Source organism: Hyperolius riggenbachi, chromosome 3 (genome assembly GCF_040937935.1).
Source record: "Hyperolius riggenbachi isolate aHypRig1 chromosome 3, aHypRig1.pri, whole genome shotgun sequence".
In the NCBI taxonomy this organism is placed as follows: domain Eukaryota; kingdom Metazoa; phylum Chordata; class Amphibia; order Anura; family Hyperoliidae; genus Hyperolius; species Hyperolius riggenbachi.
In genome coordinates, this window is record NC_090648.1 from 174,819,196 (window position 1) to 175,107,553 (window position 288,358).

The following is a 288,358-nucleotide window of genomic DNA, read 5'->3' on the forward strand; positions in this document are numbered from 1 at the left end:
GCTGGTCTTTAGAACAAAGTTTTGTGTTAAAGTGTAGAAGACAATGGCAGAGCAGTGGATGTTCAATGATGTTCTTCTCCAGTCTATACAGGGCCGGCCCGCCCATGAGGCGGGGTGAAACGTTTGCCTCAGGCGGCGCTTCTGAGGGGGCGGCACCCGCCCGTCCGTGGGTGTGGAGTGCCACCCGAGCTGGAGGGAATAGCGGGCAGGAAGGGGGTATTGGGCCTAGCGGCGGGGAGGGGGGTCGGACCCCCCCTCCCTCGCCTGGGTCCCCCGTCCTCCGCTCCCCTCCAGCTTGTTATGCGCGCTGGCTGGCTGCAGCTGTAAGAGGCAACGGGCGGGGATCACTCACCTCTTCCTCGTTCCAACGTGCGCTCCACTGACGTCACTTCCTGCGGCGTAGCAGGAAGTGACGTCAGTGGAGCGCAGGCTGAACGAGCTGGACATAACAAGCTGGAGGGGAGCGGAGGACGGGGGACCCAGGCGAGGGAGGGGGGGTCCGACCCCCCTCCCCGCCGCTAGGTCCAATACCCCCTTCCTGCCCGCTATCCCCTCCAGCTCGGGCGCAGCGGCGATTTCTTTAAAGTTTGCCTCAGGCGGCAAATGGTCTAGGGCCGGGCCTGAGTCTATATAATGCTGAGCAGTTGATTGGAGACTTTTGGGGTCGGCTTCCATGTGGACAGACAACAATGGTGTTTTCCATAACATTTAGACGTATTATAAGCAGGGATTCTGAGAATTCCAAAGAAAGTTATACATTTAGTTGCAGAAATTTTACAAGAATTTGGCAACATTTGAGGTTGGAAAAAAATAACAGATCCATCTAGTAAAGAAAACATTTAGACAAAGCAACGCAGTGTCAGCATTGCTCCTCTTAGTGCTGGAAGCTACACTTAGGAAAGTTGGTATGAATTGTAACATTACATTCTGAATGAATCAGGTAGCAGAATATTCTGTTAATCTTATAATTATAGCCTGAAGTTAGAGTTCAATGAGAAAATATGTTTGAGAGGGAGTGGTGTGGCAAAAACAGATACAATGGGATTGGTAGTGAACCTTGAGAAAACAACATATCTGAGAGTAGACAATCCCTTTAGGAAATCTAGGACAGAATTTTAGTATTAGTAATAAAGTACACCTGAAGTTAGAGGGACATGGAGGCTGACATATATATTTCCTTTTAAAATACCAGTTGCCTGGACGTTCTACTAATCTTTCTGGTTTCAGTAGTGTCTGAATGACTCACTTCAAACAAACTTGTGGTTAATTTAGTCAAACTTCAGTGAGAAACATCTGATCTGCATGCTTGTTCATTATCTATGACTAAAAGTATTAGCGGCAGAGGATCAGCAGGGCTGCCACATAATGTGCATTGTTTAAAGGGAAATAAATATGTCAACCTCCATATTCCTCAGGTGTACTTTAAAGCATTTACATTCTTGATATCTACAGCCAATAACAGCAACAGTGTTGTTTAAGAATTATAACTAGGGTGTTGTTGTAAGAAAGTGGTCCTCAGCTTTCCAAAAAGTTCCAGACATCTCCACAGTGACTGCAACGCAAGAATTTACGACTCATCAGGCCTGTTGTGGACACTGCTTCAGCAAAATAAAGATAGACTGAGACAATTTGAAAGAATGGGTTTGAGATTTATTTATGGCATACATGGGAGAAGAAAGCACAAAATGCATGATGTACTAGTGTGGGTGAAAATGCTGTGAATTTTATGAAGGCCCACAGAATAAGATGAATTGAATATGTCCCCAAAACGGAAAACACGCTAAAGATGGCCATACACTAATAGTGTGTATGCCACCAGACCGCCCTAGTAGAGAAGGCACAGGGAGAAACGCCAAAGCATGGAGAGAAGATGATGGACACAAGAGGAGATGTGCTGGCATAGTTACGTAGTTATTTGGGTTGAAAAAGACGTACGTCCATCGAGTTCAACCAGAACTCGACAGACAGATGAAACTTAGCTCTGCTTCAATCAGAATCTGATTGATTAATTAATTGATTGATTGGCTGCCCACTAGACCAGGGGTGTCCCAACTTTTCAGACCAGGGGCCATATGACTGTTCTGGAGATTGCTAGAGGGCCGAACCGAACTAGTAAAATTAAACAGAGCCGCTCCTTCTATACATGATAAAATAGAAAAAAACAAGAGCCCAATATGGTGTAGTATGTTAAAGACAATTGGTAAGTGGTTTAGTGAGAGAATTTATACTCACAAACATGGGTTACCATTCAGGCAACCACTCAATAGGCAGGTGAGGAGATTAGACCTGTCCTCACTCAGGATTAAGAAGTCGCTCTCTGTAGTAAAGAAACAAGAAAGGGGGTAGCACTTCCCTCCACCAGGAGTGGACACAGAGTATTTGTATGTAGAACAGAGGCGCTACACCTGCTATTGACGAAATTCTGTTTTGTCCCCACTCTTATTGCCTGATGAAGCGGGCTGGGCCTGCGAAACACGTTGCACTGTTTTTGGGGTACCGTATAATAAATGTATGGATTTATATGAAGACAGGATCTCGTGTCTGCTTTTGGGAGGCAAGCACACCACTTCCTCCAAGCAATTTTTAAAACATTTTATTGACTTTTATCCTGCTGGCGCCTCTGTTCTACATACAAATCCTTCTATACATGGGCCATTGATAGCATTAGCATATGCACACTATCCCCTTGTTTGCAACAAAGTTCTTTCAAAGCACTCACTGGTTTCCTATTAACATCCAGGGATATAATAGCTGATTATTAATTCCCTACACTATGCAGTTACTGCAGAAAGTGTATATAAATATGACTGCAGTCAAAAACCCTCATTGGCATTGATAGAAACTTATTTTTAATTTGATAATTAATATCAAATGGCACACACAATCCTGTCCTAGATACATAGTAAAATAAAATCAAGGAGATTGTCGTTTTAGTGCAGTATTTTCAGTGCCTTGGCCTTCTAGAAGGCATTCGTTTTATTAGGTAGCTACCTTATATATATTGGTTTATATCAGATGCAAAATATGAAAAGCAGCATGATACAGAATGAAAAACAATGGTGGTGGTTTATAAATTTCTTACAATGTGCATAAAACCTACCAGCTCACTTCTGCTATATCCAAATAATGAAAAAGAACTTGTACCATCAGAATACTATACTACAGGGAGTGCAGAATTATTAGGCAAATGAGTATTTTGACCACATCATCCTTTTTATGCATGTTGTCTTACTCCAAGCTGTATAGGCTCGAAAGCCTACTACCAATTAAGCATATTAGGTGATGTGCATCTCTGTAATGAGAAGGGGTGTGGTCTAATGACATCAACATCCTATATCAGCTGTGCATAATTATTAGGCAACTTCCTTTCCTTTGGCAAAATGGGTCAAAAGAAGGACTTGACAGGCTCAGAAAAGTCAAAAATAGTGAGATATCTTGCAGAGGGATGCAGCACTCTTAAAATTGCAAAGCTTCTGAAGCGTGATCATCGAACAATTAAGCGTTTCATTCAAAATAGTCAACAGGGTCGCAAGAGGCGTGTGGAAAAACCAAGGCGCAAAATAACTGCCCATGAACTGAGAAAAGTCAAGCGTGCAGCTGCCAAGATGCCACTTGCCACCAGTTTGGCCATATTTCAGAGCTGCAACATCACTGGAGTGCCCAAAAGCACAAGGTGTGCAATACTCAGAGACATGGCCAAGGTAAGAAAGGCTGAAAGACGACCACCACTGAACAAAACACACAAGCTGAAACGTCAAGACTGGGCCAAAAAATATCTCAAGACTGATTTTTCTAAGGTTTTATGGACTGATGAAATGAGAGTGAGTCTTGATGGGCCAGATGGATGGGCCCGTGGCTGGATTGGTAAAGGGCAGAGAGCTCCAGTCCGACTCAGACGCCAGCAAGGTGGAGGTGGCGTACTGGTTTGGGCTGGTATCATCAAAGATGAGCTTGTGGGGCCTTTTCGGGTTGAGGATGGAGTCAAGCTCAACTCCCAGTCCTACTGCCAGTAAAGGAGTTATCAGGCAAAAGTTACAAAACGAGCTTTACTCACCTGGGGCTTGCGTGAAGCGCCGCTGTCAATCATCGCCACGTGGTCCGCGGCGCACTGCGCAGATGCAGAACTACTGCATCTGCGTAGTGCGCCGCGGACCATGTGGTGATGATTGACAGCGGCGCTTCGCGCAGGCGCAGTAAGGCCGACCCCGCGGTCGGTCTCTGCATCATGTGGGGAGCCCGGGACGGCCCCCGGTGAGAAAAGATCATTTTGTATCTTTTGCCTGATAACTCCTTTAAAGAGGAACTGTAGTAACATATAGTAGAATGCAGTGGATTATTCCGGATACCCACTTTTACCTTAAATATCCAGGTTTCAGCATTAAAAACTCTTCCTCTAGCTATAGATTGCCAAAGTAAGACAACATGCATAAAAAGGATGATGTGGTCAAAATATGTAGCTCTGCCCTGATGCGACCTATCCTGCTTAAGAGCGCCACTGCTGCTTGCATCCCCGGCATAGAGAGGGACAATGCTAGACTGTTGACAGACCCATGTGGGCTAGTCAGTCCTGAAAGTGAGATCATTCCGTGGGAGGCTTGCCAGGGACAACTGCTACCTTTCTGTGTGCACTTTCCTCTCTCTCCTCCCATACCCCTCACCCCTTGTCTATACATATACCACTTGCACCACTAACCAGTGGCTTCCAAAGAGCAGCACACCACCATTTTGATCCTCAGCCCACACACTGTATAACACCACTAGAGGACGCTCCCCCATATATACAGAAGTCTTCTATATTTACCCTGTCCAGTGTATATGGGATACTACCTACTGCAACCTGCCTTCCCAATGAGGCTTAGAGGTCTTTTCTACTTGCAGGGAATTAACGCTCATTCCCTGCTGTCAACACAGCGGGGCTCTGTGATCAGCCTGCCAGCTGTGATCGTAGCTGGCAGGCTGAAATTTGAAAAAACAAACAAAAAACAAATATATATGTTTACATATGGTTACAAAAATAATCAATTTTATTCATTATGTTATTTTGACTACAGCATGTCTCATCATACATACAATTAAACAAATCTAGAGGAAATAAATACCAATTTCATTATCTGTCATCAATGCAAAAATGCTTATAGCCTTCAGCAGAACAAAGACTCTCAACACATGTAGTAAATAACAATCATGCCAATATGTATCATCCTAAGCAATTGCTTGCATGTCAGCTGTTTACAACATGTATACCATCTACCGTACGTTTGCCAATACAGATTAAAAGCCAAATTGACCACATCATTGTATCTATACATCATCCATGTAGGTAGTTAAATAATTAGTGGATCACCACCACTTGTAGCTGCAAAACTACTTAGCAAACACCATACATGTGTTAAATCCATACAGATCCAATCTAATATAGCAATGATTTTAAAGATAGCAAGTAAGCACACACTCCCATCCAGATGATACTCCAAAGACCAATTATCATCAGCTTTCATCATATAAGCCATGAAATGGTCTTGGCAAGTTGGCAACAATAATAAAGAGTATTTATTCAGCAAATAGTTCAAAGCTCAGCAAAACCAGTACAGTACATGACCCTGATACTTGCATGGCCCAGGGTGAATACCACGTAACGACCAGTGTAGCGGGGCACGAGAAAGTCCTCTGTCTCCTGCATACAGAGTTGCAAAAGTTCTTTCCAAGTGGATTGTGCACCCAAGGAATAACCAAATAGATGTTTTTCTTGAAGTCTATACCCAACTTCATCAGTGAGAACATGTAGTATTGCACTACAGCCATTCATATGTAAAGCCTGCCCACCCAACCACATGGACTCATCATGTGCATCGTAGTATATATTTTGAATAAGTATTTTATTAAAGAACCACTACAGTGAAAAGAGTAAGCAGTTAAAATCTGACAGAAACAACATGCTTTGGACTAGCCATTCTTCCCACAGAGGCACTTGGCTTTTTTTAATGGCTAATGGCTGTTCTTGTGCTCCATATTGCCTGATGAAGCAGGATCAAACCTGCAAAACACTTCACATTTTGGAGTGATTAAATACATTTTATTGTTGACCATTAATCAACAGCTTTGATTCTACCTAGAGGAGGCAAGTCCACCACTACCTCCTCTTCTTAAACTTTTTTTAATGTATCGTATACTGTTTTGGTGCCTCTGTTACAAACCTCAGTATATTGCCTAGTCTAACCTTGGTGGAGGGATGCTACCCCGTCTGAGATGCTAATAATTCAGTTTCCCCAAGGCTTCAATGTGGAGTGGTGGGGAAGCCTTGGGGGGAGCCTCAGAATCCTGTTGTGGAGAACGCTGAGCCCACAAAACAGCATTTGAACTTAGTGTTCAGTGAGGGAGCTTCCAGCGATATGAACCAGTTGCTTGAGACCTCCGGATGCTGGAACTCCAGATAACAGGGACTTAGTAAAGGAAAGCTTCTAGATAAGGGGTGTCAAACCCAAATACAAAGTGGGCTGAAATTGAACACTGGGAACAAGTTGTGGGCCAACCTTAATGTCCAGTAGCCACACCCTCCCTTATAAAGTTCCCTGATTTCTAATACCTTCCCCCCTCCCCATATAGTTCCCTGGTGTCTAGAGCCCCTTCCTCTATACAGTTCCCTGGTGTCAAGTGGTCATCCCCCTCCCCTATACAGTTACCTGGTGTATAGTGGTCCCCCCTAGACAGTTCCCTGATGTCTAGTGACCCCCCTTTCCTATACAGTTTCCTGTTGTCCAGTACTTCCCCCTCCCAACTCCAAATTACTTCCCTGTTGATCTAGGGCTTAACCTCCAATACAGCTTCCCTGGTGGTCTAGAGTTTGCCAAACATAATGCAAAATGGGGAAACCACTTAGCAAAATGGGGCAGAGTTTTACATGTACAGTTTGTTCTAGATAGCCCAGAGGCTTACCCCATCCTTCTTGACCCCACTGATCTAGCGCTGGGACCCTCTGAACATATTTGGCAAGAGCTTGTCAAATATGTTCTCATGGCCGCACTCCCATCTATGTACGAGCATGACCTTACTGTGCATGCACGACTACGACCCATGCCTGCACAGTACCATAAAGCCACTCATGCACCACTTTTTCCTCCACATACGAGCGGCTTTGTACTACTGTGCACGCACGGAAAATACAAGCACCTGCGTAGTGCAGCCACACTCGTACATGGACGTGAGTTTGCCCAGAAAAGAGAGGGTCTTGGACCTTTTTTTTGGTGCTCACAGATTTACTTAAAGGAATACTATCAAACTTCATCAATTTCTGGCAATAGCATAAATCAAAATTCCATCAACAGTCTGATCGAACACAGCATATCTTTTTGCTGTGCAGTGTCTTATTTTATTTATTTTACCTTATAGGCTGTGTCCCCTGAGAAACTGACGGCGACGGGGAATGGGGCAGCTCATTATGTGAGAGGGGATTCCTATATGACAGTGTAGCAGTGCCTATCCTACTTTCCCCACATCATAGCGCATTGTTCAGCTCATGACCCGCCGAAGTAGCCTGCTATGAGGAGCGAGAGACAAGACAACCGCTCTCGCTCGCTCCTACTCTGCCCAGCCAATCCGCCTCAGGAGGCTTCCGTGTGTCGGCTGCCACTGCATCATCATTGCTGTTTGCTACGCAACGGCAAATACAGTAGCTGAAGGAGGGCGCGTCATGCTCCTTCCTCCCCTTCCGCTCCTGCTTCCAATGCTTTCAGGAGCAATGACACGCCACCTCCCGCTACTGTATTTGCCGTTGTGTAGCAAACAGCAATGATGATGCGGCGGCAGCCCGACACACGGAAGCCTCCTGAGGCGGATTGGCTGGGCAGAGTAGGAGCGAGCGAGAGTGGTTGTCTTGTCTCCCGCTCCTCATAGCAGGCTACTTCGGCGGGTCATGAGCTGAATAATGCGCTATGATGTGGGGAAAGTAGGATAGGCACTGCTACACTGTAATATAGGAATCCCCTCTCACATAATGAGCTGCCCCATTCCCCGTCACCGTCACTTTCTCAGGGGACGCAATCTATAAGGTAAAATAAATAAAATAAGACACTGCACAGCAAAAAGATATGCTGTGTTCGATCAGACTGTTGATGGAATTTTGATTTATGCTACTGCCAGAAATTGATGAAGTTTGATAGTATTCCTTTAAGTTAATATTTCTACATGGAGTCATGGAATACAGTAACTTCATGATGAATGAACTCTGCAGTTGAAATGTAAACCCTAATGTTAAAAGAGTTAATTATGAGCTCTACAATATTAATCGTTAATGAAAGTATCTACCTGTAGGATGGCACATATATGGTGACATATACCCTTTGGGCAACTAGAGAAACTGGAAACAATTCTTATATGTTAATTGTTAAAGCTGCTTCCAGTTGCTACACACAGGATGTATTCCAGTGATTTAATGGCTGGAGATCCATATATACAGCACCTGCCGAGATACCAGAAAATAGTCTATGTGCTATATATGAGTTCTGTCCCTCTAGTTTATCTATGGCCTCCATCTTTGGTATTATTACCCTGAAAACGATTGCACAAAAGGCAAGGAAGTCTTCCGTACTTTCAGGTTAGGAGTTATAATAATAGGCATTGTTTTTGTCATGCCAGAAATGTTGTATTTAAATTCTCTATGGCCAGTGGCTACCTTCGCAGTGGTGCGTTGTGGTGCAGCATAACAGATGCTTCGTAACACAGCTTGCCGCATTGCAGTGCACCACTTACACAGTGCAGTGGGTGTGTTGCAGTATAACAGTGCGGTGTAGTAATGCGCACAACATGCAGTGGGTTACCGCAAAATGTGGGCTTTAACGGTTCCAGTGAAGCATACTTTTCAGTGACTATATGCTTCACTGTATACATCGCAATACGCTGATAAAGCATGGTACCACTTTCTCAATCTGTTATGTAGTGCTCCTGCTGTTACACCGAACACAACGCAATGTGCACTGTGAGTCTTTGAAAACATGGTTAGCAAACCTTTTTGGAAGTGAGAATTTATATATTTTTTACTCTACTTCTTTGATTAATAAAGAAGATCATAATGATTTTTGCAATATCGTGCTTTTGCCTTTTTAGAAGCAATTTATTTTACTCTATTTGACTAATTGTTATTTTGGCATGCACCAGTATAGCCCTTTTTGGTATGCATGCTCAAGAATTAGCATATTTTCTAAGAAAAGGTAGAGGAGTTCAGCCAGCTTCTCTCTTTAAAAAGTGAAATCCACAGTTATGAGAACGAATCCCAATTACACAGAAAAGCTAAGTGTTCACATTAGCAAAACGTGTCCATAAAAGTGTGGTGGCGGCGGCCAGGCAATGGCAGCCTAACAGGTTACAGTGCTGTTTAGACAGTGTAGTGGGCGAAGCAGGTAAAAAAGAGTCAAACAGCAAGCAGTTAAAAAGGGCACCGCATAGAGCACAATGTTACAATTAGCTTTTATAATAAGGGCGCATTATATTTTTTAACGCCAATAGGAAGTCTCAATATGAAAAGTGGGAGTCTCAATACATAAAACATAGGGAAATTCATATAACGGCAATAGTAATTCTCCATGCAAAAATCATATAATGGAAGTCTCAATACAAAAATGATATAATGGAAGTCTAAATACGAAAATCATATAATGGAAGTCTCAATACGAAAATCATATAATGAAAGTCTCAATACGAAAATCATATAATGAAAGTCTCAATACAAAAATCATATAATGGAAGTCTCAATACAAAAATCATATAATGGAAGTCTCAATACGAAAATCATATAGAGAAAGTCTCAATACGAAAATCATATAGTGGAAGTCTCAATATGAAAATCATATATAGAAGGTATAAATACGAAAATCATATAATAGAAGTCTCAATATGAAAATCATGAAGTTTTAAATCAGGATGATACCATTTATTGGCTAACTACAAATGAATAAGAATAAACAAGCTTTCGGCCTTGCAGCCTTCGTCGGGCTTACATCCTGTTAGTTTGCAGGCTGATGGTACAGACAGCTTTATACATGCAACATCAAAAGTTTTTTTTCAAGCATACATTTTTTCAAGTGTGTAGCAACTGGGAGTTCAGAATCGGTATCGTTAATAGTGTGCCTGTGTCCATTCATACATTTGCGCAGAGTTTGTCCAGTTTCTCCCACGTACATAACATTGGGGCATTTAGCACACATGATCAGATATACCACTTTTGGACAGGACCTCTATTTACAGCAGATGGGCATGGCAATGGGTTCACAATTTGCACCACAGTATGCAAATCTCTTCATGGCCAAAATCGAAGAGGAATACCTCCATGCATGTCGCATAAAACCCATGGCCTACTTCCGCTTCATTGATGATATTTTAATCATCTGGTCCGCAAGTGCTTTTCAGTGCCAGAAGGGACTACCAGTGCTGTCTCTGGAGGAAGCACTGCACCAGCTGTATATACAAAAGTGGATAGTGTGACTGCCCATGCAGTGACAGGTATGTCCCCAGCTGTATTTGGTCTGCAAAATGAGAGCAAGAAATGCTAAGGATAAGTAATTAAGCATTACAGCAAACCTGAAGTAAGGTACACATACTGTAAACCTCAGAAATAAGTAATTGCATTTGTAGGACTGATCCTATATAGAGCTTTCCTGGAGTCACATATTCTTATTTTTGGTTTAAGGGTTGAAAATCTAGTTGATTCAGATTCCTTAGAGAGTAATGATGACCTATGGAATGTTAAATCACTGTCCACACACACACACACACGCGTTATGGCTTCTATTTTGTTTTCCGAAAAACGAATGCTGTATTTTGACTGTTACAACTGATGAGCTAAAGGCAGGCAGCAGATGGATGTTAACCAGGTCGCTAGCTGAGGTCAGGACAGATGGATAACAAACAAGGTTGAGGTCACTGTTATGTCTTCATTCGTTCTGTTGACCTTCTCACTGAGGTGAGGGATCCCTGGGGTTCAGAATCTAAGTGACCACAGGTGTTCACCAGAGCGTCCCGCAACAGCCGTTGTATTTAAAGCTGCCTAGTGCCCACCAGGTTGCACACACAGGTCACCCTAACAAAGGACTGGAGAACAGGAAATGCTGCTAAGTGGGGTAGTCCAGTACTTGTAGAGCAAGCTGTAGTCAGGTAAACAAGCCAAGGGTCGGGCAGGAGGCAAACAGTGGAGGTAGAGGACACAAGCTAAAGGTCAGAGCAGGCAGCATACAGCGGAGGTCGAGGTCACAAGCCAATGGTTTAGGGCGGGCGGAGAGCAACAGATAGTCGAGGTCACAGGCTGGGCTCCCAACAGGAATCAAACAAGAAATAGTCTCCAAGGTACACTAACAACAGTTAGCCAAGCTGTCAGATCGAGCAGCACTGCAGTTGAGGGCAGTGCTGCTTATATACTGGTGAGACTCTGAATTTAGCACCAGAATTAACGCATTATGCATGCGCAGTAAAATGCGTAAAGCATTACGCAGGCGCGTGCATAATACTTTGCACGTGTAAAGGTTTGCGCATGCGCTGTATGGCGTGATGAACCAGACAGTACCATAAGACTCAGTGTATTTGCACGCGCGTGTAAGGACACGTGAATGGGAATGCTGGAGGACGCCACCACGGTGAGTATAACAGGTCACAAGCTGATGTCAAAGGAAAGGATCGGGATCAAGAGCATTCAGACAGGCTGGGTTGCAGCAGGAGTAGCAGACACAAGTAGCAAGGAAGGCCATGCAGCAGGATACAGTCAGGCAAACCTACAACCTGTCAGAATGAACAGCACTGGAAATGAGATAGAGTGGGCCTTTTATGGGAAGCAGGTGGCACATTGGTGTGAATTTGCATGCACCATACATTTCATGTTCTGTGCCCAGGGGTGGACTGACAACGCATGGGGCCCCCGGGCAACAGGAGATTATTGGCCCCGTACACCCGCAAGCCACACCCACCCATCCTACATCCCCACCCACATAACCTACACTTGTTACAAACCTTAAACACGTGAAATGGAACAATTATTTCCTCCAACACATGAAGTGCAAGAACTGTTAGCTCTCATACATGAAATCCTTTGGGTTGGTGCTGGAAGGGTAGTTTAGGTGCTAAAAGGGTGGTTTGTGTGCTGGGTGGGAGGGTGGTTTGGGTACATGGGAGGGTGGTTTGGGTGCTGCTTGGCTTGGGTGCTGCTTGGTTTGGGTGGGAGTTTTGGGTGCTGCTTGGTTTGGGTGCTGGCTGTGGTGCCGGGGGGCCCCCCTCCCACCCTGCAGAGTTGTGAGCGGACTAGTTGGCTTGTCACAGATACTTACATGCTTCAGGGCAGGCTCCAGCAAGCAGCGGCAGTGCAGCACTGACTGCTTTTTGTTCACCGTTAGCGTCCTATCTTCCGGTGGCGCCTCCTATGACGTCATGGGGACAGCAAAGCCATGGGGATAGGATGCCAGAGGCAGAGAGAGCAGTAAGAGGTGCAATGCTGGAGCCTGGAGTGCGTAATTATTTAAAGTATCTGTGCCAAGTAGCTCCGCCCGCAACCCTGCAGGGCGGGCGGGGGGCCCTGGCAGCACCACAGCCAGCTCCCAAACCAAGCAGCACGGCACCCAAACCTCTGGATCAGAGGGGCAGCCCCCTACTGACCACGAGCCCTCGGTCCATACCTGAGTGCCTAAATGGTCAGTCCGCCCCTTTCTGCTCCCAGAGAACCTGGTCTACTTGGATGGATATTGTGAAAGGCTCTCACCAATCTAGGGGGATGCCCAGGAATTTTCCTCTGGGTCAAATCATTGCCACTTGATAAGCTATTCCTATGATATCCTACATCTTCTGCAATCCAAGATCCCTTCCACATTGCATTCTTATCAACTAGGACTATCTGAAGATGGTCCTGATAGATATCAAGCATCTTTAGGCAAGATGTGGAAGGAAGGATTAATTTGAAAGAAGTCAGAAAGAGCTTAAATGCTACAGCAATATTCTTTTTCAGTATAGGAAAAGGATCAATAACCTGGGGTCCCAGAAGGACAGCATTAGTAGTAGATAGCCAAACAAGATTTTGGGCTTTAAGTCAGGGTTCCTTCTATTTTATTTTTATAAGACTGAAAATTGGTCTGAGCCTGTCATAGATTCTCCTGTAGCAAGCTGAGGTTCTCCGTGAGACAGATAAGCCCCTCTTGGACCTTGGGGACAAAAAGATTCTGATCTGATGTTAGGGAATAATGTAAGATGGAATTCAAAATGACCAAAGAATGGTGACTGACCAATGGATGAATCCACAGCATTACTATAGGCAAACTCTGTGACAGACAAGAGCACAGATCAGTCATGTTGCACAGAGGAAGCAAAACAATGTAACGTAGGTATTGCTCCAATATTTGATATTGATAGATCCTCTCAGTCTGTCCATTGAACTGCAGAAGGTAGCCAGAAGACAAAGAGGAGTATCTTTCCAGTTTTTTTACATAATTCTAGTCAACATGAGTTGAACTGCACCCTGTGATCTGATGATGTCTAAAGGCCATTTGGGAAGTCTCAAAATGTATTTAATAAAGAAGAAGCAAGAAGCTGCACAGAAGCAAGAAGCTGCACAGAGAATGCGTTTTAAGGGGAAAATATGTACCATCTACTTCAGTGCCCATTTGCGCTACTTCTGTCCTCAGTGACTGCAGAAACCAAAAGGTACCTGCCCAATCATTGAGCACACTCACTGAACCAGTCTATGAACAAGAGTCTGAATGTAAGAACAGAGCTTATAGTCATGTGACTGAGACTTACAACCACGTTGGTCTGTGCTGTACCATTATGTCTTTTGACAGAGAAGAGTACTGACCAGCAATGCAGCCTCATTTCATAGCAGATGGCAAGTCTGCCAATCAGCAAATGTCTGTTTGTGTTTGCAGAAGGTGATTGAGGAGTCCTCACACATCACCTAGCTGACTAGCCAATCACTGCTGCCTAGAGATAAATGATACTCCAAACAAGCTCAAATTCACCGTATCTCTACCTTGAGATAATCCTTGAATATTAATTCAAGCTTTGCAAGGCTTATTACATAACTATGATCAGCAAGACAGTTTGGGGGTTTTTGTATGGAGTATACATTCTGGGCTAATACATACAGCAAGAGGCCCACATGCTTTTGCCATTTGTTTAGAGATAAATTATAGTAACATGTGAGGGGTCTTCCAATCAGTTACTTTTAATATACATAGCCACCTTCTATTGCAGCTGACTACAAGTGTGATCATTGAACGTGTTTTCACTACTGGTGTAGGGTTAGGGTCTATCATATCCCTAAACTAGACACCTATACTCATGTATTCCAAAACCAACAATAGTATTTAAAAGCCACTGAGGTTTTCTTAGAGTGACACTAAAAAGATGCAGACGCTGACACTTTACTCCTCTTCTTCCATACTGTAGTTGTGGAGCCACCACAGTTGACATTTAGGACATTTTGCAAATATAAAAAAAACATTTCAAAGTGAAATATACCCTATATTAATGATGGATTAAATTATGTTATCCTGAATACCTAATAACTGGAGAGGAGAATTCTGGGGTTCTCTTGGTCTACCCTTATAAGACAATTAAGAAGCACAATGTGTGGGTGATAATGAGAGGTGCAGTCCGTCTCTACAGAAGAGCACTTTCATTCAATGTCACCTGCTGCACACTCTACAGTAGGTGCATTGTGTATTAAAGTAAATCCTTATTTGGTTTCAAAGTTTGGATATTATGAAAGGTTCCACTGCTGATTCTATTTATATATAAAAAAAAAATGTTTAGCAACTGACTGGCCTGCTGATGTTTTGGCCGCTGTAGTGTAGCACCTGCAACAGATATACAGCTCATGCAGTTGGATCACCTTATCTCACAGCTCTTCTGGGTCAGTGATTTGGAAATTGCTAAAATTAGGCAATTGCCATGAAAGGCAATCTGAATTTTCTAACAATTAAGTCAATAAAGGTATCTTTAACAGCCTCCCTGTACAGAGATGTACGTAAAGAGGTCCTTGGGTTTCTATAGGAGTCCTCTATCAAGGCCTTCATTATTATAGTGATATTATGTGGTGTAAAATTAATGACTTTGTCACCTTCGTGCTGCTAAGGCTGTGCTTGAGAGTCATTTAGCGTCATCCTTTTAAAGTAAAAAAAGGTTTGCTGTTTATAAATTTTCAGGGTGAAATTCAAGTAAGTATCCAGCAGGTGGCAGAAAATCACACTTCTGAATTGTGGCCCAACAAGCCATTGTTGCCATGGTAGCCCAGAAACCTAACAAACAGCTGATAAGCCAGTTTCTCTCTTCTTGAAGTAATTTTAAATATTAATCTTTCACTCTGTGCATTTGTGTTGAAGGATTTTCATTCTCCCACCAAGTTACCTGTAGCATATTTTAATACTAGTCAATTTAAGACTGCTTACATTAAATATATTTTTTGTATATGCAGTAAAACCTTGGATTGCAGGTAACTTGGTTTAAGAGCGATTTGCAAGACAAGCAAAAACATTTTAATCAAATGTTATACAATCAACATCTTGATGAACAAAGAATGTATAAATGTATAATGAATGTATAAATGCGTCATGACATCACAAATGAGCCGATTGGTTCATCTCCCTTTGATGCTGTTTAAATTTGGGGAAAGTCTGTTTAAACAAAGCAGGTATAATTTATTCAGAAATATGGTACTTAAAGTGAACCTCCAGACTAAAAATCTAATCAGCAGCACTGAAAAGGCTTGGTGTTTCTTTAACCCCCTCCCGACCGCCTAACGCTGATTGGCGTCAAGTCCTGTAGCTGCAGATTAGCAGGGATCGCGCGCATCAGCGCTTGAGTGAGCGTAAACCGTCTGCCAGCCGTGATCGTTGCTAGCAGAATGAAATGAAAGTAAACGGAAGTTTATTTACATTGTACAGCGTTGTAATCTACTGCAGCGCTGTACTGGGGACAGCCGTATCACTTGGCTGCGCCCTGGAGCGGCTCACAAAGTGATCGCACTCATAGGCTGATGCCTATGTGAGACAATCGCTACTATTGGATCATGGGGGAGGGAGGGAGGGTGGGAAAACGTTTTTTAAAAAGCACTTTAAAAAAAACCATAAACAATTTAATTAATAAAATACAAAATGCAGCAGCAATCAGATGCCACCAACATAAAGCTCTGTTTGTGGGTGGCTAGAAAAGGAAGGAACATTTATTTGGCTGCTAAGTTGTATGGCCGAGAAATACACTGTTAAAGCTGCAATGTGCTTAAAGAGGAACTCCAGTGAAAATAATGTAATAAAAAAAGTGCTTCATTTTTACAATAATTATGTATACATGATTTAGTCAGTGTTTGCTCATTGTAAAATCTTTCCTCTCCCAGATTCACATTCTGACATGTTTTACATGGTGACATTGTTACTGTGGGCAGATTATGTAGCTGGTCTGGCTTTAACAGACAGCTGTAAGCAGCTATTTCCTGTCTGAACATTGTTACATTGTGGCAGTTTGCCCAGAGTACCGTACGGTACCAGAGCCTCTTGTGGGAGGGGTTTCAGCACAAAATCAGTCATACAGCGCCCCCTGATGGTCTGTTTGTGAAAATCATTATTTTTCTCATGTAAAAGTGGGTATCAGCTACTGATTGGGATAAAGTTCAATTCTTGGTCGGAGTTTCTCTTTAATTTTAAAAATAGTTTGGTCACTAGGAGGATGTAAGCCTGTGGTGGTTAACCGTTTCACAGCATCAGAACTCTACTTTTTTTTTTTACCCCAGCCTCATTTTTAGCTGCACAGAAGAAAACTGCCCGGGCACTTTTCCCCTGATGCTGTGCAAAGCATGATGGGATTTCTGATGTTGTTCTTGTTCTGCTGTTTTGGGGAAATTTCTTTTTTTTTATTTTGAATTTGGCATTTGAAAAATAGCCTTGCCCAGCTGGGAGGGGTGATCAGGACACAGGACAGTTGGAACTGTGTCTCATGCCCGTCACCTCCTTCCAACCAAAAATATGGCTGCTCCCATGAAAAAGATGGCTGCCCCCATGAAATCACAAACATTTGTGTTTTTTTTTAAACAGGGTGGGTAAGATACTATATTACCTATCTATTTTAATTAACATAACTAACTTAATGTCAGTGGGCAGCTTTCACAATGCATTACCACATTCGGTAATGCTGAAAACGGCTGATTTTACCGATCACCATCCCTAAATACAATTCACTAAGCCTATTTCGGCACAAAAAACTAATATTACCGACTAGTGCGGTAATTGCCTCAGGAAATGTCAAGAAATTGCAATTCACAAAGATTTCCGCATTCTGTTTACTGGGAAAAAAGCGATCAGTATTTTCCTGCCGATAACTCGCTCTCCCCATGCGGTCTCTGTGCGGTACATTTGACAGACATCCTTTGGGGAAAACCAGGCAGCCAATAGGGAGAGCCACACAGCACTGCTTCTCTCCTGATTAGATGTGAAGGGGTATCGGGCAGGACTTTTATTGTAACAAAGCAGAGGAATTTGACTTTTCAAGAGGCAGGCATCCCTGCATCCCTTTAGATATGGAAATATGTATTCTAGCATGCAGAAGAGCTCCTCCTGGTGGCTGCAGCTCATGTAAAGGGATGACTGGATGCACAGGATTCAAAACCTCCGAGTCATACACGCAGCTCTCTGCCTCACGCTGACAGAAAACACCGGATCCATATAAATATACTGCCACTGCTCCTTGCCTGCCCGCTGACCTGCTTCACGCTGGTAAGTGACACTTAGGCCCGGTTCACATTAGCATTTTTTTCCGGGACGTATACGGTACAAACGGAACGGATGTGAATGGATCCAATGTTAACTTATGGATCCATTCACATGCGTCCGTTGGTACGGATACGTTCTGTACATTCCAGTCCCCAGACCTAAAAATTGCTGCAGGCCCTAATTTTCTGGACCAATCTGCTCAGCATAACAGATCCGGACAAAAATGCAGCAGCATTGGGGGCAATGGGAAACTGAACCTTCCTTCACACTAGTGAAGAAACAGACCGTTCCACGGGGGATGGGGGCATGGGCCGACACGAATCTAGCAAAGGGAGGGTGAGGAGAGGGTGCAGCATCCAGGCGAGTGCGCTAGGGAGGGTTTATACATACCTAATCTTCATAGGCAGCCGGTGGTAGAGGCTTCTGTCTTCTTCCATGTCATGTGACTACATGACGCGCTGTGTAGTCACAGCGGTAGAAGAGGAAGCCTCTACCGCCGGCTGCCTAAGAAGATTAGGTATGCATTGCCGAGTGAAAACGGATCCGATCAATCATTGAACAGGTCCGTTTTCACTATGTGAACTGGCCCACGGACAGAGCCACCTGGATCCGGTGAAGTGGAGACCGGATCCGCTCACCGGATCCTTTTGGCTCATTTTGCAGATGTGAAGCGGCCCTTACCGAGCAGGGCTTAGTGAATTGAGGCATGTTTGTTTGGTAAATTGACGAATTTCTGCCTTATGTGGGACAACTTTAGTGAATTTTGAAAAAAAAAAGAGTAAAATACAGAATGTGGTATTTTACCAAAAGGTGATTTTACAGACTTGTCCTTAGTGAATGCTGCACAGTATGTTTGTTTAGGTTGAGGTTCCACTTTAATATCTAAAAAAAAAACTTTTAGGCTATGAACACACTAGGGAGAAATGCTAGCGTTGTGTAAAATGCTAAATCTTTGGATCCAGAGGGCTTGATTCACTAACCAGCACTAAGTGTTAGTGCAGGAACAAAAAAAGAGTTTTCCGGCGCTAAGCCGGTTAGTGTGCCTTATCTAAGGTTAGTGTGCCTTATCTGAGGTTAGTGTGCCTTATCTGAACTTAGTGCCCCTTAAAGAGAAACTCCGACCAAGAATTGAACTTTATCCCAATCAGTAGCTGATACCCACTTTTACATGAGAAAAATAATGATTTTCACAAACAGACCATCAGGGGGCGCTGTATGACTGATTTTGTGCTGAAACCCCTCCCACAAGAGGCTCTGGTACCGTACGGTACTCTGGGCAAACTGTCACAATGTAACAATGTTCAGACAGGAAATAGCTGTCTGTTAAAGCCAGACCAGCTAGAAACAGCTCCATAATCTGCCCACAGTAACAATGTCACCATGTAATACAAGTCAGAATGTGAATCTGGGAGAGGAAAGATTTTACAATGAGCAAACACTGACTAAATCATGTATACATAATTATTGTAAAAATGAAGCACTTTTTTTATTACATTATTTTCACTGGAGTTCCTCTTTAAGTAGCTTTGTGCATACTAAAAGATGCACAAAGCTACATTGCGCACTGCACCCCGCACAGCGTAATGCTCCGATCTTTGCGCACGCCGCAACGCAATGCGATGGTGCAGTGCGCGATGTAGCTTTGTGCATCTTTTAGTGTGCACAAAGCTACTTAAGGGGCACTAAGTTCAGATAAGGCACACTAACCTCAGATAAGGCACACTAACCTCAGATAAGGTAAGCGCTGTAGTTTGTGCCCACTAAGTGATAAGGCACACTAACCGGCTTAGTACCGGTTAGTGAATCAAGGCCAGAACCTCCTATAATGCTGCCCCTACCTTTGGAACTCCTTGCACACCCAATTATTATTATTATTATTTAGTATTTATTTAGCACTGACATCTTCTGCAGGACTATAGAGATTATACATTGGGCCTGATTCACAAAGTGGTGCTAACCTACTTAGCATGCCTAAAGACTTTGGGCGTGCTAACTAGGGTAGAAGGCTGCGCATCCCTGACCCAATACTGTACAATTGAATGGTTAATCGCTGTGGCGCACACCGCCCCCCCTGGACTAAAATGTACGCCCGCATCCAAACAATGCAATACTGGTTTATGGAGAAATTTTAGCTTCCATCATAGTTTTGCATGCAAAAATATAATATACTGGACATCTGCACCAACGTTGAGGTAAATCTCCAGAGCAGATGTCCTAACACTAAACTGACCTAAGTTAAAAGCAAATGTCTTTACCCTGGCAGCAGCTATGCTAAAATGTGTAACTTACATTCAATACAGACAGCAGAAAACAAAGCAAGCGCTCACCAATATGGGCTGCAACTGAATGACTCATCACCTCATATGCACCGCTTAAATAGCTCAAATACACACTCAGCAATCAGACAGATGCAAAACATATGCAAAACTAAACTAAATACTTACCATGCAAAACAGGATAGCACAATGGGTGCTGCTAGCCTGGTAGTTACAGAACTGTGGAAACAAAATATAGGTAGAAGGCTGCGCATCCCTGACCCAATACTGTACAATTGAATGGTTAATCGCTGTGGCGCACACCGCCCCCCCTGGACTAAAATGTACGCCCGCATCCAAACAATGCAATACTGGTTTATGGAGAAATTTTAGCTTCCATCATAGTTTTGCATGCAACAATATAATATACTGGACATCTGCACCAACGTTGAGGTAAATCTCCAGAGCAGATGTCCTAACACTAAACTGACCTAAGTTAAAAGCAAATGTCTTTACCCTGGCAGCAGCTATGCTAAAATGTGTAACTTACATTCAATACAGACAGCAGAAAACAAAGCAAGCGCTCACCAATATGGGCTGCAACTGAATTCATTCATTCATTCATTCATTCAGTTGCAGCCCATATTGGTGAGCGCTTGCTTTGTTTTCTGCTGTCTGTATTGAATGTAAGTTACACATTTTAGCATAGCTGCTGCCAGGGTAAAGACATTTGCTTTTAACTTAGGTCAGTTTAGTGTTAGGACATCTGCTCTGGAGATTTACCTCAACGTTGGTGCAGATGTCCAGTATATTATATTTTTGCATGCAAAACTATGATGGAAGCTAAAATTTCTCCATAAACCAGTATTGCATTGTTTGGATGCGGGCGTACATTTTAGTCCAGGGGGGGCGGTGTGCGCCACAGCGATTAACCATTCAATTGTACAGTATTGGGTCAGGGATGCGCATCCTTCTACCTATATTTTGTTTCCACAGTTCTGTAACTACCAGGCTAGCAGCACCCATTGTGCTATCCTGTTTTGCATGGTAAGTATTTAGTTTAGTTTTGCATATGTTTTGCATCTGTCTGATTGCTGAGTGTGTATTTGAGCTATTTAAGCGGTGCATATGAGGTGATGAGTCATTCAGTTGCAGCCCATATTGGTGAGCGCTTGCTTTGTTTTCTGCTGTCTGTATTGAATGTAAGTTACACATTTTAGCATAGCTGCTGCCAGGGTAAAGACATTTGCTTTTAACTTAGGTCAGTTTAGTGTTAGGACATCTGCTCTGGAGATTTACCTCAACGTTGGTGCAGATGTCCAGTATATTATATTTTTGCATGCAAAACTATGATGGAAGCTAAAATTTCTCCATAAACCAGTATTGCATTGTTTGGATGCGGGCGTACATTTTAGTCCAGGGGGGGGGCGGTGTGCGCCACAGCGATTAACCATTCAATTGTACAGTATTGGGTCAGGGATGCGCAGCCTTCTACCTATATTTTGTTTCCACAGTTCTGTAACTACCAGGCTAGCAGCACCCATTGTGCTATCCTGTTTTGCATGGTAAGTATTTAGTTTAGTTTTGCATATGTTTTGCATCTGTCTGATTGCTGAGTGTGTATTTGAGCTATTTAAGCGGTGCATATGAGGTGATGAGTCATTCAGTTGCAGCCCATATTGGTGAGCGCTTGCTTTGTTTTGTGCTAACTAGGGTGCTAAGTACTTAGCACGCGCCAAAGTAAATTAGATCGCGCGCAAAATATTACGTGGAAAACTTTGCGCGCGCAAAGGCCGGTGCGCGCAAAACGTTGCATCGGGTGCGACGAAAACGGTGCACCCAATGCGCCTACATCGGGTGCGCTGTTTTCGTCGCATCCGAAGCAATGTTTCGTACGCACTGGCCTTTGCGTGTGGTACGTTGCTAATTAGCACGCGCAAAGGATTTTTAGACGTGATAAGTGGCTTTTCACAAGCGTGCTAACAGTTAGCACCGCTTTGTGAATCAAGCCCATAGTCTTGTCATTAACTGTCCCTCAGAGGAGCTCATAATCTAATCCCTACCATAGTCATATGTCTATGTACGTATTACATAGTGTATGTATTGTAGACTAGGGCCAATCTAGGGGCTACGTTTTTGGGACGTGGCAGAAAACCGGAGTGCCCAGAGGAAACCCACACAGACACTGTGCTGCCTATAATCAGGACAACTCCAACCCTGGAGTCATTTAAGTCCAAAGTGAAAGCCATCTGTTTAGTCTGGCATTTTTCATTTTGAACACACATTTTTTTCCTCTATATTCCACCCACAACTATATATTGATATGAAAAGCGCATTATAAACTCTTTATAAATATTATTGTTGTTGCTGCCATTATATCCTTAAAGGAAACATCCAAGGTACAAATAAAAATGAGATCTACTTAACTGGGGCTTCCTCCAGGTTCTGCGCCTTAGCAGAACACTCCAGACAGGTGCAGTAGATGCCGACCTAGTGAGGTCGGCATCTGAAAAGGAGGGGCTCCTGGGACACCGGAGCTGCAGAAAAGGACATACTGGCTGCCAGGGGCTGGAGGAAGCCTGGGTAAGTAGATCTCATTTTTTTTTTGTAACTCGGATCATGCTTCCTTTAAGAACATTGCTTCTCAAAATTATTATATGCTGAGACCTGTTCTAAAAGAAAGTGTTTACTAAGCTCCCACCCTGCTGTGGGTGACAGCATCTTGAATACTGCTTAACACATATGTTTTTATTAGGATCATGTGATAATTGTGTGGGAATGCTTTCCAAACATTCCTTTATGCTTTTAATTAACAAAATGATTTTATTTCTAATTTGTTTATGCAGTATTTATCATTATTTAAATCTTCAGACTTATTATAATAAATTGACTGCAACCTGTTCAAGCACCCTTAGAGTCCAACCAAGTTTCCCAATGTGTAGAACCTAGGCTGTAGATAACAAATACTGCCATTATGTCCCCCATTATGACAGGCAGAAGGTGACACGTCAGGTCTGAAAAAGGCCTTGGGTTCACCTTGCACTGAAGGCTTTTGAGGTATACACCGACAATGAAAACTCTAGCAGGAAAGAACTTGACTATGGAGCCACAATTTCAGTGATGACCAAGTCAATATTAACACATGTGGCATCATGTACAATGAGCTTAAAGGCTCATACACATATACCAACAATCTGTCCAACTATCTTCCAAACTTGTCTGTTGGAACGTGTGTACAAGTCTTTTCAACAACTTTGTTGTTTTTGAATGCAAATGACCAACTCATTTACATAATGCACACGATGGACTATGCATCCAAAACTAGTACAAGTCGTTCAAACGACTTGTACACATGGACCAACAGCACAAACATGCTTTGTACCTATTGTTTTCAGAGTGCTCTCTCTCTTTTCTCTTTTTCACACAGTGGATTTCTTGAGCTGCCTAACCTGGTTGCCTGATCGCACACCTTAAAGGGAGTTTTATCCAGACTCCCATTTAGAGACTTTTAAAAATGAACTCAGGCAGCAAAATAAAACAAGTAAAGCAGCCTGGTTATTAATATGTTTAGGACTGTACACGTTTATCTCATCATATCACGTCACCTCGTTAAATGGTGATATCACGTACACGTTAAATGGTTTCCTAGTGGAATGTCAGAAAATGCTGAGCACATTTTTATTTTGAAAAAAATCTTAGCTGCCCACGCTCATCACACATGTCACCTCAGGGCCATTATTGATTTGCCCACTATTAACATCACAGTTTTTCCTGCAATGACTCCCTCTGAGAGTTTTCAGCATTCTTTGTGTCTTTCTAAAGCTTCATTAGTAAGATCTCCTGACAGGAGTTCCTGGCTTCGAATAACATCAAGTCATGGATTTTCATTCTTCTGACTGCCCCAAAAAATAATCTCATTGCTCCCTCTATGTTCAACAATACATGAAAAGATAAAGGCCCCTTTTCAATTCACCTTTTCTCCTACGTTTTCTCCTGGGAGATCATTTTTCATCTTCCGTTTAACCAATTCAGCCTACGGGTATTTTCAAATCAAAGACTAAAAGCAATTTTCCCGTCAGCGCTCCTCCCATTTATTCGGCAATAACTTTATCACTACTAATCACATGTAAATGATCAATATCTTGTTTTTTTCACCACAAATTAGGCTTTTTGGAGGTAATACTTGTTTTCAGCAATTACTTTATTTTCTATGCATTTTTTACGGAAATATGGGGGGAAAAATACATGATTTCTCCAATTCCATCACCTACAGTTTTAAAATAAGCAATGCAACTATAAATAAAACCCACACATTTTATTATTTTATTTGCCCATTAGTCCCGGCTATCACAACATTTAAATTATGTCCCTAATACAATGTATGTGTGGGTTTTTTGTATCTGGTCAATAATCACAAGCTCTTATTTGCTAACATAAGAATAATATACCTTCATGACATACATATTAAAAAGCTGAGTCCCTAAGTCAACTATTTATGTTTTATTTTATTTTTTAAACTGTTTGTATTCTGTTATTGTCTTTGTTTGGTAACTGTGGTGGTGGTGGTGGTGGTGGTGGGGGGGGGGGGGGGGGTTAAGGTAGAAGGGATTAACTTTATTAATCTTTAAGATGCAGCCTGAGTGTATTTTTAACTTTCTGCTGCTAGATGGGTTATCAGGATAGTGTTTTTTTTTTCTTTTTATTGACGTCACGTTACTTTAACTGTTATGAATACATTTTACACAGCGTTGATTGGAGAAGGGGAACTGACATTCCTTGATCCAATCACAGTGTCTGGCATGAATGGACATGATCGGGGTCATGTCCATTCATGCCAGACACTGTGATTGGATCGGGGAATGTTAGTTCCCCTTCTCCAATCAACGCTGTGTAAAAGCCACTGGTAATGAGCGGCAGAGGAAATCACTGGACGTGCATATGCGTCTAGATAGACCAGAGAGGCTCCTATCTGAATTACTTTTAGAACTCTGCAATTGAAATAGTACCAAGAAAGTAGATCAAAAAGTCCTGTCAAAATTATTATTTTTTAGGTATTATATATCTTTATGAGTATTTTATGCTTGCTCATGACTTAAAAGGCCTTTTACTGATAAAGTGTGAAAATATCACCTACGATAAAACTTAAAAAGTAAATTGAATAAGGGCCAAAAAATCTGCCAGGGAGATACCGAACCCACCATTATGCTTGGTATACACCATGCAGTTTCCCATCACACAGACGGGTCAAATCGATTCTTTCTGAAACGTCCGATTTAATTTCTTATCGTTTTTGTGATCAATTTTCCGATCACTTCTCTACAAAATTAATCAGAAAAGCAATCGAAAATAAGATTGGACGTGAAATTATAGATTTGACCCTTCTACCTGATGGGAAATTGCATAGCGTGTACCAGGCATAACAACTGTGTGTACTAGAGAAGAGTGAAAGGTGTGTGCTTCTAACCAGTTTCACCTGACTTATATACTGGCTGCTTCAAGTATATTGACTAATTTAAACTGACTCTCGTCTAATTAAAATGGCAAAGTGTTTGTATGCTGCATTCGCCTACCAGATTATGCAGGATCTAAGGCTACCTCCCTGCCATTCCTGCAGGATTTGGCCCACGCAAATACTTGCATCTCAACAGGGGCGCCACATGTAGGCCTCCTTGTGCCCCCAAAAAATGAGGGGCAGTCCAAACACCCCCACAAAGCAACCATTGCCCGAGAGTGCCGCAAATGCCTCTCAGGGGTCGGGAGGGAGTGAAAACACATGGATGGTGCAATCCCCAGACGTGGCCTACACCTAGGGAGGACCATCCATGCTGCCCCCCAAAGCATAGATGATCTATTATTGCGTAATTCGCTTACTTGTAGTGCAAAATGCGCATCCTGGGAGCGAACACACCAAAAATGGGGTGAGGGAGGGGGGAGCGCAGACAACCCCCCCCCCCCCCCCCCGCTGCACTGCCACTGCTGGGGGACCTATCCACACCCCTCCCCCACAACACCCCCAAGGGAAAGAACACATTACAATGCATACTAGAGATCAGTGAAAGGTGTGTGCTTCTAACCAGTTGCATGCAATTTGCACCACAGGTAAGTACATTCGCAAAGGTAAGGGATCTATTCATGGGGGGGGGGGGAGTGGCAGCATGGGTGACCCCCCCCCCCCCCCCGCCCATGCCCGGGGGGTGTACCGGCCATGTTCTCTCACTCCCCCCTCCCTGAGGGGCAGTTGCGGCGCTCCCCAGCAATGGATGCCTTGTTGGGGTGTCTGCACTGCCCTTCATTTCTTGGGGGTACAAGGAGGCCTTGTTACCCCCCTGTTGAGATGCAATATGTTGCATGGGCCAACTCCTGCAGGTAGAGCAGGTGGATAGTTTAGATATTGCATATTCTGGTGGGCGAATGCAATATGCAAATGCTTTGCCATTTTAATTAGTCATGGGGAATTCTCAGGTGCCTGATGATAGAAAGGTAGCTCACTCTGCTCCTCGAGCGCCTCCCACTCTCCTTCTCTATGCAGAGACTTGATGAGAGTGTAAATGAGAGGTTACTCCCACTGCTCTCTGCATTCCACTGCCGAGATCTCCCTTCAGCCGACCAAACCGTCGCACTGGGTGCGCCCGAAACGGCGCTTAGTGCGACATTTCGGGTGCAACTGGTGCGACGTTTTAGGCGCACCCGGTTTTGCACGCACCGCGCTGCGCTTAAACTTTGCGCATCCTAAAGGGCTTTAGGCATGCTATGGGGCTTTTAGGCATGCTAACTAAGTTAGCACCCTTTTGTGAATCAAGCCCATGCTGGGCAAGGGGACTAAGGGAGAAGTGACAGCTGAGCATTTGTGGTACGATTGGCCACTCTTCACACGTGACCCCGAAAGGGGGTGGAGCGCACCGCGGAAGTGAGCGCAACACGGCGTTCAATGGAGGACGGCTAAACGGCTGTCAGGCCGTCACACTTTTGCTGATTGTAATCTGTCTATGCTAGTGATGGTGGGCAATAAATACTCGTGAGCATAGTGGATGGTGCCTCGCTTGTCTCTCTACTGTATTACTGGACTACTTGTATATGAATGCACACCACAGGAGTTGCCCATTACCATCATTATACCCCGCAATGCGTTTGGTGCTGACCCTGCAATCCTCTATCTCTTGCATTTGTTGTACGTTTTTTGCGTGGGATTGTAGGTTTGTGAAAGGCAAAGTCTAAGGTGCCAGGACATCTGTGCCTATAGGCTCCTGTGTGGTAAATCCGGGCCTGATATCCCCTCAAAAGATGTTTGGAGAACTCTTGAGATGCTTTAGTAAATCAAGCCTCTCATGTGTAGCAGTTTATGATATTTAAATAGCTTCATTATGAAGCAAGCCATTTGGAACCGCTGAGCGCCTGATATCCTGGGATGGATTCCAGGAATTCTCCCCTGTGGGTCACTTTTTCCTCATAACCACAACTCTTTGTGACCAAACACTCTGTTCACACTGACTGAACATATGTACATGCCACAAAGTAAAATTATTGATCCTCTGACATTTCAATCTTGCACAATTTTATGTGTAAATGTCTCATCATTTTATAATGATGAGACAATTTGCTGGTCCCTGATATTTTATCATATATGAGTGTAACGATTGGTGTCAGCACGCAGTGAGAATCTGATTATTGGTGATCTGCAGTATCACCGATAATACAGATATATTCCTAACCTCTGGACACCTGAAGCGTGTAAGTGTTTGGTGTAACAGTAGTAATTGGACTACCGGGGTAGCAGGTGGTCCAATGAGTAGAGACAGACTCTACTGCAGTCAAGGACTCCAGGAGAAGGAGACCCTGACTGATTTAGCAGCAGTGCCCCAGGGGTGGGTGACAGCCCGAAAGGTCGGGCAGGCCGGGTCGGCAATACACAGACAGATAAAGTACAAAGACAGGAAGCTGATTCGGTATCCAAGGCAAGCAGGGTTTGGCAACAGGTAATCAGAAATGCAAGGTACCGAATCAGAAGGCTGAGGGAAAGTCAGGAAAGCAATAAGTCATAACAGATATCAAACAATGCCTAGTCTGGGTGTGAGGTCCGTAGTCTCTACACCCTGGAACTAGTCTGATGTATAACAGAATGACAACACAAGTTCCCTAGTCTGGGTGTGAGGTCCGTGGTCTCTACACCCTGGAACTAGTCTGATGTATAACAGAATGATAACACAGGTTCCCTAGTCTGGGTGTGAGGTCCGTGGTCTCTACACCCTGGAACTAGTCTGATATATAACAGAATGATAACACAGGTTTCCTAGTCTGGGTGTGAGGTCCGTGGTCTCTACACCCTGGAACTGGTCTAAGGAATAACACAGATGATACACAGTATTCCTAGTCTGGGGTGTGAGGTCCGTGGTCTCTAAACCCTGGAACTGGTCTAAGGAATAACACAGATGATACACAGTATTCCTAGTCTGGGGTGTGAGGTCCGTGGTCTCTACACCCTGGAACTGGTCTAAGGAATAACACAGATGATACACAGTATTCCTAGTCTGGGGTGTGAGGTCCGTGGTCTCTACACCCTGGAACTGGTCTAAGGAATATAACAGATGATACACAGTAAACTGGCTAAGTGTGGATTCCCAGGTCCACCTGGGTCCACCACACTGAAGGATCTGACTAAGGTCTGAGTGGTAACACATAGGTATTCGCAACACCAGACAACCAGCAACTGAACAGCAAGAGATATATATAGTAAAGCGCTCCACAGCGCCGCCCAGCTCCCATCAACCAATCACCTTCTGAGCTGGGATCAGCTGACCCTTCTCCTATTGGCATAAAGAGCCTGTCTTGCGGCGCGCGCGTAGCTCTCCATCTGTGTGCACTACTAGGTCCAGGCAAACCAGAAGCATGTTGCTGCGGGGAAACCACCGCTCTGTGCGTGGATTCCGCCGCCTCACTGACAGAACGCGCGGCGGTTTCTCCGCAATCCGTCACAATGAGTTGGTGCACTTATCACACTGTTTCTGAACTACCACTGCCACTGTCAGGGCCCGTTTCCTCTAGTGTGGAAATCGTGCTGAATCCGCAGAGTTTCCCCGCAGGCAAATTGTGCGGGGAAACTCTGCCACAGGGGATAATGGAGCAGCCATTGACATTGCAGATTTTTTTCCGCACGAGTGGCAGCAAATCCCATAGCCAAGCATGGCACAGCTTCCGGGATTTGGCTGCATACTCCCACAACAGGAAATACCGCTGCAGGTCTCGTAGGAAGCGCAGCGGCTAGTGGAAACAGGCCCTCACTCACTGCTTGCACTTTCCTGTGTGATGTACAGTATATACAGTATATAATATCTGTATAGAAATAAGACAACAAGTATTCACCATCTATTTGAAATACTGCTTGTGCCTTGTGATGGTTTTTAATCATGCAGTAACCACATGATTTTCAACCATCAAATTAGAACTGAACTTGCCCACTTTTGATACAGTCCCACTTATTTACATGTTTACAAAAGGAAGAGGTGGATGTGCCCAAAGAACTGCTAATTAACTGCTAAGTTTGACCATCTGAACAAGCCTTTAAAGCTACATACACACACTAGATGGTACTTGGCTGAGGTGGCTGTTTAGAGCTCTCTTGGCCAAGAATCTTACGTGTGTATAGGTGTTCCGTGAGGCAACAGTCAGGAGCGCTTTAAAAACAGCGCCAGAGACTCGGGTGCATCCGGCACCACCATAGGCCGTATTAGGAATTATGGCTATAGTGGCAGTGGCGCTCAGTGAGTAATTTAGCAAAGTCAGAAGATGGAGCACAAATTACGATAAAAACACTGTAATTCGGCCACCAGGAATAGCTGGAAGCCAAATTACATTATTCCACAATATCCACGGTGACCTGGAGGGGGAATAGGAATTAATGCTGCCAGGACTTGTGCAGGAGCAGGGTGAGACGTTTTTCTGCCTTACTCTGCGCCCAAATCTCCCGGCGGCTATTATATGTATGCAACAGCTATGCACATTTTTTTCCCTTCTTACCTTGCCTGCCGAAAGTTACTCCAGTGTGCCGTCATCCCTCTTCCTCTCCTCATAGCAACAGTGCCAATCTGGTGTAACAAAGCAACACATCTTTACAGTGCAGGATCCTGATGAGTGACACAGATAATGCATTTACATGCAACTTTATGGATTGATTCACACTGGGCACCTTGCATAACACGTGTTATAATGTGTGTGAACTACAATGAAGACTGGACTTAGACTTTAATACAATGCCTGCAAGCAGTGAGTTAGAATAATGCGATCCATTATAACACAGAGATGTTAACAGGCCCATTCAGTTGTATGGGCAGTGAGTTGCCATGTAGAGCTCTACAATGCAACTGATGAAGTCTACAATGCAACTGATGAAGTGTAAAAGGACCGAGAAGAGTCAGAAACTGGCCAGATTTGACTGAGAACTCATCTGATCTATTATGAAACACTGTATGCATTGAAACTTGAGACTAAATAGAGGGCAGCATTTATACTTACCTGATGCTTCTTCCAGCACCCTGTGGACCGCGGGCTCCATCACCATCCTCCTGGGCCTCTCTGATCCTCTGCTGGCCAACTCAGTGTCTTTCTTGAGTCATCTCCAGTTGTGCTGTACTGCACTAGTGCAACCCAACCACATGCACACCCCATCGCGCTCCTATCGTCAGGAGTGTTCTGCGCCTGCATAGTACTAATTGCGCAGGCACAGAATGCTCCCAGTGCTGGGACCCTGTCACATGATGAGGTAGACATGTCTCATTTTCTTCTTTTTCTGCCTAAAAGAGTTAACCATTCAGGATAAGGCATTAAGAATAAGTAATTAATAGCTATAAAACTCCTACCTGGCAGACAATAGCTAATAAGTACAGGGGATGGATTATTATTATTGATTTATTAAGACACGACATGGGGTACATAATAATGCAGACAATAGTGTACACCAAGATACAAGATACATAATTAGTTACAAAATACAACAATGATACAAAATACAGAATACAAAATTCAGAATTGGTAATGACAGTGATAAAAGTAACATGATAAATAAAATGTACAATCATTTTCAAGACACAAAAGGGGGAGAGCGCCCTGCCCTTGCGAGCTTATAATCTAAAGATCAATAGTTCATATGTTTTAGCTCTTGTCTTGGGCGCAGAGACTCTGTGAAAGGCTGTATCCTTCATATGAGACAATACAACATTAACCTCCTTAGCGGTAACCCCGTGCTGGACACGGGGTAAGCCGCCGGAGGGTGCCGCTCAGGCCCTGCTGGGCCGATTTACATATTTGTTTTTTCAAACATGCAGCTAGCACTTTGCTAGCTGCGTGTTTGGTCTGATCGCCGCTGCCCGCCGCCGATTCGCCGCTATCCGACGCGCCGCGTCGCCCCCCCCCAGACCCCTTGCGCTGCCTGGCCAATCAGTGCCAGGCAGCGATGAGGGGTGGATCGGAGCACCCGCCGACGTCGATGACGTCATCGCGATCGTCGCCATGGCGACGGGGAAGCCCATACAGGGAATCCCTGCAGGGCAAAAGCGCCGGCGGCGATCGGAGGGGTGAGAGGGATAGCGAAGGGAGGAGGGAAGCATGTAGCTAGCGCTAGGCTAGCTACATGCTTTAAAAAAAAAAATAATAATGTACTGCGCTGCCCCCTGGCGGATTTTTTGTATCACCAGGGAGGTTAAACCTACTTTATTAGCTTTTAAACTGAAAATTAAACTAGGGATTATTAAAAAAAAAAAAAAGAATACATTTTCAGGAGCAGAAGGCTAGATACAATTGGTTTACCTCATCAGCTTATTTTCACCTTGGGGTTCCTGTAAGAGAAAATATGTTAAAACGTCATTATTCAGTTTAAATTGCCGTGTCAGTTTGTGATAGATACGTTACCTTTGGGGTGCCGTTTGGGTTCTAAAAGTTTGGTCATCACTGCCCTATTCTATGCCACTGCACAAAAGTTTGGGGTGTATGTGGACTATGCTGATAGCTGTAAGAAGTGTTTTAGCGGCTCCTTCCTCTCTGCATGTCTGAACAGCACCCTAATATAATCAATACTTCCATAGTGTTTACACACCCTGCATTTAGGATCTGTAGATCAAAGTACCAAGACCTACAATCACATCCACAGGACAGGAAATTATTGTTTAGAAAATGAAATCTTTGCAGGTCAAAGAGAATGTAAGCAGAAAAGGCAAACAAACAGCAATGCACTTCACACTTCAAATACAGCCTGTATCATGTTTCTGGAAAATAATCATTGGTAAGCAGAATGCAGGGGAACAGTGTTACAGATGTATCATATTATTTTTCTTTCTAGAAGTGCTCATTTGAATCCTACAAATATTTATGTCAATAAATAGTTTCGGAAACTATATGATATTGCAGACACATCCAGATTACTTTGGTTTGCTTTTAGTGACTTCCTGAACAATGCAAATAAGGCATTGCAATTTCTCTTGCACATCACTAGCTACATACTTTGATGTAATGATAAGACCCTTAGTTTAAGCTTGTGCTTTTTAACCTCCCTGGTGGTTCATTTCTTTCTGGATTTATGGGTCTAAAAGCAGTAAATTTTTTAACAAGAATTTTAGGCCTCCATTTCTTAAAGAGACTCTGAAGCCTGAATAAATCTCGCTTCAGAGCTCATAGTTAGCAAGGGCATGCGTGCCCCTGCTAAACCGCCGCTATCGCGCCGCTAAACGGGGCTCCCTTCACCCCCAAACCCACCCCCGCAAACCTTGGTCGTCTTTTGGTCGCAGATTTATTGCTTCCTGGAGGCAGGGCTAACGGCTGCAGCCCTGCCTCCAGTCGCGTCTATCAGCGGCGCATCGCCGCCTCTCCCCCGCCCCTCTCAGTAAAGGAAGACTGAGAGGGGCGGTTGAGAGGCAGAGATACGCGCTGACAGACGCGTGTGGCGCAGGGCTGCGGCGGTTAGCCCTGCCCCAACCAGGAAGCGATCTCCCCGGCTGTACGGAGGAGATTTGGGGGTGAAGGGACCCCCGTTAAGCCGCGGGATAGCGGCGTTTTAGCAGGGGCACACATGCCTATGCTATCTATGAGGTCTGAAGCGAGATTTATTCTTTATTCATAACTCTCCAAAATATTTCAGAATAAAGGTATTGTAGACATCCTGTGTATAAAAAAAGACTAGAACACAAAATTGTTGACGTAATTAAATTTATGAATAAACTTAAAAAATAGTGAAACTGTACAAATAACGCACCAGATTATACAGTATGTACATATGTACCTAATACACCTCCCGCATGTGGTATATTTTGAAACAGGAATCAAGAAGAGAAAGAAGGAAGCATCCGGGCACCATCCGTCTTTAAATGCGTGGCGGTGTTTATTGGTTATAACAGGTCACATACCATTGGAGCTGTCAGCTAAACATCAATGCGCTGGTGGTGGTGAGTTGGAGGTGGGGGTGCCAGGTGTCAGTCGGGGCTTGCTTTTAAATGCGTGAAAAACAGGGACAGAGGGCGACATCACAATTGGGGCAGTAGAAGCATGATTCCTTTCAGACTTTTTTCCCTTTGCTATCAGTCTTAAGGGGCCCATACACCTAACAAATTTCCCGCCGAAATACAGCAGATTCGATCACTGTGATCGAATCTGCTGTGAAATCGTTGCGCAAACGCAAACGATTGATTTCCGTCCGAAAACAATCATTCCCGTCGAGCCGTTCGTGCGGAAGATTTTGCTCGATCGCCGGCGGGTCGGGATTGCAACGATAGCGGGGATCGAATGCCCGACGACCGACGCAATACAGCGGCAATAATACATTACCTGCTCCGGCCGGCGCGAGTCATCCCGGTCACCGCTGTCTCTTCTCCGCTGGGCTCCAGCTTCACTGAACTTCCTGTCCCGGCAGGAAGTTTAAACTGTAGAGCGCCTTCTACTGTTTAAACTTCCCCGGACAGAAAAAAGTGAAGCCTGCTGGTCCGGAACCCAGCGGAGACCGGGGGACACGCGCCGGTGGAGCAGGTAATGTATAGTTGGCGGGGGGTGGGCGGCAGCACCACCACAGATTGTGATCGGTTTCATGCTGAAATCGATTCACAATCTGTTTGCAGTAAAGGCAGCTATACGATCCCTCTCTGATCAGATTCGATCAGAGAGGGATCTATCTGTTGGTCGAATCTGATGGCAAATCGACCAGTGTATGGCCACCTTTAGGTGGCAGACAGAGAGTAGTCAAAATCCAGGCAGAGGTCGGTGCAGGCGGCAGGCAGAGAGCAGTCAGAATCCAGACAGAGGCCGGTGCAGGCGGCAGGCACAGTAGCCAAAATTGCGGCAGAGTCGGTGCAGGCGGCAGGCATAGAGTAGTCAAAATCCAGGAAGAGGTCGGCCAATGGGAATTGCTTACATTGATAGACAGGGTCAGGCGCAAATGAAATTGGCTCCTGAACTTCTTACAGGGCTCTCCTGTCATACAGACGGCAGGGCGAGTGAGCTGTGGAGGGCAGAGAGCGACGCGATGAGAGCGGCGAGAACGTGCGGCAGCAGTGAGCTGAAATCTATGCCCTGGCAGCCACATCCGCATCAAACAAGACATATATTTCAACTAGTGTTGTCCTTAACAGGTTAAGATATAATTTATTGACATGTGGATTTCTATGTTGTTTCATGAAGTAGAAGACACAACCATACCTCACCTAAACTGAAATCCAACTCTCTGTCGCTCCAACCAAAATGTTCTATTTAAATGCAAATTCTACGCCATGCCTGAACAAGAGCCTCAAGCTGCCTGGAAATCACAGTTTTCAACATTTATTCAGCTCTGCCTTATTACATCGAGCTTTATAGAACACATTGAAACTTTCATGTTTGTGCTTGTCCTTAAAGGATCATCCAATTTGGTGTTCCTGCCATACTCATACCAACATAAACATTTAACGCCAGGTTGGCCGGATGCTTATTTTTCCACCTGTGAATTGATTAGTTGAAGGAATAAATAGGAACAGCATGAGAAAATAAAAACTCTTTGTAGAGTTGCCCTGGCAGAATTTGAATCCTGAGGCCTCTTTCACACTAACACGTTTTCATTGCGTTGCGTTACCCATTTTTACTAAAGCAATGCAAGTCTATGGAACATTTCATACCTGATGCAGTGCGATGCACTGGAAGTATCCAGTTTGATGCAAAAGCATCAGCACGTTATGGGTCAACATCCGTGGTGACGTGTGTTAACCGAAAGTCATGTAAGTCAATGGCGCCACAGATATTTGAAACTTTGGCCACAGGAAGTGAGCACTACAGAGTCTCACTTATAGGGCTTGATTCACTAAACCGTGACAACTGTTTAGTGAATTGTTTTTGCACCTAATCGTAAATTTTCGCACGCAATCATGAATTTTCTTGCCCCAAAAAATAGTGATTGTGCGTGAAAATTTGCGATTGCGTGCGAAAATGTTATGCGTGTTATAACGCGCGCAAAACGTTTGGCCGGCCATGATATCAGTTATCACGGTTTCGTAAATCAAGCCCCTAGTTTGGTCTGCTGGCAACAATTACATTACTGTGCATCAACATGGTGTGTATGCGAGGTTCTTTTTAGTGTTGTGGTGCGATGTTTCGCACTGCAATCACAACACTGATTGCTGGTGTGAAACCAGCCTGAGGCCAGAGTTGTGCACAAACATGGAGGATTCTTTTTTATGCTGGGTACACACTATGGGCTCGATTCACAAAGCGGTGATACCCCAGTTAAAGACTTTAGGCGTGATAACCATTTTTATCATGCCTAAACTCAGTTTAGGCATGATAAGTTTAGGCATGATAAGTTTAGATAAGTTTAGATTGCGCGCAAAGTCCCGCACACAAAGCAGCACCATTAAACTCTATGCAACGTGCACCAGACTTTGCTAGCGCAAAACTTTTGATCAGCTGTGCACTGCGGTGCTAGCCCAGTTAGTGCTTAAACTTATCACACCTAAAAACTTATCACACCTAAACTTATCACGCCTAAACTTATCATGCCTAAACAGAGTTTAGGCGTGATAAAGGGCTTTTCACCACGGTGCTAACTGTTAGCACCGCTTTGTGAATCAGGCCCTATGAGATTTTATGGTTGATTTACTGTCAGATCGATTATTTCCAACATGTCCGATTTGCTTTCCGAGCATTTTCCGATCGATTTCCGTTAACTTTAATATCGATTGGAAAATGCTTGGGAATCGATCGGAAAGCAAATTGGACATGTTGGAAATAATCGATCTGACAGTAAATCGAACATAAAATCTCATAGTGTGTAGCCAGCATAACAGACATTGTGAATTCAAGGAGCCTTTTGTGTCCTGGAATTTGTTATTCATTTCATAGCTTGCACTCTGTTGTACATTTTATTTATCATGTTACAGCTGTCATTGTAACCAGTATTTTGTACCAGTGTCCATATTTGATGTATATTACTGTCTGTATAATTATGTACCCCTTGTTGTTCTCCTACTTTGTACAGCACCACGGAATATGTTGGCCCTTTATAAATTAATAATAATAATAACAAAAATGCTAATTTTCTTTCTACCTAGATTTCACCTTCCATGTACCTACAAACCGCCATCAAACCGCACCATAAGTGTGCTGGCTGTCCCAGCTGTCACTTCTCCCTTCTTACCATGCCTGTCATAGGTAGCTACAGGTGCCCTTTAGTATTAGATAGCTAGAAGAACCTCAGTATTAAGTAGCTAGAGGTGACCCGACTGAAGGGAGATCTCATCAGTGGAATGCTGAGCTGGGTGAGTAACCTCTTGTTTATGCTCTGATCAGGACTCTGAATAGATGAGGGAGGGAGTTACCTCATCGGGCGCCTGTAGCCTGTAGACACATGCCTACAGTGCCTTATGGTAAATCCGACCCTGTGTGTAGGTGTCCTCCACCAGTATCAGCAGTCTTCTCTTCAGTGATTGGCCAAGCTAAAAAGTCCACAGCCAACCACTGAGAATTTTTCCAGTTTGGTTGCTCAGCAAAAGCAAATGAAATTATGAGGCGTAACTACCGTATTTTTTGGAATATAAGACGCTCCGGAATATAAAACACACGTAGGTTTAGCGGGCAAAAATCAGGGGAAAAAAAAAAATATATATATACTAAACCTGGTGCGTCCATATTTTAGGAGAGTCTTGTACATGTCCTCCCCCATTGTCCTCCTTTGTTCACTTTGGGCCTGATTCACAAAGCGGTGCTAACAGTTAGCACGCTGGTGAAAAGCCCTTTATTACGCCTAAACTCAGTTTAGGCATGATAAGTTTAGGTGTGATAAGTTTAGGTGTGATAAGTTTAGGCATGATAAGCTTAGGGGCTTGATTCACAAAGCGGTGCTAACAGTTAGCACCCTGGTGAAAAGCCCTTTATCACGCCTAAACTCTGTTTAGGCATGATAAGTTTAGGTGTGATAAGTTTTTAGGCGTGATAAGTTTAAGCACCAACTGGGTTAGCACCGCAGTGCACAGCTGATCAAAAGTTTTGCGCTAGCAAAGTCTGGTACACTTTGCATAGAGTTTAATGGCGCTGCTTTGCGTGCGGGACTTTGCATGCGATCTAAACTTATCTAAACTTAGCATGCCTAAACTTATCATGCCTAAACTTATCATGCCTAAACTGAGTTTAGGCATGATAAAAATGGTTATCACGCCTAAAGTCTCTAACTGGGTTAGCACCACTTTGTGAATCGAGCCCTAGGTGTGATAAGTTTAAGCACCAACTGGGTTAGCACCGCAGTGCACAGCTGTTTAAAAGTTTTGCGCTAGCAAAGTCTGGTGCACTTCGCATAGAGTTTAATGTCGCTGCTATGCGTGCGGGACTTTAAATTTATCTAAACTTATCATGCCTAAACTTATCACGCCTAAACTTATCACACCTAAACTTATCACGCTTAAACTGGCTTTTCACCAGCGTGGTGCAATGGTTATCACGTCTAAAGTCTCTAACTGGGTTAGCACCGCTTTGTGAATCGAGCCCTACGTGTTCCCTTCTAGCCCTGTGTGGTCCTCCAGTCCCCGTGTCCACTCCTGCCCCCCGTGTGGTCCTCCTGACCCCATGTGTCCCCTCCTGTCCTGTGTGTGTGTCCCCTTCAGCCCATCTGTGTGGTCCTTCAGTCCCTTTGTCTCCTCCTATGTGTGTCTGTGTCCCCTCCTGCTCCACGTGTGTTTCCGTGCCCCATTTATCCCCCATGTTGTCCTCCTCTCTGTGTCCGCTCTAGCCCCTAGCCCCCCATATCTCCGCTCCAGCCCCCCCCCTTCCCGCATGTCTTTGCTCCAGCCCCCTCCCCCCCACATGTCTCCGCTCCCCTGGGTGACAATAACTGCAGAGCGACTCACCTCCTTATGGATTCCAGCGCTGGGTGGTCCTCTCTGCCTCCATCTTGTCAGCGCTACGAATCGTTGAATCATTAACATGAGCCGTCATTAGGGGAAGCCGTGCAGTACGCAAGATGACTGCAGACCGCCGCTGGAGGAAGGTGAACCGCTTTGCCGCTAACGATAGTTTTACAGGGGTAGCGCGGACAAGATGGAGGCGGAGAGGACCACCCAGCGCTGGAATCCATAGGGAGGCGAGTCGCTCTGCAGTTATTGTTACCACAGGAGCGGGGGCCAGCAGACCACACAGGGGGACAAGGCAGGGAGTCCCCGATATAGCAGCGGGTCGGCGGTTCGTATTGGCGGGGATTCCCTGCCTTTGGAATATAAGACGCAGGGACTTTTTCTCCCCATTTATGGGGGAGAAAAAGTGCGTCTTATATTCCGAAAAATACGGTAACTAAGTAGCAGGTTATAACGAGGAGCCAACATACACCATGAGGCCACCATCCAGGCCTCTGAATCCATATCATACAAAAGAGCCAATACTTGAGAATGAAGATTACCTCCGATAATGAGCTGCGTTGGAAGCAAGCAGAGACTTTCTAAGTCTAGGTGCCGGCTATATCAGCGGCACATCGGTGAGTACACAGCATATCATGAGCGAATACGCTGGACTCGTCACGTGTCTGTCAACATGTTCTCACTACTTACTGTTGTGCATCCGTTCTCCACCATTTGGGTCCTGCACCGCTACTGCCACCGTAACTTGGCTACACTACAAGGAGCATTCAGCTGCAATATACTGTAGATCATCCTAGCATAAGAAGGTTACCATTGAAATGCAATGAGAACCCTGCCCAGTAACAGGCAGTATTCTCATTGGTCCACCACTCAGTGAACCAACGAGAATCCTCCCTGTTGTTTTTTCTTTTGCAATCCTATGGCAACCTGCTTCTGTTGCAGGTTCTGATCTATATGCCAAGAGCGCCCTGCAGTGGAACTGATCAGCTTGGCAGCAGCAGAGGACCTGAGATGACCGAAGACATAGAAGACAGGTAAGTAGAGAAGGAACGTACTCGGCAACAAGCCTAGTGAGAAAAGGACACTGTCCATTCTCCTAGGCTTGCATTGATTTGGTCAGTTCTCAAATTTGCGGTCTGCTTCCCACAACAGATCAAACCAGACTCACAAGTGTGCACGGATTCTATAAATAACATACAATGCATGACATGTCTGTTTCTCTGATGCTGAGATCGTCAGGTTTCTTTGTCAGTGGGAACTGTATGGAGAGGCTTGTGTACTGACATCACCTATCAGATAGCTATGTGAGATCATCAGCAGTTGTGAACTTAAATATGTAATAATATACCTCGATAGGGGCGACATAATGATTTGACATCCGTCTCTTCTTTTTTGCATCTATTGAGGAAATGGTTGGAGCTGATCCCCACTTTCAAAACTGTTCATCTATTCTATTTAATTAATTCTTGAAGTGTACTCAAGGCGGATATTTATATCCCAAATGGGATTTAGAAGCTTGTTCACCTCCTAATGCCATGGCTCTGGGTCCCCTCCGCACCACTCTTTGGGCTCGTATGCGTTCCGCTGCACACCCCTGCACAAGCAGCTGGCAAGGGCGCAGTCTCCTGACCCTTGGCAATGGCAGGGATGTTGATGGAAAAGTAGGGAAGTGTGGGACAGAGAATTGTTGCTCAATATAAATGTGGCCTAGGCTATAGCAAAAATTGCCAGTACCCTGAACCTGAGCTGGAGCACACAGGCCAAGACAATACAGCAGTTTAACAGGACAGGATCCACTCAGAGCCATCTGAACCATATGTTATGCTGGGGATACACGGTACGTTTCTGTACCATGTATCGAGCAGATGATGCCGTGAACTTATAATATTCAGCAGGTCCGATGAACCCTCTCGATACCCGCCTGCTCAATCCCCGCTGGTGGACAATGGCGGGGAATCGAGCGGATGATAAGGAGCGCCGGCGGGGACGAGTGGGGGTCGATCCGTGCACACGCGAGCTGGCATCGAGCCACTGGCTCGATACCGGCGCATTATCGTGCCGTGTATGCCCAGCATAAGAGCTCATTACCAAGCAGCACTCAATTTGGTCTGCAGAGAAGCCTAGCAACAAACCAGAGATGTCGCATTACCAAGATTTTTTGCTTCCTTCAGCCCCATAAGCATGGATGCTTCCCTCGCCATCCTCCAGTTGTCCTCTGTTCGTCCGCCAGCAGACCTGGTAACTGGCTCAGTCAGCTCCAGTCTGGGGTCTTCTGCACATGCACATGAGGGCAGCACGGTGGCATAGTGGTTAGTGCTCTAGCCTTGCAATGCTGGGTCCCTGGTTCGAATCCCAGCCAGGTCAACATCTGCAAGGAGTTTGTATGCTCTACCGGTATCTGCGTGGGTTTCCTCCGGGTACTTCGTTTTTCTCCCACATCCCAAAAACATGCAGTTAATTGGCTTCCCCCTAAATTGGCCCTAGACTATTATACATACACTACACAATACATGCGTAGACATATGACTATGGTAGGGATTAGCTTTGTAATGCAATGGTAGGCAAAAACTTCCCTGGGGGGGTACTCACCTCGGGTGGGGGAAGCTTCTGGATCCTATTGAGGCTACCCGAGTCCTCCTCGGTCCCACAGCTGCGGCGATAAAGCTCCCCGAACAGCGGTGATGTAAATATTTACCTTTCCGTGTCCAGCGCAGGCGCAGTATCGGCTCTCCGCTCGGAGATAGGTGGAAATAGCTGATCGCTGTCTGGCCGATCTACTGCGTAGGCGCAAGTCTCCTGCACCTACGCAGTAGAGCGGACCCGACAGAGATTGGCTATTTCTGAGTCCTATTTGGGATATAAAAATCCGCCTTGAGTACACTTCAAGGATTAATTAAATAGATGAACAGTTTTGAAAGCTGGGCTTTTGACTCCATGGGTGGGCACACCTCTTTACCACTAGCAACCGCCTGGCCCATCCACGGACGCAGCCTACAGGCAGCGAATTCAGTACCTTAGCCTCCCATGTGAGGGCTCATTCATATCTATGGCATTTTTTCAAGCACAGGCGATTTTCAAAATCACGCTAAAGACGCTTGTACAATGATTCCCTATGAGAGAGTTCACATATGAGCGGTTCATTTTCAATCCGCTCATCAAATCGGTGCCTGTACCATTTTTGAGGCGATTTTGCCTCAATGGAAGGATATAGGAAAAACACAAAATGCTCACAAAATCACTTTGTGCGACTGCGTTTTTAAGAATACATACAAAAAATGGAATCGCTCTGCAAAAGCGCTTACAAAAGCACTTTGCACAAAATTGTAGCGTGTAGTGGAGCATTGGGAGTGGGAAAAAATCTCGCACAAAATAGCAAAACGCTTGCTTTTGCAATTTAAATTTTAGATGTGAACAGAGCCTCAAAGAGGCCCTAGAATTTTGTTAAAATTTTCTTGGAATGGTTTTATTATTACCATCATCAATGTAAGGCACAGTGCAGCAATGTCACTGAGAATGACAGAAGTAGGTTACCTCCAAGGTTATCACTGCTTTATAAATAGGCCCTAGCCAGGTATCATATATTACATATGGGTGGGATGTAGTGTGACTAGGTGTTGGGGAACCCCTAGCCAGGCCACAGCTGGCAGCTAGATGCATGCCGGGGATCGGGCCAGCCATACAGGTAGTGGCAGCTCCTCTCACACTACACAGGCAGACGTGTGACATTCTCCCATTTCGGAGAGCCTCTGCTGCTCTCTTCTTATAGGGTGAGTGATGAAGGGGCGGGGGGACACACCCTGCGCTCGCTCTCTCAGGCACCGACAAGTCTCCTTCTCCTCCTCTGAAGTTGTCTCGGCGTGTCTGGGTGCTCACCGCCCTAATCTGTCACTTTCCCTTCCCTTTTCTCCATCGGGAGGAACCGAACCGGTCCAGATCGGCTTCGGAAACTAGCAGAAGTCACCATGTCCACCTCGGATGATGTGGACGGGCTGGTCCGCCCTCACTATGGCTGTAAGTGGAGAGTGCATGGGAGCTGCCGTGCTCTGGGCGGGATGCAGGCGGGGAGAGATGGGGGAGCTGGGGCTGCTGGGCGATGCATCTCACACAGCCTGGACACGCTGGAATGTCTGCGGGGATGGGAGTGCGCTCCACTCACGCGGCCACTGCTGCTGGGCAACTTTCTAAACTTTCAGCCAAGTTGCCTGTTTGTGATGAGCTGCCCTGCCCCCTGTTACTGCTGTCACTGGGGCCTAAAGTTACACAATCTGCATCACACTGCACTGTAACCTGAAAAAAAAAAGTTTTATAAAGATGTGTATTTGGCAAGGTTGTGTATTAGATTTTATCTAGCTCTAGCAATGAAAATGTACTGCATGCTTTTCTCACTTTAGTGTGGCTCCTTTCCAAACATGACTTTACCTCAGACAGCCTCAATGAACATATTCTTGCACTAATGATGTGCTCGGTCATTTTCATATGGAGCCTGATGGTGCTACAAAGTATGATGAGTTACAAATCATGCAGTTTGGGACTATGGTTTGGTTAAAGTAAGTCATGTTTTTTTAGTGCTGTCCATTGTCATGTCATCTCTTGGCAGTGACAATCCAGGAAATGAAATGGTCTGCCTAACAAGAGCACAGACATCAGTAAATATCAGAAGGTTGGCACTAGCCTAGATTAGGGGACCCAGCGGGAAACCTCATAGGGAACAGCTCTCTAATCACAGCACCCTGTACAGCATGAAACGTTGTAATTGGCAGAAGAGTGTGGGCGTAGTTTTCTACAACCTATCTGATGACTAAAAGTATGAGAGGGTGCTGTCCACCCAATTACCTTAATGGAATTTCCCTATGGGTTGCCACTTGAACCCCTGGAGTAGACTAGCGCCAGAAGTTCTAGCTGCTTTCTAGCAACTTTTGTTTTGTTTTGTTCTTGTAGTTTCTATAACAAAGTGAGGGAATTCTGGTGCTAGTCTACTTTTGGGGACCCAGCGGGAAACCTCATAGGGAAATTCTGCTAATGTGATTGGGTGGATGGCACCCTCTCGGAGTACATTTGAAATCAGCGCCGGTAGACTTGGGCGCAGGATCCAGCTGTTATATGGCTGGTCCTGCTTCTGCACAAGTCTGGGCCGATTTAATTACTATTCCCCCTCCAGACCGCCATGGATAGTGGGGGAATGAAATAATTAGGCTTCCAGTGATTTGCTGGAGGCCGAATGATTGTTTTTAAGCAACCTCGGCTCCGTCTTCTGACGGAGCCGACGTTACTCACTGAGCGCTGCAATAGGAGTGATTCCTATTGTAGTCTAATTACACCAAGCTATTGTAGTCTATGGAGGCGCCGGCTGCGCCCAAATCTAGCAGCGCTGAAAAGCACTGCTCCGCCCTCTCAAACTGCTACGTTTTCAATTATGCCCATACTAATAAGCCAATCACAATGCTCTGTCCTGTGATTGGAAAACTGTTTCCTGCTGGGTTCCCAAAAGTAGACTAAAGGGACCCATACACTCAGCCGATTTTCTGGCCGACCGATCGATTGCAAATCGGTTGGCCAATCGACCGATCGATGGCCGATTTCGATGGATTTCCATCGAACTGGCAGGGTGGAAAATTCAGGTCGATCTGATGAGATTGCTTATCAGTTTGCATTGGCCTTAATGGAAATCTGATGGCAAAAAAATGCCATCAGATCGAATTTCAATAGATTTCAAACTGAAATCTATTGGAATTCTATCCTGGTAAAAAAATGTTCTAAAACCGCATCAGATAGATCATCAGATGCATTTCTTCTCTATCTGCTGCCAATCTGACGAGTGTATGGGCACCTTAATGCTTGAAGTCTTATGAATGGGGCACAACATTAACCTCAAAAAGTATAACCCGTCAAAAGAAAAAAAAATTGGCTCAAGTTCTAGCGTAAATATACAGGGGGGGGGGGGGGAGTGCTAGTGTTTCTGTCAAGCCTGCTGCCAGGCGAGTGATGGTGAAATACAGGTTATAATACAGACCTGGATAGATCGATGGCGGTGTTAACACTTGCATTGACCATAGCATTAGGCAGGTGTGGTTTGTAGCATCTTCGGTCCTGCTTAATGGCAGGTGCTGGTCTACTTGAGGGGACCGAACAGGAAACCTTATAGGGACCAGTTCTCTTATCACTGCACCCTCTACAGCACAGTGTTGTAATTGGCTGAATAGTGTGGGTGTAGTTTACTGCAACCAATCTAAAATCTACGTGTTCAAGAGGGTGCTGTCCATCTATTCACATTAGTGGAATTTCCCTATAAGGTCCAATCAAGTAGCCTGGCGCCCATCGGCTTCCCATGCGAACAGACCACATTACAGCTGCCAGGGCTGGATTAACCATAAGGCACTGTAGGCATTCCACTCTCCCTTTGGCGTGGGGGATGAGGGGGGCAACTTAATGCTGAGGGGATCTCTAGCTACCTAATACTAAGGGGCACCTGTAGCTACTTATGGTGGGCAAGGGGACTAAGGGAGAAGTGACAGCTCTGCTAGCTAGCGCACTTGTGGTGCGGTTTGGCATGGGTTTGTAGGCTGTGGAAGGCAAAGTCTAAGGTGCCAGGACATCTGTGCCTATAGGCTCCTGTGAGGTAAATCCGGGCCTGACCGCTGCAAAAGTTTTGCAGTCCAAAGCATGTCAACGTCAATATGGCTTCAGTTTTCAAAGCTGATCAATGCCAGTGTGAATATAGCCTGCTATTCTGCAAAATTACTGATTGTAAAAACTGAACAAACTGCTGGACAGTAGATGTAGCCATAGTATAGAGAAGATCTAACTTTACTGTACTTGTTAGAAAGAAGAGAAAAACTAAATGTAATCCCAGTTATTTTGTGCTGATTGGAGAAGCATTTACTCAAGTGATTCTGAAGTCTGTGCTTGTGTCCAGTATTGACATTCCTGGCTCCTGCCGAGCTGATGTAACCCTAGGGGGGGAATCCATGAAGGAATGCTGTACTGTCCAACTTGCTTCTCTGAGTGATCAGTCTTTAGTGTGTGTGTGTGTGTGTGTGTGTGTGTGTGTGTGTGTGTGTGTGTGTGTGTGTGTGTGTGTGTGTGTGTGTGTGTGTGTGTGTGTGTAGTACCGGTAAATCTTCCAGTTGAAACCTTTTTTATATGGTTTTCTTCTCATTGGGAAGTATCTGCCTTTGTGCTTTTTGGTGTGTATTAAAACTAAAATAAATGTAACTTGTTTGTAGAATTGGGACCAGCTTTTCTTTATGACTGTAAAAAAGCACTGACCCTGTTTAGTTTTCTGTATCAAGTGTAGAAACCTAGAGGCCTAAAAACGGATCTGCTTGTTCAAGCTTGTCACTAAAATGTTTAAGTTGCCCATCACCCTTTCCTGCTTTTGAGAACATATCTGTAGTTGGGCAACTAGACTGTGCAGAAAAATCTGAGGCTTTCAGCTTGTTCGGGAGATGTTGAAACCTAAGGTTTGGTCACACCCTGACTGTGGTAGAGAACTGAGTGGAAGGAGCTCTGTGTGTCACCGAGGTTGCTCACTGACATCATTCACAAGTTAGCTGATGGTCACATGAGTTGTGATATTTTATGGGTTAATTTGTTTTGAAGAAGCAATTCTCAATTATAAATGGGAACATTATGTTTTAAAGTCTGTGCTTCCCTCTGCTGTGAGTCCAGTATTGTAGATACTTTAATAACGCAGGTTAAAAGAGAACAGGATTGTCCTGCAAGACTGAATCTGTGACCAGATTCCCCCTCTTGCACATTCCTGTTCTAGGCTCTGATGTACAGTATTTCTAGTGGATCTTCAGAGTAAACTAAGCTGTACCTGCCTTGTAGCATAATTGTGGGAATACTTGGATTTTTTTAAGGGGTTGGCACTGCAGCTTGTGTCTCCAGCGCGGGTGGAGCTGCAAGTCTCAGCTTACCAAAGACTGACTTGGCATGCCAGCCAAGAAGCTTAAGGGTCTCCGATTGCCTAACAGCATGACACTCTTTATATTCTTCTGGAAGTTTAGTAATAAGAGGTATAACTAAAAGGGAGCCAAGGTTGTTAAAGAGAACCCGAGGTGTGTTTAAAGAATGTTATCTGCATACAGAGGCTGGATCTGCCTATACAGCCCAGCCTCTGTTGCTATCCCAAACCCCACTAAGGTCCCCCTGCACTCTGCAATCCCTCATAAATCACAGCCGTGCTGTGAGGCTATGTTTACATCTGTAGTGTCAGTCTCAGCTGCTCCCCCGCCTCCTGCATAGCTCCGGTCCCTGCCCCCGTCCCTTCCCTCCAATCAGCAGGGAGGGAAGGGATGCAGGCGGGGACTGGAGTTCTGCAGGAGGCGGGGAGAGCAGCAGACTGACACTATAGAGATAAACACAGCCAGCTCTGACAAGCTGTTTGTCAGCAGCGTGGCTGTGATTTATGAGGGATTGCAGAGTGCAGGGGGACCTTAGGGGGGTTTGGGATAGCAACAGAGGCTGGGCTGTATAGGCAGATCCAGCCTCTGTATGCAGATAATATTCTTCAAACCCACCTCGGGTTCTCTTTAAGAAGCCCCGGCCCTAGACACCGTAACACTTCCCCATGTAATAGCAACAATGTACAGTGTAATCCCTCATAAAGGCAGCATGATTATTAATGTAGTTACTCCACTGTGACCCCCAGATCAGATTTTCACCCTGCACCTCCTTGGTTGGCATGTAGTGAGAACCACCATAGCCTGATGCTAACTGGCTTGCAGTCATGAGTGTTGTGGCTGTTCCCCAGTATTCTTTCTCTTGTAATGTTTGCAGGCACATAGTCTAGAGAAAAGGTCACGCCCAAAAAACTATGACCTAGAAAGGCTGTATGTTCTAATGAACAGTCATTTCTTAAAGGCTTTATTTACCAGAGTTTAACTTCGTAAATATTTTACTCCAGGATGCTAATCTGTAAGTGCAAGTGAAGACAATGGCATAACACTAGCAACCTTTTTTTGTAATGCTGCAATACATTTGTACTAATGCAGTCCAACCCAACTGATGAACTATGAATGCAGCCTAAAGCCCCATCTACACCATACGATTCTATGTCCTGTTCAATTCATTATTCGATTCAATTTCCGATTCAAAACAATGGCAAATTGAATCGAATCCTGAATCGGACATGTCGGATTGAATCAATGAATCGAATAGGACAAAGAATCATATGGTGTAGATGGGGCTTAAAGGGACACTTAAGCCAAATGTAAAAAATGAGTTTTACTCACCTGGGGCTTCTACAAGCCCCCTGAAGCTGTCCGGTGCCCACGTAGACTCGCTCCGATGCTCCTGGCCCCGCCGGCAGCCACTTCCGGTTTTGGCGACAGGAGCCGACAGACCGGGAACGCGAGTGATTCTTCGCGTTCATGGCCGTAATAGCGCCCTTTATGCTGTTATAGCATATAGCACGTATTTTAAGCTGTAAAGCAAAGCAGAAGTAATAAACCTTTGAACATCTTGCAGTAAAACCTTATTACAAGCTGTCTCTCACTGTTTCTTGGCTCTTAAAGTGTACCTGACACAAATAGTGTCTCAGGATTTTTACTTACCTTGAGGCTTCCTCCAGTCCCTCTTCAGGCTGTTCGATCCCTTGCAGTCTTCCCGGGTCACTCTGGTCCCACGCTGGACAACGTGGTACTTTGGCTTTGCGGCTCATTGTGCAGAACGTGCGTGGCCAGGCCAAGCATGTGCGACGGAGTGCAAGTTTTGTCAGGGCGAAGTAAAATTTCTAATAATTTTAAACTTGTATTAAAACAAAACCTGTATATGGGGGCTCTCTGTAGGAATAGACATAAGCCAATGTTTGATGAATCCCAGGTACCAGGCAGCTAGTTACAGCTACATGTAAGTGTTGCATTTTCCTTTGTCAGTGGATCTGGCTCCTGGAAATTTCTATTCTGTTTTGGGGGATTAATGCGACTGAATTCCACGCTAATTTTTCCTCCCCCTGGACGAGGGATTTCATGGGAAATTCTACACTTTTGTTATAGATTGCTGTAAGCGTACATCGGACCTACACACATTTTGTTAAGTTAGTTTTGCACTTCTCTGCAACAATGGTATCAGTACTCTTTGTGGCGTACTGCCTGCCCATAAACTGCCACCTGGCTGCAGGAAGTATTAAGGTGGCCATTCATCAGGCGACTTGGTGGCCGATCGACCATCCAATTCCATTTTTATAAAATGATGAAAATCGGTGCTACTAAGTGCATGCTTGATCGGCAATGCGACCGCTTGATTGACAATGCGACCAATTGGTCGCATGCATCAGTTGGACATGCTACAAGATGTCGGGCCATTGTGGTTGGGTGCATGGCGGTAACAGCGAGCGATATTGGGACGAGTGACACAACTCTCCACCCTGTTTACCTAATGTATAAATGTACATGTTTGTCTTTGTATGTGCATTTATGCATTACTTGTCCAGTGTCGCATGCATTGAGGACTGAGTGAGGCTGTCCTAAGTTTATTTACAACTAGTTGACCTAAGCTGGTTTTAAAAAAATGGGCTCTAGGTCTGTCCACCGCGCCCCCGCACACGCCCGCCTGGCCCCATCCTCCCTCCCACTGTTCCAACAGCTGTCTGTGCGGCACATGCGCAGCAACGCAAACGCACGGAAACAGGGACAGAGGACGCAGAGAAACACAAATTATTACATAGGATATGCAGGTGTGCTTGCATGCAACAGCAATCGGGCAATCACTAATTCACACACCTCTTGAGAAAGCAATCGACTTTATTGGTTTATCAACTGCAGTGTGGTTGATCGAAAGTCGATCAACTAGTGGCCCACACACTACAAGCGAGATCCTATTTCATTCTCCTTCGCATTCAATCTGTGCCTTCATGCTCTGAAACCAAAAATCATTTTTTTTCTATTTTTTTTTTTTTTCCAATTGAAATCATGTGAACGTTAGCCAATTCCTGATATGTCCCAGGTGAGGGTGGAAAATGCTAACCACAATTTTTTAATGACTCTGGTCCAGGTTTGTTAATCACTTATGATTACTTCAGTGGTGATCAAATAAAAATGGCGCTTCATATACAGTATTGCGCGTAACGAAAAAAAGATTAACAGTCCTCTGTAAGGGGGATAGTACAATATATATTGCAGGTTGCCAAGTCACTTTGCATGCATGTTTCTAAATAATTAGGTAATTTTAAACTTAGGTTAGGGTGGGGACGTGGGGCAACCTGCATGCAGGGTCCCTGCTAACATGCATTGTAATATGTGGAACTAATGGTACATGAAAATCTCTTCCTATAAGGAAGTTGAGCAAGAGTCTAATTAGTTTTCAGCACCCGTGTGAGCTGCGAGAGCACATCATGTGCCTTCAGGGTCCTTTTCCACGAGCAGTTGTCAGGCCGTGAAAACATTGTTGAACTCTCACAATTGCTTGCTGCTGCCTGGTAACTGCTCGCTTATTACTACCTGCACACTGAGCGCACTGTCCAGCCACCTGTGGAAAAGGGCCCTTAAATGACAGGTCCGAGTAAAAAAAATAAAATAAAAATTATTTACCTAGGTTTTTTACTCCAGCCCCTGGCAGCCGATATGTCCCTCGCTGCAGCTATGGTGTCCCAGAGTCCCTTCTGTTGCAGATGCTGAACTCGGCAGGTTGGCATCTTCTGCACCTGCGCGAGCAGTCCAGTGGCTGGGAGCATTCTGCGCATGCGCACAACGCTCCAGGCCACATGAGCTCAATCCCGAACGGTGCATCTTGCGCAGGCACATAAGATGCCAACCTGGCGAGGGTCGGCATCTGCAATGGAAGGGACGCTGGGGGAAGTCCCGGGTAAGTAGATCTTGTTTCCCCCCCCACACCCCCCAGTCCCCCCCCCCACCCCTCGAATGTGTCCTTTTAAGGGGCTTGGCAGCCCTATGCAGCCAGTGTGAGTCGGGTGCTGCTTGCTTCAGCACTGTCATCTGCTTTTCCTTCACAGGCGGTTCTATATAAAGTAGTTTGCACATCTGCAATGTGTAAAGTAAAACGCTGTGAGATGTATTGCGGCAAGCGGGCCACACATCTGTGCAGTCAACGATAATCACAGACAAGCAAATGCATTCGCTATATAGTCTATGGTGGTAACTCATCTGCCCCGGGCTCCAGTAGGGTACCACAGCAGAGCATGCATTCTCTATTTAGTCTATGGTGGTAGCGCATCTGCCCCGGGCTTCAGCAGAGTATCACAGCAGATCATGCATTCTCTATTTAGTCTATGGTGGTAACGCATCCGCCCCGGGCTTCAGCAGAGTACCAGAGCAGAGCATCAGAGTGGACACTACACTGTTTGCTCCTCCTGTCCGCGTGTTGTCCAGCTCAAGTGGGAATGGGGCCTGAGTCTATGTAACACACACACACACACACACACACACACACACACACACACACACACACACACACACACACACACACACACACACACACACACACACACACACACACACACACACACACACACACACACACACACACACACACACACACACACACACACACACACACACACACACACACCTGCCTGAAGAGCATCGCTGTGCTAAATATGATTTCAGTGGTGATATCCATGAGGAGACGAGCTTTGGGCCGACCACTTTTGATGCTGCCACAGAATTGAATGCGCGAGTTTCTTCAAACAAGCCTTAGCTGCTTACACCTTGTAGCCTTTTTAGTGACTATGTTGCACCCCCCCCCCCCCCTTTTTTTTCCTCCCTCAATTTTTTTTCACAGTATTCATAAGATAAAACCAACAGTTTTCATTGATGAATGAATTAATGAATCTGGGAGAATTGTGTAAGAAGACACTTTTTTATTATAAATGTATTTTAGTTGCAGTTGTGGTACTGCAAAGAGCTCTATGACTTCCACTAGGAAGGCCATTTTAATTGCAGCTGGAAAGCAACTGGTTTAATTAATAGAATAATGTAACCAGCTGTATTCATTCAACTGCTGGCAGTCCCTGATAGATGCTCTTGAGATATATTGAGTGTGTCAGTGGTGCTGTATGCTATAAGACAATCTGTATACAGCATGCTGAGAAGATGTCTCTCTAAGATTTTGGACATGGATCTGAAACTGTTCTAAACGTTCAAATGCTGGCAGAAGTAGACTTTCCAATAGTTCATTCCCTGTGAGCATTCGATAGGGAACAATGCAGTTATTAATTCCAGTCCTTACTAAACTAAGTTCCATAAACCACATTTGAAGCACTGTTTTAAGCTGTCAGGCACTTGGAACTTTTTTTCCCCATGAGTTAAATGATGTGTACTGTTGTGCATTCTAATTTTGAAAACGCCTAAACTTCAAAACGACATTTTGACAAAACATAGAATTAAGAACCTTTCTATGAACTCCCTATAGAATATATGGTTACCCTTTATGCCTAAAAGTACACCTGAAGTGAGAGGGCTGACCTTTATTTTCTTTTAAGCAATACAGATTGCCTGGCTGTCCTGCTGATCCTTTGCCTCTAATACTTTTAGCCATAGACCCTGAATAAGCATATGCAGTTCAGGTGTTTCTGACATTGTCAGATCTGACAAGATTATCTGCATGCTTGTTTCTGATATTTAGACACTACTACAGCCAAAAAGATCAGCAGGACTGCCTGGAAACTGGTATTGTTAAAAGGAAATAAATATGGCAGCCTCCATATTCTTCTCACTTCAGTTATCCTTTAAGTCCAAAGTAAAGTCATCTGCAAATTACGCATTCACATGCCCTGAATAGTTCTGCGCAGGTGCGAGCAGCAGGCACAGAAGACATCTGCATCGGAGGGGACACCGTCTGGGAGCGGAGCTGCGGCAAGGGACAGATAGTCTGTTAGGGGCTGGAGGAAGCGCCAGGCAAGTAGATCGTGCGTGTGGTTTTTTTTTTTTTTTGGTTTTTTCCCCCCCCCCCTTTCTGGAATGTGTACTTTTTTAAGTTTAAAAAAAGGTGTCAATTTGATTGTAGTTGCGCTGTACAGCAAAATTACAGATAACCCTAGTGTGTGTGTGTGTGTGTGTGTGTGTGTGTGTGTTTTTTTTTTTTTTTTTTTTTTTTTTTTTTTTTTTTTTTAATAAACCTGCTATAGTAGGTATCTGTGAAATTTCTGTAGTCATTGATGTGAAGAAATAGATTAATAAACAGTATTTTGGTAGTAAATTTATCAGTTCCCATGATTTCTTGTGGCGTTAATCTCCTCTCTGTCTGTGCTGTGATACCGGATTTTTTTATCTCTGATAAACAGATAGGTGAAACTGAGGGTGTGTCTCTTCTCTGTTATGACAAGCTGCCTTCCACGTGTGCCCTTTTCTGTCAGGAGTGGGTGGGGCACCAATAGGAAGTGTTGCATTTGTTGGCCAATATTTTTATTTATCTACAAGTTGCTCAGTTGCTGCACATGCAGCCCAGTGTGAATATCCAGGCAGGTAGCTGGGTTGTGATCAACCATGTATAAAAATATACCCAGCACAAGGTCCTTAGATTGCTATGTAACGTGCCATTGCTCTGCCATCTCCAGTCCCCAGTGTGTGCTCCGCACAAATGTCAGTTGCTGTCAGGTGGTAAATCCACAGCCAGTAAAACTTGTGTGGAAATGGTATGCAGAGTATAATCACCCTTGAGGTGAGTGTTGCTGACACCAGCCTCAGCCTTTTGGGGATGGTAACCAAGAGAATCCCAAATGACGTTCTGTCTACCTGGATGTGGCATTCAGCAGACCTGGTGCTGCCCACTTCTAATCATGTGACTTCTAATCATATGCTTGGTTTTCCATCCTCTTGTTGTCGGACTTTTCTAGAGTACATAAAATCCTGAATCTGTTAGAACTTCAGAGGGCAATTCAGACTGTCTTTTAATTCTAGAGGATGTTTGCTTTTTAATTTGTGTCTTTGGGGTTGTGTAATGACTGAGTGCTGAAGTCTGTACTATGTGTTGGCGAATAGGGGAAACCCGAGCACAGTGAAGGGAAGAATTTGCCTGGCTTTCTTATGCCCTGCAGGGTCTTTGATATCACTGAGGTTCCATTAATTCACTTCTGCAGTGATTTAGGATGGGAGGCATACACACCATTTCACATGTGCAGCTCCAGTCTCACAAAGACATTACTGCTATTCTTGTTGGTCAGGCTGAAATCTAGCAGTCTGCACTTCCATTATTAATTTAGTTAGCTGCTACAACTGCACAAACCTGCAGGGTTGGTCACCCAAAATGATCAGTTTTGATGGATTTGGGAACCTTTTCTCCTGCACACGCTTTGTTCGGCTTTTCCAAGCAGTATGTTCTGCCTTATGGACAAAGGAAGGAGGACAAGCAGAGATGAGCTGCCGGGCGACTGCAGTGGGTAATAACACTGGTGATCAGGCATGCTTTTCCAGCATGTCGGATAACTGGCTAATAGTGGAAGTCGAGGGACACTCGGAAAAGATGACTGAAATTGTCACATGCTGTCATTTTAAGCAACCCAAGTTGCAACTGGAAACTCGGACAGATTCAGTCTGTGCCATTCTCCCTGTAGTTTTAACAGCAGGATGACACAGTCCAACCAGCAGAAGCACCACCCATAGAGCCTGACATTTTCTCAGTGCTCAGTGGTTCTCGTCACATCGTGATCAAAATTTTTAACACAAGCTTATTGGTTTCTGAAGCTGTAGTTTACTAGGTAACCTTTCAGATGTCATTATTAAACCATTTGACAGTATGTTTTGATCTGTGCCTGGACATGGGCGTGAGGAGGATTAACAACTCTTCCGAAAGATTTTTTTTTTTTTTTTAATCTTTTATGCTTAAACATTTTAAGCAGTTAGAAAATATTTTTTAAAGGATACCCCAACTGAAATGTGACATAATGAGATAGACATGTGTATGTACAGTGCCTAGCACACAGATAACTATGCTGTGTTTCTTTTTTTCTTTCTCAGCCTGAAAGAGTTAAATATCAGGTATGTAAGTGGCTGACTCAGTCCTGACTCAGACAGGAAGTGACTACAGTGTGACCCTCACTGATAAGAAATTCCCTTTTTTTTACCTCTTTCTTGCTCTCAGAAGCCATTTTCTGCTAGGAAAGTGTTTTATAGTTGGAATTTCTTATCAGTGAGGGTCACACTGTAGTCACTTCCTGTCTGAGTCAGGACTGAGTCAGCCACTTACATACCTGATATTTAACTCTTTCAGGCAGAGAAAGGAAAAAAAGGAACACAGCATAGTTATCTGTGTGCTAGGCACTGTACATACACATGTCTATCTCATTATGTCACATTTCAGTTGTGGTATCCTTTAAGTTTCTTTTCTTGACACTCCATCTCTTCTGCAAATTATATGAAAGCAGAAGTGAAAACTGTTTAAGTGTCTTGATCTGGGTTCATAAAAAATGTTAAGTGTACCTGCTGCCTGCTAGACATCACACGGGATTGCACAACAGTTTGGTGCCCAGTGCTGTACAGAAATATTGTCTCCAGGCTTGCAGCATGTTTATTGCTGTGGAGGAAGGAAAGGAGGGCCTACAACGTGCCGCACAACATAGTGGGCAGAGTGAGTAGGGGAACAATGCCCTCGGCCTACATGCGGCCCAGACGATCTGCAAACACATCATGGGGGACGGGCCGCTGTAGACCCGCTAGATTCTCAACAGATGCAGCCTGGCCAAAAACTGTCTAGCGTGTGTACAATGCTTAGACTTTAAACATTTGCTTTTCCACAATCAAGAAAGACAGCAGAATTTGCTATCAAGGAAACTTGCTGTAGATCCAGCTGCTGGAAATACTGAAGGGTAAGTGGCTGGTCTTTTACCTCAGTGGGCAGCGTCTGATTTATTTACTTTCAGAAGTGGCATAATCGAGGCATCACTCATCAACAAATATCTGGGTGTTGGCTGCTCGTATTACAATAAGCACATCTAAAACAAGTAGTTAATTCACTATGCTCTCCAGTGCAGCAGGGAAGGAAGTTGTTTATATTATGGAAACATGAGGAGTGTACACATCCACCTCTTGTGTGGTTCCTCTGTATCTCGGCTCACACTGATGATGCAGGTCACATGCATACCTAGTCTGCCACTGCCTCTGTCACACACAAGCACTGCACTAAGGAGAGGAGACACTCAGAAACCTCTGCACCTTCTACATACATCTTCTGTAAATGATGGGAAACACTTGGTAATTAAAGCAGGCGGAGATTCCTGTAACTTTTTTTCTGAGTTTCTGTTGTAAATGACAGAGCTTATTTAATTGTTGTTTTGTCTGTGCTACTTGTGCACACTTGATTTACAGTGTTGCTACCTTGTGTAATTACTAACCTACTAAATATATTTGGCTAATGTTTTGGGGCAACTATAATCACTGGATGTATGCAACAGAAACTGGAGGAAAATCTGTGCATTATGTCCATTATAAAGCGGCCACTTTCTCGTCCCTAATAACACTATAAAATGTCTGTGCTTTCTCTCCTCTGTCCTGTAATTTGACGAACTTGTCATTCTATAGTCATGTTTTATCCTGTTGTGTGAACCACCTATAGCACTAATAATGAAAGTCAACTAATTGGGTTGCATTATTTGTATGCTTGTTTGTCAATTGGTGCTGCTTGTTCTTATTCAGCGCCAGGCACCGAATTCAGGTGCTCCATAGCAGCAATGTTATGCTGTGCGGGGCGCGTAAGGGTAATTTGGGGTCCCTCAGAGTTGCTACAACTCGGAGGGGGAATAGTTTTCCAGGCTGCCGCGGAGTTTAGCGCAAGCAGGGAGACCCGTCATTCAGCTCTACTGGCGCCCTACTCGTCCACGGCATACTAATACGTATACCTTGTGTGGACCTCAGCAGGTCTGTGGCAGTAAGGGGAATCGGGCAAGTCAGCTTGTCTTGCCTCTCGCTTTACTACTGTAGTAAACAAGTCTTATACAACTGTTGTTGCAGCATGTAGCACTGCTATGTCTTCTGCAGCATTGCACAGGGGATATATAGCAATTAACATCAATAACAGTCCCTTGGTGGCTCACATCATATGTTCTTACAATAGTCAGTGATTGGATAGTATGTTTCTAGGGTGAAGGAAACCCATGCAGAATTTGGGTTCCATTCAGTGCTTGATTAATTAGTGCAAAATAATGACAACCACACCAGTTCTCCTTGTACGTAATTAAAGTTGCTTTTCTATATTTCAGTGGCATAACCATATCCCCTTCAACCGCAGGGGGGCTCAGGGGCACTAGGGGCCCATTCCTAGCGCAGGGAGTAATGTTATATTTACAGAGTCCATGTTGCATCTGGTCTCCTCTTCCTCCTGCCATCCGCACCCTATGTGGACATCCTCTGGCTCCCGATGCATGTATGTCATGTTATCAGGAGACTGAGGATGGCCGCATATAGTGCGTCTAGTGCGATAATTCCACTTGGAGCCTGGAGCGCTCCTGCTAAATTTCTTTATGAGGCGCCCAATTTATGCTGTATAATCTTTTTTAACTTTGCCCTCTATCTTTTATGAGAAAGGGTAACTGAAATAAAGTACATTAACCATATTGATACCTAGATTATGTTGCACAAATAGCAGTGGAAAAATGCCAACTGTTCACATAGCTAGAAACGTTTAACGCTTGCTTTGGAAGCCATAGTTCTGTAAGCTTCCAGATGTGAAATTGTTACAGTTAATGGCTTTAACAGTTGACTGCATCATTTGGCTTTGATTATACAGACTGAAAACATACATTTTGTAAGTACAGTGGCATTTTGCCTGCTAACATCAAAAACAATCTACAAAAGACCATGTGGCTACATTTCTATGGAAATGTTGCCAATATCCACTGTGTGTAGGGTATATTAAGAAACATAATGGTGATCGTGAGCTTTTTATTTATAGTATGTCTGTCTGTTTTTCTGTGAGCACATCCAGGTATTTCGCGCATCACCCATCTACCCCCCCCGCCCTTTTATGCGATGCAAAGGAGAAATGGTATCTCTAGCCTTCCAATGTCATTTCATCCAGGGTACAATGAAAGCTAAAATCTGTAGTCTACAAGTTGGGGGACCTCAACACGTGATCACGTGGGTCACGTGATCAGAGACCAAACTGATTGCCTGGGGAATAATGGAAGACCAATCTGCAGCCGTTCCTCAAGTCTTGCTGGTTTGAACTCTGCTGTGGCGGACGATAAAGACTGTCTCAGCTGAGAATGAGTCACTCCAGCGTGTGTACAGTGGCCACACAGTGTCTGCTAAAGATATAGAACGCTGGATCTTTAGCACAACCCAATCGCTCTGTTCTCCCCTCTCACCCACCTGCAGAAATCTACTGCTTCTTCTTCCTCTGCCCCTTTCCATAGCAACAGAACTGTTGCTAGCCTGGAGGCTGGATGACACGTCTCTACAGCATTGGCAGTTCATTGTCGCCCAAGGGGTCCTGTGGCCCTGCAAGCAAAAGAAATCCCCCGGTATGTACTGGGCTTCACAGATATAGCTCTGCATGACTTTGGGCACTCACATGCATGCTTGTTCAGGGTCTATGGCTTAAAGTATTAGAGGCAGAGGCTCAGCAGGACAACCAGGAAATATGCATTGTTTAAAAGGAAACACACATGTCAGCCTCCACATCACTACCACTTCATGTTCCCTTTAAAGTTAGGAAATTTGGGGACATTTGTAAACTCTTGCCAAAAGGAGCTGGCGGAGCTGCGCAGGAGTGATGTCACAAGACGGGAAGGATGAGCGGGGAGAAAAAATGTTCGGCTGGTTGAAAGAGGTCGGGGGCTACTGTGCACACACTGGATTCTCAGCAGAGGTGGTCGTTATGGGCCACCTCAGCCAAGTTTCATCTAGCAGGTGTACTGGGATTAAGGAGACAGTGAAGCAGAAAACAAATATATGATCTAATGATTTGTATGTATAGTACAGTTAAGAAATAAAACATTAGGAGCAGAGACTTAAGTCTAATATTATTTCCAGTACAGGAAGAGTTAAGAAACTCCAGTTATGTATGCAAAAGAGCCATTGAGCTCTATGACTTTCAAAGTTGCAGAGTCTTATGAAGCCTATTATCTCAACTGTCAGTCACTGTATTTTGTTTTTTTCTACTGCAGAGGGCAGGTCAATAGTTCACTGGCCTGCCCTATAAAATCATTTAGAATGCTGAGTAGTGTGTAAACTGCCAATATTAGAGAATGATGTAATGTTATAAAAACACTATATAAGGCCTGGTGCACGCCAAACCCCGCTAGCAGATCCGCAAAATGCTAGCAGATTTTGAAATGCTTTTTCTTATTTTTCTGAAGCGTTTCACCTTGCATTTTGCGGTTTTGGGAAGCGTTTTTGGTGTAGTAAATTTCATATATTGTTACAGTAAAGCTATTACTGAACAGCTTCTGTAACAAAAACGCCTGCAAAACCGCTTTGAACTGCCGTTTTTCAGAGCGGTTTGCGTTTTTCCTATACTTAAAGGCAGAAACGCATCCACAATCCAAAAAAATGCCTCACCCCGGGAGTATGCGTTTCTGCAAAACGCCTCCCGCTGTGGTGTGATCCACCCCATTAAGATACATTGACCAAGCGTATCCGGTCGGTGTGCACCAGCCCTAACTGAAAATAAAGGAGAATATTTTCTTTGCTACTGATCTAGTAATTATCCGTACTACACAACCAATTCATTATATCATATATTTTTTTTCCTCTTCAGTGTCTCTTTAAGAAAGGAAGAAGCCAAAACTGTCTGATTTACTTTTCTAATCTGCCCAATACACTAGCTCCTAACTGGTTGCCAATAGGCTGTGCAGACAGTTTTCTCTCCTACAGGATGTATATAATTCACCAGTGACGCGTTTTGAGAAATAGGTGTAACTTCTAGAGTTCCTTATAGCAGACTCCCATTTGAGAACCATAATTAAAGCTGTAAACCTCAAACAGACCTGAACACCTAAAAATTCTACAGCGTGCTGTTAAAACCACATGTGTTAAACATCATTTAGCTGGTAAAAGAACCCTGTATTCTGCTGTGAACCTGCTTGTTTCATGGATGACTAGGCAGCTATGTGAGGTCATGTTTATAGGAGCTCCTGAAAAGAAAAAAAACATTAACACATTTCTGCAGTTTTTAGCAAATTTTATTTCCCATACGGGTATTTCAGGATTCCAAGGAGTGCTGTTTAGCAGGCGTGGGTGACTAGCTATAGACACAGCTTTCATATGGGTTTGAGGAGCACATCCTGTCATAGTGTACAGCAGTTAATACATCTGTGCAGGAATCTATTTCCCTCTACTTAATACCATTGCATAAACACTGTTTAATCCATTCCCTTACAGTGCAATAGATTGAGTAGAAGCCCTTTTGTTGCTTTAATTCCTCCTTGCAAAGTGCTGATGGCTGTTTCATAATACTACACCCCTAAGCACACTCCCACAGAGCCATGGACATCCTTCTCACTGTTGATGTCAGTATAGTCTCTAACATCTGCACGCAAGCTGGAATCCATAGATCTGCATTTATTTAGCTTGGGTCAGACTTGACTTGCTGCATGTTTAACCCTTTCCACAGGTATGTCCCGCCATTGCGATTCTTCTGTTCTTGTCATGTGTCCCTATATGACAGTTATTTGCAGGCACATCTGTCCACCAACCATGTCTGATTCCTCTGCCCTAGTGTTCCCTAGCATAGCATTTAGACTACATGCCTGCACAGGAAGTACCCTGCTGGCTAAAACCGGAAGTCTGCCATCAGCGATACAGGAAGTGTGCAGATGCATTGCAAAAAGGCATACATTTACCTGATCCGGCCAGCGCGAGTCCCCTGGTCTCCACTGTTTTCTCTCCGCTCTGGGCTTCAGTTTCACTTTACTTCCTGTTGGGGGAAGTTTAAACAGTAGAGGGCGCTCTACTGTTTAAACTTCCCCTGACAGGAAGTAAGTGAAGCCAGCGCGGAGAAGGTACCGCGGGGACATGGGCCGGTGGAACAAGTAATGTATTGCCACTAGTGTCGGTCGTCGGACATTCGAACGCTGCGATCGACGCACTCCCGACCTGCTGGCGATCGAGCAAAATTTTCTGCATGGACAGATCGACGGGATCGATCGTTTTTGGCCGGAAATCGATCGGTCAGCGTTTGTGTATCGATTTCCACAGCAGATTCAATCATGGTGATCGAATCTGTTGTCTGTCGGTGGGAAATCGAGTAAGTGTTTGGGCACCTTTTAGAGGGAGAGTGCAATTCTGAGCAGAAACTACTGCCTTTACAAAAGGGCTCCGAGTGGAAATGGGTTGAAGGTTAATGCTGAAGTTGATGCAGCCTTACCGCTAACCCTACAGAGCTATGCTGGAAGGAATGGGCCAATAGGAAACAGTAGAAGGACTTGCTGCTGCCAGTGTTTCCAGAAGAACCGTAGGCATGACCCACCCAACCAGGCCGTTGTCTGTGTATTGGAAAAAAGGTTTGCTTATAATCCTGCTGGTAAACGTCACAGCGATGTCTCTTTGCAAGCTAGGTGAGTGTCAGGTGGTTGGGCAGGGTCAGGGCTTCCTGGAACATGTCAGTCCGCATTATTATTACTCCAGTGAAGTGGCTGGTCTCTGGACAGGTGAGGGATGTGGCTACACTGCTTCTGTTCTAGGACAGAACAAAGACCTACTAAAGCTCCCTACTGACCCTTCCTGCTCCCCGCCACCAAGAAGAACACTGCAAGGTGGGTGGTAATGAGGCAACAGATGCTAGAGTGGACACAGTTGAGCAATGTGTGGCTTATATTGGGATTTTTGCTGTGCACCAGCCAGCAGGTCAGGATGCTGAGTTACTTATAAAATATTTAGGCATAATTTGCATGGTCTACCCACAGTCATTAAGTGCCTTGTATTTCAGATTTAGTGATAGAAATGATCTGTAAATACTTTGTGTTTAGAAGCTTTAAGAGGGCTTTTTAGTTTTTTTTATCCCACCACCCTACATCTTGTACTTCTCCCCAGACCAACTGTTAATTTTCCATGTCTCCATCCCTACCCCCATTCAGCCATGGACACCATTTTCTCTTTGTGCCTGTAAAGGCCAGATAGCGTGAAATGATGATGAACCAATCCAATCCCGGTATGGTGGAATTCTATAGGTCCGTTTTTCAGCCAACTTTAAGCTGTCCAGGCTATCATTTAAACCACCTCATGGCCCACATGCAATTCACTGTTTCTCCTAAGTTTTCTCCTAGGTGATATTTTCACACTTTGTTATAAAAGACCCTTTAAAGCAACAGAAAGCAAGAATTTGTAATAGTACTTTTTTAACCGATTTTTGAGTACTTTTTAAATAGTAAAATGCTTAAATTATTTTAAAGAGAAGATGAAAATTATCTCTTAGGAGATAACTCAGGAGAAAAAGTTAATTGCATATGTGCCCAGACCCCAAAATGCCTTAGTAAAACAGTAGCTCTGACACATTGTGTGATGATCTTGGTAACTGTAAAGAGCACCTGAAGTGTACTTAAATGTAATGCCCATGGCAAAATCTCGCAACCCATTCCCTCCCCCCCCCCCCCCCCGCCCCTGCAGTAGCTCTGCAATAGCTGCTTTTACACATTTCCCATGATGGGTTTGCATTAATTTGATGTGTTCCTTTTAGTTCAGTCTTGTGCTACTTTCACATTATACATGTTAGGATTGCAATGTAACAGTTCTTTATAGCCGCATTGCACAGTAGCACATACAGTAAAGTATACAGTACTTTGAAGTATGCAGCATTTCACCACTTCCCTGGCCTTCAGTCATATTTATAAATAGGCCCTTATGTGTGTTTTTCACTTTCATAAATGTCAGCTTAACCTTCTAGAAGAAAACATTGGCCAGCATTGTGCTCTTCCTCAGTGTATGCAGTATGACTGTTCCGGAAGCAAAAAGCCCGTTTGGATTTCCTGCACTCTGCTGTCTTGCTAGACTGCTATCATTTAGTGGAGCTGTGAATGGAAGAAATTGCTCCAGGCTGGGGCGTTCCCCATGAAACGCATGGATCTTGGCAAGCGTTAGCAGGCCTCTCCCACCAGCACTATGCATGACATCATTTTCCCTAGTCACCCACCCATCACTGTAACCTAGCTAATGGTGAATGTGCATTACTGTATATATCACTTACGCTCTGCTCCTATCTCAGGGCTTAGCCTGTCTATTATAAGTGCTGCAGTAGTTGCTTCACTGTGCATAACCTACTCTAGTTGCTAAATTCCACACGTCCTCCTTCCATCCTCGAGGCCTTATGCACATACAGTAGGGCAAGGGTCCACAAACTTTTTCGGTCAAGGGCCAGGTCAACATACTTCAAACTAATGGGGGGCCGAAGTATGCATAATATGTTTTAGAAAACATTACATTGAACCTAGGTAGTGTAAACTATTACCTGTTAACACGCACAGCCCTTTTGTTCCCATTTAACCAAAGCAGATATTATGCCCCCAACACAGCATGTGCAAATATTATGCCCCAATACAGCATGTGCAGATTGTAAAAAAACAAAACCTCTTTTCGACAGACAGTGAAGCATACTCAGGGGGTAACCTGTCGTCCAATTGGACAGCAGTGTCACCTGATGCGGAACTGGATTGGAAGCCAGCGAATGACTGCTCGCTGGCTTCTACAGTATGTGGATGGGTGGTGCCATTTTATATGCGAGATACCAATATTTAACCTCCCTGGCGGTTTGATTCCCGCGGCCGCGGGAAGGTTGGTTTTTTTTTTTTGCAAATTTTTTTTTCTATCATGTAGCTAGCCTAGCGCTAGCTACACGATGCCCCCTCCCTGCGACATCCCTCCCACCCCTCCGATCGCCGCCGGCGCGCTTGCCCATAAGGAAATCCCGTTCTGAACGGGACTTCCTTTAGGGCTTCCCCGTCGCCATGGCGACGATCGCGATGACTTCACGATCCACCCCTCAGCGCTGCCTGGCACTGATTGGCCAGGCTGCGCACAGGGTCTCGGGGGGGGCCTCTAACACGGCGAATCGGCGGCGAGCGACAGCTATCTCGGTATAGCTGCCGCTAGCTAGCAAAGAAATTACGCAAATCGGCCCAGCAGGGCCTGAGAGACTCCTGCGCGGCATAGCCGAAGTTTAGCTCAAGCTTACCGCCAGGAAGGTTAAAGATGTAGTGCACCACATCTATAAGTAATACATTTTTTTGAGTGGGGGGCCGGTGAAAAAGCCTTGGGGGGCCGCATTTGGCCCGCGGGCCTTAGTTTGAGGACCACTGCAGTAGAGGGTTCATTTTTTTGTGTAATGTCTGACCTGTTAACATTTTGTTCTAGAGCAGGGGTAGGGAACCTAGGGCTCGGGAGCCAGATGTGGCTTTTTTGATGGCTACATCTGGCTCACATACAAATCAGTAGCAGTTGATTCATTAAGCTACACTGCTCAAGCTGCGCAAATAAAATGATCAAAATAGGCTGTAGCATGTACTACTTACTCTCTCTCCCCCCAAAACTAACGGCCGCTCCAATTGTCCCACACTGGACCCTATCAGGTCCAGTGACTTTCCTACAAAGTGAATCCACCCCCAAGTCAGCTAGCTAATTGTACAAGCTGTTAGTCGGTATTTCTCCTGTCTGGCTCTCTGGGAAATTGCTGATGTTGCTGAAACCCAAGAGAAGCTGAAGACTTGTCTGATGCTTGCGGTGCCTGGTGGATCAACTGTATACATTTCACCAATGGGCAACATGGCCCTCTGCTGCGCATATGCACTGTCCCAGTTTGAAACATTGTATGGCTCTCACGGAATTACTTTAAAATATGTGGCGTTTATGGTTCTCTCAGCCAAAAAGGGTCCTGACCACTTTTTCTAGAGCAATACTGAAAACAAGTGCAGCTTTAGTGTAGAGTCTTGTAAAGAATGAAGTCAGAATAAAGCAGGGTCACAGTAGTAGTCATTTTAAGTAGAACTGTTTGAAACTGATGTGTAGCATCTTCTAATCAAGTAAAATAAGGGAACATTTTCTGGATAGCAGCATGTCGCACGGTTTTCTGTGTGACAAGTGGCTTTCTAGGATGTGGCATTTCAGTCATGGAAGCTGTATTTCCTGCTGCAACAATAATCTTAAAGGACATCCGAGGTGAAAATAAACTAATGAAATAAACAATTGTATCTATCCTCCTCCTACTAAAAATGATTTTTTAAATATATTCCACAGTTTTATTTTATATTTAAATCCTACTTTTTATGTTTTTACTGTTTTTTGTTTTCGCTCAATGACACATTCATTGAAGTATGCCAGAGCTAAAAACGATGAACTATTGTCCCTTTTTATCTCTTTCCTACTCTCAGAAGACATTTTCTGTTAGGAAAGTGTTTTATAGTTGAAATCTCTTATCAGTGAGGGTCACACTGTAGTCTGACCCAGTCCTGATTCAGACGGGAACTGCCACTTGCATACCTGATGTTTAACTCTTTCATGCAGAGAAATAAAAAAGGAACAACACATAGTTATTTGTGACCTTTGCACTGTACACGTCTATCTCATCATGTCACATGTCACCTTGGCTATCCAATAATGTATTAGATAAGGCCTTACCTAAAATGACCATATTTTGTACATATTTTCCATAGAACTATTGAGCTATGCTTTTATAACCAGAACCAAGGCAGAAACAAATCAGAACATGTACATTCCTTGTCGGCAACATCGTTGGGGATGGTTTTGCATTTGTCTGCGTGGAAAACGTGCGTGAATTTTCAGATACCATGCAGATACATCTGTGCTGCAATGCAAGGGTTTTGCCACAGTAGCAAAATAAAGGTTAATGAGATCGCACACTGTGCAACATTAAGCTGCAGGTTGTAAGATTTGCCAGATTCTGTCCTGACAACATGAAAGGAAGGGAGGGATTCCTCCAATAAATGTATAAAGCTGGCCATACACTAGGCCGATTCCCGCCAGATCGACAGCAGATTCGATCACTGGGATCGAATCTGCTGTCACATCGTTCCCGCAACACGCCAAATTTTGATCCATTTCGTCCGATCCCGTCGATCATTCCGTACGGAAAATTACTGTCGATCGCCCGCCGGTAGGGAGCGCTTCGCTAGTGGCGTTCGAGTACCTGACGACCGACGCAATAGAGCCCGCATACATGACCTGCTCCGCCGGCACAACTGCCCCCGGTCACTGCTGCTCCGTCTCCGCGCTGGTCTGGTCTCCGGGTCCAGCATGCTTCACTTCTTCTAGCCCGGCAGGAAGTTTAAACAGTAGAGGGCGCTCTACTGTTTAAACTTCCTGCTGGGTAGGAAGAAGTAAAGCATGCCGGACCTGGAGACCAGAGCGGAGACGGAGCAGCGGTGACCGGGGGCAGTCGCGCCGGCAGAGCAGGTAATGTATGCGGGGGGGGGGGGGGGGGGGGAGCGGCGGCAGCGGCACCACCACAACAGATTGTGAACGGTTTCAGGCTGAAATCGGTTCACAATCTGTTTGCAGTAAAGGTAGCCATACGATCCCTCTCTGATCAGATTCGATCAGAGAGGGATCTATCTGTTGGTCGAATCTGATGGCAAATCGACCAGTGTATGGCTACCTTAAATCAATATATATAATAGAGTAAGTGCCTCAACCTTCAAGCAAGAAGAAGTAGCACCCTGCCCCCAGGGCCGGTCCAAGCAAGAAGAAGGGGCTGGTCCAAGCAAGAAGAAGTAGTCATATCAAACCAAGGGCAAAGAGGGATAATTTGCATATTCAGTAGCAGTGCATTGTGGGTAACCACAAATGTTCACTTATAGCTGAATTATTGCAGATTTGCTTCTGTTTTAAGAAGGAAAATTACACCAAGCTTTGCTTTTTTTAGTAGGAGGGCTTTTTGGTCTCTTTTATCCCCCTATACATTCTTAGTAGTTTGGGTCACCCTGAGCTGCTTGGTTACTCTGTTGTACTCCAAGCCCTATCTCATACAGCCATATCAATCCTTGTCATGTACAGATGAGGACCAAAAGTCTGAAACAGGCTGTCACATGTGGGTTTGATGTGGCTGTGTAAAAATTTAAAGCTATAGGCTTTTGCTATACACCAGTGGTTCTGGATGCTTGCTTGGCCTACTAAGGGTGAAATGGAATTAATTGCATATTTAGTAACAGTGCATTGTGGGTAACCACAAATGTTCACTTATAGCTGAATTATTGCAGATTTCCTTCTGTTTCAAAAAGGCAAATTACACCAATACAGTGTGCGGCATTGCAGGAAGTGACGACAGTGGAACGCACGATGGAACACGGAAGAGGTGAGTCATCCCCGCCTGCTGCCTTTTACTAATAGTGGCGGCTGCTACTGTGCTTAAGCAGGAGGGAGAGCGAACATGGGGGACCCAGGTGGGGGGGGGGGGGGGGGGGGAGGTGTTCCTGCTGAGCTTAAGCTGGAGGGGGAGTGCACATGGGGGACCCAGGTGAGGGGGGTGTTCCTGGTAGAGCACACATGGGGGACCCAGTTGAGGGGGTGCCAACCCCCCTCCCCGCCGCTGTGCCCAATACCCCCTTCCTACCCTCTTATGCGGCGTATGCTACGCCACGGGTCGGCTAGTATTTTATATTTGTCATTATGCAGCTGAAAAAAGGCTGCTATAATAATAATAATAATAATAATAATAATAATAATAATAATAATAATAATAATAATAATAATAATAATAATAATAGCAGCCTTGTATCAGCTGTAACAAAGAAATGTTTTTTCTGTAAAGGTTATGCTGTTGTGTATCTTAGAGCAGAGAGGAAGTTCTGGGGTCAGATCTGGGTAAAGTAAGCCTTTTGACAGTTCATACCAATGTTAGGTTACATAGTTACATAGTTATTTTGGTTGAAAAAAGACATACGTCCATCGAGTTCAACCAGTACAAAGTACAACTCCAGCCCGTCCCCCACATACCCCTGTTGATCCAGAGGAAGGCGAAAAAAAACCCACAAGGCATGGTTCAATTAGCCCCAAAAGGGAAAAATTCGTTCCCGACTCCAGATGGCAATCAGATAAAATCCCTGGATCAACATCATTAGGCATAACCTAGTAATTGTAGCCATGGATGTCTTTCAATGCAAGGAAAGCATCTAAGCCCCCTTTAAATGCAGGTATAGAGTTTGCCATAACGACTTCCTGTGGCAATGCATTCCACATCTTAATCACTCTTACTGTGAAGAACCCTTTCCTAAATAAATGGTTAAAGCGTTTTTCCTCCATGCGCAGATCATGTCCTCTAGTCCTTTGAGAAGGCCTAGGGACAAAAAGCTCATCCGCCAAGCTATTATATTGCCCACTGATGTATTTATACATGTTAATTAGATCTCCTCTAAGGCGTCTTTTCTCTAGACTAAATAAACCGTTTATCTAACCTTTCTTGGTAAGCGAGACCTTCCATCCCACGTATCAATTTTGTTGCTCGTCTCTGCACCTGCTCTAAAACTGCAATATCTTTTTTGTAATGTGGTGCCCAGAACTGAATTCCATATTCCAGATGTGGCCTTACTAGAGAGTTAAACAGGGGCAATATTATGCTAGCATCTCGAGTTTTATTTCCCTTTTAATGCATCCCAAAATTTTGTTCGCTTTTGCTGCAGCGGCTTGGCATTGAGTACGATTATTTAACTTGTTGTCAATGAGTACTCCTAAGTCCTTCTCCAAGTTTGATGTCCCCAACTGTATCCCATTTATTTTGTATGGTGCTAGACCATTAGTACGTCCAAAATGCATGACTTTACATTTGTCAACATTGAACTTAATCTGCCATGTATGTGCTCATATAGCCATCCTATCCAGATCCTGTTGCAATATGACACTATCTTCCTGAGAGTTGCTATTTTTGCAGATGATACAAAATTGTGCAGAATCATCAACATTGCTCACTACTGCATCTACTAGGTCATTAATAAATAAATTGATGAGCACTGGACCCAGTACAGACCCCTGTGGGACCCCACTGCTAACAGTCTCCCATTTTGAGTACGATCCATTGACCACAACTCTTTGTTTTCTGTCCATTAGCCAGTTCCCTATCCATGCACACAAACTCTTCCCCAGTCCTTGCATCCTCAACTTTTGCACCAGACTTCTGTGGTGGCAGTTTACAGTAGAAAAAAAGAGTAGCCTCATAATGGGGGCATAATTATGCCTCTGCCCTCATGCTAAACAGCAGTGTAACCTTTGGAAAGCACCAATTATTGTCATGTTGGTGCCTATGTTAGTAACCCAGAAAAGGGTCCTTATCTGCATGCTTAGTTTGAGGTGCAACAGCAGTGAAGAACAGGCATAGTGACTGATCATAAAGGTATTTCAAAACCACTCTTTACATATGTTTACTTGTAAGGCTTGGTATCCTAGACAACCTAAGTTCCCATTAGAGTGCCATTTTCTGTATTTAGAAGTATTTCCACATTCACCAAGTGCCTTGCCATTGTTCATGCTGTTTCTTGGGGGACACCTACAGGTAGAGCCCTTCACATCAGTTTGTCGAGATTTTCTGCTCCGGTTAAAGATCACTTAACAAATATTATTCATCAATTGTGTTATTGCAACACATTAATGTAACACGGACAAGTATACTTCAAAGCTATATTTAGCAACGGAATATGCCATTCGAGTATAAATCACCTGGGATCAATTCTTAGTTACCAAACCTTTGCAAGGAGGAGCCATAGCTAGATGTGCTAGTTCAGTGCAGAGCACTCTTATGTAATATGTATTAAGGGCCTGTTAAGTATGAATTTGCAATGCAGGTGTTTTTTATTTTATTTATTTTCTTTGCACTAAAAATTATTTTACTGCAATTAGCACAGTAAAATCACTGCACACTACAGTGTTCTCCCCAGAAATTTTTTCCAGCTGGGTGGCATGAAAAAGTAGCCGGGTGGGGTGCGACGGGAAAATGTATGTGGTATTTACTACCCCGTCTCACCCTCAAACCACCCCCACCCATATATTGCTTACCTACTCATTGGTGGTGAGTGCCCACTATTCTTATTACTTAAGTATTTATATAGCTCAGACAAATTCCGCAGCGCTGTACAGTGTACGTTAACTGTCCATTAAAGTGGCTCAGTCTAGTTCCTACCATAGTCATATGTGTGTATTGTGTAGTTGTATGTATTGTAGTCTATGGCTAATTTAGGGGGAAGCCAGTGAACTTATCTGTATGGTTTTGGGATTTGGGAGGAAACTGGAGTGCCCAGCAGAAACCCATGCAGACACAGGGAGAACATACAGACTCCATGCAGATAGTGCCCTTCTGATTATCTCCCTGCAGCAGTACTGGTAAAAGCAGGGACATGTGAGCCCTTTGCGTCATCTGAAAGGCGACTAAATGCTGTGAGCAGACCCAGAGCTGTGTATCAGTGTTGGTTATAAAATGAAGCCACGCTGCTATACAGCATGCAAGTTTACAGCGCATGGCTGCCTGTCAGATGACACAGAAAATACTGTTCTTTACCTAAATTTATCTGTGCTGCAGCAGTGGAGATCTGCTATACAGTATAGAAAAAGCAGTGAGGTCTTGTAGCAATGGTGCCTCTGGGCAAGGAATGGTAGGACTAGGGGTGGGTGAAGGCAGAGGATACAAGGTACAGACCTTTTTGAAAAATGCTGGGCAAAGGTGGCAGGATGGGGGCAGGAAATGGAGGCAGACTGCAGTCCAATCAGAATTTTTTTTTTTTTCATTCATTCAGCAGTACAGGATCTGGCCCTCACCTCTCGCACAGACAGTGCAGTAGGAATTGAGGAAACTAAAATGGCTCGGCCTCTCCTGCTATATACAGGCATGAATGAACTCTATGTGACCTGGTCAGTGGTCACAGGAGTCAGACCAGAGCAAGCCCCGATGGAATGTAAGGAGTGAGGCAGTGGCATAGCAATAGGGGGTGCAGAGGTAGCGACCGCATCGGGGCCCTTGAGCCAGAGGGGCCCTGAGGAGCCAACCCCTCACACACTGTATTAGCTCTTTATTGGCCCTGTGATGTAAATGATCACTTCTATAGTTGATTTGAACAGTGGTAATCATTAACACACAATTTCCCATCCCCTTCTTGCACCTCTGACACTGTGGTTGTCCTGGATTGGTTTTGGTTTGTTTTATCAATTGTTATCTAGAGCATGCTTGGGGGGCCCCAAAGCTAAACTTGCACCGGGGCCCATGGCTTCTTAGCTACGCCACTGGAGTGAGGGACAGCATTCCTGTGCGGGCTGCCATGCTCCATTAGCTGGCCACACGCTGTGAGGTCTAGAAAGTGTGACTCGCTTGCTTAAGCGTAACCATGCCGTCCCGGCTATCAGAAGAATACGGAGGACAGCAGTAGCTGGAGGTAGAGCCTGACACGCTGGACGCTTGCAGAGAGAAGGGACCTGGCTGTGATGAGTACAAGCAGAGGGAGAAGCTGTGGTATTTGGAAACTGTGACTGCATCAATAAATCCCCGTCTGCCAAACCATGTGCGCGTACAGGCTTGAGTCTCCCTGCTATGTAAACTCCGGCAAGCAGACAGCCTCTAACACGCCCCTCACAGTCTATAGGCTAGCGCAGATGGTCCCACCTCTCACCACTTGCTGAGCCAATGAATGTACGAGTCTGCCGGGAAGCAGAAGAGTTTGTACGCAGAAAAGCAGAGCAGATTCAGGACAGCGCTGGGTTTTGCCATTTTGCAAGAGAGCCCAGCGCGTCTTGATAGATCACGTGAAACCAGCCGGGCGGTGCTTAATTTCAAGTGGGCGGCCCGCCCACTTGTTTGATTCTGGGGAGAACACTGCACTATCATGATCGGTGTTTTTCTAAGCACTGTGTTGCAATCGCTACTGAATTGCAAGAAAATACTGCAGGCAACACGTTTTTCGATTGCTGTTAATTGCGAAACGCGGCAAATTGGCTCTGCCATAGGGTTTGTCAGAGGCCTCTGACGAAGCAGGGGGACCTTTGAAACGGCTGTCAGACCGTCTTTTTGAACTCCCATGTTACCTTATTGTACCTGTTGGAATAAATTTTCACTGACGCATTGAGATTGGTGCCGGACCTGCTTTTCTTCTCGGGTATTGAGGGTTAATTTTGCGCTAGTGCTTTAAGAAGCGCTTCAGCGATTAGCGGGAATCGCCCTAGAGTGAATGGGCCCTCAGTGCCTAACCTTGATCTCCTGCCTTTTGCGATAGTCCCTTGGAGAGAACACGTATGGCTAACCTTTTTGTCATCCTGTAATTCCTCTTCCCAGTTTGATTGAACATAATAATTCCACCTAGTTTCCAGTTCCTGTTGTTTAGCTTGCAGGCGTGCACATTTATTTCGCTTTAGTAAACAGGTTAAGAAAACATTGCAAGATCACAGGCGAGTTGTCACAAGGTATTCAATAGCAAACCTGTTGGCTGGGGAGAGGATGATGCACAATAAAAATACCACATACATTTATGCATAGATATTATCCCACACAAAGCAACACTTCTTCACCGAAAATGTTAATGGAAAAAAAGCAAAGAAAAGGGGTACAGCTCTATGCAGTTGGATATTTATTTCTTCTTTTATATATAATTTATTTAGCAAATAACAACCTAGAGCATATAAACATAAAACTTGAATCAGATAAATATTGGGTGTGAGCGCCCAACTGCATTAGTTCTCACAGGTACACTTGCATACGGTCAAAACAGCCCAAGTGTTGCTATACTGATCTATTAGAGAATTGCTATGCCAGTTTAACAAAAAAGTTGTTTTGTTAAGAGGTAGAGGATTGGCAGGATAGCCAGGCAACTGGTATTGCTTAAAAGGAAATAAATATGGCAGCCTCTTTATCTCTCTTGCTTCAGTTGTCCTTTAAGCCTTACACAAAGAATCAGAACATGGTTTAACTGTTTGAGGCTTCTGCTGAAGTCTGGTTTCACTGCTTTCTGCAGCCCCATAGATAATTGAAACGGAAACATCCAATCCTTTATCTGATTGGGCCACTGCAAGATTATTTTAAGGTCTTCAACTTCAGAACAAAAGGTTGTCATTTCACCACTAATGAAGGTTGATCATCAAATTGCCTCTTTTGTGTATTGTATTTGGTGTGAGAGTGAATGAATGGAACATCCGATCATTAGGCAACGCCTAGATCACATTTGTATTAGACTTGTTGAAACAAAGCTCCACACATGCTCAGAATGTAAAGATGGCAAAGGAAATCTGCATGCATAATATACCCAAACGTTTTTACATACTTTTGTTTGTCTCTCAGTTCAGATGGATTGTTGCATCTACCTTTCTTGGTGCCCCTCCTGTAATGGCAGACAGGAAGTGTTGGCTCCCATTCACTAACTGATCAGAGATAAGTGGCATGGGAGCCGGGTGCTGTGAGAATCTGCTAGCCTTTTCTTGACTCCAGTTTTCATCACTCTTGCTGACTTTTTTTATGGGCTGTGTATGGAGTGTAATGATAGTGAATGAGAGCCAGGCACTGGATATAGCAATGTGTGGGCGTCCCGGAGCTCAGGGAAATGGGCTGCTTGAACAGTGGAGAAGATCCTCTCTAGCAATGATTAATAAAGGGCAACCTTGTCAGCAGATAGTACCTGCACTTGGCTACTATAGGTATTGATTATAATCCTTATAGGATGCTTAATATCCCATAAGCATTATAATGTTAAATATCAAGCAAATAGTGATCAGATATGCCTGTTATTTGCATCATCGATAGCCTGCTGCACATGGGGGGAGAGAATCTGTGGGCTGAAAGGACAACTGAAGTGGGAGGGATATGGAGGCTACCATATTTATTTTCTATTAAACACCACCAGTTGCCTGGCAATCCTGTCCAGTGTTGCCAACTCATCCCTTTAATTACTGAAACATCTAAGTTATACAGGTTCTGGGGCTACTTACACATAATCAGTGCCTTACCTGCATCTACCTAGCCACGAAACCTGTATAATTCATGTGTCAGTAATTAAAGGGATGAGTTGGCAACACTGATCCTGTCAGTCTGTTTGGCTGCAGCCCACCAGAAACAAGCATGTGGCTAATCTTGTCTGATCTGACAATATTGTCAGAAACACCTGATCTGCATATGCTTGTTCAGGGACTATGTCCGAAAGTATTAGAGGCAGAGGATCAGCAGGATAGCTGGGCAACTGGTATTGCTTAAAAGGAGATAATCATTTAGCTGATATAATCATTTAGCTGATTTTTCCATTCATTAGGTAGTGTGCATTACTCATTGGTAAATGCATAGGCTGTAACCTGTATACCGTATTTCTCACCTCTAGATTGCTTTATTATGAATATGTTTCATGAAAGGTGGCCCATTCATTACTCAGTAATGATAAAGGGCAACCTTGTCAGCAGATAGTACCTGCACTTGGCTACTATAGGTATTGATTATAATCCATATGGGATGTTTAATATATACAGTATAAAGGCATTCACGTCCCACAATATTTTTTTTAATGCATTTAAATGTTAGAATCATTAATAAACATTCAGTAGTCAGTATTATGATCTGTTATTTAGGGACCAACTAAAAGCCAACATTACGGATCTATTTTTAGTACAATTTTAGTCAATAATATTGATTGAAAACAAAATCGAGTGATGGTGGAATAGTGTATAGCAAGCTTGAAGCTATGTTCACACTGGGGCGTCGTGGTGCTTTGCATAGAACAACATAATCACATTGCTAACACAATTCTATTGTAATGGTGCCTTCACATTGGCACGTTGTCAGTGCGGTGGAATCCTTTGGCATAACACAAAGCATGCTGTGCAGTATCGGATAACGCGTGCATTTACAGTTGCTGTGAAGCACACTTTTATACGTATGCATTGCATCACACGTCTATCACACAATGCAAATTTTCCCCTAGGTTGTATTGTGATCCTGTGTTTTTTTTTTTTTTTTTTTTATACAAGAAATGAAATGACCCACTGTTAATCTAACCTGGCTTATTCATGGTGTACACTGGAAGACAGTGTTTTTGGAAATCTAAGATTGCTGGCTGATGCCAAGAGGATGAGGTGAGGGACTGTGGGGTGCGCTGCAATGGAAGATTACTGTGGTCAGTCCCAACTGAACAGGATGGGAGAGAGGATCAGTAATGGAATAAGAATGTAGGCAGTGAGGATTAGAATGTAGCGAGAGTGAAGGTGAAAGTGGTGATGGCAGATGGTGGAGGTGGTAGAGCAGGTGAGTAGAGTGTTTCGAGAGGTGAACACAGATGAGTGTGGGGTGATGGCGGAGGTGGTGGTGCTGGTTGGTTAGGGTGGTGTGATGTGTGAGCACAGAGCAATGTGGGGTGATGGCAGATGGCGGAGGTGGTAGAGCAGTGTGTAAGGTAGTGTGAGCACAGATAAGGGATGATGGCAGATGGTGAAGGTGGTAGAGCAGGTGAGTAGAGTCAAGCGAGGTGTAAATACAGAACAGTGTGGGGTGATGGCAGAGGTGGTAGAGCAGGTGAGTAGGGTGTTGTAAAGACAGATGAGTGGTGGGAGAGGACAGGCCTAGCATACAGTAGAGGCAATGAAGCAGGAAGGCAGAACTTGGATATAAGAGGGTTTTTAGTGTCTAGTGGCAGAAGGGAACCATTTGGGAAGATGCATAATCAGTGCTGTTAGAGATTAAATAAAGTGGAAGTAGACTGGGGTGATCAGCACAACCACATGGCAGTGCTGCACACAAATGCACAAAAGTTGAGACTTCGTTATGCTGAAAATAGCCTGTAGGATAAGAGCATGTGTGTGGACGAGAATGTACTAGGCCCGGTTCACACTGTATTTTTAAGCCAAACTGATCCGGTAAAGCGGAGCCGATCTCAGATTCACCAGCCCCGTATGGCTTGGTCCACATTGGCAAACGGATCTGTGAAAACTGATCTGGTCACCGGTCGATTCGATACGTTTTCACTCGTTTGCCACTCCAGCAGGTGAGGGAGGGTGCAGCAGCCGGGCGGGTTAGGGAGGGTTAAAAACGTACCCAGGCTTCTTCTTGCAGCTGGGTTGGGTGGTAGAGAGGGTTTCTTCCAGGCTTTCGTCTTCCGCGTCATGTGACTAGTCACATGACGCATGTAGTCACATGACGCAGAAGACTGAGGCCTGGAAGAAACGCTCTCTACCGCCCGGCTGCAATGAAGAAGCCTGGGTAAGTTTTGAACCCTCACTCACCCGCCCGCTCAGGTACGGCCTAGTTTGCATCCCCCCAGACCCCCACCCCAGTGGATTTTGCCCTCTAAACTGCCCGTTTGTTCGCTAGTGTGAAGAAACATTCCATTCTCTCATTGCCCCCAGTGCAGGGCTTCATCTTCTGTTTCCGGTCCACTGGGCTCAGCGATCCAGAAAAATTTGGTGCTGCAGCAAATTTGTGTTCCGTTGAGCGGAACATACGCAATGGATCCGTACGAATGGACGCATGTGAATGGTTCCATAAGTTAATATTGGATCTGTTCGCATCTGTTCCGTTTGTATAGTATCTGTTCCACTTACAATCTGCTTTTTAACGCTAATGTAAACCAGACCTTAGACTGTGCCAGTGGCCTAATACCACTTGCACTGTAACCATAGTATGGTGCATTCATGCCACCACATTTACTTGCTGCCTTACTCTGTGTAGCTATATGCCAGCATCCTCTGGGACACAGATGAAAATTGCATAGTTGATTTGTGGAAAAGCTCAAAGAAAACTGGACTAGACATGCATTAATTGCCTGGAAAGCGAGGTTTCTTGTTTCATTTAACACATGAAACCTGCTTTTTTGGTTGCCCTTTAGGTACTGTATATGCTGCAGCATGCTTTCCCAATAAGGTAAACGGTGGTTAATTGGTTGCAAAGAGGGTTGAAGACACTGCCACTAAATGCAGCAGGGACGGATACAACCACACTGGGCTTACCTGCAGCGTGCTCCCAAAAAATTCCACAGTTAAGTCAGGTAGAGATGAAGAGAGATGGGCACAGCTGCTAAAATACCCTTTATTAGTGTCTGGGTAGACACACGCAAGTTACAGCAGTGGGGGGGATAGTGAAGTCTGACAGCTGTTTCGCAGGGACTAGCCCTGCTTCATCAGAGACCACTGTTGGGTGTGATACTGTGTCCTTCAACACCAGTTCATGACATAGACACACAACACACACACGTTTGCTGTGTCTGCACAATGTGTGGTTTTTGAAAGTTGTGATGCAGTTTGTGCTATAGTATACTGTGTATCTATTTACGCCAGTCAGGTAATAATCTTATGCCTTTGGGTGCCTACAAGGAGCATCTGCCAAGGAAGAGTAATGCAATGAGTATTTATCCCAGCTTACCTGCATGTAAAAATAATTGTTCTGGAACAATACTCTAATCAAAAATATACAAATGAAAATTTTCCAAAGGCGTGAGAAGGAAGTTTCCCAGTGTCAGGAGGAACTTCTTCAGTTGACCTTTTGTTAATCTTGTGTACTTGCCTTATTGGTCCTGAATGTGATGGATGGTTTCACTGGCAAATGGGCAAGCTTAGTTCACTTTATTTGCTTGCATCTCCCGGACTAAAGAAAACTGAGACATCGGTTTTTACTATTAGTAGCTTTTTATTATGTAATTTAGATATGATCCGTTTTGTTACTGGACTGAGCAACTATTTGTTGTTGGCCAATAGATTTCCGGTTAAATTAATGCTAGTGTTTTTGCTGAATTCTATTCTATTTACAACAGAGGTGAGTGTGTATTCTCAACCTAGCACACATTTTATGGAGTAGCCAGGAAAAAGGCAAGCTTTTGTAAAGGATCCAGGTATGTGAGCAGGGCTGTTATTCCCTCCCTGTTCATAGTTTTCAGGGAAGTAGATGGGAAGATATTTGTGAATGGATGTACTTACACTGGAGTATTGAAGGGTAAACGAATGAATTGGTTAAGCTTTACATAGCATGAATAGGTCACCTTGTTGTTGGAAATAACAGTTCCTTTGTGAAAGTTTAATATGTTGGCCCAAGTACTGTCAGAGGGTTGCACTTGCTGATAACCTGTATTTATACTAACAAACGACATTCCTGTTAAATCCCTTCATCCGTGTGCACTTTCACACCCCGCAGAAATTACAGAATATTTCTTCTATCTACCTTGATATTAACCACCCTGGCGTTCTATTAAGATCGCCAGGGCGGCTGCGGGAGGGTTTTTTTTTAATACTGAAAGTTGGCTGCATGAAAGCCCACTAGAGGGCGCTCCTGAAGTGTAATTCCGATCGCCTCCGGTGATCAGAATTAACAAGGAAGGTTGCAATGAGCAGCCTTCCTTGTTTTGCTTACCTCGTCGCCTTGGCGACGAGCGGAGTGACGTCATGGACGTCAGCCGACGTCCTGACGTCAGCCGCCTCCGATCCAGCCCTTAGCGCTGGCCGGAACTATTTGTTCCGGCTACGCTGGGCTCCGGCGGCTGGGGGGACCCTCTTTTGCCGCTGCACGCGGCGGATCGCCGCGCTGCGGCGGCGATCAGGTAGCACACGCGGCTGGCAAAGTGCCGGCTGCGTGTGCTCCTTTTTATTTCATCAGAATCGGCCCAGCAGGGCCTGAGCGGCAGCCTCCGGCGGTGATGGACGAGCTCAGCTCGTCCATACCGCCCGGCTGGTTAAATGTATCTATGTAAGCTTCGGATGCGTCTGCAGTTCTCTCCACAGAACTTTAAAGCTCTGTGTGTAACCCTTCCAATGCTGGTCTAGTAAAAAAAAATGCTGGTTGCATATAATATGCTGTAAATAATGTTTTAGAGCAAAGTTGAAATGCAGGGTTATATTCCGCTTTTTAAAACTATGCTGCAACAAGCATACCCAATCAATGATTCGACCAATTTTTGTTTGAAACCAGTTGAATAGATCGATCAAAAAAGCTCGAAAATCTGAGTCCAGCGTGACTGCTCAGGTGTGCAACGGTAACACCCCCCCCCCCGTGCGGTACCAGGTGTGTGCGTGTGACACCACCACATGGGGGCTCCATGTTATGGCAGCACTCGGGGGTGGGGGGGGGGGAACAGAGGAGACCAGGAGTCATGGCAGCTGGGCAGGTGAGATCTACAATGCGTGGGTGCGTGACATTTACATTTGGAGGCGGGCAGAATCTGCACCATCGGGAGGCCAATTCCAGAGAGACTTTGATGAGGAATCGGAGTGCCATGTATGGGCAGCTGACAGATCTCAGATCAGAGAAAGATCTGTCTCTTGATTGATCTGCCCATACATCGCTAGATGTATAGGCATCTTTAGTCTAGAGTGAACAAACTGAAATCTGTTTGGAAAGGGTTTCGCTGATTTGTTTTGTGATCTGTCAGACTGGGAGTGCACTTGCCTTCTAAAATATTCTTCTTCCTCACCTTCTGCATTTTCTATAAAGTTGGACTTATCACCCTTTGGGTGATGTGAAGCCTGCCAAGGGCTAATATCAAATATGGTGAGTCCCTAATAATAATAGCCCAGAAGGTTATGTGCCCTGACATTGCTGCATGTGATCCATGGGTCTCTTGCATTTAATGTGACCATTACACAGTCCTGCATATTGTTTTGCTTGTCATGTGACCTAGAAGGGTAACCCATTCAACATTACACCCAGTGCACTTACTACAAATTCCTGTACCTGATACAAAATAGTAGTGGGGAAGTAATATGCACCCTATTTTAATGGCTAATGACTTGCATATTCGGTGCAAAAAATATACGTTATGTAAAAGTACAATGCTTTATTAAAGTCAATGGGAATCGGTCCTAAAAAAACAAAACAGATGCTTGCCTAAGGAGAGGGAAGGCTCTGGGTCCTAATGAGCCTTCCCTCTCCTCTCCCAGTGCCCGTTCCAGCGCTGGCTCCCCCATAGCATTATTTAACTAATTTGGTCAAATACTGCTGTCTCTGCCACCGAAGGAAGGCTTCAGAAGTCTTTGGGAGCCCAAGTGGCCGCTCCAAACAGGGCATGTGTGATCACCCTCTCTCGTGCACTTGTGCGTACGCAGTATGGAGCCGTCTGTCTTTGGGAGGACTCTGCTCCCGAAGACTTCCAAAGTCCCCCTTGGCGGAGGATTCAAATTGGACAGCCAGCGCTTAACTAGGTGGGGGGGGGGGGGGCTCAGACCGGGAGCGTATCGGGAAGGCTCTATAGGACGCAGAGCCTTCCCTCTTCTTAGGTAAGTATCTGGCTTTTTTTTTCGTTTAGGACCGATTCCCATTGACTTTAACTCCTGTGTACATAGTTGGTGACAAGACTATAAAGCACAGAAGATGTCGGCGCTGTATACATACTAAGGAAAAAATGTACTGCTTTAATTATCCTTAAACACAGATGGCTATTATCACAACTAAATGGCATTTTTCTTGATGCTGTTAGGCCCTTTTCTACTAAGAAACACAATTGCAATCTTCTGCTGCGATTTTCATACGGTTTGACAGGTGTACAGTGCAATTGTGGTGCATTTGCAATTTTCCATGAGAGAAAACAGAAAAGCAAGAGGGAAAATATCTTGAATTGCCAGATCGCAAAAGAAAATCATAGCGGCGCCATTGCTGTGTGCTTTTCCTGCTCTCTTATACTTTATATAGGACCTCAAGTGCATGAAAAATGCGTCAGGCATGACAATTGCGATTGGGAAAAATCACGTTGGAAATGTATTGCACTAATGGAAACATCCCCACGTGGTTTCTACTAGTATAGACAGTACCTAACATTTTGCAATCTGCAAACAACCGCAAAAAGAGAGCAAACATTGCAAGTGGTGAAAGGGCCCTCACAGAATGGCTACATGTGGGTTAAGGGTTTCTAACACATGTATTTCAGGTGATAGTAAATGCAACACAGTATCTTATACAGATAAATAATGGACTATAAGCAATAAGTGCTTGAATTCAAATTGAAATATCAATTTCCAGAGATGGGACTTTCCTAAAGGCGACCATGCACTGTCTATTGAAAAGTGGCCTGTTGGCCCTATTTTGATCATTTGGGCAGCAGTGAGGGAGTTTCTTCATTCACTGTTGAGTGGTTGCCATGGATATGTGATGCTCCACCAATCCCTGTCTGGAAAGACTTCATCCCTTTTTATTGGGATGCAGGTCAACAATGGCCATTTGTTGAGCAATACCATTGTTTGTTCAATAGATGGATGGCCAAAATGTTCACTATTGGCGGTTTCAGCTGAGCTTAGAATTATGGGTACCTTAAGTGGTCAACATTGATTTCACATTATGCGTTTTTCTGTTTGCTGCAGTTTTAATTTTAGGGAGGTAAATGATCAATAAAGGCTATTTGTCTATTCTCTGCTTTACAGTGTTTTTTTTGTGGCATAAAAAAAAAAAACAACCATAAAACTTTTGTACAACACTATAGCCTGCTTTAACCTCCTTGGCATTCTGATTCTTCTCAGATTTTAGAGTCTAATGGCCCATACTCACGGGCTACAATTGTCGCCGCAACCACGTGGCGCACGCGTGTTGCGTCGACTGGTCGCCCATGAGTATGGCGCGCGCCCCCGAACCGTCACTCGTCGCTGCTGTCGCCAGGTCAATCGCCTAGCGACAGTTGCCGCCGCAACTGTCGCTAGTCTGCGTGTGTATGCGGACTAGCGACAGCAACCTGATAGCCAGAGAACGGAGTTTCCGGCTCGGGGGAGGAACGTCGGCAACAGCTTCCGTCGCACAGCGATCCCTCTTCCGCGTGTGTACGCGGAGGGACCTGGCGACAAGCTGTCGCCGGCCTGTCGCTAGCACACGCTCACGTGTGCTAGCGACAGGCCACAAATGTAGCCCGTGAGTATGGGCCATAAAGGTGCTTTTAGACTTAAATTGTTTTTTTTGTAAGAACCATATGCCAGAGACCCCCTTCCCTCCCCCCCTCCTCCCAGTTTAGATAGCTCCCCCACAAACTAACCTCTCCATGATCCAGCCCCATGCTGCAGGTCTTCATCCTGTCCTCCTAGGACGCTCTCTTATTTGACAGACAGAGCCTCAGAGGTGTTGCTGAAAACTGGCTGGGAGTATCTGGATCCCGGGGAGGTGTTTGGAATGTAGTGCCGCCGTGCTCTCTGCAATAACCAGACATGCGGTCACCCTGGCCCAGGCTCGAGATTATGGATAGTAGCATCTTTTTGTTCACCCTAAGCCTAGGTTGGGAATACTGGGAGGAGGGTTATTTCTTTAGCAAGAACAAGCACATTTGAATCCCTTTTAAGGCCCATACACATGCTAGATGGACCCAACGGGGATTGAAACCCAATTCCTCGGGCTACAACACTGGGCCAAGGATGTACAGACAGTTACCCAAAAATTGCTCCGACTCCACAACTCCGACTCCACTGCCCTAGTAGGGCTGTGGAATCAATACAGAAATCATCTCCTCAGTTTATTAAACCACTGACTCAGACTCCAGATACCCAAAATTTACTCAAACCCCTCAACTCCGCCTCTATTGCCCTGCTGCTGTACACACACCAGATTATCATCAGAGGCAGTAGTTAGGCAGTAATTGCCTCCAAAATGCTGCAGGACCCACATTTGGGAAACATTACATCGCTGTAGTGTGAACTAGTCTGAGCATGGCAGTTGCCATCAGTCGTGACATGACTGACTAGTGTTTTTTTTTGTTTGATTTTTTTTTTTTTTTTTTTTTACTTGTGGTATTGCCAAACACTGCCATTCAGCTGCATCAAATTGCGTGACCAGGAGGCTGAACTGCCCGACTCTTCTTACCTCACCACCATATGTAACTCGCATGCAGAAAACACTCTCGCTTGAAAGGATCTCCTCCTAGAAGTTATGGAGGTGTTAACATACATAAAACATGAAGCGGGCATTGCTGAATGTTTGCTTATAATGAGACGTGTGCTGCGCTCCTCTCTGTTTCATGTTTTAACTGACTGCAGAATATTTTATTGCAACGGATGTATATAGTAGTAATTCATTCAACAAATGCATTCCATGGGGTGGAAACTCTGACACTGCAATGTACATGAAAGCGTGTCCGTGTGCCACACAGGAGAGGCAGAGCCTTTGTTTTAAGAGGTGTTAATGCCTGTAAAACATCACATAGACTTTCAACAGTAGCGAAGGAGGGAATCCCAGCACTCTTATAGTAAATAACCAGAGATTTAGCTGCTGTACGAAGTTCCCGAGATATTTATATGCAAAGTGATGCGGCTGCCGCCCCATGCAGGGTGGGCGAAGTTTTCCATGAATGGTTGTACTTTTACCTAATACATTTATAGCTCCAATTCCTGTTCTTGTTTGTTTTCTTTTTTATTGCATATTGTGCAGAATCTATCAACAATCAGGGCTGTGGAGTCTGTACAAAAATCATCCGACTACTCAGATTATGAAACCACCGACTCCGACTTCAGGCACCCAAAATTGCTCCGACTCCTCAACTCAGTCTAATTTTTACAAAGGCTATGGATTTGGTTCAAAACTCCTCTGACTCCAAGTCCTCCGTTTATTGAAACCACTGACTCCAGGTACCCAAAATTGCTCCGACTCCATAGCCCTGCTTGCAATGTATTAAAGTGCACCCAAGACAAAAGAAGTCTTAGGTTTAAAACTCACCTGAGGCTTCCTCCATAGTACTGGGCCGTTCAGTAGGAGACAGGAGCGTCCTGGGGAGACGGCAAGGGATCGAGCGGCCTCAAGGGTGCTGGAGGAAGCCCCAGGTGAGTATGGAACCTGAGACTCCATTACAAAGGTCCCAGGGACAGGATGTAAGTGAAAATACTAAATATATCCTCTGTGTTATCAATTCCCCCCCCCCAACACCCCCTACCCCCTCCATTCCGTCCGTCCCTGTAATAATAATCACTCCTGTGCATATTTGACTTTTGGCTACAGTCCAATTTTCAGACAGGAAGATGAAGGCTTGCTGTGATATTGCCTCCTACCACCCTCCTATTCACACACCTGTTTACCAGAAAGTGCCTATGTGATCTGGCCCTAAGTGTGCTTTGCTTGGAGTTCCATTTTTAAATCCGTATTAGTTTACTGCTGGGTGATTTCATAAACTAAGGTTTTGGAGGTAGAGGATTTTTTTGGTATCGACTCCACAGCCCGGGTTTACTGGTAATGATCTGCACTCAGGCATAGCTGCAGAGGTGAAGAGCAGTGACAGACCGTGTGAGCACCCAATCACCACATCTGTTTGCTTAAAGGGACTCTGAACAGAGGCGAAAAATCAAATCTAGACTTACCTGGGGCTTCTTACAAGCCCCTCTTAGGCCTGCGAGGTCCCTGAGTGTCCTCTGGGTCCCTTCCATGGTCCTGCTGACAGCTCCGGTAGGTGTGCAACTTTGGACAAAGTCACGCATGTGCCATCCAGGCACCTAGCATGTCATCATGCCTGTGGGTGTTGGGGTCCTGCGCATGCACAGTACTCAAAGGACTGAACCGCGCATATGCAGGACCCTTACGGCGACAGGCATGATGGCTAGCTGGGTGACTGGACGGGCCGCGCATGTGCAACTTCAGCCAAAGTTGCAAGGCTTACGGAGCCAGTGCAACCACGGAGAGGGGGGGGGGGGGGGGGCTAGAGGAAGCCCCAGGTAAGTCCCGATTTTTCCTAATTTTTATTTTTTTATATATTTTTTTTACCTCTGCTCAGGGTCCCTTTAAAGCAATACACTGATGAGAATCGTGAAAGCTGCCCTCGCTGACCTTGTTGTATGAAAAGAAAAATGCTGATTCCTTTTTTACAGAAAAGAGTATGTGAATGGGAAGCAAGAGGCTAGGCATCTCTGCTTGTATGTAAACTGATACCTGCTACTCTTTCTTACTGCATCACGAGTGACAACGATCAGTAAAGCACTATATTGGCATTAGATCAATACCTAGATTTAGAATGTCTTTCAATTTTCAAACAAGGGTGTAGTTGTGTGTGGACTTCCAAAGGTCACTAGTGGGGCAGCATTCATCATACATGCTGGTCCCAACAATGCTGTCAGCAGCTTAGGCAGCACTGTCAGCATCTACTCCTTCCTCCTGCTTCTATACCAAATGAGAAGTAATTATGGCACAAGCTAGAGAATTGTGCTATTGCTGATAGAACTGATACATTTACAGCACAGGTAAACAAAGCTCAAGTGGGTGATCTCTGACAGTGGCTGCACTGATGACAAAATGGTTCCAGGTGCATGCTCTAGGCTCACCTGCTAAATCGGGCTGAGATGATTTTGCCCTTGCGTAATACATTATCAATCACTGGAAGGAAATAACAGCAGTAACTGGCAACACAAGCACAGTTCACACTTTAGTACTTTTACACTTGGTGTGGGGGGATTTGGAATGATTGCTCTGCCCCTGAAAAATTGCACTGCGTGTTTTAGCTGCAGTGCTACCCAAGGATAAAAGAATTAATATGCAACTTCCGGGATTACTGCGGAAGTCACATGGTAAGACTGCAGTTTCTACATTGGAGTACTTCCGTTGCATCACAGGCAGTGTCATGTTTTATTGCCTGTAATGGCCATTGGGACAAGCTGGTAGAAGAGAGTACAGCGACACAACACAGTAAGTGCAAACTGCCTCACCCAGTAGTCACAGGTTTATGGTGTGTCCATTTTTTATATTTCTGGTTATTAATAAAGGTAAGAAATGTAGAATAGTGCTTGTACTATATATAGAACTGAGGGCATAGTTTATCAACCATGGGGAACTGGTCTGATGTGCAGAACATTTTCCTGGGGAAACAAAGCATTTCCATATGCAGGGATCACACTTGCTAAAATCGCATGCATTTTGCTGCATGCAAAAAAGTGCATACTTTGATTGTACTAGGAGTGAATGGCCTGTTCAGCGTTTGCCTTTGTTCGCATTCCAATATGCATTTTTACTGAAAGCTTGCTTATTTTTATTTATTTTTAGTTAGCCAATAAATGGTATCATCCTGATTTAAAACTTCTTGCTTTTACTGATGGCTAACACGGTACAATTCCCTACTGCTACTATTTTATAATCGGGCAGCTTTTTGCTTTTTGTCCACACAACGCGCACCTTTCCAATTACCAAGTATTTTCCTGCAGTAACATTGCTCCACAGGTAGGCTGGTCCAACTATTCATCAGATTCAATACTGGTGATTGATCACCTGATTGCCGATTTAATTAAGCGGCCCACTGCCAATCATTGGCCTTTGGAATCTGAAAAACCCTGGGCAGAGCTATGATTATGCCTACGTGAGCTCCTTAGGGCTCTTTCACACTAAGACGTTGCGTTAGATGCGGCGTTAAGGTCGCATAACGTGCCCCTAATGTTAGCATGTTAGTATTGAAGTTGGACGTTATATAGAGCCGCGTTATGCGTCTCTTGATGCGTCCGTGATGCATACTTTTTGACGCATACTAGCAAGTGAAAACTGCGCATGCGGCAAATAAAAAAAAAAAAATACAGTACTGAGCATGTGCAAACATCCGAACGCAGCCAAATACGAGTCTAACGTACGCCTGTAACGTCCCACTGTGAAAGCAGCCTTATGGTAGAGCAAAAGAACGTGCCTATATTTGAGTGTAGGATCACACAGATGACATGTTTGTAAAGCAGTGTATGATCGATTTGTGGAAAGTTCAGTCATTTTGGTAATCCATAATGCTGGAATATTCTGATCTGATTACATCTTAAGAAAATCTAGCATAATGTTTCAGAAATGATTTACAAAGAGGACTGTCCTGCCCAGTGTAGGGAAAGATATTGATCCAGACCGCTTGGCTTATAAAGTGGGCCAGTTGGCTGCTAGATTGAGGGATAAGCTCAATCATTTTAATAAAGTTTTTGGGTGGGTACCCCATTTCAAATGCAGCTAATCAAATCTTAATATTGTCTTGACTTGTAGCTATTAGTTCCCCTAGAGCCAACCTGGTCCCTATTTACTACAGTTTCTTTGATTTTTTTTTTTTTTTTTTACACTTCTTCCTATATACCGTAACTACCGGTATCAAAAAACCTTTAGGAAATAGAAATAATTCATAGATGGCTCTAGACATCCCTTTGACTTTAGATCAGGGGTCTCAAACTCAATTTACCTGGGGGCCATAGGAGGCAAAGTCAGGATGAGGCTGGGCCGCATAAGGGAGTTCACGTGTCCCCGCCGCAAAACGAGGGCTGCAGAGCCCCCAAATCACTGGGGGGCAATCCGCCGGCATTTCCTGGAAGGGGCAGAGCTTTCAGCTTCAGCTCTGCCCCTCCTGATGTCATTCACGGTGGATCGTCGCCTCTGCCCGCCCCTCTCACTCCCCGCCCCTCTCACTCTTCTTTCACAGAGAGGGGCGGGGAGAGGTGGCGATTGACGTCAGGAGGGGCAGAGCTACAGCTGGAAGCACTGTCCCTCAGCGCAGTCGTGGATGTTTGCCCGGGGGATTTGGGGGCTCTGCAGCCCTCGTTTAGCGGCGGGGATGCGGCGAATTACTTGGGAGCACTGAAGCGAACTATAAGGTAAAATAGGCAAAAATAGTTCGCTTCCGTGTCGCTTTTGCCGGCGGGGGCCACAAAATATTGTATCGAGGGCTGTAAATGGCCCGCGGGCCGCGAATTTAGACCCCTGCTTCAGATGGAAGCTTTGTTGAATGCCAAGGTCACACATAATAGCCATTTGTGGTTCACGACCAAAGCTATGTATATTTTTCTTCCATGTACTTTAAAATAGCTTTGGGAAACTGCCCCATACTCATTTCTGCCCCATACTCAAACTGCCCCATACAATTTCTTTCTTTTTTTTTCTTTTTTTTTTCAACATTTATTGCGGATTTTTTGCAGTGGAAGTAAACACTGATTTTGTTGTAGATACGTGAAAGGAAGTGTTGTGTGTTAGCTGAGCGGAGGCTATGATCTGTGTTTGCTGCAGTTTCCTTTCTCCTACTTATGTGCAGCTTTATCTGTATTTCTCTTGTTGTAAACAGGAGATTTTGTGTAAATGGTTTGCCAGGAATTGTTCCTGGAATGGTGCTGTTCAGCTATAGATCAGGCATGCACATTTCTCCTACCCCTTCCTAATGACTTCTCTCTGTCATGGGCCATGCAGGCTGGCATTGTTCAGCTCAGAGTCTGATGCTGTCCAGATAAGTTTTTTTTTTTTAATAAAATGAAGGGGCAAAGTGTTTACTTTTCTGAGTTAACCAATAGGACTCATTGCCTGGTTAAAGCAGGTGATTAGTTTAACACTCATCTGTCCTCGTTTCTGATGTTAAAAATTGTCAACCCGCATCTCAATTCACTAGTTTAATTTTTTAATGGAAGTTTGACTTGATAAGCAAGCAGCATCTTGATACACAAGCAAAGAGCGTATGTTCCCATCACATCATTACAACTGAGCTGATGGTTCTTTTCCCTTTGGCACTGCAGGATTGTACTTGATCTGAATTTAGGGACTGTACAATGTCACATTTCCATGAAATCCTCAAAAGAAGGCAAAAGCCTCTTTCATGGGATACGTTTATTGTTAAAGCCACACAAAAAGGGTGGGGTGAGCCAATAGAGAACAATGATTTTGTTAGTTCTAGTTAGACTTACCAGCAAGCTCATGGTGACCCAGAACTCATTGGAGTGTGTGAGGGGCTACAATGGTCCTAAAAGCCCCCTTACTAAAATGCTATAGAAAACTAAAGTTTGCTTTCTTAAAACAGAAAGAATTTGCGATAATCCAGGTTGGAGTTGGCTCCGAGATGTCTCCCAGTGCATCACTGCTGAATACATGCAAATTATCCATTGTTGCCCTTAGAAGCTGAACACACCTCCAGAACTGCTGGAATGCAATGATGTGTCAGCTTGTTAATTTGTACAGAGCCATAATAATGAATAATGAAGTCGGGCTTGAAACACCCAGAGGTACAGATTTACCAGCAAGCTAATGGTGACCCAGAACTCATTAGAGTGTGTAAGAAGCTAAAGTTATAGTGAAAGCCTTTTTTTACATTTGACTTTATACAGTACAGCACTTCGTATTAGGCCCAGTTCACACTTGCGTTTTGGCAAGTAAACGGACCGGATCCTGATCGGATCAGGACCTGATCCTGATCAGAACCGTACTGTTCCGATCCGGATCCGGTCCATTTGTATCAGGCATGCATCAGGCTGCCATCCGGATCCGTGGGCAAAAAATAGTGAAATTTAAATAAAAAAATGTTGGGGTCAGCAGAAGGTGCACCTGGTGCACCTGTAGAATCAGGTTCCTCCGCTGTAGGCCTCACCTCCACCTCTGACATTCTGCCAAACAGCTCCAGCACGTCTGTCACTGCTGCTCCACTCCAGACATGCTTGGCCCATGTGTCCCCATCCGAAATGGCCTCTTGGATACGCATAGGAAGTGGGGTAGAACGTCAGGTTTTTGTAGGCAGTGTGTTCTGTGCCTTCCGTTCCCCATTGGTTTCTGTGTTCCTGATGGTGCTGTCAGGCTCAGGTCCGGCTCCGGCCCGGGTGCGTGGGCCGGAGATCTAGGCCCAAAAAATAATAGCGCATGTTGGAAAAGTGTCCGGAGTCCGGATCCGGGCCGGCTCCGTACTATACGGAACGGACACGTGTGAACGTCCGCATAGACTTTGCATTGCTATGCGGAACGTACGTTCCGTTTGTACAGTATACGGTCCGTATCAGATCAGGAAAATCCGGATAGGGAACGCTAATGTGAACCGGGCCTTATATATTTTTTTTTTCTATAAATGTTTTTGGATTGTGGGATGAATCATCCCAGTTTCCATTAATTCTTGTGGGGAAATTTGCTTTGATATAAGAGTGCTTTGGATCACAAGCATGATTCCGGAACAAATTATGCTTGCAAACGAAGTTTCCACTGTATATCAAAAGAACTGTGGATGAGGAAAAGTCTATTAAAGTTCTTTCTCACTCTGCCGGACAAGCTATTTGCCAGCAGTGCAGTATTAATTGAATTATGCAATGAATAAGTTGCACAATTTTAACAATCTTGCAATTTGTAATGGAAAGAAATATAGGTGTGTTACACACATAGTCGTTATCTTTTGGCTTCAATTTGTCTTTTGACTTTTGGTTAGCTATAAAGGCCTGTACACACGCTAGACTTCAGTCGGCTGAGGTATCCGATGACAACAGCCTCTGCCAATATAATCTGGCATGTGTACAGCAGCCCCTGACCCCCTCCTGGTCAGCGACCCACTAGGTGGATCAGTTTGGCAGAGCAACAGCCAATAGCTTTGTCCCCCCCCCCCCCTTCTCCCCGCCCGCTGCGTGATGTCACATCTTTTCCACTCCATTGCCTCTCCACCCCCTACACTGCAACGAAAGCCTGCAGGCTAAATATGCATCTGTACAGCCTCAGCCCAGCGATTGGGGCCAAGGGGGACAACATTTATATAACGTGTGTATGGGCCTTGAGATTCAGTGCCATAGAAAAGAAAGATAACTAATCTATTAGCAATGACCTAATTGACAGCTAATTGCCGATGATGGCTAATTGGAAACACTTCACAAGCAATCTGTAATGCATGAATCATTTTGAACACCACCTTTTATTGTTAAACTTGGGAGTATCTTTATGTTCCTAGATGCAAACAATGATAGAAAGAATGTGGTTCCTATGTGTGACATTGCCCTGTTTTCCTTTTCTTCCAATTTCCTAACATTAGCCCCTAATGTCTTCTTTCTGCAGCTGTGTTGGACGATGAAAGGCTTACAGCAGAGGAGATGGATGAGAGGAGACGTCAGAATGTGGCCTATGAATACCTCTGTCATTTGGAGGAGGCAAAGAGGTAAAGTTGAACAATATGTTAAACTCTCTAGAGCTCAATTAATAGGAAAATTATGTTCTGTAGCCATAGTAACAAATCAAATGTATAATCAGTTTAGTTTATCTGTAGTGTGTTTAATTGCCTTGTCAATGGTTGCTATGGGCTATTTCACACTCCTGCTGTTAGCCATCATTTAAAAGCTTGTTGTTTAACCAGTAAATTAACTTTCACTCTGAATTGTTGATCTCTGCAGCTCATGAAATTCTTGTTCTTGTTTATGCATTGCGTAATTTTCGAAAATAACATGGCAGTTTTTTTTGCCTGCATAGCATGCCATTAAATATTGGTATTGGAGTCACATGGCTGTCCCGTAAATCAAGCTCATGAATAGTGAATTATTCAGTATTGCTTTTGTTTTCAACAGTGGCTGTGCTGTTTATCAGGCGTTTGTTTCCAATGTAATTATCCTTCATTCTGGCTTGTCACATTACCCTATAGGAGCAAGTGTGCAATGTTTAAGGTCTGCATTCTACTGCGTCTAGTCTGGACTTGCTGTAAGAATATTGACCTGTATGTGACCCTTCACACAAACATTCAAAATTATTACAGTTTCTTTTTTGTCTCTTGTGTGTGAAGCCTACAGAGCAGATGTTGTGTAAAAAGAACATAAGAGAAAGGCTTGCCATTGTTGTATTGGCCTGTTGAAGTCAAGATATCAGCTGATGTCTGTGACCACATGACCTGCTCTTGCTGACAGTCAGACTAGGACTCCTCGGAGGCTTCTGAGAAAGATATGCGCCAGCCTTTGTTTTTACAAAAACACAATTCATTACAGTATTTGTACTAACTGTGCTCCATAGCCATTTGTTCACCTTAAAGGAAATGCTTGTGCACAAGGTTGTTGTTAGTTTTCAAAGACAGTGAAATACCTTGGCCTGAAAATGCCTCCATATGTAAACAAAAAGCCCACAAACAAATGGTGTCCTAGTCCTGTACAGGCACCCAGCAGCAGAGCTTGTTTGCATAAGCATAAGCACCTTGATTAAGGTTAACAAATACTGTTCAGGAGACTTCCTCTAACACAGACTTGCTGAGTGTGTGATTTCAGACTCCTTTGTCTGTGCCCCGCCCTATCGTAGTGCGAAGAGCATCATAAGTCCAGCAAAGATCCACCCACCCCACATAGCCCATTTTTGGCATTTCTACTTCCAGTTTCTTTAAAAAGAATACAAGGGTGGGCCAGACTGGTGAAAGAGGCGTGTGTTATGGGCACAGCGTGATTTATTCTTCCATACCGCTCTGATAAACAGGTAGACGAGGAGAGCTGACCAAACTTAGGGAGAGAGAGAGTTGACCAATCCAACCAGCCAGTCGCCTATATACTGTTATATACTGGGTACCACATACAGTACAGCATTAGTATCTGCTCATACATGGCACCAGCATATGATGATTTTTTTTTTTTTAGTGTGTGTTGGAAGAGGGATAGTCTTATACGGCGCGTATATCCCAAACTCTATATTTTAACTGGAAAATTTGGGAGGTCGCCTTATACACCGGAATATACGGTACTAATCAATGTGCGTTAATCTTAAATTACCGTATATACTCGCAAGCAAGCCGACCCGCATGTAAGCCGACCCCCCAACTTTCACCTGAAAAAACAGGGAAAAAATGATTGACCCCCATATAAGCCGGGGGTAGGAAATGCTGGCCGCCTTATTCCCCTAGTGTGTCCCAGTATAGCTAGTATAGTGCCCAGTATAGCTAGTATAGTGCTCAGTATAGCTAATATAGTGCCCCAGTTTAGCTAGTATAGTGCTCAGTATAGCTAGTATAGTGCCCAGTATAGCTAGTATAGTGCCCAGTATAGCTAGTATAGTGCCCAGTATAGCTAGTATAGTGCCCAGTATAGCTAGTATAGTGCCCAGTATAGCTAGTATAGTGCCCAGTATAGCTAGTATAGTGCCCAGTATAGCTAGTATAGTGCCCAGTATCGCTAATATAGTGCCCAGTATCGCTAGTATAGTGCTCAGTATAGCCAGTATAGTGCCCCAGTATAGCTAGTATAGTGCCCCAGTATAGCTAGTATAGTGCCCCAGTTTAGCTAGTATAGTGCCCCAGTTTAGCTAGTATAGTGCCCCAGTTTAGCTAGTATAGTGCTCAGTATAGCTAGTATAGTGCTCAGTATAGCTAGTATAGTGCTCAGTATAGCCAGTATAGTGCTTAGTATAGCCAGTATAGTGCCCCATTATAGCTAGTATAGTGCTCAGTATAGCCAGTATAGTGCCCCATTATAGCTAGCATAGTGCCCCAGTATAGCTAGCATAGTGCCCCAGTATGGGTAGGTGGGTGGGTAGGTGCTGCCCCTCCCCGCTCCCCCCGCGGCCGCCGCTACTATTACCTTAAGCGGCGCCGCTTCCTCTATCCCCGTCCTGCTCCGATAACTAACTCATTCACAGCAGCGCGCCCCTCGCTGCTGTGATGGAGGAAACCATAGAGAGCGGTTCCCATAGTAACGGCATCGCCGCTACAGGAAGCCGCTCTCTATGGTTTCCTCCATCATCACAGCAGCGAGGGGCGTGCTGCTGTGAATGAGTTAGTTATCGGAGCAGGACGGGGATAAAGGAAGCGGCGCCGCTTAAGGTAATAGTAGCGGCGGCCGCGGGGGGAGCGGGGAGGGGCAGCACCTACCCACCCACCTACCCATGACTCGCAAACAAGCCGACCCCCCCCCAACTTTTGGGCCACTTTTGGGGGTTGAAAAATTCGGCTTGCTTGCGAGTATATACGGGACTCTGGCCAGAGAGCTACTGTAAACTCACAGCCTCTCATCTGTCTCATTTACCAGCCTTTTTTGACCAGAATAGTCCTTATAGGTTGAAGGTTTTTTTTTCTTCTTCTTCTTCTCAACTGTCACTTTCTCTCTAAACGCCAGAGATATTGATGGGTGAGTAAATCCTTGGTCGTTTCAGAGATGCTAGCACCAGCATTTTCTTGCATGGACAATCATCCCTCATTCAAAGTCACCTAAATCTTTTGTCTTCGCCATTTTGAAGTTGTCTGTGAGAACTGTCGTCCGAAGCTGAGCTTATATGGAACTTCTATGGGCAACTCAGCATTATGTCACTGTTGGACTGGTTTACTTTCAAATAAGGGGTGTCTATTTTTTGGGCTGTGTAGTTAGGCCAGTGACCAGAGCTGTGATAAGCAGCACATAAATAAAGGGAAAGGTGAGATCATGACATGGTGATTTGGGTGACAATATTTTAGATACTTGTGTTTTTTTTTTTTTTTTTTTTTTTTTTTTTATTGTTTGCTATGTTTATAGTTTTAAGGGGAGAGGGTTCATCTATGCAAAAGAAAAAAAAAGCCAAAACCTAAACTCTTTATATAGTTTACTATTTGTCCTACATCAATTTTGAAGAAGATTGATAGTAGACCTCTGGTCTGCAGCCCTTCAGCTGTGTAAGAGCTGAAATAGTTCTATACACTTTTTTTCAGTCATAGGTGTAACAGGTGTCACATCTAAAAATAGCTCTTGTTTGTTTCTTCTGTAGTTCCTTACATTGTAGTTTCTCTCGGCACTCATGCATGTCCTCGCAGTGTATAGTGCAGGTGCTGAGTGTGCAGAAGATTTACATGTTCTGTTCTGCCACAGACTGCTCGCAGGAGACCTGTTAAGAGGAAGTCTTTGTATTGTGATGTAGGGACAAAGTGATATTAACAGGATGTGACTCACCACCTACAGCTGCTGTTGGTCCCTGGTTTTTGCTATTTGTTGCCTGGAAACCAACCTGGAGGACACTGTGGTTTGCTGTGAAACATGGTTAATATTGGATGTTTGGTGTGCTGTCCATAGTGCAGTAGGTGGCTGGAATAGAGCACAAGCTGTGTTTGCAGCCAGAAATAAATTTTATTTGCAGAATGTGTAAGTGTGTATTTATAGATAGGGCAGTGTTTATATAGTGTTGTGCAGTGCTCTGTGTGAGCATATAGTGGCAGTTTGCAGGAGGCCTGCTTGCCTCATATCACAAAATATACATTAGTATGACTTTGGCTAATCCTAGTATACATTAAAGCAAAGATGGGGTTAGTGGATTGCTGTAATTTAAACAGCATTCAGCCTTGCTGCCTTGGCAATCCTGGCAATTATTTGGCTTTCATGATGTTTCTACATTTTGGACATACTGGCATAGAGATTCAGCGACCCTCCCTGTTCTGGAGATGTCCTACATAAGAATGGTCAATGAGATGCAATAATTTTGAGTTGATGCAGCCTTATGCGAATTTTATGTGCAAATTTATGCAGCATGAACTAATCAAATCCTGCTCATGTAAAATGTAATTGGTCCATTTTCAAGCTGCATACATTTATAATCCTGCATCAACTTGAAATTATTTGCATCTCATTGACCATCCGTAATCTTAGGCCTGGAACCCGCTAGGAGCGATTTTCTGAGCACTTTGTGATCTGAAAAGCTCTTGCTAATGTACTGCTATGGATGTGATCCCACTTGAGCAATGTGATTTTATAAAAATCCCCCATAGCATAGCATTAGCAAGAGCTTTTCAAATCACTAGTGCTTAGAAAAGGCTGCTAGTTGGTTTAAGCCCTTAGGTTGGCTTCCACACCAATGCAGAGGACTGCAGCTGTCATGGAATCGGTGTGGACCTACAGTTTAACCTCAATTGCAAACAAGCTCCAGGCTATAAAGGTTACATTATTCCCTGGAGAACCAAGTTTGTAAGAGAAAGCACAGCTGCCAAGGTGGTAAGGCTGCATTGTGCCTCACTGGATTACAGGAGGACGGTGATAAGATTGACATACAAAGGCTGTTGTAGTGAGATGGCAGTATAGGCAAGGTGGTGAAGTGTTCTGAATTGTGTGGGGTTTCTCCATTTCTAAAGGTGGCCCCACGCCATACAATTTGTTTTGAATATCTGTTCAATTTCAGAATTGCAATCAATTTTTCTGACTGATTGTAACATTTCAAAAATATGACCAATGTACCACACACCTATGTTCAATTTTTCCGCAATTATGATAAAAATGGTTGGAAACTCCTGAGAAAATTGCTAGGGTGTGTATATTAATAAATTGACAATCTAACACACACCATACAATCTTTAGTAGAAATTGAAGAGAAATATCTGGCATTCCGGATTGATTTAAATCGAAAAAAACTGGAAATCTGATCGGATTTTTCAGCCGAATGAAAAAAAGCTTTTGATTTTTTTTTCGAGAGATACGATCGTTTTTATCGAATTACTGTAAAATCGGATCATTTTATTGCATCGTGTGTGGCCACCTTTATTCTTATCTGGATTGTTCAGAAGAAGGAAGTGTGCTGAACGCAAGGGAGCAGCTATGAAGAGTTTCAGGTCAGAGGTATGCAAATATGAGATGCTGAAGGGGCCGGTGACCTCACTCGTATGGCTAAAAATAAACGCTATAAGCGGAAATATCATAACTGTTCTAACCTGTATTATTGTCTGTAACGCTAGAGGTGGATGTGAGACTTCTCTGCCGAACTGTGGTCATTTTCTCAGGCAAGCATTTTTTCCTTAAAGGGAAGGTCCAAGCAAAAAAAAAAAGGGTCTCACTTACCTGGGGCTTCTACCAGCCCCCCCATGCAGCCATCCTGTGCCCTCGTAGTCACTCACTGCTGCTCCAGTCCCCCGCTGGCAGCTTTCTGACCTCGGAGGTCAGGACCACATTGCATACATTTTTACGCATTCCAGCTAGTGCAGGAACAAAAATGTACGCGTTGCACCACTAACGCGTAAAAATGTATGTGTTAATGTTCCTGCACTAGCGGGAATGTGTAAACATGTATGCAATTCGGCCCTGACCTCCGAGGTCAGAAAGCTGCCAGCGGGGGACTGGAGCAGCAGTGAGTGACTACGAGGGCACAGGATGGCTGCATGGGGCTGGTAGAAGCCCCAGGTAAGTGAGACCTTCTTTTTTTTTTTTTTTTTTTTTTTGCTTGGACCTTCCCTTTAAAGAGGCACTGTAGTGACATATACTAGAATGTAATACACTATTCAGAATACCCATTTTTATATTCATTATCCTGGTTTCAGCATAACAAATACTTCCTATAGCTATATATTGGTATGTAGCCCTGCCCTCCTAGTGATGTCACAGCTTAGGTTGTTTAGCTATGCAGAATTTTTCTCCCAGAGCATTCTCGGGAATCAGGTGTTATTTCTACTGTCTTCGGAACAAAGTAAACAAACCTTTCTGGAGAGATAGACCTGACAGCACTAAAGATGTCGCCACCTGTGATAAATGTCAGAATGTAACTCGGGCGAGGAAAGATTTTACAATAGGCAAACACTAACTATATAATCTGTAAAGTAATCCTTGTGTAAAAAAAAAAATAAAAAAATAGCAATTTTAATCATTAAATTATTTTCTGTACAGATCCTCTTCAACATTAGCGATCTGTCAGTGCTGAAAGAGAACCCGAGGTGTGTTTAAAGAATGTTATCTGCATATAGAGGCTGGATCTGTCTATACCGCCCAGCCTCTGTTGCTATCCCAAACCCCACTAAGGTCCCCCTGCACTCTGCAATCCCCCATAAATCACAGCCATGCTGTGAGGCTGTGTTTACATCTGTAGTGTCAGTCTCAGCTGCTCCCCCGCCTCCTGCATAGCTCCGGTCCCTGCCCCCCGTCCCTTCCCTCCAATCAGCAGGGAGGGAAGGGATGCAGGCGGGGACTGGAGTTCTGCAGGAGGCGGGGAGAGCAGCAGACTGACACTATAGAGATAAACACAGCCAGCTCTGACAAGCTGTTTGTCAGCAGCGTGGCTGTCATTTATGAGGGATTGCAGAGTGCAGGGGGACCTTAGTGGGGTTTGGGATAGCAACAGAGGCTGGGCTGTATAGGCAGATCCAGCCTCTGTATGCAGATAATATTCTTCAACCCCACCTCGGGTTCTCTTTAAGCTTCTTCATTTTACGAGAGAGAGAGAGAGAGAGATATAGAAATACTGCTAGTCTATTTTAATCCTTGATGGTATTGGATATGATGGTCTAATTATTTTAAAGTGGAAATGTAGGCATGTAAAAAAAATCAATCTTCTAATGAGAAAAACTGGCAGAAATATAGATTTCACTTGTTTGTTACTAAAAATATAAACCCGTTTCTCAAAGGAATGAGTGTTTATTGTGAAATGAAACATTTTGTCAGAATGCTGCAACTATGTTACTGAAAGTATCTTATAAACTGGATGTGAGCACTAGACTCGTTCCTGAGATTCATCAATGTTTCTTTTCCAGGCAATAAGTAAGCTGCTTGCTAATTGCTAATTTATATACAATATTGCTGGAAAAGCAAGTAACTGTATGCGGAATATTGATACCTAAAGCACTAACTGGGCGTGTCTCTTCTCGTTGTTCTGCAAAAACCTGGCCAACCAATCATGGAGGAAACTCTTCAGTACTGTCTTAGGCTTTGTAAACGTCATATATCGCCAGCGCTATCTCAAGCGCTAAGCGATTTATTGAGGGCTTTTTTTTCAGCGCTTTTCCCTGCGCTTTGTGCATAAAAGCACTTTTTAAGCGCTTTTGCAGAGCGATTCGTTTTTGCACTTCCTGACGTTATGAAAGCGCTGGGGAAATCGCTATACAAAACCCTTTTTCAAGCGCTGTGCGATTTCCCTATACCTTCCATTGAGCCAAAATGCTCAGAAAATGGTACAGGCAGCGCTTTGGTGAGCGGATTGGAATCGAACCGGTCAGATGAGAACACTCTCAAAAGGAATCTCTGCACAATTGCTTTTAGGGCGATTTCTGAAATCGCCAGCGCTTTAAAAAATCTGCAAAATGCCTTAGGTGTGCACAAGCCCTTAAAGCTGATGCCTGCATTTTGATAATGTACATTGCTATAGGATTTGCTTGATCATGAAATAAGAAATGGAGTATTTAAAGAGGAACTCTAGCTTAAACAAACATACTGTCATTAAGTTACATAAGTTATGTTGATTAAATAAGAAACCAAGCCCCCCTCCACAGTAGCCAGATGTGCCCCAGGGATGATGCAGCTGTGTCTCAAGATGCCACTAGATGACGACATAGATATGAGACACAGCGATTGCCACACAGGAAGAATCTCTGATCGTAACAAGCAAGGTGTCACCGCTGACACGTTGCTTGCTCCACAAGCCTGGGGACACAGGTAGTGTTGAGCAGCGCACTCTGCGCACCATGTTGCAGGAGATGTGGGGGGCACGGACACAGCAGGGAGCCAACTGGCAAGAGCAGGATCACCAAAGCAAGAGCAGCCAGTACCAAAACCTGCTCCACCATCTATTCTGCTCCACTGACTCTCATATAAGTCGAGGGGGTAACTTTTCAGCACATTTTTTTGTGCTGTAAATTTAGAGTATACTCGAGTATATAAGGTATCTTGTATGCCAGGCAGATCCCAAGCAAGGGGTCATCAGTAATATTCTCACATTTCATTAACCTTCTTGCCGGTTATCCCGAGCTCAGCTCGGGGTAACCTGCGCAGAAGGATTTCTCCATTTTGTAATTTTTTTTTTTTCTATTTTACTGCACGCAGCTAGCACTTTGCTAGCTGCGTGCATATTCCGATCGCCGCCACCGATTCGCCGCTACCCGCCGCGCCGCCCCCTCCCTCCAGACCCCTTGCGCAGCCTGGCCAATCAGTGCCAGGCAGCGCTGAGGGGTGGATCGGGATTCCCTTTGACGTCCCGACGTCCATGACGTTGGTGACGTCATCCCGCCCCGTCGCCATAGCGACCGGGGAAGCCCAGCAGGAAATCCTGTTCTGAACGGGATTTCCTGCTTACTCTGATCGCCGAAGGCGATCGGAGTGGGTAGGGGGATGCTGCTTGTCAGTGGCTATCTCGCTACATGATTTAATTTTTTTTTTTTTTTTAAAAGTGCTGCGCTGCCCCCTTGCCATCAGAATTGGAACGGCAAGGGGGTTAACAAAGATATAAACCTATGGTTGGGTAACCTCTAGAGCTGCTGAGCCCTGCACTGATTTGATCTATATGCATGCTTTGATCAACACCCAATACTTAATATATTCTTTCACTGCTCCTAACTAAGGAACATTTACTTTTTTCATCTGTGCCCACATGACCATACTTTTGCTATTAGGCAGAACTAGGCAACTTAAGGGTGACTGTTTCTACCGAATGCTGCTGAAGAAGACTTCCCCAGGTCATGTGTGCACATTTATTGGGACAAAGATGAGGAGACCTGGCAGGCAGTGCGCACAGATTTTCAATACATTTCATTCTGAAATGTATTGAAAGTCTGTGTACAGTATGTGGCTGGTTCCCTCTATGATCAGATAAAGTTCTGAGAAGAATTATCTGATGGCCACATCCAGAGTGTATGACAACCTATGTTTACATACTGCTTTCTTTTTAGAATATAATAGACTACTAGAATCTTTATAGTCCATAGAGTTGCTGGATTGCTTCCAGTATAAATACTTCCCCTAAGATAAAAGTGCAATTTGGGCATATTTATTTTAGATAACCTAGCCACTTAGAGATTAGAATGAATTGCTGTTAAAATAGCTGGGACTGAAGTAGCTATGTACCAGTATGTATGTGTGCAATGCATTCTGGGAAAGTAAGGCATGAAGTGTATAAGGCTGCATTTCCACTTGTGCGGTGGAAATCGTCACGGGAAAAATTCGCATGCGGGTCTATGCGAATTCGCATGGATGACGATGTATGAGAATTTAACCATGGTGTGTTTGCTGGTGTGTTTTTCCATTGTTTCTTTGCGAATTCGCATACCCAAACCGCATCCGAATTTCCTATTAAATACATTGTTTGCAATTCGCATAGCAGTATGCGAATTCTGATGGCTCTGCCATGCAAATTTTTTCTGCAAAGGAATCCTGACAAGTGGAAACAGTCCCATTCACTTGTATTGCTATGCGAATTTGCATGCAAAAATGCATGCGAATTCGCGATAGTGGAAATGGTCCCTAAATGGTATTTACAAACATGACACTTTTGATGAATGAAACAATTGTTTGTTTTGACCAGCAGTGCAATCAGTCACACAGTTGGAAAGTATTCAGTTTTGCCCTCCATGATCTGCAATAATCATTTCAGCCAACAGAAGTTGTGTCCGTGCAGTGGGATTATCATTAGCCTTTGTATGTATACTTCCCTAGTGACAGTCATCACTATAATTCTCCAGGTGACTTCATGAAGGAAAACGATTGTATTTATAAAACTCAGTCATAATACATAAAATGAACTTTGACACGTATTTCTTTACAGTGAGATTACAGTGATAGGTCCTATTCTTTTTTATGAAGGGCCATTTGTAGGACTGTTCTACTAAGGCCACATTTCACTCTATGCAAATCCCCTCTGTTTCCCTGAATGAAAATTCAAAATTACAGCCTACTGATCTCAGGCTGCTTCTGAATTCATATGCAGGGAAAAAAATGAACTGCATGCAGCACAGGTGCCAAGTCCGTAGTGGAAACCAGGGCTGTGGAGTGGGTACAAAAATCATCCGATGCCAACTCAGACTCTGACTCCTCAGTTTATGAAACCACCGACTCCAACTCTCCAAAATGGCTCCGACTCCTCGACTCCGACTCCTTAGTATAATACTTACCAGGGCTGTGGATTTTGTACAAAAATCATCTGCCCCCGACTCCTCAGTTTATGAAACCTCCAACTTCAGGTACCCAAAATTGCTTGGACTCCTCGACTCAAACTCTGACTCCACAGCCCTGGTGCAAACTTGGCCTAAACCTTCCCCCCCCCCCATCATTGGCCAATCAAAATTGGATGTGTATACACCCTTAAGCCTGGTACACACTTTCAATTATGATTGGCCAATCACTGACCAATTTTACCACCTCCATGTAGTATGCGGGTCAACAGATATTGAATACTATGAGCAGGTTGTGTAGGTAAATCCTCATAATACATGGGGGTGATACAAATCTGTCAGTGATTGGCCAATCCTAATTGAAAGTGTGTACTGGGCTTTAGTTTGATCAGGTTTGTATTGTTGAAGAATATTATGCACTACTTGTCTGTGACAGGAAACAGGGAGTTAATTAATCCAAAGAGTTGCCACTCCATATGATTGCAGAACAGCAGATTCTGAAATGAAGATGGTATTATTAGTCATTCTGCTCAGGAGCACCACTGATATTAAGGCCTCAGACCATAAGCTGTGTATTAGGCAGGTACTTCTCCAAGCGTATTTTTAAATGCACACCATGGGCTTGATTCACAAAGCCATGCAAACTGTTTAGCACGGGTGTGCTGAACAGTTAGCACGTGAAGTGCCGTTCGCGGACTTTTGCGCGCGCAAAGTGCCACGATTCGCGCGATCTCGGCACTTTGCGCGCGCAAAAGTCCGCGTGAACGGCACTTCACTTTGTGAATAAAGCCCCATGGGTGTTCACTAGTTCACTAATAATGCATTTAAATACAAAAATACAGACAGACAGACGTGCAGAAAAGAAATATCCAAGTTTTTCTTCATGTAAATGGGAAAAGCATTCAATGAGGATGATCCCCCCCCGACTTGTGCGAGTGTTTCCACATTGCAGGAAAAATGAACATGGTTCGGACCAGGCCTAATATGGGCATGGCGCGGACCAGGCCTAATATGGGCATGGCGCGGACCAGGCCTAATATGGGCATGGCGCGGACCAGGCCTAATATGGGCATGGCGCGGACCAGGCCAAATATGCAAGTCTTCATACTTGCCTAATAAAACAAAATTGAGAAATGATAAACTTAAATTGAAGAAAAACTATTCAGTGTACCCTTTCTATATTCCAATTATCTCCAGGTAATTTAACACAAGAACTATAAATGTCTGTTCAGTTTAGCTGCTAATTTGACTTTTTCTGCAGGCATGAGTGGTGGGAACGTTGTCTCCATACTTCTGATAGAGTTCAGGACACTGTTGTGAATGTGAATATGTTTTCTAATAGAAATATTGTATTGAGAAATGATGGTAAAATGCAGCGAATGTCATCGGTGTCTGCCTGGAAATCCTGCCTTGCCAAGGTTTCCAGCATGTGCTCTGTGCGCAGGTGGTCAGCTTCTCACAGTCTCTGTGGATACAGAACACTGACTAATTATTTGCATTAGCCAGACACAGCTCAGTAATGATTCATATGCCAGTTGCTGTGATCACATCAGAGCTTCTCTGTCTCCAGCATCACACTGCCAGTCAGAAAACCATGTATCGGCTAGAATGATTGGTCTGAGGAGTATTCCTTGGGCTGGATCCACACTCATATATCAGTTTTTCTGTGTCAGGTTTTCTGCATGAGTTGTCTGACAGTTTTGCATTGCTGTCAATTGCTTTTCTGCATGTGAAAAAACATTGCATTGATAAACCTTAGTTCTCAGTTTTCTTGTGCAGAAAATGCACAGAAAAAATGAGTGGGAACAGAGCCTTCATGTCCTGACACACTGGAGAGCGTTTGGGGGGGAGGGGGGGGGAGTTTATTTAAAAAAAAAAACAACAACAAAGAAAACCCCTTCCATTGACCTGCATTAAAATCACGGCAAAATTGGCGCTATCATGATATCTTGAAAAATCTTTCCCTGATTTTAATGTAAGCAGTTTACAAAAACAAAACAATAAAACAAACCGCAAGAACCGGTGTGTCAGGACCCTCATTTTTGTTCCTGCACTAGCTGGAATGCGTAAAAATGTATGCAATGTGGCCCTGACCTCCGAGGTCAGAAAGCTGCCAGCGGGGGACTGGAGCAGCAGTGAGTGACTACGAGGGCACAGGATGGCTACATGGGGCTGGTAGAAGCCCCAGGTAAGTGACATTCCCTTTAAGCCTTCACGGATCATTGGCAACTCGTCTGCTGTTGCGAATACACTCGTGTTAGCGCTCAGACCTAGTGAGGTTCCTGTTGATGATAGATGTATATGCAGTGTTTGCGATATAAATCTATCTATAGTTAGTTATTATTACATTGTATTCTGATAACCTGTGTATGATTCTGGCTACTCTCTGACCTTGCTATTGCTACTGAACATCTGCCTGATATGAACTATCCTCTCGCCTGCCGATTTCGTACTATCTCTTCCTGCCTGTTATCAAACCTTGCATGTCTGACTACTCTACTCACCAGTGGGCCCTAGCCACTGGTGAGGTGCTCTAGCTATTGGAACCTACCAGCCCCTCTGGTGAGGTTCAGAATTACTTGCATAGCTCCAGTGACTGATAGTACCTTACCAGCTCCACTGGAAAGGTCTAGTTAAACTATTCAGTCATTTGTGCTGTTAGTACCTTACCAGCTCCTCTGGTAAGGTTTAACCAAACTTCTTTAATTCTTTCATTATTAGTACTTTGCCAGTTCCTCTGGTAAAGGTATTGTTATTTGTGTTGGTAGACCCTCCAGCCCCTCTGGAGAAGTGTATACTGTTGCACCAAACACCACACCTTACTCTCAGCTAGCTATACTAGTATTATTGGTGATACTGCAGATCACCACGTAATCAGGTATGGCGTCTGTATTATTGGTGATTCTGCAGATCACAAATAATCAGACGTCTGAGTTGCAGCACCTAATCGTTACAGCTCTGTACTGCGCACATGCAAGTGCAGAGAGAGGGCGCTCACGCCTGCACAGTACGGTGCTTCCAAAGCCTGGTCATGGACTGCTAACGGGGAGTGCGGGAGCCTCTATAGGACCCAGAGCCTTCCCTCTTCTTAGTCGAGTGTCTTTTATATTTTAATTTTCGCTTCAGACCCCCTTTAAATGTTAAGGAAAAAAAAGTGTATGGCATTTTACGTCAGTTTTAATTTTCTGTTCCATCTTGTTTAAATACTTAAACAATATTCACTTTCATTTCCACCCTGTACTATTTCATGTTTCTGATTAAAATAAAAAAATAAAAATAAAAACAGTACAGCAAATGAATGCTATAGATGGACTATATACAGTGTCCCCCCCCCTCCCCCAGGCTCTTTTAACCAGGTGCTCCACCCAGCTAGCTTTGGTGAGCACCCGGCTGTCATCGGCTCACCTCCTCTTAATCTGTAAGCAGAGTTGCTCACAGAAGCACCGGCCCTGCATTTTCTCATCTCGCCCTACCCAGCTATTTTTTCATGCCACCCAGCTACTATTTCATGCCACCCGCCTGGAAAAAATTTCTGGGGAGAACACTGTATATATTTACCTTTAAGACTGGATTTCAGAGAGGTAATTGATTATAGCAGAAGAAACAAAGCAGATTTTGTTGTTGGTGATGAATGTGTTGAGCAATGAAGTCTTGCCTAAGAGTGTTGGATTGCTGACTGATACTTGGAACAGAGTTTCTGTGTATTGTATAATGCAACTGGCATGTAGCATACAGTGTACATGTATCGGAGGACAGTGAGACATTTATGGCATCATGCCACATGAATAGTAAACTGGGATTGGCTAATGGAGTGACATGTCAAACATTTGATGACCTAAATAATCATGTGTGATCATTGTGATTTGTGTAGTGGCATCTCCATCTTCTGCGACCTGGTCTACTGGATCCAACTTAATGCAAGTGACCAGATTGTTGCCAGATGGATGTGGTTATTTGCTTTGTGCCTAGCATGGTGTACAGGAGGGACAACTGAAGCGAGAGGCTTAGGGAGGCTGCCATATTTTAGCAATACTAGTTGCTTGGCTGTCTTTCTGATCCTCTGCCTCTAATACTTTTAGCCATAGACCCCGAACAAGCATGCAGCAGATCAGGTGTTTCTGAAATAGGCTATCATTCATGAAAGTGCTGTCGGTATGGAGAATCCGTGCGGGAAAACACCGCTGGCAGTGTTTTAGACTTCTGGCTGCTGATTCATAAAAGGGTATCCAGGTGCGGTAGCAGTGCGGAGATTCCCCGAACTACGCTGGCGGTAGGCTTGTGGAGACACGGAAGCTGCCGAGTTGATACATTTCTCCGTGTTCCGCTCTGCTGCAGCTGCCTGGGAGGTCTGTGTGTCTCCATTCACTCACATTGTTATCGCCACATCAGAGGGAGCGGTACTTCCCGACCTCACACCGCTTGCGGTGATCTTTATGAATTAACATTTTGCTACATTTTTTACAATAATCACCACACAAGGCAGTGATTTATCGCTGTGCTCGGTAATGTCAGCTTTTGATGCGGAAGGAGCCTTTATGAATGCAGATTTTTCTACGTGTGCGGGAAAGTCAGCTGTTTTAAGCATTTCCGCATGTGGAAATGCTTTATGAATGATAGCCATTGTCCAATCTGACAAGATTAGCTGCATGCTTGTTTCATCCATCTAGCGTCTGTATGCAGCCGCCCTCAGCCAGGGCTCAGAATAAATGATCTGGCAGTCAGGACTTCTCATGTATGCATCAGATCGCCATACCCACATTACATTCTCACCAGAGGCGGACTCGACTGGCCTCCTCGTCTGAGAACAAATCTAGCGTGTTGCATCTGATCAGAGATCTGCTGTGTATCGTATCGACGTCTGATTGGCGAGAGATCTAGCATTAGCACACATTGCTCATTGTTTGCTTTATTGTTGGGGCAACAATCTTTGGCAGTTCCAATCACAGTGATGATTGAATCTGCCAGGGAATGTTTTACAGTGTATATTGCCCTGAGGAGCATGGTGATGCTGATCCAAGCAGCAGCCCCACACGTCAATGTAGCTGCTTCCGGTCACATGGACAGATTTGTTAGCTGATGAAGGGTAACATTTTGTCCCGATAGGACATTTTAGATTTGGAGTTGGATTGTAGTACAATAGAGATGATGGGATGCAAATAAATCTGAGTTGGTGCAGAATAATGCAGATTTTGTATTGAGCTTGAAAATAGACCAGGTGAACAAAGAAAAGCTTTACATACTGGTTCTGGACTGACACTGCACCTGCTGAGCTAGGCATTTGTTGCTCGAGATTCCATTGCGCTGGCCTGTTATAGGAAGCTGATGTGAACTGGGCCATTTCATTGCTACTAGAGAGGTGCGATTCTGCTGATTAACATACGCACAGAATTGCTGCATTTTCGGTATTTGATCTCAAGTTGAAATGAAAGGAAACACAAAAAAATTGGATACAAACATTATGCTGTGTATTTCTGCATTGCAATTTTTAGCTGCAGTCAATCACCTGGACATCTGACACCATAACAAAAAAGAAAAGAATGCATACAGGTAGTCCCCGATTACCAGATGAGACCTGCTGTAGGTTTGTTCTGAAGTTGAATTAACATGTAAGTTTGAACACTGTGCCTCCAGTGTCTTCCCCTGTCCCTCTGTGTCATTTACTCACTGCTGAAGAAAATCCCACGAAGCTCTGACAAGATCTATGTGCTCTCCTTCTTTTTCTCCTCCAGTGTGGAAGTGACGTCATTGCAACAGTCATGCAGTTAGTATTGGCCAGTTGTTTGTAACTCGGGAGGTTTGTAACCCAGGGACTCTCTATACAGTGTTCTCCCCAGAATTTTTTTTTCCAGCCGGGTGGCATGGGGCGTGATGAGATAATGCAGGGCCGGTGCTTCTGTTTGCAACTCTGCTTACAGCATAGGAGGAGGTGAGCCGATGACAGCCGGGTGCTCACCAAAACTAGCTGGGTGGAGCACCCGGCTAAAAGAGCCTGGGGAGAACAGTGCTATATCTTTAGACAAGACAAATAACATTTATATTGCACTTTTTTCCTGGCGGACTCAAAGCGCTGGAGCTGCAGCCACTAGGGTGCGCTCTATAGGCAGTAGCAGCGTTGGGGAGTCTTGACCAAGGTCTCCTACGGAATAGATGCTGGCATTCTGAACAGGAAGAGCCAAGATTCAAACCCCGGTCTCCTGTGTCAGAGGCAGAGCCCTTAAAGGATACGTCCAGGCAGGTTAAAAAAAATCAAAATCCACTTTCGGGTCGGCTTCTTGCGTGCTGCACCATGCAGGTCAAGTGGTCTGGCTGACGTCATCAGGATTGTATTCCGCAGTCTCATAACTACTGTGCCTGCGCAGTACAGTCCTGATGATGTCGGCCAGACCACGTGACCTGCGCAGTGGCGTGCACAAGAAGCCGACCTGTGCAGTGGAGGACACCGGGAGCCACCGGAGTTGCGGCGAGGGCACAGGACAGCTGCCAGGGGCTGGAGGAAGCCCCAGGTAAGTGTATTTTGATTTTTTCTAATCTGCCTGGACGTATCCTTTAACCATTACACTAAGTAAAGATGCACACAGTTTGCCAAAGGCTTGTGACCTCTGAGATGGAGGGCTGCCACACTGGAAGAGAGGAGACGGGTGCTGAGATATGGGCGATATAGTTTGTGGCTCATCTCAGTATGACCGCAGCTGTAGACAGACTTTTTAACCAGTATATAATGTTGCTTCTGGAAATGGATGCTAATAGACTGGACAGCATCTATCTGCTCATTAGTGTTTGGAAGGATTATTATTTTTGTATTTTATATAGCATGAAAATCTTCCGCAGCGCTGTACAGTGTATATAGTCTTGTCACTTAACTGTCTCTCAGAGGGGCTCACAATCTTACATCTATGTATGTATAGTGTAGCGTATGTATTGTAGTCTAAGGCCAATCTAGGGTCAATTTGGGTGGAAGCCAATTAACTTATCTGTATGTCCCTTCAAAATTCATACTAGGGCTAGTGATCGTAATCTGCTTAAGATTACGCAAAATGTCACGTAAAACGTCATCATTACAGCCAAATGTAATTAGGATTTGGAAATTTAGTTGATTTTGTGTGCAATAGCAAAGCATACATACTATAGTTACCAAAATTGCTACGCATGTTAAGTGGAATCCAATTTTGGTAAGGATAGCAAGTATGGGTGACTTTGCTATTAATTGCTAAAATCCGCATTATGATTTTGCATTGCGACTTCACAATGCAGTGTTGTCCCCAGGCTCTTTTAGCCGAATGTTCCACCCAGCTAATTTTGGTGAGCACTCTGCTGTCATCGGCTCACCTCCTCATCATCCCCGCTACGCTGTAAGCAGATTTGTGCTGGCACTGCATTCCCCCATCATACCCCATCCGGATACTTTTTTTTTTCATGCCACCCCGGCTCTAAAAAATACAAAATTAAAAAAAATTCTGTAGAGAGCATTGCATCATAATTGCGGATTCTCGATGCAAAATTACAATTATTCTTACAGTAATTTGTGCTCTTCACAAACTGGAACAAGAGATCATTTGAATATTCAGTAGTGGTGCATTGTGGGTAACAATTGCTTTTTAATAGGAAGGTTTTTTGGTCTCTCTTATCCCCCTATACATTCCTAGTGTTTTGGGTCATCCCGAGCTGCTTGGTTACTCTAACTGGAACAAAGAATCAGGGAAGGGAATGCAGTCTGAACTTCCCCATCTTTTTTTTTTTTTTTTTTATCGATCAGTATTCCAGGCAGAACATACGCTTATTTCATTTGTGCCCATGAGCTTCTGTATCAGGAAGTATGATGCAGGGGTTAATCATGAGAATTCTTCAGCGCCTGCTTATTGTATTTGCATACATTCAGCTTTTGGTTGGTTTGCTGTTCTGTTTTAAATACAGCAATATGCAAGAGATTTAAGTCTTGTTATATATATATATATATATATATATATATATATATATATATATATATATATATATATATATATATATATATATATATATATATATATATATATATATATATATATATATATATAAAATTTTTATTATTGCATCTTTAAAGAGAATCTGTATTGTTAAAATCGCACAAAAGTAAACATACCAGTGCGTTAGGGGGCATCTCCTATTACCCTCTGTCACAATTTCGCCGCTCCTCGCCGCATTAAAAGTGGTTAAAAACAGTTTTAAAAAGTTTGTTTATAAACAAACAAAATGGCCACCAAAACAGGAAGTAGGTTGATGTACAGTATGTCCACACATAGAAAATACATCCATACACAAGCAGGCTGTATACACCCTTCCTTTTGAATCTCAAGAGATCATTTGTGTGTTTCTTTCCCCCTGCAGATCTCATGCACTGAAGTTTCAGGCTGCTCTTTTCTTCCTGCAAACAGCTTTGCCCTTGTCTATAATTCCTCAGTATGTGAAAGCCCAGCCAGCTCAGAGGACGATGTATCCAGCTTGTAAAAGATAAGAGAGAAGCTGCCCTAATCTAAATAATACACAGGCAGTGTGCATAGAGGGGCCTGGAAGGGGGAGTTCATAGCAGAACCACAACACTGAAGAACTTGGCAGCCTTCCAGACACAGGCCGACAAGTCTGACAGGGGAAAGATACATTGATTTATTACAGAGACTGTGATAGTAGAACGTGCTGCAGTAAGCCAGAACACATTAGAATAGCTTTTGGAACTTGTAGGATGATAAAAAACAGGATGCAATTTTTGTTACGGAGTCTCTTTAAAGAGTAACTGTTAGCCCCCAAATTGAAATTTAAAACACTATTGCAATGTTTTATTTATTATATAAGTGAGCCAAAAAGCCAATGTACAAGTTAAAAATCAATCTAATGTTGTTACTATCTAACCTTTTCCCCCAGCTCCGGACGCAAGCCGCATATCAGATACTGTAGCATGCAGAGCATGCCTATGTCTGGCCGACCCCCCTCTCTCCCCCAGGACCAGGTGCCAATATATTCTCCCCACCGCAGCTGACCACTCTGACACGGAGAGAGAGCGGCAGCACTTCCAGAGCAGCACCGCAGAGCAGCCAGCGCCGTGCATCTCTCTCACATGTGATTCTCTCACATGTGACTCGGCGGCGGCTGCTCTGCGGTGCTGCTCTGGAAGTGCTGCCGCTCTCTCTTGGTGTCAGAGCGGTCAGCTGCGGTGGGGAGAATATATTGGCACCTGGTCCTGGGGGAGAGAGGGGGGTCGGCCAGACATAGGCATGCTCTGCATGCTACAGTATCTGATATGCGGCTTGCGTCCGGAGCTGGGGGAAAAGGTTAGATAGTAACAACATTAGATTGATTTTTAACTTTGGCTTTTTGGCTCACTTATATAATAAATAAAACATTGCAATAGTGTTTTAAATTTCAATTTGGGGGCTAACAGTTACTCTTTAACAGTGAAGTCCATTTAACTTTGTACAGAGTGTTAAGAGGTTTACAGTACTGTTCTTCATAGGTGTGTTTAGAACTCAGGGTATTGTCTGTTTTGTGTTTATTTTGTAGATCATACCTGCAGAGTGTGAAATAGAGTCCACACTGTGTTTTTTGTTTGCGGTTTAAAATTACCACCTAACGGATCTAAGCAGCTTTTTTGTGAGTTGCGCATCATTCAGGTTTTTTTCTGGATAGACTATGTCAATGTGTAGAAATGTCCTGGATGAAATGTTAGATAAAATGGCAGAAACCTGAAACTTTAGTGGCTCCATCCCCCCCGCTACATCTTTTAAAGCATCAAAAATTTCTTTTAGCGGAGTGTCTCAGGAAGTCCGCAGTGATGAGGAAGATGTCTTGTGTAACCTCGGAAGATACTGCTGAACGATAATGAAGAGAAACCTACCAAGTTCAAATTTACAGATGATAAAACACTTAAAGAAATGTATGCTTCTTGAGAAATTGTAATGGGATAAACTATATGCTGTAATGGCAGTAAGGTTGTAGAGGAATTCATTCTAACCAGTACTTGAAAAATTTTGCAAGATCAGTGGCCGTTGGCTGAAAAAAAATTGTCCTCAACAAAGCTTTGTTTTCTATGGTTGCAGATTTTTAAACCAAAAGCTACTGGTAATTTGTGTCACTAGACTGTTTAATTTTTGTCTGCAATAACTTATTAAGTTAGAGCTTATTATGCTCATTTAAGATTCTGTAAAAAAAAACAAAAAACTGGTTCTTCGAGACTTTCACCATTTACTAATTCTGTGAATTCTATTATAAATACTGCATCAGAGTCTTTACAAAACTTGCTGGCAGCATAGCCAGTGGAATCCTAGGAAGGGACATTGACTTGATTAGACTTGAACTAGAAGTGGTATTATTGTGGCTTGCTAGAAGGGTTCTCTGAAAGAGGTGCATCAGGACCAAGTGCAGGAATACTAATTCAGAGTCCGAGAAGAAAAAGGTGAGCTGTCAATAAACCACACAGAAAAGGGGGCAATTTATGTAAAAATAAAATGCTAGTGAAAGTGTGTTACTGGGGAAATTAGTCTTTCTTCCTCCTTTGGGATCAGTTCACGACATGTCCATACATATCAAATCTCAGCTTGAATTGGTATGTGATGAAAGAATACTGTTCTCTCAACTTAGGTATTATGTTGGAACTGTGACAGCATGCTCCCATGTTTGAGTGTCAAAATTGGCCTAAATGCCGTATTCAAATCCCCCCTCCCTTTAACTTGATTCCTCTTTTTCTCATTGGGAAACATTGCTCATGTTGCACTGTCTCTTCCCGCCATTCCCTTCTCTGGTTCCCCAGAAAGCCCTGTGTGATCATTCTGTACTGCACTCCTGCTCCCTCCATGCCATCATACTGTAGTTATACCGCCTGCAAATTGTATGGAGGTTAGTGGATGTAGTAGCCATGTTTCCTTCCAGCTGGCCGCTAAGAGAGAGAGTGCGTAGTGGTGAGTGAGGGAATATGCCTTGCCCCCTACCAGACTGGACTTGGCTGCTGTGCTCTAGTAATGACAGGCTGTCTTTCCTGCAGAAGCAGACACAGGCGAAAGCCCCAAGTTGACCTCACCCCTCAATATAAAGTGCAGTTTAGTGTTTGGAGAGAGGGGCTGAGGAACAGTATACAGTTATGTAGACTTGCTTTTATGCCCATTTGGGTGCTTGATTGTGTGGTAGGGTCACTAGAATATGAGCTCCTTTAAAGGCAGAAACAGATGTTAGTGATTCGGAATACTCTGCATAGAATGCCAGTACTGTATAAAAACAGGAAATTAGATTAAAATACAGTAAGATTTCATTTTGTTAAAACCATGAAACCATGAGAGAGAATTTACTCATGTGTTGCTAATGCTTCCTACAGTTAGATCATAGTCTTTTTGCCTAAAGTATTATTGTGGGATTCCACCAATTTGTACATCATGGCACTTACGTCATGTTCCAGCTCTACCTATGAATGGGAAAATGGCATTGAACTGAAGACCAAATTAATCAAAGCCCATGTATAAGTGACTATTGCACATATGATGACCCTGAACATTGTAGTCACAAGAATGGAGAGAAATGATCCTCTAAGATGCGTAGCTGCTCTTCTCTTTGATCATTTGGCGACATCTGAAGAAAAGTGGGGGTATAGACCGATTTCTTGTATGGTCACTCTCCTATAAACCTGTACTCTGGTTTCAAGAGCACGTTCCTTCCAAATCACACACATTCAGAAACAAAATGGCGTTTAAAATGAGTATATGTTCTGTAACTGTAAGAATAATTCTTTGTGAGCAGATTCAGCATGACAGTCATGATGGTATACTTGTATTTCCTGGAATACTTCCGAGACAGGGATTGTACATGCTGCAGGAAATAGTTGGAGATGAGGAGATCATAAGGTCACAAAGAGGAAACCTGGGTCATGATATTGCCATCCTCCTGGGATCACTACAGGAAATGGATGGGGAGATATGGACAGATAATGAGTACATCAAATGGATATTTCAATGCATCACTTTTTATTTATAAAAAACAAAAGAATAAAAAAGAGCCCCTCATCAAATCATCTGTGTACACTACAAGCATTTTATAGGCTTTCTAAAAGAAAAAAAAGGTGTCCCCTGCTGCCCTTTTCTGTAGTGTAGTGTGGCATTGCAGCCTCTTCTCCCTCCCAATTGTTTCTCAACCATCATTGCTAGGACCAGGGCAGTGCTACCTGGTTTCTGCATTCCTCTTCCTGTAGACTGCAGGCGACCATGTACATAACAATTTTTTTTTTTTAATCGATATCCAGCGAATTTGAATCTGCTAGAAAGTTATGCCGCAAGTGATTCCAAATTTGACCGATTTCCGGATGAATTCGATTAGGTCGATCACCTGGGATGAAGAAAATGTCGGTTGGCGGCGGATCAGGTAGTACCTCAGGCGCACACAGATTTTCAAATCTGTGTGGAGGGAATTGAGCAGATAGATCCATCTCTGCTCAGATAATGATTGGAAAGGGCTCTATCTATTGGCCATATCGACCAGTGTATGACCACCTTATCAATGGCTGACATAAACATGCATTGCTTATCATTACTCTATTGAAGATAATACCACTGGTAGGTGGGCTGTGTTCCTCTCTCTGAAGGCAGTGATGGGTGCCTGGGAAGGGAAGGAGGCTGCACACCCCACTGACCCCCGCTGTACCATGGAAATGCATGGTGGCAATGGTATTTAATGCAGAGTAATTAGCACTAGCCCTGATTTGTGCTTTAACAAGGTGTATAACACAGACCTATGTGTTACTGTACAGAAACTAATTATGTTGTGCTCTTTTAAATTGGGCTCTGGCAGGAAATGGTGAAGGAGTGATTTGCGCAACAGAAAAAATATGGCATCCTGTATTTCTTGAATTTGATCTTTTGGACCATATCATGAAATGTCAAGGTTACAGATAGATCATGTTAACTTTGGATTTCTTAATTTGCCCACACTGCAGATGTATGCCTCCGGCATGTCTTCCTGTCCCTGTAGTTAAGAGTATGTAATGTCCTGTGTAGTTTCATTTGCGTTTTAGAAGGTTGTGTATTGTTTTCCTTAGAACTGGTTTGACCTGTTGTGTCTTCAAGTTGCACGCTCAGTTTGCCCTCCTTGTAGAGGGTTCTCAGTTTCCTGCAGCTCTTTAGCCGTCGGGATAAAATAAAGCTCAGACCATTAAACAAGGTTTTGGTGGTGTAATCACACATACCTTTTCCTCTTTGATCTGGAAGCTGAAATCCGTTTAGAGCAGTTTTATTTTTGGCGCTGTGGGAAAAATCGTTCAGTAGTTCACTGCAGTAATGAGTCTGACCCACCCAGGGCCTGACACCCGCAGTATAAGGCTTGGCTAGATATGCTTGACCTACAATTCTCTTAAAGGGATACTGTAGGGGGGTCGGGGGAAAATGAGCTGAACTTACCCGGGGCTTCTAATGGTCCCCCGCAGACATCCTGTGCCCGCACAGCCGCTCACCGATGCTCTGGCCCCGCCTCCGGTTCACGTCTGGAATTTCTGACTTTAAAGTCAGAAAACCACTGCGCCTGCATTGCCGTGTCCTCGATCCCGCTGATGTCATCAAGAGCGCACAGTGCAGGCCCAGTATGGTCTGTGTCTGCGCAGTACACACCTGGTGACATCTGCGGGAGCGAGGACACGGCAACGCAGGCGCAGTGGTTTTCTGACTTTAAAGTCAGAAATTCCAGAAGTGAAACGAAGGCGGGGCCGGAGCATCGGTGAGCGGCTGCTCGGGCACAGGATGTCTGCGGGGGACCAATAGAAGCCCCAGGTAAGTTCAGCTCATTTTCCCCCGACCCCCCTACAGTATCCCTTTAAGTCAATTTTTATTGAAGTCGAGTGCATATGTTTCAAGTGCTGTAATGTTTGTGGAAAACACAGACTGTATTTAGTAACACCGCTCAAGTGCATCCACCCTAATAGATCAGCTGCACCTTCAACACAGCAATGTGTGATATTGATTTTGTTTTTGTTTTTTCATTTAAATGTTAACGTGGACCTGAACTCAGAACTTCCTCTCTGCTCTAAAAGATAATTAACAGCATAATAACCTTTGCAGAACAAGCGACACCCATGTTAACCTGGAAATAAAAAACACATATATAAGTAGATAAATACTACTTCTACTTACATAACAGATGTATTGTGCTTCTCCACGTAATGATTTGTAGTGAATTTTTAAAGGAAAAGCAGAAAATCCTATTCTAGGCAGTGGCCATCTTGCCAAGCTAATGCTGACATCATATCCTCCCGGAATCTTGTTTTCCCGCCTCCCTTCTCTTGCTCATTGTGTATTCATTAGCTGCCCTCCTCCCAGAGTCTTCAGACACTCCCACTGAGATGTATACTAACAACTGCACTGTCTTTTATTTATACGTCCAATCACTGAGTCACCTCAGCCTTGCTTGTAAACACAAGTAATCAGAGGGTGTTTCTGATAAGCAGCTAGGCAGGGAAATAAATGGAAGAGGAGGAATATATTATAGATAAAAATAACTCCCAGCATTCAACTCTTTGGCACTGTTTGGTACTAGGGCCAGTGCTCATAAAGTATGTGATAACTCCAAACCATAACAGCAGAAAAGGTTTTGCAAGTTTTGAATGCAGGATTAGCATCTTTATCACTTAACACACTCAGACCAGTTGCTGTTGAAATGTGATTTTTTTTTTTTTTTTTTTTTTTATGGTAATAATACCGCTTTAGAGAAAAAACTTTTTTTTACAGCTGAGACAAATATTAAAATAAATCTTTAGTGTTTCTACTTCCTGCTTTCACAAAAGCAGACATATTGTTAACGTCCTGAGCTTTCAAATAGGCTTATCTGCATTGTCAGTCAGGTAACACGGGAGAGCTCAAATTACAACTTGTGATTAGTCACAGATGAGGGGGTATTAGACAGGTTAAAGTCCTTAAATACATACAGGGTGCATTTCTCTGTTTCCCTTCTGTCCTTTGCAAGAGTTCAGGTCCACTTTAAAGGTAGATGTATTTATTGTTATTATTATTTTTATATGTATACAATCTCCATTTTCCATGGCCCTGTACAAGGCAAGAAATAAACATGGATACATGATACAGAGGTGTGGTAAACCACATAAATGTCACTGACTAAAACTATGTCAATGAAACATACAGCAATTACAAGTACAATAATTAAGAGAACCCTGCCCTTATCCGCTTGCAAGCTAAAGGAATAAGGAGGAAAGAATAGCAAAGGCAATGAGTAAGCTGTATATCTGGAGGCAGCGAGTTCCTGAGCCAGATTCTGCCAAAAACAAAGCTTGGTCAGTGGCTGGAGGGAATAATGAAAGGGAGACTATATGCCAGCCTGAAAAGGGTAATTCTAAGGGTGGGATTAATGGTTCCCAGGTTTGGTGAGTGAAGAATGTTTTTAAAGTGAACCCGAGGTAAAGATAAACAGTTGGATCTGTTCTCCTACTCCTAAAATTACTAATTCGATTGAATGTTTTGTTGTCTCTGCTCAATGACAGCCTGTTAGAAGTCCTAGGCCTATATGAAATTACCATATATACTCATGTATAAGCCGACCCCCCAACTTTTACCTAAAAAACAAACAAAAAAAAAAACAGGAAAAATGTTTGGCCTAAGTATAAGCTGGGGGTGGCCAAAGCCACAACCACAACACAACTTACAGCCATGGCCGGCCACAACAATATATTAGAAAAGCAGCATAAATTCAGCAGATTGCAATAAGCCAGAACATAGGCCTACAATGACGATGGACATGCCGATAACTCCTGTTGCAATGTTTAAGCTGGCATAAAGATAAAGCAAGGAATGCAGAGCCACAGTCATGTATCTATAAAGCTTGATATAGGAATGCAAGGATTCTCACCACTCATTAGACACTGTCCCTGTATGCCTTCCAAGGCTACAACTCGAGATGAGGTTAGCTGGGACCTCCCATGGAAATGTTAAGTGCGTGGTCTCCTTCAGATGATGCACCACTGTGCATATAGTGGGGGCACTGTGGGCGTTACTCAGTCACTAGAGTATAAGCTGAGGCCCCCATGTTTGGGCCACTTTTTCTGGCCCAAAAATTAGGCTTATACTCGAGTATATACAGAAACTTTTTGTCCTGAGTTTTCTCCAAAGAGATCATCTTTTATCTTGTATTTAACTAACTTTTCAGCATTTTGCAACTGAAAAAGTACCAAAAAATAGTTATACTACTGTTATAATTCTTTTGAATATTTTTGTGCTTGCTGGTGATTTAAAATGTATTTTATTTACAAGTTGTGAAAATTATCACCTAGGAGAAAACTGAAAAGGATAAAAAGTGAATTGCATATGGGCCCCAGAGTTAATGTAGATGAACTATTGGGCAGCACGGTGGTGTAGTGGTTAGCGCTCTTGCCTTCCAGTGCTTGTTCCCCGGTTCGAATCCCAGCCAGGGCACTATATGCAAGGAGTTTGTATGTTCTCCCCGTGTCTGCATGGGTTTCCTCCTGACACTCCAGTTTCCTCTCACATCCCAAAAACATATAGATAAGTTAATTGGCTCACCCCTAAAATTGGCCCTAGACTACAATACATACGCTACATGATACATACATAGATATATGACAATGGTAGGGATTGGATTGTGAGCTCATTTGAGGGACAGTTAATAACAAGACAATATATATACTGTACAGCGCTGCGTAAGATGTCTGTGCTATATCCTGTACAATAAAGCCTAACTATCCCTGTGTCATCCTCTTTCCCTGTCTCTGTCACAATGACTCGTGGCGGTGGCGCGTGAAGAGACCTAGATCCTGTTTTTAAACGGGCTTAGGTCGACAAGTAAATACATCATCATAATAATAATTGACCTTTTTCTATCTATCCTGCGCCCTCAGAAGTTTTATTCTGCCAGGAAAAGTTTTATGGCAGTAATTTGCTTATCAGTGACGTTTACTATTCTTCCGACAACGCACTGGACAAGAATGAAGCTTTCATTTGCATGCCTGAAAATTAACTTTCAGGCAGCAAAATAAAAAAGCTTGGTTATTAATATTTTGCACTGAACACACACACTTGTTTTTCTTATTAGGTCACATCACCTCAGGTACTCTTTAAGGGAATTCCTCTGAAGGGGAAAGCTTGAGATGCATCCTGTGCACATGAATGTGAGGAGACGATTCTAGTGGAGGACAGAAAGTTGTGTGCAGAGCAGAGGTTGCAGTTGGGAAATATACAGAGGAGAAAGATTGGGGCGCGGTTAGTAGGTTAGAGTTTCATGTGGTTCCTCTGAGTAATTGGCCTCCAATGAAGAGCTTGGCAGAGAGGAGCAGCAGATGATAAGCAAGAAGATAGATATGATTTCAATATGGATCATTAGAGAAGTAGTATTGTTTGGTAGGAAACTGTGGAGAATTTTACTGTAATCCATTCAGTATGTATAACTGAATTTCACTAGGTTCCTACATGCTGTGCTTGAAACACCAAAACCTTTGCAGTTAGGCCTAGTGCACACCAAAACCCGCTAGCAGATCCGCAAAATGCTAGCAGATTTTGAAACACTTTTTCTTATTTTTCTGTAGCGTTTTAGCTAGCGTTTTGCGGTTTTGGTGTAGTAGATTTCATATATTGTTACAGTAAAGCTGTTACTGAACAGCTTCTGTAACAAAAACGACGGCAAAACCGCTCTGAACAGGCGTTTTTCTGAGCGGTTTGCGTTTTTCCTATACTTAACATTGAGGCAGAAACTCATCCGCAATCCAAGAAATGCCTCACCCCGGGAGTATGCGTTTCAGCAAAACGCCTCCCGCTCTGGTGTGAACCACCCCATTGAGATACATTGACCAAGCGTATTCGCAGCCGCAAGCGGCTGCAGAAACGCTGACAAAGCCGCTCGGTGTGCACCAGCCCTTAGGCTAATTTCACACCAGGACGTTGCGTTAGAGGGCACGTTAAGGTCGCATAACGTCCCCCTAACTCAACGCCTGGTGGTGCTGGATCTGGACGTCAGAGTGAGCCGCCTTGTGCAGCTCACTCTGGCGTCAGTGATGCCGTGATGCGCACTCTTGTGCGCATGCGGCATCACGTGGTCCCGCCGGCCAATCGCCGCACAGAGCGGCTGCTTCAGGAAGTAAACACTGCACGTCATAACGTGCAGTGCATATTAATTAGCCATGTGCCTGGCCGCTCTCTGCTCCTCCCCAACATTACTGAGCATGTGCAAGCAGTCTAACGCGGCTCAGCCGCGTCCAAAGTACTGCATGCAGTACGTTGTCTTGTGACGCAGCATTACAATGTAACGCAACGTCCGCACTGTGAACAGCCCCATTGATTTTTCATTACTGTGCGGTGGGCTGCGTTACAGGCTGCTCTAACGTGCGCCTGTAACGTCCCACTGTGAAACCAGCCTTACTCTTTATTTATCTAGGTTTGTTTTGAAGCTTTCACACGTGAGTATATTCAAAGCAATTCTGAAATAAACTTTACTCCACTTCAGCTAATCTCTCCCATGTTCAACATACCTAAGTTGTATGTCTCACTGATACAGTATTATTTTGCCTTGCTGGTCAGAGCCGCAGAAAATACTGGGGGTGCTATCTTAAAGTCCCATACAAGTGTTGTTGTTAAATTGAACCTGGAAATTATCTTGCCTGCACAGCTGTAGCTACATTGTACAAGTTGATTGCTGCTGCGGACACTAAAGGGTTATTTTTACCTTTGCTACAAGTTTTACACCAGAATACTTTTCCTGGCAAGTCTAAAGGTGCTTACACACATTCAATTTTGATTGTCCAACCACTGACCAATTTTACCACCTCAGTATAGTATAAGGGCCAACAGACTTTGTAGGCGAGCTTTGATGCTACATGGAAGTCTTAAAACTGGCCAATCAATATTGAATGTGTGTACCATGCTTTATAGTGTTCTGTGTAGAGACTTGTTTGTCAGAGACTCTAGAAGTAGAGTCTGCTTTATTCAGGAAGGTGTTATTTACTCTACTTTATTCAGAAAGGTGTTTGTATACAAAAGCTGTGTGTTGTATCACATTTATGATGGGAGCCCAGCAATAGATCATGTTTTTTTTTGCCACCTAGTTGGCGTTTAGGTGCAATCATCTTGCACTGATCCGAATTCAGGAAGCTGAGATTTCCTTGTTGGTAACTATTTTGCCAGTTGCCTTTGTGTTCTTATTACATAATAAAATGCAGTCTCAGTGTGAACATGTATGCCTGTTCTTTTGCTGCTGTAGGGTAGATATAACCGCGCATGTCATGCACTGACAGCCGTTGGGACAGGACACAGGCCGGTCCAGGAAGCTGGCAGGAGGTGTGTGTGTGTGTGTGTGTGTGTGTGTGTGTGTGTGTGTGTGTGTGTGTGTGTGTGTGTGTGTGTGTGTGTGTGTGTGTGTGTGTGTGTGTGTGTGTGTGTGTGTGTGTGTGTGTGTGTGTGTGTGTGTGTGTGTGTGTGTGTGTGTGTGTGTGTGTGTGTGTGTCGCGTCGCGTTGACAGACCTAGAGCCCAACAGGCTTAGGTCACTAGTTAATAATATGGAAGTGCATTGCAGAACACATAGCAGTAGGGCTACTGCTGAGATTTCATATGATGATCATTTGATGCTGTGTTTTTGCTTGCATCAGTTTTTCCGGATGTGGCTATATTATTAATAATGAAATGTTGCTTTGTGTAGATTGCAGCCACCGTTAGACATCTTTTCCATTGGAATGATCTGGCGGACCACTGTTTCTGAGATGGCAGCAGCTCTCTGCCCTTTTTTTTTATCAGGAATCTGCGCTTGGCAGAGTCCACACACAACTTGCCTGGTTTCCACAGCAACAAATGCAGAATGGTTTTTTTTTTTCCTTCTTCCTTAAAGTGATGCTGTAAAAATATCAAAAAAAAAATGAAGGGGTAAGGCTTTATATATACAGCTTACAGATCTCTATACTACTTCGTCTTATGAATGCTGCAGAGATCCCTTTTAACCCTGGTACATATGAATGAGCATAATCTGGAGCATGGTTCATTGCAGAGGCTGGGAAATGCTGGTCTGTGGCTTTGGTTCCTGTCTCAGACTTCCATCCTAAAAGTGGGTTATTATTAAAATGGAGCAAAATGTTTATCTGCAGAGCTTATTTAAAGGAAACCTAAACTTAGAAAGATAAGGATTTTTCCTTTTAAAATAATACCAGTTGCCTGACTCTCCTGCTGATCCTGTGTCTCTAATGCTTTCAGCCACAGCGCCTGAACAAGCATGCAGATCAGGTGCTCTGACTGAAGTCAGACTGGATTAGCTGCATGCTTGTTTCAGGTTTGTGATTTAGCCACTACTACAGCCAAAGAGATCAGCAGGACTGCCAGGCAACTGGTATTGTTTAACAGGAAACATCCATATCCCTCTCAGTTTAGGTTCCCTTTAAGTGCACCTGAACTCAGAACATTCTCTCTGCTCTAAAAGATAAGCAGCAGCATAATAACCTTTAAAGAAAAACATACTTTGTTACAAATCCTGCAATAAATCTGCATTCTGTCTACTTTCTGCTTCCATGGAAGCAGACCTATTGTTAACATGCTGTGTTTACCAATTAACTCTCTGCTGTGGCAGGCAGCGGATACAGCTGAGGGATGAAATTACAACTTGTGATTAGACACAGATGAGGGGTAATTAGACAGACTAAACTCTCTAAATACTTACAAGGTGCATTATTTGTATAAGTTTTCCTCCTGTTTTGTGCAAAAGTTCAGGGTCAGTTTAATAGCCTGAGCTTCATTGTGTTTGGCTGTAAAAGTTCTTATTTGGTGTATGAGCTGTGTCCGCCAGCTGCTTTAAGGCAAATACTTGATTTCATGTTCCTGCAGCATGTGTGTGCAGCTGCGATCTACTCCTAGTCTCATAGTAAGCATTTGCACTTAGTAAGGGTACGTTCACACTGCACGTGTTTCCAGCCGCGTTTTGGAAACGCGTGCGGGTGGCCCGACACGCACGACATCAGACAGTGCATAGAGGGCACTGTCTGATGTTCACACTGCATGCGTTCCGGACCTGTGCGGTCCGGGAACGCATGCTGCACGCATTTTTAGCAAAAACGCGTGGCTGTCCCATTCACTTTTCAGTGATGGGATCAGCCACGAAACGCACACAAACGCGGATGGCGTGCGTTCGCATGCATTGCGTTCTGCACACATGGCCATCCGCGTTTGTGATGTGAACGGGGCCTAACTTTAGCAGCACTCCTGCTGGAGATGTGTTGCTATGACAAGTCTGTGCAGCATGCCCCACTTGTTTATAGTACTGCCGGTGCTATGCCTCGCTTACACTATGCAAATTGTGCATAATATTTCATAGCCCATTATTGTGTATGGTACGCACATTTTTCCAAACAGGTTATCCAGAAATCCGTAGCAGACAGTTGTATAGTAACATAGGTTAAAAAAATACTTTCACCTATTGAATTCAACCACCAGTGCGACAGTAAGGCTCCCTGCACACTGTAAATCCGTTTTGCGATTCCGATTTGCAATTCCGATTTTTCCTGAATGCAATCAACAGAAAAACTGATCAAAAAACGCAGCATGCAGTAAAATTTAAAAATCGGAATCTGGTGTAAAAACCGATTAAAAATCGGAATCGCATGCCGTGTGCAAGAGGCCTAATTTATCTGATTCTGCTGTGATGCAGATGTGTAAATCTTTCAATTGAAAGCCATTGGCAGTGACATTTGGCTTAACACTATAAACTTCTGTGCTTATTTACAGTAGAAGAGAGCACAATAAAATGATACAAGGAATCTTTACTGACCAGCTGGCAGAATTTAGCCCAGCCTTTCTCACCAGGAAGCCCAGGGTTTCCTGAGGTCTTTGCAAAGCTTCCCTGGCATTTTCCCCTTCTGAGACAGTGGTGGGCTGATAAAGTTTCAAAGTTATCTCTTTGGCTCCTCTGTCCTCTTCACCTATTGTATGCTCGCCCTGAATGTGGTAGGGGTGGAGTGTAAGAACGCACACTATAGTAGGGGGTATTGAGTTAAGAAGCACTTAGACACCCTGAACAGTAGGTAAAAGTAAACATACATCACTTACCTGGGGCTTCTGCCAGCCCACCATAGGCCGTGAGGTCCTCCTGGCTCTTCTCAGGGTCCCACTGGCGGCTCCATTACCGGCGATACCTGGGCCGGGTGATCCACTTCCTGGATGCTCCGTGTCATCACGCCGGTCCGCATGGCAGTCCTGCGCATGTGCGGTTTTCTAACTCTGAACTGCGCATGCGCAGGACTGTCACGCCAGCCGCCGTGATTACTCGTAGCGGCCGGCGTGATGACGCAGAGTGTCCAGATCCAGGAAGTGTCCCGACCCGGGTGTCGCCTGTAATGGAGCCGCAGCAGGATCCGAAGAGGAGCCAGGAGGACGTCTGGGGACCTCGCGGCCTACGATGGGCTGGAAGAAGACCTAGGTAAGTGAAATTTTTGATTTTACCTACTGTTCAGGGGCCCTTTAATTGGAGGCTAGAATAATGAGCACATTAATAAAAAGCAATAGAATAGGTATTCTGTACAACATGCGGCACCATAATAAGGTTAGGTGTAATAAAGAGTACTGTTTAATTGTGGGGTCTATAGCAAGAAACACTAACCTACCCTAGTATAATAGGAAACACTGTGAGGAAGAAACATGGAATATGGGCTAAACAAGAAGGCTGTAACAATTAACAACCACACCCACTTGCATCCTGCAAAATAAATTCCTAAAGCCCCATCTACACGATTCGATTCTTTATACGAATCGATTATGATTCTATTTACGATCCGATTAAATCCAACATGTCCGGGATTCGATTCAATTCGATCTGCCATTGTTTTGCAATGGCAAATCGAATTGAATCGAATCCTGATCAGACATGTTGGATTTAATCGGATTGTTAATAGAATCGTAATCGAATCGTATAAAGAATCGTATCGTGTAGATTGGGCTTAACCACTTCACCACTGAGGGGTTTTACCCCTTGAGCACCAGAGCAATTTTCACCTTTCAGCGCTCCTTCCATTAATTCGTCTATAACTTTATCATTACTTATCACAATTAAATGAACTATATCGTTTTTTCCGCCACCAATTAGGCTTTTTTTAGGTGGGACATTATGCCAAGAACTATTTTATTCTAAATGTGTTTTAATGGAAAAATGTGGAAAATTCATTATTTTTCAGTTTTCGGCCATTATAGTTTTTAAATAATTGCATACTACTGTAATTAAAACCCATGAAATGTATTTGCTCATTTGTCCCGGTTATAAAACTGTTTAAATGATGTCCCTATCACAATGTTTAGCGCCAATATTTTAATTTGAAATAAAGGTGCATTTTTTTCAGTTTTGCGTCCATCCCTAATTACAAGCCCATAGTTTATAAAGTAACAGTGTTGTACCCTCCTGACATAAATATTTAAAAAGTCCAGTCCCTAAGGTAACTATTTATTTTTATTGTAAATTTAATTTTTTTTATAAATTACAAAAAAAAAAAAAAATGGAGTGTGGGAGGTAATGAGTTAATTTTTTGTGTATAATTAATCTATGTGTATGGGAAAAATGCTTTAGGGTGTAGTTTTACTATTTGGCCACAAGATGGCAACAGTAACTTTTTTTGTTTAATGCGACCTCCAAGTGTCCTTGGAGGAAGTACTAGGAGGCTGGGAAAGTTGTTTTTTTCACAATGATCGCGCTGCTTATCAGAGAAGCAGCGGATCATTGCGGGGCTTAGATCAACGAACGGGAATGGACTTTCCCGTTCATTGATCTCCGGGCAAGCGGCCAGCGGCGTGTTTACGAGCGGGAGGGCGCGCTAGAGCCAGCGGGAGCGCAGGCAGCGGCGGGAGCACGGAAAGTACAGATTTCTCCGTCCCTGGGGGTGAAAGGATGGAAAAAGGGACGGAGAAATTCGTACGGGCGGGGGTAAAGTGGTTAATACTCTCATAATGCAGGGTTCCTTGAGATCCAAAAATGATTTGAAGTGTTCCCCCAGGGTAACAAGGGGATAAAGGCAGAACTAACTTTTCTGTAGTTGAGGTCCTTGATAAGTAACAGGTCTGCTCCTAGCTGTGAGATATTAGAGGCTAAGCAACCATTGGGTCATGTTACAGAGACTGAGCAACCATAGGTCCATGTTTCACAGACCAAATGACCGCAAAATCTTTTACAAAGAAGCCCTATTATGCCATATTACAGAGACTGAGCCACTGATCACTACATTACAGGGACCCTTGGGGTCAGGTTACAAAGACCCAGTGAATCTGTGACAATGTTAGAGAGCTCGATCCACCTCATGGCCATATTACAGAGCATGGGTGACTAAAACTGCACCTTTCAAAGTACGAGTTGCCACACAGCCACTTTACAATACACGAGCAGCCATAAGGCCACCAAAACACTAGTGACCACGAGGCACCTGTACAGACCACAAGGCCATCCTGCAGACCATGTGGGACAACAGGTACCACAATGCTCCTTTTTAGAGAGTAAGCAACCACAAGGGCCAAGAGAAACTACGCTGGCAATGTTGCAGACTAAAAAACCACAGGACCATGTTACAGACCTATTTTTAAAGTTAAATAAGAAACACAGAGAGCCCAATATAGTGTAGTATGTATTGGAAACCGTGGATAAATGTGAGAGATGAATATACTCACAAACATGGGTTACCTCTTAGGCAACCACTGTCGATGCAGGTGAGGAGATTAGACCTGTCCTCACTCGAGATTAAGATGTCGCTCTCTGTAGATCAGGAAAATAGGGGTAGGTCACCCCTCCACCAGGGGTGGACACAGTATTATCGTAAGAGAACAGAGGCGCCAGCAGGATAAAAGGTAATAAAAAATTTAAAATTTGCTGGGAGGCAGTGGTGGACTTACCTCCGGAAAGCAGACTCAAAATACTGTCTGAATTAAACAAATACATTTATTATTGGTACCCCAAAAGATGCAACGCATTTCGCAGGCACAGCCCGCTTCATCAGGCATTAAGATAGGGGACAAACAGTAGCTCGTCAGTAGCACGAATAACGTGCTACTGAAGTGTTATTCCTGTCAAAACCTTTTTAACTTTATTTGTAGTATTGCCCGTAATGGCTATGCTGGTTACGTGGGTTAAGATGCAATTATATGATACATTTTATAAAGCAGTTGCATAGATTAAAAATTAAACCCAACTATTGTTTCCCTTTTTTACTATTTGTTGTCTACCGGTATTTAATTTGGAAAATGTGATGAATGTGCAATAATGGAACAGTGATTGCATTGACATCCTTGTGTTTGGCCAGAACTAGCATGTCTTCAGGTTTGTGTTGAGCCTGTCAACATGGGACAAATTTCTTGACCTTACGGTTCTCATTGACCCTACTGCTAGGACAGGAAATGGGAGACGAATTAAAAAATAATCTTATAGTTCAAATTGGAGAAGGTCAATAAGATGCAGTTAATTTTGAATTGTGGCAAATACAGTATGTCTATCCCCATCTCCTCTCCATAGGACAGTACATGTTTCTCTGCAGGGAGCTGAGAAGCATATGTGTACAATGCACATTTGCAAACTATGCAAGTAATCCCAGCCCAGCAAACACTTGGTTATATATTGCAGGCTGTGCACAGCCACAGCTTCCTCCCCAGGCCCCAGTAGTAATATATGCAGAAGGCAGCAAGCTAGAGTCTCCGCAGGAGCGAGCTCACAGCATGTACAGTAGTCAGCAGAGGATGTGCAGCATCTGTTCACTGGTATTGGATGACTCTGGGTCTGTAATCACAACAGCTGTTCTGTTTGTACACAGTAGATATAGAGTGGACACACCCTACATTTACCATTAAAACTTCTCCCAGTTCCGGTTAAAATATAACTAACTAACTTAAAGGTAAAGGGTAGAGAAACAAGAATTGCAATCATATCATCACACATTCTATTACTAGGTGAATTGATTAAAATGATAGCTATGAATTAGGTTTGTTACATTTTACAATTGAGCCAACTGGAGAGGTAGCCTGTCTGAGTAGTACAGGCTCGCTGCTCTGCAGGTGTTGGAGCAGATGCATGGTGTTCTGTTCTGTTGTATAATGTCACTGCATCCACTGTGTGTAAAAACTGTGCAGTGCGGTTGTCTGTTGCGATAGCAGATAAACCCAGACACACTAAAAATGAACCTGTGTGAACAAGCTCATAGGAAAGCTTGGATGCATTCTGAATGTCTGTTAAACCCAATCTACACGATACGATTCTTTGTGCGATACGATTACGATTCTATTTACGATCCGATTGAATCCGACATGTCCGATCAGGATTCGATTCAATTCGATTTGCCATTGCAAAACAATGGCAAATCGAATTGAATCGAATCCTGATCGGACATGTTGGATTTAATCAGATCGTAAATAGAATCGTAATCGAATCGCACAAAGAATCGTATCGTTTAGATTGGGCTTTAGTCTGCTGCTGTCCTCTCCATTAAACGATTCTGCAGTGGAGCTAGTGTTGACCCTAAAGCCTGAAACATACGTGCGAGGACTTTCAGCCATTGAGATTTGATCTGGATTGATCCCTCAAGTGATAATTTAGGGCCTCAATGCAGTACAAACGTGTCTTGCATATATTTGACAGCCTCCAAATTTTAAGGGGGCCGAATGCTAGTAGATGGCCACCAGACGCGACCAACCGATTCTCCTCTGATCGAGGATTCATTACTGCCACATAGTGCAAATAGGTTTTTAATAGATTTCACCTTAAAATGTATAAAATAATCTATGGAACCACCCCAGTGTAAGGTCAGCTGGCAAGACGCCCCCACCCCTCTCCCCATCTAGTGCTCCCATCTAGTGCTGCCTGAATGTTGGCAGCGGAGCACACATGCCTGTTCACTGGCAGACTCCTCCTGTCACAGTGTGTCCTTTCTCCAACCTCGCTGTCTGTTTGTTCCTTGTGACCTGGCAGCATGTATGTAGTCACATAACGTGCATTCAGCAGGGTCAGGAGGCACCCTGGCGGGAACAGAGACCGGGCACAGGAGGAGGTGTTCCAGCAGACAGAGAGCACTCTGCTGCCAACACTCTGCAGGGGCCTTGGGGGAGCACGATTTTAGATAGTAGGAGACCTGGAGGTAGTCCATTGATCGCCTGCTAATCCACCGCCATGCATCCGCCCCATTTCAAGTGAGATCTTTCCATTCAGAACTATTGATAGTTCCTATTGATTTCGGATGATAATTGATTGAAATTACGATCAGATAGCCATGTTGGGGTGTTGATCTCCAACAGATTTAATCCCAGTGACTGAATCTGCAGTGAATGCACATCTTTTCTGTCCTGTCTGATAGTTTTGATCCATTTTGGCCAGAAATCACTCGACATTATAATCTGGTGGCATATTGGGGCATTGATCTTCAGCAGATTCAATCACAGTGATTAAATTTGCCAGGGGAAATCACATAATGTGTGGACACCTTTAGACATAGACCAGAAACAAGATGGGATGATGTAAAGGAAAGTTCTAAGTTTTGCTTCACATTGGCAGGAATTTAAAATGCATTCATTTATCCTGGCAGAGCCTTCACCTTCACTCCTGACAGATTCATGCAGCAGCTGCACATTCACCTCAGCAAAGATCTGACACAGCTGTATATAGATTCCGGATTTGCTCCTCCCCCACTGAAGCATTGGCTGTTAGTCTTTTGGCAGATTCTTAGTCTTCTTAGTAATCTCTTTGACTCATGAATAAAGGAAAGAGAAGCTTGCCAAACTTGGTGAGAAAGCAAGAACTTCATATCCTCTTTAGTCCTACGTTAGTCACTGATGTTTTCATCTGTGAATTTCAGGAACTCGATTATTCATTTAGTTAGATCTGATCTCAACTGCAAGCCACAAAACCACCTAGGAGCATTGCTGTCACTTTTTTGGTGGGTTGTGAAATATTTCAACTACTACAAACTACAGTATTTGTATAAAGAACGTTACAGATATACATATAACTCTAGAATTGTATCTCTTAAGGACACCTGAACTGAGGGGTATCTGGAGGCTACCATCTTTATTTCCTTTTAAACTATGCCAGTTGCCTGGCTGTCCTGCTGATCTTTGGCTGCATTAGTACCTGGATCACACATGTGAAACCAGCATGCTGCTAATTTAGTCAGACTTCTGTCAGAAATATCTGCTCTACATGCTTGTCCAGGCTCTATGGCTAAAAGTATTAGAGGCAGAGGATCAGTAGGACAGCCAGGCAACTGGTATTATTTAAAACAAAATAAATATGGCAGCCTCTATATCCTTCTAAGTTCAGGCATGCTTTAAAGTAAACCTGAGGTGAGAGTGATATGGAGGCTGCTATATTTATTTACTTGCTTCTGTGCATGGTTGGTGCCTGTTGTCATTTGGATTACTATATTCTTTACTCTGGGAGTTTCATTGTTGCTGATCTGGGCACTGATCACACGCGATGGTGTCTATTTTTAAGGCCCATTTGGACAGGAGATTATAAAAGAGGAGTTCAGTATTTCTGCCAATCGGTGTGCTCACCTCAACCTCTAAGTGAAAAATAAACCAATGAATGGGGATTGTTGGTGTCCTGTTTTCACTGCATTGAACATGATCAATGAAAGCAGCTCCAGCTCCAAGCCATAATCCTATATATTCTCTCCTAGCACCTCATAGCCCGTAGCTCTGATTGTAGTCTCCTGTTGAACAACTGTGGAATAGCAATCCAATCAAGTAATTCCATTTTCTGATATAGCCTCCTCACTACAGCAGATTTTAGGGGCAGTTTGTAAGGTACAAATATGCAGTGGAATACTTTTTGTGTGTATCGACATGCAATAAAACTGAACGCAAGTTCTTGCCTGTGGAGTGCCTCCTTCTATTGTACCGTGGAATACTTTATCCATAGTTCTGAAAGTTGTAACTTTTACCAAGTTACCATTCGGATGACAAATACTAAAAGTGTACCAGAGCTGGCATAAACAGAACAATTAATACTTACCCGGGGCTTTCCTCTAGCCCCATAAACATGTGCGAGTCCCTCCTGACTCCGATTCCTCAGTTAATGAAACCACCGACTCCAACTCCGACACCAGGTACCCAAAATTGATCCGACTCCACAGCCCTGCTAAGTCGTTGGGCAACTGCCACTTTTTGAGAATGGAGATGGCAGCCTCCACATTCTCCTCAATTTCAGGTTCCCTTTGCACAACTACATCTTCCCCCAGATTGCTGGATAAAACCAGGGCTGTGGAGTCGGTACAAAAATCATCAGACTCTTAAGTTTTTGTAACCTCCGTCTCCAAGTACCCAAAATGGCTCCGACTCAGACTCCTTAGTCTAATACTTACCAGAACTAAGGATTTGGTACAAAAATCATCCCACTCCGACTCACGACTCCTCAGTTTATGAAACCTCTGAGTCCAGGTTCCCAAAATTCCTCCGACTCCTCGACTCCATCTCCACAGCCCTGGATAAAATGTGCACCTTTATTACCAATAGAGCCTAATAAGGAGATTAGACCAATAGGCACGTCACTTATAAATAATACCCTCATTTACTGCCTGTAAACGTCTACATAGGTTGTTTAGTGGCCGAGACGTTCATAGATTGGTAATGACATTTTTTTTTTATATTAAAAAAAAGAAATAAATTAAAAATAAAGTGCCGGTATGGGGCAAATGATGGGGGAATTGGACTAGACCGCCTTCTGGGTTTTCCTGTGGAATGCTGTCAGCAAACAACGGCACAGGCATTTACTCTGCACTTTACTGGGCTTTAGGCTGCAAAAAGAGTCAGACAGGTTTGAAAGCTAAATATAGAAGATCAGTTCAGGTCATTCGCGTTAATATTGTACACACAGATTATTTTTTTAACTTGAAAATACAAAGCAAGGTGATTCATTGCTTTGCTGCAGCCCAAAATAAACCATTCCAATCTGGATAGATGCAGGTGGAGTGGCTCATCTGCCACAGTCTTGTCTTTTAGGTATCGACGTTAAAGCTCTTTAGTCTCTCGCAGCATCCATCTGCTTCCGCCTCTATCAGGAAAATCGGGATTGGGATGCAGGGATGGGACGAGACAGAGATACACATTCCATTGGAGAGCCCCAAGGCTTCTCTCTGGAAGATAACAAGAAACTGATGGCGGATGCTGATTCATAGCTAATCTCCAGTATCTGAAATAGTTCTAAAAATGGAAAATGATAGAAAAGATACATTCCAAAATGCTGATAATTGCTTCAATAAAAACGACGGGTTTTTTTTTATGTTAAAATTGGGATTGGCTACATCTGCTTTGTAGTTACTAAACTGATCATAACGTGAGGATTCTGTAATATTTCCAGACTGGACAAATCACAGGGGAAATGTAAACTATTCTTCTAAACATTTCTGAATTATGACTGACCTCATTTTTAACTGTCTTCATCAGGTTCCAAAGCACAGGTTTTCATTAGCTGTATATAGGCACGTTTTTTTTTCTTCAATGTTCCTATTTTTAACAGTGAATGGTTTAACTCTAATGCTGAGAATACACGGTACTCCATTAGATGGCTCGATAATTTCCAACATGTCCGATCACCCGCCGGATCGATTCCGCGCTTGATACCGCAGAAAAAGATAAGGAAAATGAGCGGAACATAAGCGAATCGCCCACAGGGACGAGTGGGAATCGATCCAGCGTCATAATCGAGCCACAGAAACGCACCATGTATTCCCAGCATTAGTCAGTGTTTTACTGCCATCTGTATTCCCAGTGTTGAGATAACCTTACCTTCCTGTTCCTGAGGCATGCCAAGGGATTAGAAAGAAAATCTTTTCATGAGTTATTTGGGAAAAGGTGGGGCACTAGAGTTGTATCACACACTGCTGATTCACCTCTCTCTTCCTATCCTGATTCCATTTGTTGCAAGGAAAGAAAGTAAGTTGAGATAATCTTAGTGAGTACCCTGGCAGCTCCTTTCTGTCTGTCTTGTAGATTGACCATACTGTGTATCACCCTTGTGTGGAGTACAGGTCAATGACAAGTCATTTATTTGTGTAAACTATGTGAGCCAAATACCAGCATTTTAAAGCAGATGTAAAATTGGTAATACAAGTACCGTATATTGCATCATAGATCAGCGTTTCATGTAAAAAGCTACAGTTAAGTGTAACCACACTAATGCTCAGTTTTCTTTCATGTAAAATGTGTATGTCCGTAAAGTGTCCGACTAGAAATTAGTATTAATACTTTGATAATGGTATTCCACCTATCTTTCATTTCTCCTAATTCTTGTAATTTCTGTCTTGCAGATGGATGGAGGCCTGTTTGATGGAGGAGCTTCCTCCTACTACGGAGCTAGAGGAGGGCCTGAGAAATGGTGTTTACCTGGCAAAACTTGGAAATTTCTTCAGCCCAAAAGTTGTGTCACTAAAGAAGATCTATGATCGGGAACAGACCAGATATCGTGTAAGTGTTTTACCATCCAGTTGCTTTTATGCAGATTTTTCATGAAACACTGTATATACTAGAGCTGACCCCCCAACTTTTACCTAAAAAAAAAAAAAAAAACCCTGGAAAAAATGTTTGATCCGAATATAAGCCGATGTTGGCAGAAGCCACAACCATATATTAGAAAAGCAGCATAAATTCAGCAGATTGCAATAAGCCAAAACATAGGCCCTACAATGGAGATGGACATGCAGAGAACCCCTGTTGCAAAGTCTAAGCTTGGCATAAAGCTAAAGCAAGGAATGCAGAGCCACATAGTCATGTATCTAAATATTGCTATAGGAATGCAAGGATTCTCACCACTCAGTAGACACTGTCCCTGTATGCCTTCCAAGGCTACAACTCGAGATGTTATCTGGGACCTCCCATGTTGATGTCAAGTGTGTGGTCTCCCTCAGATGATGCGTATAGTGGGGGTTACTTAAAGAGTGACTAGAGTATAAGCCACTTTTTTGGGCCCAAAAATTAGGCTTATACTAGAGTCTATACAGTACATATGAAGAGTGCAGTAGTTAGACTCTTATCTCCTCTAAGTAAGAAGAACCCCTTGCTTGAGTATCCGATCATATACCATTAGAATTCTAGAATATTCAAAAGATCAGTTTGTCCTAAAAGGTCCTCTTCCAATAAACGGTGAAAAATATTGCATCACTTCATGCTAGTGATTTGAAAGGCTCTTCCTAATGCAATGCTGTGGGCGATTTTTTTTTTTTTTTTTTTTTTTTTTTTTTTTTTTTTTTTATAAAATAACATCACTCAAGTGAGAACAAACTCATAGCATTACATTAGCAAGAGCTTTTAAAATCACAGGTGCTTAAAAGAAGCTCTTGCAGTGTGAACCAGCCCTTAGGGTATCATTATTAGTAAGTTTTGCGCAAAAGGTGGATCAGCGCAACACCAGGCCGCCTCCGAATGGCCTCCATCAGAGATGCGCTGAGCCCCCCCAGGAACTACAAACGCACCTTGAACCCAAACAGAAGCTCTGCATATACACCAAAAGCATGGCTGTTAAGTGGGAGCAGCTGACCAAAAACGAATTACATTAGTACATAGCAAGGAAATGAGCAGCGCTACTTAAAAACAGACTAGTGCCTACCTGCAAAAGAGTGCAAGCCCCACTTGTGGGGTCGAATGCACACCGAGCATACACATGACCTGTCTACCACTAGAGGAGGATGTTGGTTTCCATTAACAGCTTGCATGCAACCTATTAAGTACTCGTCCCTCCCACTGCGAAGAAGTCAATCCTCCATGGGAGGGGCCTAACACTAACTAAATCCTAACTTCTCCTATATATTAGTAAGTTTTAGGTCAGCTAATCTCCTGAAAAAGTTTTGATTCACAAAATGCACTGAGAAAACCATTTTTTTCCCTTCTCATGGCTTGTTGTTACTTGACCTGCCAAAGCTGCATCTCTAAATATTCCCTTTACAGTTAAAACTGAGACTTTGGCTGCGTTCACACTAGCAATGAAAATGTTGCGCTTAGTGAAACAAAATGCATGCGAAGGAATCCTGTGCAAACCAATAGGGTCCAGTCATATCAGTCTGTTCGGAATGGATCCGGTCACTCTGTTCAGTCAACCAGAACAAAAGTAAGGGTATTGTGCAATATTCTGGATTGGAGGGTACGCTGAAATAATTCTGCATCAGAGGGATGAAGCAGATGGCAACAGAGCCCAACTGAATCATTGCTAGCAGCCTGTATGTTTTGCAAAAAACTCACCTGCCGCCATCCTTTTGGGTCCTTTATCTCTACTACGCCGTCCATTCTGGTCCATGCGCGCTAGAAACAAGGGTATACTGATACCAGGGCCCCATGAGAAGCATCAGGCTCCAACTGGTTTGCAATAGGAATTGTCCCTCCCGAGGTAGGATTCTTATTGGTTCCCTGAGTGGTGGACCAATAAAAATCCTCCCTGTGCTCAGGGAGGGGCCTCATTGGTCTATAAATCAATATTAGCCTAATGCTTCTGATGGGGCTCTGGGATTGGTATACCAGCGTGTTCAGCGTCCAGGGACCCGAATGGACGGTAGAGGAGGAACACGCTGGTGATGCAGAAATTAATGAATCAATGTAGCATTTTTTTTTATTAAAGTTCCATGTTAAAGTGTACCTGAGGTGACATGTTGAGATAAACATGTGTATGTACAGTGCAAACCATATCAATAACCAGGCTGTATTACTTGTTTTGGGTTCTGAAAGAGCTCATTGTGTGGGCTGTGTGAAGTTGCCCCCCTACAATCAGCACAAATATAAATTCTAGCATGTTTGGTTAGTGCTTTGTGCCCACACAAATCTTTATTTTTGCAGCACAAATGGGCAAAAATGTAGCACTAACCAAATATGCTAGAATTTTTATGTGTGCTGATTGTAGGGGGGCCAACTTCACACAGCCCATTTGTAGGTATGTAAGTAACAGCTTCTGTCTTGTCAGTACTTGTCGGGAATATAGTAAGCATCACTGATAAGCAAAATACAGCCTTAAAGAGGAACTCCAGTGAAAATAATGTAATAAAAAAGTGCTTAATTTTTACAATAATCATGTATAAATGATTTAGTCAGTGTTTGCCCATTGTAATATATTTTAAATCCCTGATTTACATTGTGACATTTATTACATGGTGACTTTTTTACTGTTGGCAGATGTCGTAGCTGCTGCATGCTTTTTTGGCAGTTGTAAACAGCTATTTCCCACAATGCAACAGGGTTCACAGACCGGAAACTGCCAGGAGTACCACGGTCCTCAGTTTCCTGTGGGAGGGGTTTCACCACAATATCAGCCATACAGAGCCCCCTGGTGGTCTGTTTGTGAAAAGGAATAGATTACTCATGTAAAAGGGGGTATCAGCTACTGATTGGGATAAAGTTCATTTCTTGGTCGGAGTTTCTCTTTAAGTTTTCCTGGCAGAATACAACTGAGACCAGAGGGGATAGGAAAAGGTCAATACTTCATGTATTTTCAGTTAGGGACACTTTATAGGCTGCCACTGAGCAGAGACAACAAAACATTAATTCTACTTTGTAAATGTTTAAATATAAAATAAAACCAGGGGATATCTAAAAAAAGGTCATTTTTAGGAGAAAGATAAATACAATTGTTTCTCATCCATTTATTTTCACCTCTTGTTCACTTTAACGCTAGATTGAGACATCAAATCTTTGTGGCTTTTCCAAAAATGATGATGCTAAATGTTAAGTCTGACTGAATAGTGCGCAAGCGATGGACAATCAACTGAGACCTTTTGCAGGATGGTTATACGGGTACCCCCAGGTTACTGCCTGATCTCTTTTCACAGCAGTGCAAAAGCATTTGGAATGCATTTTCTCTGCCTATATTTATTGTCCACATCTAAAATAGGATGTCTCTCTTTACTACTGGAAAGGACTTGCAAACCTTGCCAAACCAAGACTGCTTATACCTATAGTTGATCACTTGCATTTTTCATTTGTTCAGCTGCTCATAAACTTGTGTCTTGCATAGAGCCTGCTGAGTAATTTAGTAAGGCTAGGGTTACACATTGATAGGTGTTTTCGGTTTAAGGGCTTTAACCAACCTGTATATTTGGGTGCGCAATACATAAATGGACAAATTAACAGTTATGGTCTCTGTGGCTACAAGTATACACATGGCAATGAGTTTTGTATAAAATGAAAAGTTTGGATGCTTTTAGAATATATAAGCCACAGCGCCAGATGTTCACTAATGTTTGGTATGACCATTTGATTATTATTAAATGTGCAAAAATATGTTCCACATAGGAAAAAATATCTGAAAGATTTTTTCCTAGCATGGTTTGTGTGGTGCAACAAGCAATCTTAAAGTATACAATACACTGATCATATTTGGACTGCATGTTTCTCCAGATCCTTATGTCTTTGTATCTGCACTATGTCTTGTGGATTTACTGCAGCACTGGAATTCATTCATAGGTTGTTTATCCAGCAGCTAAAAGGCCCACACCCTATAATAGATGCTGAATACATAGCTAATAAAATGTCTGATTTATTCTGCTTTAGGCTACCGGTCTTCACTTCAGACACACAGACAATGTGATCCAGTGGCTAAATGCAATGTCGGAAATTGGCCTTCCAAAGGTATGCTAATGGAATGCAATATATGCAGCTGTTACAGAACTGCACGCCTTGTTTTTGAGTTAACTGACAGTATTCAAACCATTGCATGCAGATCTTTTATCCCGAGACCACAGACATCTATGATCGGAAGAATATGCCTCGCTGTATATACTGCATCCATGCCTTGAGGTAAGGACTATTCTTTATTGCTTTTATCAGCATCCTAATCTTGGATCTCATGCACTCGAAACTGCCTTATCAAATACTCCTGCATATGCGATCAACTGACTTCCGATCAAGCTTATGCAGTGTATCCATTGTAAGTTCGATTAGACATGTTGGAAAAACTCTGTATGATGGGGTGGTGGGGTATCACAGGCAACGCATATAGCATTGCCTGGCATCAAGCAGTACAATTCTTGCAGTTTTGTCTATGCCTGATCCATTTCTGGTGTGAATTGTACTATCTGATCAAATTTTAATCTGATGGAGATTAAGTTTGGCATATTGGGATGTAATCAACCCATGTATGGCTAGCTTTAGTCACATTTTTGACTAAAGGCAGACTGACACTATTCAGTCTATCAACGACTGTGAAGTGCCTGTTAGATCTCGCTGTGAATGTTGAGTAACAGCAACAGTTACGTGCTCTTCTTTCCAGGCAGTGAGACAGCAGTACTGTGGTGCTGGAGGACGGCTCCATGGCTCAAATACCTTGCTTAGTATCGCTCTGGTTACAGGCGTATCGGTTTATCGAATAGTTAAGATTCCCCCAAATTATGCTATGAACGACTGTACATTGCTCAGGTGAAGCTGGAAATTGAATTTGCTGGTAAATCCTGAGTAATATGAGGTGATGAGGCTCTCACGTTTTGGACTTATCACCTCTAATTGCCTATGGCCCTAGGCCTGCAATACTCTTACCACCATACTTTACTGTAATCCTCAGAAATAAAAAAAACTTTTTTTGTGTGATTTTATTGGAATCTTTTGCTACTGTTGAGACCTGTTCAGGAACCTCTTGATTTGCAGGAGACAGAACATACAGGGTAACAAAAATGAATTTTTTTTGTTTTTTGTCCAAATAAAGAAGGTTTAGGCCAACTGAGACCTTTAATTTCTGGATTCAAGTTGGTGCTTTTGTTAGTCTTGTCATGTGTTCTACTATTTACATGGCGTGGCATAGGCAGGAGTCTCATCTGGATGATGTCATCTGCTGCTGGAATATTAGTGTGGGCTCCTTTACAGCAGTCTTTTTGTTTGGACTTGTTTGTCTTTGCAAGGTGCTCACAAGGAGTGGCAAGTTGTTGTCTGCAGCATAGATTATATTGCAGTCCTATTAGATTTTGTAGTCACCCAAGCAATAGAGATAATTGTATGCCTTGTATTCGATTCATAGCTTTTAAAATGAAAGTGTAGTGCGACAGCGGAGAAGCAAAAGCTGCCTACAAATATAGTAAGGAAGGGGTGAGGTTATAATGCTTCTCAGGACAGAAGGGACTGTTAACACTATAAAATGTCATGTAAAAATGAATTGAACTGCGGAAAGCTGTATAGGTGTGAGTGGGCGTATGCTCCCTGACCAGGATAATGGGGGCACTGCTGGCAGGATAAAGGGAAACCTAGATGATTTACCAGAAATATGTTTCAGCCTGCCACAACTCCAGAGTAATGACAGAAATTGTACCTCTTCCTGTCAAGCCACACCCAGCCATCATCATCCCATCCCACCTTTCACTTGTGTATTAAAGAGGAGCTTTCAGCCATACTATTTCAGAAAAAACATATAGAAGTACTGTAGATAAATACTTGCTTTACTTATATAACATATACTGTATATTGAACTGTCCACATTTTGATTTTAGTGATTTTGTTTTTTTCCGATTGTAAACAAAAAAAAGAGAAAATCCTTCTTAGGATTCTCAGTTTTAACTATCTATTTTGAAGCCAAATCCTGATGTAATTTCCTCCCTTACTCTCCTCTGCCTGATTGTGTATGCATTGCCCGCCCTCTCTCCAGTCTTCAGACACTCCCACCCAGCTCTGAGTGATTTTTCTCATCTTCTTAGCATGAGAAATATTGGCCAATCAGGGAGGAACAGAGGTGTGGGAGCGGAAAACAAGAGGGAAAGCAGCTTCAGCCAATCAAGGTGCATTAACTATGTCTGAGGGGAAAGGGGGAGGAAAGTAAGAAAGAACAAAAGCAAACCCAGCATGCCCTGCAATTTCCTTTGTGTGGCAGATGTACCAAATAAGAGCCAGTGAAACTGGGGAATGATGTTTTATGGATAAGAAAAGTAAGAGTGATTTTTAAGTTTTGGATTGCCTGGTTAGCATCCTTTATCAATACTAATCATTACTTGTTTACCAGATAAAAATAATTTATTTTTGATTTTATGCCCGACAGTTCCACTTTAACTGAATCCTGTATTGTTTGTACTTTGGCTGATGTTTTGTGTCATGCTAATGTTGAGTATCTGCTATAACATTAGAGGGCTGAGATTGCGGTTTGAACATTCCACACTCTGGCATCAGATGTGTGTATCTGGCCAGTATCTCTTAAGGGCATCAGCGGCCTGGTGATACCCAGAGGCAGGTTGTCACTGGAATGAATCTGTCACCATAGAAGCAAGAGGCAATTTTTACACTTCGCCTCCTTTGGCTGAGCAATATGAGCAAAACAACTGAAAATGTTACTGATTATAGTAGGGTAGAGCAGTGAGTGATGATGATTTGGAAAGTACATTGATCCATTGCAGCCAATCTGATTTGAGTACAACATACTGAAGTGGGATCAATTGTAGAATTTTGGGAATGGCTATTATATTAGTACTAGTGACCTAAGTCAGTTTAAAAATGGGCTCTATGTCTGTCGCTGCACGCGTGCTCAGCACGCACACACTGTTGGCCCGCCCCCTTGGCCCTGCGTCCTGTCCTAATGGTTGTGTCAGTGCAGAACATGCGCAGTAGCACAAAAGCACTGACACACGGACATGGGACGCAGGGACACTTGTAGATTATTAGGTAGGATGGATATTTGCATATGTTTTTTTTTTTTTTTTTTTATTTGCTTTTCAACAATACCAGCTGCCTGGCAGTCCTGCTGATCTATTTGGCTGCACTAGTGTCTGAATAACACCAAACACAAGCATGCAGCTAATCCATTCAGACTTCAGTCAGAACACCTGATCTGCATATGCTTGTTCAGGGTCTATGGCTGAAAGAATTAGAAGCAGAGGATCAGCAGGACAGCCAAGCAAATGGTATTGCTTAGTGCCTGTTTCCACTATGTGCGAATTCGCAATGCGAATTTTCGTATTGAAAATGTAACCAATGAATGTCAATGGAGTCCTTTCCATTGAATACACATTTTCACAGGCAGTATGATGCAGAAAAAACATGGATGGCATGCTGCAAATTTCTGCACTACACTTCCGTTTCTCATGTAATGATATTTAGACGCATACAAAAATTTGCATTAAAAAACAAAAATTTGCATACTGGAAAATGTATGTGAAATCTAATATCTTAGTGGAAATGGGCCCTTAAAAGAAAATAAATATGGCAGCCTCCATATCCCTCTCGCTTCAGTTGTCCTTTAAATATAAGCAAGTCTATTGGTTAACATGGGCTGTCACATCTAATTCCATTCTGCATGCAGAGAAACAAGGTGTGATCCCCTCAAGACCCAAACCCAGTGTTTTTATACATCGTTGCACTGAAGTTTCAGTTAACATTTTAGAAATGGGAGACCAAGTCCAATGGTCTGTAATGTATTCTCAGCAATTCTTTCAAAAGCCCCCACTGTTATCTGTTTTTTTTTCTTCTTTCTACTGCTCATTAATTCAAAAGCTGACAGCTCACTAACTGGCAGTTCTGGGTCATTGTTATTGTTTATTAATTACTGTGCTTCATCTTTTTCATAACCTTTTTATTTTCCTGCGAACCTTGGCCATAGAACAGTTTGTCCAGCTCCATGCTTTCATTTTGTCTGAGGAATCTCTGTGTATTTGTGCTGAATCATTTATTTAGAGCATGGATGGGCTGTAGTGGGCACAGCATTTCACTTGTCCAGTTTCTCAGTTAATCTTGACATATTTCACTTTTCAGAAAATGGATTGAAAGGGCTTGAGGAGGCTACAGCAGTGGACAGGAGCCTCCGGGTCCACATAAGAGGACTTTTCTGTCGGTTTCCTCACCTCAGCGCATATCTTCATTGTTTGTTTCACTATTTCTTTTTCAGTTTGTACCTGTTTAAACTTGGTCTGGCCCCACAGATCCAGGACTTGTATGGAAAAGTAGAATTTACAGGTCAGAATTCACTTTTTATTTGTGTTTATATAAAAAATACGTTTGAAATGTTTTAGTCATGTGTGCATGTTGAATTTATTTATAGATGTGCTGGTTTTGTTTTATATAAACAGTGTTCATTTGTAGATTGCATTGTCCATGTTTACTTCTTGACTAAGTAGACTACATTATTTAGTTCCAGCTTGATATAAGTAAACCTAAAGTCAGATTCAAGCCTATTACTATGTGAAATGACTGCCCTGATAGACTGGGGGATAGCTACTGCTGTGAGGTTGCTCCAGCCATAACCTCCTCTGTCTTGCTGCTATCAGGATGTTTGTAAGAAACCGATTGACAGCAGAAATCAGTTTCATGAACCCAAACCACTTGCGGCAATATTTTTTTTCCTTGTTTTTGCTGATTGGTTGCTATGGGTTACACATACTGCTCTTTGCTTTATGAAATAACCTGTTTAATGCTATTTGTGGGCTTGGCAGACCGGCAAATTAATTCCCTAGGTTGGTATGTTCTTAACCAGGTGAACCTGAAAGAGAAAAACCTATACGTGCAAGAGCTGCAGCTAGTACACACAAGGGCAGAAGCCATGGCTTAGCTACGCTGTATTCAATTACTTCATGTAGTTAATCAGTTTTTGTTAGAGGAATTGGTATCTGGACAGTGGCGTAACTAAGGAGCTTGTTGCCCCAGTGCGAGTTTTACATGGGGCCCCAAGCACTCTATTGATGTGGAGCCCCAAAACCTACCAAGGACAGATGCAGTGTCAGAGAGGTGTATTTAGAGTAAGAAAACAGTTTAAGGATTACTACTATGCAATGCACATATAGAGGTGTTCATTACCAGCATAGCACCAATGAAAAGCTAATGAGATGGATGGAGGGCCCCTCTAGCCCAAGGGGCCCACTGCGGTAGCAACCTCCGCATCTCATGCTATACCACTGTATCTGGGCTAGATTCTCAGTGATGAGGATAATATTGTTTATGCTGTTGTAGTTAGTTTGTGTTATAATTGTTTTCCTTTAAAAGATGGCAAACCAAAATTTCATGTTCAGAAAATGCCATATGGTGTTCAAACCTTGGAAATTGGCAAAATAAAAGTATTACAATGTTCTTCCTGAGAGGCACAAGATATATTGTAATGTTTGACTTCCCAAAATTAGACGGGTGGTGGGGGCTACCTTTTTATTGAAAGTAAAAGTCCCCTTCCAATTTTCCAGGAATGTATTGCTGTAACTAGGTAATTTAACAGGCTATATTAAGGCTTAAATGGTCTGACTGCTCGCTCTGAAAATCAACTTCAACTTCAACGCAGAGTGAAGAAAGTCTGTAGAGGAGTCAGAATTTTCTCCAGAGCGCAAGTTGCCTAAACACATTTTGGTGTGTCGTTTCCAATTAATGAAAATCCACTTCTGTGGCAGGGATTTTGCTAGAATATAATGTGGAAAGTTTCAAAGGATTAACCATGTTTTCTGCAAAATTGTATTTAATATTAAGAGAAAAGCGAGATATGTGTATGCTTCATTAATGCTTTAATTATTTAATGAGACATATTTGATCATTCGTGATTGCTTGCAGCGGAGGAGATTGATATCATGACGAGTGAACTTGAGAAGTATGGCATCCAGATGCCGGCGTTCGGCAAGATAGGGGGGATCTTGGCCAGCGAGCTCTCGGTAGATGAAGCTGCATGTGAGTAGACGCTTGTATTTCATGGTGCTTTCATGTTTTTACAGACTTCTTTATGCTGAAGTTTTTAAAAGGTTCTGTTTCCAAACTTCTTTCTTCAAATACATTCATAGTACGGTAATTTTCATGTCTGAATGTAAAAGTACACGGGATTAGGAGATATTTTTCACGGTCTTCAACATGGACTTGTTCTTTGTTTTTTGTTTTTGTTTTTTTTAACTAAAATAAATGCTAGTAATAATCCTACAATCCTTGTTTTGTGACACATTACTGCACTGCATATCCCTTTTGTTGGTTAGCATAAGAACTATGGGATTGGAATTCTTCAATTGCAGTTGTAAGGTTTTGAGTGTCATCATCTGATTGATATTAAATTAATTTAAAGTGTACCTGAGACAAAAGCCATCTTAGGTACCATACTTACCTGGGACTTCCTTAAGCCCCCTTGAGGCCGCTTAGTCCCTCGCTGTTTCCCAGGGTGGCTTCTGTCCCCGAAAACCTGGCCTCATCACTCTTCATCATGCATGCCTGGCCAGGCGCTCTCCTCTTTCGTGCTTCCGCGTCTGGGAGCATTCTGCGCTTGCTCTGTACTATTGCGATTGAGCGGCCTCATGGGGGTCTAAGGAAGCCTCAGGAAAGTATGATACCTGAGATGGCTTTCATCTCAGGTTCACTTTAAATAAGAGCTTTCAGCCATACTATCTGAGAAAAAAACACATATATAAGTAGATACATACTTGTTCTATATCAAGAGAGAATCCTTAACATTTCCCATTTCAACTGTGCCTATTTTGAAGCCAGTCCTGATGTAATTTCCTCCCTTACTGTTCTCTGCCTGATTTGCCCACCCTTCGCTATAGAAAGTGCATTATCTCAGCATGAGAAATATTGTCCAATCAGAGAGGAACCGAGGTGTGGGAAGGGAAAACAGGAGGGAAATAAGCTTCAGCCAATCAGGCTGCATTAGTTAAGTCTGAGGGTAAGTAGAGAAGCAAAAAAGGACAACCCAACATGCCCTGCAACTTATTGTGTACCAAATAAGAGTCAGGTAAACTGGGGAATGATCATTTATCAACAAGAAAAGTAATAGTTTAACTTTTGGATTGCCTGGTTAGCATCCTTCTTGTTTACGAGATAAAAATAAAGAATTGATTTTTGATTTTATGCCAAACAGTTACACTTCAAGGTTTTGCTCTGGGTTACCGTCATGTCTGAAGCACTGTTGACCATGACAGGACTATATAAATTCATAATACTATTATAAGAGCTTGAGTTCAACATTTCATCTAGGCTTAGAGTTGGTGACCTTTCAATCAGTTTCACAGTTTATGAAAAACATTAATGAATCCTGGCAACTGTGTGAGTTTACTCAAGGTGCTGTAGCCATGGTAACACACATGAACAGTTTTCAGTTTCATACAGAAAAGGGAAGCAGATCTTTAACGAGTGGTTTTTGTATAGTAAAGTCCTTCCTGTAGCCTTGCGCAAGCCTAAACACCGCAGTGTACTCTTCGCTGAATTTCTCTCATTAGTGATACTTTCCTTGCGCAGGGTGCATTAACCCTCCTGGCGGTATAAAAAAATACGCCAGGAGGCAGTGCGGCAGTTTTTTTTAAAAAAAATTTTTCTATATCATGTAGCGAGCCCAGGGCTCGCTACATGATAGCCGCTGCTCAGCGGCATCCCCCCGCCCTCTTCGATCGCCTTCGGCGATCTCCGATCAGGAAATCCCGTTCAAAGAACGGGATTTCCTGGAGGGCTTCCCCCGTCGCCATGGCGACGGGCGGGATGACGTCACCGACGTCACTGACGTCGGGTCGTCATTGGGAGTCCCGGGCCACCCCTCGGCGCTGCCTGGCACTGATTGGCCAGGCAGCGCACGGGGTCTGGGGGGGGGGGGCCGCGCGCCGCACCGTATAGCGGCGATCGGGCGCGCGGCGGCGGCGATCGGGGTGCTGGCGCAGCTAGCAAAGTGCTAGCTGCGTCCAGCAAAAAAAAAATTAAACAAATCGGCCCAGCAGGGCCTGAGCGGCACCCTCCGGCGGCTTACCCCGAACTACGTTCGGGGTTACCGCCAAGAAGGTTAATACTGATCCCATCCACCGATCCAGACAAATCACTGCATCATGCAAACTCCCAGCAGCTGCGATAACATTAACTCCTGTGGGTGCTTTGCCTGAGAAATCCTCAAAAGCTCTGATGTTTGGTAGCAATTTCTCTTCAAGGGCCTCTGTTTATAGACCCGCTGCTTTCATCTAGTTACAGACTGTTTCCTCGAGGTAATCACCACTGTTAAACATACAAATTATTCGTCAGGAACATTAGGATGTTTGCCAAATGTCCCCATTATGTGCATCTAATAATCGAACAGTGATTACTGGCCTTCATAATGCCCGGAACTTTCCTGCACAATGGGCCCTCTGGAACCCTCTGTTGTGCTTAAAAAATACTTCCAAAATAACTGTTTATACTCTGACTGAAACAGAGGCTAAAAAAGTAATTTCAGCTCTATACTCATTACTGTCTCCTTTTTCTCCACGGCTTTCATTTTACACTGAGGGTTTATCTCATTATGTAAGAATTGGTAAAATGAACAGGCCAGGAATGGCCTTCATCTGTATAAACACACAGCAAAGCACTCAATCAGTTCTGAGGTAGACTGGGAGGGGCACGCCATGGGGGATAACTGCACAATGCAAATATATAATCAATCCATGCTATGTAGAAAGAACCTATTACAGTAATATCCCTTTACAGTAGCATCCTTATATAGTTGACTCCAGGGGACCAGGAAAGTCACAGTGCGATGTGACGGAAATGCTCAGGGCCTTGCAGAAGTAACTCAGAAGCTGCAGTGCATTATCCTGCAACTTCCACAGTAAGTCCAGAAGTGCACCGGAAGTCTGTTTTTTTTTTTTTTGTGGGTCGAACATGCGGTGCGACTTTTTGGCTGCAGTGCGATTTGTTCTACTGCCGTGCATCAGTTTACAAGGACCCTTAACCACCTGGGCGATACAATAAAATCGCCAGGGAAGCGGCGCAGCAGTTTTTTTTTTTTAATCATGTAGCTAGCCTAGCGCTAGCTACATGATAGCCGCTGTGCAGCGGCACCCCCCACCCCTTCCAATCGCCTCCAGCGATTAGAGCAAACAGGAAATCCCGTTCGGGACGGGATTTCCTGTTTGGCTTCCCCATTGCCATGACGACAATCTGGATGACGTCATCGACATCATGGCATCGGAGGGAGTCCCGATCCACCCCTTAGCGCTGCCTGGCGGTGATTAGCCAGGCTGTGCACGGGGCCCTCTAACGCGGCGGGTAGCGGCGAATCGGTGCGGAGCGGCGGCGATCGGCGTTTACACGCAGCTAGCAAAGTGCTAGCTGCGTGTAACAAAAAAAATATGCAAATCGCCCCACAAGGGCCTGAGAAATCCTCTGCGGCGGCTTACCCCGAGCTCAGCTCGGGATTATTGCCCAGGAGGTTAAGGTTGCTGAGCTGCGCTGATTAGTAATGAACAGAACATTTGCCTTGTGTCCTTATGTGAAAATAATCACTAAGGGCTGATTCACACTACAAGAGTTTTTTAAGCGCTAGTGATTTTGAAAAGCTCTTGCTAATGCAATGCTATGGGGGGATTTTTACAAAATCGCATCGCTCCAGTGAGAACCCTTACATAGGATAATCAGAGCTTTTAAAATTACAAAGTGCTTAGAAAAGCTCTTGTAGTGTGAACAAGCCGGTAGTGGGAATGAGCCCTTACCTGGGAAGGAAAGAAATCTAGCAAAGTACATCGTTGTTAAGTGAGAGGTTACTAATTCAGAGCTCATGCAACTTTTATGCTAATTAAATGCAGCTTGGACATGGACCAATCAAATGCAGCAGCTGGCCCCACTTTGGGAAGGACTATTAAGTCTTGGCGGGCTGTATCTGTCCCCGGGCCATAGCTTGTGAACTAAAGCATTAAAATTGACCACAAGTCTGCATGCTTCCTGCTTCCACAATAGGTGCTCAGATGTGAAGGTAATGAAGACCCTTGGCCATCCATTACATTACGTTGTTCTGAGATGCACATGCGTGGCTAGCTGATTCACCACTTACAATAACATAGTGAAGACTGACAGCTCTTGTACCATTGCCAATATAATACCTCACGTTTTCCTAGGCTGGGTAGAGAGTCTATCCAGAGTTGATCTTTCCCTGAAATTAAGGCTTCTTGCACACCAAGACGTTGTGTTAGGTGGCACGTTAAGGTCGCATAACGTGCACCTAACACAACGTATGGTGCTGCAAAAGCCGACGGTAGAGTGAGCCGCGTTAGGCTGCTCGATGCCCATAATATCTCCCAGAGTGGCGCTGATTGGCCAGCGGGACCACGTGATGCGGAGCGAGACACTCCGCATCACGTGGTCCCGCCGGCCAATCAGCGCCCGCCAGTGCAGTGAATATTAAGTAGCCATGTGCGCGGCTACTGTAGCTGGCTCTCCCCGCCTCCTCCGCCCCCCACTGCGCATGTGCAAACAGTCTAACGCGGCTATAGCCGCTCCAACGCCGTAGCATGCTGCACTTTGCACAGAACGTGCAGCGTTACATGTAACGCAACGTGGGCTGTGTGAACAGCCCACTTGTGTTACATTGCTGTGCGTTGGGGGAGCGTTACAGGCGCACTAACGTGCGCCTGTAACGTCTTGGTGTGCAAGCAGCCTAAGACATCCCTTAAAAGTAATCCCTAGCGGGAATTTTGAGCATGCTCGAAATAGAAGTCCTACCCCAAAAGTAAGCCCTAGTGGCAGGAAGGGGAAAAAGTATGGCAACTTGTGTTTTTACTAGAGCTGATTGTCTCGCAGGCAGGACCATGGCTCCATCATTGCGCCAATCACTGCACTACCTGCTTCTTAGCAAGTGCAGTGACTGGCGCAATAATGGAGCCATGGTCCCACCTGCGAGACAATCGGCTCCAGGAGAAACAAGTTGCTGTACAAGTTGCGGCTCCAATAGAAACAAGTTGTTCTTCCTCATAGGCTGAAGCAGGGGACACAGCAGCATAGTGCTGGGGGAAAGAAGAGGATGCAGGGGGATAACCTAGGACACAGGGGACAGTGCAGCATTGAGCTGGGGATAAGAGGAGGATGCAGGGGACATCAGAGGACACAGGGGGACACCAGGAAGACAGGGTTACATGGGAGGATAGGGGATAGAGGAGAACACCGGTAGAGAGAGGGTGACACTATGAGGACACTAAAGGTACAAGGGGGACACGGGCACACAAGAGGTGGCACAGTGGGAAAGGCAGGAGGACACACAGCACAGGAACTTGTGTGTACATAGAAATAGGACATCCCCTGAAAATAAGCCCTAGCACAACATTTGGAGCAAAACTTTATATAAGACACTCTTATTTTCGGGGAAACATGGTACTAATGCATAACGTTGCTTGTAAATGAAGGTAATTATTGTGCTCTTCTTCAGTGCATGCTGCTGTAATTGCCATCAATGAAGCTGTGGATCGACAAGTTCCTGCTGATACCTTCACCGCACTCAAAAATCCAAACGCCATGCTGGTCAATTTGAGCGAACCCCTGGCTACTGTTTATCAAGATACGCTTTACCAAGCCAAACAACACAAAACAAACAATGCTAGGAAGCGGGTAAGTATGTGAAGCAGCTCAATGTTCTGTGCAGAAGTGCTGTTCAATCCTGTTTTTTACTTGGACAGCATAGAAATTAGAACTTCTATGATTAGTGTTTGCTAATTTTTTTACATTTTATATTTCTGGGGCCTCAGAAGTAGAGTTTGTGTACAATGTAGGTAGTTTGTACCATGTTGTATATTCAAATACACAGTTTACAAATATTATAAACCTGTAACTGTATCAGGAATCCCAACCCCCCCCCCCTTTTTTTTTTTTTAAATGAAACTGAGTGAATCATCATAATGTAATACAACGTAGGTAAATGTGTGATAACTGTATTACTTGCTTTTGTTAACCAGTCTCTTTATATTCAGATTGTAAATTTCTGCTTTCTTGAATAAATTTGATACGCAGCTGTGATCCTTGTCCTTTGCCTTGAGCCGTCCACAGATGGGTAGAACTCTTGCAGAGAGAGACGGGCGGGATGGATCTGTCAGCTTTGACTTTTGCAGACCCGCCACAGGCCAACATTTGACTGAAGCACTCTCAGTGCAGGGAACGTCTCCCTCTTTATAGAGAATCAGTGATTGTATAATGGTCACAGAACTTTCTCGACATTTTTATGCTTACACGGTCTTCTCCATGAATATTGTCCCTTATACTTCCAGATTATGTTTCACAATGCTTACATCCCTAGCAAACCCTGTACTTGGGCCTAGTTCACATTAGCATAAAAAAACTGTCCATTTAAAGGGAACCTAAACTGAGAAGGATAAGGATTTTTCCTTCTAAAATAATACCAGTTGCCTGACTTTCCTGCTGATCCTGTGTCTGTAATACTTTTAGCCACAGCCCCTGAACAAGCATGTAGATCAGGTGCTCTGACTGAAGTCAGACTGGATTAGCTGCATGCTTGTTTCAGGTGTGTGATTTAGCCACTACTCCAGCCAAAGAGATCAGCAGGGCTGCCATGCAACTGGTATTGTTCAAAAGGAAACATCCATATCCCTCTTAAGGTTCCCTTTAATAGACCGGACGTGAACAGATCCTATGTCAATCAATAGGATCTGTTCACATTGCCCAATCCACTGAACGGACTGCAAGTTTGGGGACGGAGCGTCTTTTCCAGATTAAAGCGTCACATTCACGCTGCCCTAACGGAATGAAGGATCGCTGATCAAAAACTGATGCCCAATTAAAACTGATCAGTTCTTACACGGATGAGTTTTTGATCCGTCCAGTGTGAACCGGCTCCAGTCTATAGAGTACATATAAGCAAACAGCCAACCCCACGCACTAGTACTGAATGTTTACTGTAAAGTGCACCACACACTATATGGGCTTTATATCGGGTATATGATCGGTATCTGACTTTAATGGCTTATTTGGGCACCACCATGTACTACTCTATAGTCTATCTGATGATGTCTGACATCCCATGGAATATCGATCTGCTTCCACCTCTAGCATTGTATTGCTCCCCGTATTCCACCTCCCCTCATCACACTAAATCTTTAGCAACCCCAACGCCTAAGCGAAGACTCATCCTTTTGTTCCACCCCCCCCCAACCCACCCTCCAGAAGCCTCTACATTGACTGCTGTGACCTGGTCCCTCCTCCCTCCCGCACAGAAATAGACGTGGTGTTCTGCTGTAGCTGCACACCATGCATGCACCGCAATGATGCCGGAACACTGGTTTATGTCATTACGGGGTTGCTATCTCATTACTGTTTCCCTAACAGTTCATTTGTAGTTAAAGTGTACCCGAGATGAAGTAAATTGAAAGCTTTATACATACCTGGGGCTTCCTCCAGCCCCATCTGTACGGATCACTCCCACGCCGCCGTCTTCTGTACCAGGTCTCGTAAGTTCAGCAAGTCTGCGCAAGCGCACTGATCTCTTTCCAGTGGAGAATAGTACTGCGCCTGCCGGAGAGAGTGCACCGCGCACACTCAGACTGGCCTCGACAGGCCAAAGTCACAGGAACTGGAGAAGGCGGAGAACGGTGGCGTGGGAGCGATCCATGCGGATGCGGCTGGAGGAAGCCTCAAGTATGTATAAATATTTTAATTTACTTCATCTCTGGTTTCCTTTTTAAGTTTTCACGCCATTTGCTTGGCACAAAACATTTGGTTTACACCACTCAGTAAGACAATTCAATATGAAACTATAAGAAATGGGTTTCAAAAGCAGGAAATTAGCAAGGTGTTTTTTTTTTTTGGTTTTTTTTTGGAAAAGGAACTCAAAGCAGTTGCCAGTCAAATGCAATTCTACCACTTTTCCATTGGATTTCATTAAAAACTTGAGCAATGAAGGATTTTCAAAGTAGTGTTTAAGACGCACAGATCAAACACAAAAAGCAAACCTCGGTGTATACTAGTTCCTAGTTTAGGCCTATTTTAATTTTTATTGTCTGATTCTGAGTAAATGGTGTTTGGAAAACTATGTTGAAAAATAAAAAATAAACTACCAGTAGCAGTAATTCCCAGATTCTGGGACACTGGAGAAAGTATAGTTTGTCTACAATAATTCCCTGCACTTTTGTGCATTCAGGTAACGACAGAGAATGCAGGAGAGGAGCGGGATGTGTATGAGGAGCTGCTAACACAAGCAGAAATTCAAGGAAATGTCAACAAGGTGAACTGTGAGTATTCAAGCTCTGCTATTGCATGAATTTTCTCTGTATCTGTAGCTAGTTCATCTGTTCTAACACATATCACAATGTCTAAAACCACATCTGCACTCACTCTATGAGCTGGCTATATTTAAAATTGCCTTCTTTAACCATTTAAGTTTATTTCACATGAAAGTTCCCCAGTAATGTAATATGCAAGGCTCTTGGGGCATTGATTTCTTATGTAATGTTTTCAGTTCCTTTTAATCCACTGCTCCCCCAAGCTTCACTACGGTATGTAGAGAATCATTCAAATATTTACCTTTCACTGATGAGGGCAAGTGCCCCAAAAGAACGCTATGAATGTTACGTCTGTGTAATTCAGGGCTATAGGTACACAATAAACCCATCATTCTAGATGTAGTAGTCCTGGCCCACAGAGGTTAAAGAATAATTTGTCGTTCCATTTTCTAAAAGTGTTAATTTCTCACAGGGAAGTGATCCTATGCAATCACCTTTTGTTTTTATGAAAGCTAAGGGCTAGCTCACACTGGGCGACTTTTCAGCGATTTGCTGATCACTGGTGATCAGCAAAATACTGCTGCTAATACAAGTCAATGGTAGTGTTCACACTGTAGCAATCGCCAGTAATTAGCGATTTGCTGATGCTGCATGCAGCATTTTTGGAGCGATTGCATTTCACTGTTATAGAAACACAAAACGCAATCACTCCTATATCGCTTTCCTGTACAGTGAATAAACTGCTTTTTGCTGATCGTCGGCGATCAGCAAAGCGCCCAGTGCAAACTAGCCTAAATCGTAATTTGCAGAGTAAGTTGCGGGACTGTTAGGTTTGTTTATGCTTTAGTCTACTTAAAATCCTGGTGGTTTTGAGTCACCATAACTTAGAGACTATAAAGTCTAAAATAGACCTGATATGCATGGCTTTCTTCTAAAAATGAATGAGCTCGGCTGTGGGTTTTAGTTTAAATTGTCCTCTTGCAGCCGAGTGCTGTGGCACGCTGTATTTCTGATACATAGAGTGACACAGCACTCGCAAGCTAAGGGGCGGGGCAAAAAAACAGGAAGGCAGCACATGGTGGTTTTTGTGGCTCTAAGGAAAAGTTAGACTGAAAACACCGCCAAAGTCCTAACTTTTTTAGAAGAACGCCATGCATACCATGTTCAGTTAAGTCTATCATGTATTTTTTTTTGTGATCTTCTAGTGACTGCTTAGTTCTGAATCGCCAACTATTTACCTTCTTCTGTATTTAGCACATGCAGCCATAGAAAATGTGGACTATGCACTGGAGTCTGGCAACCCCCATGTCTTGTTTGATGCCCTGAATAGCCAAGCACTTGCTCTGAGAGGGTTACACAGAGAAAATGCTGAACTTTACTTCAAACAACTGCAGAGCGATAAGCAGCAGAAAGTGGAGGTGAGTTACTGTTTACTGTAGAGATGTAGCCTATTTACTTTACCCAAAACGAAATCCGATAATGTGATATTCTCATGATGCTGCAGATTATAGATGTTTAAGGTGTGTGTTGAGGTGGCTGGTCTGGGATGTCTTGGCCAAGAATCTAGCATCTGTACAGGTGTCCCCTGAGGTTACTTAATGATTCGGGGATAGTTAGAGGCAGAGTCCTGGTTTGCCTTCCTTGCACTGCTCACTGAAGCCACTCTGTTGTTCCCGAGGCTGTTGTCCCTTCTTCCTAGACAAGACAAACAACATTTATATTGTGCTTTTCTCCTGGCGGACCCCAAGTGCCTGAGCTGCAACCACTGAGATGCACTCTATAGGCAGTAGCAGTGTTATGGAGCTTTGCCCAAGGTCTCCTACTGAATAGGTACTGGCTTACTGAACAGGAAGAGCTTCGAACCCAGGTTCCCAGTGTTAGAGGCTTATCCAGTACACTATCAAGCCAACGTATGGGCACGCACCTGCTGCTTAGCAAGTCATCTTTACAGCATTGGGACCCTTCAGTTTTACCAGGAGGGTTGAGTGTGATCCTGGTGAGTAACACAAATTGAAGTAAAATTGTGCATGTGTGTGCACCTTAATGTATCATCCAGGACATTTCCTCTATCTGCCCAGCTCCTTGTTCTGGTTTATGAAGAGGGTATGGAAGGTGGGAGTTTCCCCACTGTGGGCACAACAGTAGCATTGGTTAAAGATTTTCTGGCTCAGCTAATTGCGAGAGGCTGCCTGCATCAGTGGGCGACCTTTTCACATGCTGGATTGGCACACAAAATTATCGCAGCAATGAAAATGCAATGTGTGTACATAGCTGTAAACAGATACTGAATTTATTGTATTGCTTTTATTCATCCAGCACTGAATCTTAAATCAGAACTTCAGGCATCACACTGAAAAAGCCCCAGGAGCTGCTACACTTGTATACTGTATACAAAAATGCTATGCCACTTTGAAGTACACCTGAAGTAAAGGGGTGAAAAGATAATTACCTCGGTCATTGGAAGGCTCTGGCTGGTCTAGAGGCTTCCGTGATCTTTGTAGCACCGACTGTTTCAGTGCAAGGTCTCTTTTCATCTTCTGACCCCGCTACTGGCTGTTGACAAGCATATCTGGACTGGGCATGTGCGAATAAGGTCTGCATATACCCGGTAGAACTAAGTCACTCGTGCACAGGTTTTTCTTCCTCCATGCATGAGTACCTCTTTCTACAGGACATGCTCAGACCTTACTTCAGTCCAGATGCGCTAAATAGAATAGGTATAGAAGGTCCCCGCTCTGTCACAGTAGCTGTTGGTGGATCAAGCAACGAGACATGTCATTTGAGCACGTGCTCACAGTAACGTAGCGCCTGACTTGGGTGCCACCATAGACGTTATGTTATTACGGCTATAGCAGTGCAGTAGAATTTTCAATGTAAATCGGTTGACAGCAATAATCGCACCCCGAATTCCATGTCCTGAGTTCCTGCGTCTCGAAGCGGGAATAGTATTTAACGCTGCTTGGAATTTCAGGGGCAGCGGGGAGAGTCCCCTCCCGCGGCCTGATCAGTGACCAGATATCTGTACTGTTCCAGCTAACAAGTGCGAGTCTCTGAGGTTAGAAGTTCAGTGTATAGCAAGGTGACCTTAATCTATACAGCTTGAGAACGGTCGGTTGACCGTAACAGTGCTGCTGTTGCTGATTATGATGACTGTCATGCTGCTTTTTAACTAATATAAGAGCTTTGAATACTACGGATGATGCTGACTTGACTGTGGAGGAGTCTCTGAGGTTATACTTGCTGTTCAGATAGGCAGGAACCAAGGAGTTGAGAGACTGTAACACATTTTCTGCTCGATTGTTAAAGCAATACTGAAGCAATCTAAGGGGAAAAAAGGAAGATGCTAAACTATGGAGGGGACAAGGCTCTGTAACCTATAGAGCCTTCCTGGTCCTCTCTTGTAGTCTCCTGTTGTCCTCGTACCAGCAATGTTGAATTTTCTACCTCTGGAAGCCCTTGAAATCGGAATGCATCAGAAACACTGGTGTCCCGGAGTGCTTCCGAAGACTGGTGGCTCCGTACTACGCATGAAATATAATGTAATACAGAGCTGCCTGTCTTCAGAAGCACGCTGGGACATAAGTGTTTTCGATGCCTTCTGAGGATTCCCAAAGGCATGTTTGACCAGTTGGATGGATACTTGCAATGAGTGCGACAGCCCTGGACAGAGGACAACCGAGAGAGGACCATGAAGGCTCTATAGGATCCAGAGCCTTCCCTCTCCATAGGAGAGCATCTTTCTTCCCCTGGTCGCTTCAGTATCACTTTGATTTTAGCTTTTCCCCCCAAAATTAAATGGAGTTTGGTTTTTAAATCTCCTTCAAACAAACAGATACTTACCTAAGGAGAGGGAAGGCTCTGGGTCCTAATGTACCTTCCCTTTCCTCCTACGGTCCTCGATTGGTTGGAGACTGCTCTCTGCTGCTGTGCAAGGCTTCGGAACTCTTTGGGAGCCTGAGTGCTCCCGAAGATGGGCTGGTCCAGATTGACCTTGCGCGAGTCTACTATCTCACGCACTCGCATATGTGCAGTGTGGAGCTGCCGGTCTTTGGCAGCACTCGGGCTCCTGAAGACTTCCAAAGCCTCCTGCAGCTGGAGATTTGAACTGGAGATCCAGCCCTGTGAGAGGAATGGGAAGGCTCATTAGGACTCAGAGCCTTACGTTTCCCTAAGGTAAGTATCTGTTGTTTTGTTGTTGTTTTAGTTCCCTTCAGATCTACTTAAGCTTTACAAAAAAATTATCAAACTAAGTTTCTATTTAAAATCAAATTAAGATCAGTTTGGCAAAATGTATGTAAATGAACATTTTTTTTTCTGTGTGCAGTGCTGTGTCCAACATGTGTCCTGAATCTCTAAACAAAACCTGGAGTTGTTTATTCTGTCAGGTGATTCCATGTGCTCACAAATTCTGTTAATGTTATGCTGTGATCACAGGGTTTTATAGGCGCCATTTCATCCGGATGTCCTTTGATGACACGGTTTCTGGCACGTCGTTTTGTTTTGTCAGCCGTGCGAAAGAGAATGGCTTGTGAGCGTCTCTTCTCAGTATGATGATGTGCTTTCTTTCAATTTGTGCTCTCCCTATACATCTGTTTCAAGCCAAGCATGGCCAGCACTCCCCAGACATAAAGAAGTGTGGGCCCTGCATGCCCATGGTTGCATGTATAGCTGCTGTATGTGTGGTGAGACTTATAAATAGGTACACAGTACAATAGGCACTCTGTGCTGAGGCCTGGAATTTGGGTGTGTATTTTAGACGTGAGTCAATGAAACTTTTTATGTGTGACCTGTTAACTCCTTGCACAAAGTCATTTCACAAGCCCTGCATTATAGTTGCATTGGATATTTTCCGCTCTCTCCAAAACCAGAGTTGAGCTCATTCTTTCCTATCATGCCATCATTGCCTGTGTTATTTTTACTGACCTGGTTTCTGCTGGTTTTAAAAGCAATGCTATAGTTACTGAAATAGTACAGGTTAAAATTTACATCTGCATAAAAGTGCAGAAACTGAACCTTGAAAGTTAGTATTGAAAGGTGTAAATACCTTCAATGCAGCTTCTACAGACTTCTGAGGTCACCCAGCAGCTTCGTCACTTGATGCCCGGAATCACTGGGGCTGCTGACTGTAGAAGCTATTGTGCACATCCTTTGTTTTCAAAACATGTTTATCTTTTCATCCCAAAATAAGCATCCAATCAGCTGCCTGCAAGCTGAAGTCAATTGCTAGGTGACCTTACAGCCATGTGCATTCTCCTGTAGCCCTTCTACACACTGGGGTATTTACAGCTTTTCAACCTGGCTTTGTGTAAATCTACCTTTGTACAGAAATTAATTTAATGAATGTAATACTTCTTAAACTGTTGAAAAGGTTCTGAATATCACCTCTTTGATGGGATAGATCAGGTAAATTGTTACACGGGGTGTTGCATGGAAGACCAGCCCAGCAGAGCTACAGGGCCGGAGTTAGGACACCTACGAATACTGGGGTACTTCTGCGCAATGATGAGATTGACTACGCAAGGAAATACATTCTTTTGTAACTAAGACCCCGGCTTTTAACTTAGCTGTAGGGATAGCAGTGGTGCCTGGATGATTGATTCCTGTTAATGCATTGATTTGAACATTTGCATGTGAGTGTGCAAAGGGTTAACTGTTTGTTGTTTTTTTTTCTGGTCACATCCCCTTTAGCACCTCCTTAATAAATTATTTAAATGTCCTAACTTGAGGTGATGTGCCTGGATATATGTGTTGGTTTCCTTACACAGCAATCAGCCAAAATATTAAAACTAGTTGCCAAATATTATGTATGTACCCCTCGTGCCACAGCTATGAGCTGTTGAGGCATGGACTCCACAAGGTCCTGTGATATCGGGCACCAGGATATCAGCAGGAGAAGTCCTGTAAATTGCAAGGTAGTGTCACCATGATCTGATCTGATTCCAGCATATCCCACATATAAACCATGCAAAGGCATACCACCATCCACATGATTCTTGAAGGAATCGTCAGGGTCGGCGGGCCGCATTGCGTACTTTTTTATACGTTCCTGCTAGTGCAGGAACATTAATACATACATTTTTACGCGTTAGTGGTGCAATGCGTAAAAATGTATGTATTAATGTTCCTGCACCAGCGGGAATGCGTAAAAAAGTACGCAATGCGGCCTGCCGACTCCGAGGTCGGCAAAAACGAAACTGGCTGGCGGTGGGGGACTGGAGCAGCAGTGAGTGTTTACGAGGGCACAGGATGGCTGCATGGGGCTGGTAGAAGCCCCAGGTAAGTGAAACTAATTTTTTGCCTGATGATTCCTTTAAAGAGAACTTGATTAATCCGATCAGGAACCTACTTCCACTGCTCCTCACCTATTTCCACTGCTCCATGGTCCAATTCTGATGGTCATGTGCCCACTGTAGTACTTTTAGCACTGGACAGGGTCACCATGGATGCTCTGACTAGTCTTATTACACATCTCTATACACAGAAAACTGCAATGCACTATTCTCATGGCTAGCATTAATTGTCAGCAATATGTGCTAAAGTACCTCTTGTTTGAGATCAGTCTAGAGAGATTAGCTTTCACTTCCTATGTACAGCAATGGGAATTGAGCTCTATTGGCCCTATTATTCTTATTTATAGAGCGCCAACATATTACGTAGTAAGTGAATTATAACTATTCTGTGTCCAGTAAACTAAGATCTGATTGGTTGGTAAAGGTTCCAACCCTTTTATATCAGTATGGCATTGATGACTGATAGTATGAGGAAACTGCAGGCATTTTGCAGTGTATGGTAGCACTAAACCTTACTGCTTTGTACAGTGGGGAACCATGCCTCCTATCTCCCCTCAACCAATCCATACTGAAATTCCCAGTGGCTGAATTTGTCCTTTACTTCTTGTTAGTCTGTGGAAACGATAACGTTTTGCAAGTTGTGTTGTTGGTTTAGTATATTCATACTGCATTAACTCTCCTTTGAATGTTTCTTTAGAATGGCTTCAGCGGACCCTTACAGAAGGAGGAGTTACAGGCCGGACTGGATTCTGCCAATGGCTTGGCTCAACAGTTACAAAGACGTAAGCAACCATAAATTAATCCATTCATAGGTCATAATCTATATACACATACTGGACAATTATCATTTACAATGAACGAGGACAAAGAATCGGCAGACAATCGGTAGTCCACGTGTTATACAATCTAAAAAGATAGGTAGTTGGCCATATATATGTACTGACCCATCCTAGTGGGTCTGTTCAGCCAACTACCATCCATATTCAAAGGTGTGCACAGGCATCAGTATATGGCAAATGACTGTGTCTCTGAGGGTGCATGCTCTGGAAGCACAAGCTCTTAAACCTCTCCAGTAGACAACTCACTATGCAACCTCATTTCTGCTTGTGGTCGCTTGTTCACAATGCAATATTTGCCATTGTTATTGATCTCCCCGGGAACTGTTGGTTTCTGCCTTTCGCAGTCTGTGTGCAATTGTTGTTTGTAGAGGCCGGGCCTGAATCACCAATCCATCAGTCCTCATTTGTTTTAAACAATGATAGTGCTGTGTGTGTACATGGCTTTAATAATACCATGTAATCAGAATGGGCAATTTCTAATGTTGGCAAACTAAATATATTAAAAATGATTTGACCCGTTCATGTGATATGTGTTATAAACTTATACCTATGTACTTTTATGTGCCCATCACATGATCAGCTGTGTGGAAACATTAAAAAAAAAAGTCACTCCTTTTGCTGTAAAACCAATGAAACCTTTTGAAAGTAAAATTCTTTTTAGTGTTACAACTACCGGAAGTGGCTGGATTTCTTTCAAACAGGGATGCAGACAGATATAACAATGTGCCTGTGTTCTGATCATCCAAAACCATAATAAGAAATGTGGCTGGAGTTGGTGTTCAAGTGATCAGCCTGCTGCAGCAGATATGTACTAACATTTTTGTTATGTGTAACTTTCCCCCAGGAATGACTGCGGTAGTTAGAATTAATGCTGCCATCAGAAAGGGTGTTGCTGAAGAGACGGTGCAGGAATTGATGAACCCTGATGCCCAGCTGCCAGACGTCTATCCATTTGCTCAAGAGCTTTATCAGAGAGAACTGGCCACACTGCAGCAGCAGAGCCCAGAGGTGGGTCCAGCATTACTGCATTTACTATACTCCCTTATAATATTGCCTTACAAATCATTTGTGTAACTGTAGTATAGTTTTGTACCATGTCAACCATCAGTTACATAGTTATTTTGGTTGAAAAAAGACATACGTCCATCGAGTTCAACCAGTATAATGTTCAACCAGTATAAATCATACCTTTAGAAACAGGATGATTCCATTTATTAGTGAATGCAAAATATAAAACTTCCAATGCAAAATTATACATTGAAAACTTGCTCTTTGAATCTTCTATTATTGAGAGTCCATTGCTGTGGAATCCTGTTTGTGTATTATGCCTATGCTGTGCTCTGCACATTTATTTGCCAATAAAGCAGAACGCTGGAGGAAGTATGTTCCTGCAAAAGCAGCAGGCTGGAACTCCCACTTCTAAGGCCTTTAGAAACATGTTAATTATATATGCCATTGTGGGAGCCTCCTCCTCCTTTTTTACCTTTTCCTGCCTGCCCAGAACAATAGAAGCACTAAGCCAGGTGCACATATCTATACAGTACATGCATTTCTGGGCAGACCTTTAGACAAAGCTGGGATCTGACTATAACCCTTTTGAAAAGTTTTGTATCTTTTTTTTTTTTAAATACAACCAGTGTTGCTATAAAATATATTAAATAAGTACTTTGTCATATTGCACGTGACGTAATTGCTTAAATTCTATGACTAATTTGGACTAGCACAGTGAGCTTGGTTCCTGCCTCACCCACTTACTGTACGAATGAGCTCTGCATGGTACATACCCAATCAGAGGCTGGATTCAGGGTCTTTATAGTCAGGTAATTGTAGCCCAGATATCTTCTCAACTAATGTGAAACCAATTGCTGAAGCAGAAGTCCACAAAGTGGCATTGCTTTGGAATTTAGCAAAAGTAGATTAGTAATTTATGCCTATTTACTTGTTCTATGTCCCTTAAAAGTCTGAGAAATGGAATATTCCTCAGAACCTATATGTAATCAGCGTTCAAACTAATGCCTAGGCATTACAGAGAAAGAGAGACAAATTACCTGGAAGATGCAAACAGAAAAGTCACTGTGAGAAACTAAATTCTGAAGATGAACAATGAAATGCAGAAAGTTCCGACTTGCATGCAGATTTCATGAAAATGTTTTTGTAGCTTGGGAATGTAATTAAATCGGACTGGTTGAATTCTAAGCTGGGGACAGTTTGCGTGCAAGCTAGCATAATTAGCATCTCATGTACCATTTCCAATAGACTCTGCATGGGGAGGGCTGGCTTACCTATCTTATTACAATAGGAGCTGTAGAATTTCCTCCAGGAAGTGCAGTTAAAGAGAACCCGAGGTGGGTTTGAAGAATATTATCTGCATACAGAGGCTGGATCTGCCTATACAGCCCAGCCTCTGTTGCTATCCCAAACCCCCCTAAGGTCCCCCTGCACTCTGCAATCCCTCATAAATCACAGCCACGCTGCTGACAAACAGCTTGTCAGAGCTGGCTGTGTTTATCTCTATAGTGTTAGTCTGCTGCTCTCCCCGCCTCCTGCAGAACTCCAGTCCCCGCCTGCATCCCTTCCCTCCCTGCTGATTGGAGGGAAGGGACGGGGGCAGCGACTGGAGCTATGCAGGAGGCGGGGGAGCAGCTGAGACTGACACTACAGATGTAAACACAGCCTAACAGCATGGCTGTGATTTATGAGGGATTGCAGAGTGCAGGGGGACCTTAGTGGGGTTTGGGATAGCAACAGAGGCTGGGCTGTATAGGCAGATCCAGCCTCTGTATGCAGATAACATTCTTTAAACACACCTCGGGTTCTCTTTAAGGTCAGGACTTGATGCACAAAGTTTTCAGGGGAAGAAAAAAAAACCCCACAATTTTAAGTTATCTTTCAAAGCAGATTATAAGATATATAATGTTTGTTTTTTTTCCTTATGGCAAAAAAACGATTAATTTGGCAAATAAGTTTTTATTGAAGAAGAAACTGATACATTTGTATTGATATAGGGACTCCCAAAATCTTTGTTTGGATCGCCACTCGGGGTTCTGCTGTAATTGAAGGGATGTGAAGAAACGTTGTGTTGCCATTTCCTTCCCTGAAGGTGTGAGCGCACAGAATGCAGAAGTCTGCAGTAGACTCACCATACATGTGCATCAGGGCCAAGTGTTTTCACTCACCATCATTCACAATTAACCAGAAAACGCTAATAATAGCCATGATAAGGAATAAAAAACCATTCAGGAGCACAAAATGCTGTAGTTATTTCTAAGCCTGCATCCCAATAGGCAGAGAACAGAATCCAGACTTGTGGGTCGGAAGTGAATCTGTCTGTTGGGTTATAGTGTCAATTCTTAGCAACGTGAAATATCAGACCTTATGCAAGGAGAGTTTTACAACACACTTGTGACTTTTTATTTGGTAATCCAGCATATGAAAACTCCCAGTTGTAATTTTTGTACTGCATTAACGTAGCACTACAGACAGCACAGAAAACGTAGACGAATTAGATCTCTTACCAGCGTGAGACACTGTCTGCCCAGAGTCCAGTGTGTGTTCAGCAGCCCCCAACCCCTCTTGGCCAGCGACACCATACCCACCCCCACCCCAAATTTTTTTTTTTTATTTTATTTTTTTTAGAAATTTGTAAGTAGCCAATCCTTATCTGGCTGCCCCAGAATTACAAGCATAGGATTTTCTTTAAAGAAAAATGATGTATAAAAAGTGCTTAATTTTTACAATATGATGTGATGTCAGTACCTCAGTGCTGTGAGGCGCTGACATCAATCTGTGGGTTTCACCACAAAATCAGCAATACAGCGCCCCCAGATGATCTGTTTGAGAAAAGGAATAGATGTCTCATGGGAAAGGGGGTTTCACCTACTGTTTGGGAGGAAGTTCAATTCTTGGTTACAGTTTCTTTTTAATGTTTCCTTTAGCAGCTAAATGATCAGATGAGATACTGATATAGCATTTTTTTTCAATGCAAAAAGAATATTTAGGTAATAATTGGTGCTTTTTATTTGCCTTTTCTGTGTGTATAGAAGTTAATTTAGATTTAAGACATTCTAATATGTACACATATTTCAATTTTGGTTTTCAGAGTTTTTACTAAAATACTTGCTCTTCCATGTAGAGTAATGGTACTTTCCGTATCTATACAATTATAGTACCACTCTAGATTTGATCACACTGAACAATTACAGGTAGTTCTGATAATGTTAATGAAATCTGTCTGGGATTGTTTGGTCTCCCTGGGATTGATGGGTAATGTTTTACCAATTGATATAAAAACAGTTGAGTGAAGCAGAAAAGAGTGCTGGGTTGGTGGTTTTTCACTGCATGGAGTGGTATGAAAGCTTGCTGAATGACTGATGACATTGAGTGATGCTCCCCTATCAATATACTGACCAAGATGTATTGATTGTTTGTCAGATCAGTCCATTATTGGGTTGTTTATGGACAGTTTTAAGCATACAGAAGAACAGTTGCAAAATAGCTCAGCAGAAAAATAAATACACAGCTGTCTGAGGCTAAGTAATACAGTAATATAATCTGTATACAGATAAGTGACCTGATGCCAGCGGTATTTCTGGTTACTATTTTACATGACCCTCCAGCAGATTGATTTTGTGGCATCGTAAAAGCAGTGTATTGCTACTGATTGCCTTGTTGTTCTAAATAATATAGACCTTGCTTTCATAAATCGTGGACCTGTTGAGACAAGTGTATAATTTGCTATAGGTAGCAGTGGAGGCTCCTTGCCTCATTTGCTAACCCCTGTGTTTCCTTCCATTATGTCTCCAGCCCACTACCCTCTAGGTTGTAAGCATGCAAGGGCATGGATCTCCTCCTAGTGTGTCTCATTGTAATGTAATTTAATGAACATGTACAAGTATTGGTGATGTGTCAAACCACACATCAACTATGTAAATATGTGTGTATTTGTATTGCTGGATGTCTTGATTGTACAGTTTTGAACCTCTGATATATCTATGTACCGCGCTATGGGAGATGTTGACACTATATAAATGATAGTAATGAATAATCCAGTAACTATCTTGTATCACACAGCACTAGCATGCTTTCTGCTATTCCTGTAGTGATACTGTTGCCGGTCTGGCATTATAAGTGTTTCTTTCAGCAGGTATACTCAGTACCTATTGATTAATAAGGCTATTATTCTATTTCCTTTTCAGGGTAACCTGACCCACCCAGAGCTCTCGGTTGCTGTAGAGATGCTGTCTTCTGTGGCTCTGATTAACAGAGCTTTGGCTGCTGGAGATGTCAACTCTGTGAGCAAACAGCTAACCAATCCTGTCACTGGTTTGATGGATGTGGAGGATGAAAATCTTCAGAGGTTTGTATGCTTTGATTTTTTTTTCTTGTTTTTTTAGGAAGTGCACTGTAATTTGGATTGGAGGAGGTAGGGTAAGGGAGATAGGAGAGGTACATGAAGTGAAGGGGAGGCATAGCATAATAGGGATACGTCTAACTACATTCTATAGGTGGACTTACTTATTTCTTAAAGCAGACCTGAAGTGAGAGGGAGGCTGACATTTATTTCCTGAGATTGGGAGTTACATAGAGTTGATGCTGCGTATGAGAGCAACATGCATTTCAAGTGGATCCTGATAATAATGATGTTACATTTGTTTTCTGAGTAGTGCAGCCATGTAGGGGTGTACAGTTCCAAATGTTCCTCAAGATACCCAGGAACCAAGACATTCAGACAACCCAATCAAAGCAGGGTGCCCCCTCCTTCCCATCCCCCTTTCTCCAGTGACAAACAGTAATTTGCATGGCTAAAGCTCCGTACACACGCTAGATGTAACTATCAATAACGACCGCCTCAGCAGAGAATCCAGCATATGTATAGAGCAGCCCTCGACCCGGAGGATTGCTTTGGCTGAGCAGCGTTATCCCCACTTATCCAGCCTGCTGCATAATGTCACTCCTGCTCGGCCCCTTCCCTCTTCACTGTGCTCCCTAGAATTTGTTTTCCAGCTAGGTGGCATGAAAAAGTAGCCGGGTGGGGTGAGAGGGAGGAATGCAGGGCTGAAGCAACTCTACTTAAAGAATAGGAGGGGCTTGAGCCAATGACAACCGGGTGCTCACCAAAATTAGGCGGGTGGAGCACCCGGCTAATAGAGCCTGGGGAGAACATTGCTCTTGCATAGAAACAGTTAGCAGGCTAGCAACCATTCTGTACAGCCTCGGCCCTGCAGTGTTGCCTATCGGACAGGAAGCTATAGCAGAGCTTATCCGTTTATTTGCTGCAGACTCTGAGGCCTCTTTTTCCACAGACAACTGAACTGCGCGCTTGTCAAGCTGTTCACATGTCTACCACCCACTAGTGCAATTCTGGTGTGTCAAGCTTTAGCGGCAGAGGACTGCAACATGACACGCCTGAGCACATCTTTCATCATTTTTGTCTGATGGAGGCCTTAATCTGAGGGCAGTCTTGATTCTGCCCATATATCCTACCTTTCTTTCTATGGCTTTGTGCAGATTGCATGATTTCCATCAATAGAGAAGCCTTTTAGGAATCCTAGAAATAATATGCATATAGCACTGAATAATGTTTGACTTTCTGATATATATGAGTTGGTTGCATGTCTCTTTGCAGGCTCTAGGCTATGGTCACCTTTAGTGACCGAACTATGACAGGCTGGAACTTGATTGGCTGCTATACATGTAAAATTTACATATCTTGTCTACCATTGCAACTACTTTACTGAATAAGCCCATAAAGTTTGCAGACGATGATTAAAAACAGGTGTAATTAAACACATTACCATAATGGGAATGCTGGAATTCCTTAAAGCGGTTTAAAACTCTGACAACATTTTTAGCAAAAATGTGTTTTCCTACTTTTTATAACCCATACAATTATCATATTTGCTTTTGTGCACAAGTATTATTATTCATTTAGACATTATAAATTCCCAAAGTTCAGTTAATTTATCTTTAAAGATGCTGGTGCATTGTATTCATAACTGTTGTAATTCTGTTGTGAATGCAGCCACCAGTGATTTCTGACCTGTGTTTCACCTCAGGACTCATCAGCTGAAGTCCTGCACAGCCAGAGAATGTTTACATAAATTTATCAAGTAAAGAATGTGTACACAAGATAAGCTTAACAACAGTTCGGATGCGGGTTCTCCCTGCAGAAGAAAGAGTCAGCCCTGTGATGTAACCCTTTGAATGCCGATTTACTAAAAAAAATATTGTGTTAGTATACTATATGCTGTAAATAATCTTTTAGAGCAAAGAAGAAATTCTGGGTTATATTCCGCTTTAATCCTATGATTGAATCGTATTGGAAATGTAGACATCATTAGTTAGTGTATGTGGTGGTTCATCAGATTCTGATTCCCTTGCTCTAAACCACTATTGACAGGTATGTCGAAGAATTGATCAAGCTGAAACATCAAGCCCGGGAAGAAGGGAATGAGTTTATTACATGGAACGACATCCAGGGATGTGTCACTCAAGTCAATAACACCGTCCATGAGGAGCATGCCAGTAAGTGCTCATTGTCATTATTAGAAACCATTTACAATTGGCATTTTGCCTTTGCTGATGAGTCCTTGTGGAAATGTTGTATCACATGTTTGCATAGTTTTATAGACAGTGTATCTATAGTATTGAGTACTGCAGTACTGCTATCCACCCCTCACTGAACACTACTTTAATCAGTATAAGCTGGGTGTTACTTCTTCACTGAGCTTCTGCATGAACCTCATATCAAAGCATCTCCAGAGTGATCCTAACAAACCTGCTATAGGCATGAGTGGCAAATAACATTACAGCATAGTTTACAGGTGGTTGTCCTAAACGCAACCTCTCTGTAAATTTCTGTGTATAAAAGGAAAACCTTATACAGTATATACTCAAATTTAAACCAATCACAATCTAAACCGAGGTATGGTAGTTTTTCCTTCAGACACCAGAAATGAAGTTTGAGTATAACCCAGGGTAGAGTCTAGAAAGAACAGGAGAAAATGTCAGACTTAAAGGACAACTGTAGTGAGAGATATATGGAGGCTGCCATATCAACTTATTTTTAAGCTATACCGGTTGCCTGGGTGTCCTCCTGCTGATCCTCTGCCTCTAATACTTTTAGCCATAGACCCTCAACAAGCATGCAGCATATCAGCGGTTTCTGACATTGTCAGATCCGACAAGATTAGCTGCATGCTGGTTTCTGGTCTGATTCAGATGCTATTGCAGCCAAATAGATCAGCAAGGCTGCCAGGCAACTAGTATTGTTTAACCACTTAACGACCACCTAACGCCGATAGGCGTCGGCAGGTCGAAGTGGTGTTACCATGGAGCGGCCGTTCCATGTCAGTTCACGGAGGGTGTCTCCGTGAACAGCCTGCGAGCCTCCGATCACGGCTCGCAGGCGTAATGTAAATACGCGGGGAAGAAATCCCCGCTGTTTACATCAATACGGCGCAGCAGCGCCGTAAAGGAGATCGGCGATCCCCGGCCTCTGATTGGCCAGGGATCGGCTGCAGTCTGATAGGCTGAAGCCTATTAGAGGCGGCGCAGGACGGATAACCGTCCTGTGCCGCCCATAGCCGACGGGAGAGAAGGAGAGGGAGCGCAGGATATTGCTGCGGAAAGGGGCTTTGAGAAGCGCCCCCCCCCCCCCCCCGCTAACCACATGTAGCTGGCGGTGATCAGACCCCCCCCAGCAGGAAATCCCCCTAGTGGGGAAAAAAAGGGGGGGGGGGGGGAGTCTGGTCGCCCTGCAGCAAACCTGATAGCCCACACAGCACAGATCAGGGAAAAGGAGCCTGGTCCTTAAGTGGTTAAAAGGAAATAAATATGGTAGCCTCCATATACCTCTTACTACAGCAGAATTTTTAAATTCAGAAAATGTAACCATGCTTCATTTTACATTGGATATAATATTTGCCAGCAAACTAGCACGAAAAATACACACCACCTTTATTATAGTGTAGTATTTATATAGTGCTCACATCTTCCGCAGCACTGTACAAAGTATATTGTCTTATAACTGTCCCTCAGAAGGGCTCACAATCGAATCCCTACCATAGTCCTATGTCTACATTGTGTAGTGTATGTGTCGTAGTCTAGGGCCAATTTTAGGGGGAAGCCAATTAACTTTCCTGTATGTTTTGGGGATGTAGGTGGAAATTGGAGGAAACCCACGCAGAAATGGAGAGAACATACAAACTCCATGCAGATAGTGCCCTGGCTGGGATTCGAAACAGGGACCCAGCACTGCAAGGTGCAAGTGCTTATCACTACACCACCGATGCCCAATATGAACCTTTCAATATGAACATGGAAAATATATTAACTTTGAGTACAAGAAATGTGTTGCATAAAAAAGGAGATTAAATATTTCAGGAGTTATGCTGGCAGAACTAGAACAATACATTTAAGTGTTTCTTTGCATTGGTTGGCTTTCTTTTTTAGAGGTCATTAAAAGCATACTGCCACGTGGCTTGTGGGCCTTTACACTAGCCCCATAGCTGTGTGCACATATGTAGAGCAAGCCTTGTCAGTACTATGATAGCGAGTTGTTTGTGAATGACTGCTGGCTGAGGTCCATGAAAAGGATGTTTATTTACATAATGCAGGTGATCTAATAACGTGAATGGAGTGTTTCATGCATCATTAGCTCTCAGTCATCAGTTTGGAGGAAAAATATTTCTACCTTGTTTTCCGTATGCTTGGCCAACAATCTTGTTTGTCAAGCTAGTTGTATACTGTGCTTAAACTCAAAAGTATGCCAGCTATGTCTATCTAAATATCAACTAAAGGGTTTATGCACTCAAGCCACTGTGTGCTGCTGGGTTTTACTTTCATCACTGTATTTCATTTTCTGGAATGGAGAGTCCAGAAGCAAGACTAAAGGCAGCCATACACTGGTCGATGTGCCATCAGATCGACCAGCTGACAGATCCCTATCTGATCGAATCTGCCTTTACTGCAAACAGATTGTGAATCGATTTCAGCCTGAAACCGATCACAATCTGTTCAGCTGCTCCTGCCGCCTGTCCTCCCCCCGCGCATACATTACCTGACGCTGGCTCCCGGGCATCTTCTCCACGCTGCACCGCTCTGTTCTTGCTTCATCTCGGCGCTTCCTGTGTCACTCCGTGACCAGGAAGTTCAAATAGAGCGCCCTCTATTTGAACTTCCTGGGTCACTGCAGTGACCCAGGAAGCGCCGGGATGGAGCGGGTGCAGCGCTGAGAAGATGCGGAGAAGACGCCCGGGAGCCCGCATCAGGTAATGTATTTTTCATCGGATCGGCCGCCGCTAGCGACGCGCACTTTACCCGCGGGCGATCGAGGGTAATTTCCCGCACGGCGCGATCGACGGACCGATCCGATTTCGGGAGGAAATCGGATCGTCGGCGGCGTTTACCGCGAACGATTGGCAGCAGATTCGATCCCAGGATCGAATCTGCTGTCGAAACGGCCGGGAATCGGGCCAGTGTATGGCCACCTTAAGGTTCATCTACTGTATAATGGGGTGGGTTGTAGAAAGCATGCAGCCATGGTCCTCAGGAGACGTAGGGAGCATATGGCTGAATCACTCATCCACCCAAGCTTTATTATTCATTCAGACCCTCTTTATACAATGTTCTCCATGTGTGCACACTTGAAATGAGGGTGGTTTATTGGTATTGCTAGATTTCAGTTTGAGAAAACATAAAGCTGATCGGTGTTGGTAGTATGTCTTGTATTATACTATCCGCAAACCATGATAAACAGGTCATGCTACAAACATCTGTAATGCTCTCCTTTCTCCTGGAATCTTTGGCATTCCAAGGCTATGAGACTTGTGACTACATATGAGAACAGGAAGTGAGGCAATGCCGTCCACAGGGGATACTAAAAGGAAAACCTGATGAAAACTCTTATCCTTTCTCACTGTACTGTAACATATTTGTTTTCTTTGCCATCTGTGTTACATTTGTGTAGATTGCATTCTTTTCATGTCCCTGTGACACTCCGTGTCAGAAAGTGAGAGGTGATCTAAAGAGTTGTAACTCAGATGACGGAGGAAGAAAACTGACTGCAGTTGACATCGTCCAACATGCCATCTGTAAAACCTGATCAAATAAAATTGTAAAGTGTAATTACCGTATGCTGTGAGTTTCATGGTAAAAACATTTGTAGTTAACTAAAGGACCACGGTGATTGAAATCTACGTCCTGTTTTGGTAGTCACCTGGCTGGCAAGACATAGGGCTTGATTCACAAAAGAGTGCTAACTTTTAGCACGGCCGTTTTCGCGTGAATTTTCGGCATTTTCGCGCGAATTTTCGCGTTCGCGCGCAATTAACTGTTTTTGCGCGAAATCGTTATCGTTTCGCGCGCAAAATCGTTACCGTTTGCGCGCGAAAACAATAGCGATTTTGCACGAAAACGTTTAATTGCGCGCGAACGCGAAAACTCGCGCGAAAATGTCGAAAATTCATGCGAAAACGTGAATCAAGCCCATAGATTTCAATCACCGCCGCAGCGCGCATCCGCCGTTTCCATCGATTCCCGACGATCTCGCCGATGAAACCTGACGTTATCTCGCGCGAAATCGTTATCGTTTTCGCGCGCAAACGCGATTTTTTTTGCGCGAAATCGTTACCGTTTCCGCGCAAAAACCGCGTTTGCGCGCGAAAACGATAGCGATTTCGCACGAAAACGTTTCATTGCGTGCGAACGCGAAAACTCGCGCGAAAATGTCGAAAATTCACGCGAAAACGGCCGTGCTAAAAGTTAGCACTCTTTTGTGAATTAAGCCCATAGATTTCAATCACCGCCGCAGCGAGCATCCGCCGTTTCCATCGATTCCCGACGATCTCGCCGATGAAACCTGACGTCTCTCGTCGCAGCTCACTGGCTCTGCCTGTCTCTATGACGGCAGAGTCATGTGAGTCAGTCAGGAGCCGATTTCATTGGCTCCTGGCCGTGTCTATTAATGTAAGCCGCTCCCATTGGCTTACATTGATGGACACGGTCAGAAGCCAATGAAAGCGGCTCCTGACCGGCTCACATGACTCTGCCGTCAAATAGATGGTAGAGTGGATGTCAGGAGGATCCCGGCGTGTGATGGTGGTTGCGGCGGGTATGCACGGCGATTCTTCGGGATTCCGTCGTTATTGTACCAGTGGTCTCTGGTCCTTAAGGGGTCAGGGACTGCTGGTACTTAAGTGGTTAACCTCTTGAGGACTGCTTAAACCCCCCTAAAGACCATGCACATTTTCATTAAATTGGCCACTGCAGCTTTAAGGCCAAGCTGCAGGACCGCAAAACACAGCACACAAGTGATTCCTCCCCCCCTTTTCTCCCCACCAACAGAGCTCTCTGTTGGTGGGGTCTGATCGCTCCCCCCATGTTTGTTTGTTTTGGTGTGTTTATTTCGGTCTTTTTTAAATAAAAATGGTTTTTTTCCCTCCCCTTGTATACTCCCCTCCCTCCCTCCCCCCGCAGTCCAATCCCTGTGATCAGCTGTCATAGGCTTCAGCCTATGACAGCCGATCACCTCTGTGGCTCAGGAGGGGGCAGGCGTGTCACACGGCTGTCCCCAGTACAGCGCTACTGCTGATCGCAGCGCTGTACGGGTAATTCGATTACGCCGTCTAACAGTCTCCCGAGCGGCAATAGCCGCTCGGAGACTGAAGAGGGGGCAGAGCTCCGCCCTCCGAGAATGAGATGTGCGCGCAATCTCATTCAAAACAGAGCCCCAGGACTTTACGCCAATTGGCGTTAGGCGGTCCTGGGGCTGCTGCCGCGGCTACGCCCAGTGGCGTGACGCGGTCGGCAAAAGGTTAAATACTGTAAAAGGTCTGTAAATGGCTTTGCAATTAGACAGGCTTACAGAGTGGAAGAAGGCTCCTTTTCTGTGCTGCCATCAGACAGGGTAACAGAAGGGAACCGCATCACTACTGTGGCAAATAAAGGCCATTCCAACAGCCTGTCTTTGTGCACTTTATTATTGCAGTTACTTAGTCATATGTGGCTTTGTAAATGAGGTCTGAATCCGTACAGTAAATGTGGTCAGGCAGGAGACTCCTGAAAGAATATGATGGTGTCTGGTCAGGGTTAGGTATCCGGTTTGGGCTTGGCCAGTACTGTACTGATCACTGCTTTCTCTTGCTTGTCTAGGGATACTTGCCATTGGACTCATTAATGAAGCATTGGATGAAGGGGATGCTCAGAAGACCCTCCAAGCCCTACAGCTGCCAGCAGCAAAGCTAGAAGGAGTGGAGCCTAATGTAGCGCAACATTACCAGGATACCCTGGTGCGAGCAAAAAGAGAGAAGGCTCAGGTAAGCAGAAGCTATGGAAACCCATTTGGAGTAAGAAACATTTACTGTAGTCATATAACAATGTGCAACAAAGCTTTGGATTTTTTTGTGTAAATTTCAGTTTTGGAAATATTTGAGGTATTGTTTTGGAGAGTGTTGAGGAATTTTATTCTCTAGCAGTATTATTTTGTTTGTTACAAGCTTTACTAATATTGGGCTTTGGAGCAGTAGTGATGCATTCTGCTGAAAATGGCACTTGTTCCCTTAGTAGTGCCAATAAACCTCATTTTGATTTCTCCAAGTCTATTTGTGGCTGGATTGGGAGATTGGAAGAAGGGAGGTATGTCATGGTACCAGCTAGTATCAAATTCACCAAAGTCCTCAGCCCTCTCGTTCTTGCATCTAATAACATGGTATGTCCTGTCCCTCTAGATCCCAAAGTATGTTGCTTGATATCTTCAGTGAGATATATTTGTCCAGTCGTATGAAAATCATCTTATAATGTATCCTTATTCATATCCAGAGAAAAACTACTGACAACATAAATGTTACTCGATATACTTAGTATTGATTTCTGTATCAACAAAGATACCCGCCACTTTCCATATGAACACTTGTATATGCTCATAGAATACGCCAGGGAAAAGATGTGATTGCGTCTCTGGATATGTCCAGCAAATAAAGTGCTGTACTTGTTTTGGAGTAGTGTGGATCCATCCCTGTTCTATTCCTGGTTGAGCTCTGTATGCCAGTGGTCCAGCACTGCCACTGGGAGGAGCGAAGGCGGTCATACACACACTAGATTCTCGTGGTGGGCCCAAGAAACTGCTTTGGCTGAGAACCATGTAACGTGTGTAAGGCTTCAGAGCGGTATAAGTATCTGCAGATATCCATATGACCGTGTCCAGGACTTTTAAGATGAAGGTATCTGGTTCATATCAAAGCCTCTCCAAATAAACAAAATTCCGGGTCTAAAGCTTGAGTCCAGCAGGGATGGGGATTCGATCCCCCTGGCAACATTACAGGCACGAGTCTGTACAGATGAGTTGCTAGCTTATAGCCTAGCAACGTGTTCTGTTGCTGTGTGTGGTGTTGACAGCGAGCAACTGGCAGCCAGGGATTGGCAGATTCAATCAGCTGGCTAATCACTGGCTGAGATATCTGAGGCCACTGTGCACATGATAAATTCTTGACAGAGGTGGTCATCATCGGCTGCCTCAGCAGAGTCTCATCTAGCGTGTGGGCAAGGCTGTAAACACATATGTAAATGGGAGGGGCAACAACAGAAGCCACAGATGTGGCATCACGAGGCCGATTCCTGAGCGATTTCAAGCTGAAATCAATTGGGAATTGGCCTAGGTGTATGGGCAGCCATCAGATCTCTCTCTGATCAGATTCGATCAGAGAGAAATCTGTCTCTTCTTTCTTTTTTTTCTTTTTTTTTTTTATCCTGCCCATCATTGCTAGATGTATGGGCACTTTAAGGGCTTTCAATAGCCATGTATTTTGTATGTTTTGTTAATGTCATGCACAAATACAATTGACTTTGAAGAAACAATGACATCTGAATTAGGTCAGTAGAAGTAGAAAGTGCTATACGTCCCTGAGAGCATAAACAAGAGTTAAAGCTTCCAGCCAGATCATACGTTGGCTCCGGCTCAGGGTGTATGAGAATTTGTACAGGAACTGGTTTCCAGTCCAAGCATTTCCTGCTGCTGCTGAGCTGGACTGAAATAACCATTTTCTATTCATTGAGCTCAGGGGCTGCCAGACTGGGGCTGCACAACACACTTGGGCAAAATTGCCTTATTTAGTCATGAGCTGAGCAGAGTGCTGTGTACCCAACATACAGTCACTTCAGATATGGCTAGGAAACAACCAATTTTAGCAAATTATTAGAAAAACAGGCATGACAGAGAAAGCAGAACTTTTGCCGTCTATGGTTAGTTGGCCTCAGCAGACTCGTATATCATCTCACTGCGTGCTAGCTGTGTTATTCCAGCTTATTGTATAGTGTCTGAGCAGAATAATGGTATTTCCTAATGAATCACCAACATGTAAAGTTCATTTCAGAAATTCTGTGTGCTGCAGACTGACAGTGTAAAAAGCCGGGACAATCCAGTAATCTCTGAATATACATCGTACAGAAGCAAAACCTTTTCATAGAAATCCTGTTTTGTAAGCAAACCTGAATTAAACTTAATTCACTTTGTCCCATCTATCTTCTATATGCCTATTTTTTTTGCCCGATTTTATAATGCTCCCCCGTTTATTCATTACCCCCCCTGGATCCAGCGATCGCGCAGCCTCCCCGGACAGCTCCGGTCTTCACTATGGGGAGGATCGCACATGACGTCATGACATCGCCGACGTCATGTGCAAACCCGATCCTCCCCATAGAGAGACCGGAGCTGTGCCGGGAGGCTGCGCGATCGCTGGATCCAGGGGGGGTAACGTATAAACAGGGGGAGCGGAGAGTGCCGGAGACTCTTACTAGCTAGCCTAGTGCTAGCTAGAGGAATTACAGCCATTGGCCCAATTTTTTTCTGCACGGGGGACTCCTGGGGCCACAGAGCGGTATGCCCGACACAGTGTCAGTCATACCGCTAAGGAGGTTAAAAAAAATTGCATCATTCTGTCTTATTTGCAATTACAAACCAAACACTGTATTTGAAACTGTGAAGCAGCAGAGCTAATGACCCTTTGAACTCCCCTGCAGTAAAACCTTATCTGAAGCTGCCTCTCACTGTTTCTTTGATGTATAAGTGGTTCAGAAAATGGGAATGTCTCCGACCCAAGTTGGGTTGGAGAGCTCAGAGAAGCTCTTTTGCATAGATAACTGAAGTTTCCTAACTCTTCCTGTAGTGGAAACAATATGAGACTCTGTTCTTTGTTACTATTGTTCTATTTCTTAGCAGTACTACACTTACAATTTTTTTATTACTATTTTTTAATGCCTTTGTTATTGTAGCATCACACTACTCACTTATGGGTTGGAGGGGCTTCATGTTAATGCTGAACAAACAATTACTAATATTCTGAAGTCATGTGATAACCAGTGCAGGGAGAGAAGAGATTAACCTGACAGATGCAAGTTACATTACACACAAAGAACACCTTGCACGGCAGATAAAGGGAAATGGGGGGGGGGAGTAGGCGTCAGGTCACAATATATGTCTGCTCCCCCTGTTTCTCTAGGTTATTTCAGCTCTGGTATCATTTAAAGTACAAAATGTTTATATTAGAAGGCAACAGCAATTGTCATTCCTCAGTATGCAGCTAATCATGTGAGAAAATATAGATACGTTTGTTTTATTCGAGTGAAAAATAAATTCTAGCGTTAAGGTACCTCTTTAAAGGAGAACTCCAGGTTGTGTTATTATTATTATTAGATTTTGTAATTAATCAGTAATTAATCAGTAAATACAGCGTTCTCTGATCTGCACTATGCATTAAAAAATAAAATCCCATTTCTGCTTTTGGAAAGACTGTGTAATCTTGGAGTGAGGTATATGTCTGGTCTTGTGTTGGAGACTGCTGTGTCACTCACGCCTTTGTCCTTGCAGCTAGCAGTATTGTGCTTCTCTTATTATCTCCAGACACACGGAAGTAGACGGATATAAAGCCAGCTGGCTGGACAGGCTTTACATTTTTACAGCTGCTACATTTTGCAGGACAGCCATAATGCCAATCCATAGTGCCCCTCCATGGAGTTCTGCCTTAGCTCAGCCCTAATGAGCGCTTGAGTAGTAACTTGTAATGTTTTTGTCTGGGCAACACGGTGGCTAGCACTCTAACACCATGGCCCCGGGGATAATTCCTGACTTGCACACCAACTACATGACCTTTCTAGGTCTCTTGCAGTGTAGCGTGGATTTTCCACATGTACTCAGTTTCTTCTGACAGCCAGAAAAACAATTACGGTATAGATTCTTGTTATGCAGAACTTTACAGGGCACAGAACAATTTACCACACCCTTTCCATATGTCTCTAGAGAGGCTCTGTATGTAATGTCTTTGCAGTGGAAGAGTATTACTGTAGTAGTAGAGCCCTGATTACCAGCACTCAGATTACAGGTAATATGCATATAGTATAGGACATGACACCATGATGAACACCTTTTAGCAAGCCGTACCTTGCCTTGCGAAGTGCAAAACAGGGGAAAGCGGTTTCTTCACTGAACCAAATCTATTCTCTAGTTTTGTAGTATATTGAGAACAAGTGACTATGCTCCAGTTCTATTTTACATCACATGGGCATCCTTGTCAGAGGCATGAACAGAATGGTTGTGTATGTGTATAAAATGCCAGTACTGTTTTTCTGACCAGTACAGAAGCAGGCTTTGCTTTACCAAGTTCATCTCACTCCACACAGGCAAGCTGTAGTGTCTTCCAGCCATTTGCATTGCCTCATAGCTGTCCCTGGTGGAATGTTACTGCACATGTTTCTACTCCATTATTGTGCTTCTCACTTTCTCTGTAATCTCCAGCATGCTCGCACATCCTGCCTCGCTCTACAGCAGGCAAAAGCCCCAGCTTCCTAATCAGAAGCACACATTCAGCTGTGAGGTAATTTCCTGCCGCCACCTCAGCAGTGAAAAGTCGTCCAGTGAGGGAACTTGTCCTGGCTTTGTAGCTCCTAGAACCGTCCTGGATTCTTATATTACCTGTATATTTGTACAGTACACGTGACATCATTTATTTGCTAAGGCAAGGTATTAGCGAAAGCACTAGTTGTATTGTAATCGAGAAGTCGCCAGACTTTAAAGTGTTAGGGCTTGTTCGCACTGTAATGCAAAATGAACATTGTTTTTTGTCCATTTTGGCATCCTGGAAAACTGACAGTCGACTGGTCCAGGCTGTTATTAATAAGATCCACTCACACTTGTCAGCCCACAACACAAAGTCCCGACTTGCATGATTTCTCCATACAAGTGGATACGTTTCCCATAGAAACCTATGGTAGCAACACATCTGCTGCAACGCACCATCAGACCACACAGCACCGTCTGCTCCAGTTGGCTCTTGGAGATCTGATTAGGATGTGAACGGAGTCTATCCGTACTTTGTATGGTGAACTTGAGCTTGCTGACCACAGCAAGGAAATGGCCTATGAACAACATTTTCCCAATCTATATACAAAAGGTGCTAAGCAATGGGATCGTAGACCGCAAGAAGAATGCCAACGATAGGAAGGGAAACCTGAGATTAAAGAATAGGATTCATTAAAAGTTACCTGAGGCTTCCTCCAGCCCCATGGGGTCCATCTCTATCCACTCTGTTCTTCCTCAATCTGGCCTGTTAATTGGGCTGACCACGCTCTTTTGTGCATGCTTAGCTGTGCGCACCCACCGCATATCGAGCCCCCACAGCCGGGAGCGTTCTGCACAGGCTAGTCGCGCCCCCGAGCGTGATTGGGGGGAGGGGGGGTGCATGCGCTGAAGGGCATGACTAGCTGATTTATACTGGGCCAGATAGCGGCAGAACAGAGGGGATGGTGAGGACCTTATGGGGCAGGAGGAAGCCCCAGGCAACTATAAATAAATCCTATTTTTTAATCTCGGGTACACTTTAAATGATGGGGGGAGAGAGAGAGACACATCTTGATCCATCCAGTCTACCGTTTAAAATGTCTGATCACCATCCTGGATCATTTGCGTATTGTTCAAGTTCAGCCATAGTTAGTGCTACAGATTTTCAAATTATATTGGTTAGAAGAGCCGTTCATCGGCTGCTTCAACCAATTTTTTTTTTCTCACGTGAGTCAAAACCTACCTTATGCTAGGTACACACTATTTAACTTCCCATCTGATTGACTGGTATCGGGCAATATATTTCCACCATGTCCAATCTGTTTCCAATCGATAACGGGATCGATTTTGCTAAGTTATCAGAAAATCTGTCCTGTTACTGATCGGGAGCAGTTTGGACTTGTACACACGATAGAATTTCCCGTGAGATTACCCGTTGATTGGACATGAAATTGAATTGTGTGTGCCTAGCATTATTTCCACTAGGAGCTGCAGCTGAATCTAAGAGCCACGAGCGTTAACAATTTGGCCGCGGCTCCCATTCTGCTGCATAGCCACAGCCTGAATCACTAAAACCGCGCCACACAGCTATAGGGATTCGGCTGCGTGCTGCATAACACTGCAGCATGCCATCCAGATTTGCACCGCAGTATGATCTGGACATCAGCCCACTAGATAGATGGCGTTTCCCCCTGCACCATGCAATTTCTCGTCATATTGATGGGTCGATTCAAACATTTCCAGCAGGTCCGATGTGATTTCTGATCATTTTTCTGATTGATTTTGAACAGAAGTAATTAGAAAATCGATCAGAAAAATGATCAGAAATCAGATCAGACCTGTCGGAAATGGATTTGACCTGTTGATCTGATGGGAAATTGCATGGTGTGTACCAGGCATTAGAGAGAAGAAAAAAAAAATCTTAAGGCTGCCATACACTGGTCGATTGCCACCAGATCAACCAGCACATAGATCCCTCTGTGTTCGAATCTGATCAAAAGGGGATCTATTGGCTGCCTACACTGCAAACAGAGTTTGAATTGATTTCACTATGAAACCGATTCACAATCTGTGGAGCTGCCTCCCCCCCACCATAGCTTGTTTACTGTCAGTCACTGATTATACATTGCATACTAGTGGTGACATGAAAGTATCTTATAATGGGGAGTGAAATAAATATGGCTACAAAGTAGTAGTTATTCCGGTTGAACTTGATGGAAGGAAGTCCTTTTTTTTTTTTTTCAACCAAACGAACTGTAAGGCCCCATTTACACTTAATCAGTTGCTCTCAGTTATAACTGAAAGGTCAACTGATTTTCAGAGTAATGGTGGCCACTAACTGTCCAATTTCTAGCGAAAAATCGTTCAAGCGATCAGAAATTCTGATCGGATTGGTTGTAAATAATCTTCATTGATGGGCACAATCGATTATAAAAATAGTCGTCCGATTTGGATTTTGGTCAAACCAAAATTTGGATTTTATTGTTGGTTGTGATAGACAGGAAGCAAAGATTGGTTCATTGGTAGTGTAATTAACGTTTTTTCTTCCGATCAGAATTATCTGATCGCTCAAACGATTTTTCGCTTGAAATTGGACTGTTAGTGGCCGTATTAAAGGGAACATGAACTGAGTAAAATTATTTAAAATAAACACGAGGTAACTTCAAATGAACAGTACATACCGTATTTTTCGGACTATAAGACGCACTTTTTTCCCCCCAAAAGTGGGGGGAAAAAGCCCCTTCGTCTTATAGTCCGAATACAGGGAGTCCCTGACTTACGAACGCCCGCTGATATGAACCGCCGCCTCGCCGCGATGTCAGGGACTCCCTGCAATGCCCCCGGTGTCCTGCACTGCCCATACGTAGCTTGAATATCGGCGGCAGACGTATCTGCCCTTTGTCTGACCTAATTAGCCGCAGTAGGCTATGCATCTGCCCCCGTGTTATTTAATTAGTGTTGTATCCCCCGTGTAATGTAATTAGCATTCAATACCCTGGCCGCCCATGTATTGCAATTAGCTTTTAATCACCCCGCCTCCCGCCCGGGTATTTACAATTAGCTTTTAATCACCCCGCCTCCAGCCCGTGTAATGCAATTAGCATTTAACCACCCCCGCCTCCCGCCCGTGTAAGGCAATTAGCAGCGGGCATCACTCACCTGAAACTTGAAGCCCGCGGTGAAAAGCTGTTCGTCTCGCTCGTTCTTTCCTCCAAGTGCCGGCACTTCCTGGTCGCGTATGTAATGACGCGACCAGGAAGTGCCGGCACTTGGAGGAAAGAACGAGCGAGACGAACAGCTTTTCACTGCGGGCTTCAAGTTTCAGGTGAGTGATGCCCGCTGCTAATTGCCTTACACGGGCGGGAGGCGGGGCTGATTGAATGCTAATTGCATGACATGGGCTGGAGGCTGGGTGATTGTATGTTAATTGCCTTACATGGGCGGGAGTGATTGAATGCTAATTGCATTACACAGGTGGGAGGCGGGGTGATTGAATGCTAATCACTTTACACAGGCGGCCAGGGTATTGAATGCTAATTACATTACACAGGAGATCCAACACTAATTATATTACAGTGGAGGGAGCAGTTGCATTAATTATATTCTATGGGGGGGCAGATGCATTAATTATATTACATGGGGGCAGATGCATTAATTATATTACATGGGGGCAGATGCATTAATTATATTACATGGGGGCAGATGCATGGGCTACTGTGGATAATTACGTCAGACAAAGGGGAGATACACAGCTGCCACCGCTATTTACATTACATATGGGCAGTGCAGGAGGACACCAGGGGCATTGCAGGGGACTTAAGGAAAATACATTATTGAGTTAGAACATCTACCAGACGCTCCTGGACCATGGACGCACCAGCTTTAGTATTTATTTTTTTTCCCCTGGTTTTTGCCCTCTAAAGCTAGGTGCGTCTTATAGTCCGGAGCGTCTTATAGTCCGAAAAATACGGTAGTTACCTCACCATCAGCTCCTCTCAGAAGTTCACCATTTTCTTCTGACAATGATCTCTTCCAGTTCTGACTACATTTTGTCAGAACTGAAATATATCAGTTGCTTTTAGTTATATATATATATATATATATATATATATATATATATATATATATATATCAGCAGCTGTCAGTTACAACTGATGTGCCAGGTAATGTCCATGTTTCCCTATGGCTCAAGTGGGCGTTGTTACAGTTTAACTGTGTGCTGACCAGAAAGCTGTTATGGGGTAATGGCCATTTTCAAAATGGAGGACGGAGAAATCTATTGATCACAGTGGACAATCAGGACGCGGGAGAGGAGAAAGAGATTCAGTAGTAGACTACACGGGAGGTAAGTATGACTTGTGTATGCTTATTTTTACTTTTCATTTTCAGTTCAGGTTTTCTTTAAGTCCCATGTTTTTAACACTGGCACTGATGGCTACAGCTCACTTTCCATCATTTCCTTCAAATTGATGTGCAGTGGTGTAGTATTTTACACCAGCAGCCCTATGTGTAGATTTACTAAAGTTTGCTAGGGCTACAGATGATTGGGAAACATAAGCTATCTTGCAACTTGTCCTGGCTTTATTAAAAATTGTCTATTATTTGCAACCCTCACCTGGGTCCTATCAGACAGTAGTAAACCTTGCAGAAAAAAAGAAATGACTTAGCCATTCCTGTGCCAAAATGAAGAGCTACCTTTTATATGCTGGAGTATTGTAGATATAAATTACTTCACCATGCCGCTGTCCCTACCATTATCTGTGTTCTGGGATCTGGCTGCACCCTAGAGGCCCGTACACACTCTCAATCGATGTTGCCAAATGGGGATCAAGAATTTATCCCTCAGGCAACATTGCAGGGCAGAGGCTGGAGGGGGAAGGGAGGGGAACGGGAGTGACATCACGCAGGGGGTGGGGAGAACAGTGAACAGATGGCTGGTCGAGCAGTCGGGGCATTGGGGGCTGTTCTACACGCACATGATACTCAGGAGATGGTCGTTATCGGTGTTTCATCTAGCGTGTACCAGCCCTACTTACAGCTTGTCAGAGGTGTGTGTGTCTCCCTCACATATATTGCATTGAAAGTGTTTAAGCAGAGCTATTATCTTTGCAAATGAGGCAGTGGAATAAGAAGTCTAGCTCTCCTAAAGGGTTAGTGGAAACAAAATACTGTTATGTGGCCGACACAAGGGCAGTTATATCTACTATTGCTACTACACAAGCAATTATTTCTTTCTTCAGTTTGTTAGTTGAGGTTTGCTTTCAGTTTGCAGGCCTCAGGCTGGCACAGTGGGTCCTAGCCTGAGACATTTGCTTAGTGATTTGTTTAAACTGCACACTGGTAATGCTTGGCATGACTTCTAGTTTTGCATTACTAGTCAGCCGGTACACACAGTGACAGTGTGTCCGCTTGTGCGGTCTCTGGGAACAAAAGATGACTTTGAGTAACCATTACTGGAAGTGCTTGTGAAAGCGCAGCACACGTACAGCACATAATGGAGTCCTCTTATTTCTGCAAGGGAAATATTCTGCTGATTATGAAGTATTTCACGTTTCTCACATGAGGAAGTTTGACTGCAGGCATCTTTCTAAACCTTAATTTATTTTCTCTTATGAAAATGCATTGGATTCTTTGTTGCTTCATACTTCTGGTGAAGTGTGGTGCCCCGCCCACAGAGCCTGCTCTTATCACCTTCAGCTTTACTGCTCTGCCACATGACCAAAGTTGTAAAACAGAAAGTTTAGCTGCAGAAGCCTAGTTGGACAGAGAAAGGTTGTAATTGGGCATTTGACTTGCTAAGCGATCAGATAATCTATTTAGAGATTTTTATGAAGTTTTTTTGTTTTAACAAGCAAAATTAAGGAAGAAAAAATAATTTTTTTTGTAATGAAATACATTATTCACTTTAGCTTGGAAAGAATCTCTGAACATCTTGCTTATTCATTATATAATTCCCTGGGATAAGCAGCATTGTTATGATTTCTAAATGTAACCACTTCTAAGGTTTTTTTAGACCTACCCAGTCAGGGCCATATTGAAGCAGACCTGAACTCTTGCACAGGAGAGGAGGAGAGCACAGAGAAATCTCAAATCAGAGTTGAGAGCTAATATGTAAACACCGGCGTTTAACTCTTTCTGTGCTCCCAGCAAACCAGGAAGTAACTACACTGCATCATCTCTAAAGGAGCTCTATAAGCTGTAGTGTTCTCCCCAGGCTCTTGTAGCCGGGTGCTCCACCCAGCTAGTTTTGGTGAGCACCCGGCTGCCATCGGCTCACCTCCTCCTATTCTAAGCAGAGTTGTGTACAGAAGCACTGGCCCTGCATTCTATCATCTCTCCCCACCCAGCTACTTTATCATGCCACCCGGCTACTATTTGATGCCACCCGGCAGGAAAAGATTTCTGGGGAGAACACTTATCATGGAAATGTTTTTCTGTAAAGGTTATTATGCAGTTGATTATCTTTTAGAGCAGAGAGGAAGTTCAGCTTTAATGGCCACTTTAAAGGGGAACTGAAGAGAGAGGTATATAGAGCCTTCCTTGTTTATTTCCTTTTAAGCAATACCAGTTGCCTGGCAGCCCTGCTTATCCTCTGCCTCTAATATTATTAGCCATAGCCCCTGAACAAGCATGCACCAGATCAGGTGTTTCTGACTTTAAAGTCAGATCTGACAAGATTAGCTGCATGCTTGTTTCTGGTGTTATTCAGATACTACTGCAGAGAAATAGACCAGCAGGGCTGCCAGGCAACTGGTATTGCTTAAAAGGAAATAAACATGGCAGCCTCCTTATACCTCTCTTCAGTTCCCCTTTAAGACATTGGAGGGCCTGAAGAAAGATGTTAAGTTTCACAACCTCCAGACCAACCCCATAGTACAAAAATGGGCTTGGCTATAGAGTGAATGAAAGGAGATGCCATGGAGCACATGCAAAATGACAAAATAATGAATGGGCGTAGTTACAAACACACTGGTGGGACTAAACATGCATAACTTAATAGTATGAGTCACACTTGCTAATCACATACACTATGCTTCAGATACTGAGTCACATGCAAGCATATCACTGCTTCTCAGGCCATAGTGTCCATAGGGAAAAGATGCATTGTAAGAATTTAAATAAACACTGAAAATACATGACCACTTAGTCCCCCTTCCCCACAGTCTGTCAGCAAGAAATGCAAGGGGCATCACAACTAGCGGCACTTGGGCATCAGTGCGATTCTTATCCATGCGGTTGTGATTTCCATTCATTATATTGAATGTCATTTGCAATGTGTTTGCGGGAATTTGTTGGCAACTATACTTTGAGATTCTGCGGCATCGTGTTGCCATAAACTTGTCTGAAAATGGGAATGTGGGCAAGGGACCGTACAGAGCTCGCACTTACTTTTGGTAGAAATAAATGACAGGCAAATGTTACTATGCAGGTAATGATATCTGCAATTACTTGATGCGTGTCGATAGGGTTATTTGCATATTTCAGTAATGGGTAAATGCCAAGGATATGTACCTAATATCAAGACAGAAGGCATATTTTCTAATACTAATTTCACAAAGCTCTGTACAAAGCTTCCTGTCTGCTGGTTTGCTACTTTTTCACTGACAAATACTGTGATTTGGAAGTTGGGATGGGCAGCAGTGCCCTCTGCTGGTAGAAAATGGCTTAGCTGTTTTTTCCTGTGTATTTGTTCTGTTTTGTGTTGTGTTTGTTTTTTATTTATGCTGAGATCTGGTTCAAGTAGAGATCCTTACAATATGGCTACTGATGGCAGAACTGACTTTTTATGGTTTGTCTCCTTAGGAAACAAAAGATGATTCTGCAGTGCTATGGCTGGATGAAATCCAAGATGGAGTATTCCGATCTAACCAAGAAACGGAAGATGCCCAGCGATGTATGTATCCGTGTGTCCTGGCTTTTCAAGTATTTATTTCTTGTATTACAATTGCAAGCTGAAGTTTATAACTCTTACTCTTTTTTTGTTGCTGTATACATGCTGAGTACAGTAAGTATCTGGGAAGAAGCTGTAATGTATGTAGAGGAGTGGCCAGGCTCTCTTTAGGAGCAACAGCAGTGATCAGACAAGCTTTTTACACTTGTGCAGTCAATCATTCCCTCACATTGCAGTGTGTATTTGGTATGCACTAACGCTGTAGGTGCTAGATTAAATATTATGTCCATAGAACACCTGCACTTGTGCAGCAAACACTAATTTATGAATACATAAACTCAACAGTCACCAGCATAGCAACATTATAGCCAGACGGCTAGCCTCAGTTTGACATCCGGTCCTCTTGCATGTGGCTCCAGGACTTCTTTATCAAATCAATGGAGCATATTAAATGAATCGGGCTCTCTGTGCTGAACCAGAAACAGGCAGGCAATGACGAGGGCCATATGAGGGAGGACCTGTGCTCAGCCTCCTCTTTTGTGAGGAAGTGGACTTGTGCAATAAAAATGTAATGTCCAGGTATGGCTTGATGTCTGCCAAAGCCTGCTGTTTGTTAATAGCGTTCCCTTGTCAAGCTGAAAGCTTGCAGCTCAATAAGGGAATACAATTTCGTTGGTGAATTGCTTTAGAAGTTGGCTTGGTAAGGAAGGAGATAGCATTGGACATAGTGTGTGTGTGCGCGCGCACTTGCGTGTTTTTGCTCCCCGAAGTTCACTGCTGGTTTACAAAAACCTGCAGCTGTTTGTGCAGGCCAGTTATTCTTGACAGGATTTGCTGGGTTTAACTGGTACCTACACGGTAACTCTTATCCATCTAGGTAAAACACAACTGAAGTGAGAGAGATATGGAGGCTGCCATATTTCCTTTTCATCATCTGCCTCCAGTGTTCCCCAACCCTGTCCTCAAGGCCCACCAACAGTGCATGTTTTGTGGAAATCCACAGAGGTAGTTAACCTCCTTAGCGGTAACCCCGTGCTGGACACGGGGTAAGCCGCGCAGGAGGATTTCTCAGGACCCGCTGGGCCGATTTGCATACATTTTTTTTTATACACGCAGCTAGCACTTTGCTAGCTGCGCGTTACCTTGGATCGCTGCCGATTCGCCGCTACCCGCCGCGTCAGAGGGTGCCCCCCCCGAGACCCCGTGTGCTGCCTGGCCAATCAGTGCCAGGCAGCACTGAGGGGTGGATCAGGACTCCCTCTGATGTCACGACGTCTGTGACATCATTGCGCCCGTAGCCATGGCGACGGGAAAAGCCCTCATGGAAATCCCCGTTCAGAATGGGATTTCCTGACGCGATCGAAGAGGGTAGGGGGATGCGGCTATCATGTAGCTAGCGCTATCATGTAGCTAGCGCTAGGCTAGCTACATGATTTAAAAAAATAAAAAAATAGTGCTGCACTGCCTCCCTGGCGGATTTAATTGACCGCCAGGGAGGTTAATCAGCACTGCTGAGACACTAATTTCACCACCTGTGCATGTTTGTGGTTTTCTGCAAAACATGTACTGTTGGTGGTACTCTAATACTTTTAGCCATAGACCTTGCACAAGCTTGGAGATCAGGTGTTAGACTGCATTTGCTGCATGCTTGTTTCAGGCTTGTGATTCAGACACTGCTGATGCAGGAAAGATCAGCAGGATGCCAGGAAACTGGTATTGTTTTAAAGGAAATTAATATGGCAGGCTTCATATCCCTCACTTCAGGTTCCCTTTAAGAGCCCTGGGAACTAGGCGAATGGTCTTTTTTATTTATATGTGCCAAAGTTAGATTCCAGATTTATAATTACCATTATAAAGCACATCATGCTGATAGTGCGTGTTTTCTTTGAGCAGTGTGATACAGCACATCCTGTATCTTTTTCCTTCATGTGGATTCACCTTTGGAGGCGCGGGGAAATCATTAAGTAGGGAACAATCAGAACTTCCACTGGGTGTCTTTATTTGGCACAACCAATGATTCTTATATCTCCAGCATCAGCCGATGGAGTAACTATTCCCATATTAATAGGAATTGGGGGGAAAATCTCTCCAGTAGGATTCCATCCCCAATAAAGAAAAAAAACCCTGAGATGTTTATTTCTTACCTATTGACTGTTCGCTAAAACTGTTTGCTGCTTTAGCTGGTTTGGGGGGTTTAAGTGGTTTTCAGCTAATTTTCTGTTGTGTATAGGAAGGCAGGAAGTATTTGTATCACTAAATACAGTGGTTATATTTATACATATAAAGCTTGGGGTTTTTTTTAGACTTTTTTTTTTTACATTTCGTTCTACATGCTGATGAGTTTTTGCTTTGTTGTGTTTTTTTAGTCTCCCGTGGTATCTTGGCTATTAATGAAGCGGTGGATAGAGGGGATAGCGGCCAAACGCTGAATGCCTTGCGATCGCCAGACGTGGGGCTCTATGGGGTGACGGCAGAATGCGCGGACACCTATCAGAATGAGCTGGTGGAACTGAAGAGGAACAAGGCAGCGCAAGGTAGAACTCTTATTTCCTATGCATTGTTTAAGAATGTGGATACTGCACTTCCAGCTCAGCTCACCGTCACTGACAAATATTGAAGATCTATACAGGGTCAGATTGTGATTAAACTTAGCAGAAAACAATACATAATGTGAAGATAATTGTAAAGTATTGTGATAGCGTGCTTTGTGTTATTAGTCAGCATTTGTCAGATGTGGAAATGTCAGCCATTACTGTATTGATCTGTATAAGGTAATGAAAGTCATCCTTCACTGGAAATGTCTCTGTTTCTCCTAGGGGACAATGAGAGCGAGTGGGTGCAGCACTGGGTGAAGGGTGGATACCATTATTATTTTAATCTACATAGTAATGAAGGAGGATGGGAAGAGCCCCCAGGATTCCAACCCAGCAACACTCAGCTCTCCAAAGAGGAAATCCAGGTAAATGATAATCACATCATCACTTTGGGCAGCAGTGAGATCTCTGTCTATGCTAACTTACGGCTATAAGTTCCTGTGCCCATATATTGCAATATATCAGAACCAGGTCAATCATCAGCTGTATGTTTCTGCTTCAAATCGAGCTGCTAAAAACTGATTCTGTACATTACAAAATACAGATGTGCACTTCTAAAGTGATTCTGTATGAAAACCCTCTCTCCCCTTGCTATTAGAGTGGGATTTATAATTCCGTATTTACTCAAATATAAGTCTAGAAATGTAGGTCTGATTCACTAAATAAAAGTATAGGGGTCGACTTATACACAAGTCACGAGCAGCACTGAGCACACTGAGTAATGTGTGAACTATTTGTGACATTCCCATTCGCAGCAATTTAACCAGTGCTAAGTGACACTTTCTTGATAAAGGACATGCCAAGAAAACACCAGTATGAACGTCCTGGCCACAGTTACCAAGGAAAGGGCATGGGGAAAGATATTGGGCTGCAGGAAGGGGAGTGAATAATTGCAGCACTTGGGGCCTGGAGGAGTTATTTGCTGCACTTAAAGAGGAACTCCAGTGAAAATAATGTAATAAAAAAGTGCTTCATTTTTACGATTATGTATAAATGATTTAGTCAGTGTTTGCCCATTGTAAAATCTTTTAAATCCCTGATTTACATTCTGACATTTATTACATGGTGACATTTTTACTGCTGGCAAGTGATGTAGCTGCTGCTTGCTGTTTTGGCAGTTGGAAACAGCTGTAAACAGCTATTTCCCACAATGCAGCAAGGTTCACAGACAGGAAACTGCCAAGAGTACGTACTCAGTTTCTTGTGGGAGGGGTTTCACCACAATATCAGCCATACAGCGCCCCCTGATGGTCTGTTTGTGAAAAGGAATACATTTCTCATGTAAAAGGGGGTATCAGCCACTGATTGGGATAAAGTTCAATTCTTGGTCGGAGTTTCTCTTTAAAGAAAACCTGAGACGACAAATAGAAAAGATTTGATACTTACCTGGGGCATCCTCCAGCCCTTAGGCTCCCTGCACACTGCATGCGATTCCGATTTTTAATCGTTTTTTACATGCGATTCCGAATCCGATTTTTAATAGTTACTGCATGCTGCATTTTTTCTGCGTTTTTCTGTTGATAGCATTCAGGGAAAATCGGAATTGCAAATTGGATTTGCAGTGTGCAAAGGAGCCTTATACGCACTGCTGAGTTCTTTTTGCTGTCCTCATAATTGCCTCCGTTCTCTTGCTATCGGTCCTGGTAAACTGGCTCAGCCGTGCCAGTCAGGTTCATCTGTGCATGTGTAGAGGGGACAAGAGGGGTTTATGGCTGCAATACTGTATGCAGTGCAGTCACTAACCCCTCCTGGTCCCCAGGCGCAGCCATTAACTTGCTGGTAGACTTTTATACGAGGTTGACTTGTATTCGAGGATATAAGGTATCTGCCCAATTAGGGGGGGGGGGGGGGGGGTTGGTTTACTGAATCCCCATATTCTGAAGAATGTTAATATCTTCCTGCACCTTCTCTGCACAAATAGTGGTAAAAAAAAAAAGTGCAGGACTTTGACAGGTGCTCGTAGCACTGATGGTAACAGAGCACATTACATTACATGCTATCTGTGCCCCATCCTAATCTACTAGACTGCATTATGCAGAATATTGCTTATTATACCCCCCTTCTGGCTTAATGTGGACTGTCCATACAAGATCACAGATGCTTAAACGGAGCACAGTTTGCTCATAGATAAGAGGGGAGGGGAGATTTGAGGTTAACTGTGTATCACTGGGGTTTAGCTTCTGCACAACATGTGACTTGCCTACAGAGTACACAGAACCAGTTAATCTGATTCAACTGGATTGTAATTAGTTTGGTGTAGAAACTCTGATAAAAGATACAAAAAGTATTTTGTTTATTGCTGCAAAAATAAATATGCAGCAGCTGATTGAAGTCTGAACTGATTACAATTTGTGTGTTCAAACTAATTCATGGAAAAACTGGTACCTCACCCACAGGAAAACGAGGGCCTGCCACTGCACCTACTTCAGTGTTAGAGGGTGCTTGTAGACACACAGCTAGTGCAGCTTTGCATATTTGTTGGTACACTGATAAAGCCATGAGATATGACTGCTGTGTGTTTGTATTTTGCTGAAGGCTGCAGCATGACATGGGTGCGGAAAGCCAGAACTTCTGCTATCCAGAAGACGCCATGAAACAGGAATGTGTGCTTCATTGAGTGTAACTACAGGATTATTTTAAAACGGTCAACAAAGGAAGTAAACTTGTTACTTCTGTACATCGTATATGTTTAAATATTTTTAAATCAATCTGACCAAGACCAGCAGGGTTTGCCTGTAAAGGTGGCCATACACTTATAGATTTGCAGCAGATTCGACCATCAGATAGATTTTTGTCAGATGCCTGTTAAGTCCAATCTGACAGGAATCTCTCTGATGTGTGCAACACACTAGGAACAGATTTCAAATAGATTTTAGAATGAAATCTATTGGAAATCGATCTAAATGCATTATTGGACCATTAGATCCAATGCAACTCTATGGGCCATCAGCAGATCGACCTAGATTTTCCATCCTGTCAGATCAAATCGATCGAAATCGGCCACAAATCAGTCGAATGGGGAATTGGATATAATCGATTTCTGATCGATTGATTCTATAGAATCGATCGATGGCTGAAATCGACCAGTGTATGGGCCTCTTAAAACAGATCTGCTCAGTATCTGTAAGCTCTGACACTCATCTGACAGCATAAAGCTTTGCAACGTTGCACTGTCAATGTATAGTTCTGAAAGGTTCCAAATTGCCTCTAATCTTACTATATTCTATGTCCTGCCTCCTTTTGCAGAGCACCATTTCAGGCGTGTCAGCTGCATACAACCGGGAACAGCTATGGCTTGCCAATGAAACACTCATAACCAAACTTCAGGCCCGGTGTCGTGGCTATCTGATGCGCAAGAGATTCAACTCTAGAATGAAATTCCTCAATGAGCAGGTCCCTGCTGTAAAGTGTATTCAGGTGGGTTTCATGTAGGCTGGTGAAACTGGATTACAACTGAGAAAAAAAAATATATATATTGTGTTGCTATAAAAGCCACCCTACACTGTTGTATAGAATTGTTAGTGCTTGAGGTCCCTACTTGAATTTACATGTGGGAAGTGTATTACTTGTGAGCATGTAAATACAAAGAACTTAAAGGCCATTCTCCAAGGTTGTGCCAAATAGTACTTAAGGTGACCACTAATGATCCAACCTTTTTCATTCAATCTTACCATTTCTATGTAATATAAGGTAACTGCCTGAAATATCCATTCAGTATATTTACTCAATTTACCCTTATACTACATAGATTTGGTAAGATTGGATGAAAAAGATTGGATCATTAGTGGCCACCATTAAAGAGGGTCAGAGATGAATAATACTAAAGCTCTGATACTTACCTGGGGCTTCCTCCTGCCCCATAAACACGTCTAAGTCCCACGTCGTTATCCCACGGTCTGCCGTTCAGCTGCGGTGAACCCCGGTAACCGGCTCAGTGACATCAGTCTGGGTCTACTGGGCATGCGTGGGAAGTTTGCGCATGCGCAGTAGACCCTGACTGGCATCAACTGAGCCTGGTAACAGAGCTCACCGCGACTGAACAGCAGACTTCAGGAGGACGACGTGGGCCTTAGATGTGTTTATGGGGCGGGAGAAAGCCCTGGGTAAGTATCAGATCTTTAGTATCCTTAGTCTCGGAGTCTCTTTAAGAGTTAAATCCACTGCTTCTACTAGAAAAGCTGAAGCCCCAGCAATCTAAAAACCAGCGTAAAAGCAAGGTTATGCAAACATATATAGGACCATTTATAATGATTTTCTAGAAGTCTGAAGTGAAGGTGAATTTTGCTCATGCAAGGCTCAGTCGCATATCAGCCAATAACAGTAATGTGTGTGTCCACTGGAGCAGCACACAGATTTTAATGTAACATTTAAAGGACAACTATGGTGCATAATTGTAGAATTTTAAATATATACATATAAACCTACATTTTTTACTGCATAAAATGCACTGTAGATGATTTTTTTCCCCCTATGTCGCTGCCAGTTAAAGTAGACAGTGAAAATCTGACAGATCTGACAATTTTTGGACTAGTCCATCTCATCATGGGGGATTCTTAGTAGGTTTTTTTCTTACAAAAGTACTTAGTGTGCTGCAGTTGCTCAGTCCAACTGCCAAAATCGTGTTCAAATGAGTAGGGAGGCTGGCTAAACTTTGTATAGATTCTTTGCAGGGAGTGATTTTATAAAGAATAAAGGTAATACTGAGAATTCCCTGTGAGGAGATGGACGTGAGATCTGTCAGCTTTTTACTATTTACTGTGAAAGCAACATGGGAAAAAACGTAATTTATAGTCCATTTTACTCAGGGAGAAATGTACATTGTTTGTATTAAAAAAATTTTGTGATCGTGTGGTCCTTTAAATACAGTAACTACTTAGTCTTGGAAAGAGGTCCCACACTATGAAAGTGGCCATGGGGAACAGACGTTCCAGAGCAGGAAGTACACTAAGTAGTGATCATGTGACTGTTGACATTTGGCACAGTTACTGTTGCTGACTTCTGTACCACTGACGGGGTCACAGACACCAGGAAGTGAGGGTGAATCTACCCACTGGGGACACAGGCAGACCTGGTAGGTGCTTTAATTGCTTACTTCTCCATCCAAAACTACGAAATTACATTTTGCAGTTCCATTTAATAAAAGATTATAAGGCAGCCTTAAATGACGGCTGTGAAATATGCTATGCTGTTAAAGAGGAATTGCGCACAATAAGGAGTTAATCTCACATTTGCGTCTCCAGGCATGCACATTCTCCCAGTCTTTTCTGTGTTCTGCTTAGTTTAGTACAGTCCCTGCCCTTTGCAGGTCATGTGAATGTTTCGGACCAAACTGGAATGAACCGCTACACACAGAGATAAGTTCAGAATGTGTGACAACTTGGTATATTGCCAGTCTTTAAATATAAACACATTAAAAGCTCTGCTGGCAGAGTGTAGATTCACCTTCTATGTTACATACAGTATGTATACCGTGCGCCCACACACTGCATACCAGCACCAACTAGCCACACTGTACAGCTAGTGCCCTTCCTGCCTCTCACTTTCAGTGGCCTGTATGGTCAAAGTGATCGCAAGTCTGCTTTTATATTACTGTACACATAACTGTAAGCACTAAGACCTGTATTACAGATGACTTGTATCACAGAACTAGCCAGCTTATGCCCTCCTGTGTGTCTCCTTGTGGGGTATTCAGCAGGTTAGTTATAACTTCGGCCTTCAAATCAGAACTTTGGCATGGTGTATTGCATTGAATGTCCAGGCTTGGGCGTTGGTGGAGGGAGATTATCCTTACACAGAGTGGCCAAATATGAAGGCTCCAGCAACGTAAAATGAGTTACAGGGCTGGTGCACACCTAGACTGCTTCTGAGCGCTTTTCAAAACGCTAGCACTTTGAAAAGTGCTTGGCTAATGTATTTGAATGGGATGAATCACACCAGAGCGATGTGATTTTCTCCCAAACGCAAACACAGGTCCTGCAGAATTTCAATGTTTAGTATAGGAAAGTGGCAAATCGCTCTAAACAGCGCTAGAACAGAGCAATGTTCCAAGCGTTTTTTAACAGATGCTGTACACTTGCAGCTCTACTGTACAAAAAAAGCTACACCAAAACTCTCGAAAAATCGCTAGGTACGTGGTTAGAATCTCTTCGAAAAATCACTTCTAAAAGCACTGAGCCTTTGCGATTACGCTAGCGTTTTTAGGTGTGCCCTGGCCCATAGTCGTCACCTCCAGATGGATTGGTGAACCTTGTTCGTCGGGAGGCAGCGCTGTGAGGTTCTCCGATCCATCATTAGGTGAGTATTCATCCTTAGGGTTATCTGAGTGAATATACATGAATGGATTCTTTAGGTAGTTCCTTGTATTACATAAATCTGGTAGAATCATACAATCAAGATTGCATCATTGAAGGGCATCTTTAGAGTCTGCAACAGTTTGCTGTACAAGCCCTGGGGCCAAAGCTGGCAGGATCTTTTTAATGCAGCCCCTAAATGTGATTCTTATGTGTGTGTTGTCAGGCACATTACAGAGGACAGAAGCAGAGGAAAGCATTCAGAGATCGCAAGCAGTACCTGAGGGATCACACTGATGACGTAGTGAAGGTATTTTGATGAAGTATCTGAAATGTTTCGCTAGTGATTTTCATGAGTTTAGGCATTGTTGAATTTTTTTTTTCTATCATTTAATGCTCCATATAAATCTGTAATGTGTTTTCAATTTCACTCTAGCTTCAGTCCTACACCAGAATGTATCTGGCCAGGAAGCGATACAAAGACAGATTAAAGTACTTCCAAGACCATGTGAGAGCCTTTACCTATTTCTGTGTAACTTCAGCAGCATAGTGTCATTTCTCCTGATGGTCTAAAAGCTAACAGCTTCTCTCTGTTGTCTGCAGATTAATGATATAGTGAAAATTCAGGCTTTCATTCGAGCTAACAAAGCAAGAGATGACTACAAGACCTTGAGTGAGTACTCTGCAGTTTCTGTGTCGGTGCATTGTGCATGCTGAACAAGGGGGATTCATGGATTTCACATGTTTAGAGCTCAATACATATCTTTTAAAGTAAACCTGGAGTGAGTGATATGGAGGCTGCCATATTTATTGCCTTTTAAACAATGCTAGTTGCCTGGCAGCCCTGCAGATATATTTGACTACAGTAGTGTCTGCATCACACCAGAAGCAAGCATGCAGCTAATATTGTCAGTTCTGACAATATTGTCAGAAACACCTGATCTGCATATGCTTGTACGGGGTCTATGGCTGAAAGTGTTAGAAGGATCAGCTGGACTGCCAGTCAACTGATATTGCTTAAAAGGAAATAAATATGGCACCCTCCATATTACTCTTACCTCGGATTCACTTTAAGCTATCCACATGCACCTTCCTAAAGACTACTACAGCCTGAAACACACAGGCCTGACATATACTTTCCAATTTAGACTGTTTACATGCTCTTTCTTACTTGATCATTCAAATATTGCCAAAGCAAAAGTGAAATGGGATAATACAGTGGAGTAAATAATTAATTATTTGACCCCTCACTAATTTTGTAAGTTTGTCCAATGACAAAGAAATGAAAAGTCTCAGAACAGTATCATTTCAATGGTAGGTTTATTTTAACAGTGGCAGATAGCACATCAAAAGGAAAATCGAAAAAATAACCTTAAATAAAAGATAGCAACTGATTTGCATTTCATTGAGTGAAATAAGTTTTTGAACCCCTACCAACCATTAAGAGTTCTGGCTCCCACACAGTGGTTAGACACTTCTACTCAATTAGTCACCCTCATTAAGGACACCTGTCTTAACTAGTCACCTGTATAAAAGACACCTGTCCACAGAATCAATCAATCAAGCAGACTCCAAACTCTCCAACATGGGAAAGACCAAAGAGCTGTCCAAGGATGTCAGAGACAAAATTGTAGACCTGCACAAGGCTGGAATGGGCTACAAAACCATTAGCAAGAAGCTGGGAGAGAAGGTGACAACTGTTGGTGCGATTGTTCGAAAATGGAAGGAGCACAAAATGGCCATCAATCGACTTTGCTCTGGGGCTCCACGCAAGATCTCACCTCGTGGAGTGTCATTGGTTCTGAGAAAGGTGAAAAAGCATCCTAGAACTACATGGGAGGAGGTAGTGAATGACCTCAAATTAGCAGGGACCACAGTCACCAAGAAAACCATTGGAAACACATTACACCGCAATGGATTAAAATCCTGCAGGGCTCGCAAGGTCCCCCTGCTCAAGAAGGCACATGTGCAGGCCCGTCTGAAGTTTGCCAATGAACACCTGAATGATTCTGTGAGTGACTGGGAGAAGGTGCTGTGGTCTGATGAGACCAAAATAGAGCTCTTTGGCATTAACTCAACTCGCTGTGTTTGGAGGAAGAAAAATGCTGCCTATGACCCCCAAAACACCGTCCCCACCGTCAAGCATGGGGGTGGAAACATTTTGCTTTGGGGGTATTTTTCTGCTAAGGGCACAGGACAACTTAATCGCATTCACGGGAAAATGGACGGAGCCATGTATCGTGAAATCCTGAACGACAACCTCCTTCCCTCTGCCAGGAAACTGAAAATGGGTCGTGGATGGGTGTTCCAGCACGACAATGACCCAAAACATACAGCAAAGGCAACAATGGAGTGGCTCAAGAAGAAGCACATTAAGGTCATGGAGTGGCCTAGTCAGTCTCCGGACCTTAATCCAATAGAAAACCTATGGAGGGAGCTCAAGCTCAGAGTTGCACAGAGACAGCCTCGAAACCTTAGGGATTTAGAGATGATCTTCAAAGAGGAGTGGACCAACATTCCTCCTAAAATGTGTGCAAACTTGGTCATCAATTACAAGAAACGTTTGACCTCTGTGCTTGCAAACAAGGGTTTTTCCACTAAGTATTAAGTCTTTTAATGTTAGAGGGTTCAAAAACTTATTTCACTCAATGAAATGCAAATCAGTTGCTATCTTTTATTTAAGGTTATTTTTTCGATTTTCCTTTTGATGTGCTATCTGCCACTGTTAAAATAAACCTACCATTGAAATGATACTGTTCTGAGACTTTTCATTTCTTTGTCATTGGACAAACTTACAAAATCAGTGAGGGGTCAAATAATTATTTCCTCCACTGTATGTTAGCAAAACGTGTTGAGTCACAGGTAGGCTATACAGGTAGGCACAGTAGGCTATACTGGGAAATGGCCTATGGAAATAATCCAGTTATATGTACTCCCAGTGTTTGTCTACAGAGGAGGTAATTTAAGGACTGAAGACATAAGATTACTCTCACTGCGAAAACTTATCTCTACACCTTCATAAGGCAAGATGGATGTGTGGTGGGAAGTTTTTTTTTTTTTTTTTTTTTTTTTTTTTTCCCTTATTACCTCCAGCATGATCTTAGTGCATTGAGGCCATTGTCTACAGCTCAGTGCAAGCTCTAGACTTTCCAGGAAGTATGAGGATCTTAACCCACCATCCTCATGCTGCATTTAATCCCAGTTCACAAGCTGTTGGTGATCATCACGGTTTCCTTCTAGTACTACTGTGTGAACCCAAGGCCTAAAATTTCTACAGAGTTAGAGGACTATAAATGTCCTCAATAAAACACAAGTATTTTCCCATTTCTTCTTTGTGGATAGGGTGCTTGATTAGGCTGTGTATTGTGTAAAAGAGCCCATACACTGGTCTATTTCAGCCATCGGTTAATCGATCAATTCTATAGAATCGATCGATCGATCAGAAATTGATTCTTTTAAATCTGTCGAACGATTTGCAGCCAATTTTGATCGATTTGATCTGACAGGATGGAAAATCTAGGTCAATCTGCTGCTGTCAGCAGATCGATGGCCCATAAAGTTGCATTGGATCTAATGATCCAATAATGCATTTAGATAGATTTAATTCTGAAATCTATTGAAAATCTGTTCCTAGTGTATGGCACACATCAGATTCCTGTCAGATTCGACTTAACAGGCTTCTTACAGAAATCTATCTGGGCAAATCTGCTTCAAATCTATAAGTGTATGGCCACCTTTACTGTAATTGGTGATGTGATGGTTTAGCATGAACCTTGCTTGGTTATGTTACATGAAGAAAATAAGCATTATCTTCTGCTGGGAGCTACAGATTTCACAGTGTGCTGCTCACACAGATTCCTCTGTATGTGGCTTGGTCAGTTTCTGGTTTTGTAGACTGGTGCTTTGAAAACTTGGGTCAACATCTCAGTAAAGTTCTCAGCATATTGAACCTGATTACTTTCCATACTATAGTCCAGAGGTCTCAAACTCAATTTACCTGGGGGCCGCAGGAGGCAAAGTCAGGATGAGGCTGGGCCGCATAAGGAATTTCACAATCGCGGCGCATCACCGCCTCTGCCCGCCCCTCTCACTCTTCCTTCACAGAGAGGGGCGGGGAGAGGCGGCGATTGACGTCAGGAGGGGCAGAGCTGAAGCTGAAAGCTCTGACCCTTCCAGGAAATGCCGGCGAATTGCCCCCCCCGGGCAATTTGGGGGCTCTGCAGACCTCGTTTAGCGGCAGGGATGCGGCAGATTACTTGGGAGCACTGAAGCGAACTATAAGGAAGCTTTTGCCGGCAAGGGCCACAAAATATTGTATCGAGGGCTGCAAATGGCCCGCGGGCCGCGAGTTTGAGACCCCTGCTATAGTCTATATGGAATTTTACTCTTTTTCTTCACTTCTCTATTTGTTTTCTTTTGTTCCTCTTGCTGCTACTCTTCATCAGCTCACTTTTCTTCCTCTCTAGCTCCCTCTCCCACTCTCTCTCCCTCCCACCCCACTTCTCTCATCCACATACAAATATCTCCTCAATCGTGAATATGGTTGATGCTTTTTCTGACACAATATGAAGTGTGCTTATTAAACTCTTAATACTTTTTTTTCTTCTTCTGCTCAGTCAATGCTGAGAACCCACCCATGGCAGTGGTTCGTAAGTTTGTCCACCTTCTGGACCAGAGTGACCAGGATTTCCAGGAAGAACTAGAAGTCATGAAGTTGAGAGAGGAAGTAGTTACCCTGCTGAGATCTAACCAGCAGCTAGAAAATGACCTCAATCTTATGGATATCAAGATTGGACTTCTGGTTAAAAATAAAATCACATTACAGGTATGGTAGAAAAAAATATAAAGGCATTACCTGATAGTCCTACAGTCATTAGTGTAAGATTATGCATGTAGGGAGAGACACCATTCCAGAGAACATGAGCATGTCTCTCTTGCTTAGTCCATTTCTGAGGAGAGATCTTTGCTCTAGTCATGTATGTGTAAAACCTGCTTTTTTTTTTTTTCTATATTGCAGGATGTAGTCTCGCATAGTAAGAAGCTGACCAAGAAGAACAAGGAGCAGCTCTCTGATATGATGACAATACACAAGCAGAGGGGAGGCTTGAAGGCACTGAGCAAAGAGAAGAGAGAGAAGCTAGAAGCCTATCAGAATCTCTTCTATTTGTTGCAGGTAAAGGATGGTGGAGTGTTTTCTGAGTAGCGTTATCATAGAAGAGCTTATTTTGTTTTAACTTTTTATGTTAATACGCTGTCTAGGTTCACACTGGTCCAATAGTAATTTAAACTTACTTTAATCCAAATGTTAAAAGACGTTTTATGCAATTTGCATAAAACGTCTCAAGTCAAAGCTACTTGTGTGACCTTCATGTGATAACCAGCCATGGGTATCTGTCAAGCCTGCATGTTCATGAAAATTACTTGATGGCTGATTTGTATTGAAAGTTTTCTACATTTTGGATGAAACAAAGTTTAAATTATTATTGGACTGCAAGATATCTTTGTGGTTTCTGAAGAATAAGTTATCTCTCTAAATTCAAGAGTAGTCTAGGTTCAAACCTCAAACAGCTATCAGACATGCTACATGTAATTAAAGATGGAACATGGTATAAATACTTGTAAGTAATTAGAAATTTCCCCATAATGTATTCCAAATCTATTCTGATCTAATTTATAAATAAGTTCTAGAAATAATGTATAAACAGGAACTGGATGTATAACTGGACATAATGCTCAGTCATTTAGTTGTCACGGTTGGGACCAAAGGGCACCTTTGGTCTCTCCAAGCAGAGGGACTGTTGATTGGCTACAAAGGTGCAGCAGGAGTTCTAGTTCAAAGCTTACAAATTTGGATGAAAAAAATGGATTTTTACTTACCTGGGGCTTCTTCCAGCCCTCTGTAGCCTCTCAGGTGCCTCGGTGTCCTCTGGATCCTCTATGTGCTGCTGCACTCTCAGAAAGATCTGCAACCAGAGCTCTAGTTGCAGCTTCTGTGCATGCGTGGTTCACTCGGCGCGCCTCCTCGATTGCTCTCCCATCGCCAGGAGCATTTTGCGCAACCTCAGAATGCTCCCTTAGTAGGCCAATCAAGGAGACGTTCACATGGGACTGCACATGTGCAGTAGATGGGACTAAAGCTCCAGTCCCAGATCATTCTCCGGGGACAGCAGAACATGGGAAGGAAACCCGGGGGACACCCAGGCACCTGACAGACTACAGCAGCCTTTCTCAACCACCTTCTACCCTGGGAGGAACCCTGCAAATAACTTTGGGATCTCAAGGAACCCCTGCAAAGTATTTTTTTGATCTCGAGGAACCCCTGCATTTATTTCGGAGGAGGCATGGTCTTTAAAAGTATGTGTGGCTGTTTATTTCACTGCCCCCCATTACACTGCCGGTCATTATACTGTCTCCAGACGCCCCAATTTAGTGCTTCTTGTTAAAGTACCTCCTATTATAGTGTGCTCTATTATACTTCATCCACGATGGGGAAAATGCCAAGGAACCCCTGCAGAGTCCTCAAGGAACCCTGGGGTTCCAGGGAACCCTGGTTGAGAAAGCCTGGACTACAGTGAGCTGGAAATAAAAATCCACTTCTTTGTCCTAATTCAAATGTGCTTCCACAATGAGTAAGCTTATCTATAGGAACTTTTGTACAGTTTAGCTTTAGATATCTGGAGATTTAACTTGTCCTGCATTCTCCTTTCCTGTAAATGCCAATTGAGTACCATTATAGAAGTAATTGTACATTGCATATTTTTAATTAAAATCCAAATCATTTTGTTTCTGCAGACAAATCCTACCTACCTGGCAAAATTAATTTTCCAAATGCCCCAAAATAAGTCCACCAAGTTCATGGATTCAGTCATTTTTACTCTGTATAATTATGCATCCAATCAAAGAGAAGAATACCTTTTACTGCGTCTCTTCAAGACTGCACTTCAAGAGGAGATCAAGTAAGTGACTATATGGATTGATAATATGGAAAGTTTTCTTAGCTGATATATTGGGAAATGCTGCTTGGGAGGACTTGTGTCTGCAGTGTTCAGAGCTTAAAATAAATGTACATAATTTACTTTCTTTGCTGCAGATCTAAAGTGGACATGATTCAGGAAATAGTTACTGGGAATCCCACAGTTATAAAGATGGTGGTGAGTTTTAACCGGGGAGCCCGTGGTCAGAATGCCTTGAGGCAGATCCTCTCACCAGTAGTAAAGGAGATCATGGATGATAAGTCACTCAACATTAAAACTGATCCTGTGGATATATACAAGTCATGGGTCAACCAAATGGAATCCCAGACTGGAGAAGCCAGGTGAGAACATTGAAACTGGATTCACACTGTTTGTGTTGCAAAATGCACGCGTTATATAATGTGTGAACGGCAAAGGAGACTGGACATAGACTTCAATACAAAGCCTGCATGCAGCGAGTTAGAATAACATGATCAGTAACTGTGAACAGACCTATAGAATTGTATGGACAATGAGTTGACATGCAGAATTGTAGTGTGATGTTTGTGTGTGTCTCTGTGTATACCTCTCTAATTTTTTTTGCCCAAATATGTCAGTAAATATGACCTGTTTTGTAACAAAGTAAATTTCTAGCTTTAGTGGGAATTGCTCTGATTAACCACCCAGTATCCTACTTCCACCTTCCGTGTATGCAGCATGCACGTCCACACATCCCTTTCTGGGCCTGGATCTAAATAAATAACTGCGTAGATCAAGCCGCAGCGTTAAATCATTCTTCATTGTTTAACAATCACAGGTATCGGGGATCCACAGCTGAACGGAATAGTGATAAGACTCTAAATTTCTACATACAGGAAAGTCCTGGGTCAACAGGAACTCAGGCATACGGCAGTCTCAACTAACCAGCATGCCTGGTGGGGGAGAATGGGGGCGTTCCTATCAAAGTTTGCAAAGTTCCTATCAACGTAACCTGCATCAGGTCACATGACGCATTGAGGCTGTGCCCCCCAGTGTGTCGCCTAACCCGCATGAGGTCACATGACCCATCAAAGCTGTACACAGAAGATGCAGCAAAGCAGCTGGGAGCTGGGACACTGAAGAAGACTGGGGCTTGGAGCATTTGTTAAGTAGTTTACGCTGCGCTTGTACTTTGCAATTTATCTGGGGGATGGATGTGTGACTTCTCAAGCAACTTGCTTGACTTTTTAAGCAACTGGCAAGGACACATTCGGCATCAGGCAAACCCTGCCTGTGCTGGATAAATCAGACTCTGCTATAGTAGCTCTTTGGCTGTGCTATAAGTACATATTTACAAGCTCTGTTTATGATATGGCTCATGATATGGCACATGTGTGGTGTAATTTGTCAGGATGGGCTATTTACCATTTCAATATTTTACACCCTCAGCAAACTGCCATATGATGTCACTCCAGAGCAGGCAATGGCGCACGAGGAGGTGAGGACCAGACTGGATGCATCCATCAAAAACATGAGGACAGTGACCGATAAGTTCCTATCTGCCATCATCAGCTCAGTTGATAAAATCCCGTAAGTGATTGCACCTGTGTTTCATAAAATTAACTAACAATATAGAGCATTTCTTGCCTTAGTTCATATATTTTACACTATAGGGACCACAAAGTGGCTGCCATAAAATGGGTTGTAGCGTTATGCCTTGTATTTAGGATGTATGAGTTGATATTGTTACCTATTATATAACAGTTTGCAAAAACATCCGAAATAACCTGTGATGGTATCCATAGTGCCAGCCATTGAATGATGTCCCCAAAAACCCAACATTTAGTGTAATGTTGTGTAAACCTAGCAATGTCTCCAGCCATAAATCGAGAGGCTCCAGTCATTACTTTATAGACTCACTACTGACCTAAGCTTGATGACTGAAATAGAACCAATAAGCCCATTACTTGCAGACCACACTCTGCATTTGTGTATGGGCTTGTATGCAGGCTTGCTGTAGTGCTTACCTGCCATCTGCAGAGTCTAATTTACCTTTACCCCATGGCAAATATTGTTTTCTTGAGCAAGTTAGAGTAGACTAGATCCTCGACTAGAACTGGTTGCTAGAAAACACACACACAGTATTACAGCGCTAACAACAATAGTTTCTTTCCAGATAGAGATGGTGCGCTCTATATATAGTTACCCAACTATCACTATTAATGTCCACACAGTATAGTAGCGCTCAGTCCATATAGCTGTCCGTCCTGGGCTCTCCAAGATGATGTACAGCGTATGTCAACACCTCAAGAAACAGGGAATACACAAACAGAGAAACCACAATAGTGCAGACTGTTATTATTATCTTGTAACAACACCACCTGTGTATTTCATGCACGGACTTCCGCTAGTGCTCAGGTATGGGGGGGGCAGGACACCACCACCACCACCTATCCACGCACTCCCCTCTGTCCCCTGGCTCACCGTCAGGCTGCGGGGTACAGGAACCTGTCAATCACTGAAGTGCATGGATCCTTAATGACACCACCTGCCTCCCAGGCCTCTGTCTCTCAAACACCAGCTGTGTTAATACCTCAAACAACAAGCACAAATGCTTCTCATGTGTAAAACCTTCATTTAATATTCAATAAAAGTAAGTGATGCGCGTACATTTAAAGGATGATAAAAAAGCATATCACAAGTTTATACCGATCCCCTGGTCATGGGCCACGGCATTCCTCGTCTCTCATCTCTCGCCGTCTCAAACTTCCAGCGTCGTCCTAGCTAGTTCCTTGGCCACGCTAGAAAAGCCTAGTACTTCATATTGGTTAGGTGGCCCTATATTCTTTTGTCAATGACCGCCACATCTCTTACATGCCATTTCTCATCCATCCTCCAGGTATGCTATGCGTTACATTGCAAAGGTCCTGAAAGACACACTTCATGAGAAGTTTCCTGATGCTGGAGAAGACGAGCTGCTCAAGGTTTGTTCTATTTTCATCACACATCTGTATGTTGCTTTTACTAGAGTGAGGTCTGCTGTGAACTCAGGTGAGAAGAGGTTACTTATGGAAATCATGATCCTCATCGGATTAATGCTCCTCAACTTTCACTTAGTAATGGCATTAGGAGTGAACATGCACTTGCATGTTCTAAATGTATTTCAATGTTCTTGGTTTTTTGTTTTTTTTAGATGTACATTTATGTATATAAAATGTTTTACATTTGTATTTCACAATTAACTTTACTTGGTTATCTGTGGAACAAAGATATAATGTAGATATACGATTTCTGAAAGCCTGTGCACAGCCACTGACACATGTTGAGTCCCCTTTTTTCTATTATATGCTTTTACTTTTTACTTGACATATATTTGACCAGTATATTGCTGGTGTTCATTTTCTCCAGGTAGTAGTTCTGAAGCGGCTTTGTTTCATTTTCTGTTGTGTAGAGCCCTCTGCTGGTAGTTACAGGATCTAGTCTTAAAGAGACACTGAAGCGAAAAAAAAATGATGATATTATGATTTGTATGTGTAGTACAGCTAAGGAAAAAAAACATTAAGATCAGATACATCAGTCTAATTGTTTCCAGTACAGGAAGAGATGAGAAACTCCAGTTATTATCTCTATGCAAAAAAGCTATTAAGCTCTCCGACTAACTTAGTCGTGGAGAGGGCTGTTATTTGACTTTTATTATCTCAACTGTAATTGAACTGTTTACTTTTCCTCTGCTAGAGGAGAGTTCATTACTTCACAGACTGCTCTGAAAGACTCATTTTGAATGCTGAGTGTTGTGTAATCTGCACATATTATAGAATGATGCAATGTTAGAAAAAACACTATATACCTGAAAATAAAAATATGAGAATATTTTCTTTGCTGCTAATCTTCTAGTAATTATTCACAGTACACAACCAATTCATTATATCATATATATTTTTTCGCTTCAGTGTCTCTTTAAAAGGAACCTAAACTGAGAAGGAAATGGATTTTTCCTTTTAAAATAATACCAGTTGCCCGACTCTCCTGCTGACCTGTGTCTAATACTTTCAGCGACAGCCCCTCAACAAGCATGCAGATCAGGTGCTCTGACTGAAGACAAACTGGATTAGCTGCATGCTTGTTTCAAGTCTGTGATTCAGCCACTACTGCAGCCACAGAGATCAGCAGGACTGCCAGGCAACTGGTATTGTTTAAAAAGAAACATCCATATCCCTCTCGGTTAAGGTTCCCTTTAAGGCTGTTTTCCACTAAGAAACATGACTGCAATCGCATTTCTTCTATTTTCCACTCCCGCATTTTTGCTGTGATCTGTCAGGTGTACGGCGCAATTGTGATGGGCTTGTGATTTCGTAAGGGAAAAAAACAGCCAGGAAAGTCTTTTAAGCTGCTGTAAAATCGCATAGTGGTGCCTATAAAATGGAGGATCCTATTCAAGATCGGCCTACTGACATTTAAATCACTACATAATCTGGGCCCTGGATACATGAAAGAAATGTTACAGCTATGGAACTGCCTACCACGGCAGAACAGGGCAGCTCCATCCCTGGACATGTTTAATTCCAGACTGAAAACCCACCTGTTCAGTCAGGCATTTGCAGAATTATCATTTTGTTGTGTTAATACTTCATTCTAATACCAATTACTGAATCTGAGAGAGCCTAAGCACTTTGAGTCCTATGGGAGAAAAGCGCTATAGAAATTTAATTGTGATTTTCCTGTACTTCTATACTTTGTATAGGAAGCCAATCACACGGAAAATGCAGCAGGCACGACAATTGCATTTGCAACACGATTTTCCCCAATTGCAGCGCACCAATTGAAATATCTCTGCATGGTTTTCATTGTTACATTAGGAATGGCAAAATGCACTCAGTGGAAACTAGCCCTTAGTGCTTTATTTTCTGACTGTGCTTTATACTTGACTTGCTATTGTATTTCTTCCTGTCTGCTCTGAATCTGAAAGCTTCTCTTTTCTATTCTTCTAGCTCTGCTTTTCTGCACTGAGGCATCAGTAATACTCTAGCTCTGCAGGTGATTTTTCGCCTTTTTATTTTCATCTGATTTGCTGTAACATTCATGTTTGTCAGTGTCCAGTCCTTGGGGAACTGTCTTGCTGAATAAAAGGGGTGAATGTAAATTCTAATCTATTGAATACTGATACGGTTAGGCTTCGGTGGGGGAGTCTTTTAAGGTTAAGTGTCAGTGGGTTTTCCTTTAAGGTGAGACATCACTGGGGGAGGGGATCGGTCATGGTTAGGCAAGGGGGGGGGGGGGGGGATATATTGGTGAGGTGTCTTGGTGGTGGTTAGGTATTGGCGGGCGATGGTTAGGGTCAGGTATTGGTAGAGGGAGGGTCTGTGTTCGTTAGGTTTAGGTGTAGTAAAATAGAAGTTACCAATATTTTACTATTGAAATTGACAGTGTAAAACAGTAGAATATCAGTAAATTTACTGATATTCTACTAGCGCCAATTTCAGGCGCCCACTTTTCCAGAGGCCCTTTTTGCATGTACGCAGGATAGGATGATGGAGGGGTTCCAAAGAAAAGGCTATAAGTAAGGGTGCCTACACACACATGCCATCACCAGGAGACTGTATCTTCATTCAGATGAATCCTGCAATGTATAGACACACTCCACTCACACTGCTGCAGTGAAGTTCTCTGATGCAAACACGGTTCATTAAGTTGGGTTGCCTGTGCTGCTGTGCGTTTCACTCAAAACTGTTTTGTCCATATAACCTGAATCGTCTTTCTTTCAATATAGATTATAGGAAACCTGCTGTATTATCGGTACATGAACCCAGCTATTGTGGCCCCTGATGCATTTGACATCATTGATCTTTCTGCTGGAGGTCAGCTGACTACTGACCAGAGAAGAAACCTGGGCTCCATCGCCAAGATGCTCCAACATGCTGCCTCTAACAAGATGTTCCTAGGGGACAATGCTCATCTCAGCATAATCAATGAATATCTGGCTCAGTCCTACCAGAAATTCAGGTAGCTAAAGAAAATTAAATCTATCCCTCTAATGCAGGGCTGTTACATTCTATCATGTAAGGAGCCAAATCTAAAGCCTAGTCTGTCGCGGGCCAAATTGTTTTAAGGATATCCGAGGTGACGTGTGACATGAGAGAGACGTGTTTGTACAGTGCCAAGCACACAAATAACTGTGCTGTTCCTTTTTTCTTTCTCTGCCTGAAAGGGTGTAAGCGGCATGTTCCTGTCTGAGTCAGGACTGGGTCAGACTACAGTGTGACCCTCACTGATAAGAAATTACATCTATAAAACACTTTGCTAGCAGAAAATGGCTTCTGAGAGCAGGAAAGAGATAAAAAGGGTCAATAGTTCATAGATTTTAGCTCTGGCATACTTCAATGAATGTGTCATTAAGCAAAAACAGTAAAAACTTAAAAAGTAGATTTACATATAAAATAAAACTTTGGAATATCTGAAAAAGTCATTTTTAGGAGGAGGATAATAGATTCAATTGTATTTCATTCATTTATTTTCACCTCGGGTGTCCTTTAAGATAACACCTATTCAACAACCTCAAATTAAGTGGCTTAACAATAGAGAACATGGAGGGCCGGCTCCTCCTCCAATCTGCAGAGTAGCGCAGTGAAGCAGTTTAAAGGCCCGTTCAGACTGCACACGTTTCCAGCCGCGTTTTGGAAACGCGTGCAGGAGGCAGACACGCATGATATCAGACAGTGCATAGAGTGCACTGTCTGATGTTCACACTGCATGCGTCCTGGACCAGTGCGGTCCGGCAACGCATGCTGCACGCATATTTTGTAAAAACGCGCGGCTGTCCCATTCACTTTTCAGTGATGGGATCACCCACGCAACGCATACAAACGCGGATGGCGTGCGTTTGCATGCGTTGCGTTCCGCATGCGTGGCCGTCCACTTTTTGTAATGTGAACCGGCCCTAATAGTTACCTGTCCCAGTGCTGCTTCAGGATAAAAGTATCAAGATGAAATGTGGCCCAAGGCAAGATGCTAGCCTTCACTTCCCCCATAGTCTTTTAGGTCAGTTGAGGGGGTGGTGTTTTACCAGCCATATAAGGAGGTTTGGATCCCCAGAGGGGGGCCCATGTTTATTTTGCGAAGTAGTCCCATGGGTTGTTGCTGAACTTCGGCTTAAACTGACAATGTTTCAATCAGAAACACTGTCACCAGCGTGCTCCTCTAGATGGAAAGGCTGTGTGCTGTCATTCTTTTACTGCTTACAATCATGCATATTGAAAGCTCTGGAGGGCCACATAAAATATCAAGGAGGGCCGCATTCGGCCTACGAGCACCTGTGCTCTAATACATTCAAATTCAATTTGAAGCTTATGCTGGAAAGTTACATGAATGGTATTTTCTTTAACATACGCATGCACTGTCGCACAATTTACTAGGTTAGATGTAGGATTCAATCAAAACATTGGCCCTTATTCAATTCACTTCTCTTTCTCCTAAGTTTCATGATATTTTCACACCTTTTAATAAAATGCCTTTTAATGTTGTTGTGAATTTGGAAACACTCGGGCTACAGAAGCCTCGTGTTGGCTGATTTGAATGGGGCTAACATAGTTGGAACGAGGAGCCCATGAGAGGAATAGGAAGGCTCTATTGGATCCAGAGCCTTCTCTCTCCATAGGTATCTGACTTTTTATTTTAATTTCACTTTACATTCGTTTTAAGCTGCCAGCAGGCAAGAAAATACTCGGAAGAGTGTTGACAATACTACTGTTTTCTGATAGTTTTTCAAAGACAGTGCTAAAAGTTCATTTAAACAGGCGATAAAAAATATCTCCTAGGTCTAGGAGAAAACGTAAGAGAAAATATGAATTGCGTATGGGCCATTGAATCTAATGAGAAATCTCTGTAAAAAAGGTAAATAAAAATAGGATTGATACAGTTATACTTTAGATCGAAATATCAATTGGATATTGATTGGACATGTTCTGTACTCATTGGATGCCAGCAGGCAGGAGATGTTTGCTTAGCTTCATGCTGCATTGAGCAATAGGAAGGAAGCAATGCATTGATGGAAGATGATATTTTTGCTGAAATCCTGTGTAATATCTACTTGTGCATGCGGCAGAGTAGTTTAAATGATCATTCCCCTGATCCACCACAAACTATTCAGCTTAGCTTAAAGGAGATGTACAGTAAGGTCCCCATTTCACTGGCCACATTTAAATCCAAAAAGAGATTTGTTTGCGCTTTGCCGATCACAAGGGTATGGTGTTTCATCATTGTAATCCTGGTGTCCCATTTCCATTTATATGATTTGATACATTCTGTAGTCTTCCAACACTTGGTATAACTCAATTGGAGCATAAAAAATTACATACCAAATATAGTGCTGATGTAATTTTCTTGTGATTTCCTGTTTCAATTTTTTCTAACGGAGTTCTCAGAAAAATGTTAATGCAATTGCAATGTAAAAATGAAAGAGTCTGAAAATTGTGCAGAGGCACATGGGAAACTGCTCGGTGTGAACTGCAAAAAGTCCCGACTGTAGTGCATTTGCAAACATGATTTTTTTATGGTGGCACTAAGAACAAATGGTGTCCACTTCAAATATCTAGCCATGTGCTATGAAGTTTTGGTGTTTTTTTTTTTCTTTTCCGTTTATTTTAAAGTTCTTTGCATGTAATTCTATTACATGCAAATTCCTTTACAATACAGTATTTTTTATATTTTGCGGGGGGGGGGGGGGGGGACACTAGGTTAGTACTAGGAAGTACAGCTGTTTATTTATTTTTTTCCATTAGGATTATATCAAACTTGTGATCGCTATGTTTATTGTTGTAATTGTGATTTCCCCACAGGCGCTTCTTCCAATCTGCCTGTGAGGTTCCAGAGCCACAGGATAAGTTTAATGTGGATGAATATTCTGATCTGGTCACGCTTACCAAACCAGTTATCTATATCTCTATCGGGGAGATTGTGAACACACACACAGTAAGTACGTGGGTTACTAGCCACAGATCAACATTTGTATCTGCAGTTGATCTTTCATTTGTTTTGTTGTAGTTGTGTATGATAGCTAGATGTGTCCTGGTAGTAAGATGCACTTATTATGTGGGAATGGCTGATTAACGGATGCATTTATTATTACAGCTGCTTTTAGATCATCAGGATGCCATAGCACCAGAACACAATGACCCTATCCATGAGCTGTTGGATGACCTTGGGGAGGTGCCTACAATTGAGTCTCTTATAGGTGAGGTATAATTTAGTACCGTATATACTTGCATATAAACTGATCTGAGTATAAACAGAATTACTTTTTTTTCCCCTTAAAGAGGAACTCCAGTGACAATAATGTAATTAAAAAAGTGCTTAATTTTTTACAATAACTATGTATAAATGATTTAGTCAGTGTTTGCCCGTTGTAAAATCTTTTAAATCCCTGATTTACCTTCTGACATTTATTACATGGTGACATTTTTACTGTTGGCAGGTGATGTAGCTTCTGCATGCTTTTTTGGCAGTTGGAAACAGCTGTAAACAGCTATTTCCCACAATGCAACAAGGTTCACAGACAGGAAACTGCCAGGAGCACCACGATCCTCAGAGTTTCTTGTGGGAGGGGTTTCATCACAACATCAGTCATACAGCGCCCCTTTATGGTCTGTTTGTGAAAAGGAATAGATTTCTATTGGTTGACTCAAGTAAAAACATTGAGTAGAAACTCAGACCACTACTTTTAACATCCCAATATTGTTTTTTTTTCTGGTGGTCTAGTGGTTTCCCCCTCCCATACCTATATAGCTATCTCTGGTGTCTAATGGTTCTCCCATGTGGTCTAAGTCTGGATCAGGTAAGAGCGTTCTTCAAGCACCTCTGCTGCCAATACTCTGCTATAGGGGAAGCAGAGAGGGAGAGGGCCCCTAGAAGAGGGAGGGGGGTAAGAAAACTGGCCCCTTCCCTATGTCATCAAGATTTTGCTTTCGGGGGGCATTTTACAAGTTGAAAACAAAAATCTCGGTTTGAGATTTGGTTTGGGTTACTGTTCACATTATAACTACAGTTACATGTATACTGTAACTTTAGTTTTCTGTACATGCCTGAGGTGTGTCCATGTTCACGACAGGAAAGTAAACTGTAAGGGCTGGTTCACACGGACGTCTGCTGAGCTTTTGCTTGGCATTGCGTTCAAACGCCAGCGTTTAAACGCCAGCGTTTAAAAGCTAGCTTTTGAAAGCTTTTAAAAAGCGTTCAAGGCTAGCAGTTCTGGTCTCTGCTATTGTTTCCTCGCGTTTACTGCCTCTGAAAGCAGCATGTTGCAAAGACCCAGTTCCAAAGCCACTGATGACTAAACCATTGATGTGTTTCTGAAATGTACAATGTTTACAGATTTACATTGTGATTGAGATTTATGGTTTCATCACACTGGACCTGTTTAATTATCTTTCCTGTAGCTCTCAGCTAAGTTGTTTTGGTATATAAGAGGTGTGACTTATATATCCATTCTATCTTAAAGCGAACCTTAAGTCACCTAAAAAAATGAGATGAACTCACCTGGGGCTTCCCTCAGCCCCCAGCAGACGATCGGTGCCCTCGCAGCTCCGCTCCGATGTCCCAGGACCCGCCGGCGACGACTTCCGGTTTCGCCGTCACCGGCCGACAGGCATGGGAACGCGAGTGATTGTTCGCGTTCCCAGCCTGTATATCGCCCCCTATGCTGCTATTGCGGCCTCCTCCTTGCGCGTTCCCATGCCTGTCGGCCGGTGACTGCGAAACCGGAAGTCGTCGCCGGCGGGTCCTGGGACATCGGAGCGGAGCTGCGAGGGCACCGATCGTCTGCTGGGGGCTGAGGGAAGCCCCAGGTGAGTTCATCTCATTTTTTTTAGGTGACTTAAGGTTCGCTTTAAGTAGTTTATAATAATTATACTTCCTTATTTTGTTACCTTTCTACCATACAGGTGAAGGTCCGGGAGCGGGTTCAGATTCCAACAAGGAGGCGCTGGCAAAAACAGAGGTGTCACTAACTCTTACCAACAAGTTTGAAGTCTTAGGAGATGAAAATGCAGAAAAAGATGCTAAGACCATTCTCCTGAAGTAAGGAAAAACTAGTCTAACTTTTTATTTTTTTCTGTTTGGGTTACTGTTCACATTATAAAAACTTGTACAGCGTAGCAGTGCTAAACAGGTGAAATGGGCGTTAGATGCACCTGGTAGTTTTGGTTCCACTGTAGGCTGCTGTGTAATTAGTGGTTATAGCAGAACCTAGTGAGTAATTTGGGTGCCAGAGTTCACCCATATATAATCTGTGGACTCCGGATATATGCAGAGCGAAAACTGGGATCCTAACTGGCATTAACGTGTTCGGCCATATTGTAGCTGAGCAACAGGGAAGGTAATTGAGGCAAAACAGCAGAAAAATTCCCAAGGTGGCTTTTTGGAGGGGGAGAGACCAGCATGATTAATATTCTTACTACTTCTGTTCTTATCCTCATTAGCTTGCAATTTTCGAAAAAAACACTATAACAAAATCCTGACTAGAGCAGGGCAAAAGAGAAAATGTGCAAACATCAATCAATATAAAAAAAATGTGGGTGCATAACTATAAATCAGCGAGTAGTTGGTCGCCTCCAGAGACCGAGAGCATGGATAATCCACCAATTTTATACTTGAAAGACCCGGGCACCAGACCACTAGAAGTTTCACAAACTAACCTTTTTTATTGCATCTTCAGCAAGACAGACAGGAACATTACAGTGTAGACGGTCTCGCAGCTGTTTTGCGGTCTATACCCGCTTCATCAGAAGCCACAAGAAAAGTTTCCAAGCTAAAATTGGTAGCCCTTTTTAAATGTATGCTGCTAAACAATCTGCCATTGCTTGAAATCTATTATAAACCGCTAATCATGAAGGAAAACAGGCCGATTAACATGTCAGAAGTTGCAAGGCAAGGGTGTAAATATTGCCTGGCTACAACTGAGGAATTTTGTAAATACTGATTGGTGTTTTTTCTTTTTTTTTTTTCCTCAAGTACAAAACGTTTGATTGTTGATGTCATCCGATTCCAACCTGGGGAAACATTGACAGAAAATCTTGGAAACGAAGGCAACCAAAGAAACAGGTAAGAGATGAATCGGTGTCCTTTATAGCAGTAGTACAGAAGTAACGTCACTGTAGTCCCAAGCTGGTGGATCATAATTGGGGTTTTTTGTTTGAAAAGGTGGCTGCTATTCTGGTGCTCCACGTGTGTAACTAAAGAAACGCTTTAACAAAAAATAGTGTGTGTGTTGGTGGAGAGGGGGGGGGGGGGGGGGGGGGGGGGGGAATAAATCAAGACATTGCAAAGTGAAGAAGTTAAAGAGTGGGAGTTGAAATGAAATTCGCCATGTAATTCGTTCATGTTGTTTGACCCACCAAGAACCTGCAAGCTTGCTTTGCATTTGGCAACAGCCATATTTTCCCACAATGCAACGAAGTTCACAGACAGGAAACTGTCTGTCATGGTATCACCTATATAATCTATTAGAGGGAGAAAAAGTAGAGCTTTCTCATGGGAAAGAGGGTATTGCCTACTGATTGCTATGAAGTTCAGTCCTGGGTTAAAGCTCCTCTTAAGCATGCCATTACACAAAGGAATACATATCAGAAGTCGCTACAAAATAAAATCATATATAATACATGTCATAGCGTATGAAACTGTGATGGCTGTGGAGAATACTGAAATAGTTAAGTGATTAGATTGTGAATCCCTCTCAGGGACAGTTAATTGTCAAAGACAATATACTCTGTACAGCGCTGCAGAAGATGTTGGCGCTTTATACTATATACTGCAACCATTTAAATACTAAATAATAACAATAATAAAGTTAGTCGCAGCCTGCACCTTATTGCAGGGCTTCCCAACCCTGTCCTCAAGTAGGTAGTTAATCAACTCTGCTGAGACACTATTCACTTCACCTGTGCATGTTTGTGGTTTTCTGCAAAACATGCGCTGTCTGTGGGCCTTGAGGAATTGACTGGGAAGCCCTGCCTATTTTGTACCAGCCCCCTTTTACCATGGCCTCTTTGCATTTTATTTCTGGGTAACGATCACTTTTAGATTTGAGTAGTACAACAAATTTTATATCGATAGTCTTGTACAGACTCATTAGTTAGCAAGGTACATTCAAAACTCATTTGCTGACCCTTTTTATATGTAATGGTCCTATAAATTATGACCAACTCTTTACATTGGCTTGTTTGCTTTGATCCGTTGCATTATGGGACTGTTTTTTGCTTTTTCCAGGAAATAGATCATCAGAGGGCCATGCAGAGGCGAGCAATTCGAGATGCCAAGACTCCAGAGAAGATGAAAAAAGCCACATCGATGCGTCATGACAATCTGACGCTACAAGAAAAGAAAGAAAAGATCCAAGCTGGGCTGAAGAAGCTGGTAGAGCTTGGCATGGTGAATCCAGAGAGCAGATACCAGGATCTCATTAATGATATTGCCAAGGTACATACTGGTGGCCTATCCTCAGACTGGCGCCTCAGAAATGTGTCTTTTTGGAAAATGTGTTTGCCGTTTGCCTTGAATAAAACCCCATAGCTGTAGGTACTGCATGGAAAGTATAGGCGTGTACAACCCTTTTTTGGAATGAAATTGTTAGAAGATTTTGTTATGCTAAGAATGTATTTGCTGTGTACAAATATAACCTGAAATTAGGATTGATGCTTATGGCTTTTCGGCTTCAGGACATTCGTAATCAAAGGCGATATCGCCAGAGAAGAAAGGCTGAACTGGTGAAGCTGCAACAAACCCATGCTGCCCTCAGCTCCAAGGCTCTGTTCTATGAAGAGCAAGTGGACTATTACAAGAGCTACATCAAGACTTGCCTGGACAACCTGGCAAGCAAGGGCAAGTACGTAATGATTTTTTTAAATTATACTACCTTCTTTTGCCCCATACTAAAGCCTTGTTCACATCATACGTGCTGCCGTGCGCATTTCAGCAGTGCATATGTGCGACACGCACGATTGACAGAAGTATATAGACAGCACTTCTGCCGTTCCCTTCATATGCGCTGTACAGCAGTGCAATGCACTATCACACTGCTGCATGCATTTTTTAGGATGCACATCGCTAACCCATTCAGTGTGATGATTGAATTGAGCAGCATATAGCTGGCGCAGATGGCATGCGATCGTACGCATTGCGTTCCAATCACACGGCCATCTGTTTAAAATGATGTGAACGAGCACTAAAGCAAAGTACGCACGCACCAGACAAAAACTTGGCTGAGGCAAGCCTGATCGTATCCACTCTACTGCGCCGGCGCAAAGGACTTGCACAGTAGAACAGATACAATTGGGTTCTGCTATTTTCGCCTTACCCGAATGAAGAGCGTCACCCTGCCATCCCTCCCCCCCCCCCTCCCCCCCTCCATATAAGATGTCGTTAGCCTCCAGGCTAGTTATACATCTGTACAGCACTTGGCCCCAAACTGTCACCCAAAAAAATGAGTCCCGACCCCTGCGGACGTCAGGAACTGCGTGGTTTGTATGATCTTGCTTTTATTTGTGTTTTAAACATTTGCCATTTCAATAATGATGAAATGTAAGCTATTAATGTTCACCTTCATTTTGAACAGAGTGTCTAAGAAGCCAGGTGGGATGAAGAAGAGCAAGAAGATCTCTCTGAAATACACAGCAGCTCGGCTACATGAGAAAGGTGTGCTCCCTGGAAATTGAAGACCTACAAGTAAACCAGTAAGTCCCATCATCTGTAAACATTCTGTGGGACTATTATGCACAGATGCTTAATTCTGTACATTCATTTACCAAAGATTACACAGCTAAATATGTATTTATTATAATCCACCTAAAACCTAGAACTCATCAAGGCAAACCCTAATAGCAATTAGTTTAGGATAATCTGTGTATAAAAACAAAGTCCTGACTGAATACTTTTAATGTGGACCAGATGTGCTTGGAAAAAACGTGAAACTTTCTCTTTTTTGTTAATACATTTCCTATTTAAATCACCAGCAAGTAAGAAAATACTTATAAGAGCAATTATTAGCCATAATATGCCCCCCCCCCAACACATATGTAAGTAGATAAATACTTGCTCTACTTACATAACAGATATGTTGCACTGTCCACATTTTGGATTTTTTGTGATTAGTGATTTTAGTCCTGCCAGTGGCCATCTGGTATATTTGGCTCTATTCTTGAATTGCAGATGAGAGCAAATTTAGGTTCAGTCATTAGTCAAATTTTATAGCTGGCCTTCAGATTGATGTGGCAAGACATTCGATGACGACAATTCTAGAGTTGACCGCTTCCTGCCAGCCAGTCAGTTTGCGCAGCTGTAGAAAACAACCATGACCTATGCAGCTAATTATCATCATGGATTAAGGAAAAATACCTGGAATGCCTATGCTGAAAAAGTAAAGCAACACAAAGTGTTGTCTGGGGATTACTTACCTCAGGATGGGGAAGCCTCTGGATCCTAATGAGGCTTTCTCTGTCCTCCTGTGTAGATCTGATCCAGCGCTGGCAGCCCCGAAAATCCACCAACAAACGTGCAGGCACAAAAATTATCTTTGGTATAGAGCACAGGCGCAGTACCAGCTACCCCTTGGGCTCCAGCAGAAATAGCCGAGTCCGATTTGGGTCCACTCTAGTGTGCAGGTGTCTCCTGTGCAGCACTGATCCAGAGCTGGGACACCTGGGACAGCAGCAGATGGCAGTATTCACTTCCAAGATCCAGCACAGGTCAAGTACCAGCTTCCCCCTCTGGCGGCAATAGCCAAGCCCAAATGGGTCCGCTTAACTGCGCAGTCGTCTCGGCTATTTCCACTGGAGCCGAGGGGTAGGTGGTACTGCGCCTGCACTGAATCTCAAGGGTAATTTGTGCTTGCACATTTGGCGGATTTTCGGGGATGCCAGTGATTGGATCAGGGCTACACAGGAGGACGTGGAAGCCTCATTAGGATCCGGAAGTTTCCACTTCCTGAGCCAAGTACCCCATAGGGGTACTTTTTTTTTCCTTACATGATCTGTTTAAGCCTGTAAGCCTGGTGCACATGCTCAGCAGCAGCCTGCACAGCTTTACAAGGTATATTTCCAAAGCTAATGCTTACAATTTACACTAATCAACATGATTGCTTTGAGAATTGGCCTTGTTTCATTTGGAGTGTCCTTGGGTGTTCACACGAACAATGGTTTTAGTGGTGTTGCAAAGGATAAATTCTCTGCCTGCCCTCAGATCCGTGTTTGGACTGAAAGGTCATTCTGATGGTGAAAAATACAAATCTAACTAGTAGTGCTGATGATTCTCCACTTTAGTCAGTATTCAGGTTTTGACAACAACGTGTAGCTTTGTGGAGTAGATCATTCTGGAGAACTGCAGTACATCTTCAATCTTCATACCTGACATTTGTTTACGTGATCATTGCTGCGTTGCCTTTTCTCTAGTTTTCTTCTTGTGAGTTTGAGAAGCAGCCTTTTCTGCTAGCGAGTGCACCTGCTGCCTGACAGCCATCTGTGCTATGAGAGGATTGCCTAACGCATACTCCCTTCCCTTGAGCAACTCCCTTCCCCTGTAAGCCACAGTAGCTTCCCTCTGGGTATTGCATCACTGCACACGCTCCTCTGCCTGATTCTCACCTAGTTTTTGTGTGTTTTACCATTCCTCTTTCTCCAACTGCGCTAAGCTATTAACATTAGTCTTGCTGTAATAAAAACATCACCTTTCCACAAGCTCAGCCACGGAGAGTCATGATGAAGTTGGTAATCCCACCTGCGTAATCAGGCCATGTATAATGTGTCACTTATTCTGTCTGCAGTGGTGACTTTATAAGAATTTCACCTGTCACATTAAGATTTAAGCGTTCTGCCCTCACAAGGTGACATCCAAGAGCATAAGAAAGGGAGTGCCAGTATTTTATGCTAGGTGCAGAGTTTCGCTGCTGTCACTGCAGGCCTGTATTAACAACATGTAGTGTTTCTTCCTGCCGAGGTTTCTGGCAGACACACCTTGACTGCTACTGTCATCTTTTGTCACCGCAGGTTCAAAAATGTGATCTTTGAAATCTCTCCACTGGAGGAAGTTGGTGATTTTGAAGTGAAAGCCAAGTTCATGGGTGTTCAGATGGAGACCTATAATCTGCATTATCAGGTAATCTGGATGCTGTCTGTCGATGGGTAATGTATACAGGCTTCTTGATAAATTAATTAATGAACTTTCCACATATAGCAGATGCACACTTCGTTATACTGTATGGACAGTCTGCCTTATGCCGCATACACACCATGCAATTTTTACTTCAGACTCTACTTCCAATTGAGAAAAAGATTAGATCAGGCAAAAAATTGTACAGGATACAGATTGCCAGCAACCAATTCCAGCTTGAAATCTATTTCTGTCTCATTCGGAAGCAGACTGGACAGGCTGGAAAATATCATCCCTTTAGCTGGCTGTATCAATCAAAATACTGGCCATCATTCCAGGTGCATGTCCTTTTGATAAAATAATCGGAAATGTCCTCCGATCCAATCGGATCATGTGCTGCATTTTTGTACTAACAGCTGTGAGCATACTGTATGTACAAACCACTGTGAGCATAGATTTAGCCCCTGGCACAGATGCACTAATGTACATTCCTATTAACATGCAGCCAGAAATTAGGTGCTCAAACTGAAGTTTGGCTGGGCATCATGTACTGATGGAAGAGGGGAAGGAGATCATTATACAGGGTGGGCCATTTATATGGATACACCTTAATTAAATGGGAATAGTTGGTGATATTAACTTCCTGTTTGTGGCACAGTAGTATATGTGAGGGGGGGGGGGGGGGGGGGGGGACTTTTCAGGGTGGGCGGTGACCATGGCGGCCATTTTGAAGTTGGCCATTTTGAATCTAACTTTTGTTTTTTCAATAGGAAGAGGGTCATGTGACACATCAATCTTATTGGGAATTTCACAAGAAAAACAATGGTGTGCTTGGTTTTAACGTAACTTTATTCTTTCAGGAGTTATTTACAAGTTTCTGACCACTTATAAAATGTGTTCAATGTGCTGCCCATTGTGTTGGATTGTCAATGCAAGGCCTCTTGCACACTGCAAATCACAAATCTAATTTGCCATTCCGATTTGTGATTTACGATTCTGATTTTCCCTGGATGCTATCAACACAAGAAGAAAAAACTCAGGACGCTGGACCGATTAAAAATAGTCCTTTAAAGAACAAGCGACACCCACGCGCACCTAGAAATAAAAAACACATATAAGTAGATAAATACTACTTCTACTTACATAACAAATGTATTGTGCTATCCACGTAATGATTCCTGTGAATTTTATAAAGGAAAAGCAGAAAATCCTATTGCAGGCAGTGGCCATTTTGCCAAGCTAATGCTGACATCATATCCTTCCTGACTCTTGTTTTCCGCCCTCCCTTCTCTTGCTCATTGTGTATTCATTAGCTGCCCTCCTCCCAGAGTCTTCAGGCACTCCCACTGAGGTGTATACTAACAACTGCACTGTCTTTTGTTATTTACACATCAATTACTGAGTCACCTCAGCCTTGCTTGTAAACACAAGTAATCAGAGGGTGTTTCTGATAAGCAGATAGACAGGGAAATAAATGGAAGAGGAGGAATACATTATAGATAAAAATAACTCCCAGCATTCAACTCTTTGACACCGTTTGGCACTAGGGCCAGTACTCCTAAAGTATGTGATAACTACAAACCATAACAGCAGAAAAGGTTTTGCAAGTTTTGAATGCAGGATTAGCATCTTTATCACTTAATACACTCAGGCCTGGTGCACACCAGAGGAGTTTTTCTGAGCGTTTTTTGAGTTTTTAAATCTGCTGCTAATGTTATCCTATGTGTCTGTGCACACTGGAGCAATGAGGTTTTGTAAAAAAAAACAAAAACACATAGCATTACATTGGGAAGAGCTTTTGAAACCTCTAGCGTTTGGGCGCTAGAGGTTTCAAAAGCTCTTCCCAATGTAATGCTATGGGGTTTTTTTACAAAACCTCATTGCTCCAGTGTGCACAGACACATAGGATAACATTAGCAGCAGATTTAAAAACTCAAAAAACGCTCAGAAAAACTCCTCTGGTGTGCACCAGGCCTCAGACCAGTTGCTGTTGAAATTTTAGTTTTATGGTGACAATACTGCTTTAAGCACTTGTAAAATGAGAGCACACTGTAATGATGAAAAACATTTTTAATAAAAAGCTATTGGAACTGAGCTTTACCATATCAAAAGTTAAAGCGGACCCAAACCAAACTTTTTCTTTTTATTTAAAATATTTAGTTGCACCACTTTGACACATACCGTACAAAGATAAACACTCCTTCAAGCCTATGAGCATTTCAGTGCATGCTTTTCACCCTTCTCTTTTTCATAACTAGGGTTATACAGGTGGCAGCCATTAGCAATTTCTCCTTTGCCGGACACCACCTACTCCACCAGTTTGCCGGATTCTATCCCGGCAAATTGAAAGGAAGGGAGAGGGGTTCCTCCAATAAATGTAAAAATATTTTATATTTGTCATCATGCAGCTGAAAAAAGGCTGCTATTTATTATTATAATTTAGAAAATAGATTTTATTTCTGAAATCTTGTACTTTTAATTTGGGTCCACTTTAAGGTGGCCATACATCTGGCTATTTTGTGGCCGATCAGCCATCTGATTCAATTATCATCAAATCAGAATAAAATGTTTGCCGCAACTAGCATGCCCCACGATTCAACCGATTTCAGGCCAAAATCAGATGAATGTAACAATCGAGCAAGCTGGAAAATCTCGGTTTGACGTGGTCGATCAGGTGTGCAGCGGTAATTGTGACCGCCGAACGCAACAGAACCCCTTGTCGCTGTCCTCCCCTCTCCAAATGTTAATATACCCCCTCCCCCCCCCCCCCCCCTGGTACCTGTGCATTCAAATAGCTCACATGACCTCACACACGCCATTGCTATATGCAGAATTTGCGTGTGACAAGAATGCGGAACAGGAGCACCTGGACACGAAGCGAAAGCTGGACAGGTAAGATATTTAATGCGCGGGGGTCAAATTAACATTTGGGGTGCCAGTGTTGTCACAAAGCTGATTCCTGAAGGATTGTGTGCTGAAATTGATCGGGAATCTGCCTGAGGTGTACGGGGCTGCCCACAGATCTCTCTTTGATCAGATTCTATCAGAGAGAGATCTGTCTTTGTCGATCTGCCCATACATTCCTAGATGTATGGGCACCTTCATTTTTTGTGATTGAAGTAAAATTTTACTCATTTTCTGAATAACCTGTTGCCTGGATAAAGGAGAACAGACATTCTGGGTAGCGTGACCTAGGCAACAGGAGACAGACCTCTCAGTTCCTTCCAGTCCCATTGGAGATCAAGCTGCCTATACGTTAATGTAGCGGCCGCGCGCGCCACTTACAGCGATTGCGTGTAACTTAAAGTGGATCCGAGGTGCACTTTTACTCATTGCATAATTGTGTTCCTTTCCTATTGTTTATAGGGCATTCCTCAAGCCAAATACTTTTTTGTTTTTGTTTTAATACTCTAATTACCTATAAACTAAACAAGCCTCGCCCAGAGGTTTCAGAGAGCCTTGGCAGTAGCAAGGGTTCATGGGAGCTCAGTCTGGGCAGGAGGAGGAGGTGTTACTAGCCATTGATTTCAGAGGAGGAGGGAGGATTCGTTTTTTTTCACAGGCTTAGTGCTCAAGATACAGATAAGCCTGCCTCTGTGTAATTTTACAAACAACATGGCTGCTGTCATTGTATCACAGGAAGAAATAATAATTTTCTATTAAAGCTGTTTGCAGCTAGATTTGCGGTGTAAACTATCTAAACGTTAGATAAGATATATAGACAAGTTACTTGTTATAGTTAGTTTTTCATCTCAGATCCGCTTTGAGTGCACAATATGCTGCTCGTAACGCGCACGCGCTAGAATTAACTCGTGCTGTGTCATAATCAAGGCCATAATCTTTAAAGAGCTGTGGAATCAGTTCTTTAGTGTTGGCATGAAAATTAAAGAATACCCTTCTACCAGTACTGGTTCTTAAATGTTTTTCTTAGCTAACAAAATATTAAGGCCTACCTACACTGTTAACAGTAAATACCTAAATACAATATAGATTCAGGCACGGATTGCCACAGGTAGTGAAAAAGGACTTTTTGTAAGAAAAACATCTGTAGAAGGCTATTTGCATTTCTCTGGATCATCTGGAGTTTGAGGACACTGGTTAAAGTTGATAGTCTTGTATCCATATTTTTCCCCTCATCAGTGTTACTAATATAATAATTATATAACAGGAGCTTCTTTGTAATGTGAATGTGAGCTGTACTTGTAGCTGTATAGTGCTATACAAAGTGTACAGCTTCCTGATTCTTCTGCTTGATGTCTCTAACCACAGGATCTGCTCCAGCTGCAGTACGAGGGCGTTGCGGTTATGAAGATGTTTGACCGAGCAAAAGTCAATGTAAACCTTCTGATCTTCCTTCTAAACAAGAAGTTCTATGGAAAGTAAAGTCCGAGGAGCCTCCAGATTGGAGAAACTGGCGGGACGGCGGCCTTCCTGCCACCCATAAACATGACAGCTATAAAACTGCTCCAAATGCTTGTGTACATGTTAAAAGCTGTGCAGCCACACTCTGCAAGTACTGTACTCTGATGTCATCCGCAATACAGAGGTGACTGCAGTGCTTCCTCCATAGTATTCAGTGAGGAAAATGTGATGAATCTCTGAGGTGTCTGAACATAGGATATAACTGGTCTGGCAGAGTCTCTGCATACATAGAGACCTATTATGAAATGTATTTTTTAATGTAGATTTTAACAATGTTTATAGTATTTTCCAGGATCACCATGTGCTGGCTGTTTTTAACCAAGGACGTATACGATCCATATTGAATAGTGCAGGCACTTTTTGCTTTAATGGCTGGAATTTTCCAATGCACAAATTTGTCCATGTTACAGTATCCATATAGCTTATTTATACATACCGATCTGCTTTATTTAGCCAATCTGCTTCTGCGGTTTTATTTTGGGGCTGCTGTCAGAATTTGATCAGCATTGTTAGTGTGATCAGCCATAAAGTCCTCTTATTATTTGTCATAACCTCTCAAGCTGAACTTTTTAAGCCAGATAATGGAAGATTTTATTTATGTACTTTTTTAAAGAGAAGAACAGTTGCACTATTGCTGAGTGTTGTCCTCTTATGCAACAGTTCCGAATAGGATATAAGGGTTTCCCCTTTAAGTATACTTCTAGCTCATTCAATTCAAGTGTTTCTGTTCTAAAAAAATGTTGCCAAACTGGAATTAAACTCCAGGCAATCTCCCTTTGTTTCCTAAAAGGTGAACCTCTGCCATTTTCACTGCAGTTTACTTTGGATGCATTCCTTCATTTTTTGCATAGCTTAGGATTTTCAGTAGTATATATTATTATGGAACGGTTTAAAGGGTATTCCCGGTATGGTAGGTAAATGTTCAGTTTCTCATAGGCAAGCTGTATCTCTCAGGAAGACGTTGCTATAGGACATAACGAGAGATGATTATGGAACCTAATCTACAAGATTGATTACTACAAATGCCATTTGTGTCACACTTATACATGGATTTCTACTTGGAAAATGTATGTCGCTTATCCAATGCAAGGAAATCACATTTGTTAAACACTATCTGTCTGCTTGTATGAATAAAAATGAATACAGTGTTCCAAATCCATGCTGGTTAGCCTAGAGCCTGGTAGACAAGTAATATAGTAGGCCATGCTCTTGTAAAGCTTGTCTGTAGACCTGCATGAGGAGAGGACACAATAGCAATCAACCAAAAGTAAACTTCTGACTTGCTTTAGCGCTATTTTCCTATGTTAGGTTGAGCAGGACTAGACATTTGATTGTGTCATAAGTGATCACTTCAGGTGACAGTAATATCATATCTGCACAGATTTAAGCATATGTGCAGATGAACATTCCATTCTGTCTCCTATTTTGGCTTTTCTGGGCCCAGTATGTTACATGTGTGCTAAATGGCTGTATGATGAGCACAAGTGCCAATACTCAGCAACACCTTAGGTGAAGCCTGGACATACCTGGAATGGTTTTGGGTTGTCCACAAGCCCCCTAAGGCAGTGGAGGTGATTTACTAAAGCATCCTAATGCTGTGTTTACATCACACATGCGATAACATACAGGGATGGATTGATGGTTCGCTAGTATGACTGAACATTGTACTGAGCACCTTACAGCTCCTCACCACTCCTTTCCTTTAGTAAGTCACCCCCTCTAAGCACTGAACATTTAGCTCCAACATAAAGAACCCATTCCTGTGTAGTAGACACTTGTAGCCAGCATGGCCAGGTGGAGGGGAATAGGTAGCGAGACAGTCAATCTAGGCCTGGCAGATCTCAAGTTGTCCTGATCCAGATGCTGAAAATATTGCCTTTTGTAAATGAAAACCCAAATATATATATATATATATATATATATATATATATATATATATATATATATATATATATATATATATATATATATATATATATATATATATATATATATATATAAATTTTTTTTTTTTTTTAGGAAAATGTTTTATATTCATAAAGATATGTATATTGTTCATTGTTAAAAAAAAAAAAAATTGACAGTGTGACCTAGGGGACACGCGGACAATAAGTAACATTTTGCCATTTATTTAATATGTATGGAAAGAAAATCTAAGAAAAAGGGATCTCGCGTATCCTTCGCTGCAAAGCTTTTATTATGTGATGAATATACATTATTCAGATCTATGTCTTTGAGAGTTTAGAAATAATGCTCCTTCTTTATTTGCCAGCCTCTAGGCAGTAATAGGAATTAAGATGTATGTATTTGTCTCCCCACTGTGGGCAGCATGGAAAACTGCAGGATACACCAAGTGACTAGAATAATCAGGTAGATCTATAGGATAATTAAACTTGGTGGCAATTCGTCACCATGGAGTTTATTTTGTTATTTATTGGGAGGCACACTATCCTAACAGCAAAGATTTATAACAATTCTATTTTTTTTTTATTCAGATTTGTTCCCTTTTTGGTAAACGGGGTTGCCTGCCTGTATCTGTATTTTGATTAGCTGAATAAAAACAGAATTTGCCTCTGTTGTGCTGGCATTTATTTGCGTTCTCCAAATATACACAACATAATGGAGGGTTAAACTGGAACCTTACAAAACACTTTATTTTTTTTAAGTTTTGGACTGAGCTTCAAAGCACTGTCAGGATTTTATTGCCGTCTTCATCCCTGATGGAGAAATCCCCTGCAGGTTTTGCAGATGGACACATGACAGGAAGTGAAGGGACTTCTCCAGCGGAGACAGTGGAAAGCAGAGAGAAGTTTGTGCTCTTCCCTGCTCTTTTAAAGCACACCTGAAATAAGAGGTATATGGAGGCTAACATGTTTATTTCCTTTTAAATAATACCAGTTGCCTGGCTGCCCTGCTTGATCATCTGCCTCTAATGCTTTTAGCAATAGACCCTGCATAAGCAGACAATGATATTAGCAGGGCTGTCAGGTAACTGGTATTGTTTAAAAATAAATGTCAACCTTCTTATCCCTCTTACTTCCAGTGTCCTTTAAAGTAACTGCTCACTCTACTTCATTGCTTTCTTGTCACTGGTAAAACACCAAAGGTGGGTAAAACACTAAACTTTATGGATACCTGCTTATTCTTTGTCGTAATACACTTGGTGGCCTCTCATTGTGGCTGGCTTCCTCAGTGTCCTGTTACTGTTGCACCAGTTCACAGCTCTGACTGCTTCCAAAGTGAAGCGCGTGAAGTGCCCTTGTGGATCGTGCTTCCAAATGGCTGTGCAGAGGAGCCATGGCTAAAAGCCTCCTGACCATGCGTAGTTCGAAAACGTTGGTAACCATGCATGCCCAGTACTCTCCCAGTTGCAGATTGGTACAGACGTGCAAAAGCATGGACAGAATGGGGTCTACTGTGGCAACATGGAGGGGGGCGGGAATAATAAGGGGCCACGGCCACCAAGTGTCTGCCAACATAAAGAATAAGCAGGTGTCGGCAATGTTTACACTTTTCGCCTGATTTAAGGGACTCTTTTTGATGTAAACATGAATAAAACGTACAACACTCCGAACCCTGTATAAAAAAAAACACAATATATACTCTAGACAGCAGAGTTCCCCAACCCTGTCCTCAAGGCCCACCAACAGTACATGTTTTGCAGGAAACCACAAACATGCACAGGTGAGGTCATTAGTGTCTCAGCAGAGCTGACTAACTACCTCTGGACTTCCACAAAACATGCACTGTTGGTGGGCCTTGAGGACAGGGTTGGGGAACTCTGCTAGAGTAAGGCCATGTTCCCATTGTGAGTGCGTCCGTTCGGCGCAGACCAGTTCATTGTCTGCTCTGTTTTAGGGCTTGTTTCCACTAGAGCGAATCTGCATGCGTTTTCTGCATGCAGATTCGCATAACCAATATAAATGGATGGGGCTGTTTCCACTTGTCAGAAATCCTGTCTGGTTTTGTGTGCAGGAAAAATCTGCACGGCAGAGCCATCAGAATTCACACACCGCAAGGCGGTGTGCGATTCACATACAATGCATTTAAAACTTAAATACTTTGGTCACATAATGAGAAGACTGGATTCTTTGGCAAAATCCTTAATGCTTTGAAAAACTGAGGGCGATAAAGGCTAAGATGGATATGTGAAGCCATGGACATGCCTATGCAGCTGAATGAAGCATTGGTTGGCAGAGACCTGTGTCCTGCAGGAGGAGGAGGAGTCTGTTATTTACAGGTTTAAGATGGTCACCTGCAGCTGCGCCCAAGTTCATAGGCTGGGAATTGTTCCCAAGTTCATAGGCTGGAAATTGTTCCGAAGTTCTTCACTCCAGGCTGCAGAGAGCGTGTGTGTGTGTCAGTGTGTGTGTGTCAGATGGAACATGGTGCTGTGTGAAAGTAACAGAGTAAACTGGATATTGCGTTATTATGCAGAATGCCCGCTTACAACAGTAGCTGAATGTGACTGGGAGAAACTGTGATTTTCACACAGATGACAAGACTTTGGGCCTGGGGCAGGTAAGATAACTGTATACTCAATTAGTTGAAAAACAGGTTTTTTAATTATATGTTATCCCAGAGTTTAGTTCCCTGTGAAGAGGACTGATTTATTCCTCTTTAAGTGGAATTTAATTGAAGAGCTTTTTTTTTTTTTAAATAATTTTTGTTACATAAAGGTAGGAAGGTTTAAACCGCCAAGTTGTAATTGCTGTCTGTGTTCCCACTTGGGGGATTTTTCTTCACTTTCTGTCCACAGGCAGGTTGACGTCCCAGCTAGATTGATGTTTTGATGAAAAAATTACCAAGCTGGGATTTTTCCATCTTTTGAGATTTCCTCTAATTTCCTGCAGGGTGTATAGACAGGAGTAGGGACACTTTTCCGCTTGTAGTGATCTGCCTAAAAAAAAATAAATGTTTGAAGCCATTTTGCCAATCACAATGCGCACCGTGATAAACATGTAAATCATGGTGCTCATTTTTCACTACCACAATTCATTTTTTCCCAAATCGCCGGCTCTCAGCACAATCGTACTCTGTTCCCGACAGATTAATCATAGTGAGTGGAAAGAGTAGCAGCTTGCGCGATTGCAAACGCAGCATGATTGACATTGTGCTTACAAGTGGAAAATGGAATCTGAAGTGAGAGGGTGACCTATTTCTGTTCAAACCATGCACTTTTGCCTGGCTGTCCTACTGATCCTCTGCCTCGAATACATGCAGATCAGATGTTTCTCACTGAAGTCTGACTGGCTTAGTCATATGCTTTTTCCAGCTGTGTGATGCAGATATCCCTGCAGCCAATGAGATCAGCAGAACTGCCCGGCAACTGGTATTGTTTAAAAGGAAATAAATATGGCAGCCTCCATATCCCTCTCAGGTCAAATGTACTTTAAGGGAAGTCTTCCTAGTGAGGACAGCCACTCTAGAGGAACTAACAAGCTAACACATCATTGCATTCCAGTGGTTCTGGAGGCATGTTTAGCTCAAAGGGACAATTTACATATTCAGCAGTGATGCATTGTGGGACACCTCATATGCTCAATCCAACCCGAATAATCGCAAATAACTTCTGTTTTAAGAAGGCAAAATTATATTCTAGAGAAAAAGTGTCAACGTACTCTTTGATATTAATACTATAGTATTATTCAAGTGTTACAAATAGCTTTGGGTCCCTAAGGGTAACTATACAGTGTGGTTATCAGTTCATCTTGTGAGTGATGCTCTGTGTGTGAGGAGAAATTGACTTACAGTTGCAGTCAATATACAAGGAACAATGGCCGTACTGTAAACAACCATGTTCAGCAGCTGCCAACTTTTAAACACGGAAATTTTCCAACATGATGGATTTTTTCCAGCGATTAAACAAATTACTTCATTTAAAATTTTCTCATATGAAACTAGTTTCCAAGAATCTCATGCAAACCCGTGCCTGTTACCTTGTGACACCTTGTTGTGTTCATGCTATAAATATCAGTGCTGCTGTGGCCAGCACCAGTCAGAATTGGGGAGCTTTACCTGGCCGTACATCAAACTAAAATTACAGTAAAAGAAGTGAACAAGGCTGGAGAAGTGTTTTGGCAAGTGAGGTAGCTGTCAGTGCAGGAATGGAAGAATGGGCCTATGAAATGATTCTGCTTGCAGCTCTTCCTTACTTTCATGACTTATATTGGCTGATAATCAAGGCAATACCTAATAATCAAGAAGTAACTTATAATCACAGTAAAATTGCCGTAATCACAATTTAAAAAAACAAACTTGATCCTGATGATTTTACCACAATTTTAATGTACAATAATGGGATCGGTTTTTTTTCCCATCGCTGATGGTCAGTGTAGCTCAGGCCTCATAAAGATGAAATATCTTGTTTTTCGGTTAAAATCATAGATGGTATCTCAGGACTCGTGATCACTGAAATCTGTGTCAGACACATGTGATAATTAGTTTTCTCTCTGCTGCTGAAAGCGTGTAATAGTTGAATGCATTGGACTGGGTATAAAAACCTTAGATATTTCACAAAAACTCAAGCTTGATCAATGTATACTGTTAAAAGATGTGTGGCCGACTCCGAGCACACGTGGGTTTGTGCAGATAAAGGCAAAATGAGTATGGTTTCTTCCAGACTAAACATCGTATTAAGAGAGCAGCTGCTAAAATGCCATTACAAAGCAGCAAACAAGTATTTGAAACTGCTGGTGCCTCTGGAGTCCCACAAGCATTCAGATGTAGGATCCTTCAGAGGATTGCAGTTAAGCATAAATCACCTATTTGGCCACTCCTAACAAATGCTCACAAGTAGAAAACGTCTGCAGTGGGCCCAGAACTACATGAAGACTAATTTTCATACATTCTTGTTAACTGATGAGTGACGTGCAACCCTGGGTGGATTGAGTGGTGGACAAGACTGCAGTGTCAGAAAGGAGTTGAAGTCATGTTTGGGCGGGAATCATGGGGAGAAAGCTGGTCGGCCCATTTGTGGTCTCTGAAGGTGTAAAAATGACTTCTGAAAAGTATGTGTAGTTTCTGACTGACCACTTTCTTCCATGCTACAAAAAGAACCGTGCTTTCCGTAACAAAATCATCTCCATGCATGACAATGCACCATCGCATGCTGCAAGGAATACCTCTAAATCATTGCCTGCTATTAGCAGGAGAGAAACTCATGGTGTGGCCCCCATCGTTCCCTGACCTTAATCCTATTGAGGATATTTGGAGCATCCTCAAAAGAAAGATCTATGAGGGTGGGAGACAGTTTACATCCAAACAGCAGCTTTGGGAGGCAGGGCCAGTCCTCTCATGAAGCAAGGTGAAACACTTCCATCAGGTGCAGAGATTATTGTGTTGAGCTGCAGCATGTCATGTCTCAAGTTGTTGCACATGCTCCCTTGATGAATGAGAACATTACATGAAGCAGAGCAGATCACTCCAAATTGGGGAGGGGGGGGGAGAGCATTCTCACAAGTTTGCCAGATGCAAGAATTTTTAAACTGCTATCAAATAAGGGGTCCTATGTTCATATATAACTTGACCTGATTAGATGTTTTTGATTGAATTAGTTTTTGATTTCAGTAAATATGATTTCCTAATGCTGCTAATTCAACAAATGACCACTTTTGGTTCTTTACTACCTATAAAATGTTGTGAAACTGTTGTGTGTAATAATTTGGAACCGTGCATTTTAAGTTTTTTTTTTTTTTTTCTTTACTCTTGAAAAACATACCGTTATCAGTAAGTTTTATGCAGTAACATTTGAATTTTACTCTGATTGATGACTCCACTTGCTTTGACTATTTAGGAAAATCACAGAAAAATATAATTTGCCTAATAATTTGTAACAATGTACTTGTGTCCTGGATACCTTTAGAGCCCAGTTATATTTCTCCTGTCATTTTTAAACTAATCCAATGGAAAGAAAAAGCAAAGGCACCACTCCTTTAAGTCCCCTTATTGGCGATGTGGTTATACACAGACAGCGGGGAGGGTGAAAAGAGTCGCTTCTTCAGATGCAATAACTACAGTCTGGGCCACCCCCCCCACCACCCATCTGTGTATACCTGCATCTTAAAGGAGCGGTGCCTTTGCTTTTTCTTTCCATTGCTTTAGTAACTATTGAAAGGAGCACGCCACCTGGGATCCTAGCTGATGCAAGCACTGTCCTCCAGCCGCATCCTGGTGCCGGTAATCTATTCTCCTGCACTGGGATTTTTAAACTAGCACCATAAAACTAACAGTTGGAGAAGGCATAAAGCATTTAGGGGAGCTAACAGTCCTTATCACATACACTGAGGAAGGAAGAATAAGAATACCGTCCACTTCCTGTGACCAGAAATAGAAAAATTAATTTACCGGTAACAGAGAGCTGGAAGGTCTTGTCACTCATATATTAGAAACCCTGCTTTTAGCAGTAACTAACGGTATGTAGTATACAGGTTTTCACTCCAATTAATTTTTTTTATTTTTTTTTTGCAACACTTACATGTTTATAAACTGATTTTATATTCTTTTTAATAACATTACAACTTTTGTATAAAAAGCTTTTAAAGGACATTTGAACCATTACTAAGGTAAGCGCTGCGTAATATGTTGGCGCTTTAAAAATACAATAAATAATAATAATAATAATAATTACTGACTTTCTTTAGAGCGTGCTACTCTCCTGGTTGTGCTGTTGCTCACTGCCTTTTCTACCCTTTGAATCAGTGACCTTTAACATGTATGCAGATGATGTGTTCTGACTCCACAAGCTTATCCTGGGAGTTTACACAGAAAGTTCTGCAGCCAAAGCATTACAGCCGGGCAATTGGTATTTTAAAAGGAAATAGAGATAGCAGCCTCGATGTCTGTCTATTTAGGTATGCTTTAAAAAAAACACTTCAGAAATTGTAAAACCTGGCAATGTAATGTAAAAAATGCAGCCACCTGTATTGACCTGAGGCAGCTTCTACTAACCTCTAATGGAGTCTCCCAACTCCTCCCAGCAACTAATGGAGCTTCAGGCGTTCTACAAGCTGCCTTTAAAACACGTACTTGTGATGAGGGTGGAGTAATGTCGTCCAGCCTAAATTCATTGGAAAACATTAATAATCTTAACATTTTGGCTTGGGTTTATTTAATAACTGTTAGGTGTTAAGTTTGTATCTAGTGTTTGTGTGTAACCATAGCTAGCCTTTGACCTGAGGGACCCGAGCGGTCGCTCAGGGCGCCGGCTTCCAAGGGGGCACCTAGAGCTGGCTACCTATACTGAGGGCACTAACACCTGGCGACCTATACTGGTGTCACTGGCGCCTGGCTGCCTATGGGGGGGGGGAGACCTACACCTGACTTCCTATACTGGGGGCACCTATGCTTGGCTACCTATATTGAGGGAACCTACACATGAGATCCTATACTGGGGGCACCTATACCTGGCTAGGCTACCTACCTATATTGAGTCTGAGGGCATTTTTTTTTGGGGGGGGGGGGGGGGGCGACACGCACTGTGGCTATAATGTGTGGTGAAAATTGTCAGTGCTGTGCTTTCATTCCAAATTGGGAGGGGGGGGGATCTAACTGTCCCAGTTTTTGTTAATATTCCTGAAAGTTTCTAGCCTTCATGTTTAAGTGTATACAGGATAATGCACTCCATTCCATCCATTGTGTGGTTATTAGTAATTTTCTATTCTACAGATGTGATGTGTCACAGAGATCTGAGCTTTTGGTGAGATATGTCACGACTCCAAAAAGGTTGGGAATCACTGTCCTAGGTAATTCAGGAGAAAAGATGAATTGCATATGGGCCTGTGTGTGTGTGTACAGGTGCGAAGGGGATGGGGGGGCACCAGAATCAGATTTCACTCAGGGCGCTGTGAAACTTAGGGCCGGCCCTGTGTGTAACTCCTGAAGATAATGATCACTTTACCGCAAATCAGAGCCTCAATATGTATCACCTGATCAAACCAGTCACATGGTACACATAAGTAACACTCTTAGTACACCTTGCTTGCAATGTGCTTGACAATAGTAAGACCACTTTCACACTGCCATGCCACGTTAGACAATATAATCGCAAAACAAACGCTATACGATTGTATTCTGCTGGGACTTTACATCGGTGCATTAGCAGTGCAGTGGAATCCCTATGACCACATATGCATTTGCAGTTGCAGTGAAGAATACTTTTCATGTTTCACTGTTTGTGCCACGAGTGTTTAATGCGCAGTGACTTTTCTTCTCTGTTAATGTTTTTGTTTAGGTTCTTTCCCCACCAATAATATACTGAGGCAGATCCAGCTTTATACAGGAAGCAGTCTTTAACCTTTATTATTATTTTGTATTTATATCGCAAGTGAAATATGGTCGAGTGTTAGTCGAGGAGCAGAAATGCAGACCAAACCAACAAGTGTTGATTCTGATAATACCTTTAATGACTTTATTATACATGGTTTTATTGCAAGCTTTCTGACCCAGTTCTGTATAATGCCTGAAGAAGAAACGTAACATTTCAAAAGCTTGCAATAAACCATGTACAGTTAGTACAGTTTCTGGCCTAAATTGTTCACAGGGCGAGTGTGTCAAAAGGCTCGAGAACGCTATTTGTGTTTGCAGCCCCCAGTATGAGTTAGCCAAGTGTCCCCTTAGTATAAGCCGCCCCAGTATTGGTGGCCAGATATGCCCCAGTATAGATAGCCAGGCATAGGTGCCCCCAGGATAGGTAGCCAGGTACAGGTGCCCCCATATAGGCAGACAGACATACTGTAGGTGTCCCCAGTATAGGTAAGCAGGCAAAGGCGCCCCCAGTTTAGGTAGCCAGGTAGAAGGCAGCAGCACGTGGAGCTCCACTGTATTAAGACCGGAGTGCGGTAGAGGTGAGTTATCAGAGCGCCCACTGCTGCCCGAAGCTGTGCTAGAAGGGGAGCATGGAGGGAGGAACCATGGTGAGGGAGGTTGGATTTGGCACACCCTCTATGCGGCCGTATCACACTGTGCCCGCTGCTCTCCCTGCGGCACACTCCTACACTGCACCCCCCTCCAATACTGTGCCACAGGTGATCACCCGCCCCGCTTGCCCCTAAAAACGGGACTGACAGTCATTAAGGTATTACCGGAGTCAACGCTTCTTGGTTTGAAGTCTGCATATTTATATAGCACCAATATCTTCTTTGATATTAAACAGGAAGCCTGTTATGTTAAATGAGGATTGATATCCAAAAGCCCAATACACATAGTGTGAACACACCCATCAGCATCAGCTCAACAAAAATGTACATACTAGAAAAGGTTGACTAATTGCATTCAGTTAGTTTTCGATGAATGCAGCTGAGGTAAGAGGCTGTAGTGGATTTCTAGCTCTGGGGAATTCTCCTCACCAGCACTGTACATTAGGGATGGTCTAAAGCTCCGGACTGCTGCTTGCCTCTGCCTGCCTTAACTATAACTTGCCATAGCCGGCTAATCCAGCAATTTCCTCAGAAGCCACTAAATGGTGTTGGCTCATTCTCAGGTTTTTAAAAGGTAATTAAGGTAAATCCTTCATTATCTCAGTGAATCCTACAGAGTCACTGGGCTTTTGTTTAGAAATAGGGAATCTGGCCTGCACTTATGTGAAAAGCATGTCAACCCTCTTCAGTTTACAATCTTTGTATAATTTATGATTTTCCCTTTGCTTCAGGTTTTTCTGAAGCTGTATCATCAGCATCTGTCCTGTATCATAATAAGGCTCGGACAAGTATCACTGAGGAACCAATTCCCCCCCCCCCCCCCCAATTAGACTTTTCCCCCACAATTCGCAAATAATACTAAGGAAACCTAGTTATAAATGTGTAGACACCACATACAAATGAGAAATGTGAGTATCTTGTTATAACTTTATATTTTTAATCTATTATCAGTGCTTGGTTTTAAGCGCTAACATATTATAAGCACCGTACAATGAATAATAGGCAGTTCAAATGACACGCTTTAATAGATTAAAGCACCAGCTTTGTCACAGCATGGAAGGTGAACACTGCCCAATTAAGCTCACAGTCTGAGAGGTGAGTATATAATACTATATGTAGGGAAAATGGGACTGTGACCAATGTGTGCAAGGACGGCATCTTTTAACTGAACGCGCTGAAACCAGCGCAGGAGATTTGGGTGCAGCCAGCGCCACCATAGGCCGTAATAGGAATTACGGCTATACCAAGCACAGGGAGTAACTTCGGGGCCGTCAGAAGTCGGATCTGAAGTTGCTTTTAAAACATAATAATTCGGCTTCCAGCAATTGCTGAAAGCCGAATTAATTCATTCCCCACCATCCATGGCGGCCTAGAGGGGGAATAGTATTTAATACGGCTGGGACTTGTGCGGCAGCAGGATCAGCCATTTACCGGCTGTATCCTGCGCCCAAGTCTCCAGCGCCGTTGTCTCTCATGCGCCTTTTTAACTATCCCTGTGAGTTTGTCCTGCTGCAAATATCAGACTGTGGCTATTTAGCAAGAAAGAGATAGGACAGCCAGGAATATGAGAGTAGGACAGATGTAGAGATGAGTAGGACAGACTGGGTACAGATGGGTATATGAGTAGGGCAGACGGGAATATGATTTGGGCACACAGGGAATATGAGAAGGACGGATGGGGGATATAAGTAGGACAGACTGAATACAGATGGGGATACGACTAGGGCACACAGGGAATATGACCAGGTATAGACACAGATATGAGTAGAGCAGATAGGGACAGGAGTAGGACAGATAGGACTATAAGTAGGACTGCGTACAGACATGGACATGAGTAAAATAGATGGGAATGTCAGTAGGCCAGAGGGGAGATGCAAGTAGGACAGACAGATATACGAGTAGAACATACAGGAATTTGAGTAGCACAGGTACACATGGGATATGAGTAAGAGATAAGGGGCCTATACACTGGTCAATGTCAGCCATCGATCTACGGCCAATTCGACCGCTTTGAATGAATCGGCTAGAAATCGCTGCAGCAGGAAGCATGATCGATTGATTTCCAGCTGATTTCGATCTATTTGCTCGATCGGTCTGGGTGGAAAATCTAGGTTGATCGGCTACTGGCAGCAGATTGATGGCCCATAGAGTTGCATTGGATCGAATGGTGCAATAATGCATTTCAATCGTTGTTCAATAGATTTCAGAATGAAATCTATTGGAAATCTGTTCCTAGTGTGTGGCACACATCAGATAGATTCATGTCAGATTCAACCTGACCGGCATCTGACAGGAATCTATCTGATGGTTGAATCTGCTGCAAATCTACAAGGGCTCGTTTCCACTAGTGCAGCGTGCGTCTCGCAGACGCACGCCGGCACTGAGCGGGTGGGTGGGATCGCAGGTGAATCCCATGAGCCGTGCCATGCACGGCTATGGGAATCGCAGCCTCCGCCGCAAATTCTGTAGGGGGTTCCGGTCGACTCGCTATTGCAAGCGATTCGGCCGGCGGCACCGTTATCCCCTATGGCAGAGTTTTCCCGCACTATTTGCCTGCGGGAAACTCTGCGGATTCGTGGCTGTTTCCGCGATAGTGGAAACGGGCCATTAGTGTATGGCCAACTTTAGACAGATGCAAATATGAGTAGGCAAGTTTATAAAGCTGGCCATTAAGAGTCTGTTAGAATGCGTTAAATGTAATTTCTGGCTTTGCTGAGAGAAAAAGAAAACCACTCAGTTAAGATCTATATGTACATGGAGTGCAGAATTATTAGGCAAATGAGTATTTTGACTACATCATCCTCTTTATGCATGTTGTCTTACTCCAAGCTGTATAGGCTTAAAAGCCTACTACCAATTAAGCATATTAGGTGATGTGCATCTCTGTAATGAGAAGGGGTGTGGTCTAATGACATCAACACCCTAAATCAGGTGTGCATAATTGGGCAACTTCCTTTCCTTTGGCAAAATGGGTCAAAAGAAGGACTTGACAGGCTCAGAAAAGTCAAAAATAGTGAGATATCTTGCAGAGGGATGCAGCACTCTTAAAATTGCAAAGCTTCTGAAGCGTGATCATCGAACAATCAAGCGTTTCATTCAAAATAATCAACAGGGTCGCAAGAAGCGTGTGGAAAAACCAAGGCGCAAAATAACTGCCCATGAACTGAGAAAAGTCAAGCGTGCAGCTGCCAAGACGCCACTTGCCACCAGTTTGCCCATATTTCAGAGCTGTAACATCACTGGAGTGCCCAAAAGCACAAGGTGTGCAATACTCAGAGACATGGCCAAGGTAAGACAGGCTGAAAGACGACCACCACTGAACAAGACACACAAGCTGAAATGTCAAGACTGGGCCAAGAAATATCTCAAGACTGATTTTTCTAAGGTTTTATGGACTGATGGGCCAGATGGATGGGCCCGTGGCTGGATTGGTAAAGGGCAGAGAGCTCCAGTCCAACTCAGACGCCAGCAAGGTGGAGGTGGAGTACTGGTTTGGGCTGATATCATCAAAGATGAGCTTGTGGGGCCTTTTCGGGTTGAGGATGGAGTCAAGTTCAACTCCCAGTCCTACTGCCAGTTTCTGGAAGACACCTTCTTCAAGCAGTGGTACAGGAAAAAGTCTGCATCCTTCAAGAAAAACATGATTTTCATGCAGGACAATGCTCCATCACACGCGTCCAAGTACTCCACAGCATGGCTGGCAAGAAAGGGTATAAAAGAAGAAAAACTAATGACATGGCCTCCTTGTTCACCTGATCTGAACCCCATTGAGAACCTGTGGTCCATCATAAAATGTGAGATTTACAAGGAGGGAAAACAGTACACCTCTCTGAACAGTGTCTGGGAGGCTGTGGTTGCTGCTGCACGCAATGTTGATGGTGAACAGATCAAAACACTGACAGAATCCATGGATGGCAGGCTTTTGAGTGTCCTTGCAAAGAAAGGTGGCTATATTGGTCACTGATTTGTTTTTTGTTTTGTTTTTGAATGTCAGAAATGTATATTTGTGAATGTTGAGATGTTATATTGGTTTCACTGGTAAAAATAAATAATTGAAATGGGTATATATTTGTTTTTTTGCTAAGTTGCCTAATAATTATGTACAGTAATAGTCACCTGCGCAAACAGATATCCCCCTAAAATAGCTAAAACTAAAAACAAACTAAAAACTACTTTCAAAAATATTCAGCTTTGATATTCATGAGTTTTTTGGGTTCATTGAGAACATGGTTGTTGTTCAATAATAAAATTATTCCTCAAAAATACAACTTGCCTAATAATTCTGCACTCCCTGTATATTACAGGGATTTTTTTTTTTAAATGTTATTTCAGATTCCTTACCTTTATTTTATCTGCAGAAAGAACCAGGGAGTAGTACTAACGTATATTCTGCTACCCCTATTTTTACTTGAGTAGCAAATGAAACCAACCCAGTCTGTTCCCCAACTGGTAATATACATTCCAATGCACAGAAACACAAGAGAAAAACTTGGTGGTTGAGTGAGCTGGGCATAAGTCAACAAAATCTAATGATAAGTAATAAACCCCCTTACAAGGTAAATATAAAAGTATGCAAAAAACATAGAAATGTACCATAAACAAATACTATTGATGATGCCACAATGAAGTGTGTTAGTCAGCTATAATAATAAAAAAAGATGGAGGCTGGCACCACCAATAGTATTTATGCTCATTTATTGCATTAGCAAGATGTCAAAAAGCTTTGCTGGGCCAATGGCCATTAGCCCAGCAAAGCTTTTTGACATCTTGCTAATGCAATAAATGAGCATAAATACTATTGGTGGTGCCAGCCTCCATCTTTTTTCTGATCATGGACCCTGTAGTACGAGGTTCTTTTGGGCTTGGGCACACCAGTCTCCATTTTTTGTGAGTGCTACTCCGCTCCACTGTTTTTTAGTCCGCTATAATCACTTCCACAAGACAGTAAGCTGAATGGAAGATCTCCAAATAGGTCCAAGAACAACATGCCTGTGAAGTGACCCACAATGTAGTAAAACTTCATAAGGAGCAGCCATGACTGAGGGTGAGTATGTAGTGTCCAAAGCTTTAATAAATGATCCATGTTGGGGAAACTCCTCCACTGTGCAGGTCACTTAAGGTGCATACACACATCAGACTATAGTCTTTAGAAAATGAAAGATCACAGACCAATCTTACCACCCTTCATGTAGTATGAGAGCATTTCTACACAGTCTATTCTATGGAGCTGAACTCCCCATCAGAAAAAATCTTTGCAAGATGCTGCACACACAGATGCTGTACAGACACAAAAGATCAGTATCTGCAAAAGATCTGTTAAGCAGGCCATACACTGGCTCGATTCCCGGCCGTTTCGACAGCAGATTCGATCCTGGGATCGAATCTGCTGCCAATCGTTCGCGGTAAACGCAGCCGCCGATCCGATTTCCTCCCGAAATCGGATCGGTCCGTCGATCGCGCCATGCGGGAAATTACCCTCGATCGCCCGCGGGTAAAGTGCGCGTCGCTAGCGGCGGTCGATCAGATCAAGTATACATTACCTGAGGCTGGCTCCCGGGCGTCTTCTCCACGCTGCACGGCTCTGTTCCGGCTCCATCCATCCCGGCGCTTCCTGTGTCACTGCAGTGACCAGGAAGTTCAAATAGAGGGCGCTCTATTTGAACTTCCTGGTCACGGAGTAACACAGGAAGCGCCGTAATGGAGCCGGAACAGAGCCATGCAATGCGGAGAAGATGCCCGGGAGCCAGCATCAGGTAATGTATACGGGGGGGGGGGGGGGACAGGCGGCAGGAGCAGCTCAGCAGATGGTGAATCGGTTTCAGGCTGAAATCGATTCACAATCTGTTTGCAGTAAAGGCAGCCATACGATCCCTCTCTGATCAGATTCGATCAGATAGGGATCTGTCAGCTGGTCGATCTAATGGCACATCGACCAGTGTATGGCCACCTTTACTGCCAAAGATCCGTTCCTGCAAATTGCAATGATAGTCTATGAGATCTGCATCTGCAGATCAGCATATACACCTTGTTTAACTGACATTCATCTGCAGATCAGATCCACCAGGATGGATTTTCAGATCTGCAGATGATTGTCTGATCTGCAGATGAATGTCAGTTAAACAAGGTGTGTATGATGAAGGTAAATACACCATACACCATTCTCCTCCTCCTTGACCTTTCAGCAGCTTTTGATACAGTAGATCATCCCCTACTCCTCCAGTCCCTCCAATCCATGGGCATTCACGATCTCGCCCTGACCTGGCTTTCATCCTACCTCTCCAACCGCTCCTTCACGACCTCCTTCAATGAGTCCTCGTCCACCCCCAACCACCTCTCAGTGGGAGTCCCCCAAGGCTCGGTCCTTGGCCCCCTACTGTTCTCCCTATACACATCCTCCATTGGCAAGGTTATCTCCTCCATGGGTTTTAACTATCATCTGTATGCAGATGACACCTAAATCTATCTCCACACCCCTGACATATCCACCACTACCATGGACAAGGTCTCCTCCTGCCTATCTGCCATCTCCTCCTGGATGTCCGCTAGGTTCCTAAAACTAAATCTAGACAAAACGGAATTTATGATCTTCCCACCCCGGTCATCCCTGGACCTCCCAGATGTGCAGGTCACTGTTAACCACACTACTATTCACCCTACCTCTCAAGCCCGCTGTCTGGGTGTCACCCTGGACTCCGCACTCTCCTTCACTCCCCACATCCAAAACCTCACAAAGTCCTGCAACTTCCACCTTCGTAACATCTGTAAGATTCGCCCTTTCCTGACCCCTGCCACCACCAAACTCCTCATCCATGCCCTCATAATTTCCCGCCTCGACTACTGCAATGCCCTTCTGTCTGGACTCCCTAAGACCCGAATAGCCCCACTGCAGTCCATCATGAATGCGGCTGCCAGAATTATCCACTCCTCCCATCGCTCCACCAGGGCGACTCCCCTCCGTGAATCCCTCCACTGGCTTCCTATCCAGTCCAGAATCAGATTCGAGATATTGTGTCTGACCTACAAATCCATCCACAAAACCTGTCCAACCTACATTTCTGATCTTACTCAGAGATACACACCAAGCCGCTCACTCCGCTCCTCCAATGAACTTCGCCTGACCGTCCCCCGCATCACCCAGTCCCATGCACGCCTCCAAGACTTCTCAAGAGCCGCTCCGACACTGGAACTCCCTACCTCCACCCATTAGGGCAGCCCCCTCCTTCAACACCTTCAAGAAGGCCCTCAAAACTCACCTTTTCACTCTTGCCTACCACCCCTCACAATTGCTCTAAACCCAGCCGAACTCTGGTCCCCTACCTCTCGTGTCCATACCTCTCCCTCTAGATTGTAAGCCTTTGGGCAGGGTCCTCACTCCTTTTGTGTCCTACCTGATCATGCACATCTATTACTGTGCACCCATGCTATGCATTTGAGTGAACCTAACTTGCCTAACTCCATGCTCCCATCCAGTGACTGACTAAGCATTACCTTGTACTCATACTGTGCTGTGTGATCTGGTTTTCTTGTATTCCTGTATTGTCATATTGCTGTTTGTCACCCCTAAATATTGTCTGTAACCTAAATTAATGTCCAGCGCTGCGTAATATGTTGGCGCTTTATAAATACAACAAATAAATAAATAATGATGATCTGCAGATGCAGATCTCATAGACTATGAATGCAATTTGCAGGAACGGAATTTTGGCAGGAACAGATCTTTTGCAAATGATCTTTTGTGTCTGTACAGCATCTGTGAGTGCAGCATCTTGCAAAGATTTCTGTCTGATGGGGATTTCAGCTCCATAGAATAGACTGTGAAGGTATGGCTCTCATACTACATGGAAGGTGGTAAGATAGGTCTGTGATCTTTCATTTTCTAAAGACTATAGTCTGATGTGTGTATGCACACTTAGGAGGAGCCAATGGATGTAGAATCTTGATAATGAAACACTGTGGAGATTCAAAATTGATTGAGGCAATAACATTAAAATGTCTAAAAAATGCAACATCCTTATGTGCTTAAATGAGGCTCTATATAGACTGCCTCTATATCTATGCAATGCTGCTGGCCAAACAGTTTAAACAAAGACTGCAGACTTAAAAGCATACATACATAGTACATAGTTGGTTGAAAAAAAAAATACATCCGTCCATTACCAGGAGAAAAATATATAAATAAAGACTAATACACACAACCAGTTTGATTGCCCAATCATTTGCCAATTGTACCACTTCCATATAGTATGAGCGCTTACCTGCACATTCTGTTCATATCATTGAAAATCTTTTGGCCCTCATGCTACAGGCTTTAAGAGGTAAGATGATTCTTAACAACATAAGAATGACTTGTGTGACAGTGACACTGATGTATGCAACAGCAACTATTTAAAAGTCCACTTCCAGGGGAAACATGGTTTTGCATACTGTAGAGAGGGGTTAGAACCTTTTCTGGATTATTTTTGCTCTGCCCCCACCCCCAATTTAAAAATCCACACATCCCATCCAGACAGAAAGACTTAAGCCACACACCTTACAACTAAAGCATTCAATTTGTCGCAAATTCGACAAAAACAATCTATTGAGATCTATAAGATAATAGCAAAAAGTTTCTGTACCGGGTTAGCTAAACAAATTATGTAGGTAGAAAAACAAAGTTTTGTGAAAGTAATACCCTTTAACCACCTGAGCTGTCTGGACGAGCTCAGCTCGTCCAACACCGCCGGAGGCTGCCGCTCAGGCCCTGCTGGGCCGATTTTAATGAAATAAAAGCAGCACACGCAGCCGGCACTTTGCCAGCCGCGTGTGCTACCTGATCGCCGCCGCTGCGCGGCGATCCGCCACGTGCAGCGGCGAAAGAGGGTCCCCCCAGCCGCCCGAGCCCAGCGTAGCCAGAACAAACAGTTCCGGCCAGCGCTAAGGGCTGGATCGGAGGCGGCTGACGTCAGGACGTCGGCTGACGTCCATGACGTCACTCCGCTCGTCGCCATGGCGACGAGGTAAGCGAAACACGGAAGGCCGCTCATTGCGGCCTTCCGTGTTACTTCTGGCCGCCGGAGGCGATCAGAAGAACGCATCCGGAGCGCCATCTAGTGGGCTTTCATGCAGCCAACTTTCAGTTGGCTGCATGGAATAGTTTTTTTTTTATTTAAAAAAAACCCTCCCGCAGCCACCCTGGCGATCTTATCAGAACGCCAGGGTGGTTAATGGCTAACTGATGAAGTTAAATTATGCAAGCTTTCTGGGATCTAGTCCCCTTGTTCAGGCATTTTACTTTTGCTAACATCTGGAAATATGTGGTTATTGAGGTCAAGGTAATAATAATTAAAAAGTAATAAATATTTATGATTAATAAATGAATAGATTGTACACCCGGGCCCCCAGCAGACAGTCACACCCAGCAGCAGAAAACAATATGGAGCCATCCATAGCAGAGACCCCCACTACAAATATGTCTGCAGTTCTGGATCAGCCAAGATAGAGCAGACAATGGCTGGACAGTTGAACTTTGCCAGACCACTGAACTTGCTGTGAACTGGGCCTACCTACAGAGGAGCAGCTCTGACTCACCCCACTACAAAGCCATGTTGCACAATGAAGACCAAGAAAAGCCATGTGCACTGAAAGTAGTGGTCAGCTCTATACTCCCTCCAACCCCCAATCCACAGATCATAACAAAAGTCCAGATAAAACACACCACAGCCAAAAGCAAAGAGGACTATGTGGAAAAATGGAGGAGTGAAAAAAAACAATCACAAAAGCTAACCATATACCAGTCTCTACTGAGAGACTATAAAATGGCCCCATACCTGGAAAAGCTCAAAAACTCTCAAGAGAGGAAAATCCTGAGTGTCTGCAGACTGGGTGCTCACAACCTTGAAATTGAGTCTGGGAGACACAGACAGACGTACAAACCCAGGGAGAATAGACTATGCCAACACTGTGAGCAGAAAACCTTTGAGGATGAAAGCGACTTCCTGCTGCACTGCCCCAAATACACTGCAACCAGGGTCACTTACTTTAAGAAATTGATGGAACTATTCCCAGACTTTCTCACAGTAGAAGGTGAGAGAAAAACATATATCTTACTGGGGGAAGAGGAATCCACAGTGACAACCGCTGCACACTATGTCACAGTATGCCACAGACTGAGAGGAGCATAACAGAACTGTAAACCTAAAAAATGTCTACAGACTGCTTAGCCATTGTCCCCCCTACCCCACCCCCTTCCATGTCCCCCTTTTCCCCTTGTTTTGGCAATACCTGTATGAATCTTGGTCATGCCAATAAAGCCATCTTTGATTTGATTGATTTGAACTGTTATCTTTCAGTGTTGCCAGCTACCACAGTCTTTACTGCAAGCTTGTAATGACTGCAGTTATGAAACGCTTTAACAACTATTTAAATTTCTTAATAGAGTTCATCAGTTTCAGGGGTTCTTTTATGCCTGCAGCTCATTAAAGTCTTGGTATTTTTCATTGTTTGAACACAGCAGACTATAAACTGGAATCTCTCTCTTCAAATCAGCACTTTGCCTAATAAAAATAATAATAAATATAATAATGTGGTAAATTAGTAGTAATGTTCTCTCAGACTCTGTCATTGTCTGCTGACTCTTCTTGTTGCTTCAAGTCACTTTGCCAGCAGCAAAACTAGATCACAGACGCCTGGTTGGCTATGACAGCAATTCTTCATTACTAATGGTGTACAAAATAGCTGAGTCATGTGTGTGACCTGCCCCACCACCATGGCCTATATGCTCTTCAGTATTGTGTACAAGCTTTTTACTCTGTTTTGTATTACTAAATATAAATTTGCCTTCTTACAACAGAAGGTATTTGCAAATTATGTAGCTTGTATGAGCAAGAAAGAACTCCCATGATGCATCACTACTGAACATGCAAATCATGGGCAGAACGGTGGCGTAGTGGTTAGCTATCTCACCTTGCAGCACTGGGTCCCGAGTTCAAATCCCAGCTGGGGCATTATCTGCATAGAGTTCGTACGTTCTCCCGTGTCTGCGTGGGTTTTCTCTAGGCACTCCAGTTTCCTTCCCCATCCCAAACAACATACAGATAAGTTAATTGGCTTCCCCCTAAATTGGCCCTAGCCTACCATACATACACTACACAATATAGACATATGCATAGCTCCCAACTGTTCCTCTTTTGGAGGGACAGTCCCTCTTTTGGAGCCTTGTCCCTCTTTCCTCCTCATTTGTCCCTCTTTCAGGACTTTGTCCTTATTTCTATGCAAATATATATATTTCTCTACTAAAAAATGTGTTTGACTCTAAACTTTATTCCCATTCTTTAAATTGATATATTACTAATTTTAAAATGTTAATATGAAGGAAAACAAACCAGGATAGAAAGGACCAGTGTGGTTTGAATTATAAAACAACATATTTTTCTAATGACATCTTTATGGTATGCGTGACTAGGGGTGTGATGGGCGTGATCAGGGGTGTGGCAGGGGTGTGGTTTAAGTGTCCCTCTTTCTCATCTCAATAAAGTTGGGAGGTATGCGTATGACTATGGAAGGGATTAGATTGTGAGCCCCTCTGAGTGACAGTTAAGTGACAAGACCATACACTCTGTACAGCGCTGCAGAAGATGTTGTCGCTAATAAATATTAAATAGTAATATCATCTCTTTATGTAAACCAGATACACATCCAGAACAGCTGGAGTGCAGTGAGCCTATAGCCTATTACATTGTCAGAGTCATACTAATCCAATATGCATACAGTTGTTTCAGACTGATTGGCCCTCTTCAGTGCATGGTGTGCATCATTACGACTTTATGAGGCCCTGGGTCCAGAGGGGCCCACTAGGTGTCCTCCTTCATCCATCTTATTAGCTTTTCATTGGTGCTATGCTGGTAATGTACACCTCTATACAGTATATGCATTGCATAGTAGTAATCCTTAACAAACTGTTTTATTACTCTGACTACCCTCTCGGACACTGCAGCTGTCTTTAGTTGGTTTTGGGGTGCCATGTCAATACAGTGCTTGGGGCCCCATGTAAAACTCGCACCAGGGCCCCAAGCTCCTTAGTTACGCCACTGCAGAAGGAATTTGCAATTATATTACCATCACTTCCAGCATATGTACAAAAAGCTTCAGAACAGAAGTGCATTCATTGCAATCATTCCATGTTGCTCATTAGCAACAGACATGTCACTAGCCTGGAGGCTAGTGATGTATCTGTACAGCGTCGGCACTTCGCCCAAGGGATCAAATACAAATCCGTGCCGGGCAACAGAAATGCCTCCGTGTGTACGAGGCTTGACATCCGAACCTTTGTCCCCAGATTTCGGCACCATGATCCGTGCGCCTGCCATATCATATTGATTGCTCATTTGTACATATGCATGGCGTGACAAGTGCAAAGCTGATCAATTTTTACCAACACTTCTGATTGCTTAATGGCCAATAATTGTTTATTCTTTGTTTACTCTGTGTTTCTAATTGGTTTCCAGAAAAATTCCACATCCAGTCAACAGAACTGTGATTATTTTTATTGAATTAGCCAGGTGAAAGTGAATGTTGGCTCATGTTTACAAGGTCTTCAAGAATTTGGGTAAATGTGCTCCATAATGTGAATGAGCACTAATAAGTGGTTTCTTTAAATATGGCTTTTGTGAAATTGTCATATTTATACAAACAACCTATTTCAGTAGTATACAGTATATACTAATTATGCTTTTGTTTTTTGTTTTTTTTATTAGATTCAGTAAAAATTTTTTAAAGAAAAAGGTTGTGTAGTGAATGTGATAATATTTTTATTAGCACTAATATAAATGTTGCTATAATCATCTCAATCAGCAAGCATTGGATAGCTCTATCACTAAATGTTAGAATATAGTAGACATATGGACAATCATGGATAACAGTTCAAGAATATGTCATTCAGGTTGGTTTCACATTAGCAACCTGCGTTTGTGTTGCGGTGCGATCAGACAATCGCACCGTAACGCTAAAAACAGGCTTTGTAGACACCAGCTGTAATGAGCCTTCATGTAATTCTTGGCCGCAATTCAAATCATAAGTGAGACTCTCTAGTGATCACTTCCTGTGGCAGACATACCAATTGCAAGGAAGTGTATTGAAAAAATACGCTTCCGCGGACCGCAACGCGAAACAGTTCATAATATCTGCAGCACCATTAGCTTACATGACTTCCCGTCAACACCCATCACAGCGGAAGATGATCCATAATGCGCTGATGCGTTTGCGTCACATGCAATATTTCCTGCACCATGTCAGGGATGAAATGATGAAATGTCCCATAGACTTTTATTGCTTTAGCATTACCCTGCGGTAAAATTGGGTAACGCAAGGCAATGAAAATGCTCTAGTGTGAAATAGGCCTCAACGTGGGGAAGCGGCACCAATATAAACAGACATGAATATGAATTCCAGAATGGTATCACATATTTGAGGCCAGCTGCAAAGATGCAAGATAAGAGTCATGATCTTAAATTTGCGTACACACACTACATCAGTGGTTCCCAACCTTTTCCGGCCCGGGGAACACTTTCTGACCATATTTTTCTCCGGGGAACGGCGGGGGGCACGCGGGTGTTTGCGCGACCTAGTGGACAGTGCCGTGTGTAGCAGGCTATGGGGGGGGCTGGGGTGCGGCTGCATAGCTAGCATAGTTGCCCCAGTATAGGGAGTTTAGTTGCCCCAGTATGGTTAGTATAGTTACCCCAGTATAGCTAGTATAGTCCCAGTATGGATAGGTAGTGCCCCAGTATAGGTAGGTAGTGCCCGGTATAGCTACTATAGTGCCCAGATAGCTAGTATAGTGCCCAGATAGCTAGTATGGTGCCCAGTATAGCTAGTATAGTGCCCAGTATAGGTAGGTAGTGCCCCAGTATAGCTAGTATAGTTGCCCCCAGTGTAGCTAGTTTTGTTGCCCCCAGTGTAGCTAGTTTAGTTGCCCCCAGTATAGCTAGTTTAATTGCCCCCAGTATAGCTAGTTTAGTTGCCCCCAGTGTAGCTAGTTTAGTTGCCCCCAGTGTAGCTAGTTTAGTTGCCCCCAGTATAGCTAGTTTAATTTCCCCCAGTATAGCTAGTTTAATTGCCCCCAGTATAGCTAGTTTAGTTGCCCCCAGTATAACTAGTTTAGTTGCCCCAGTATAGCTAGTACAGTTGCCCCCAGTATAGATGCCCAGGAGGGGGGAAGCAGCGCTAGAAGGAGGGGCAGTGGAGGCAGCGGTGGGGAGGGGGGAAATATCCCCCCCCCCCTCCCTCACCTGGGACCCCTCCTTCTGCCTCTCTCCCCCTCCATTTATCGGTGGCAAGTGCGGGGCGGCTCGGCGGCGGGGAGACATGCGCAGACTTACCACTTCTGCGTTCCAAGCGCCGGCAGCGTCATGTCGTCAGATCTCCGCCTTCAATGCCGCCCACTGTGCTTCCTGATTAGCGGAAGCACAGTGGGCGGCATTGAAGGCGGAGATCTGACGACATGACGCTGCCGGCGCTTGGAACGCGGAAGTGGTGAGTAATTCTCCGCGTGCCTCCCCGCCGCCGACCCCGCACTTGCCACCCATAAATGGAGGGGGAGAGAGGCAGAAGGAGGGGTCCCAGGTGAGGGAGGGGGGGGGGATATTTCCCCCCTCCCCACCGCTGCCTCCACTGCCCCTCCTTCTAGCGCTGCTTTCCCCCTCCTGCGTTCTACATACAGTAGGAACGCACGGCACACCAGGCAACATGCCGCGGCACACTAGTGTGCCGCGGCACAGCGGTTGGGAAACGCTGCACTACATGGCAGTTGGCCAAGGCGACAGTTGGTGGCTTGTGTATAGCTGCCCCCCTAGCTTGCCCAGAATACCAGATCTTTAAAGAGAACCTGAACTGAAAATAAAAAGTCAAAATAAGCATACACAGGTCATACTTACCTCCTGTGTAGTCTACTCCTCAATCTCTTTCCCCACTCCTGTGTCCCATTTGTCCATTGTGATCAATGGAATTCTCCATTTTAAAAATGGCCATTACCCCATAACAGCTTCCTGGTCAGCACACTGTTAAACTGTAATATCACCCACTTAGTTACATAGATATTTGGGTTGAAAAAAGACATACGTCCATCAAATTCAACCAGAGAGCAAAGTACAGCCCCAGCCTGCTCCCTCACATATCCCTGTTGATCCAGAGGAAGCGAAAAACCCTTACAAGGCATGGTCCAATTAGCCCCAAAAGGGAAAAAATTCCTTTCCGACTCCAGATGGCAATCAGATAAAATCCCTGGATCAACATCATTTTGCATTACCTAGTAATTGTAGCCATGGATGTCTTTCAACGCAAGGAAAGAATCTAAGCCCCCTTTAAATGCAGGTATAGAATTTGCCGTAACTACTTCCTGTGGCAATGCATTCCACATCTTAATCACTCTTACTGTAAAGAACCCTTTCCTAAATAAATGTCTAAAATGTTTTTCCTCCATGCGCAGATCATGTCCTCTAGTCCTTTGAGAAGGCCTAGGGACAAAAAGCTCATCCGCCAAGCTATTATATTGCCCTCTGATGTATTTATACATGTTAATTAGATCCCGTCTAAGGCGTCTTTTCTCTAGACTAAATAAACCCAGTTTATCTAACCTTTCTTGGTAAGTGAGACCTTCCAACACACATATGAATTTTGTTGCTCGTCTCTGCACCTGCTCTAAAACTGCAATATCTTTCCTGTAATGTGGTGCTCAGAACTGAATTCCATATTCCAGATGTGGCCTTACTAGAGAACAGTCTAAGAACAGTCAGTGACATGACTGTGTACTCTGTAAACTGCTGCAGAAGTTGTCAGTGCTATAAAAATACATAATAATAATACGGTAGGACTTTAGACTGACTATAGTATGCATTAGATTGTGAGACCCTTGAAATTATAGTAAGTGACAAGACTACATACTGTTATGCTGGGAATACACGTTACGTTTTTAGTGAAAAATCGTTCCCATAGATGCCTTCGATGATAAAATTCTGACATGTCCGATTTTCCGCTCAATTCTGTTCCGCTCGATTTCTCATAGAATTGAATGGAAAAAAGATAAGAAAAACAAGTGGAAGATAAGAGAATTGAGCAGAGGATTGAATGGCTAATAGATCGCGCGCCAAATCGAGCACGGAAAACGTAACGTGTATTCCCAGCATAAGATATTAGTGTTTTATAAATACAATCGTGGGCCTTTACTGCCCAGTCCTGCCAGCAGGGGGAGAACAAGACAAGATCCCCAATTAATAGCTACACTGCTATACAATAGTGATCAATGTGTTGAGTAATCATATCACAAATAATATTTCACAAATGATAGCAATGTTACAGATTTGTAATAATTGATAAAAATACACAAACTTATCCTTAATCGTAGCAGTAGCAGTTGCACTGGTAGCAATGCTGGTCAGATAATCCATAATATCAATACTCTGCAATTATCACCAGCTAATCACATGTCCAACGTCAGTAATACCAATAATATATGAGTATGAAATAGATTAACATCTGCACGCTCTGATCACAGTATAACCTCATACATGGAAAAAAGGCACTGGGGCAATTTGGGTGCCAGGTATAGCCGTTAATAGAACATCGATAAAATTAGGCAATGGGTAATATGATAGTAGAATATTGGTTGTCTTTACCAATATTTTACTATCGCTAAGGTCACGTCCAGTAGTGCGTTGCAGTGCGGCATAACAGCTGCTCTGTAGCACAGCTTGCCGCACTGCAATGCACCACCTATGTGAGATTCACAGTGCGTCAGGTGTGTTTTGGTACAAAGGAAAGCAGCATGGTAACGCACTACAAAACAGCAAAATGCGTGTATTAACAGTTACGGTGAAGCATACTTTTCATTGACCGTATGTTTCACTGTATGCAATGTATTGCGTGGGTAACGTGCGGCGCCATTTTCCCAATCTGGGACTGGTGACTAATACTACTACCGTAGCATGCCCGTGTCACTATGGTCACCAGAGACCAGAGCAACAGCTGCACCAATCAGGGAGTTCCAGGTGGCATCATGTAATCCCGACCCCTAGAAGATGCCGCACCCCCTTTGTGCTGACAAACTTACAGTATAAGAATTTTGTTGAAGCAAATAAAATTAGTGAAGTTGGGGAATGAAAATAAGAGGGTGACATACAAAAGCTTTTACATGGGCCCCATAACGTGTGTAGCCACATCAATATGTCCCTGTGTCTACGACAGGCACACAGACATCCGTGACAACCCAGATAAAAATATGAACCCCTTTCCTACTGTACTCTATACGTTTATCTGGAGGTGAGATGCTAAAACTCAGTCCTAAGGAAAATATATTTTCATTCTGGATAGTGTAGTAAATGGAACACTTCTGGATTATTTCCCCTGCTTGCAGGAAACTACTGAGGACATGCTGGTCCTAAGCCTGTATGGATAGGTGCGCAGCTGTAGGCAAACACAGGTACAGAACAGATTATTGAACCTGAAAAGTTCAGTTAACCCCTATTACACACTCCTAGGAGTTCTGGTTCACCATGAGCTATCTGGGTACTCTGTAACCCCTATAACAGCAGAGAATAGCAGGTAGGGCTGGTCCAGACTACAGGCGCAGAAGAGCCATCATTGCAGGCGGCCAGCGGGGACAGCGAGAACCACCAGAGCTCATGAGAGGGACTGGGATGGCTGCGAGGGGCTGGAAGAAGCCCCAGGTGAGTAAAAAATACATTACCTTTTTGGCCTCAGAAGACCTTTAGGTAAGTATCTGATTTTGTACCGAAGCTTCAGCTCGGGTACACTTTAAATCCTACCTAAAGCCCAAATTTAAAGTAAACCTAAAGTGAGAGGAATATGGAGGCTGCCATCTTTATAAACAATGCCAGTTGCCTGGCTTCTGTACTGAAGCTCTGCCTCTAATACTGTAAGTCACTGGCCCAGAATGAGCAAGCAGATCAGATGCTGTGACTGGAGTGACTCCACTCGCTGTATGTTTGTTGCAGGTATGAGACTCAAACACAACTTAACCACATAACGACCGCCTAACGCCGATAGGCGGCGGCAGGTCGTTGTTGTTTTCCATTCCATGTCAGTTCACGGAGGGTGTCTCTGTTAACAGCCTGCGAGCCTCCGATCGCGGCTCGCAGGCGAAATGTAAACATGCGGGGAAGAAATCCCCTGTGCTTACATCATACGGCGCTGCTGCAGCACCGTTAAGGAGATTGGCGATCCCCGGCCTCTGATTGGCCGGGGGTCGCCGCAGTCCGATAGGCTGAAACCTATTAGATCGCCGTCCTGTGCCACCCCACAGTAAGGAGGAGAGGGAGGGAAGGAGAGGGAGGGGGGTTTAGCGCTGCGGAGGGGGGCTTTGAGGAGCCTCCCACTAAACAAAATCATCCGGCGGCGATCAGACCCCCCCAGCAGGACATCCCCCTAGTGGGGAAGAAAGGGGGGCAGTCTGATCGCCCTGCCTACCTGCTGATCTGTGCTGTGGGCTGGAGAGCCCACGCAGCACTGATCAGCGAAATATCCCCTGGTCCTTAAGTGGTTAAAGAGGAACTCCAGTGAAAATAATGTAATAAAAAAGTGCTTCATTTTTACAATAATTATGTATAAATGATTTAGGCAGTGTTTGCCCATTGTAAAAACGTTTAAATCCCTGATGTACACTCTGACATTTATTACATGGTGACATTTTTACTGTTGGCAGGTAATGTAGCTTCTGCATGCTTTTTTAGCAGTTAGAAACAGCTGTAAACAGCTATTTCCCACAATGCAGCAAGGTTCACAGGCAGGAAACTGCCAAGAGTATGTACTTTTCTTGTTTCTTGTGGGAGGGGTTTCACCACAATATCAGCCATACAGCGCCCCTTGATGGTCTGTTTGTGAAAAGGAATAGATTTCTCATGTAAAAGGAGGTATCAGCTATTGATTCGAATAAAGTTAATTTCTTGGTCTGAGTTTCTTTTTAAGCCAAAAGCTCAGCATGACAGCCAAGAAACCGGCATTGTTTATAAGGGAATGAAGTTAGCATCCTACATACTTCTCACTTCAGGTTCCCTTTCAGACAGAGACCATGACTAGTGGTGATTGGTTCAGCACTGCCTTGCTTTACTCACCTGGCAGAGCTGTTATTTTCCATTGTGTGGTGAGCATGTGGCCTCCTCTTCTCCCCGACACTTGGCTGGCGTTCCGACCACGTCTTCTCTCATACATCTGGCTGATCAGGGCTCCCCATAGACTAGCATACACTATATACATGTGCTCACGTTGCCATTTACCCAAACCAATGATACAAAACTAACCCATATAAACATGACATTAGTCCATGTGCACCTGCCGACAATATGATGCTGTGGCATGTAACAAAGGGCTGGTTTCCACTACAGATTACACAATACAATTTTTACAATGTGATTTTGCAGCGATTTTCACTGGATGCTAGGAACACAAGGAGAAAATGCAGCATGCATGACACGATCAGGCAAAATAGCATTGAAATCACATCGCACTCAAATCACAGCAAAATCAGGTTTAGTGGAAAACAGCCCTTATGAAGGGGATGGGGGCACAGCTTCAAGAAAATCCCCTTCTCCTATATGCACAAAATGATACAGTATGTTCTATGGGAAGAGGCATGGAGAGAGTTGTGTGTGTGTAAGGGGTTAATGGTGGAACAACAGCCAAGTAGTGTGGGATAGCTCTCCGAACGCCCATAAATGGTTAGGGCTTGTTCTCAATAGGGCAAGTAGGGAGTGATTCCCGCTAATCGCCCAAGCGCTTTTTAAGGTGCTAGAGCTATAGAAACCTGATGGCAGTGATCTCAAAAACAAAACAAAGCGTGTCTCAAGCGACACAGAGCTCAAACAAGCATTGATCGTGATCGTCGGGAATTGCAGAAGTGTACAATGATTTTAACATGCTAAAAAAACGTTGTAGTGTGAATGGAGCTCTGAAACTCCGTATATCTCAAACCCAACATGTCCAATCTGTTTTCTGATTGATTTTCCTATCAATTTTTCATAGAAGTGAATGGAAAATCAATCGGAAAATAGATCTGACATGATGGAAATAGTCGATCTGGAAGTAAATCTGCCAGAACATCTCATGGCGTGTACCAGGTATAAAAGCTGCCATAAGTTGTGGGCTGCAGCCATATTATCTACTCTGACCGTGTAGGTCAGTGTAAGGTTGGCTGTTCCCATATCACCTGCCTGTGTTACTCCATGTGTCAGTGTAATGATTGGCTGTTCCCATATCACCTGCCTGTTACCCTATTTGGTCAGTGTAAGGATTGGCTGTTCCCATATCACCTGCCTGTGTTACCCTATGTGGCCAGTGTAATGATTGGCTGTTCCCATATCACCTGCCTGTGTTACCCTATGTGGCCAGTGTAATGATTGGCTGTTCCCATATCACCTGCCTGCGTTACCCTATGTGGTCAGTGTAAGGATTGGCTGTTCCCATATCACCTGCCTGTGTTACTCCATGTGTCAGTGTAATGATTGGCTGTTCCCACATCACCTGCCTGCGTTACCCTATGTGGTCAGTGTAAGGATTGGCTGTTCCCATATCACCTGCCTGTGTTACACTATGTGGTCAGCGTAATGATTGGCTGTTCCCATATCACCTGCCTGTGTTACCCTATGTGGTCAGTGTAAGGATTGGCTGTTCCCATATCACCTGCCTGTGTTACACTATGTGGTCAGTGTAAGGATTGGCTGTTCCCATATCACCTGCCTGTGTTACTCCATGTGTCAGTGTAATGATTGGCTGTTCCCATATCACCTGCCTGCGTTACCCTATGTGGTCAGTGTAAGGATTGGCTGTTCCCATATCACCTGCCTGTGTTACTCCATGTGTCAGTGTAATGATTGGCTGTTCCCATATCACCTGCCTGTTACCCTATTTGGTCAGTGTAAGGATTGGCTGTTCCCATATCACCTGCCTGTGTTACCCTATGTGGCCAGTGTAATGATTGGCTGTTCCCATATCACCTGCCTGTGTTACCCTATGTGGCCAGTGTAATGATTGGCTGTTCCCATATCACCTGCCTGCGTTACCCTATGTGGTCAGTGTAAGGATTGGCTGTTCCCATATCACCTGCCTGTGTTACTCCATGTGTCAGTGTAATGATTGGCTGTTCCCACATCACCTGCCTGCGTTACCCTATGTGGTCAGTGTAAGGATTGGCTGTTCCCATATCACCTGCCTGTGTTACACTATGTGGTCAGCGTAATGATTGGCTGTTCCCATATCACCTGCCTGTGTTACCCTATGTGGCCAGTGTAATGATTGGCTGTTCCCATATCACCTGCCTGTGTTACCCTATGTGGTCAGTGTAAGGATTGGCTGTTCCCATATCACCTGCCTGTGTTACTCCATGTGTCAGTGTAATGATTGGCTGTTCCCACATCACCTGCCTGCGTTACCCTATGTGGTCAGTGTAAGGATTGGCTGTTCCCATATCACCTGCCTGTGTTACACTATGTGGTCAGCGTAATGATTGGCTGTTCCCATATCACCTGCCTGTGTTACCCTATGTGGTCAGTGTAAGGATTGGCTGTTTCCATATCACCTGCCTGTGTTACTCTATGTGTCAGTGTAATGATTGGCTGTTCCCACATCACCTGTCTGCGTTACCCTATGTGGTCAGTGTAAGGATTGGCTGTTCCCATATCACCTGCCTGTGTTACCCTATGTGGTCAGTGTAATGATTGGCTGTTCCCCTTTGTGGTCAGTGTACATTATCCAATGGTGAAATTAAACTTTTTATGGAAAGTGTTCCCAAATTATTATTTAATACAAAGAATTATACTAACAGGACACCATCATTTCCCTCTGCTCAGCCTCTCTTGCAACATATTCAGGGTCCTCATCACTTCATAATCCAGATATGTCCCCTAGGATGAGGCCTAGCTGCAGGGGCGCAGCTAAGGTTTTGGTGGCCCCATGCAATCCATAACTTGTGGCCCCCATCCATGAAAGAAGCGCAGCGAAAGAATGGGCAGCCCCACCACAAAACAAAGCGGCTGAAAAATGGGCGTGACCAAAACATGATGTGGGAGGAGCCAAATACTAGCAGTTTCTAGGCTAAATTGCACCCAGGGCGAGGGTGTAAAATGCGCCGTCCCCACGTGGAGACAGGTATAGGTGCCCCCAGTATAGGTAGCCCGTATAGTTGCCCCCAGTATAGGTTAGATAGGTAGTTGCCGGCAGTATAGGCTAGATAGGTATGTGCCCCCAGTATAGGTAAGATAGGTAGGTGCCTGCAGTATAGTCTAGATAGAAAAGTGCCCACAGTATAGGTTAGATAGGTAGGTGCCCGCAGTATAGGTTAGATAGGTAAATGCCCACAGTATAGGTTAGATAGGTAGGTGCACGCAGTATATGCTAGATAGGTAAGTACCCCTCAGTATAGGTTAGATAGGTAGGTGCCCGCAGTATAGGCTAGATAGGTAAGAGCCCACAGTATAGGTTAGATAGTTAGATGCCCCCAGTATAGGTTAGATAGGTAGGTGTCAGCAGTATATGCTAGATAGGTAAGTACCCCTCAGTATAGGTTAGATAGGTAGGTGCCCGAAGTATAGGCTAGATAGGTAAGTTCCCACAGTATACAGGATCTTCTCAAAAAATTAGCATATTGTGATAAAGTTCATTATTTTCTGTAATGTACTGATAAACATTAGACTTTCATATATTTTAGATTCAAATACACACAACTGAAGTAGTTCAGGCCTTTTATTGTTTTAATATTGATGATTTTGGCATACAGCTCATGAAAACCCAAAATTCCGATCTCAAAAAATTAGCATATTTCATCCAACCAATAAAAGAAAAGTGTTTTTAAAACAAAAAAAGTCAACCTTCAAATAATTAGGTTTAGTTATGCACTCAATACTTGGTCGGGAATCCTTTTGCAGAAATGACTGCTTCAGAGCAGCATGGCATGGAGGCAATCAGCCTGTGGCACTGCTCAGGTGTTATGGAGGTCCATCTGCTGAAAAGCTTTATGGAGATGAAGATTTCATTTTTCAGCATGACCTGGCACCTGCTCACAGTGCCAAAACTACTGGTAAATGGTTTACTGACCATGGTATTACTGTGCTCAATTGGCCTGCCAACTCTCCTGACCTGAACCCCATAGAGAATCTGTGGGATATTGTGAAGAGAAAGTTGAGAGACGCAAGACCCAACACTCTGGATGAGCTTAAAGTGAACATCCGGACTAAAAATCGACTCAGCAGCACTGAAAAGGCTTTGTGTTTCTTTAACAGTTTCACAGCATCAGAACTTTGTTTCTCTTATACAAACCTCATTTTTAGCTGCACAGAAAAAAACTGCCCGGGCTTTTTTCCCCTGATGCTGTGCAAAGCATGATGGGATTTCTGATTTTGTTGTTCTCTTTCTCCTGTTTTGGTGCAATTTTTTTTTTTTTTTTTTTTTTTACATTTTGAATTTGACATTTGAAGCCTAGCATGTGCAGCTGGGAGGGGTAATCAGGACACAGGATAGTTGGAACTGTGTCTCCTGCTCCTTGTCACCTCCTTTCAACCAAAAAGATGGCTGCCCCCATGACAAAGATGGCAGCCCCCATGACTCACAAACATTTGCCTGTTCTTTTAAAACAGGGTGGGTAAGAGATTATATTACCTATCTATTCTAATTAACATAACTAATGTAACTTGATGACAGTATGTTTGTTTAGGCCGAAGTTCCCCTTTAAGGCTGCTATCCAAGCATCCTGGGCCTCCTTAACACCTGAGCAATGCCACAGGCTGATTGCCTTCATGCCACGCCACATTGAAGCAGTCATTTCTGCAAAAGGATTCCCGACCAAGTATTGAGTGCATAACTGAACCTAATTATTTGAAGGTTGACTTTTTTTGTTTTAAAAACACTTTTCTTTTATTGGTCGGATGAAATATGCTAATTTTTTGAGATAGGAAATTTGGGTTTTCATGAGCTGTATGCCAAAATCATCAATATTAAAACAATAAAAGGCTTGAACTACTTCAGTTGTGTGTATTTGAATCTAAAATATCTAAAAGTCTAATGTTTATCAGTACATTACAGAAAATAATGAACTTTATCACAATATGCTAATTTTTTGAGAAGATCCTGTAGATAGGTAATGACCCCAGTATAGGTAAGATAGGTAGGTACTCCTCAGTATAGGTTAGATAGGTAGATGCCCCCAGAATAGATTAGGTAGGTAGGTGTCTCCAGCATAGGGCGGGGGAAGCCGGCAGAGTGAAGTTTCAACTCACGTGGCTTCCTCGATCCTGCACACAGCCTCTTTTTCTTGTCCCAGCGTGCGGCGTCTATCGCACCGGTAAGAGCTCCCCCTGTGATGACATGCGGTTACGTCATCACAAGGGGCACTGTTACCATAGCGACAGGCGCCGCACGCTGGGACAAGAAGAAGATATAGGCTGTGAGCAAGATCGAGGCAGGTGAGTTGAAACTTTGCTCTGCCCGTTCCCCCCGGCCCCCACCACTGCGCACACCCTTCTGCCGCCAGCTGCCAGCAGCAGAGCAAGGCCCCCCTCCGTGTGCGGCCCAAAGCGGGGGCGTGGCTCGCCTGTATGCTGGCAGCGCCCCTGCCTAGCTGCACCTCTCAGCCTTAAAGGAAAACTTAAGTCAGAAAAAAAAAATGACATTTACTCAACCGGGGCATCCCTCAGCCCCCCGAAGCTGGATGGTGCCCTCTCAGCCCCGCTCCGATCGTCCTGTCCCCGGCGGCGGCTACTTCCTGGGTTCGGCGACAGCCGCCGACAGGCTGGGAACGCGGCTGATTTTCCGCGTTCCCCGCCGCTATATCACCCCTCTATGCTGCTATAGCGTATATATATACGCTATAGCAGCATAGAGGGGTGATATAGCGGCTGGGAACGCGGAAAATGAGCCGCGTTCCCAGCCTGTCGGCGGCTGTCGCCGAACCCGGAAGTAGCCGCCGCCGGGGACAGGACAATCGGAGCGGGGCTGCGAGGGCACCATCCAGCTTCGGGGGGCTGAGGGATGCCCCGGTTGAGTAAATGTCATTTTTTTTTTCTGACTTAAGTTTTCCTTTAAGCTGGGAATACACGGGTCGTTTTTGCGGCAGATAGATGGTTAGATAATTTCCGACATGTCCAATCTCCCATTCGATCGTTTTTCTGCTCAATTCCTGATAGAGGTGAATGGAAAAAGATAAGAAAAAACGAGCGGAAGATAAGAGAATCAAGTGGAGAATTGAGCGGAAAATCGATCAAGCGGAGAATCGAGCGTAAAAAGGACCCGTGTATTCCCAGCATAACAGGCATTCTGGACAAATGGCAGCCAATACATACCCTGTGGCAGCTTGTGTGTGATGAGCAGCGCCCTCTAGTGAGCAGAGGGAGAAGCCAGAAAACACAGGAAGCTAAAGCCCAGTACATATAATGCCTTAGCACAGGGATTGCAGTATTATTTTATTATTATTTATTTATAAAGCACTGACATCTTCCGCAACGCTGTACAGAGTACACAGTCACGTCACTGACTGTCCTCAGATGCCCTCAGAATCTAATCCTTGCCATAGTCCTACATACCTCACAACTTTTTGAGATCAGAATGTGCATCCCAGTCTAGGACCAATTTAGAAGGAAGCCATTTAACTTATCTGTTTTTGTGATGTGGTTATCCAAAGACATTATTCAGCGATCCAATTACCAAATCACTAACATACTTTAGTTATCACTAAATTACTTTTGTACTATCATGGCACCTGCAGTGGGGCATGTCCTGCTTGTCCTCCCCCTCTCAACAGAACAGGCTGCTGAGCTGTGGCCAAGTAGCGTGTCTGTAGAGCGATCATTACTACAGCTGTCACCCAAAACAATCAACAATAATTGTCTCAGGTGATACTGTGTCTGCATGGAAAATAACGCCAGTTCTGAGAGCTACATAAGCTGATCAGAGCTGGTTCTAGACTTTTTGCTGTTCTCTCCATTTACCAAAACCAGTACAATATAAACTGGAGCAGAACTCATATAGAAAATGCAGCAGATGCCCATATGGAGGATACTGAATGGTCGCTCTGAGCAGCCACTCCATATCTCCACCTGTTCTGCCCCAGATTTTCCCCAATTCTCCCAGCAGTGGTATATTTTTGATAAATCTCTAATATAAAGTCTGTGTCACTTAAAGAACAACTGTAATGAGAGGGGTATGGAGACTGCCATATTTATTTCCTTTTAAACAATATCAGTTACTTAGCCACCCTGCTGATTCTCTGCCTCTAACACTTTTGGCCCTGGACCCTGAACTAGCATGCAGCAGAATAGGGGTTTCTGACATTGTCAGATCTGACAAGATTAGCTGCATGCTTGTTTCTGGTGTTATTCAAACACTACAGCAGCAAAATAGATCATCCGTGTGGCCAGGCAACTGGTATTGTTTAAAAGCAAATACATATGGCAGCCTCCATACCCCTCTCATTTCAGTTGTCCTTTAAAGAGTAACTCCGACCATGAATTGAACTTTATCCCAATCAGTAGCTGATACCCACTTTTACATGAGAAATCTATTCCTTTTCACAAACAGACCATCAGGGGGCACTGTATGACTGATATTGTGGTGAAACTCCTCCAAAAAGAAACTCTGAGGACCGTGGTACACATGGCAGTTTCCTGTCTGTGAACCCTGTTGCATTGTGGGAAATAGCGGTTTACAACTGTTTCCAACTGCCAAAAAAGCAAGCAGCAGCTACATCACCTGCCAACAGTAAAAATGTCACCATGTAATAAATGTCAGAATGTAAATCAGGGATTTAAAATATTTTACAATGGGCAAACACTGACTAAATCATTTATACATAATTATTGTAAAAATAAAGCACTTTTACATTACATTACATTATTTTCACTGAAGTTCCTCTTTAAGTACCCTTATCTCATCTTATCTTGAACACTACTAAAGCCTGGTAAACATGATGCAATTTCCGGTCAGATTGATGGGTTGATCAATAATGTCCAATCTGCTTTTGATTGAGAACAGCATGAATTTTGTACTGTACTGATCTGAAAATCGATCCCATTATCGATCGGAAATTGATCGTTCCGTTAATCTGATGGGAAAATTGTATAGTGTATCATCAAGAGTTTCACATTAAAAAGTGATTATTAGATCAAAGCCAGACATATTTCATTTCGAGCCTCTAAGGGCTGGCTCACACTATGGGCTTGATTCACTAAACGCAATAGTTTTTGATCGTTTCCACATGCGTGATTGTGCGCGATAACTCGCGATTGCGCGTAAACACGAAAAATGCACGCGAAAACGGCTGTGATATGGGTTATCACGGTTTAGTGAATCAAGCCCTATGAGCGATTGCGTTCAATTTGCCGATTGCCAGCGAATGGCAAAGCACAAAAGCAGTGTCACCCTATTCACTGCAGTGTTTCAATTTTGACAAAATAGAAAACACGCTACCTGTACCATATTTGAGCGATTTTTTTCTTAAAGGAATGTGCTAAAACACATATTCCTATAAAAACCGCTTTTCAAAGTCGCAATCACTAAGCGCTTAGCGAACATGATTGTGTAGTGTGAGCTAGGCCTCAAGGGGCATACACATGCACAATTAAGAGCTTTTTCTAAGCGCTTGTGATTTGGAAAGCTCTTAGGGCTAATTCACACTGGGCGATTTTTCAGCGATTTGCTGATCACTGGCGATCAGCAAAATACTGCTGCTAATGCAAGTCAATGGTAGTTTTCACACTGTAGCGATCGCCAGTGATTAGCGATTTTCTGATGCTGCATGCAGCATTTTTGGAGCGATTGCATTTCAATGTTATAGAATCACAAAACACAATCACTCCTAAAATACTTTCCTGTACAGTGAAAACACAGCTTTGTGTGCCCAGTGTGAACTAGCCCTAACTAATGTAATCCTATGTGTGTGTTCTCACTTGAGCAATGTGATTCTATAAAAATCCCCCATAGCATTGCATTAGCAAGAGCGTTTCAAATCACTAGTGCTTAAAAAGCCAGTGGTGTAGCTAAGAAGCTTGGGCCTCAGTGCGAGTTTTACATGGGGCCCCAAGCACTCTATTGATATGGAGCCCCAAAACCTACCAAGTACATCTGCAGTGTCAGAGAGGTGTAATCAGAGTAAGGCCCCATTCACACTTAAAAGCGAAAAATGCCGGCGATTACCGACTGCGTTTTGCGGGAGTGATTTTTCCGCGATTTAACGCAGAAAAATTACTGGACACTGCAGCGATCTTTCCGCGATCGCGTTTAGCGCTTCTTTAGCACTGAAACGCGATCGTCTGGAAAGCGCCTGAAAATGGTGCAGGCTACACGTTTGTGTTTGGTGATTTGCGTTAATCGCCAGTGATTAACGCAAATCACCCAAGTAAGAACGGGCCCATAGGGTATTAAAGCACTAGCGCTTTGAAAAGCACTAGCGCTTGAGCGTTTTGCTGAAATCGCCAGCAAAACGTTCTAGTGTGAATGGGCCCAAGGAAACAGTTTGTGGAGGATTACTACTATGCAATGCACACATAGAGGTGTTCATTACCAGCATAGCACCAATGAAAAGCTAATAAGATGGATGATGGAGCACACCTAGTGGGCCCCTCTGGTCCAAGGGCGCCATTGCGGTCACAACCTCTGCATCTCCTATTGCTACGCCAATGGCTACAGCAATGTCACCCTATGAGCGTTCTCACTGCAGCGTTTCCATTTTGAGAAAATCAAAAAGTGCTGCCTGTACCATTTTAACAGTGATTTTTCTTAAAGAGATCCAGAGGTGGGTTTGAAGAATCCTATTAGCACACAGAGGCAGGGTCTGCATATAATGCCCAGCCTCTGTTGCTATATTGTCTCCCCCCAGGCTCCCCCTGTGCTCTGCTGTCCCCATAAATCAAATGCTGTGCTAGCGATATCGCTAGCCAGCTGTTTACCTCTGCACTTTTCACTCTCGCCGCTCCCCCGCCTCCTCTATGTCGCCGCTCCCTGCCTGCGTCCTTACCCTCCCCACTGATTGGAGGGAAGGGATGCAGGCGGGGAGCGGAGCTATGGAGGAGGCGGGGTAGGGGCGAGAGTGACAAGTGCAGAGGTAAACAGCCGGCTGCGACGCGCTGTGTGTCGCTAGCACAGGGTTTGATTTATGGTAGCCAGCAGAGCGCGGGGGGGGGGGGGGGGGGGCGGGGGGGAAACAGTATAGCAACAGAGGCTGGGCATTATATGCAGACCCAGCCTCTGTGTGCTAATAGGAGTCTTAAAACCCACCTCGAGTTCTCTTTAGGCTATTTACACACCAAGACGTTGCGTTTTAGGGGACGTTATGGTCGCATAACGTGCCCCTAAAGCAATGTATGGTGGTGTTGAAGTTGGACGTCAGATTGAGCTGCGTTATGCAGCTCTCAAAGCAGCCGCTCCAGGTTAGTCATAGGAAGTCCGGATCTTTTTAAGGATTCGGATCATTTGAATCAGATCATTGTAAAGATCCGGATCTTTGAACCAAATCATTTGAATCATTTTACTAGGGAAGCAGACTGGGTGAAATGATTAGCAGGACAGGACTTTCCCTGCACTGTATATTCTGTATGTTCCTGTTTCTTCCAGACAGACATCCATTGTGAACCGAATCTTTCATTGTGATGATCCGGATGATTCGACTCATAAAAAAGATCCGGATCAAATGAACGATTCGTTCATGATCGGACAACACTACAGTCCCACCAAGAGTCTCTGCAGTGCAGTGAATATTAATTAGCCATGTGGCTGGCCGCGGAGGAGGAGGGGACACCTCCTCCTCCAACATTACTGAGCATGTGCAAACAGTCTAACGTGGCTTAGCCCAGTATAACGTACAGCATGCAGCACTTTGTTTTTAACGTGCTGCGTTACAATGTAACGCAACGTGTTACTGTGAACAGCACAATTGATTTTACAGTGCTGTGAGTTAGGCTGTGTTACTGGCTGCGGTAACGTGGGACTTTAACGTCCCACTGTGAAACCAGCCTTAAAGGAATGTGCAAAAATGCTTCAGCTTACAGTGTTGTTTCACCTTATGCATCGGAGCAACTTTCACCTCCCATTCATTCGCCAATAACTTTATCACTACTTATCGCACTGAAATGATCCATATCTTGTTTTTTTCACCACCAATTAGGCTTTTTTTAGGTGGTACAATTTGCTAAGAATTATTTTTTTTCTAAGTGCATTTTAACGGAAATATTAAGAAAAAAATTATTTCTCAGTTTTCAGCCATTATAGCTCTAAAATAATACATGCTACCATAATTAAAACCCACGTATTTTATTTGCCCATTTGTCCCGGTTATTACACCATTTAAATTATGTCCCTATAACAATGTATGGCGTCAAAATTTTATTTGGAAATAAAGGTGCATTTTTTTCAATTTGCGTCCATCACTATTTACAAGCTTATAATTAAAAAAAATTATAGTAATATACTCTCTTGACATGCATATTAAAAAAGTTCAGACCCTTAGGTAACTATTTATGTTGTTGTTGTTTAATTGTAATTTTTTTTTAAATTAAACATTTTATTTGGTGTTTTTTTGGAGTGTGTGTGTGTGTGGGGGGGGGGGGGGGTAAACAGGTAATTTTAAATGTGTATATTTTTAAAAAAATATGTATGTAGGTGTAGTTTTACTATTTGGCCACAAGAAGGCCACAGTCATTTTTTGGTTTTTCATCCTGTAAGCAAGAGCTCTCGCTTACAGGAACTGAAGGGATGACATGAAACTTAGAAAAATCACAGCTTTTCAGAGAAGCCGTCAGTTTTTCATTCGGGGGCATAGATCAATGAATGGGAACTGTGTTCCCATTCATTGATCTCCGGGGCAGCGGAAGGCGGTGGGAGCGTGCCTGGCTTGGCGGGAGCTGGGCAGGCTATCTGGACGGATATATCCATCCAAATAGACCTAAGTGGTTAAAAATCACTCTGAAAATCTCCATTCAAAATCACAATGGCTAAGCGCTTAGCGATTGCAATTATGTTTGTAAAGTGTAAACTAGGCCCTACTGTCAGCTGCAGCGATCAGAATTCAGGCAACATGACCAAGTTCAGTACAAAGCTTAGTGATCAGGCACTCGCTTCGCCATTAGCAAAGGTCTGGGCCCCACTATCTCTCTGATATCTCACTGCTTGCTGTGCTGATCTCCACAAGGCTGCATTTGTATTGGCTTATGCTGGGGTTGGGGCAAGTCAGCACAGCAATTTGGCATAAGGATTGCGCCACATGTTGAATACATATCAATTCATAAGCTTTATTCCATCACATGATTACAGAATATTGCATACAACAATTTACAACAAGATAATCAAGCAATCTTTGGTGTTCCTTAAAGGGAACCTGAAGCGAGTAAAATTATTTAAAATAAACACATGACATAGCTGCAAATGAATATTACATACTAACCTCACAGTCAGTTCCTCTCAAAAGCTCACCATTTTCTTCTTACAGTGATCCCTTCCAGTTCTGACAATATTTTGTCAGAACTGAAATATACCAGTTGCTGTCAGTTATATATCAGCAGCTGTCAGTTACAACTGAATGTGCAAGGTAATGTCCATGTTTCCCTATGGCTCAAGTGGCTGATATTACAGTTTAACAGTGTGCTGACCAGGATAATGGCCATGTTATGGGATAATGGGCATTTTTAAAATGGAGGACAGAGAATTCCATTGATCACAGTGGACAAATGAGACGCATGAGAGGAGAAAGAGGTTGAGAAGTAGACTACAGAGGAGGTAAGTATGACCTGTGTATGGTTATTTTGGCTTTTTATTTTCAGTTCAGGTTCTCTTTAACCTCCCTGGCGGTTTGATTCCCGCAGCCTTGCGGCCGCGGGAGGGAGCCTAGCGCTAGCTACATGCTTCCCCCCTCCCTGCGGCATCCCCCCATAACATCTGATCGCCGCTCGCCCATAAGGAAATCCCATTCTGAACGGGATTTCCTTGAGGGCTTCCCCCGTCGCCATGGCGACGAACAGAGTGACGTCATCGACGTCACAGGGAGTCCCGATCCACCCCATAGCGCAGCCTGGCGGCGATTGGCCAGGCTGCGCAAGGCGAATGCGGGGGGCTGTATCGTGGCAGGTAGTGGCGGATCGGCGGCGATCGGATCAAACACGCAGCTAGCAAAGTGCTAGCTGCGTGTTTGAAAAAAAAAATTATGCAAATCGGCCCAGCAGGGCCTGAGGAATCCTCCGTGGTGGCTTACCCCGTGTCCAGCACGGGGTTACCGCTAAGGAGGTTAATAATAACATACAGGGCAGGATTTACATATCTAGAGCCTATAGGCCCAGAAGCCTGACACAACCAACTGCCACTCTCCAGGCCATTTCATATCATGCTGATAATTACATAAATGACAATAAATCATGCTGAAATACATAACTGGCAATACACAGTATTGGTATTGATTTAAAACCACACATAAATCGTATGTATTTGTACTGGTGTCGCTGGATGTCCTGATTGTACAGTGTGTTGAACTGCTTATTTATCTATGTTCCCCACTATAATCTGTTTTGTACTATGTACAGTACTATGGACATTATTGGCACCTTAGAAATAAAAATAATAATAATAGTCAAATCTGAACTGCTGCAACAGTTTTGAAGCAGAGTCCTCAGACTTGTTAAATTCAACAGTTAATAGCTATTCAAAATTGGATGTGTCTAGCTTGACTCCTCCTGACATAGCCACTTGTAGTGAGAAATGAGAATGCGAAAATTGTAATGAAAATGAAAAAAAATTGTATGGCTATGTATGACTGCATACAATCACTTCATTCGAATGGCAACAAATATGCAACACTGAACTAATATCTGTTTTTGTGACCAGATACTGAGTAGTTTTAGAGTGTAATTTGTAAAACCTACTATGCAGCAATACACGGCCCACATTGCTGTACAACGGACTGGTTGAAGAACTCTATGACGCCAACCACAAGTGGATGACAACTTCATTATGCATATATTTCAAATAAATGGTGGGAAATTGGAAAAGTAAGCAAGTATTAATAGCATGTAATGGACACGTTTGCTGTTCCAACAGCATTATTACACTACTGATGTTCGACATAACATGAAGAGGTCACTGATGAAGAATAGATATAACTCATCAGGCAATCCATTTTCATTATGACGGTTAAGAGGTATTGACAGTATAATGCAGCCTTTTCACAAAATAGACTGTGATTTTAAAGTAGAAAGAAATATGCTTTTTCAGCTATCTGTAAGGCCCGGGTTCACATTGGCATAAAAAAAGGTACATAACTGATCCTTAAGGTGGCCACTAATGATCCAATCTTTTTCATCCAACTTTACAAAATCTATGTAGTACAAGGGTAAATTGAGTAAATACATTGAATGGAAAATATAGGGAGTGCCCTTATTTTACATAGAAATGATACGATTGGATGAAAAAGATTGCATCATTAGTGGCCACCTTTAGGGATGGGAACGGACCCTATGTTAGGGCCGGTTCACACTTGTGTTAAAAGCATATCCGTGGCTCCGTTTTTGGGCCCGGATCAAAACCGGAGACATGGATACCAATGTTAAAAATAGCAGCCGTCTTCACAGACTTCTCAAAACGGATCCAGGGGAAAAACTAAAACGGAAAGTCCGGGTTTGTCAGGACTTCACGGACCCAGATGGGACTTCACGGACCCCGGATACACGGAGGGTTAGGCAAAGGCAATACAAAAATGGATCTCCCTCTTCACAGGCTATTTTGTACACAAAAAAATGGAGGGAGATCCGGATTGCCTACTCCTCCCCAAGGTGTCCCCAGGTAGCCTGGGGGGGGGGGTAGCAGCCAGGAAGGGGGGCAGCGGGCACAGTGGCTGGGAGTGGGGGTCGGTCCCCCCTCCCTCACCTGGGTCCCTCCTTCCGTGCTCCCCCTCCAGCTAGTTTCCTTCAAAAATCTAGCCAGCAGTGAACTCACTTCCTTATGTTCCACCTCTCGCAGAGTCACTTCCTGCAATGCCGCCCTCTGTACTTCAGTGGAAGTCACGCGGCGAGTGATGGAACAAGGAAGTGAGCGAGTTCCTCCCTGGCTTGATTTTTAAGGCAACTAGCTGGAGGGGGGGGGCATGGAAAGGGGGTTCCAGGTGAGGGTCTGACCTTCTCCCCGCTGTGGTGCCCGCTACCCTCCTTCCTGACTGCTACCCCCTCCAGCATGGCGCCCCCCCACGGCTATAGGGACACCAACTTGTTTTAAAAAACATAAACGGACTGGAAACGTGCTGTAAAAGTGCAGCACGAATCTGTTTTTGATCCGTTTACGTTCCAGTTTTTGACAGCCGGTGCCTGGACCTCGGATTGCGTTCTTCAATGGCATCTAGTGTGGACTGAGCCTTAATCAATAGGATCACATTGCTCCATTGGAGCGGATCCGTTTAGCCCATTTGCCGAACGGACCGCAAGTTTGAGGGCACCAATTTTTCTACATGAACTGACCAGCTGCATTCATGGCGAGCTTACAGAATGTAGTGTCACGGATCAAAAACTGATGCCATAAAAACGGATTAATTTGTACACGGATCAGTTTTTGATATGTCCAGTGTGCGTTTCTAGGTAAACAAATAATATTAGATATGCCGCTGATAGCTAATGAAGGGCATAATAGAAAAGTGACAATCCACTGACACTTCTGGCAATCTCCTCTGTAGCAATCAGCGCAGCACACACAGCATACCTCCCATGAGATGAGAAAGAGTGACACTTAAGCCATGCCCATGCCACACCCCTGATCACGCCCCCGTCACACCCCTAGTCACGCATACCATAAAGATTTCTTAAGAAAAACGGGTACTTATCCGTTAGCCGGGCGCATCCTCTAGGTGGCGACAAAACTCCACCAGAGTTACATCTTTTCCCTACTATCCATGTCGGCCTGGAGGAGGAATAGTAATTAGCGCCACCTGCCGGATGCGCCCGGCTAACGGATAAGTACCGAAAAATGTTTTATAATTCAAACCCCACTGGTCCTTTCTATCCTGGTTTATTTTCCTTCATATTAACATTTTAAAATTAGTAATATATCAATTTAAAGGAAGGGAATAAAGTTTAGAGTTAATCAAACACATTTTTTAGTAGAGAAATATATATATATTAACATAGAAAGAGGGACAAAGTCCTGAAAGAGGGACAAATGAGGAGGAAAGAGGGACAGGGATCCCAAAGAGGGACTGTCCCTCCGAAAAAGGGACAGTTGGGAGCTATGCACACAGTGGCATGCACAGCACGACACAAGACATTCATAGCACAGCCAGCAGCACAGACAGTACGCATAACCCATCACAGTACAGACAGCACACATTTGCTGCAGGCACAGCACAGCATTACACACAGCATTCAGAGCAGCAGCACAGAGCGCATAGCCAGCATGCCGTGCACAGAAACGCACACAGCACTCACAGGAGGAGGGAGAGGCAGGCAAAGACTGGACAAGCGGATGACAAGAAGAGGAGAGGAGTGACTGTCAGCACGTCAGAACAGCGAAGGGGCCATTTAGTGGGCGGGGTTGTGCACGAAGGCGGGGCCAGAGAGATAGGAGAATATCGGACAAGAGAGGAGCGGTGCTACCGGTAGGTGGGAGGAGGCGAAATGAATGTCGGTCATGCTGAGAGAGAGGTTCAGTGGGCGGGGCGGGACTGACAGCGGTGGGCGGTAGCCGGGCAGGCTGATAGGCGGATATGTGGGCAGGGCAGTAGGCGGGGCGGGATTGACAAACCGCCCATCACTCTTGCTGGACTTGTTGTCAGGAAGCGGCGCAGGCTGGGGATCCGCCGGACATTGGCAACTTTGCGGTGGAGTTTGTTGACATCGGGGCCGGAAGAAGCGGCGGAAGGAGGCGGGTGGTCGCTCCGTAGGATCAGCTTCTCCCGGATGGCCACTCACCATCCTCCCTCCGGCGGCAGTCCGGGCCTCTCCTGATCCTCTCCGGAAGGGGGCACCATGACGGGCTGAGCCGCAGTCGCCGGTCCCCTCAGGGACTTCACTTGCCCTCCTCTCCCCGCTAGTAACAAGCCTGCCCGCCATGGCGGCGTCCCAGGCCTCCAGCACCTCCAACCCGCGGAAATTCAGCGAGAAGATCGCTCTGCACAACCAGAAGCAGGCCGAGGAAACGCGGGCCTTTGACGAGCTTATGACCGACCTTACGGTGTCCCGGGTGAGTGAGAGGAGCAGTCATATGGCAGCCTGCCATCACTGACAGCACCGGGGTCCTGGGCTGCTCAGCCGCTCTGCAACTACATGCCAGGCTGACAGCACAGCTGGAGAGCTTCCTGGGCAGCCATACACACTGTTTAGCATTGCTATTACACCTGTCCATCCACTACATGCCTCTGCCTGCATCCCTGTGCCGTCCATCCACTACATGCCTCTGCCTGCATCCCTGTTCCCTCCATCCACTACATGCCTCTGCCTGCATCCCTGTTCCCTCCATCCACTACATGCCTCTGCCTGCATCCCTGTGCTGTCCATCCACTACGTGCCTCTGCCTGCATCTCTGTGCTGTCCATCCACTACGTGCCTCTGCCTGCATCCCTGTGCTGTCCATCCACGACGTGCCTCTGCCTGCATCCCTGTGCTGTCCATCCACGACATGCCTCTGCCTGCATCCCTGTGCTGTCCATCCACTACGTGCCTCTGCCTGCATCTCTGTGCTGTCCATCCACTACGTGCCTCTGCCTGCATCTCTGTGCTGTCCATCCACTACGTGCCTCTGCCTGCATCTCTGTGCTGTCCATCCACTACGTGCCTCTGCCTGCATCTCTGTGCTGTCCATCCACTACGTGCCTCTGCCTGCATCCCTGTGCTGTCCATCCACGACGTGCCTCTGCCTGCATCCCTGTGCTGTCCATCCACGACATGCCTCTGCCTGCATCCCTGTGCTGTCCATCCACTACGTGCCTCTGCCTGCATCCCTGTGCTGTCCATCCACTACGTGCCTCTGCCTGCATCCCTGTGCTGTCCATCCACTACGTGCCTCTGCCTGCATCTCTGTGCTGTCCATCCACTACGTGTCTCTGCCTGCATCCCTGTGCTGTCCATCCACGACGTGCCTCTGCCTGCATCCCTGTGCTGTCCATCCACTACATGCCTCTGCCTGCATCTCTGTGCTGTCCATCCACTACGTGCCTCTGCCTGCATCTCTGTGCTGTCCATCCACTACGTGCCTCTGCCTGCATCCCTGTGCTGTCCATCCACTACGTGCCTCTGCCTGCATCTCTGTGCTGTCCATCCACTACGTGCCTGTGCCTGCATCCCTGTGCTGTCCATCCACGACATGCCTGTGCCTGCATCCCTGTGCTGTCCATCCACGACATGCCTGTGCCTGCATCCCTGTGCTGTCCATCCACTACATGCCTCTGCCTGCATCCCTGTGCTGTCCATCCACTACGTGCCTCTGCCTGCATCCCTGTGCCGTCCACCCACTACGTGCCTCTGCCTGCATCCCTGTGCCGTCCACCCACTACATGCCTCTGCCTGCATCCCTGTGCCCTCCATCCACTACATGCCTCTGCCTGCATCCCTGTGCTGTCCATCCACTACATGCCTCTGCCTGCATCCCTGTGTTGTCCATCCACTACATGCCTCTGCCTGCATCCCTGTGCTGTCCATCCACTACATGCCTCTGCCTGCATCCCTGTGCTGTCCATCCACTACATGCCTCTGCCTGCATCCCTGTGCTGTCCATCCACTACATGCCTCTGCCTGCATCCCTGTGTTGTCCATCCACTACATGCCTCTGCCTGCATCCCTGTGCTGTCCATCCACTACATGCCTCTGCCTGCATCCCTGTGCTGTCCATCCACTACATGCCTCTGCCTGCATCCCTGTGCTGTCCATCCACTACGTGCCTCTGCCTGCATCCCTGTGCTGTCCATCCACTACGTGCCTCTGCCTGCATCCCTGTGCTGTCCATCCACTACGTGCCTCTGCCTGCATCCCTGTGCTGTCCATCCACTACATGCCTCTGCCTGCATCCCTGTGCTGAGGCTGTCCATTCACTACCTGCTTCTGCCTGCATCCCTGTGCTTGTGCTGTCCATCCACTTCATGCCTCTGCCTGCATCCCTGTGCTGGGACTATCCGTCCACTACATGCCTCTGCCTGCATTCCTGTGCTAAGGCTACTCCTGCTCTAATTGGCTGGCTTCCCTGCTTACTCATGTATACAGACTTACCATTACAGCCTGTGTGATTCATCTCATGATGAGCCAGATACATTGGGGGTCATTTAATGAAACACACACTCAAACATTTGAATTTTAATTATCTCTGCCAATTTTCAGTGAATTGGATTGCTAGTGTATGGCTGTCTTCTCTACTGCTGGAAAGTCTAGTCGCTTTGTGGCTTCTTCTTTCTCCTTGAAGATTCTGGGGATGTGAAGGCAGTTGAATATTGTGCTAGAAATATTTGGTTTACAGGACTTTCTTATTTATGGTCAACAGTAAGGATTAATGTTGAATGCATAGAGTTAAAGGAGAACTGTAGTGAGAGGTGTATGGAGGCTGCCATATTGATTTCCTTTTAACCCTCCTGGCGGTTTGCAAAAAAATCGCCAGGGGGCAGCAAATCTTTTTTTTTAAATTTTTTTTTTTTTTTTTCATGTAGCGAGACAAAGTCTCGCTACATGATAGCCGCTGCTCAGCGGCATCCCCCCAGCCCCTCCGATCGCCGCCGGCGATCGGAGATCCGGAGATCCCGTTCAAAGAACGGGATCTCCTGGAGGGCTTCCCCCGTCGCCATGGCGACGGGCGGGATGACGTCACCGACGTCATCGACGTCGTGACGTCAGAGGGGACTCCGATCTGCCCCATAGCGCTGCCTGGCACTGATTGGCCAGGCAGCGCACGGGGTCTGGGGGGGGGGGGCGGCCGCGGCGAGAGGAATTGCGGCGGATCGGCGGGTAGCGGCGGCGATCGGGCACTGCACGCAGCTAGCAAAGTGCTAGCTGCGTGCAGCAAAAAAAAAATTATGCAAATCGGCCCAGCGGGGCCTGAGCGGTGCCTTCCGGCGGCATAGCCCGAACTCAGTTCGGGCTTACCGCCAGGAAGGTTAAGTAATACCAGTTGCCTGGCAGCCCTGCTGAGCTATTTGCCTGCAGTAGTGTGAATCACACCAGAAACCTGCATGCTTGCTAATCTTGTCATATCTGTCAAAAATGTCAAACACCTGATCTGCATGCTTGTTCAGGGTCTAGGGCTAAAAGTATTATGCTGGGCATACACAGTGAGTTTTATATTATCATCAATCGAACCGCTGATGGCTCGATTGATAATATTCAACCTGTCAGATACCCTGCCGGATCGATACTGCGCTAGATATCGGCGGGGAGAACAATGAGAAGAAACGAGTGGCTGATTAGCAGCGCTCGCGGGGACGTGCGGGAATCGATCCGCGCAGACAAGCGGTGACGCGCCGGCATCGAGCCACTGGCTCAATACCGACGCAAAAACTCACCGTGTATGCCCAGCATAAGAGGCAGAGGTTCAGCAGGGCAGCCAGGCAACTGGTATTGTTTAAAAGGAAATAAATATGGCACCCTCCATATACCTCTCACTACAGTTCTCCTTTAAAGATTTGAGATTCCAACCTTCAGCTAGTGTCTTACTACACAGGAAGTGGAATTTGTCTGGACTCTGCTGGGATTTTACATGGGGCTTATCAGATTTGGAAGGTTGATAAATTACATCTGATTAATTAGCTCTCCGATTTCAATCATTACCCTTCCAGTCCTGATTATACCAATGCAAAGTTCAGTTTCAGTCCAGAGGAGTCAATACCTGCGTTGATTTCAGGGCTGTGGAGTCGGAGTCGTGGTTTCAGAAACTGAGGAGTTGGAGTCGCATGATTTTTGTACAAAATCCACAGCCCTGTTAAGCATTAGACTAAGGAGTCGAGGAGTCTGAGCAATTGTGGGTACCCGGGGTTGGAGTCGGAGTCGTGGTTTCAGAAACTGAGGAGTCGGAGTTGGAGTCGAAAGATTTTTGTACCGGCTCCACAGCCCTGGTTGATTTTGACCCCATTCTGGCCACTGACCTATAACTATAGTGCATTGAATCGTATAACGTAACCTATGTAAGTCATCTCTCTACTTATACTAGTGTAAGGACTCTGGTACCAGGCCATTCCAGCTTCTTTTACTTTGCTGAGAACACAGCAAGTACACAAAGCATTTGCACCATGTTCCATGTAAGCTCTGATAAATGGCACACCGATCGGGGTTAGAAAAATCAGTGTGGTTGTACCACTTAGTTGTCTTTTTTTTTGGGGGGGGTGCTGATATGAGGTGTTTTAATCCTGACTTTACATGCTTACTTGAAAATTAGACACAGCCTGGTAGCTGCTGGTTTGTTAGCTGGCAGAAAGTTATTTTATTAGCAGCTCCTGGGCTTTATTGGCTCAGTTTCGAATCTAAGAATTTGCATGACAGGTTACTTTACTGTAGTGTATCGTCAAATTCCTTAACGGACAACAGTAAAGAGATGGATATGAAGGCTTCCATATTTATTTCCTTTTCAACAATGCCAGTTGCCTGGCTGCCCTGCTGATCCTCTGCCTCTAATGCCGGGAATACATGGGTCGACCGGCGGCTCGATTAGCCGCCGGATCGACCCCAGCCGCGTCCCCGCTCGTCTACGCGGGTCAATTACCGCTCGCCCCCCGCCGACGCTTCCTTATCAGCGCTCGATTCCCTGCCATTGTCCGCAGACGGGAATCGAGCGGCTTGATCGGGCCAGCTGAATATTATCAGCTGGCCGGATCAGCTGGTCGATACACTGTACAGAAACGTACCGTGTATCCCCAGCATAAGCCATAGACTCTGTAAAAGCATGCAGCAGATCAGGTGTTTCTGACATTGTCAGATCTGTCAAGATTAGCTGCATGCTCAGTCTGGTGTCTACTGCAGCCAAATCAATCAGAAGGGCTGCCAGGCAGCTGGTATTGTTTAAAAGGAAATAAATATGACAGCTGCCATATGCTCCTCACTACAGTGGTCCTTAAAGAAAAAAAAAAACTGATTCAGACTGCCTCTACATATACTAAAGTATTTTAAAGGCTGTATAATGCAGATATATATTTAATCACCATGGCATTTTCCATGCCACTGCTCTCAAGCCCAGTAGGCTTATATGTAAATGTTGTCTTGCGTGGCTGTATCAGCTGTTACTGAGATGGGATTGATTACGCTCAACTGTGGTTACACATTCCCAGCATCCCTGCAAATGTTTTAGGTAGGTTTTGTGAACTGCAATCTGAAATTAATATTTGACATTGTTAAAAATAATGGCTTGTATACTATCACTTTAAGGCACGTGTCGAACTCCAGGCCTGGAGGGCCAGATACATGCCAGTGTTTAGGATGGACTGAGAAATAAAGGAAGGTGTTCTACCTGATGGATCACACCTTTCCTGATTCAGACCCATCAATTCATTTGAGCTGTATCAAAAATGTGTGAGGATCTCGGCCCTCGTAGGACCGGTTTGACATACCTGCTTTAACGTTTCTCCAACACTGGAGATTTAAAATTGGGGTCAACTAATAGGTTGCTATCTGTCAAAGATTCCAGATTTAAAGGGGACTTAAACTGAGAGGGAAATGAATGTTTCTTTTTAAACAATACCAGTTGCCTGGCAGTCCTGCTGATCTTTGTGTCTGCAGTAGTGGCTGAATCACACACCTGAAACAAGCATGCAGCTAATACAGTCTTACTTCAGTCAGAGCACTTGATCTGCATGCTTGTTGAGGTGCTGTGGTTAAAAGTATTAGAGACACAGGATCAGCAGGAGAGTCCGGCAACTGGTATTTTAAAGGTAAAAATCCATATCCTTCTCAGTTTAGGTTCCCTTTAACACTTTCTTGTTGCAGCGATTAGCCAGTTCTCAGACACTTCTACTGATTATGTTCAGAATGATTTCATTTTAAAAGAAGGTTACTACTTAATTATTACTGTGTACCAGACTTTAGTTCTACTTTAAAGTGTACCCTAGGCGACATGCAACATGTGACAAATACGTGTGTATGCACAGTACAAAACATATTCAATACCAGGCTGTTTTACTTGTTTTATGTTGCTGCATGAAAGAGTTAATTTTTAGGCATGGAAGTGACAGCTTCTGTCGTGTTAGTACCGTGTCTGGAATATAATGAACCTCACTAATAAGATAATTACAGCCATAAAAGTTTTCCTGGCAGAATACCACTTCTGAGATTAGGGAGAGATAAACACATGAACTCTTCCTAAGGCTGGGTGCACACATAACATAAAAGACTGTGTTTTATGTCATGTTTTCAATTTGTTTTGTGCCCTTTTTTTTTTTTTTTTTTTTTTTTTTTTTACTGTAGATACGTTTTGCATGCGTTTTAATGCGTTTGTGGCTCGCATATACAAAACATATATGCATTTGGTAGACGTTTTATATTTCCATTTATGAAAATCACTAGGAAGACGACAGGAAGTGGAAATACATCACAAAACAAATTTTTTTTTTGGGGGGGGGGGGGGAGACACAACTAAAAACGCATTGAAAACTCACACCACTGCGTTCCCATTGACTTTCATTATGTGCGTTTTTGCACATTGTGCAACAAATCCAGCATTTTTGAAAACGCACGCATATTAAAAGCATACCGTATGTGTTTTTTTTAATGCTGCCCATAGACATTTCTACTATGTGTGCACCTTGCCTAACTCTGGGACACTTATTAGGCTGGCACTGAGCAAAGACAACACCTTCAATCTAGTTTTTAAATGTTTAACTGTAAAATAGTCATGGGATATTTTATATATAAAAAAAAGGTAATTTTTTTAGGAGTAAGAGGATAAATATAATTGTTTCTCATCAGTTTTATTTTCACCTCTGGCTCAATTTCAAGTCTTGTTCCAGCTAAGTCTCTAATTTACTGGTAGGTTTTGAACAGAGCAGAAAAGATCTGAGCTCTTGATTTTAATTGTTCTGTCTCCCTGTGTAATCCCTTTCTAACCCAGTGACAACTGAGGTGAGACTAACATTCTCCCAAGAAGACTGAGTGGTTGTTCGGAGTGATTGGGTTTCAACTCTTGCATGAAAATGGAATTCTTACTGGCTACTCTTGCACATGCTTTAGTTTTCTTTCCACTGAGCCTGATCCATCGGCCCTAATATCTATCCTGTACCCTAGGGCACGTGCAGCCCCCTGTCACCAGATCCCCCGTGTAAGTCATTTATCTGTCAGCGCCTGAGTACATGCCTCTGTCAGAGCAGTAGTGTTTGTACAGGCATGGAGAAGTGACAGCATGTGCACATTGTGGCTGCCCAGCTGTTTTCCAGCTACAGCACTTGGCATTTGGTGGAATTTGTGTAGAAGATGATCCTTGCAGTGGTAGTTCTGCAACAGCTGAAGAGAAATATTGATGGGCTTACAAAGCCTAGAGAACAGACATGAACCAGCACACCCTGGATTCGATCATTTAAAACTTATCTGCTATTAGGTGGCATAATCAGGATATAGTGAGGATTGCGGAAAGGTCAGTGAATTTGTTTTTGAGTTGTGGTCACATGCAGAATAGTGTGAAATTAGAAGAGCTTCCACTGTTGGTGTGTATCACATGACGTGACTGACTGCAGTTCTGCTGCTAAAGCATTAGCAACCCTCTCTATATATTGGTGGGGCAGCACGGTGGCATAGTGGTTAGTGCTCTTGCCTTGCAGTGCTGGGCCCCCGGTTTGAATCCCAGCCAGGTCAGCATTTGCAAGGAGTTTGTATGTTCTCCCTGTGTCTTTATGGGTTTTCTCCAGGCACTCCGGTTTCCTTCCACATCCCAAAAACATACAGATAAGTTAATTGGCTTACCCCTAAATTGGCCCCAGACTATGATACATGCACTACATGATACATACATAGACGCATGACTATGGTAGGGACTAGATTGTGAGCCCCTCTGAGGGACAGTTAGTGACAAATGAAACACACACACACACACACACACACACACACACACACACACACACACACACACACACACACACACACACACACACACACACACACACACACACACACACACACACACACACACACACACACACACGTAGGGACTAGATTGTGAGCCCCAGTTAGTGACCAATGAAGCGCACACACACACACACACACACACACACACACACACACACACACACACACACACACACACACACACACACACACACACACACACACACACACACACACACACACACACGTTAATTGTCATGATTTTCCTGTATAAATCGTTGGTTGTTAAGATAAAAAATGTCAGTTAACTATATCATATAGGAGACATACACAGTGATATTTTAGAAGTGAAATGAAATTTATTGGATTTACAGAAAGTGTGCAATAATTGTTGAAAAAAAATTAGGCAGGTGCATAAATTTGGGCACCACAAAAAAGAAATGAAATCAATATTTAGTAGATCCTCCTTTTGCAGAAATTACAGCCTGTAAACGCTTCCTGTAGGTTCCAATGAGAGTCTGCATTCTGGTTGAAGGTATTTTGGACCATTAATCTTTACAAAACCTCTCTAGTTCATTCAGGCTTGATAGCTTCCGAGCATGGACAGCTCTCTGTAACTCACACCACAGATTTTAAATTATATTCAGGTCTGGGGACTGAGATGGCCATTCTAGAATGTTGTACTTGTTCCTCTGCATGAATGCCTTAGTGGATTTTTAGCAGTGTTTAGGGTCGTTGTCTTGTTGAAAGATTCAGCCCTGACGCAGCTTCAGCTTTGTCACTGATTCCTGGACATTGGTCTCCAGAATCTGCTGATACTGAGTGGAATACATGCGTCCCTCAACTTCGACGATTCCTAGTCCCTGCACTGGCCACACAGCCCCACAGTATGATGGAACCACCCCCATATTTTACTGTAGGTAGCAGGTGTTTTTCTTGAAATGCTCTGTTTTTCCTCCATGCATATTGCCCCTTGTTATGCCCAAATAACTCAATTTAGTATTAGCAGTCCACAGCACCTTATTCCAAAATTAAGCTGGCTTGTCCAAATGTGCTTTAGCATACCTCAAACTGCTCTGTTTGTGCTGTGGGCGGAGAAAAGGCTTCCTCTGCATACAGCATCTCCTTCTGTAAAGTGCACTGATTGGTTGAACAATGCACAGTGACTCCCATCTGCAGCAAGATGATGTTGTAGGTCTTTGGTGCTGGTCTGTGGGTTGACTCTGACTGTACTCACCATTCGTCGCTTCTGTTTGTTCAAGATTTTTCTTGATCTGCCACTTTGAGCCTTAACTTGAACGGAGCCTGTGGTCTTCCATTTCCTCAATATGTTGCTAACTGTGGAAACAGACAGCTGAAATCTCTGAGACAGCTTTCTGTATCCTTCCCCCCCCCCCCCCCCCCTAAACCATTATGGTAAACAATCTTTGTCTTAAGGTAATTTGAGAGTTTTAAGACGCTGGGCGGATTGTTCAGAAACAGCCTTTGCAGTCCGCCGACAGACTGTACACACGCTGTACTGTCTGCTGAAAACCCGCCCAGCGGGAGGTTCAGACGGACCCGTCGTTGGCTTCAGTCAGACGTGTGTACGAGCCTTATGGCTTGATGTGCAGTTGTGTCACTAGTAGGGATGGTCAATGAGATGCAAATGATTCTGCTGTGAGGCAGGAAACACTAGCATTGCGTAAACGCAGTGTTTGTGTATGTTAGTCAACGACCGCCTAAAAAAAACGCATGTGTATGCGTTTTGAAATATGCATTTTAAAAACTATGGTTTTGGTGCAATTTTTTTTCAAAAACTCATTAAAAATGCACATAATGAAAGTCAACGGTGACGCAGAGGTATTGCATTTATTGCGTTTTGCATGCCTTTTTAATTATGTATTTCCGCTTCCTATTGATTTACATAAAACGCATACGAAGCAGGGCTGTGGAGTCGGTCCAAAAATCCTCCGACTCCGACTCCTCAGTTTAGGATTCCACCGACTCCGACTCCACGACTCCGACTCCTCTAATTTGCATATTACAATTTTGTTGATTAAAAGTATGTAACATGAAATTCGTCTCTTAACTGCCAACGCTTAGGAATTTTACAAGACAACTTAAGTGAGAAGGATATGTAGACTACTATATTTATTCCCTTTAGACTAAAACTAGTCCTTGGTAAGAGTACTTGTAAAAGGTACAAACCGGAACAAAGAACATCTATCAGGCCCTAGGCAATGTAAGTGTGGGTACATGTAAGAATGATGTGCAGGTACTCTGCAGGGGAATGAGGAGATTGTAAACAGACAACACCTCTGTGTTCAATGTGCACAGCATTCTCAGTGGATTCCCTGTAGCTCTGTGGGGAGTGCATATGTAGAGTATAGTACTACTGTGTAACAAAGTAAACCTGAGACAGATGAAATTAAAGTTTTATACATACCTGGGGCTTCCTCCAGCCGCCTTCAGGATAATCAGTCCCTTGTTGTCCTCCTCCATCACCTGGATCTTCTGCTATGAGTCCAGGTACTTGAGCCAGTCAGGCGTAGTGCGCATGCACACACTCCGCCGCCAGGAGCATACTACACCTGTGCAGCACTATTGCGCAGGTGCAGAATGTTCCTGGCTGTGGGAGCGGCATGCGGCCGGACAGCGCTGACTGGCTGAATTACCAGGACTCATAGCAGAAGATCTGGGTGGTGGAGGAGAGCGAGGCACTGATTAGCCTGAAGGGGGCTGGAGGAAGCCCCAGGTATGTATAAAACTTTACTTTTCATCCGTCTCAGTTACCCTTTAATTTGTAGTCACCAAACCAAATTTTAACATATCAAATTATTTGATTTCATCAGCAAAGGGAGTGCATACATTTGCATAAATCAGCATCAATGCAGAATTATTTCCATCTCGTTGACCATCTCTATTAGTGACACAGCTACACATCAGGCTTTATTCTCACAGCATAGATGTTATTTAGTATATATAAGAGATTCCTGTGTACACATCATATATACAGTCACAATCAGATATGTATATCTGACCTTAAAAATACGGGGACTGCTTTATTGAAGCAGCACAAGTAACTAATTTTGATTGGTTTATTTCATTTTTGTGGACTAAGCACAGCTATTACTGTATATATACTGTATATATACATTATTTTTAATGACTATTATCTGAGAAATAGAACATTTTATCATATTTTCTATTTTAATTACAGTTACAAATTCATTAGGAGTCGGAGTCGGTGCATTTTTTCCCGATTTCGACTCCGACTCCAGGCACCCAAAATTGCCCGACTCCACGACTCCGACTCCACAGCCCTGATACGAAGTACATATGCGATTTATTTTTTATTTATTTATTTTTATATGCAAAATTCAAACGCATTAAAATGCACGCAAAATGCAAGAAAAACTGTGTGGGGAAAAAAAACACAAACTCTCTATAAAAAAAAAAAAAAAAAAAAAAAGACATAAAACGCAACCTTTCACACGCTGACAAGTGTGCACCCAGCTGATGCAGGTTAAATGCAACTTTTGTATGCAAATGTATGAATTCCCTTTTTTGTTTATGAAATCGATTAATTTGAAATTTTGTTAATTTTGGGATGTTGACTACAAATTAAGTTACACAGTAGTACTACATTCTCTACATATACACTTCCTGCAGAGCTGTTGTGAACCCACTGAGAATGTGGAGCATGTTGAAGGAATTGTGTTGTCTATCACCTGTAAACCTGGGTCAGATCATATGTGAAGAATGTGTAATTGCAGGAGAATGAGAGGATTCTTCCTGAGTACCTGCACATCACTTTTAGGTGTACCCACAGTTACATTGCCTAGGGCCCAGTTGATGTTCTTGTCTGCACCCTCTACTCTTACCAAGAGCTAGTTTTGATTTCTAACAGCTACTCTACATCTATATCTTAAAAATCAAATCCACTCTACCCCCCCCCCCCCCCTTCACCTTGGGCTACAATCAGCGCTCCTCCCTCCAGCAATGACAGCTGGATGGGGCACCCCATCCAAAGTTTCGCAGGGGGGCCCCATGATTTCTAGTTACACCCTTGTTTCGGGTTTGAGTGCTTTGGGTCCTATGGTAGCAAAATGGTGTACAGATGCTATTGAGGGTTGCAGACTTTTGCACTTCACTGCAAATTACTTCTATTCTAGGTGTGATGGATTACTTATGTTCTCCAGTCTTAAGCCTCATACCCGGGTATGAGAACTGTCACTTGGCATGGACTGAAACTTCACCCTCAGCCCCGATCCGTTGTCCAAGGAATTCACTGCCTACGGCCTAGCAAAGCGTTCCTTTACTATATAGAAGGTAGTAGGGTCAACAGCATGGCGCATAACTGAGTAGGATGGGCTAGTGAAAGAACAATTGCCAGCATTTGGCCCAGCTAATCTGCCAAAGTTGTGGTCGGGGTCCTCTGTATGCACTCACTAGATTCTTGGCAGAGGCAGCCTGGGCTAAGAACTGTCTAGCCTGTGTACACGTTTTTTCCGAAGCAACCCAACAGTTGTATCGAATGACAACACATCTTCTGTCTGAAATATGCAGTGCTGCATTGTTGTCCAGCAAACGCATTCACAACAGACATATTTGAACTAGTTTAATGTAATCCAAGTTCCTTTTCTAATTGCTGCACTGCAGCACGTTGGAACGGATACACTTTACCAGCCCAAAATCTCCCCAAAAAGCAAACATCAGTCACAATCTGACAGAGGTTCTTACGCTTCCTCACTTCATGTAAAACTAAAGTAATGTTTTTTCTGGCTTTCTGTGGTAATGTGAACTTATGATAGAAGTATAAGTACTATAATTTTTTTAGGAGTTGCTAATCCCAGAGCTCACTTATCGTGCTCATCCGTGGTTTCATTTTCCTTCCTTGACTCAGATCTCACTGGCTTCTAGCTTTTTGTAGGTAGTGAAGCCACAGGATGGGAATGGCAGCCAGATAACTATCTAGTACTCTTTAAAAAAATAAAGTCCCTCGTGACAACGTCCATTTTCTGTCATGACAGGGTCACCTTAACCTGGTATGGTTGAATGTTTGTTTATTTTTCTTGTGTTTACATAGCAGAGCTGTGCAGGCCCCATTCACACATCTCCAGTAAAGATCTGCTTTTTCTGCAATGCTGCATGCTAACCACATCAGAATGGTGACACATCTGGAATGAATGGCAATGTTAACATGTTCCTATCTCACAGCACCATTTCCCGTTTTCTGGATGAAAGCTGTAGGTTCTGCAGTCATGGCGTTGCAGTGTCTGAGGGGCACCTTTTGGAGCAGATTAAGCGGTTATCAGACAGTGGAAGCATATAATTTGGGTGCTTGTAGCCACTGAACAATTTGGACACCATTATTAAATATGTTAATTAGCAGCAACCAGGGGCCAAGACTGACATTTGGGTGCACAGGAGTATTAGAGACTACCGCAGCGGTTGTATTGGCTACAGCAATAACAAGTGGAAGTGGCACGCTTGGTATCAGGAAAGCTAAAGCTACAGCAATAAATAGTGACTGCAGCACATTTGGCACTGGCAAAACTAAGCGGCTTCATGGGCCAGTGTAAACAAGGAAAATTAGCAACTGCAGCTAGGCAATTTTAGCAGCTAAGTCTCTAAATAGTGGCTGCAGCACACTTGGTTCCATACATGTTTGTGTAGCTGAAAGTGTAAACCCCCAAAAAATACTGGCTATAGCTACCCTGGTTATTGTGGCTACAGCAATAGAGGACGGATGCAGCACAATGGGTATCAGGAAAACGTGTGCATGGGGAAGGGGGGTGTGCATGAGCCGCTCCGGTTTACTGTGCATGCACGCAGTTAACTTTTTAGGATAGTGGATTGAGGGCTGGCTCAAATGGCTAGTTGGGGAGAGGTAAACGTGGTGTTTCTGGAAGGCAACGAAAGTGACGCTTAAAGAGATCAACTACCACTTCCATTCAAATGAGTGGAAACGGTTGTTTCTGATGCTGGTCTCTGCCTTTCCTGCCGTTTGTGTAAATGCCATTGTACATATCGTTGTCTCTTCTCGTCCTGGACATTACCTATTCACCCGTAAGTATTGGCTTACTGGGATGCCTTTAACCCCCTTGGCATTATGATTCTTTCTGGATTTTGGGGTCTAAAAGCAGTGCAATTTTTTGCATGCTTTTACATCCTAAAACCTGGAAAACATCATGCTGCCAGGGAGATCTGCAGCAGCTCAGCACTCTCTCACCTCCCGGAGATCCTGCGCTGCAGTTTTCCCTCTGTCCTCCGGGTGGTGCTGTAACCCTATAGTGAGATGGCTGGCTGTTGTCATGACAGACGGCGATCTCGCCATAGGGAAGCAGAGCCTCAGAGGAGTGGAAGTAGAATAGCCCACTGCGTGCATTGCTCTGTATAGACCTCCCGGCGGCTACCATGAGTTCAGCTCGGGCTTACCGCTCCTGGCTTGTTTCCACCCCGAGCTGAACTTGTGATTACCACTTAGGAGGTTAATGGTATTTGGAGGGGGGAAACTATTGACTTTCAGCAGTTAATTTGTAGCCATCTCTTTCCTATATAATTGTGTGGAGACAAATCCACAGTCATCTGCATGGTGAATTTCAAATTGCGAGTAATCACATTAATACACTTCACAAGTTCAGAGAGTAGATTTACGCCACCTGTCCAGAAGACACGGATGTCATCTGTGCCTGTGCCAAGCAAGAATCTGGCACAGGCACATAGAGAGGTCATCATCAGTGCACAGGCAAGGCTCCTACTCACCCGGGTACAGATTGGCAGACAGCAGGGCACAAGTTGTCCCCATCGCTGCCCTATGCAACGGGAGGTAGCAGAAAAGCATTTGGAATCCGCTAAATGAGCTGCAGCGCCTTATGCTTGTATGAACTGGGCCTAAAGCTGTTTGACAAGCTTATTTGCATAGATAACAATTCTATTTTTTTTTTAAACACTTAAAAAAGCCTAATGCTTACAAGAAAGCAGAACCTGTCTTTAGAAAATTTCTTCGTAGGACTATATGTATCTCCTCATGCCACTTCAAGTACACTTTAACAAGTTAATGTATATGCTACAGTATATCTAGGCCCTCGGAGACTTCATCTTAGCTCCTGGGGCGTAGATATACGTATCTCACCGCAACTGCCGCTGTGCGCGCTCCTACTCGACCCCCGTGCTCCCTCCCTCCAGCTTTCACATCTCTGCCTGTTAGTACAGAGATAAGTGAATGGGAACACAGTTCCCATTCATTGATCTGACTGCCCATGATCAATGAACCGGCAGTGTTTAGTCAATGAAAACGGCATTGCATCAAAGTAAAAGCACCTTCCAGTAACGCGTGTATGCAGTATAACGCACACAATCAAAATAAACTGCAGGGGACATCTAGTGGCCAAATAGTAAAATTAGACCTACATACTAAGGCAATTACATTAAAATACCCATTCATTGACCCCTTACCTCCTCTTACATAGTTACCAAAGTAAAATAATTTAAAAACAAAAACAATTAAATACATAGTTTCCTTAGGGCTCAACTTTTTTTTTTTTTTTATATGTATGTCATGAGGGCATATTACTGTTAGTTTTGCAAAAAAGGGCTTGTAATAACAGGCGCAAAACTGCAAACAATTCAACTTTATTTCAAAATAAAATATTGTCGACAAACCTTGTGATAGGGACATAGTTTAAATGGTGTAATAACTGGGGCAAATGGACAAATAAAATACGTGGTTTTAATTACGGTAGCACATATTATTTTAAAACTATAATGGCTGAATACTGAGAAATTATTTTTTTCATTTTTTCCCAAATATTCCCATTAAAATGCACTTAGTATAAAATCATTATAATATACCACCCAAAGAAAGCCTAATTGGTGGTAAATTTTTTTTTTTTAAAAAAAAGCATAGATCATTTTGTTGCGATTAAGTTATTGACGAATGAAAGGGAGGAGTGCTGAAATGTGAAAATTACAGTGTTTCAAAGGAGGAAAAAACCCTGGTTAAACAACAGTACAAGTACAAATATGACTATACCTGTTTCCACCTCATGCACACCAGCAGGCACCAGGAGCTGAGGTGTTCTGTGTAATGAGGAGAAGCAGGAGAATCCAAACTGATGATGTCGCTAAAGTGGCCTCTGCGGTTTTTTTTTCCCCCCCAAAACATGTCAAATCCATACTATCACACCAAAATGATCACAGCCTAGACTGGCAGTATGTGCATGTCATGTTGGTTATCAAACCTTATGAATGTACCTGTACTTTGTTTTTTGTTTGTTTGTTTTTTTGTTGTTTTTGTTTTTTTGCAGAGGAATTCAAATTCAGGTTTTTTAGTACATTAAACTTCCTTTCACACTATCTGTTGTAGTGTGTGTACAAACGTGAATAAGCTATGACTGTGAACATTACACAATTCTCATCTGCCCTGCAGGCATTGAAGTAGTTTATAATGTCATTTCCCTGTCCTCTGAGAAGCCGTACACAGTGGAGGGCCAGGAGGATAACAGGAGGACAGTATCTAGGGAAACTTCCCAAGTCAGAGGGAACAGACATCTTTCATACACGCTCTGCGTATCCTCACGAGGTTAGAGTGGAAGGAGCTGTGCATGAAGTGCTAAGTGCAACTGTTTAGCAGGCCATGGAAATCATTAGAAAGTCTTGGCATTTATTGAAGATGTCAGGCTACGCTGCCTTTTATTGGCTGCGGCTGAAAGTCCATTGTGTCTCCATGGAAGGTGCAGTTCTGGTTTATGTTGTGCTAAAGAGCAATACTGACTCATTTCAGCTGTTCAAAGTTTCTCCTATTGATGTTTATGAATGAGCTTTGCATTGCTTTCCTGGTTTCAGATTTCTAGTAGTAAATAACATAGCATGGTTGATTCTTGTTTAGTGTGTGTGTGTGTGTGTGTGTGTGTGTGTGTGTGTGTTTTTTTGCTTGTTAAAATGTCTTTATACCAGTGAGGGTTTACTGTTGATTTTCTATGTAAGGAACGTTATACATTTATTATTGATTTTATATAGTGCCTATATGTTCATTAACACTATACCAATATTGACTATGTACGTGTGTGTATTATATACATTAGGGCAATACCCAATTGTATAGCATGCCTTGGCTTATACAATGTACATATAGCAATAGAGGTACAGTAGGGGAAACCCATAGTTTTTAATTTTAATTCTATTGTGTGTTGTGTTGGGGGGCAGTAAGCATTCACTTACCTGCTCCTTCGCCCCCTGTCTATATGCCGGCTTTCATCTTCTCTGTCCCTGTGTTTCAGCTTGATTTACCTGACTATATCTATAGGCTATGAATGCTTGCTGCCTCCCTAAAAAGCCCACACCACTTATGAGCCTTTCTTAGGGGGAAGTTCATTTTATAGGTTTGTAACATTTGATGCTAAGGTCCCTTTAAAGCATACTATGTCTCTTTGGCCCCTAACTCCCATCCACACTACCTCGAATGTCCCCCTTTGCTTCAGTTCTTTTACTTTTACAGATGTTGCTCAAATTATGTTGTGCTGGGGGATCAAGCTGGTTCTTTGGCACCAATTATTCTATCCTTTTGCTGTTTATTAGAGGGCACTATGGCTTTTTCAACCATTGACCACTGTTGGGCAACAAGAGTCGGTGGTAGCACGTGGCAATGTTGAATAGGGGTCTGTGATTTCTCAGATGTGGTGTTGGAAGTTGTCAGAGGAGGTGGCACTCGAACACAACCTACAAAAGCATAGGGTTACATTGTTAAAGGGACACTTAAGCCAGAAAAAAAATTGAGTTTTACTCACCTGGGGCTTCTACCAGCTTCCTGCAGCAGTCCTGTGCCCTCGCAGCCACTCATCCTCTGGTCCCCCGCTGCCAGCTAGTTTCATTTTTGCCGACAGGCCCGTCAGGACTGGCCACGCGTAGCTTTTTCCGCATTCCCGACTGTAATTAGCGCTATTGCGGGCCACAACGTGCACAAAAAATATGCGTTGCCACATTACGAACGCATAGATATGCTGCAACCCGTATTTTTGTACGCGTTGCGGCCTGCAATAGGGCTAATTACAGTCGGGAATGCAGAAAAAGCTACGCGTGGCCAGTTCTGACGGGCCTGACGGCAAAAATGAAACTAGCTGGCAGCGGGGGACCAGAGGATTAGTGAGTGACTGCGAGGGCACAGGACTGCTGCAGGGGGCCGGTAGAAGCCCCAGGTGAGTAAAACTCATCTTTTTTTTTTTTCTGGCTTAAGGTTCACTTTAAGTTACATAAGTGACTTGTATGTGTTCCCTCCCAGTGACATCTGCCCCCCCCCCCCCCCCCGACTTTTTCCTGGGGGTTATGGGATAGGGGGAAGAATAGGGAATTGCCTGGTATCCCAACCTGTGTATTTGCCATTCAGTACAATACTCGTGCAGTCTATTTAGTATTAGAGTTCAGTGACCTAGGAAGAGAAGAGCGGAGACTGGCGATAAAGCTTCTTTGTTTCACTGCTACAAGAAAAGTGTTACATAGGTAGGAACACTGTGCTTGCATACACCACCCAGCATGATGATGCATATCTACATATGTAAGGATTAATCTCCAGCAGCAAAGACAAGTGAAGGGGTTACACCAGTGCCTGCTGTTCTGAACCTCCTCGAGCATATTTAAAGTGTTGTGGTACAATCTCTGTGTATACTTTATACTGTAATGACAGCCTGGGGCTGGTTTACAAGGTAGAACACAATCTCTCCCCTGCTTACATTGCCCTATGGGAGTATTCATCCTCTTCTCTGTTGGGTACTGTTGCATTACAACCTGAATTTAAAATGCTTTAAAGAGGAACTGTAACGGCAAAACGTCCCCTGGGGGGTGCTCACCTCGGGTGGGGGAAGCCTCTGGATCCTAATGAGGCTTCCCACGCCGTCCTGCGTCCCTCGGGGTTCTCGCTGCAGCCCTCCATACAGCCGTGACGTAATATTTACCTTCCTGGCTCCTGCGCAGGCGCTCTGACGGCTGTCGGCTCCGAAGTAGGCGGAAATACCCGATCGCCGTCGGGTCCGCTCTACTGCGCAGGCGCAAGTCTCCTGCGCATTACAGCGGACCCGACGGAGATCGGGTATTTCCGTCTATTTCCGAGCCGAATGCAGCCACAGCGCCCTCGCTGGAGCCAGCAAAGGTAAATATTGAAATTACAGTCGGGCCTGTCGCCGGCTGTTCAGAGGGCTGCAGCGAGACCCCGTGGGACGCAGGACGGCGTGGGAAGCCTCATTAGGATCCGGAGGCTTCTCCCACCCGGGGTGAGTACCCCCCAGGGGATCTTTTTAAAGTTACAGTCTCTTTAAAAAATTATTATTATTTATTATATCCTTAAGGGGCCAGAGCCTTGCTGTCTGAAATGAGTTAATTTATTGCTGTACATATAGCCTGAATCAGTTTGAGGCACCATAGGCTGAGTAATTGGTGTCAAAGGATTTATGTACCATCGCCACTGGCAAAACAGGTGCTGCAGTGATTGTTCGCAGTGTAGCAGACTAGCCTATTTCACCCAACTAAACTACTATCTTGGCTGTGGGAAATGTCTAGTTGGCTTCCAAATGTCTAGTTTTGTTGCAGACAACAATTCAGTGTTTTTATATTATGAGCAGTTTGTGTTTGCTTGTCACAGTTCTTGGCGCACATAATACTAGTCCCACTGTGAAATCGCTAATCTAGTAAGCATGTGCACTTATCAGGTGTTGTCATGCTGGGAATACACGGCTCGATTCTGAGCCATTTAGATTGCTCGATAGATCATTTCCAATCTCCCGCCTGGTCGTTTCCGCGCTCTATTCTGCATGGAGGACAATGTGAAAAGATAAGAAAATTGAGCGGAAGATAAGAGAATCGCCTGCAGAATCGAGTGCGGAAAACGATTGGGCGTGGAATCGAGTGGCAAAATCGAGCCGTGTATGCCCAACATAAGGAACTATATCATATCCTTAGGAGGTTAACCACTGAGGTCACAAGACGCAACGAGTCTCACCAGCTGAACTTTCTCCTTCCAGATCCTGCTCACCCATTAGCCAGAGGTCAGTCTATAAAAGATAATCTGATAATTTGTCTATAGGCCAGAGTAATCTCTGCTTTGTAGACTGGTCATTGGTAACTTTCAAAAAGCTGGCCCATTGCCTAGTACTCAGGCAGATCTGTGAGCTACAGTGCTGCCCAGATTTATTCATACCCCTGGCAAATTTTAACTTAGTTACTTTTATTCAACCAGCAAGTAATTTTTTTGTCTACCAAAAGATAAGACTATGTACAAGTGTACAGTGCAAATGTATCTGGAAAAGTGGTGTCCTCCTTGTTCTGCATCAGTAGAACCCAGCAGTGTTCATTGGATTGTCTACCTTGAAACATTGCCACCAGCAGAGCCCAGATTCATCAGGATGGCCTTGGTGGTGATCCTTGGATTGTTTATCACCTCTCACTATCCTCCTGGCCAGCACAGGTGTCACTTTTTTGGCTTCCAACCACATCATCTGAGATTTTTCCCAGTGCAGAACATTTTGTATTTTTTTTAATTCTACTTTGCACTGTAGCCACTGGGACTGGAAAACATTTAGAAATAGCCTTGTAGCCCTTTCCTGACTTGTGAGCATCCACAATATGCAGCCACAGGTCCTCACTGAGCTCCTTTGTCTAAGGGCCTGTTTCCACTTCACGCAGATTCTGCATGCAGAAAACTGACTCCAATGAATGCCTATGGGAAATCTGCATCAGAAAAATCACGTTCAGTGGAAACCGGCCCATAGACATTCATTGGAGTCAGTTTTCTGCATGCAGAATCTGTGTGTAGTGGAAACGGGCCCTTAGCCATGACTGCCCACAAACCAACTGCAGAGAGCTGCTTTTTTTCCCCCTGTTGAATTGATTAAAACAGCTGTTCCCAATCAATCAGGGTAATTAGGATGCTTTAGAACGAACAGCTTGGACTGTTTGGAATGGTATAGAACTTTGGA

At 43.7% G+C, this 288,358-nt stretch overlaps 2 protein-coding genes and 1 long non-coding RNA gene across 4 annotated transcripts in view; 2 read left to right on the forward strand and 1 right to left on the reverse strand.

Annotated features, from left to right (window-relative positions):
• Positions 1-42,125: 42,125 nt before the first annotated feature.
• On the forward strand, positions 42,126-222,431 carry LOC137563182 (ras GTPase-activating-like protein IQGAP1). The gene is given in 40 exon segments (XM_068275319.1): positions 42,126-42,327; positions 89,803-89,902; positions 131,762-131,918; positions 135,981-136,058; positions 136,150-136,226; positions 140,281-140,348; positions 141,921-142,034; positions 147,499-147,677; positions 150,217-150,307; positions 151,553-151,716; positions 157,286-157,370; positions 158,272-158,435; positions 162,623-162,783; positions 164,827-164,951; positions 170,580-170,743; positions 183,058-183,148; positions 185,512-185,679; positions 185,962-186,104; positions 188,986-189,156; positions 192,256-192,339; positions 192,466-192,537; positions 192,633-192,702; positions 196,646-196,854; positions 197,047-197,202; positions 198,822-198,985; positions 199,120-199,344; positions 200,411-200,551; positions 201,861-201,945; positions 204,729-204,961; positions 207,793-207,925; positions 208,085-208,187; positions 209,893-210,028; positions 210,962-211,019; positions 211,021-211,047; positions 212,213-212,425; positions 212,665-212,831; positions 213,561-213,648; positions 213,650-213,678; positions 215,986-216,094; positions 220,358-222,431. Coding segments are annotated over 40 exon segments (4,965 nt in total). The 5' UTR covers positions 42,126-42,278; the 3' UTR covers positions 220,472-222,431.
• On the reverse strand, positions 141,854-146,359 carry LOC137563183 (uncharacterized). The gene is made up of 2 exons (XR_011030283.1): positions 146,180-146,359; positions 141,854-142,161 (listed from the first exon to the last, which is right to left on the reverse strand). It is a non-coding gene; the product is annotated as an uncharacterized lncRNA (long non-coding RNA).
• Positions 222,432-267,163: 44,732 nt separating the features above from the next.
• CRTC3 (CREB regulated transcription coactivator 3) overlaps positions 267,164-288,358 on the forward strand; it is a 193,276-nt gene continuing 172,081 nt past the window's right edge. For both annotated transcript variants that reach the window (XM_068275320.1, XM_068275322.1), the window contains exon 1: positions 267,164-267,594. In XM_068275320.1, coding sequence (XP_068131421.1) covers positions 267,463-267,594 — 132 coding nt within the window. In that variant the 5' untranslated portion in view covers positions 267,164-267,462. The remainder of the gene's footprint in view (positions 267,595-288,358) is intronic.